This window comes from Mauremys reevesii, linkage group 10, assembly GCF_016161935.1.
Source record: "Mauremys reevesii isolate NIE-2019 linkage group 10, ASM1616193v1, whole genome shotgun sequence".
NCBI classification, from domain to species: Eukaryota; Metazoa; Chordata; order Testudines; family Geoemydidae; genus Mauremys; species Mauremys reevesii.
Genome location: NC_052632.1, coordinates 47100164 through 47388521, shown reverse-complemented (window position 1 = coordinate 47388521; position 288358 = coordinate 47100164). Strand labels below are relative to the sequence as shown.

General features: G+C 47.7%; 4 protein-coding genes and 1 long non-coding RNA gene across 29 annotated transcripts; 2 read left to right on the top strand and 3 right to left on the bottom strand.

Moving 5' to 3' along the window:
• Window positions 1-42760: 42760 nt before the first annotated feature.
• Window positions 42761-43592, bottom strand: LOC120372868. The gene is made up of 3 exons (XR_005585225.1): window positions 43500-43592; window positions 43045-43115; window positions 42761-42831 (listed from the first exon to the last, which is right to left on the bottom strand). It is a non-coding gene; the product is annotated as an uncharacterized LOC120372868 (long non-coding RNA).
• A 9663-nt stretch (window positions 43593-53255) lies between these two features.
• On the top strand, window positions 53256-237351 carry MAPK8IP3 (mitogen-activated protein kinase 8 interacting protein 3). 23 transcript variants are annotated; one of them, XM_039493053.1, is made up of 33 exons: window positions 53256-53646; window positions 98420-98540; window positions 100515-100585; window positions 101067-101158; window positions 113545-113568; window positions 118474-118615; window positions 125746-125992; window positions 132129-132231; window positions 143052-143170; window positions 148583-148594; window positions 150058-150075; window positions 152639-152696; window positions 154584-154736; window positions 165315-165369; window positions 178985-179115; window positions 179739-179795; window positions 180171-180341; window positions 186971-187130; window positions 189377-189472; window positions 190121-190282; window positions 192538-192703; window positions 193166-193351; window positions 194060-194240; window positions 202116-202238; window positions 202504-202584; window positions 203644-203711; window positions 211223-211371; window positions 212389-212560; window positions 212696-212809; window positions 215434-215472; window positions 229554-229733; window positions 230061-230204; window positions 234073-237351. In XM_039493053.1, exons 1-33 carry the CDS (start codon window positions 53329-53331, stop codon window positions 234192-234194), a joined length of 4035 nt encoding a protein of 1344 aa, XP_039348987.1. In that variant the 5' UTR covers window positions 53256-53328; the 3' UTR covers window positions 234195-237351. The 23 variants fall into 23 exon arrangements, with proteins under 23 accessions (XP_039348987.1, XP_039348984.1, XP_039348982.1 ...); XM_039493050.1 differs by having other exon boundaries at window positions 178967-179115; XM_039493048.1 differs by having other exon boundaries at window positions 178964-179115.
• Window positions 237352-240882: 3531 nt separating this feature from the next.
• NME3 (NME/NM23 nucleoside diphosphate kinase 3) lies at window positions 240883-257201 on the bottom strand. 3 transcript variants are annotated; one of them, XM_039493375.1, is made up of 6 exons: window positions 256726-257201; window positions 254265-254395; window positions 252761-252862; window positions 252308-252420; window positions 248747-248904; window positions 240883-241794 (listed from the first exon to the last, which is right to left on the bottom strand). In XM_039493375.1, exons 1-5 carry the CDS (start codon window positions 256988-256990, stop codon window positions 248787-248789), a joined length of 729 nt encoding a protein of 242 aa, XP_039349309.1. In that variant the 5' UTR covers window positions 256991-257201; the 3' UTR covers window positions 240883-241794; window positions 248747-248786. The 3 variants fall into 3 exon arrangements, with proteins under 3 accessions (XP_039349309.1, XP_039349307.1, XP_039349308.1); XM_039493373.1 differs by having other exon boundaries at window positions 248791-248904; XM_039493374.1 differs by having other exon boundaries at window positions 240883-241722; window positions 248791-248904.
• A 2734-nt stretch (window positions 257202-259935) lies between these two features.
• MRPS34 (mitochondrial ribosomal protein S34) lies at window positions 259936-263543 on the bottom strand. The gene is made up of 3 exons (XM_039490237.1): window positions 262987-263543; window positions 262233-262275; window positions 259936-261290 (listed from the first exon to the last, which is right to left on the bottom strand). Exons 1-3 carry the CDS (start codon window positions 263302-263304, stop codon window positions 261007-261009), a joined length of 645 nt encoding a protein of 214 aa, XP_039346171.1. The 5' UTR covers window positions 263305-263543; the 3' UTR covers window positions 259936-261006.
• Window positions 263544-270188: 6645 nt separating this feature from the next.
• Window positions 270189-284321, top strand: EME2 (essential meiotic structure-specific endonuclease subunit 2). Its single transcript, XM_039491840.1, is given in 5 exon segments — window positions 270189-270236; window positions 271525-271761; window positions 271764-272058; window positions 275545-275601; window positions 284263-284321. Coding segments are annotated over 5 exon segments (639 nt in total). The 3' UTR covers window positions 284265-284321.
• The last annotated feature ends 4037 nt before the right edge of the window (window positions 284322-288358 follow it).

Below are 288358 nucleotides of genomic sequence, written 5' to 3'. Positions count from 1 at the left end.
CTTTTACCTCATCGTGCTCTTCTGGCTCTGCATCTGTCGGCCACTCATCACACACCAGAGAGGTGATCCTGTATGTCCCTGACTTGGTTATCTGTCCAAAAAACAAAAAAATCATTTTTAAGAGCATAAATGTAATAATTTTTTCACAACTGGTAAAGCTTTCTGTTGCTTTTAACATAACAATGTTGCCATCTTTCCATGACTTGGGGGTCTATCGGTTGGTTCTCGACATCGCTATCCTCCAACCGTCCCTCGGTTGCCATGTCCTTGCCACTGAAAAAACAAAAATATTTAACCATAAATATTTATAAAACATTTGTAATTTTTCATCAGTTTGTTATAAAAAGGGCCTTACCTCCAGGGCCGGCTCCAGGCACCAGCCCAGCAAGCAGGTGCTTGGGGCGGCCAACGGAGAGGGGCGGAAAGTCTGGCTCTTTGGTGGCGGGTCCCTCACTCCCTCTCAGAGCAAAGGACCAGCTGCCGAATTGCTGCCAAAGACTGAAGCAGCGGCGGTAGTGGCTCAGATTGTGATTGTGGCCTTTTTTTTTTTTTTGCTGCTTGGGGGCGGCAAAAACCCTGGAGCCAGCCCTGCTTACCTCTGCCTTCGAGTCTGCTTCCTCCAAAGCCGGCAACAAATTTTTTCACACACTATCCTTTTTCTCTTTTACAACTGGCAGTGACTCCATAAAGGCTTCCTGTTTCTTCGGTTCAGTTTCAGGATGAAATGCAGGGTTTGGCAACAGGTCTTCCTCTTTAGCAAAATAAGTATAAATGGGTCATCTCTTCTGAACATGAGCTGGGGCACCCACAGGCAATTCTGGCTTCTTGGCGTCTGTAGGCATCTTGTAAAAGGACATGGCCATAGGCTACCAATTTTAAAACTGCTGGTCACAAAAACATGTGGTTTTATACACAGTCAAATGCTCATTGGCTAGAGTTTTTCAAATAATCCGTTTCTGAAGGACACGTTTTTAAAAAGGATTGGTTCAAAAAGTGCATTCTGTAAAACAGCTAGGGATTGGTCCACCGGAGGCGGGGCTAGCTCGCAATGTTTGCCGCCCAGAATAGCTATCATTTCACTACCAATGGTTGCTGGCGTAGGAAGTTTTGCTCTGCATGTGTTCAGTAACACAGCCTCTCTTATTGCCTTTTTTTGGGGATTCTCTAAAACCTTTTTTTCCTTTGCCCTGTGCTTATTTTTCCTCTCTTTCATAGGAGATTAGGGTTGGAAGGGACCTCAGGAGGTCATCTAGTCCAACCCCCTGCTCAAAGCAGGACCAATCCCCAGACAGATTTTTACCCCAGTTCCCTAAATGGCCCTGTAGACGGGTCAGACTCACCCCCGCGGCGCCTCCTGCTGGTGACTCTGGGAATTAGCTCAGTTCCAGTCCAGAGCGCCCTCTGCAGGCCAGTGATCCGCCTGTCTTCAGGCCCCCGTGTCCTGCCTTGGACTCGGTGCCCTTTTACATGGGGTGCTGCTCCCTAGCAGTAACCCCGTTCTCTCTGGGTTTCCCCTGCCCAGGGAACCCCCACCCTCTATCCCCACCTTGCCTCAGTATTGGCTACTGCCAGTCATTGTCTAGCCCCACACTCTGGGGCAGACTGCAGTATCAGCCTACTCATCACAGGCAAAGGGGTTTGGACCTGCTGCTTTGGCCTACACCTGGGCTGCCCTCTGCAACCCCCAGTACCTGTTGGCCCTTCGCTAGACCGCAGCCTGGGGCTTTCTAGGCTGGAGCTCCCCAGCTCCTCAGCCTTTCCCCAGCCCTGTTTCACCCTAGGTACCTTGCCTATAGCCCCTGCAGCCAGGCCCTTCTTCAGGCAGAGGAAGACTGCCTGCTTCTGGCTTCGCTGGCCTTTTATAGGGGCCAGCTGTCACTCAGTTTGGGGCGTGGCCTCACCTGCAGCCACTCCCCCAATCAGCCCAGCCTTGAGAGCAGCTGCTCTCAAACCCTGCCAGGCCCCTTTTAAACCCCTCAGGGCAGGAGCAGGGGTCCACCCTGCTACACACCCCCCACCTCAAGAACCCCTCCACCGGGGGGCAGGTGGGGTGCTCTACCGGCCCAGCTTTCTCCTCAGCTGGGCCCGCAGAGAATCTCTCTCCTGCCGCAGGCTCTCCAGTAATAGTCTCTGTTCATTTCTTCATTTTCTCCACCGTTTCAAAGTCCAGGCAATAGTCCCATAGTCCTTGCCCTGGCCCCTTGTCTCAGGGGCGGACCGCTATGCCCGCATTCTCCACCACGTGTAGACGGGTCGGACTCACCCCCGCGGCACCTCCTGCTGGTGACTCCGGGAATTAGCTCCGTTCCAGTCCAGAGCGCCCTCTGCAGGCCGGTGATCCGCCTGTCTTCAGGCCCCCGTATCCCACCTTGGACCTGGTGCCCTTTTACATGGGGGTGCTGCTCTCTAGCAGTAACCCCGTTCTCTCTGGTTTTCCCCTGCCCAGGGAACCCCCACCCTCTATCCCCACCTTGCCTCAGTATTGGCTACTGCCAGTCATTGTCTAGCCCCACACTCTGGGGCAGACTGCAGTATCAGCCTATTCATCACAAGCAAAGGGGTTTGGACCTGCTGCTTTAGCCTACCCCTGGGCTGCCCTCTGCAACCCCCAGTACCTGTTGGCCCTTCGCTAGGCTGCAGCTTGGGGCTTTCTAGGCTGGAGCTCCCCAGCTCCTCAGCCTTTCCCCAGCCCTGCTTCACCCTAGGTACCTTGCCTATAGCCCCTGCAGCCAGGCCCTTCTTCCTCTTCAGGCAGAGGAAGACTGCCTGCTTCTGGCTTCGCTGGCCTTTTATAGGGGCCAGCTGTCGCTCAGTTTGGGGCGTGGCCTCACCTGCAGCCACTCCCCCAATCAGCCCAGCCTTGAGAGCAGCCACTCTCAAACCCTGCCAGGCCCCTTTTAAACCCCTCAGGGCAGAAGCAGGGGTCCCTCCCTGCTACTGCTCTGCCTGCTTGGGCTGCCCTGCTGGCTGGAGCATTCCCCCTTCTCTGGCTGCCTTGCTGGCTGGAGCGCCTTCTCCCTTCCTGGGCTGCTGTTGCTGGCTGGAGTGCTCCTTCCCTGGACTGCTGCTGCTGCTGAGCAAGTGAGTGAGGGGTGGGGGGTCCTTGCTGGCCAGCCCCCACTCCCCCATCTCTGGAGGAAGAAGCCAGGACCCCCCCACACCACCACCACTATAGCTACCACCTGTGGGGGGTCCTTCCTGCCTGGCCACCAGGGCTGCTGGAGAAGGAGGAGCTGCTGCTGCTGCTGGAGCTGTGTTTGTCCTGGGGAGCTGCTGGAGCCTGGAAGAGGAGGAAGAGGGCTGAGAAGACCACTGGCTGCTGGGGAGCGCACAGGACTCTGGAGACCACAGTGGAGGGCCTTCAAAGACTGAGTAACTCTCAACCTGTCCTCTAGTGGTGGGGGGTTAGACTGTGTTTGTGGGGACACAGGGGGTGTGGTGTGGAGCCCGCCCCCTGGTCCATCTGTGTCCCCCCCAACCCCCACCACCACCGCTGCCCCCTCCACCACCCCCGCAGGCCACTTACCATCTGCCTCAGTTCCTGCCTCTGGGACTCAGCTGCTTGCCTGGCCTGCCACGCCCTATTGCTACCGTTTGGGCCTCCAGCAGCAGCCAGCCAGCCATAGACTTTGCACAAGTGCTCGTGGGTGCATGCACCCCCCCTTCCCCGGACTGACCCCTTCCCCTCTGCAACAGGCCCCCTAGCTTTGCCCCTTGTTGCCTGCCCCGTTTGCCCCACGTAGCCTCCCCCCCAGCCCAGCTTCGGTTTGTTTGCCTGCCCTGCCCATCTCCCTTTGCAGCTTTGTTTGTCCTGCCCCAGCCCTGAAGCCAGCCCCTTGGTCCCTCTGCCCCACTCCCAGCCTGGTTGGCTCCCTCCCTCCGCAGCCCCTCACCCTGATTAGCCCCTTCCCTCGTGCGCCCATAGCCCCATCAGTGCGCTTGTGCTTCTCCCCTGTTTAAGTTTGCCCCTATTGCACTGCACGCCCCATTGCTCTTGTTTCCCCTCCCCTAGTGCAGCTAGAGGAGCTGGATTTCAATCCTCTGTCGGTGACTGACCCCCCCCCCAAGTCCTCGATACTCCCCCTATCTGCCCCCCCTCCCCATTTTTGGCACCCTCCTCCCCTGCCCACAGCCTAGCGGGGAGGAGTGGCTGGCCTGTTTCCCGCCCCCCCTCCCTTTCTCGGGTGTTTTCCCTCCCTTCCTACTCAGCATGGCGGGAGATGCGGCGGGTGGGACCCCTGGGACAACGCCCGTCCCCCCTCCCCCGCCTGCTTCCCCCCAAAACCCCCCAGTCTCGACCTCAACCACCGCTGCCGGACCACCTGCCACCGCTCCCGCTGAAGCACCGGCAGTGGCGACTAGCGGGGTGACCTCTGCTGCTGCCACGTCCCTCGCCCCCTCCGACTCTGGGGGAGCCCCCCCAACGGGCGGAAAGGGTCGGGACAAAAAGAAGGGAAAGGGCCCCGCTAGGAAGACTAAGCCCTCCATGGCAGAGCCTGCTACCGCTGCCGCGGCCCCGCCACCGGCCGCAGCGTCCCTCCCTTGGCCCCCAGAGCGTACGCCCAGGTGGCGGCAGCCCCCCCGCCCGCCGCTCCATCATCTCCCCCGACCGCCGCCTCCGCTACCATCTACAGCGGCCGGGGCCCCTTCCCCACCTTGACCCGGAAGCACGGCGTCCGTTGCCTCCTGGTGCCCACCTCGCCCCACGTGGAGACCTACGTGCGGGCGTTGGCGAGGGTGGTGGGGCCCACGGCCATCGTGGCGGCCTCCAAAATGTGCGGCAAGGTGGTCTTCTTCCTTGCCTCAGAGGCTGCCACCCAGGAGGAGGTGGAGAAGGGCCTGGCGGTGGGGGGGCATGTTCGTCCCCCTGGAGCCGCTGGAGGACCTGGGGGTTCGTGTGGTCCTGACCTCTGTCCCTCCTTTCCTGCCCAATGCCGCCCTGTTACCCGCCCTCTCGACCCTAGGGAAGCCCATTTCCATGGTGAGCCCTCTCCCCTTGGGCTGCAAAGACCCCGCCCTCCGTCACGTCCTCTCGTTCCACCGGCAGGTGCAGCTTCAACTCCCGCCGGCGGCGCGTGGCGGAGAGGCGCTCGAGAGGTCTTTCCTGGTCCCCTACCAGGGGGCCCATTACCGGGTGCACTACTCGACGGGGGAGGCCCGGTGTTACCTCTGCCAGGCGACGGGGCATGTTCAGAGGGACTGCCCTTTGGCCTGGCACGGAGGAGCGCCCGGGACCCCCGAACCCCGGCAGGGTGCTGGCCCTGTCACCGCCGGCGCCCCTGGCCGCCCGGTGCCCAGAGTCGCCCCTCCTCCTCCTCAGCCCATCACTGCTCCCGCTCGGGCCTCAGGGGTACGTCCTCCAGGGCGCCCAGACGAGCGGGAGAGCCCTGCCTCTGCTGCTTGCACTCTGGCGGGGCCTGTGGAGGAGGGTGCGGCGGGGTACTGCCGGGCATGGGAGAGGGCTCTCCCCAGGGGGACTCTTCCCTCTCTCCTGCTGTCCCACCTGTGCCTCTCCAAGCCCCCAAACTGGCATCCCTGCCCCCTGGCCAAACCCCTGTTAACCAGCCCGCAGACGATGCCATGGAGGGCTGGACCCGGGTACAGGGTAAGCGGGGCAAGCGGAAGGCTCGGGCTCCGCTCGTGCCATCTGACGCGGAAGCCCCCCGTAAGACCAGAAGGGGGGCTACGGACACCGAGCCTTCCGCCATGCCCACGGGGTCGACCCATCTGCCGGTTCTGGCTAGGGAAGACGTGGCAGCACCGGAAGGTACCACCATCCCTCCTCCGCAGTCCCTCCTTCCGGAGGCCTCCGATGAGGCCCCTCCTGTTCCTTTGCCGCCTGTGCCCCCTGCAAGGTGAGCTCCCCTCCATCTTTGCGGAGATCGAGGCCCTGGGTCTGACCCCAGTCACCCTGGGGGAGGACGACCTCTTGTCAGCGGGCCTCGACCTAGCCGACCTCACCCCAGCTTCCCCTTCCCCATGCTCCACCGACCCTCCTGCTGCGTCTGCTCCCGCCTCCGAGGGTCCCCTGGACTCCTCAGCCTGCCTGGCTGCGGACGGCACCCTGCTGCTGGCCGCCGAGCCTGCTGTGGCGACGGCCGGTGCCTCGTCGCCGGGAGATGGGCTACCGGGGGTGTCCCTCGGTGGTGCGGGGCAACCGAGCTCCTTCCCGGGTGGGGGGCCCCCCTGAGGGTTCTGCGTTGCTCCACGCCGAGGCTGCTCTACCTGCCATTGAGCCCGAGCCCGGTGTCACTGGGGACCCCCTCCCTACCCCTCAAACCCCTGTGCCTGGCCGCGAGGAGCCACCCACTGATGGCCCAGCTCTTGCGGCCCAGGGTCCCATCTCTGTCCCTCCCCCGCCCCTGATCCTGACCCCAGCCCTGCCCTTACTCCTGACCCTGTCCCTGCCCCCTCCACCTCCCATGATGTTATTGCCGCCCCTGGAGCTGTCTCCTTCCCTTTCCCGGAGGATAACTCCCAGGGAGCGGCCTTTGAGTTCCACAGTCGTGACCCACTAGGGGCTGCGCTCTTCCCTCCGCCGCCCTCCCACTGAGCCAGGGTCCGCCCCTTGCTTGCCCGTCCCAGTAGGCCACGGGGCCGCACCAGAGGCCCCACCCCCCCATACGCTGAGAGAGGAGTTGCGGGAGTTCCTGGAGGACGTCCGGGGCTCCCACAACAAGATCCCGCTTGCTCTCCAGCGCTGTGGGGACTTCCACAAGATCCTCCTAGCCATGAGGGCCCTCATGGGGGAGGGCAAGAGGACTGGGAAGCAGGGTGCCGCGGCTTACCATCGGGTGCGCAAATTCCGTGACTCCTTGCTCACCTTCGGGGTGGGCCACGGTTTGCTGCGTGGCCCAACGGGAGCCGTGAGCACCCCTGCCAGCAAGGATCCCCCGCAGCCCTCCTCATGGCACTCGTCACCTTTGCCACATTGAACACCCGGAGCTGTAGGGTGGGCTTCCGCAGGAGCCAGGTGCTCTCCTTCCTTCGGGAGGGGGGGTACTCCATGGTTTTCCTGCAGGAGACCCACACGGATCCTGCCGCCGAAGCTAGCTGGCGGCTGGAGTGGGGGGACGGGGTCTACTTCAGCCATCTCACAACCCGTCGGGCTGGAGTGGCTAACCTGTTCTCCCCCGACCTACGGCCCGAGGTGCTGGGGGTCGCCGAGGTTGTGCCGGGTCGCCTGCTGCACCTCCGGGTCCGCATGGAGGGGCTCGTGGTCAACCTCGTCAACGTCTATGCCCCGACATCGGCCCCGGAGCGGCTGCAGTTCTATCAGCAGGCGTCCGCCTTCCTCGGCTCCTTGGATCCTCGCGAGTGCCTGGTCCTGGGCGGGGACTTCAACACCGTCTTAAAGGAGCAAGACCGCTCGGGGACCAAGCAGAGCCCGGCCGCTGCGGACGTCCTCCGGGAGATTGTCACCCATCACTCCCTGGTGGACGTCTGGCGCGACCACCACCCGGACGATGCCTCCACGTTCACCTATGTCCGGGTGGAAGCCCATCGGTCGTGCCGCTCCCAGTTGGACCGCATCTATTTGTCACGGTTCCATCTCTCGCGGGCCCAGTCCTCCAGCGTCCGGCCGGCCCCTTTTTCGGACCACCACCTCATCACCATGACGGCCTCTCTCAATGCGGAGAGGCCGGGGCCGGCCTATTGGCACTTTAACAACAGCTTGCTGGAGGATGGGGGCTTCATGGCGTCCTTCCAGGAGTTCTGGCTGGCCTGGCGAGGGCAGCGGCGTGCCTTTCCCTCGGCGCGGCGGTGGTGGGATGTGGGGAAGGTGCACACCCGGCTTTTCTGCCGTGACTACACCCGGGGCGCCAGCCGACGGAGGGATGTGGCGATAGGGCAGTTGGAGCAGGAGGTCTTAGAGCTGGAGAGGCGTCTGGCCGCCAGCCCCGAGGATCCATCCCTTTGAGGGGCGTGCCAGGAGAAGCGGGAGGAGCTCCGGGTCCTCGAGGACCATCGGGCCCAGGGCGCCTTTGTTCGATCCCGCATCCGCCTCCTTCGGGAGATGGATCGCGGCTCCCGCTTCTTCTACGCCCTGGAGAAAAGGAGGGGGGCCAAGAAGCACATCACCTGCCTTCTGGCAGAGGACGGCTCCCCGTCACGGATCCGGTGGAGATGTGCGAGAGGGCCCGGAACTTCTATGCACGCCTTTTCTCCCCGGATCCGACCTATCCTGCCGCTTGCAGAGTGCTCTGGAACGGGCTCCCGACGGTCAGCGCGGGCGCCCGGGAGCGGCTAGAGCTGCCTCTCTCTGGCCGAGTTCTCGGAAGCCCTCCGCCGCATGCCCACCAAGTCTCCGGGCATGGACGGGCTGACCGTGGAGTTCTACCGCGTGTTCTGGGACGTCCTCGGCCCAGAACTGGTCGCCGTCTGGGCCGAGTCCTTGCGGAGCGGGGTACTCCCCTTCGTGCAGGCGAGCCGTGCTCGCCTTACTGCCGAAGAAGGGGGACCTCCACGACTTACGGAATTGGCGTCCCATCTCGCTCCTCAGCACGGATTACAAGATCGTAGCCAAGGCCATCTCGCTGCGGCTGGGGGCCGTGCTGGAGGACGTGATCCACCCAGACCAGACCTACACCGTCCCGGGCCGTAGCATCTTCGATAACCTGTATCTGGTCCGGGATCTCTTGGAGCTTGGGTGCAGGGATGGTCTGTCGTTCGCCCTCCTGTCCCTGGATCAGGCGAAGGCGTATCTCCTGGGCACTCTGCAGGTGTTAGGCTTCGGATCCCAGTTTGTGGGTTTTCTCCAGGTGCTGTACGCTTCCGCAGAGTGTCTGGTCAGGCTCAACTGGACCCTGACTGAGCCGGTCAGCTTCGGGCGGGGAGTCCGGCAGGGGTGCCCCCTCTCGGGCCAGCTGTACACCCTGGCGATCAAGCCCTTCCTCTGCCTCCTCCGCAGGAGGTTGACGGGGTTGGTGCTTCGGGAGCCGGAGCTGCGGCTGGTCCTGTCGGCATACGCCGACGATGTGCTCCTCGTGGTCCAGGACCCGGGTGACTTGGCATGGGTGGAGGCCTGCCAGGCCATGTACTCAGCGGCCTCCTCTGCCCGGGTCAACTGGGTCAAGAGCTCTGGCCTGGTGGTCGGGGACGGGTGGCAGACGAGCTCCCTCCCACCAGCGCTTCAGGCCATCCGGTGGAGCGCGGGTCCGCTGCTCTATCTCGGCGTTTACCTTTCTGACACGCATCCCTCTCTGCCGGAGAACTGGCAGAGTTTGCAGGACAGGGTGGCGGAGCGGCTCCGGAAATGGACAGGACTCCTCCAGTGCCTTTCCCTCCGAGGGAGGGCACTGGTGCTCAATCAACTAGTCCTGTCCATGCTCTGGTACTGGCTCAACACCCTGGTCCCGGCCCCGGTGTTCCTGACCGACCTCCGAAGGGTGGTTCTGGAGTTCTTTTGGCCAGGACTGCACTGGGTCCCTGCAGGGGTGCTCCACCTGCCCCTGGAGGAGGGAGGGCAGGGCCTGAAGTGCCTGCGCACTCAGGTCCACGTCTTCCACCTCCAGGCACTGCAGAGGCTCCTTTATGGTGCGGGTAGTCTGGCATGGAGAGCCCTGGAGCACGCCTTCCTGCGCCGCTTCCGAGGGCTCCGATACGACCAGCAGCTCCTTTATCTCGACCCGAGGGGCCTTCTGCGAGACCTCTCCGGGCTGCCGGTCTTCTACCAGGACCTCCTCCGGACCTGGAAGCTGTTCTCTGCGACCAGGTCCGTGGCGGCCACTGAGGGGCAGATCTCCTCGCGGAGCCCCTGCTACACAACCCCCAGCTCCGTGTGCAGGTGGCGGAGTCCCCCGCGGTGCGCCAGAGGTTGGTCCTGGCAGAAGCCACCAGGGTCAGAGACCTCCTGGACTACGACCGGGGAGACTGGCTGGATCCCCTGACGCTCGCTCGGCGGATGGGGCTCTCCAGACCTTGTACTCCCCAGCTCATACTACAGGAGGTGAAGGCCGCTTTGCCGCCCGCTGCTCGGGCCTACTCGACCGGGTCCTGCGTGAGGGCACGCCCCGCCCACCCCCTACCCCGAGCCCTCCGGACCTCTTCATCGGGCCCCTGCCCCGTGGACCCGACCGGCCCCCCGCCCCTTCTCCGCCAGCCGGCTGCACGATCTGCAGCCGGTCCGTTTCCAAACCACGCCATGGGGCCGTGAGCACGGGCGTGTACTTGGCGCGGTTTACCCCTGTCCCAGACACCTGCCCCTTCTGCGGCATGAGGGAGACCCTGGCGCACGTTTACGTAGAGTGCGCCAGGCTGCAGCCCCTATACCGGCTCCTCACTAATATCCTCTTGCGTTTCTGACTGCACTTTTCCCCCCACCTCCTTCTCCACGGACTCCCTATCCGTGGCCCCACGAAGTCGCGGGGCCTCCTGGTCAACCTCCTCCTCGCCCTGGCAAAAATGGCCATCTACGTGACCAGAGAGGCGGTTGGCCAATGGAGACTCCTGGGACTGTGGGGCTTGTTTCCGATCCTTAGTCTGTTCACGTCTCCGGGCGGAGTTCCTCTGGGTGGCGTCCGCTGGCTCCCTTGACGCCTTCGAGGAGCAGTGGGCGCTGTCCGGGGTTCTCTGCTCGGTGTTCCCGTCAGGCTCCCTTCTTATGACCCTTTGACCGCACTCCTGTCCCTGTTCTTTTATTAGTTGTCCCCCGCAATTAGTGGGTTTCTGAGGCCCTGTGGAAGCTCCCCTTATGCTGGGGGGGGGTTCCGTTAGCATGGGGCGGGCTTTGCCCGCCCCGTTTCCCAGAAACCCAATAGATACAGACCCCCCTCAAGGATTGAATTAATAACCCTGGGTTTAGCAGGCCAGTGCTCAAACCACTGAGCTATCCCTTTCTCCCTCCCTCTTATTTAAAAATCATTTCTCCTTACTAAATCTAACCAAACAACTTTTCTTTTCTTTAATAATCGTTCTTTCCTTTTTCCCTCTAAACCTAACCAAAGCTTTCTTTATTAATCTTTAAGCTCTCTCATGCTATTCTTTCAACCTTTTTCTCTAAACAATCAACCAAATGAATCAAAGCACAAGCATGCAACATTCCCCCTATTCAAACATTAAAAAAAATATATTTTTTTCAAAATGGCCGATGTCGCCAAACCTCGACACCAACGGAAATGGGAATTGAGGGTGGGATATAAGCCCTAAAGGGGGCGTGGAAATCTGTAAAAAATACATGGTGATGAATACTATCGAGGTATATACTACTACTTGTGTGTCAAGACCAGTTTTTCTGGGCTACTTCCTACTAAAGTCTCACAAAAGTTTGTTCCCACTAGTCCAGTTGCCCCACAGTTGGAGCTTATCTGGAGGCTCCCTTTGGCAGGGGAAGGCTTACTTGCTTCCAGTGGCTGTGCTGGCTGGCAGGTCACCAATCTCTTTAGGCAGGCAAACAGAGAGCTCCTGCCTCCTCATTAGTCAGCTCCCAGGTGAGCCCAGCTCCCTTCTTTTCTCCCCATCTCCAGGCCTGGCATTTGCTGCAGATATAGCAAGGCAGGGCTAGCTGAACCCAAAGGTTTTCTTTCGCACCTGCCATACCAGGTGGCAGTTTCTCTGCTCCCTCACATATTCCCTCCCATAACTCCATTAGGGGTCTGTCAGACACCCCCCCACAACTGCTCTCCATCATCCCATGAAAAGAAGTCTGCATTCAGACGAGCTTTCCTAGCCCGGAGCTGGATGCAGGAGAAGGGCTGGAGACAAAGGGACCACCTCATGATTCAGGGGTTGTGTTTTTCATGGCATGTAGCCAACGGAGAGGGGCAAGGTCAGTGACTAGGGTGAAGTGCGTGCCCAGAATGTAATAACGGAATGAGTCCATAGCCCATTTTACCGATAAGGCTTCTGTCTCGATTATGAAGTAGGCCTTCTTCTTCAGGTACAGCTTCTGGATAATGTATAGTATGGGGTGTTTGTTACTTCCTACTACCTGACATACAGAGGCTACTAGGCCCACATCTGAGGCATTCGTCTATAACAAGAACTCCTTGGTGAAGTCAGGGCTGTACAAGATGAGTTCCTGACTGAGCTGGGCTTTCAGAGTTTGAAAAGCCTCCTCACAGGCTCTGGTCCACTGGATCCTTTTGGGACTCTCATTCTTGAGGAGATCAGAAAGAGGAGCCACAATGGAGGAGAACCCTGGAATAAAACAGCGGTAGTACCCAGCCAGTCCTAGAAATCAGTGTACAGCTGGAGAAATCTACAGCTGGAGAACCTGAAACTTGCTAATCAAGGGTCAGACTGTGCCCTTTCCCAATGTGTACCTGAGGTAGGTGGTCTCATCCTTACTGAGGTGACATTAAGTGGGGTTTGCTGTCAGGCCGGCCTCTTCAAGGGACTGTAGCACTGTGGTCACGTGTTTCAAGTGGTTCTGCCAATTGCGACTATAAATCACCATGTTGTCTAGGTACGCAACTGAATACCAGCTATGGGGGTGGAGAACTTGGTCCATTAGTCACTGAAATATGGCCAGGGCCCCATGCAAACCAAAGGGCATGGTCTGGAATTGGAAGAACCCAAAGGTGATGGAGAAAGGTGCCTTTTCCCTGGAGCTGGGTGTGAGGGGGATCTGCCCATATCCTTTTGTTAAGTACAGAGTAGTGATGTACTGTGCCTCTCCTAGCGGGTCAAGCAGCTCATCAACACGTGGCATTGGGTATGCATTGAACTTTGATACTGCATTAACCTTGCAGAAGTCAATGCAAAAGTGGGTGGTTCCATCAGGTTTAGGGACCAATACCACGAGGCTTTTCCAGTCACTGAAAGACTCCTCGATCACCCTCAATGCTAACATTGAGTGGCGTTCCTTTTTCATGGTGTCTCTTAGTTTCTGGGGAAGGGGCTGAGGGTCTTCCCTGACCTTAACTCCCAGTTTTGTCTGAATATGATGGGTTATTGGTGAATCTGCCCTGGTTGGATCAAGAAAATGGAAGAGAAGGCAGTGATCAGTTTTTGAGCCTGACTTCTCTGCTCCAGGGTAAGGTTGTCCCCAACCTTGTTGTCATTGGTAATTTATATAATATATCTTGTATATTTGTTAAAATGTGGCAAACTGAACAGTGTAAAGTAGGTAAAAATGAACTAATTTATATCATGTTTACTTATTTACACTGAATATATTTCTCTTCTTTAGAAGGGCCACTCTGTTCTGTAACTTAATGTATAATTCCAGACCTGGAATGACTGTTTGCCTTGATATAACTTCCTTCTGATGTCCAGAACATTTATGTGTCACTTGTGTTCTCATACGGCGCTCTACTTCTCCCTGCTGCAAGTTCACTCCCAATGGAGCTATCCTGCAGGACCTAGGTTCCCCAGGGCTGGGTTCTTCCAGACCCAGAATCAGACACACACACATTAACAGAGCATGTCAGAGAGGACTGGGTTAATCAGCACTCCCAAGCAGACCCCTTATATGTCCCTTGGATTCAGCAGGCTGGGTTGAACAGCACCTCCAAGCTGTCACCCAATCTGTGAAAGAAACTTATCGAAACATCTCTGAGGGTGATATTGTACCTGTATTCAGTTTTATTACTGTATTAGGCTTAGATTTATGTGTTTTATTCTATTTTACTTGGTAATTCACTTTGTTCTGTCTGCTATTACTTGGAACCACTTAAATCCTACTTTTTGTAGTTAATAAAATCATTTTACTTATTAATTAACCCACAGTATGTATTAATACCTGGGGGAGCAAACAACTGTGCATATCTCTCTACCAGTGTTATAGAGGGCGAACAATTTATGAGTTTACCCTTCATAAGCCTTATACAGGGTTAAACTGATTTATTTCGGGTTTAGATCCCCTTGGGAGTTGGGCATCTGAGTGTTAAAGACGAGCACACTTCTGTGAGTTGCTTTCAGTTAAGTCTGCAATTTTGGGGCACGTGGTTCAGACCCTGGGTCTGTGTTGGAGTGGACTGGCATTTCTGGTTCAGCAAGACAGGGTACTGGATTCTCAGGCTGGCAGGGAAAACAGGGGCAGACGTAGTCTTGGCACATCAGTTGGCAGTTCCCAAGGGGGTTCCTGTGATCCAACAGTCACACCCACTTTCACATTACTATTGTTATGATAGTGATCTATTTGATGAGCAAACCCCACAGGATTTTTGGACACTGCAGAGATCTTTATCTTAGGTATGAGGAACATTGCTGCGGAGTGAATGAGGAAGCCAAAAAACACCTATAAGGGAGAGAGAGAGAGAAGCAACCAGCTTAACCATGAAAATTATTTATTGCCAGGTAATAACCACAGGGTAGCCAAACAAACAAAACAGTTATAATATTAAATATAACTTAAATTTGATTATAAAAGTAAAGTTTAGAAAACTAAAACTGATCAACACAAGTCAGGGACAGAAGGCTATACTGAGAGTGAGCGAGCTGGGTTCTCACCACTGTGTGAAGCTTTAATCGATCGGGGTTCCCAAGTGGTGGTGGTAACTGAGGGTCCAGAGTGCTGGAGACAGGTAGAGCCCCCAGCATGATCAGTCAGGAGATGCTTCCTTCTTTCCCAACAGTTTCTACCTGAACTCTGGATGTGCAAGGGGAAGTGGAGTGTTGCTGAAGAGAAAGGGGAGAAGAACATTAATGGATTTTCGGTCTGTCCTTCAAGAGAGGAGGCTAAACTTTGGAACATATGTGTTTACTTTGCATGTAGACTTGCATGTATGTTTGAAATCTTTATCACCTATGTAAACTCAATTGAAACAATTTGTTAAAGATCTTTCCTTTGATGTGTTGCTATCCATGCAAAACATTAACAAACCTGTTCACTCTGAAAGCCTCGCTTTCTCTGCTGAGAAAAATTATACCGTCATTGTAGGTGTCTGCTGAGCATCTTTACTGATATTTAACGATGTTGTATGTATTCAGGTGCCTGGTTTGTTCCGATAGCTAGCTAGCTTGCTCGATAGAGTAACTGTATAAATCTAGAGTTATGCTATCAGGAAAACAGGGCAGTTACAATGGAACTGCTTAAAGAAGAAAAATGTATGCTTCTTATCAGTGTTCGTGATTGGTTAGATCGATGGATCCATCGACGATAGATAGATTAGTTAGATGGATGTAGCTATAGACCGGGAGATGGTGTAACCTGTATAAACCTTGAGAAATGTTGTCAGTGAAACATGCATCCGACGAAGTGGTTATTTACCAACGAAAGCGCATAAGTCTAAGCCACAAGACTCTCTGCTGCTTTTACAGATCCAGACTAACGCGGCTACCCCTCTGATACTTGTCAGTGAAACAGGGGAAGTCCCGTTAGAAACGCTTAAACAACAAAAATAATGCTGCTTATTAGTGTTCATGATTAGATAGCTAGATAGCTCCCTCATCTGGACACCTTAAACTTTAGGTAGTTGGCTAATCTCTGTCTCTAGAGTGGCCGAAAACCATGAAAATGGACTAGAAAAATGGGAGGAAATTACCGGCCCGGGGAGGGGAACGCTGGGCCGGTCGCGCGCCAGCCGGGGGAGCGTGGCCGCGTCCTGGAGCGCCGCAAGACCGCAGCTGAAACGCCGCAAGCCCGCGGCTTCTCGCCATCGGCAGGTCCGCGTGGTCCAGAACATAGAAAAGACTTTACAAAAGAGGTGATCCATTGTAATTCTGTCCGAAGTAACGGTGCAGGCTATAAACACTACTACAGCAACGCATTGAAATATTCACTGCCACACACCGTCCTCAGGCGTTCTCTGAACGCTCCCCGGCTGCTTTCTCAGCCATACTCTATTTTGGTGACAAATCCCTTTTAGTTGTCTCTCTTCAGAACCCCATCTATTTCGTGCATCTCCTCAATACATGTCGCAAAGGAGAAGAAAATTAAAAGATTTTTCCGTACAGCCTTCAAGAGAGGAGGCTAAACTTTGGAACTTCTCGTTATGTATTTACTTTGCATGTAGAATTGCATGAGTGTTTGAAATCTTTATTTGCATGAGTGTTTGAAATCAATACTCTCTCTCCCATAGCTTATCTCCATTGGAGAACAGAAGGATGTTGTGTCAGTCACATAAATTGCTTTAAATGATGAAGGACTGCATGGTAGGGGGAAACTGTTTGGCTCCCTTACGTGTTCATTTCTCTTTTTGGAGTTTAGGTTAATGAGTATTTTTTTGATAGTGAAGGATGGCTTATGTATTCAGGTGCCTGTCTGTATCGATAGCTAGCTTGCTAGATAGAGTAACCGTATAACTCTTGAGTAATGCTATCAGGAAAACAGGGGCTGTATGAAGTACAATTAGCCTGGGCTAGATATGCCGAAGGCTGCACATGAACTGATTTTCAGTGGCACTCACGCTGCCCTTTCCGCCCCAGCAATCCGGGGCGGGGGGGGGGGTGGCTCTCCCTTTTGATTTCAATTTATGTGACGCATCCTAAACATTTTAAAAACCTTATTTACTATACATACAACAATAGTTTAGTTATACATTTTAGACATCACGAAAGAGACCTCCTGAAATCGTTGATTTGTATTTCCGGCAGGCGAAACCTCAAATTAGAGTGACTAAATGAAGACTGAGCACACCACTTCTGAAAGGGTGCCGAGCCCTGCTCTAGCCAGGCTTATTGCGTGACAGAGAGAGTTTTTCCTAGGAACCAGCAGAGGGTGCTGTTGCCTCGAGTTTTGAGGCTTTTGAAAAAGCTCCGGTGAAGTAGTTTATTTTTCAAGAGCGCTATGAAAAATGGACTAGAAAAATGCCACCAAATCACCAGCCCGGGGAGCGGGTGCCTAGGGCCGGTCGTGCGCCGGGCAGAGGAGCGTGGATCCCGCTCCGTCGGTGAATCCGCGGGGTGCAGAACATAGAAAAGAGGTGATGCGTTATAATTCTTTACGAAGTAACAGTGCAGGCTATAAATACTAGTATAGCAACGCATTGAAATATTCACTGCCACACATGGACTATTGTTCTCAGGCAGTCGATGAACTCTTCCCGGCTGCTTTTTCAGCCATACTCTATTTTCGTGACAAAACCCTTTTAGTTGTCTCTCCATAGAGACATATCTATTTCGGGCATCTCCACAAAAATGTCTCAGAGACCCTCTTCTCGGGCTGTCCCACATTAGTGAGACCTCACCATAGGCGACAGGTACAGTAATGTCTCGTCACGCTTGACCATGTTGGAAGAGCGCTGAAGAATTAAGGGGAAGGAAAGTATTGCTTCCTTCTTTCCCAACAGTTTCTACCTTAACTCTGGAGGTGCAAGGGGAAGTGGAGTGTTGCTGAAGAGAAAGGGGAGAAGAACATTAATGGATTTTTCTGTCTGTCCTTCAAGAGAGGAGGCTAAACTTTGGAAAATATGTGTTTACTTTGCATGTAGACTTGCATGTGTGTTTGTGTTTATCACCTATGTAAACTCAATTAAAACAATTTGTTAAAGATCTTTCCTTTGATGTGTTGCTATCCATGCAAAACATTCACACCTGTTCACTCTGAAAGCCTCGCTTTCTCTGCTGAAAAAAATTATACCGTCATTTTAGGTGTCTGCTGAGCATCTTTACTGATATTTAACGATGTTGTATGTATTCAGGTGCCTGGTTTGCTCCGATAGCTAGCTAGCTTGCTCGATAGAGTAACTGTACAAATCCAGAGTTATGCTATCAGGAAAACAGGGGCAGTTACAATGGAACTGCTTAAAGAAGAAAAATTTAAGCTTCTTCTCAGTGTTCGTGATTAGTTAGATCGATGGATCCATCGACTATAGATATATTAGTTAGATGGATGTAGCTATAGACCGAGAGATGGTGTAACCTGTATAAACCTTGAGAATTGTTGTCAGTGAAACATGCATCCCATGAAGTGGGTGTTCACCAACGAAAGCGCATAAGTCTATAAGGTGCCACAAGACACTCTGCTGCTTTTACAGATCCAGACTAACGCGGCAACCCCTCTGATACTTGTCAGTGAAACAGGGGAAGTTCCGTTAGAAATGCTTAAACAAGAAAAATAATGCTGCTTATTAGTGTTCATGATTAGATAGATAGATAGATAGATCCTCATCTGGAAACCTTAAACTTTAGGTAGTTGGCTAATCTCTGTCTCTAGAGTGGCCCAAAACCATGAAAAATGGAATAGAAAATGGAAGGAAATTACCGGCCCGGGAGTGGGCCGGTCGCGCTCAGCAAGCTCGCAGCTGAAAAGCAGCAAGCCCGCGGCTTCTCTCCCTTGGCAGGCCCGCGTGGTCCAGAACATAGAAAAGACTTTACAAAAGAGGTGAGCCATTGTAATTCTGTCCAAAGTAACAGTGCAGGCTATAAATACTACCAGAGCAACGCATTGAAATATTCACTACCACACACTGTCCTGAGGCGCTCTCTGACCTCTACCCGGCTGCTTTCTCAGCCATACTCTATTTTGGTGACAAGTCCCCTTTAGTTGTCATAATCCTGCAGGAGCAGGCTCCACCTCAGGAGCTTGGCATTGGCTCCTTTCATCTGGTGCAGCTAGGTTAGGGGAGAGTGGTCGTTGTACACGGTGAAGTGTCGCCCAGAGAGATATGGTTCTAGTTTCTTAAGGACCCACACCATGACCAGGCATTCCTTCTCGATGGCCGTATTTCTGCTCCCGGGTAGCAACTTCTTCCTCAGGTACACGATGGGGTGTCTCTCCTCTTTTATCCTCCTGCATTAACACTGCTCCCAGTAAAGGGCTTGTCAAAGTCTGGGTTTGCCAGAACTGGGCCACTAACCAGAGCCTCCTCAGCGCCCGGAGAGCCTCCTGACCCTCCTCGGTCCAGACCACCATGTCTGGCTTCCCTTCTTGCACAGATCAGTGATGAGGAGCTATGGCGCAAAACTGGGGCACGGACCTTCGATAGTACCCCGCCATCCCAATAAAGGCTTGGACCTTCTTTTGGTTTGGGGAGAGGGCCAGTCTCTGACACCTCCACTTTGACTGGTTCTCGCTTTAGACAGCCGCTCCCCACCCGATGGCCCAGATAAGATACTTCAGCCAGCCCCACCTTGCACTTTACCCAGCCTCTCGGAGTCGGTCCAGCACTTGTTTAACCTGGGACACGTGGTCACCCCAGGTGTGGCTAAAGACACATATGTCGTCAATATACGCCACGGCAAACTCTCCATCCCCCTCAGTAGCTGACCCACCAGGCGCTGGAAGGTGTCCGGAAAGGGGAACATCTTATAGGAGGATGTGTCCCGGTCTCCACCCAGTGGACAGTCAAATTAGTGCGTCCAGGCTGGTTGGAAAACAGCTGTCGGTACAGATGCAGCACCCTGCTGATCTCAGCGTGCTGGGCCAAGGTCAGCTGATCAGAGAGGGGACTTGCTTCCAGGGGGAACCAACTTTTGTCCCAGGGAATAGATCCACTAAAGGGTCATCTCCCTGCTCCTCCCAATGTCCACACACGGCCAACACCACATGTCCCCTGTCATAATATGGCTTCATCATATTCACATGGTACACCCGGTGGTGGTTTGCCCAGTTCGACAGCTCCACCACATAGTTTACGTCATTTAGTTGCTTGACAACCTTGAAGGGCCCTTCCCTGGCAGCCTGGCGTTTGTTCTTGCTCACGGGGATGAGAACCATCACTTGATCCCTGGTGGCGAAGGCGCGGGCCTGCGCCGTGCACTCATACCAGACCTTCTGCTGCCTCTGGGCTCGGGCCAGTTTCTCCCTGGCCAGGCCCATGAGCTCGGCAAGTCTTTCCCGGAAGGTCAGGACATACTGCACCACCGACTCTCCATCGGGAGTAGCCTTCCCCTCCCATTCATCTCTCATCAGATCTAGCCCCCCCCCCTTACCCGCCTGCCATACAAAAGTTCAAAATGCGAAAACCCGGTACATTCCTGGGGTACCTCCGTGTATGTGAACAGCAGGTGAGGTAAGTACTTGTCCCAGTCCTGCGGGTGCTGGTTCATAAATGTTTTTAGCATCATCTATAGCGTCCCGTTGAACCTTACCACCAGCCCGTTGGACTCGGGGTGATACGCTGAGGCCCAGTTGTGCCGGACCCCGCATTTCTCCCACAAGCACCGGAGCAGGGCTGACATGAAGTTGGACCCCTGGTCCGTTAAGACTTCCGCTGAAAATGGTCAGCAGCGCATCTGCCACAGTGTCTGCTTTGATAGAGGACAAGGCCACAGCCTCGGTGAAATCTACCACCACCAGAATGTATTTCTTCCCCAACCGGGTCGTCTTGCTGAGAGGTCCCACTATGTCCATGGCCACCTTCTGGAAAGGTTCTTCTATGATGGGTAAAGGCCCTTTGTCCCGGGCCTTCCCCACCTTCTGGCAGGGGTCACAGGATTGGCAATATTGTCGGACATGGGTAAAGACCCCCAGGCCAGTAAAAGTTCTGTAGCAGCCTCTGCCGGGTGCGCCGGATTCCCTGGTGCCCTGCGAGAGGGATGTCATGGGCAGGTACAGTAGCTTGTGGCGAAACTTCTGATGACCCACCAGCTGCCTCCTTATTCCCCCTGCCTATACTTCCCCTGGGGGAGCCCATTCTTGGTACAGGAACACCTTCTCCCACAGGAACCTCTCCTTGAAACCTCTCCTCATGGACTGTACCACACTGAGGTCGGCCATTTCCCTTGGTCTCCACAAGGAGGGATCTTTCTGCAACTTGGCCTGGAACTCGGCTGCTGGGGAAGGGATGGGTCAGAAGCCACAGCCCTCCCTGAGCCTTGCCTTTGGGTAGGGTTCAGCCCCCCCCCCGAGCCTTGCCTCCCCACCAGGGTAGGGTTCTGTGCCTCTGGGGTGACATCCTCCCCAAGGTCAGGACGTAGTGTCCCTCGCCGGCTCTGGCTATGTGTCATGACTAAAACATTCCGGGAGTTGCTGGCCAGTCCTCTAGATCCCCACCCCATCAACACCTCGATGGGCAAATGGTGGTGCACCCCCCCACCTCCTTGGGGCCCTCCTTGTACCCCCATTTCAGATGCACCGTCGCCACGGGCACCTTGAATGGGGTCCCGCCCTCTCCCATCAGGGTCAGGAAGGTGTTTGGCATCACCTGATCTGGGGCCACCACCTCGGGCCAGGCCAGCGTCACCTCAGCGCCCGTGTCCCAGTATCCATAGACTTTCCTCCCATCCACCTCCAGGAGAACAAGACATTCGCTCTACAGGGACAGCCCCGCGCCCACCCTGTAAACCGAGAACCTTGAGTCCGGGGCATCCAACTCCCCAGAGGGGCCGGCCTGGGGACCGCCTCTCTCCTGAGCAGTTGATAAGCTGCGATTGCCCCCCTTGCCTGGGAAGCCTGCCTCTTGTCCGGCTGGTCCTCCACCAAGTTAACCTGGTGTGGGGGGTCAGTCGGCTCAGTCTGTCCTTGAGCCTAGGGCCCTGGGACCGTATGCGGCCCCTCTGGCCACAGTGATAGCAGCTCATGTCCCGTTGGTCTCCTCGAACCGGTCAGTTGTCCCTGACGCTGGGCGTTCCCCTTGGGAGGGGGTTCTCCCTATTCCAAGCAGCAGCTTAGCCATAGCTAGATTAAAATGGTTCTATAGCTGTGTATTCATACACATGGATTGATGTTACAGATCAAACTCAGACTCCACTACCTAGGTGTGTAAGTGAAACCATTAATGTAAAGCCAGTAAACTATGCAATTTGGAAATGTATGAAGTACAATTAGGGTAGGTCTATAGTTACCGCGCGGGTCTACGCGGAGAGTTCGACTTCTCGGAGTTCGAACTATCGCGTCTAATCAAGACGCGATAGTTCGAACTCCCACGCGCCCGGTCGACTCCGAACTCCACCACCGCGAATGGCGGTGGCAGAGTCGACCTTGGAGCCACGGACTTCGATCCCGCGCGTCTGGACAGGTGAGTAGCCCGAACTAAGGTACTTCGACTTCAGCTACGCTATTCGCATAGCGAAGTAGCGTACCTTAGTTCGACCCACCCACCCTTAGTGTAGACCAGGCATTGAGGCCTGGTCTACACTAGAGTTTATGTCGAATTTAGCAGCGGTAATTCGAATTAACCCTGCACCCGTCCACACAACGAAGCTATTTAGTTCGACCTAGAGGTCTCTTTAGTTCGATTTCTGTACTCCTCCCGACGAGGAGTAGCGCTAAATTTGACATGGCCATATCGAATTAGGCTAGGTGTGGATGGAATTCGACACTAGTAGCTCCGGAGCTATCCCACAGTGCACCACTCTGTTGACGCTCTGGACAGCAGTCCGAGCTCGGATGCTCTGACCAGCCACACAGGAAAAGCCCCGGGGAAATTTGAATTACTTTTCCTGTCTGGCCAGTTTGAATCTCATTTCCTGTTTGGACATTGTGGCGAGCTCAGCAGCACTGGCAACGATGCAGAGCTCTCCAGCAGCGGAGTCCATGCAATCTCAGAATAGAAAGAGGGCCCCAGCATGGACTGACCGGGAAGTCTTGGATCTGAGCGCTGTGTGGGGCGATGAGTCTGTGCTTTCGGAGCTTCGCTCCAAAAAAATGGAATGCAAAGACCTACGAGAAGGTCTCCAAAGCCATGGCACTCAGAGGATACAGCCGGGATACAACGCAGGGCCGCGTGAAAATCAAGGACCTGAGACAAGGCTACCAAAAAATCAAAGCGCCAACGGACGCTCCGGATCCCAGCTCCAGACATGCTGCTTCTACGAGGCACTGCATGCCATTCTCGGTGGGTCTGCCACCACTGCCCCACCAGTGACCGTGGATTCTGACGATGGGATACTATCGACGGGCAGTTCCTCGGCGATGTTCGCGGACTGGGAAGATGAGGAAGGGTTTGTGGAGGACGAGGCAGGCGACAGTGCTTACAATGCTGATTTCCCGACAGCCAGGATCTCTTCATCACCCTCACAGAGATCCCCTACCAACCTCCCCGGCCGTTAACCTGAATCAGGGGAAGGATCAGTCAGTAAGTGCTATAAACATGTAAAGTGCTAAAAACATTTATTTTTGAAAGAACAGGAATATTAACTATGTGAAAAGAAGGTCAATATATATGGGGATCGAACAGAAATCCTCTTGGGACATTTCCACGAAGCTCTCCTGGAGGTAATCGAAAAGCCTACGCATGAGGTTCCTGGGGAGAGCTGCCTTATTGGGTGCTCCGTGGTAGCACACTTTTCCGCGCCAGGCTCTCATCAGGTACTCTGGGAGCATTGCCTCCACGAGTATGGCAGCATAGGCCCCTGGTTTGTGCTGGCTTTCACGCAGCATGCGCTCTCTATCTCTCTCAGTGACCCTCCTTAGGGTGATCTCGCTCAGCGACTCCTGCATTTAATTATGGGAATGAGAGTAATGTTAGTATTGGGAATGCTTCACATTTCCTTTGCCTAACAATAAGCGTCGGTTTACAGCCACGTGGTGGAGGCTGCAGAGGGGCAGCATACAGGATCTTTCCCAGGGACAGCCGAAGGGGTGGAACAGGGGCAGAGTTTATGCTTTCCGGATTGCCTGCAGCAGGAGGGCACTGCTATACATTAAGTTTTAAGCAGCCTAAAGTCTACGGCTTACCATGCCTGGCTTCTGCACGGATTCTGCTGTCCTGCCGCTCTTGTCTGATCTCCAGTGCAAGACCCCAGGCAATGAAAGTGAAGGCTGAAAATTCGAACTTGTCCTGAGTGCGCATGAGATAGGTGCTGTGCATGGTCTTGTTCACAGAGACAGACTAGACTGTGTTCATTGTTCGCAAAAATGTATCTTTGCAAGGAATTCACTCCCTTTTTCCCATCACAGAGCTGCGACTGTCTCCAGACCTGCCCCACCATCCCCCTCACAGAGGCTGGTGCAGATTAGGCGGCGAAAGAAAAAGTCACGGGACGAGATGTTCGCTGAACTTATGGGCTGCTCCCGAGCCGAGGCGGCCCAGCAGAGCCAGTGGAGGGAGAACCTCTCTCAGTACCAGAGCTCACACAGCGAACGGGAGGAGAGGTGGCGTGAGGAAGACAAGCAGGCGACTCAAACGCTGCTTGGACTAATGAGGGAGCAAACGGACACGCTCCGGCACCTTGTGGATGTTCTGCAGGACCGCAGGCAGGAGGACAGAGCCCCCCTGCAGTGTATCTGCAACCGCCCTCCCCCGCCACATATACCCCCCTCACCCAAAATAACAAGAAGGAGGGGCGCCAGGGGCCGTGAAAACTGTCACTCCACCCCAGCAGAGTGCTCAATTACCCAAAAGCTCTCATTCCCTAAATTTTGAGAAGTCCTTCCCTTCCTGACTCACCAAGCCCCAATCCCAGTTTCATCCCCTAACTGTCTAGTTGATTATTAAAAATACTTTGCTGTTAATTACTGTTTCCGTCATGTTTTTGTACAGAAGACTGTGTTTGAAGGGGTGGGTGGGGAAGGGGGTTGGTAATTGCATAGGACAGTGACCTTTACTAGGGTACAGACACGGGGGCAGGATCACACACAGAGTGCAGTCAGCCACGCAGCAGGGGAATCTGTAACCGTCCTCCCCTGCCACAAGGTCACATAGCCCCCGCACACAGAGTCCCAAAAAGGAGGGATGGCAGGCTCCGTTGAAACAACCAGCCCGGCACTGCAGACCGCTCTAGGAACAGGAGCCTGTCATTCCTCGACTTTAGAAGTGGTCTTTACATCACTACACACCCTACCCAGCACAGTCTGCATCCCAGTTTCAACCCTTTAATGCAAAGTCATTAATAAAGAAACCTTTGTTAGGTAACAATGGAACATGTATTTTATTTTTACACGTGTGTTGGAAGGGGGGGAAACGGGGTGAACGGGGTATGTAACTGCAGAGGATAGTCAACAGTAACTGGGTAAAGAAACAGGGTCAGGTTCAGCTTCTCTGTAAAGAAACTGAATAGTCACAGGTCACGCTGCTCGCTGAGGAACCTAGCTTTCAAAGCCTCCCAGATGCACAGCGCTTCCCGCTGGGCTCTTCTAATCGCACGGCTGTCTGGCTGAGCGTAATCAGCAGCCAGGCGATTTGCCTCAACCTCCCATCCTGCCATAAAGGTCACCCCCTTGCTCTCACAGAGATTATGGAGCACACAGCAAGCTGCAATAACATTGGGGATATTGGTTTCGCTGAGATCCATCTAAATAGGCTCTATGCTCGCAGTGCTGTGGCGTCCGCGCTGTCACTCACCAGAAAGTGCACGAACTGATTGCCCGCCGGCGGGAGTGACGGTTGAATGATGACAGTTACCCAAGACCACCCTCAACACATTTTTTCCCCCAGCAGGCATTGGGGGCTCTACCCAGAATTCCAATGGGCAGCGGGGACTGCGGGAACGGTGGGATAGCTGCCCACAGTGCACCGCTTCCAATGTCGACGCTTGCCCCGTTAGTGTGGACTCACAAAGTCGAATTAGTGTCCTTAGTGTGGATACACAAATTCGACTTTGTAAGGTCGATTCCACAAATTTGAGTTAAGTTGAATCGAACTACTCTTGTAGTGTAGACATACCCTGAGTGTAGCATTGGGAGCAGCGTCTGATGTTTTATTGTCTAGCCGGCTTGCTTCCTAGAACGAACGCTCCTTGAGTGGGTGATCCACAGGGAGTAGCTCAAACTTCCAAAGTGCCTGGCCAGGGGCAGGACATTAGCACAGCAAGGGAGGGGTGTGTCAGTGCCATCACAAAGGCCTTTTGCAGGACCTCAGATTATTGGTCAAAGGTTGTGGGGAGGTGGTGACCTCACAGAGAGATGCTGACATCAGCCAGGCAGGACAGGGGCGAGGGGCCAGGGAAACCTCAGAGACCCCTGTGGCTTTGCTTCAGCAAGTCTCCTTCTTGAGGTCTCTCTTTGAGGACAGTGAGAGAGTATTCGGGTTCACGTACGTGAGCGCCAGGAGGAACCTCTTTTGAGTTTTCTCCTTCCCTTTTAGTGATTTTACTAGAAAACAGCCATCCCTGTTTAGAAGGTAAGAGCCTCCTCGAGGAATGGGGGAGTCATGGGGGCGTCGCAGTTTGGACTCCATGGCCCCCCCAATGTAAGGAAGTTCCTGCCACCCTGCTCTGTGTTCGCAGTGTGGGAGGGAGCAGCATTCCATGGCACTGATTTGCTCCTGGCTGCCGGAGCAGAGCAGCAGGCTCAGCTGTCAGAACTTCCCGGAGTTCTTGAGTAATCTGCATTGAGCTGTATGCTCACTGCTCATAATCACTTGAAGCCTATCTTTGTGTAGTTAATAAATGTGTGTTATATTTCTCCCTAAAACCTTATGTTTTGCTAGATGTGCTTGGGGAACCTGCTCAGGACTAGAGACTGGTGCATGGTCCTCTCCACTTGGAGAAAGGGGCAGACTGGGGGTATAAACTGATACTGTCAGGCTTTTGGCCAGGGCAAGACGCTGCAGCGCCAGGGACCTAGGCTGGGGATCTGGGAAGAAGCTTCATAGTACCTGCAGCTGGGTGTGTCCCTGCCTGTGTAAAGGTTTGTGTGAGTGCAGGGCCGGGAGCGATCTGCATCTTCTCCCAGCAGCAGTGTGAGAGGCAGCCCAGGCTGGGGAGACAGAGGGCTCAGCGGTATCCCAGCTCCAGGTTGCACCCTGGGGGCCCCCCTCATTATAACAAATAAATTAGTGCATATCTCCCCAAACTAGTTCTACAAGCACGAAGAACACCATGGAGACCAGGCCTTTAAACGTTAGAAACCATCAGAGTTAAGGTGGCATGTACAAACTTTGTGCAGTGCTGCTGTGTGTGTATGTTATGATATAGACTCACAAGTATGGCCCTGGGGTCAATTCCCTGCCCCGCACAGCATCAATTTCCTCCAGACTACCAAGGGAAGTGGTGCTTTCTCCATCCCTTCATGAGGTGCCTTTCTGGAGTCTGCTTTGGTCCAAAACTTGCTACTGCGCCATACAGGAGGCCTGTGATGTGCAAAGGGGTCAGATGAGATGATCTAACCGTCTCTTCTGGCCTCAGTCTCCAAATCTCTGCAAAACTGTGTGTGGCACTTTGAGAGCCTCTGAGGTTGCCATGTGTTGCCTGCTTGATCTCCAGCACTGACCCTGAGTGCGTGGGGGTGACACAGGGGTAGCAGCTCAAACATGCAAAGGGGCTGGCCAGGGGCCGGACATTAGCCTTGCAGGGCAGGGGTGAGTGTGGCAGTGACATCACAAGGGCCTTTTGCAGCACCTCTGCTGATTGGTCAAAGGAGGTTGGGAGGCGGTGATCTCACAGAGAGTCCATGACAACGGCCGGGTAGGACAGGCTGCAGGGCTGGGACGATGTCAGAGACCCCCGTGGCTTTGCTGCAGAGAGTCTCCTTCTTTAGGTCTCTCCCTGAGGACTGAGAGAGAATTCTGGGTCATGTCTGTGAGCACGAGGAGGAGACTCGTTGGAGTTTTCCCCGTTCCCACTGCTAATTTAGTGAGAAGACAGACATCCCTGTGGAGAAGGTAAGAGCCCCAGAGAGGTTTGGTACCTAGACAGCCTGACTCATCTGGTGCTGGCCAAATTCAAGGCATGGAAAACACTACGTTAAGGTGGGAGAATTTTTTTTACCACCTAGGCCTTTGTTCATTAGAGTTAGGGGGACATTGGGGGTTCATCATTTTTGGTTTCTCTTTTTCCTACTTCCCTACCTCCACTGGCAAGGAGGGGGCTCCTCTTTAGCCCTCGTGGAGGGAGGCCATCCCAAAGAGATGGGACAGGAAGACTGCTCTGAGAGCGATCCTCACTGGTGACTTGAGCCATCCCTGGGCCATCTGGGGAACCCTCAGCCTCTGCCAGAGTCTCAATGCTGATTGACGGAGCAGGGGATCTAGTGAAGCGAGGAGACTCAGGACTTTGTTATTCTCTTTTAAGGCCCAGCAAATAAGCCAGAACCAATCATCTGCTTGGTGAATTGTTCTCCTGCCTTCTCGACATTGACGGTCTCTGAGCCGTTCCTGGTTCTGGTGCTTCTACAACACTTGCTGAATAATCACTCTGAATGGCGGTTGGTCTGTAGCTCATTCGAGGTCACTTTGTTCTGATCATTCAGTGTGTGAAACTCCAGTCTGATGGTTAATTTGAAAGTCAGGACACCTGAGATGTAAGACAAGGAAGGCCCTATGCCTTTCTCAACCTTCGTTTCTACCTCTGTCGGTTGGGGATAACAAGCCTCTCACACCTGCCTCCTGGTGGGGGGAGGCTGCGGAGCTGTGGGGACCCATATGAGAAGGTCACTAGTAGCAATGCGGCATAGGAGGTGTCCTATCGGGTTGCTTCATTGCAGATTATGATGTAGTTCAGCAGACACCTGTTTTCCCAATATTGCATTATGCAGCTTTCCATGTTAAGCGAGCCAGCAGTGCACACAGGTGCAGCAGTTGGCGATTTCTCCTGTGGCCTCGAGATGGCACTGCAGGCTAGCACTTTCCCATTCCCCTGGGTATCAGAATGTTTGATTAGGTGACCTGGCCCCAAACGGCCCCAGTTAGATGCCATCAGTGGGATCTGCTGTGTAAAGGCTGAAAGAGTCAATTTTATTGGTATTTTATTATCTTTAAATCATTAAGGGGAGTATCTTATCTCGTTTCTAAATCAAAGTGTGTCCTCTTTGTGTGCGAAGAGAGAGTTTAACGGGATGCCACAAACGGGAGATGCTTTTGATTTGGAAAACAGAATATTTTTGCAAAGAATTTTCATCCCAATTGTTTCATGATTCCACAAACCAAACTTGTTTAATGTTCATGTGATTTTCTAACAGAAAACTCTGTCTATGAAAATTCCCCCCCCCCGCCCAATTGCTGGGCTCTGTCCCTCCTTCTGGGGGGCTTGTTGTCTGCTGATGTCAGTGAGAGTGAGAGCTGTTGGCTTTTCTCTCTAGCTCTGCCATTGCTTTGCCATGTGACGTGGGGTAGGTCATTTCCTCTCTCTGTACCTCAGCATCCCAATCTGTGCAATGGGAAGAGAGACAGGTCTGTAATGCCTGGCCGGAGTGAGACTGGGAGAGAGAACGGGCATTAAAGCACTTTGGGGAGGAGAAAGGGTTGTTTCATGCTGTTGAGCACCAAGGCATTCTGACATTTGCGAAAATGTCTCGTCTAGAGAAACAAGAAATGATCGGGGACAAAGCCTGCAGGAGGATGTGAATCAGAGAGGCCAGGGTATGTGTTTGGGGTCTCACCAGTGCTTCTCACCTGTGAGTGCTTCCCCATCGTCATAGCTTGGCCTGGGAACAGGAGAAATAAACCAGACGGTGAGTGAGTGAGAGGGATGCAGTGACAGTGCCACGGGGCAGTGGGGAGGAGCTAACAAGCCTCTCTGCTGCCCAACATGTACCAGAAGGGAAGGGATTTCCCCCACAGTCCTCATCTGCCCTGGCTCTGAGCAGGATTAGCTGCCTAAAACCCAGAACTTCCAGAAGCCGTCCAGACCATAGTTGAGATCTGTGGAGCTCTTGGCTATAATGAAATTGTAATTAACTATCCAGGTGTAAAGACCTGGGGACTAGAACCTGGGTTGGCCAATATTCCCCTAGTGCCAGCTGAGCACCAGGGAGCAGGGAATACGGGGCTCTGGCCGGGATGGCGGGACTGCGAGGTTGCGGGACTCTGGCTGGGAGAGCGGGGCCGCGGTAATGCGGACCTCTGACCGGGGGAGCGCAACCGCGGGGTTGCGGGGTTCCGGGCCGGGAGAGCGCGGCTGCGGGGTTGCGGGGCTCTAGCCCGGGTAGCGGGGCCACCAGAATGGCCGCGTAAGCCGGGGGCAGTGGGACCGTGGGTATCCGGGGTTCCCGCCAGGAGAGCGGTGCTGCGGGGTTGCGGGGTTCCGGCCGGGGGAGCGTGACCAAGGGGTTGTGCAGCTCCAGCCAGGGGGAATCAGCCCCTGCACCCCTCTTCCTGGGACTCCCAGTGACTCTCAGCCAGCCAGTAAAACAAAAGGTTTATTGGACAACAGGAACGCAGTCTACAGCAGAGCTTGTAGGCACAACCAGGACCCCTCAATCAAGTCTTTCTGGGGGTTCAGAAAGCTTAGTTCCCAGCTTGGAATTCCCTGACTTCCTCCCCTCAGCCCAAAACCGAAATTGAACTAACTCCTTCCAGCAGGCTTTCTTCTTCTGTCCAGCTTCCCGGGCAAAGGTGTCGAACCCCCACCTCCTCCCTGCCTGGCTCAGGTTACAGGCTCAGGTCCTGTCCTTCACCTAAAGTCATCCCCGGCTTTCCCATCCCCCACACAGACAGTCCCTACTGTATCACAGGTCTCCCCCCTTCGAGACTGAACTGCCCAGTGACCTGGGGAAGTTTGCCCCCGCTCCCTCTCCGGGCCAACGCGTCTGCTATCAGGTTGGCACTTCCCGTCACATGGACTACGGCCATGTCATAATCCTGCAGGAGCAGGCTCCACCTCAGGAGCTTGGCATTGGCTCCTTTCATCTGGTGCAGCCAGGTTAGGGGAGAGTGGTCGGTGTACACGGTGAAGTGTCGCCCAAAGAGATATGGCTCTAGTTTCTTAAGGGCCCACACCATGGCCAGGCATTCCTTCTCGATGGCCGCGTAGTTCTGCTCCCGGGGTAGCAACTTCTTCCTCAGGTACACGATGGGGTGTCTCTCCCTCTTTTTATCCTCCTGCATTAACACCGCCCCCAGTAAAGGGCTTGTCAAAGTCTGGGTTTGCCAGAACTGGGCCACTAACCAGAGCCTCCTTCAGCGCCCAGAGAACCTCCTGGCACTCCTCTGTCCAGACCACCATGTCTGGCTTCCCCTTCTTGCACAGATCAGTGATGGGGCCGGCTATGGCGCTAAAGTGGGGCACGAACCTTCAATAGTACCCCGCCATCCCAATAAAGGCTTGGACTTTCTTTTTGGTTTGGGGAGCGGGCCAGTCTCTGATCACCTCCACTTTGACTGGTCCTCGCTTTAGGCAGCCGCTCCCCACCCAATGGCCCAATAAGATACTTCAGCCAGCCCCACCTTGCACTTTACCCAGCCTCTCGGAGTTGGTCCAGCACTTGTTTAACCTGGGACACGTGGTCACCCCAGGTGTGGCTAAAGACACATATGTCGTCAATATACGCCATGGCAAACTCTCCATCCCCCTCAGTAGCTGACCCACCAGGCGCTGGAAGGTGGCCGGCGCACCCTTGAGGCCGAAAGGCAGGGTCAGCATCTCATACAGCCCCAGGGGGTGATAAAGGCCGATTTTAGCCTGCAGCTGCATCCAGCGGCACTTGCCAGTAGCCCTTGGTAAGATCCATGGTGATGAGGTATCGAGCGCCTCCCAGTTGTCTAGGAGCTCGTCAGGCCTGGGCATTGGATACAGTGATGGCATTGAGCTTTCGATAGTCCACACAGAACCGGATCGACCCATCCCTTTTGGGGACCAGCACCGCTGGTGAGGCCCAAAGGCTGGAAGACGGCTGGATCTCCCCCAAAGCCAGCATGTCCCTGACCTCTCTTTCCAGGTCTTGAGCAGTTTTCGTGGTGACTCGGAAAGGGGAACATCTCATAGGAGGATGTGACCCGGTCTCCACCCGGTGGACAGTCAAATTAGTGCGTCCAGGCTGGTTGGAAACAGCTGTCCGTACAGATGCAGCACCCCGCTGATCTCAGCGTGCTGGGCCAAGGTCAGCAGATTAGAGAGGGGAATTGCTTCCAGGGGGAACCAGCTTTTGTCCCAGGGAATAGATCCACTAAAGGGTCATCTCCCTGCTCCTCCCAATGTCCACACACAGCCAACACCACAGTTCCCCTGTCATAATATGGCTTCATCATATTCATATGGTACACCCGGCGGTGGTGCGCCCGGTTCGACAGCTCCACCACATAGTTTACCTCATTTAGTTGCTTGACAACCTTGAAGGGCCCTTCCCTGGCAGCCTGGCGTTTGTTCTTGCTCACGGGGATGAGAACCATCACCTGATCCCTGGTGGCGAAGGCGCGGGCCTGCGCCGTGTGGTCATACCAGACCTTCTGCTGCCTCTGGGCTCGGGCCAGATTCTCCCTGGTCAGGCCCATGAGCTCGGCAAGTCTTTCCCGGAAGGTCAGGACATACTCCAACGCCTTCCCCTCCCATACGTCTCTCATCAGGTCTAGGGGCCCCCTTACCCGCCTGCCATACAACAGTTCAAAATGCAAAAACCCGGTACATTCCTGTATGCGAACAGCAGGTGAGGTAAGTACTTGTCCAATCCTGCGGGTGCTGGTTCATAAATGTTTTTAGCATCATCTTTAGCGTCCCGTTGAACCTTGCCACCAGCCCGTTGGACTCGGGGTGATACGCTGAGGCCCAGTTGTGCCGGACCCCCCGCATTTCTCCGACAAGCACCGGAGCAGGCCCGACATGAAGTTGGACCCCTGGTCCGTTAAGACTTCCTTGGGGAACCCTCTGCCACAGTGTCTGCTTTGATAGAGGACAAGGCCACCGCCTCGGCGAAATCTACCACCACCAGAATGTATTTCTTCCCCGACCAGGTCGTCTTTCTGAGAGGTCCCACTATGTCCATGGCCACCTTCTGGAAAGGTTCTTCTATGATGGGTAAAGGCCCTTTGTCCCGGGCCTTCCCCACCTTCTGGCAGGGGTCACAGGATTGGCAATACTGTCGGACATGTGTAAAGACCCCAGGCCAGTAAAAGTTCTGTAGCAGCCTCTGCCGGGTGCGCCGAATTCCCTGGTGCCCTGCGAGAGGGATGTCATGTGCCAGGTACAGTAGCTTGTGGCAAAACTTCTGAGGAACCACCAGCTGCCTCCTGATCCCCCATGCCTCTACTTCCCCTGGGGGAGCCCATTCTCGGTACAGGAACACCTTCTCCCACAGGAACCTCTCCTTGAAACCTCTCCTCATGGACTGTACCACACTGAGGTCAGCCAGGTCCCTTGGTCTCCGCAAGGAGGGATCTTTCTGCAACTTGGCCTGGAACTCGTCGGCTGGGGAAGGGTTGGGTCAGAAGCCACAGCCTCCCCTGAGCTTTGGGTGTTCCCGCCCCAACAGGGTAGGGTTCTGTGCCTCTGGGGTGACATCCTCCCCAAGGTCAGGACGTAGTGTCCCTCGCCAGCTCTGGGTCACGACTAAGGCGTTCCGGGGGTTGCTGGCCAGTCCTCTAGATCCCCACCCCATCAACACCTCGGTGGGCAAATGGTGGTGCACCCCCACCTCCTTGGGGCCCTCCTTGTCCCCCCATTTCAGATGCACCATCGCCACGGGCACCTTGAATGGGGTCTCGCCCACCCCCATCAGGGTCAGGAAGGTGTTGGGCATCACCTGATCTGGGGCCACCACCTCGGGCCGGGCCACCGTCACCTCAGCACCCATGTCCCAGTATCCATAGACTTTCCTCCCATCCACCTCCAGGGGAAGAAGACACTCGCTCCACAGGGACAGCCCACCCTGTAAACCGAGACCCTTGAGTCCGGGGCATCCAACCCCCCCCAGAGGAGCCGACCTGGGGACCGCCTCTCTCCTGAGCAGTTGATAAGCTGCCAGCCCCTGGGAAGCCTGCCTCTTGTCCGTCTTGGCCTCTACCAAGTTAACCCGGTGTGGGGGTCAGTCGACTCTGTCTGTCCTTGAGCCTGGGGCACTGGGATCGTATGCGGCCTCTCTGGCCACAGTGATAGCAGCTCATGTCCCTTTGTCAACTTACCCATTTCATGTTTCATGTTCAGAGTCACTCTGAACTGAACTAGGTGGGATTGTCTGTGGTGGAGGGAAATATGTCTCGGTGTGCCTCCAATTTGCTTTTTCCTTTTATGCCAGGAATTTCTCTCTAACCACACAAGAGCTGGTTATTATTTCCTTGGACTGACATACTCAAAGCCTGAGGGCAGATGAAAGTGGATCAGCAATGAAGAACTGAACAGTGATGTGTAGCTTCATTCTTTTCTAACTCTGTAAATATTTCTGTTGGACATCTGGGACTTACTAGCCCCAAGGCCAGTAATAGGAACAGAAAATTGTCAGGGATTTCTCTGAATGGGTAACAGTATTCACTAGTGGAATCAGTGCTGGTGTCATATGAGGGACTAGGACTCCCACTAAGAGGAAAGGAACTTGGGAGGGAAATGAGAAGAGGGTAATTTGTATTCATACAGATGTGGGAAGAAAGGTGTTTGTGTGAAGGGGATATTAGTGGGGATATAACTAACTTGGATGTGTTGGCTGGAACAGCCCAGAGGAGGTGCCAGGAGAATATAGCCAACAGAAGTGGAAGGGAAGAAGACTATTTGACCCTAATAACTTTCAGATGTGTTTGTGGGAAGGGAGGTTGAGGAGTGTGGGTTGGGAGAGTCTCACTGGGAAGCAGCCTCTAGTTTCACTCCACAGAAAAGTGATCAGTAGCAGAGTCACTGTCCCCTCTGAGCATCTGTCCCCTTTTTCTAGGCTCACGGGTATATAGTTGGGACATAGCTGGAGCTAAAGACATATTTTCAATTCGCTTTCTCACTGCACAGATTTGATATACAAAAGAATCTCCATGACTATGCCTGCGCTGTTATTGGCTTTAATAAGGTGGTGACTGCAGTTTGTTCTGAATGCTCACACATCCACTATATCTGTAAGAAGACAATGGGATAACTATAGATCCTCAAGATGAGAAAATTGCAGGCACAAGAACATGCCTGGGTTATCCAGATGCCAACAAGGATATTTCTCTCTATAAACATCCTCAGCACATGTACCCTCATATGCATACAAACGCATACTCTTACGCAGGCACTCACAAACCTGTTTTCATCTGATCATAAACAGCAATGGCATGATCATCATGTCTGGTTGGACTGCACACAGGACAAATTCCAGACCTCTTTTCATGTCACCACAGAGACCAACAGACAAACTTTCAGTGGGCAAGTGGTCTCTGAACAGATGTTGAAAAAAATGCAAAAAATTAGTAAAACTAAAATCTTCTTGTTAAAAAAAATATAATAAACAATAACAGTGATTAACCTTTCAGCTGTCCCTAAGCCGATCAGATAAGGGTAAGGAATGGTGTGCCTAGCCTCTGTTTGTCATAGGGTGGAGATGGATGGCAGGAGAGAGATCACTAGATCATTTCCTGTTAGGTTCACTCCCTCTGGGGCACCTGGCATTGGCCACTGTCGGTAGACAGGATACTGGGCTAGGCGAGCCGTTCTTATGTTCTTAGATATGGGCAGTTGGATATGGATATTCACTAACACTGGCAGTCATCACTGGCATGGACATTGAAGGCAAGTGCTGTAGGAGTCCCAGTTCATGGAAGACAATGGAAGTACCATGATTTACACCAGTTGATCACCTGATACAGAGTTTGAGCAGATGTTCTGAGCGCTCGCACTTCACTGCTTCTCAGATGTCTGGGACTTGCTTGGTTCATGGGACCCTAGATTAAATAGTCTCTTACTGAAAGCTTTCAAATAGAGTCATCCTGCATCTAATGTGTTATGGGGCAATCCTGATTTACCATAAGTTTGTCCTTCATCTGCAGGATGACAAAAGAGTCCCACATTAATTTCAGAATTCACAACAATGTTGCATCTTTGTGCTTTGATAGTGTATCACTACATGATGTTATTTCAGTCAGTAAGGTGGGATGCTACCTCATCACTCAGTATCATAACAACTAATTGTGATATAGCCGCTTGGAAGCCAGCATTTGCTTTTCTGTGCCTTCTCCTTTTCCTGCCAGCAATCTGTATGCTGCAGGGACATGGCTCTTTGGTGGCAGACAAGTCTATTGCAGCCTCCAAAAGTGTTTCAGCGCCAGCCCTCTCCAAGGTAGCTTAACAGCATTTGACAATGAGCTAACGGTTACCACCACCAGTTCAGGGTCTCTTTAGGTGATGAAGAGGATGAGAAAGAAATCAGATTAAAAATAAATGGTAAATAGAATATTTACACAGCTAGAATGAAACATTGCAAAAATAACTGCTAGCTAGATTAAAATCAGTTATTAATATTTGTAATTTACCACTTTGCAGCCATATCAAAAAGTCTGAGTCCTACTCACTAATGTTTACAATCTAAAAGGCAACACACAATCCGAGGAAGGAGACAGGGATGGACAAGAGAAAATGTTTTAACATCTATTGGTATTTGCCTTTGTTTTATATTTTAACTTCTTCTTGTTAGCCCTTTTCTATAGCTTTTATCCTTTCCTGTTTGCTTTTTCTTCTTTAACCTTTACATATATATTTTTATCATTATAATTTTTTATTATTTTTTTTTCAAATATAAATATACCATATGCCAGATTCGTCATAATACACGAAATCAGTAAAGAGGGTTACTATAAAGGAAGGCGAGGAGAAGTGATGTATTAATCAGGGTCTGCATTAATCAGTGTCTCAAACATGGGCATATACTTGCAGCCATTGTCCACTTCAATCTGAGGTTAGTCAGGATCAAGAGGGTGCTCTGCACAATTGGTTTGGTAAGCTGAACTGCCAGACAGACAAATACTCAGGAGACCACATGGAGATACTGTCAGTTCTGATGAATATCTCTCTCAGGGACAAGAAAATGTAGATGAAGCACCTATGTGAGCCTTCATGTGGGGCTCACTGAAAATGAATGCATTTCATTACATTTGCTGGATGTTGTTGTAGGGGGAGGTGAGGATCAGGATGGAGGAAATTACTACAAGCACTAGAGAACCTAAGGGGACAGGATAATTAAGAGGAATATGTAAGACAAGCTCATAATTAGGGCTGTCAATTAATCACAGTTTAACTCATGCGATTTACTCAAAAAAATAATCATAGTTTTAATTGCACTGTTAAACAGAATACCAAGTACCATAGTGCAATCTCTTTATCTTGAAAGTGCAATTTACAAATGTAGATTTTTTTGTTACATAACTGCACTAAAAACCAAAACAATGTAAAATTTCAGAGCCCACAAGTCTAAATTCAGTTACATTTATGGGAGATAGTGCTGCCCACTTCTTATTTACACTGTTACCTGAAAGTGGAATGGTGGTTGAAGCATAGAATCATAGAACTGGAAGGGCCGTAGAGAGAAATAATTGGAGACATACCAATCTCCTGGGACTGGAAGGGACCTTGAAAGGTCATTGAGTCCAGCCCCCTGCTTTCACTAGCAGGACCAGTTACTGATTTTTGCTCTAGAGCCCTAAGGGGCCCCTGTCAAGGATTAAACTCACAGCGCTGGGTTTAGTAGGCCAATGCTCAAACCACTGAGCTATCCCTCCCCCAGGTTCAGCTAGTCCAATCCCCTGCACTCATGGCAGAACTAAGTATTATCTTAACCATTCCTTACAGGTGTTTGTCTAATCTGCTCTTAAAAATCTCCAATGATGGAGATTCCACAACCTCCTTAGGCAATTTACTCCAGTGCTTAACCACCCTGACAGGAAGTTTTTCCTAACGTCCAACCTAAACTTCCCTTGCTGCAATTTAAGCCAATTGCTTCTTGTCCTGGCCTCAAAGGTTAAGAAAAACAGTTTTTTTCTCCATCCTCCTTGAACAACCTTTTACATACTTGAAAACTGTTATTATGTCCCCTTTCAGTCTTCTCTTTTCCAGACTAAACAAACCCAATTTTTTAACCTTCCCTTTTCTAGACCTTTAATCATTTTTGGCACTTTCTAGATGTCTTCTAGACATTTGTCATTTTCTAGACCTTCTAGACCAGATGTGGGCAAACTATGCCCCCGTGGCCCACATCTGGCCCGCGGGACCATCCTGCCTTGGCCCCTGAGCTCCCGGATGGAGACCCTAGTTCCTGGCCCCTCCCCTGATATCCCCCCTCCCCTACAGCCACGCCACCACATGGACAGCGCTCTGGCCTGCTGCTCCCACTGGGCAGCATGGAGAGTGCAGCTGACTCTGGCCAGGTGTTGCAGCTGCAAGTTCCTGCTGCTGGTAAGGGGGTGGGGAGTGAGGGAGTTGGGTAAGGGAATGGAGGGTCCTGGGGGGCAGTCAGGGAGGATGGGGTGGTTGGATGGGGCAGAGGTTCTGGGGGGGTGGTCAGGGGATGGGGAACAGGGAGGGTTTGGAAGTGGAAGTCCCAGGGGGCCAGTCACGGGGTGGGGATGTGGATAGGGGTCAAGCGACCAGTCAGGTCCAGTGATCAGGCGGGTTGGATAAGGGGGTGGGATCCCAGGGGGCAGTTAGGGGTGGGGGCTCTTGGGAGAGGGTGGCCATGGAACAAGAAGCTGAGGGCGGTTGGATGGGGGTGGGAGTCCCGGGGGGGCTGTCAGGGTACAGGGAGCAGGGGGGGTTGGATAGGAGGCGGATGTCCCTGGAGGGGGCGGTCGGGGACAAGGAGCAGCGGGGGTTGGATGAGTTGGTTCTGAGGAGAGCAGTCAGGGGGCAGGAAGTGGGAGGGGGCAGATAGGGGTCAGGCGCCAACTTGTTTGGAGAGGCACAGCCTTCCCTACCCGGCCTTCCATATAGTTGCGCAACCCCGATGTGGCCCTCGTGCCAAAAAGTTTGCCCACCCCTGTTCTAGATGTTTGTCATTTTCTAGATCTTTAATCATTTTTATAGCTTCTTCTCTGGACTCTCTTCAATTTGTTCACATCCTTCCTGAAGTGTGGCGCCCAGAACTGGACACACTACTCCAGTTGAGAACTAATCAATGTGGAGTAGTGCAGAAGAATTGCTTTTCCCAGAATAATGTTAGCTTCTTTTACAACAGTGTTACATTGTTGACCCATATTTAGCTTGTTGTCCACTATGACCCCCAGATCCCTTTCTGCAGTACTGCTTCCTAGGCCGTCCTTTCCCATTTTGTATGTGTGCAGATGATTGGTCCTTCCTAAGTGCAGTACTTTTAATTTGTCCTTATTGAATTTCATCCTATTTACTTAAGACCATTTCTCCAGTTTGTCCAGAATATTTTGAATTTTAATCCTATCCCCCAAAGCACTTGCAACCCTTTTCAGCTTGATATCGTCCACAAACTTTATAAGCGTTACTTGCTGTGCCTTTATCTAAATCATTGATGAAGATGTTGAACAGAATCAGACCCGGAACTGATCCCTGCAGGACCCCATTTGTTATGCCCTTCCAGCATGACTGTGAACCACAAAGTGAAAAATGCTGAGTAATGTGAAAGGTGTAGATTCTCACATAAACCCACTGAGTCATAAGAGTTTGGTTATATCAATCATTGTTTTGGTTGAATGAAATCTGATGTGAACAGTGTGTTACCTTGAAAGAAGATGAAGAATGTCTGCTTGTGCTAATCAAGCCTGTACAATGGATATGCTCACAACTAAAATGTTTCCTTTTTTTAAATTTTTGTTTTGTGGCTTGCTATAACTTAATCAGTTGTACCATAAAATAAATAGAGCTTATGTCAGAGCTAGGATTTTGGCAGAAATATGTTCCTTTCTACTTTTAATGGACATTAATCTTCATGCTGACTGTTTTTCTTGTAGTACATCTTGCCCTTAGCCATGATTTGATTCATTTGAATAATTCCAAACAAGTAGACATAAGAACGATGATAGAAGAATGTATTATGACAATAGAAAAGATGTATGTGCTTAGTAGGGTGACCAGACAGCAAATGTGAAAAACTGGGATGGGATGAATTGGACTGTCCCTATAAAATCCGAACATCTGGTCACCCTAATGTTTAGGGAGTGTTGTGCACTGCATTCACCCCAAAATATGTCTAAGCCTGACCACAAACAATACTGAAAAATCTGCAGGGCAAGTTTGGGATTGCTCTAGTCACACAAATTCTCCTTGGCCTGCTACAGTGAGGTTCTGCAGGGGATTAGAAAAATTAAACAGGAGCACACAATACGGAATGAATACTGAATGGCTTCCCCTCTGGACCCTGCAGAAGAGGCTCTGTTGACTCCATCAGGGAGTCTGCCACAGCTCAGATTTCCTTAGCAGTTTTGTTGCATCAGCTACTCATTGGCACAATCCTGCTTACCCTTGATCATCACAAACTTCCAGACAGGGCTTTCTTACATATGGAGGCCAATAAAATTACCATATGCTCCAGTGGTGAACATGATCTTCTCAGGCTATTTCCTCCAGCAAATCCTAGTATGATTCCTGTCAGCCACGGAAGCACCCTTCAGCAAACAAAAATGAGGCAATGATAGCATGTCCCCCACTTCTTTTCCTTTTCCTAGTCCACTGTACACATAGAAAGAATGTTCCTCCTCCTCCACCAGCAGCTTTAATATAAAATCATTTTATTACACTTCACTTTGAATTGCTTTTAGGTTTATTTTTATTTCCTTAGCAAAAGTAAAAAATTAACCAGAATTAACCTCTCACATAAACCTAGGGCAGTCACCCCAAGCCTATTCCCCATACTTATTGCTGGGTTCAACCTAGCAGGCTCACTAGTGAAATAGAACTCCCTCACTGTCTCCAACTTAGTCTCTTGGGGAAACTTATGTAGTTCCAGATCTTGTGGATCTGGGCCTGGAGAAAGTGCTCTGTGGCTCATGAGGCTACAGACTGGTTGACGCCAAGATCAGATGAATGGTTCGCTGGAAGGAGCTGGTTGTCATAATGTCTAGAGGCCTTCTCAGGCACAGATGGCTCTATTGAATGATGATTTACAATTTTACCTTGAACTTATCACAGAGATTCTGAATCTAACATGGCTCATCTGTGTGTTTCCCAACTCTGAGACTTCCAGGAAACTGCAGTGCAGTTAATAGGCCCTGTTGGGAGAGAAAGGGCCTGTCCTTTTCATCTCCTTCTCTTGCCTGCTCTGCTCATCTTCTTCAGAATGCAGAAGTCCGGCATTGTGGCCTGATTCCTAATCTCCTCTCCCAGGAGGGATTCCAGTCTACAATCAAACTCTGCAGCAAGTCACTGGGAGCAGAATGCTAACCATTCTCTTTGTCAGCTGATTAACGTCTGACAAATTTCCAAAAGCTGTGACGCACCCAATAGAGGTAGCTTCCTTGCAGCATCACAGTATGGTCTCAGAGTTTGGTGGCACAGACACATTCTCAAGGCAGTGGATGGGCTAGGAGTGGGAACAGGGAGGACAAGAGCAGGACATTCATTTAAAGCTAACAATCCATCCAGGGCCAGATGAACAAAATTTCCCATATCGCCTAAGCAGCAAGGAGGTTTGCGGGAAGCTCCCACTGATTCACTCTTCAAACCTTAATAGTCTCTGCACTTAAAATTCACTTAAAAATCCCTGGCCACCATCCCAGGGCACCCATTCACTACAATGAACATTAAGAGCTTGTAAGGTAACTCGCTTCTCTTCATGTGCCAGTATATTTATGCCTGTATCTGTAATTTTCACTCCATGCATATGAAGAAGTGGGCTTTTTAATCCGCGAAAGTTTATGCCCAAATTAATCTGTTAGTCTTTAAGGTGCCACCAGACTCCTTGTTGTTTCTGATAACTGAGAGCTAAAGAATATGTTCAGCACAGTTACTACTGGAAGTTGCTCAACGTTACTGTTCCTAGAACCATTGTTGGCTGCAGAGCAGGGCCGCCCAGAGGATTCCGGGGGCCTGGGGTCTTCGGCGGCGGGGGCCCCACTTCGGTGGTAATTTGGCGGCGGGGGCCCTTCCGTTCCGGGACCCACTGTGCCCCGAAGACCCGCGGCGGGGGCCCCCTGCCACCGAAGCGGGACCCGCCTCTGAAGTGCAGCAGGTGTACCGACACATTGCGAAACCTTCGCGTTTTGCTACTAGTTGCAGTTTCTGCCACACAATGTAACCGTCTGGGCTCCTGCTCAGGACTTGCTGCCGCCTGGTCCATGGGGTTGCGAATCAGGAGGGACAGGGTTTGTGGTCGAAAACACTCACTTTCTGCTTCCTCCTGGCTAATGTGCCAAATTGACCTATTGCAGGGGTCTGGGGGGGTTCTGCGTTTTCATTTAACTTTAAATGAAGCTTCTTAAGCATTTTAAAAACCTTATTTTCTTTATATACAACAATAGTTTAGTTATATATTATAGCTATAAAAAGAGACCTTCTAAAAATATTAAAATGTATTACTGGCATGCGAAACCTTAAATCAGAGAGACTAAATGAAGACTCGTTACAGCTCTTCTGAAAGGTTGCCGAACCCTGATCTTTTGGATGCTTGAGGCACGCTCTTTCACTTTTTTGTGTGTGAATATATGAAAAGGGAGGTAAGGTTTGGGGGTACAGAGCACTCCCCTGACCCCAAGGTAATAACCAGAGTGGCCCCATTCATTTTTTTCAAATAATGGCTTCCTCCTTGATTATTTCCAATGACTTGGCTGCCTACGCACCTGTCACTGGTCCGAGGATGGTTGTGCATGTGTCACTGGTCCAGGGTTGGTTGTGCCCCTGTCACTGGTCCAGGGTTGCAAATCTGGAGGGAAGGGGTTTGCGGTCGAAAACGCTCACGGTGATAACCAGAATGGCCCCTTTCATTTTTTCCACTGGCTTCCTCCTTGATTATTTCCAATGACTTGGCTCCCTATGCACCTGTCACCGGTCCAGGGATGGTTGTGCACCTGTCACTGTTCCGGGGATGGTTGTGCCCCTGTCACTGGTCCGGGGATGGTTGCAAATCTGGAAGGATGGACTTTGCGGTCAAAAACGCTCACGATCTGCTTCCTCCTGGCTAATGTGCCAAATTGACCTATTGGATGATTGAGGCGCGCACTTCCACTTTTTTGAGTGTGAATACGTGAAAAGGGAGGTAAGGTTTGGGGGTATGGAGAACGCCCATGATGAGACCACTTTCTTTTTTTAAATATATTTTTATAATTTTATACTTTGCATTATATATATGGACATAAATACAGAAAATAATTTTTTCAAGTAAAAAACATGTTTTATTAAATTCTGATTATACATAATGCAACCCAATGAAATATAGTTTTATGTTTTGAACAAGAGGCATTTAAACTATGGGTTTTTCTATTGGGTTTTTTTGGGGGGTAATGAAGTGAACTATGCAGATTTCTTGCAGTTGTACTCTTTCTTCTCATCTGTCAGGTTTTCTTGATTGGTTCCTTCTGCAATGCAGGGTATATGTGCCCACCTCTTGCAAGAATCACACTGGACCTTTGATAAGTAACAATTAAGAAATGAAATCACAGAAGTTATAATGTTACACATACTTAGCATTCACTCATGCTATTCCTTCCACATGGGAGCGTTACCTAATATATGACTATCAGCATGAAGAAAAGGATTACTGCTGTGGAATTTTTACAGGAATCATGGTCCTTAGCCAGTTTATGGCATATATTTCTCATTCGATACTATTTTTCTTACCATCGTGCAATCCTCATTTTCTTTTTCACAGTTGATACAGTTGCAGTATATGCAGTAGTCCTCCACGCTTTCTAAAAAATAATCATAGCGTTATGAAATGATGAATATGGTATGACCAACATTGAAAATGCAAACCTTGATTTATTACTTGTCAATATTTTAATGCAGTCAATGGTTTGAACTTTTTTTTATTTTTTGGGAATCATATTTTCTCAAATTTTTACTTTAATGCACCTGTATCTAAAAATGCAAATTTCATTTAACTGATCAATAGCAATCATTCACCCCATTCAAATTTTTGTGTACTTAAAGATATTATTGATTCGTAGTCACCATTAGAGAACCAAACCTTTAGGGGTGTTACGATAACTGTCTACTATGTGACAAAGTTCCACTCTTCATGTTATCTTCACATGTGCCTAATGAGTCCACAATACATGCAAGAAAGTAATTACCTGACTCCTTCATTAGAAGAATTGCTATATGTCTTCTAAATGCAGTATTAGCCTCTTGTGTTGTTTCTACCGCACTGAAGTCTTTGTGCTGCAAATACGTTTCTGCAAACTACCAACACAGATATTTAGAATACACATAAGTAACAGAGGTGAAAGTGGGCCAGTCCAGTGTACTGGTAAGAACTGGCCACTGGTTCCTTCCCGTACATGGCTGACATTACACTTCCGCTGTGGCAGTGCTTTATGATTTAACGGCGCTGCCCCCTTTATCCCATTGCCCCCGCATCAGCGGCCCAGCCATAGGGTCCGGCAATGCTGTTGAGCGCTCCTGGCAGGACTGCCTAGCTCTGGGGCAGCCTGTCTGCATCCCAAGTTACTTATCCCCAGCACTGCCCCACCCCTGAGCACCCTCCTGCACTGTGAACCCCTCATCCCCAGCCCCAACCCAGAGCCCTCACCTGAGGGGAAAAACGTGCAACTTAAATGTGGTGGTCAGTTTGGAGTATCATTGTGTTTAGCACAATACTTGATTATTTTACACCCCTTTAAAGTATATAACTAGTTGTATACAGGTGTTACAAAGTGGGAATGTTCTTAATGTTTTCTCTGAATACTGTGTGGGTGCCTCAGTTTCCTCTCTGCATTTCTCAAGGATCTAGATGGTGGGATAAGGGGGTGTGATTGTTGTAGAGCCCTAGAGGGCCAGTGTGATGCCGTCTGCACAGAGAATGGTCGAAACCCTGTCTCCGGGCACCTGATGGCCTGGGCCACTCTCCTGCAAGCTGCCAATTGAAGGTGTTGGAGAACAAAGAGATCAGATGGCCTCCTAATTCCCAGAAAAGAGACAAAGGCCAGAGGAGGGAGTGTCAGTGCCTTTGCGGACTTCCGGGAAGTGCATGGTGTGGAAGGGGATGCTGGGATGCTTTGGAACTACTCCATACAAAGCCAGTCAGGACTCCGGGGGAACTTCCTCTCTCGGAGCATACTGTCTGCAGGGCAAGAAGCTTACACCTTCCTGGGTCTGACCTCGGAGCATTCAGCATGCCCTTCCACACCATGCACTTTCCACAGCGAGTGTGCCCAGGCAGGTCCTGGGGCAACCAGAGGTCCCTGCACCCCAACTCTGCAGTCAGACGTGACTCTCAGCCAGCCGTTAAAACAGAAGGTTTATTAGACAACAGGAACACAGTTTAAACAGAGCTTGTAGGTACAGAAAAAGACCCCTCAGTCAGGTCCATCTTGGAGGGTGGGGAGCCTAGACCCAAGTTCTGGGCCTCTCCCCATTTCCCCAGCCAGCTCCAAACTGACACTCCCTCCTCTAGCCTTTGTGTCTCTTCTGGACAAGGAGGCCACCTGATCTCTTTGTCCCCAACCCCTTCAGTTGGCACCTTGCAGGGGAAACTGAGGCATCCACACAGTATTCAGAGAAAACATTAAGAACATTCCCAATTTGGCACAACAGGTGTAACAAAATTTAATACCGTATATTGAAGCAGGCAAGTGCTGCTTCTCACTTTCCATTTTTAATTGACCCTTGTAATCTTGTGGTTCTGATGCATTGTAGCTTCATTTTATATCGGCTTACAGGGTGAGAGCGGGGGGATGGACCACCATTTTGGGCACCACCAAAAATTATACAAACCTGCCGCCTATGGGCAGGGGCAGCTCTAGGCACCAGCAAAACAAGCTGGTGCCTAGGGCGGCAAAATCTAGGGGGCGTCCCCTGCGGGGGGGGGGCGGCAGGCTGGGCCGGCGGACCTGCCGCAGTCATCCCTGCGGGAGGTCCACCGGAGCCCCGGGACGACTGGACCTGCCGCAGGCATGACTGCGGAGGGGGCGCTCGTCCCGCGGCTCGGCTGGACCTCCCACAGGCATGACTGCGGCAGCTCAACCGGAGCCGCCGAACCGCGAACCGTCCGCAGCCGCGAGAGGTCCAGCCGAGCCACGCGGGACCAGCGGACCCTCTGCAGTCATCCCCGCGGGAGGTCCGCTGCTCCCGCTGCTCCGGGGCGCCTCCCGCGCATGACTGCTTGGGGCGGCCAAAAACGTAGAGCCGCCCCTGCCTATGGGATTAGAGTCAGTATCGACTTTACAATGGTGCCAATGGTGCCGTGGCACCAGGCCCACCCTACATCTCACTGCAGACACAGTGCTCAGAATTAAGCAATGTTCTCAAGGCTATTGTACTCTGTACTAGTTTTCAGTTGCCAGCTACATGCTTCAGCCAGGCCACTTTCTCACTAGGCTATATCCTGAATATTGTGACTGGGAATGAGGCGGGAGCAGGGAGTGTAGCAGATGCAAATTCGAGGTGAATATTATCTTGTCAATACTGTCCTGGGTTTATGATGCTTTATGCCATGGACTGAAGCAAAGTGGCTGGTGAATAACCAGGAATCTGGTTAATAATGATCTAAATTCAGCTTTCTTCTTTCTCTCTCTGTGAATTATCACTAATTCAAAATAGTGTGCAAGTTGACTGGATAATGGTAATAGCATAATCTTTTGTTATAACATTGTAAACCATAGTACCTGGTTTTTATATTAAACACCTACTATACATAATACAATAAATCTGACAAACAAAACCTAGGAAAATTTTATTCTTTCGGCATCTTATTTACAGTTTTACAGTAATCTCTTGCTTCAGAAAGCCTCATGGCTCACCCATACTGTTTGCAATAGGATTCAACATGTGGCTTGGCAGCTGACTCTTTACTGATTCCTGAACAGCTGGTAGCTCAATATTAATCTGACATAGATACTATATGCAGAAGCACAACTCTGTATATATGGGGAGGGGGTGATTATTGACCTTTGTGCATATGTAATAGTAGTTTTTGGTGTTTGTAAGACAAGGCATAATAATGAACTTTGGAAAAGTTCCTGTTTGGTGTGAGAGATGTTACTTATACCTACATGCACTCCCCTTCCCCACTCCCAGCCCTATGCATGCTGGCTTGGGAATATCACTACTGTATCATAGAATCATAGAATCATAGAACTTAAGATCAGAAGGAACCATTATGATCATCTAGTCTGACCTCCTGCAAGATGCAGGCCACAAAAGCTGACCCACCTACTCCTGAAATAACTCTCTCCCTTGACTCAGCTGTTGAAGTCCCCAAATCCTGATTTAAAGGCTTCAAGTAGCAGATAATCCTCCAGCAAGCGACCCCTGCCCCATGCTGCGGAGGAAGGCGAAAAACCTCCAGGGCCACTGCCAATCTACCCTGGAGGAAAATTCCTTCCCGACCCCAAATATGGCGATTAGCTGAACCCCGAGCATGCGGGCAAGACTCTCCAGCCAGACCCTCAGGAAAAAGACTTTCAATATCCCAACATTGACCCTTGGTACTAATTACCAGTTGTCGCACGTTATTGACCTATTGACTAAATCATGTTCTCCTATCAAACCATTCCCTCCATAAACTTATCAAGCTTAATCTTAAAGCCAGAGAGGTCCTTCGCCCCCACTGTTTCCCTCGGTAGGCTGTTCCAGAATTTCACTCCCCTGATGGTTAGAAACCTTCGTCTAATTTCAAGCCTAAACTTCCCGACTGCCAATTTATATCCATTTGTTCTCGTGTCCACATTAGTACTGAGCTGAAATAATTCCTCTCCCTCCCTGGTATTTATCCCTCTGATATATTTAAAGAGAGCAATGATATCTCCTCTCAACCTTCTTTTGGTTAAGGAAAACAAATCGAGCTCCTCAAGTCTCCTTTCATACGACAGGCTTTCCATTCCTCGGATCATTCTAGTGGCTCTTCTTTGTACCCGTTCCAGTTTGAATTCATCCTTCTTAAACATGGGAGACCAAAACTGCACACAGTACTCCAAATGAGGTCTCACCAACGCCTTGTATAACGGGACTAGCACCTCCTTATCTCTACTAGAAATACCTCGCCTAATGCATCCCAAGACCGCATTAGCTTTTTTAACGGCCACATCACATTGCCGACTCATAGTCATCCTGCGATCAACCAGGACTCCGAGGTCCTTCTCCTCTTCCGTTACTTCCAACTGGTGCGTCCCCAGCTTATAACTAAAATTCCTGTTAGTCATCCCTAAATGCATAACCTTACACTTCTCACTATTGAATTTCATCCTATTACTAATACTTCAGTTTACAAGGTCATCCAAATCTCCCTGGAGGATATCCCGATCCTTCTCCGAATTGGCAATACCTCCCAACTTCGTGTCATCCGCAAACTTTATCAGCCCACTCCTACTTTTGGTTCCGAGGTCAGTAATAAATAGATTTAATAAGATCGGACCCAAAACCGAACCTTGAGGAACGCCACTGGTAACCTCCCTCCAACCTGACAGATCACCTTTCAATACGACCCGCTGCAGTCTCCCCTTTAACCAGTTCCTTATCCACCTCTGGATTTTCATTTCGATCCCCATCTTTTCCTATTTAACCAGTAATTCTTCATGCAGTACCGTACCAAACGCCTTACTGAAATCAAGATATATTAGATCCACCGCATTTCCCTTGTCTAAAAAATCTGTTATTTTCTCAAAGAAGGAGATCAGGTTGGTTTGACACGATCTACCTTTTGTAAAACCATGTTGTAATTTGTCCCAATTGCCAAATTACTGTAGTGTCAGCTTTTAAGAGAGCTTCACATGCAGAGCCGTAACTAGGGATTTTTGGCACACAAGGCAAGGAACAGAGGCAGCATGTCTGGCTCTTCCCTATTGGAGGGAAGGATCCACCAACGAATTTCTGCAAAAGAGCCGTATGCGCCGCCCCTCTCCATTGAAGACGACCAGCGGCACTTCGGCAACAAGTACCACAGTCCCTCTCAGAGGGAAGGACTTGCTGCCGAATTGCCGCTGAAGGAGAGACTTTCTGAGCCCCTCACTTTCCGTGCCCGAGGCAAGTGCCTCACTCTCCTTGCCCTCGTTACGGCAATAGTCACATGCACCACTTCTAGTATTACAGTAAGTTAAAACAAGCTACAGTACATTGGGACATTAATGCTCTATTACAGAGTTTGCAGTAGCATATTAAAAGCTATAACACTGAACAGACTAGTTAGGGCCGGCTTTAGGAAGTTTGGGGCCCACCCAATTCAAACATTTTCGGTGGGGCCCCAGCAGGGATGACTTTAAAAAAAAGGGAAAAAAAGGTGGGAAAAAAAGCCTTTCCTTTCTTAGCAACCGGTTCCCTATAAAAAGTTCTGATTTAAGGGATGTGCCAGAATATGTATTTCTGGTACCAATAGGGTTACTATATTTCCAGATTTAAAAATTCCTCCCGGACAGCAATTTAAGAACCAAAAAGTCTGACATGTCCGGGAAAATATGGCTGTATGTTAACACTACCTACAGTTCTTTTTTAAAAAGATGGGACTGAACTAGAAATGAACTCCGCTTCACATGTGTGGGTCCCCGCCACTCCCTGGGAGTGTGCTAGGGTGACCAGATGTCCCAATTTTATAGAGACAGTCCCAATCTTGGGGTCTTTTTCTTATTATAGGATCCTATTAACCTCCACCCCATCCTGATTTTTCACACTTGATGTCTGGTCACCCTAGGGTGTGCACATGTGTGGGTACCAGCTGCTCTCTTCTCCCATCATTGAAGCAGGTGTGCAGGGTTACTGCCCAGGGAATTGCAGGGCACCAGTGGACATGGGGCTGTCTGCAGGCAGGGCAAGGGGTGCAGCAATGGCTGGAGACAGGGGTGTGTGGGGTGGGGTGGACTGGCTGGCTTCAAGCAGGGCCATAGGGGGGTGTGGCATAGATTGGCAGTGCTGAAGACAGAGGAGTGCAGGAATGGCTGGCTTCAGGCAGGGGGGGTGCAGCAGGGGTTGGCTGGAGACAGGGCAGGGGATGCAGGTACAGGGGGTACAGACCACCCGGTAAGTGCTCCCTCCTCCTCCTCCCTCCTCCACCAGAGTAGCAGCAGCCACCTGGGGCTCCCCTGCTTCCACAGCCCTGGCCATGTACACAGCTGCCGGAGCCCTGGGGAAGTGGCGGGGCTCCAGTGGCTATTTAAAGGGCTGGGGTGATAGAAGCAACGGGAGCCACAGACTTTTTAAGTAGCCTACAGATCCCAACAGCCCTACCCCAGGGCTCCAGCAGTGTGGCTGTGGTGGCAATTTAAAGGGCCCCCAGGCCCTTTAAATTGTCCCCTGGAGAAGCCGGGCCACCCCGGTACAGTGCACTGACTCTTGCCAATACACCAAACCGGGGCTTGGGCGCAGGACCCTCTTAGGCAGGGCCCCTGGAGAAGCCGGGCCACCCCGGTACAGTGCACTGACTCTTGCCAATACACCGAACCGGGGCTTGGGCGCAGGACCCTCTTAGGGGTAGGGCCCGATTCAGGGGAATTGGTTGAATTGGCCTAAAGCCGGCCCTGCCAGTATATCCAGGACATTACTAACACACTTTTCCCCCACCAATACCTAGTAGTTGCACTGTCATCTCCCATAGCTACTTAGGTTGCAGCTTTATTGTTAAAACTAAATTGGGAAGAAAGACGACTGATTAAGAACTTCTTTAATGGTTACTTTATTGCTAAAGGGTGTAGTGGGGTGTAGACTTGGAGAGAGGAAGGTTTCTATGATGTAGGCAAGGTCAAGTATTTTATCCAAAACCAGAATACGAATGGCGCTGGTCTTCTTGGTGTCTGACCTTGAGCTATTGTCGAAAGTTTGAGGGTGACTCGTCTCCTTCCTCATATTTTGGTTGAGGATTCCATTGATAAAGGGATTGGCCTCAAATACCTGGTTGTAGGACTCTTCCACGGTGTAGTTTTCATCTTAAGTAGCTGCAATAGTTTCATACTAAACTTACGCTGAAAAAGTACATAATTTCAATCAGAATCCTAATCTTAATTTTTGCTTAGTTTTCTTATGGATTTATTTATTATGTTGGGAAACTGCTATAGGGAAGTGCACTTCTCCTATATAGGTCATAAGGATCCTATCTGTCTGAAACTGGCTGCTCTTTCTTTCTTTGATCTGCAGAGTGACTGATGCTTTTCAGACATCAGTTGTGGGTACAGAAGGGTTTCATTGCATCTTCTCTCTTGGCACCAGCTACTGTTCTCCCTTCTTGTTGTATTGATAGTGGTTGGGTGTGTCTCACCTTTATTTAAAATCATATATGCTAGGGACAGTCTTGTTCTCTTCTCCTCTCCTGATGTCAGTGTAGATGCAGGCAGTGCAAAATGTACTACAGTCATATAGTATCTCAAATGCAAAGCTACATTGCAATGATCTGAGGTCTGAAGAACAATGTGGAACTAGCTGTTTTACGGGATGTCTCGATTTCATTCCTGTAGTAACATAACTGGTGATAGGAAAGCAGGGAGAGAGAGAGGTGTGTGCTCTGCAAGGCTGCTGGCCATGGGGCCAATGGGTGTGGGTGGGCTGGGTAGGATCGCGGGAGTCACGTCTCAGGGATCTGCCCCGCTCCCCAGCACTGCTCCAGCTCTGAGCTGTCTCCACTGCCTGGACCTGTGGGGCCCCACCTGCCTCCCTGGGGGAAGAGCCACCTGAGACTGATGCAGAGGCTGGGCCAGTCTCAGGGTATGGCTACACTTGCAAATTTGCAGCGCTGCAGCAGGGTGTGAAAAAACACCCTCTGCAGCGCTGCAAATTGCGGCGCTACAAAGCGCCAGTGTAGTCAAAGCCCCAGCGCTGGGAACCGCGCTCCCAGCGCTGTCCGTTATTCCCCACAGGGAGGTGGAGTACGGACAGCGCTGGGAGATCTCTCTCCCAGCGCTGGGGCTTTGACTACACTTAGCGCTTCAAAGCGCTGCTTATGTAGCCATAGCCTAAGTCACTCACAGGGAACAGTCGGGGAGGGGGGAGGCTCAGCTGGGTCCTGAGAGAGCCTGGTCCGGGTAGGCTCTGCTCCTGCTCTAGCCTGGCTGCTTCCACCACTCCCAAGAGGCCAGAGTTATCCTGCCCCAGGACCAGTTCTGGCTGCGCTGCCATCTCAGCCTGGCAACCACAGTCACCTCCCATCAGGGCCGGCTACTGTGGCTGGGGGTTAGGGTGTGGGAGAGTAGGTCTCTAGGGGTTCTGGGTAGGGGCGGGGCACTGGGGGGGTGGGGAGATCTATGTGTTGGGGGGCTGTCAGTGGGGGAGATCTGTGTGTGTGAGGGCGCTGGGAAGTGTGGGGGGTCTGTGCGGGTCACTGCAGTTGTGGTGGTGGGGGGCACTGAACAGTGAGGGGATCTGTAGGGGGGCTCTGGGTGGGAAGGTGTGGGGCACTGTGCAGTTGTGGGAGGGCTGTGGGGGGGTCTTCAGCTGGGGGGCACTGGTCAGTGAGAGGATCTGTGGGGGAGTTCTGAGTGGGTGGGGGAGTGATCTGGGAGTGCACTGGGCAGGGGGGGTTGTGGGGGTCTCTGGATGGTGCAGCACTGGGCGAAGGAAGTCAGAGGGGTGCAGGGCAGGGGATTTGTGGGGGTCTCTGGGTGGTGTGGCACTGGGCATAGGGAGTCGGAGGGGTTTGTGGGGGTCTCTGGGTGGTGTGGCACTGCGCGTAGGGAGCGAGAGGGGTGCTGGGCAGGGGGTAGCATGGTGCAGCATGGGCCCACCCCCAAGGGGAAGAAGCACAATGGCAGTGCAGGGCTGGGCTGGACAGCGTGGGTCTGGCAGCTCCTGGTTTGTAAACAGTGCCCTTGTACTGGGCTGGGTGGAGTGGGGCTGTCCCTGCCGTGCCATGACTCATATCCCATTGCCCCCAGTCAGCCCCTCACTCTGAGGACTCTGCCCCCATGCCTCATGTCCCCATTTCCCCCATGGAGACCCACAAATATGTTTAGCACCGGGCCCACAACAGGTTAATCCGGCCCTGTTGGGGGTGCAGGAGGGTTGCAGGCTATGTAGAGTTTGAGTGACGGGTGCAGGCTCTGACCTGGGGCAGGGGATTCGGGTACAGGAGGGGGTGCGGACATGTGGGCTCTGGGAGGGAGTTACCAAATACGTTGTATAAGAGAAAGGAGCTGCAGTGATTTCATATAGACATAGAAAATAATAGAAGACACTTTTACATAGTCAAAATGTGAGAGGCAGAGTGTGAGGGAGGGAGGGGGCGTCTGTACAATATTTCCCCGCATTCAGTCTCCTGGCTGGAGCAGTAACAGCCCCGCAGCACTTGTATAGGCTAGAGAGGACCTCACTGTCTATGCTTTGACAGTCTAGGAATTGGGCTGCCTGTGCCTTTAAGACCCAGCCCCAGGAACCCGCCCCCTTGCTCCAGGGCTGACAGGCGGCAGAACTGAAACAGCCTGTGCACCCCCCACAACCCCGACACCCCCAGATCTGCGAGCGCAGCAGGTGGCTCATCCCGAGGGGCCACTGTCCCCCCCACCCCCCCTTCCTAAACGGGGGTTTTGTCCCCGCACAGGGTCTCGCAGCGTCTCCCCCAGCCGGGCTTCCCCGCGGCTACCACCCCCCACCCCCGATTTTTCCCCTTCAGCCCCTCGCCTACCGCTGCCTACAGCAGCTTGAACCCCTCTGGCCAGTAAATTTTTGTCCCCCGCTCAGACCCTGGCAGTCCCCCCGCTGCGATTTGCCCCCTTGAGCATTTTAACCCCCCCTCCAAAGAGCAGGCAGCAAATCGTAAGTAGAAGTGAGGGCAGAGAGAGGGCAGTGGCGACAGCGGAGGTTACTGGGCATGCTCAGTTCGGGCGCGCATGCTCAGTGCAGCCAAAGTAGCGAATCGGGAGCGGTTCATGTTTCTGTCGTTACAGCTGTACCGCGGAGGTTACTGGGCATGCTCAGTTCGGGCGCGCATGCTCAGTGCAGCCAAAGTAGCGAATCGGGAGCGGTTCATGTTTCTGTCGTTACAGCGGCAGGATGCTGGAGATCCAGCTGGACGATGGCGGCGTTGGAGGGTACCCGGGGGACGATTACTGCTCGGGCTCGGTGATGTCGGAGCGGGTGTCAGGCCTGGCCAACAGCATCTACCGCGAGTTCGAGCGGCTCATCCGCTGCTACGACGAGGAGGTGGTGAAGGAGCTGATGCCGCTGGTGGTGACGGTGCTGGAGAACCTGGACTCGGTGCTCACCGACAACCAGGAGCACGAGGTGGAGCTGGAGCTGCTGCGGGAGGACAACGAGCAGCTGCTCACGCAGTACGAGCGCGAGAAGGCGCTGCGCAAGCAGGCCGAGGAGGTGAGCCTGGGCCGCTGCTTGCCACCGCCTGCGGGCCGGGCCGCGCCGGCTACCCACTCGGAGCGGGGGAGGGCTCTGCGCCAGCAGCTGGGGGATGTCTCCAGGGATCGGGATGGGAATGGCCTGCGCCAAGACGCCACCCTAGTCAGGGAGCCCGCACCACCCTGGAGCCCACACTCCCTTATCCTCGGCACCCGGCCATCTCCGGGGGGCAGCCAGGCGCCTGCCGAGACCGCAACCAGGGTCTCTCTCATCCCTAGCGCGGACACGACATCCTTTCCCAGAGACTCCCCCCCGGGCATCCCGAATTCTTCACCCCACAGCTGGGGGCTGACTCAGCCAATTTGCTCCTCCCACCCTAGAACTCCGTTTTCGGCCCCAGTACAGCTGGGATGGGAGAAGAGGGGATGGGGGCCAATTACTCTTTGAGGAGCGCAGCGCCATGGCGCAAAGGCATCTGGCATGTTCTGGTACCAGTAGCGGGATGTCATTGCTGCATTTAGGGTGGGAACTCTCGTTTGTAAACATTAAAGAGGAGCCAGGAGCTCAAGTTGCTTGTTGTGGGGCAGTGCTTTAAATGGTTGGGGTGATGCAAGTGGAACTCCGTGGATTTCATTCTTGCCTGAGCCACTCAAAGGGATTGACAGCTCTGAGGTTTGGTTTAGGGTGAGGTGACTTGATCATTTGGGTGTATTGTCAGTCTTTTAACAGTAGGCTTGTTGTTGTGTCATATCGGGTGAGTCCTATATTATAGGGGGCAGAACTGTTCTGTGGACTGGCCATAGGCAAGGCAGGGGTAAATCTTTTCTCTTATGTCGGCAGGCCCTGGTTCCTATCTCCATTAAGTCAAATGTTAGCCTGTCAAAGTGTCTTCATTCCAATCTCTAATAGTGATTCTCCTCCCTGCCCCTCACATCACATTAGCATGCAATATGGACAGACGTGGGGGGGTGGTGGTGGTGAAGGCAGGACAGGGAAAAGCAATGGTGATTGTAAGGAAGCTTGACATGCAGTGGGAAGACTTAATACTTCTGAAATATCTTTCTACAAGAACACTTTGTTCTACAGCTAGGGTGCTATCAATGTGTGGCATACATGATGTATTTTTAAGTGTTGACTCTTACCTGTGATTAGATATACTCCTGATTGCATTGCTCCAGAGCCATAAATGTTCTTCACAGCTGTGACCTTACATGCCCTGCAAACATATCCTGGAGATTTTACCTTTCTTGAAGTGAGATAAGATCAATCAGAAAATGGTATTTTCCTTTGTTCCCAAATCTAGGATTGTATTGTGTATGTAGGCAGGCTCCATTGAAGATAAGTATGAAAGTAAACAAAGTTGAGAGGTCAGCATTTGATGAAGCTTCTCTGTTATTAAAATAATTGTTGCCAATTTAAAAGCAAGAAAGAGGAGAATAAACTAGCAAAAAAAGTAACAGGTTCTGTGAATTTGAAGAATTTAATTTAAAAAATGACAACAAAAGAAACCACTTGGAACATATGCTGCTAATATTTGTTTCTGATTAGAACAAATAATTTTTAAAAATCAGTTTACTTTTTATACTTCACTCAATTTGGTTTGACAGTGGTGGTCCATGTCACTTCATTAAGCTAGTGCACTAGCAGGCTACACAGTGCTGTAATGTTTGGAAATGCTTTTAAATCTAAACAATAAGCTGTTAATTTGAAATAAAAACAACTTTCTCAAGATATTGGTCTCTAATTCCATGAATTTATTTTTACCAGACCTACACTTTGGGCTTTAATAACATGGCTTCTGCAACCCAAAAATGTAAGGTTTGCTGGCTGTCAGTTCCACTCTTATCTTACTCATGTCTAGTGCAGTGCAATTAAGTTGATGGGGAACAGCCTGGAAGTAGCTCATGAGAGAGACAATCACCTGGCTGAAAGAGGAGCAAAATTCCTTGATCACTAAGACCCAACAGGACCCCAGGAGGGAAAGAATAGCTCACTTCCACACCTCCCTCTTGCTGCCTGTGCTCCTGCCACTACTAATTCCAAGAGTGGCTCCTCAGCTTTCACAGGCTCATCCAGGCACTTCAAGGGGCTGTGGAGCCTTTTGAAACAGCAATCTCTGAGCTGTAAGGAATGAAATCCACACAGTTGCATCAGCCCTCTTTCTCCCTCACAACAGTCAAGTGATTGTCCCTTAATTAACCCAAGATCGTGTGGATTATTTTTTACCATTTTGTAGATTAAGAATCAAAAAAGGATTGAGAGTCATTGACCTAGAGTCTGATTTGATAAGTTACCAATGAGAGGATACTTAATGCCTATGATTCTTGAATTCAATGATGATATATAGCATAGTGGAATATTTAATTAGAAATATCCTTCTTGTAGTGTTGAAAGTTCGCAGCTCTGATAAATCTTAAATTTGGTTTTGGTGTTGTATTTTGATGATTTCCAGACTGCATTTAAGCTCCTGAAGCTGTTCCTGGCTTTACTGATTTTGTTCCGGATATCCTGGCTTGTTCCACCATCCTGGCTGATGGTGCTGCCCAAGTATGTGAATGTTTCTACATTGATGAGAACATAATCCTCTATCCGTACTGGTGATAATGAGGCAATATTAAAGATCATGATATCTGTCTTATTGCGGTTGATTTTCAGTCAAATTTGCTGGCTGAATGCATTGAATGGAGTTGAGGTTTTTTTGTATATGGTATTGGGTATGTGATAGAAGAGCGACATCATCTGTGAAGTCCAGGTCTTCAAGGGATGAAGTGCAGAATGCTGGGGAATGAGAAAGTATGACATGTCCAAACTGTCTTCATTTCATACAACCTACCTCAGAAAAATCCTCCGTAATCTTTTGGCCCAGAACAATCTCAAACCAAGATTTATTGACACAGTGCAGCCAAGAGGATCTGAGCACCATCATTTCCAGGGAGCGTTGGAGATGGATCGGTTATGTGCTTCGGATGGAAACTGATTCCATCACCAGAGTAGCAATAAGATAAACACCTGAAGGCAAGTGAAAATGAGGCTGTCTGAAAACAACATGGCGAAGAGTGGTGGAAGCCAAGCTGAAAAACCTGAGGCACAGCTGGGGAACAATTGAAAGACTTTCCAGAAACAGACAGGAGTGGAGAAGCATTATCACTGCCCTAAACGCCAGAGGCATAATAGGAACATGATGATGACGATGATCCTTCTTGTATCTGGAATGACTGTAAAGGAGAACCTCTCAAACTTGTACATATGACTAGGAGTCTCTTGTCAAATACTAAATTGTGCAGCCTAGAGTAAATGAATCAAAGCAATAGTCCTTTGTTTTGATAGTTTAGCTTCAATTATTTAGTAATATAATTGGTTTTTATAAATGCACGTAGTGGTTGAAAAATGAGTCTGAGTAACTCGAGGCTTCACTGTGTGGGATACTTTCTTATTAAATCTTTTCAAGGTGGAGAGAGAGTTTCACTCTTGATTTATAAAATGGGAAATGTCCATAAATCTAATATTTTGGAATGGTTGTGACACAATCACTATTGAAGTACAGTAATTATGATCAAGGGGAATACAGGAACTAATTTATGGTCTGATCCTCAACCATTGAAGTCAAAGGGAATTTGCTTTGATTTATTGGGCATGGGAGGATAAGGTTTAGTTTATACTAAGTCCCCGCAAGCCAGTGGAATGTCAATAGCTGGTTTCCTGGCAGGAAGAATAGAGAAAGCAATCATAGCAGGATGCTTTTTTCCTAGGTTAAAAAAAATTGCTTATGATAATTGCTTATTGCTCATTCTTATGCATGACTGAATGAAAATGAAAAATTCTTTGCAGAGAGAATTGCAACAAATAGAGCAGTAGAAACCAGGTTTTTTATAAGAACAAACCAAAAGAAATCCTTCTCCCTTCCCCTAACAAATAGTTTGCATAGGGTAGACAGCCTTTCCTTACTGCTGTTTCCTTGGACCTACTTCCCAAACACTCTTTACTAGGAAGTGCAGCCAATGATGGGTTACTTGAGCTGCAGTGGTAAAGGTCAATTAGTTTTATGGAGAATTTTACTGTGATAAAAGCAGTCATAGAGTGTCAAAAGTAAAAATCACTTATTTTCTCACATGGCTGGCCATTACATAGCAGTGTGCATAATAACTGGAGGAAGTCAGTACCTCATAATGTATTTAGCATAGTTTTAGATATGCCAAAAGAAAGTTTAGTGCCATTGTCTTAAACCAGAGAAAACTGAACTGTTAAGAACTATAAACATGGTGGGCAAGAACTTCCTGTTAAGGGGTTGTAACATGAATCTGCTAATGTGAGCTGCCTTGTCAGATTAAATGACAGGGTTGTTCTTAGGGAACTGGGTTGAGTCCCAGTCTTGACTTATCTCTGTATATTAATACCAATTAATACCGTTAAATTGTCATTGAGATTTTGGGGGTGGGAGGGATGAAGATCTGACCTGTTAATTTTTCTGTAGTCTCATGTCAAAAAACCTCTCTGTTCCAAGTATTTTTGATCAGTTTATGAAGATGAAATTAACTAAAATCAAATGGACATTATGCTGGGATACATAAATAATGCATCTTGCGCCTTCTGTTAACTATGACAGCAGTACCAACCAACCTTATTATCAGTGCTGTGGTAACAGAAAATGATGGCATACCAACAAGACTTTCTTGGCATAATGTGTAGACTGAAGTTGTTAAACTACTTTAATGTCACCTCCACTCAAGACATCATAAAAATATTTTTGTATGAGAACACTTCCATTCTCAGTCTAAGAGGATATTATGGGCATGTGTTTTTAAAATATTTGCCAAAAGCTAAACAGACCTTCACTTTCAATTGCATTACAAGGCTTTAGATATAGATTGATTCATTTTTTGTTTTACTTGTCCTGAAATGGGAAGTGGAAGCGCCCCAATACATGGATAGGAAAACAGAAGCTTCAGTGAAATTAGGCAGTATTGGCAATTCTTGTGATTTTTATGGCTCAATTTACAATATTTGGTGGTATTCTTAAAATCCCAGCTGCTGGAGTTGTGTGATTACATGGCAATCCCAGTTTATTTATTTATTTACTTGTAAGTTAAGTCTAAGTTTCTGGAGCTCATGAGGTTGTGGAGAAAAGCTTGAACATGTGACCTCTAGACTAGAGGCTTAAAAACCAGAAGGCAAATACAAAACCCCTCCAATTTAATTATTTTAATCTCATTATTTTTTGAGGCTGACTAATGATTATCAAATGCTTGGGATTGACACTACTGCTGTAAGTATCTCTGCTGTACTGCCCCAGGGTATGCTAGGAAGACTCTTTTCTTCCTTCTGTTGAAAAGCACCGCGCGCGGTCCCTAAAAAGTGCTACATTTGGACACTGCTCATTTCTACACTGAAATAAGTAGGACCTGTAAAGATCACATTTGGGCCCTCAATCTGTGTGTTATATTTTTTTATATATATAACTAAAGAGATGGGGTCAGTTGGTGTACATCAGTACAGCTCCATTGAGGTATGGAGCTGTGCTGATCTATCTGAGGAGCTGGCCCATTGGCCTGATGTTTATGTGAAAACTGTTTCCAGTGAATTTTAAACACTGCTGGGGAAGATTAGCCACTGCAGCATTTTATTAATTAGCAAAGTGAAACTGAAAATAAACTAGTCTCTGGGCAATGGCTATGCTGAGAGAAATGTGAACAAATAGCATGAATCCTAAAGACATACTATTGAGACAAGCTGGGGGAGGTAATAGTTTTTATTTGACCAGCTTCTGTTGGTGAGAGAGACAAGCTTTCATGCTACACAGATTTCGTCCAATAAAAGTTATTACCTCATCCACCTTGTGTCTAATATCCTGGGACCAGCATGGCTACAACACTGCATATAAAGATTTATACTAGATCATTCATGTTCCACTTTTAATCTTTTTAAACTATGTCCCCCACTTAATTTTACAGTTTGGTATGAACTTTAATTATCTCATACTCAAGAAAAATGTGTGCATTAGTATCAAAATTATATCACATAGAGTTACTTCATCCTGCTTTCAGAGATTTAGAGTGTTGGCCAACTTTGTTGAGTGTAAGTCTTCTCCCTAGAAAAGTGCTTGGAGCTGAGGGTATCATAACTACATCTTTTCCTTATACCACTGGTTAAAGCCACTTGAACTGCATAGAATAGAACTCAGACTGGCACATATCAATGATAGATCTAACTTTCCAGGAAAAAGCTTTTATGCTCTGCTCTCTTGACTGAAGTTCAAGGTCTATAAGCAGCATCCATTGGAAAACTGCCACCAAAAAAAATCCATTTTGATTTTAAATGAGCCATCTCAGCAATTGTGACTTCGTATTTCTGAACAATAAAGTTCTCTTTTTGTCTAATCAAACTTCCAAGCTGCTACATTTGAAAGGTTTTGTTTGCATTAGCTAAACAAGGATTAGTTTAATCCTTTGCTTTTAACTTTAGGAGTCAGGCTTGAAATACCTGCTGAAAACTCAGCTATTTGTATGGTGCATTACATGCCCTTTAACTCACTCCCAGAAACGTTCTCCCAGCCAAGTTTCAAAGATTTCTCCTACTTTCAAAGCCTCTGTTAGATCTGACAGTGGAGCTGGTGAGGACTGCTCCAGTGTGGGTCTGTGATGTTTTCCCTTCTATTAGCCCTAGAGCCTGTTAACAAGTTGATTTTAAAATATAGTAGCTTCCAGCGGGCTATCTTTGAGACCTCCTCTTGACTTCTTGTGTGTGTTTCTGTGCTCTGGTCCCCTCAACCTTTTTAAGGGTCTAGGATGGTGATTGATTGAGCCTTCGCAGGGGTTGCCACTAATATGCAACCCTTATGCATCTGGCCACCATTCCTTCCTAGTTCCCCTCAGCCAATAAAAATATTAATTTTCAGACATGGCATTTAAGATTTTCCCCATCCTCCTCTTTCTTTTTAAAAAACAAACTCTTCGACTATTGAATATTTTATTCTTATGTGATGTTTTATGATATTTCATTTGTTTGTTTCTAAATGTTTGTGAGGAAAAATATAAATGTATCGTTAAATCCTGTTGGAGACTGGCCTGCGGTTACTATAGGCCAGATTTTCAAAGATATTTAGGTGCCTTAAGATATGAATAGGCTCTTAGTGCAATTTTCAGAAGTGCCTAAGCAAGTTGGCAGCTTTTGAAAATCCCACTAGGCTCCTATCAACATCTGTAGGTGCCTAAATACCTTTTGAAATATGGCTCTACCTGCCCTGTTGAGGGATGCTTTTAAACACTGTCTTTCCTATCCCCACACACTAATTTTCTTGTAAGGTGTCTAGGAGACAGTAAAAAAGTTTGTCTATCAGATTGCAGCTATGCTGTGTACTCAAGGATCTGTTTCTCTCCCTTGTGACTTTTTTTCTTAATTGTCTGTTTTTTTTTCTGTTTCGGTGATATGAATCTCACAGTCTAAGAAAGAACTTACTCTTTTCCCACCCTGCAATCTGACCTCAGAAATAGTTGCTTGATGGAAATTTCTGCAGATTGGTGATCTCATACCACAAAAGAAGAAAAACATTCTAGCAGACTCTAGATAAAAAGAGACTCGGCCCATCATACTATACTAATAACTATGTGTGGTTCCCTTTATATTCTTCAGGCCCCTATTCACCTGCTCCTGATGGTTGCAGGCATTGACATGAGTGAAAATAAATAAGTGAAACGGGTGCATTGAATTTCACCCACTCAATGAGCAGCACAATCTCTGTGTTTATACTGTCTTTTGAGTTCTTTTGTTAAATGTTATTGTTTTTAATATCTTTTTAGTCTTTAAACAGGGTAGCTACTGATCCTGGAAATTTCTAGGAAAATACTGAGAAATTTCTCTGAGACTATTTTTTTCCTTGCTGAATATATAAATATTAAATTTCTCAGTTACAGCACTTTCCATCTGACTTGTTATAGACTTCAAATGTAAGCAGATTTTGTGACCTGCCCCTTCAACTAATCAGAAATAAAACTGAGTATGACTGTGTGGCTATAATGCGATGGTAGAAAAAATTCCAAGTGTTGATCAGGTATTTAACATAGTATCTACCTATCTGTCCCTCTTGTCAGAACTGTATTTGGTTTAGAGCTGATGATTATGTTATGATTACAATTCAATACTGAATTCAATAAATACAATCTGATTCAATTAAAAAAACAACAACCTAGTTCCCTGGAAATCCTGCAATTTCAAATTCAGACCTCAGTAAACATTCAGTGGAGGTAAAATGTTTCATTTTCCCCTTTCATCCAACTTATGTTGTGGGCAAGTAAGAGTAGTAACCATTCCCTTTAGCAATAACAAACATAGAGTCAATAGTGTGATACCAACATCAGATCATCTGTTGCGTTAATGTCAGTTACCTTTTGCTTTTTTTCTTCTTTATCCAGGGTAAAACAAAGCAATCAAACTATTTCCTCTTCTTCCTCAAAAGATCATAGAATCATAGAATATTAGGGTTGAAAGAGAGGAGGTCATCTAGTCCAATCCCCTGCTGAAAGCAGGACCAACACCAACTAAATCATCCCAGCCAAGGCTTTGTCAAGCTGGGCCTTAAAAACCTCTAAGGATGGAGATTCTACCACCTCCTTAGGTAACCCATTCCAGTGCTTCACCACTCTCCTAGTGAAATAGTGTTTCCTAATATCCAACCTAGACCTCCCCCTCTGCAACTTGAGACCATTACTCCTTGTTCTGTCATCTTCTACCATTGAGAACAGTCTAGATCCATCCTCTTTGGAACCCCCTTTCAGGTAGTTGAAAGCAGCTATCAAATCCCCCCTCATTCTTCTCTTCTGCAGACTAAACAAGCCCAGTTCCCTCAGCCTCTCCTCGTAAGTCATGTGCCCCAGCCCCCTGATCATTTTCATTGCCCTCCGCCGGACTCTCTCCAATTTGTCCACATCCCTTCTGTATTAGGGGGACCAAAACTGGATGCCTTACTCCAGGTGTGGCCTCACTAGTGCCGAATATTGGGGAATAATCACTTCCCTCGATTTGCTAATACAGCCCAATATGCCATTGGCCTTCTTGGCAACGAGGGTACACTGCTGACTCTCATCTAGCTTCTCATCCACTGTAATCCTCAGGTCCTTTTCTGCAGAACTGCTGCTTAGCCAGTCGGTCCCCAGCCTGTAGCGGTGCATGAGATTCTTTCTTCCTAAGTGCAGGACTCTGCACTTGTCCATGTTGAACCTCATCAGATTTCTTTTGGGTCAATCCTCCAATTTGTCTAGGTCACTCTGGACCCTATCCCTACCCTCCAGCATAGCTACCTCTCCTCCCAGTTTAGTGTCATCTGCAAACTTGCTGAGGGTGCAATTAATCCCATCATCCAAATCATTAATAAAGATGTTGAACAAAACTGGCCCCAGGACCAACCCCTGGGGCACTCCGCTTGATACCGGCTGCCAACTAGACATCGAGCTGTTGATCACTACCCCTTGAGCCCGATGCAGTGATGTTACTCAGCTGAAAGTAAATAAAACAAGATATGCTCTCCCCTCTGTGAGGACAAGTGTGGGGGCAGGTTACTGGCTTAAGGATTGTCTGGAGCAGCACTGGAAGAAGCAGCTTTTAAATTGCTTCCTTTCCTTCTTTCTCTTCTGTCTGCTTGAGGTGAAAGGAGAGATCACCTAAAGCAGCTTGGGAGCAACATCTACCCTCTCCAACTCTCCATTATGTGTTTCAAATACCTGACTTGGTCTTATTTATATCCTTGTTTGTGCACCATCTGATCAGAGAGGACAAAATTAGCAGAACTTGGATGAGGTTTATGTGTGGGACAAAAATGGGGACTTTAATTGAGTTTGGCAACAGTGTAATGTCTTGTTAAACACAGAACACCCTGGTTTGCTCTCTGGGCCTTGGTCTCCCACTGCCTGACTAAACAAGCCCAGTTCCCTCAGCCTCTCCTCGTAATTGGAGCAGCAATTTTCAGCCCACAGCCTGCATGCAGCCCAGTTAGCACACAACTGCAGCCCAGCTCAGCTTTGTGCTAAAGGCTGCCCACATGCCAGGTCTGCCAGGTTCCTGGCTGCCTGGTGAGGAGGGATCTGGGCTGCCGGCCTGCCCCATGGAGTTGGGGGTCTAGGGCTCCTGGCCTGCCCAGAAGCTCCAGGGGCTGGGGCAGTTGCATGGTGGGAATCCAGGGCAGGCAGGTGGGATCCAGGGCAGCTGCGCAGCGGAGGGCATGGTGGGGGTCCAGGGCTGGGGCTCAGGTAGCACATTGTGAACTACATCTGCATCCCACAGTGTGTAATACATTGAGAACTACTGGGCTAGAGGAAGGTTACTAGTGGAGTTCCTGTGGGATCAGTCTTGGGACCAGTCATATTTAACATTTTTATTACCGACCTTGGCACAAAAAGTTGGAGTGTGAAAAAATTTGCAGATGACACAAAGTTGGGAGGTATTGCCAATATGCAGGAGGACTGGAATATCATACAAGAAGATATGGATGACCTTGTAAATTGGAGTAATAGAAATGGGATGAAATTGAATAGTGCAGAGTGCAAGGACTAACAAGAAGAATTTTTGCTATATCCAGGGACGTAATAGTTGGAAGTGACATAGGAGGAGAAAGAGCAGGATATTTTTGTTGATTGCAGGATGACTATGAGCCGTCAGTGTCATACGGCTGTGAAAAAAGACGAATGTGGTCCCGGGCTGCATAAGGTAACGTATTTCCAATAGAGATAGGGAAGTGTTAGTACTATTATACAAGACGCTGGTGAGACCTCATCTGCTGTACTGTGTGCAGTTCTGGTCTCCCATGTTTAAGAAAGATGATTTCAAACTGAAACAGGTGCAGAGAAGGGGTATGAGAATGATCTAAGGAATGGAAAACCTACCTTATGAGAGGAGACTCAACAAACTTGGCTTGTTTGGCCTAACCAAAGAAGGCTGAGGGGAGATGTGATTGGTCTCTATAAATACATCAGGGGAGGGATAAATACCAGGGAGGGAGAGGAGTTATTTAAGTTAAGCACCAATGTGGACCCCAGAACAAATGGATATAAACTGGCCATAAACAAATTTAACTTGAAATTAGGTGAAAGTTTCTAACCAGCAGAGGAGTGAAGTTCTGGAGCAGCCTCTCAAGGGGAGCAGTGGGAGCAAAAAACCTAACTGGCTTCAAGATTGAGCATGATAAGTTTATGGAGGAGATGATATGACAGGACTGCCTACAATGATGTGTGGCCAATAGTGTCTTTCTGTAGCAAAAATCCCCAACGGCTGGAGACAGGACACTAGATGGGGATGACTCTGAGTTATGACAGAAAATTTTTGACCAGGTATCTGGCTGGTGGGTCTTGCCCACATGCTCAGAGTCTAAATCAGGGGTAGGCAACCTATGGCACGTGTGCCGAAGGTGGCACGAGAGCTGATTTTCAGTGGCACTCACACTGCCTGGGTCCTGGCCACCGGTCCGGGGGGCTCTGCATTTTAATTTAATTTTAAATGAAGCTTAAACATTTTAAAAACCTTATTTACCTTACATACAACAATAGTTTAGTTATATATTATAGACTTATAGAACGAGACCTTCTAAAAATGTTAAAATGTATTACTGGCATGCGAAACCTTAAATTAGAGTGAATAAATGAAGATTCGGCACACCACTTCTGAAAGGTTGCCGACCTCTGGTCTAAATGATCACCATATTTTGAGTCTGGAAGGAATTCCCCCCCCCCCCCACCCCCCCCCAGGTCAGATTGGCAGAGACCTTGGGGGTTTTTCATCTTCCTCTACAGCATGGGGCACGGGTCATTTGCTGGTTTGAACTACAGTGAATGGTGGATTCTTTGTAACTTGAAGTCTTTAAACCATGATATGAGCACATCAGTAACTCAGCCAGAGGCTCAGGGTTTATTACAAGAGTTGGTGGGTGAGGTTCTGTGGCCTGCAATGTGCAGGAGGTCAGACTAGATGATCATGATGGTCCCTTCTGACTTTAGTAAGAGTATCTGAGTAAGAATTTACATTACAGTTTTAAACCTAACCAGTGGCCCTTAAGTGACTTGTCACAAGATGTCAGAGCATGTTAGTATTAGAGCTGAGTGGGTCTCATATTTATTTAATTTTCTTTCGTGTTATAGGAACTAGATACAATGTTCCTGTCAGAGATTTCTAAGTTATTATCTACAAAAAACCTAGAGTTTTCAGTTTTCCAAGTATCCCCTGGAATCACAGTTAAAGTTGCCCCTCCACCCTCCAAAAAATCTGAAATGGCACCCCTGTGGGCAGGCATGGAATTTGCCCCCCCCCACGCGTGGCCCCATTCGCCTGACTGGCGCTGCCCCGCAAATATAGAAGTCAAACTATGCCTAGGATTCAGGACAATCCTGTACGAAGTATAGATGAAAGGTTTATTAAATGCTGCGAAGAGGCTGATACATTAAGGAGTTTTTTTCTTCTTAGCCTCTTCCATGAATCCCCATTTTTGAGGTATTTTATTTTTAACTTGATGCTGTCTATCTCCACCTTCCATTTCAGTTAAATTAGCTGTTGTTAAACTTAATAGTCTCACTAAAGTCCCGTGGGACTGTTCCTTAGTTGGTAAAATGTCCTCCACTTTCTACTAGGCATAGATGGTGGATTTTCTAATGTTTTTTGTGTTCTCTCAGTTTCAGTGACCTGAATTTGGACTAAAACTTAGTTGCCTAGTTCTGGAATCATATGATGTTTCTCTGGAAGAGAAGGTGGATGTTTCTGTAATAACAAGGCAAAGCTATGACCCTAAACCCCTGCTATGTAAGAGCTGGTATTGTAGCAGAAATAGATAGCTACACCTGCTGGGAATCTCAGAAGAAAAGCTCTATTGGATTTGATCAGAATACCTTGCAGTTGCCCAGTAATCTTAGGGCTGTTTCTTGCAAGAGCTGTGCAATTACTGAGCTTTTTTTCTGTTGGACCTGAAATGTTAGGGCACAGTATGACAGTACATGCCACATATTTCTTATATTATAAATTCCCTTTTGCAGAAGAGGGAGATTGAGATGTTTGCTGAAAGGGGAGGAAAAAGAGATTGGGAGAAATAGATAAGGGGAGAAGAGAGTGACTGTCCCAGCAGGCCTCTTCCTATTATTCTTTTCTTGTATGAGCCTTGGAACTCCTCCACTATTATAACCCATGTGGAAAATGTGTGGGTGAGTACACTAGCGTTTCACCTTTAGGGTATGTCTACGGCAATTAAACACCTATAGCTGGCCTGGGTCAGCTTGCAGGACTTGGGCTATGGGGCTGTAAAATTGTTGTGTAGATGTTAGGGCTCAGGTGGGACCCCATGATGGGGGTGGGTCACAGAGACTGGGCTCTAACCTGAACCCAAACGTCTGCCCAGCAATTTTTAGCCGTGCAGCCCAACCCCTGTGAGCCTGAGTCAGCTGACCTGGACCAGCTGTGGCCATGCTACAGGTCTTTTATTCCAGTGTAGATGTACCCTTGGAGGCCCCAGGTTCATTTCTTCCTGGTGTTAAAAGTGAAATGGGCTTGGAGTAACTTTACCCTTAATCACCATTGTTCACCTTCAAAAAACCCCCACCACACAGCTGAACATAATTGTCACTCTTTGCTCAGGTGAACTCCAGACTGAAGTGCACTGGCAGAGCTGCATGAGGTGTCAAGACTAGACTAGAAGGGAGCACTACCAGCCATGATCAAAAAGATGTTGGTTAAGTTGTGAGGGAAAGCTTTCCTCTCTACCCACTTACGCTATGTCTGGCTCTGGCTAGTGTGGCTGTCCCCTGGCTTTAAGCCATGACCCAGAAAAGCATGGAAGTGTGATCTTAACTTCAGGCACATCAGCAATTCCATTGATTTCAATGAGACTACTGATATGCTTGAAATTATGTATATGGTTAAGATTTGTGTTGACTCGGGGCCTTAATGAAGGTTAAATTCACCCAATATTTAAAAGTTACAATGCAGAACATTAAGGTTTCTATGTACAGAGGAAAGTGAAATAGATGTTCAATTATCACCTCAAGTTTCTAAAATTTACAAGACTCTAAAGTTGACTGTTGACAGGGCAAATCTTAAAACCCTATCAAATTCTCCAGTTAAGAAATTGTTACCTTTTTATTCCAAGACACTCATTTAACTGACTTACTGTAAGAGTCTGAAGAAGTTCAGGGTAGGTCTAATAATTCATGTAAGGTCTGAGGCTCATGTGGGAGTGAGATCTGGATGGCTTAATTGCATTATAAGCAACTTTCTTTTAAGCGTTTTAAATCTGCAGGAGATTTACATGCACTGTCCTACTGCTCTTGTTTGGTAAAGTAGAAAGATGAGGGGAGCTTGCAGTTAGGTAATAGGAGTCTAGCGATCTGAGATACTTGCTCATTTAATTTTGATTTGCAATGAGAAAACAACTGCAGCTAATGTGCGTCTGATCTTTTGAAGATCTTCAGAAAGGCTGCTAGTGGTTAAAAGCACAGGACTGGGAGTAAAGGAGTCTGGATTATTTTTCTGGTTCTGCCACCAACTTTCTTCCAAGTGCGCCCCGCTCTTGCTCCATCTCTTCTTGCCCCTGCTCCTCCTCCTCCCCTCCAGCGCCTCCTGCCTGCCGCTGAACAGCTGAGCAGCAGGTCCACCGACAGGGGAGACAAAAAGGGCAGGGACATTAAAGCACCATGGCAGCGCTTTATGGACGGTCCTGTGCTGTGGCAGCACTGGGCCGCCGACCTGGTGGGGCAGCAATGTTAAAGTGCTGCTATTCAAAGGACCCTGCAGCGCTTTAAGGTCCCTGCCCCTTTTGACCCCCCCTTGGCTGCCGATGGACGGGGTGGGCAAAGGGAGCAGCTGCCCTGGGGCCGGCAATTTAAAAGGGCCCAGGGCTTTGTATGCCGCTACCGCAGCAGTGGTGTCTGGAGCCCTGGGCCCTTTAAATTGGCACGGGAACCCCGGGCAGCACGGACCAGGCGGCCTGGAAGGGCTGGCTGGGGGATGCTGACCCCTAGCCCCACCCCTTCCACCCGAGGCCCCGCCCCTTCCGGGGGCCAGAGCCGCCCCCACCCTGTACCGGTAAGTATCCTGAGTTACTTTCACCCCTGTGTAGTGGTAGTAATGTTTTTATTAGACTACACATTTGAATTTATATTCTTGCAAAGCATCATTAACAAATAGGCCTGCAGTATCTGGTACGCTGTGAATACGTATGTAATCCTAGATAATTATACATGTGTGTATATATAGGTATATTAAGATATTTCAGCATGGCCCTCTTAACCCACGGTCCGTTAACACGTGGTCGTGACGGCTTGACTCCCGACATCCGCACGTAAACGGGTCTGTACTGTATTTGTCCTGCCTTCGGTGGATATGGAGAACAATTGATCACTTTCCTCTTTATTTCAATCTTTTGAAGACTCTTATCAGGTCCCCCCCTCAGTCTTCTTCTCTCAAAACTAAACATGCCCAGTTTTTTTAATCTTTCCTCATTGGTCATGTTTTCTAAACCTTTCATCATTTTTGTTTCTCTCTTCTAGACATTCTGTAAGTTGAAGTGAAAAGTGTGATAAGATTTACCTCATTGGCTGCTCTCAGTCAGAATTTTCTTGCTTTGATTGTGGTTGGGATTGTAAAGTGATACCATCAACTTAAAAATCACGCTTTGTCTGAAAATTATTTACCTACAGTTGTATGTGTACACTCTCTCTCTCTCTCTCACAGACACACACACACACTTGTATTATTATTGTTCTTGTGTACCCAGCCCTGCCCCCAGTTGTGGCCCTGCGCCTGGTAATCTGCTTGCATGGACAAGAAGTCACAGCACTGCAGCTGCACTAGTGCCACTGGTTCTCCCATCTGGACCCATCCCCAGCCTCGTTGTGGCGCCGCACCTGGCCAGGGGCCTGACTACCTGCCACCACCATGGCCTGGCTGAGTCTCCGACCCTGACCCCTGCCTCCAGCCTTGGCCCTGGCCATGGCTCCGTTCTTGGCCTGGGGCCGAGGCTGTGTGGGGGAGGGCCTGGCTGCTCCAGAACCACCCCCAGCTGCAGCCCCCTTACCCTGTCCACGTTCCCACCCTCCCCTGCTCTGAGTCGTGTCCCTGGCTCCGTGGGCGTGGACAGAGGTAAGGGAGGGCATGACGCTCAAAAGTTTGGAGACTGCTGCGCTAACAGATCTCCTCAGCAGGTCTTTCTCATCTCGCCACAAGTGGTCACTCCACCCAGAGATGGTCAGTGTGATCTTCCAGAAGTGGGGGACTCCCCAGGTGGACCTGTTTGTGTTCTGGCAGAACAGGAAACATCACCAGTTCTGCTCTATTTGTGGGCTTACCATAGGTTCCGTATCCGATGCCTTCTTACTTACATGGATAGGGATGTGATGGTACCTCCCATAAGGCTTTATGGAAATATGCTTATGAATGTATATTATGCTACATATGCCATGTAACATATCTCTGTAAAGGTTATGATCTAATGAATGTATTAATCCTATTTGTATGCATGTATAATTTTTGTATCCAAAGTTAAGAATATTGGCTGCGTATTGGCTTAATTATTAAATAACCTTAGTAGAGCATTTGATCAGTTCCAGGGCTGCCCAGGGAGGGGCAAGTGGGGCAATTTGCCCCGGGCCCCACAGGGGCCCCGCGAGCCCTGGCCTGGCGGCAGTCTGGATCTTTGGCGGCATTTTGGTGGCGGGGGGCCCTTCAGTGCTGCCGAAGACATGGAGCAACTGAAGGGCCCCCCGCCGCCAAAATGCTGCCGAAGACCCGGACCGCTGCCAGGTGAGTACAAGGGCTGCAGCTCCCCTGATTTGCCCCAGGCCCCCTGAATCCTCTGGGCGGCCCTGGTCAGTTCTTGGAGAAAGGAATGTTGAAATTAAGTACCTGATCAAGAAACACTTAAAGGACAATGAATCTTGGAATACTCCAATCCACATAAGAAGTCTACTTGAGGACGTTCAAGGTAGCATGTGACCCATGGCTGCTACCTGGTAGAAACTGTGAGTCATGCATGGACATGTGACTTGCCCAGGTGACTCCAGAACTCCATCTTGAGCTGGACTTTGCATAGGAGAGAGGAGAAGGTCTCCACCCACAAGAAAGAGTCTGTTTTAAGTCCGTGGGAGACCCCTCCATAGTGTCTTCAGCTGGCTAAAGAGAGAGCCTCTCCACCCCCCAGGATACTTAAAAGAAACTGGGACAAAGGACAGTGACTGCAAGGGGTGTGAGTGATTGCTGGACCCAGGCTAAAAGGAGATTAGTCTGTAAAAGGGAGCATTCTGGAACTGGTGAGGATCTTATCTGTATTCAGTTTGATTAGACATAGATTTGTGCATTTTATTTTATTTTGCTTGGTGACTTACTTTGTTCTGTCTGTTACTACTTGGAACCACTTAAATCCTACTTTCTGTATTTAATAAAATCACTTTTTACTTGGTAATTAACCCAGAGTATGTATTAATACTTGGGGGGGGGGAGCAAACAGCTGTGCATATCTCTCTATTGGTGTTATAGAGGGTGAACAATTTATGAGTTATTATAACAGAGTTATTTGGGTTTAGACCCCACTGGGAGTTGAGCATGTGAGTGTTAAAGACAAGAACACTTCTGTTAGCTGCTTCCAGGTAAGCCTACAGCTGTTAGGGGATGTGATTCAGACCTGGGTCTGGGTTTGCAGCAGGCTAGTGAGTCTGGCTCAAACCAGGCAGGGCACTGAAGTCCTAAGGTGACGGGGCAGGAAGGCAGGGGCACAGGTAGTCTTGGCACATCCGTTGGCAGCTCCCAAGGGGGGATTCTGTGATCCAACTCGTCACAAAGGACACTACTATATGCCTTTCTACTGGTACCATTGGTTCACAAAGTCTTCTTGAAGATCCAGTGAACAGGGCAAAGGTAATCCTGATAGCTCCGGCCTTGCCACGCCAGCAGTGGTTCAGCACGCTGTTAGAGCTTTCAATTGCAACCCCATTAGAGCTTTCGCTCTGGCCAGACTTACTCTCATAGAACTCCGGCCTTTTGCTGCACTGGAATCTAGTGTCCCTGCAGCTGATGGTGTGGCTGCTGCAGGGCTGAATTCAGAGGAACAAGCATGCTTGGCGCAAGTTCAGCAAGTCCTGATGAGTAGCAGAAAGCCCTTCACCAGGGCGACCTACCTAGCCAAATGGAAGTGCTTTATATATTTGGTCTTGGACCAGAACCTTTTCTCCTTCCACATTGGACTACCTGCTACATTTCAAGCAACAAGGCCAAGGCCTCTTGTCAATTAAAGTTCACCCGGCGGATATCTCAGCCTTCCACCCTCCGGTCCAGTGTAAATCAGTCTTCTCTCATGACACGACAGTCAGGTTCGTAAAAGGTCTAGAGAGACTTATTCTCAAGTTTGTGACCCTATTCCACCTTGGGACCTGAACCTGGTGCTTTCAAAGCTCCTGTGTCCCCCCCCTTCAAGCTGTTAGCTTCTTGTTCGCTGCTGTCCTCTTGTGGAAGGTCTCTTTTCTGATGGCAATTACTTCAGCCTGAGGAGTCTCCGAAATTAGATCCGAACCCCCCTGTACGGTGTTCTACAAGAACAAGGTCTAGCTGCAGCCCCACCCAGCCTTCTTACCATAGGTGGTGTCACAGTTCCACATTAATCAGGACATATTTCTTCTGGTGTTCTTTTCAAAAGTTCACAAACCCAGCAAGGAGTGCAGGTTGCATACTCCAGATGTTAGGTGGGCCCTGGCCTTCTACATCAAAAGAACCAAACCCTTCCATAAGTTGATACAGCTCTTTGTTGCAGTGGTGGAGAAGATAAAAGGTTGGCTGGTTTCGTCTCAGAATCTCCTGCATCAGGTTCTGCTATGAACAAGCAAAACTGTCACTGCTGGCAATTGTAACTGCCCTTTCCACCAGAGCATAGGTCTCATAATCAGCCTTCTTCATGTAGATGCCGATTCAAGACATCTGCAGAGCTGCTACTTGGTCCTCAGTCCATACCCTCACGTCCCATTACGCCATCACCCAGCAGGAGCAGAATGCCAGCTTCAGCAGAGCAGTGTTGCAATCAGCATGTCTGTGACCTCTGAGTTCACCTCCACGGGATACTGCTTGTGAGTCACCTAGCATGGAATGGACATGAGCAAGCACTCGAAGAAGAAAAAACGGCTACCTACCTTTCGTAACTGTTTTTCTTCAAGATGTGTTACTCACGTCCATTCCATGACCCGTCCTCCTTCCCTGCTCTTGGAGTTGACCACAAGAAGGAACTGAACGGGTGCAGATCTGGGAGTGCCTCATAGACCGGCGCATGAACGCGGCTCTCAAGGGGGCACCAGAGCCGGCCCTATGGATACCACTAAGGCAAAAATCTCAGGCAGCCATGCAAGTGAATGTGCACGCACCTAGCATTGAATGGACATGAGCAACACATCTTGAAAAACAACAGTAGGTAACTGTTTTTTATGGCTACCATTAGGATAGGTGCTACCGACTGCAGTTTGAGAAATGCTGCACTAGTATATTGAGCTTGTGCTCAAGTTACCACAGTGAACATTTTTGTAGTCCTTTAAGCTGCAGGGTTTAAAGAGAGATGGAAGCTTTTATTACTTGTGTGAACTACAGAGGGTTTACTTGGGTTCATTGTACACTGACACACACAGTGGTTGCTAATGGTTACATGCATTTTAAAAGTGTTAGAGACTGAGCAAAGTTTAGCCACAGTGGCAATAAATTGCTGTCAACAGGTCAGGCTGAACTCAGTAAACCCCAAAGATGGAACGATCCTATTCCTTTCTGTACCTCCAGCACTTCATCATCTGTTACTTCAGAAAAACATCACCAAGCATGAATTAAACCTGAATAGTTTGTAGCAAAGTGGTGAATACCCAATTGGGATTTGATATGTATGATTTCAGTTAATCCGAAAGTGTTTGGATTAATTGAATATTTTTTTCTCAAAGTAGCACAAATATCGTAAAGTGTGCTAGGGGTGCCAAGCTGTGCCCTTTTGTGGTCCCACATGCTGGGGCGTTGATATGCATTCAGCATCCAACAGATTCTGATAGTGAATGTTTAGTTGGCAACATTCCCAGAAAAGTGGGGTGTGACACGCTGGCACCGCAGTATTCACCCCTGTCATGTAATTAGGATATGTTTTGCACAAAGTATGCCTTGTGAGGTATCATTCTAAAAGTCTTGATCTGCTAGACAGTAATATCTTCTTGGATTGTATGTGCAATCATTGTATGTGAAGTTATGAGGTTTGGCTATGTATGTGTTACTGAAACATGTTTTAAGGTTGAAAACACCCACAAGCAGCCTTTCAGATACAACAGTAAAAAGGCCACACAAGGTTAATGTCTTAGTGAGGAAATGCACACAAGCACGAGGATTACCCCAGGAACCGTGTACAATAGAAACCTCTCAGATAGCACTACACAATGGGAACTGTTTGACCCAGGTCACAGCAAAAGAGCGATAAGAAGATAAAAGGGGGGAAATGACATCATAATGGGACCTCACTCTCCCTACAACAACATACCTGGAAACACCTGAGGAACAAGGATTGAACTGTGAGAAGTGATGGTACTAAGCTAGAGGGATTTCTAGCCTGTGTATGAAACCAGGTACAGAGCCAAGGCATCTTGTGTTGTGTCTTAAGAATCTGCCAGCCTTTTTTATCACTCAGGGTGAGAATTTGCTACTGAGATCCAATTTTTTTAGTATATTAAGCTTAGATTGTGTTTTTGTTTATTTGCTAGGTAATCTGCTTTTATCTATTTATTATCCCTTATAATCACTTAAAATCCTTTTGTAGTTAATAAACTTATTTTATGTTTTAATGTAAACCAGTAAGCTTTGACTGGCGTGCTTGGGGAGAATCTCTGCTTGGTTAGCACAAGTGTGCATTGTTCTCTTCACATTGAGGGAGAGGCAGACTGGTATTAAACCTGAATACTGGCCAGATTTGACCAGAGCAGGATGGTACTGCTCTGGGGTCCTGGGCTGGGAAGCTGGGTGTGTCCCTGCCTGTGTGAATGCTGGTGAAAGTGCAAGCTTGGAGGGCTTTGCAATTTGTCACAGCAGCACAATGTGAGAAGGAGCCCAGGCTGGTGGGTCAGAGGGCTCAGTGGCACCCCAGTTCCAAGTGGCACCCCGGGGGGCGGGAACCCATCACACCTAGTAGGTTCTAATACTGTAAGGAGGGTTCATTTGACTGCATAGTTAAATTTCCTGGCATCAAATCCTGTCTTGGAAGATCTTTTGGTTAGTGAGGCATCTCTGAACCTAGTCTGTTCATCGGATTGGGGTTTTGGAAGAGAGAAGTAATGGGTATTGAGTGGACTGCACCAGAGCCCCTTTCTAAACTCTAGTGATTATTTAAATGCATATTCTCAATCACCCCAATACAGCTTTGCATTTTACTGTGAAATCCAAAACCATTAACTGAATTTAACAGATGTAAATTGCAAATGCTTCTTAAAACAAAATATTAAAATCACTTCTGCCTTTATTTACCTGCTGAGTACAGGTTTTTGTATTTTCTTTTCAAGAGTGGAGGGTGTATCTGTTTAAATGAGTGCAGGGAATGTTGTATTGCGTGCTTTGAAAACCTTTAGCTTTCACAGCGGAAACAGTAAGTAGGTCTGAATTTCCTCTGTTTGATGTAAATCAAAGTAACTCTATGGAAGTTAATGGAGTAAAAACTATGAGAGAAGAGAATTAGTCCCTTAATTTTGTTCTTAAATATTGCAAGGTAAGTGAAAGAGAAACTCGTGTTCATATATTTTGTTGAAAAAGTATATACAGTTCAGCATTTAAATGTTTATTTTGTTAATGATTTAGGATCTTTAATGGCTTGTTAATTTTTGTAAAGCTGTGTAGTTCACCTTTGAACAAGCAGCTGCATCAGTTTTGGTCAATGGAGCATTCTGAATGCTCATAAAGAGGGAAGCACATTTTTCCCTGTATCAGGCTGTTAATAGCAGTTGAAATGGAAATTGTCTCAAAATGGCATGATTTGGGGGTTCTCTTTCTGATTGTTAAAGGAAAAAGATGAAAATTAAGTCAGTGCTCCAGCACTGCTGGTGTCTCAGATGATGTCATAATTTGGCTGTACAAGAACCACACTGAGAGGCTGAGCAATGCGGATTTGAATTCCAAATACTATACAATAGACATCTACCTGGTGAAAAATTAATCTCTGTGTTATGACCCATGGGTCTCAAACCCAGGTCTGTAGGATTCATACGAGTAGCTGCACCCCAACCCGCCACTTGGCAACCTGCTGACAATCACTTACCTGGGACACATGAAGCTCAGCCCCAATGTGAGGCTTCACCCCTGAAGTCCAATTGCTGAAGTCCCAGAATGGCTGACAAGGCTGCTGGCCCTACTTAAACCAGCATCAGGAACAGGAAGCTGTCTGAACTGGGCTCCACCCTGCTCTGGACTGTGTGCCTTGTGCTTCCTGCCCCTGCTCTCCCAGCTTGATTTCCTGGCATCCTGAACCAGCTTGACTCCTGGTATCTGAGTTATGGTTCATATAGAACAGTGGTCCCCAACGCGGTGCCCGCGGGCGCCATGGCACCTGCCGGGGCATTTATGTGTGCCCGCCTAGTGCCCAGCAGGGGAGAGAAGCTGCGGCCCCTTGCCTGACGGGGACAGAGAACTCAGGCTGTGGGCGCCGGTGTTCTCTGTCCCCGGCAGGTGCGGGGCCGCGGCTTAAGCCAGAGAGAAGCTGCAGCCCCACGCCTGCCGGGGACAGAGAACTCCGGGGCTGCAGGCTGCGAGCGCCAGTGTCTCTGTCCCTGGCAGGCACGGGGCTGCGGCTTCGAAGCCGGAGAGAAGCTGTAGCCTCGCCCCTGCCGGGGACAGAGAACTCCAGGGCTGCAGGCTTCATTCTATGTTAAAGTAAGAATAATAAATATATTTGACCAGCAATGTCAACAATGTTTTATTTTTTTTAAAAATAAATAAGATGAAAACTGTTTATGATATTTATTTTGTAGATAAAAAAGAGCAAATTCACATGATAAGGTGAAAGAGTAATTGCCGAATAATTTAATTAATACCTTTTACATGTAAAATTACCCTTTTTATCTTATGGATTCCTATATTATGTAATATTAAATATGTTTTTCATATTATTTCATGTACAAACAGAAAATAAGCCTTGAAAAATTGTTGGCGCCTGCCGCACTCTTCTGAAAACATGAATGTGCTACTGGCCACAAAAAAGTTGGGGACCACTGATATAGAAGGTCTGCAAGGTCCCAGGTGGAACTCTTAACTACAGCACAACATTAGTGTGAAATGTGAGGGCATGTGTTCACTAGCAATGTTCCTGACCTCCAGCTTGGCTCCTACCTCTGATTCTCTGGTTTCTGACTTGTGGTTCTGATCTCCAGTTTGTCTGCTGCTTCTAGCACCAGCACTGGGGCTCCCCTACTACAAGCTGAAATCACTAAGAGCTGAAATCACTAAAAAAACTAAAGTTACTAAGAGCTGAGATCACTGAGTGCTGTGTTAACTAGTGGGGGAGCCTGAAGCTATATTGCTAAGCGACTAGTGGAGCGGAGGACAGCTGGAGCGGCTCATGGGATGGCTGGTGGAGCGGAACAGCTGGCAGAGCGGAGCAGTTTGTGGGACGGTTGGAGTGGCCCACGGAACAGCGAGTGGAGCTGAGCAGTTTGCGGGGACGGCTGGAGGAGCGGAGCGGCTGGTAGAGCGGAGCAGTTCATGGTGAAGGCGGAAACAGAACCCCACAGAGAGGCGGGGCAGTCGGCCTCGGACCACACCCCGCGTGCCCCCCCTTTTCACCCAGGCTGGAGGGGTAAAACTCTGCAGATAAACTTTTGAACTCTGGGGCTGCACTGACCTGGGACGGAGACTTTTGGGTTGTGGGACTTTTGGGACTTTGGGTGATTTTTGGGTTGCTGGACTCAAGAACCAAAGGGAAAGGACATGGCCCAATTTGCTGGGGTGGGTCTTTGCTCATAGTTTGGTCTATGAACTCTAGTTGTGGTGTTTTCCCAATTTAATGCTGATGTCGTTTACCTCATGTTATTACACATTTTCTGCTACACTGAGACTCTGTGCTTGCGAGAGGGGAAGTATTGCCTCTTCGAGGCGCCCAGGGTTGTGTGTAACATTTTCCCAGGTCACTCGGTGGGGGCTCGAGCTGGTTTTGCATTTCGTTGTTGGGAGGGGACCCCTATGTACTGAACCTGGCCCTTGCTGCTATCAACTCGGCCTGGCAGAAGGGTTACATATGTAACTCCAAAGACTCTACTTGATTTACTCTTGGTGTGATATGATGGTTTATGACTGTATGTCACTATATTTAGTCAGTGTCTTTCCGTGGCATACTCCAGTAAAGGAAAGACACTGTGTAATAGAAAGATGCCAGTGGACTAAGTTACGGGTGCCTTGTAACCAAGTTATTTTTTGCCTTAAAATGATTTTATGCCAGATATTTTTTTTCCTTTTAAAGCTTCTGTTGTGTGAGTCATTGCTGATTATGGCATTTTAATCCTGGATTATTACAAACCGTTTGACTAATTTTTATATGCTGCAGGGTGACCATATTTCTCAAAGAGAGAATGGGACACCCCCAGCCGCTTGCCTGAGGCCCCTCCTCACCCCGCGAGTCTGTTGCCTACCACTGGAATGCTGAGTAGGGCCCCCTCAGCAGTCTGTCACTGGAACATTGCAGGGAGCTCCCTGTCACTGGAACCATGCCAGGGCCCTGCGGGCTGCCAGCTCCAGAGTCCCGCAGCCCCTAGGGCTGAAGCAGAGAATGTTACGGAGGTCTCTGGAAGTCACGGATTCCATGACTTCCGTGACCTAAACATAGCCTTAACTATAACTCGTGTATATTTTGATGAGAAATGTCCTATAGAGCCTGTTGCATATATGTAATCTCACTTAGGGGTTGCATGAATGCAGATGGATAAGACATGGCCCATTGTGTGTAATGTGTTGCATTTTGAAACAAACTGTAATCTGTGGTTTGAGTGTGTGTGCATTTTTTGTGGGACCAATTTAAATATTAATAAATAAAAATAACTCCATTAATTCCCCTGGTTTATATTTCTGCTTATATCAGGGATGCTGAAGCTTGGAAAAGGAAGTAAACAAACATGTTATGTTAGTTTCAGGTCTGTTAGAAATGCAGACACTAAAATTAAATGTTTACCATGTAGAGAAGGGCACAGTTGACAGGGAATGTTTACTGTAGCTTTTAAGAGAGCATGGAACAATTTTAAAGAAAATTCAGACTGGAAGAAAATGACTGGACGCTGCCTGGCAGTAATATTATGTTTACAGTATGTTTTATAATTCAGACCTACATGCTGACTTTTTTTGGTATAACAGTGTTAATCAGTCAAAAATCCTTTCTTCTAGGGAAACTGAGTTTTATTAACAAGTGCAGTTGTTGTGGAGGAAGTTTTTTAAAACTGAAATCCCTGTTCTCTAGAACTGTGTATAGTATTTGTTTTTCTTTTCTTTACTTTTTTTTTGAACTACTTTCAAGCTTCTTTTTAATAATTTTGTCAATGAAGAATGAATAGATTGGTACTGACGGTTAAACCATTGTTATACCTTTTATTCCCCCCCCCATTCTTTTCTTTTCACCTACTCTACAGCTGATAAAGCTGCAATTTGTAAAACTTGCTGAGGCTTGTGTTCTAATATGGCTGCTTATGTTGAAGTGTTAGGAAGAAACCAGATATTTGCCCCAATCCTGCTAACACTTACATACATGCTTAATTCTACTGCTGTGAGGAGCCCCATTTGGAAGCAGTAAAGTTGAGCACATGCGTGTTTCTGAGATCAGGACTATTATCTTTCTTTCTAGTATTTAATTAAATGTGTATAGAGCCCTGCTTAAACAGTGTGGCTTGAACTTTTTTTTTAGAAGTCTTAAAAAAATACTAAAGGTTGTTTTTTTGGCTTCCCATTAATGTTTGTAAGAGCCTTGTCAGTAAGGGAAAAACTGAGCAAGCGCCTGATCCAAAGCCTATTTACGTCAGTGGATGTTGGATTAGTTCCTAAGTCCCGATTTGTGCAGTTGGATCCATGTGAGTGGGCCCTTCTGCTCTTATGCATGAAGCCTATGTATGCTTCATTTTCCTCTGTACTTAGCATTGCTACCCAGTTCGGCAAAAGGGTTAAGTCCACTCTTGAAGCGGAGCAAGAGAGGTGAGGTGTGTATGTTGGAAGTTACTTACTGCCTGGGTTGAATGAATGAGTCATGAAAGAACGGATTGAAACTGACCTAGTTCAGCAGAAGGTCCGGCGTGACCATGAGACCCCCAATGACTGAACAATGGACACATAAACAGCAGGAAACCCCAGCAGGTGAAACATGTGAACTCAGTTGGAGAACAAAGGAGAAGTGTGTTGAGTGGCTGGAATCGGGACTAACCAGTGAAGAGACAGCTCATCTTTGGCTTGCAAAGGGAGAGACCCAGAGCAGGGGCACCAATTAGGGGGATGTGGGGGGGGGGCAGGAGCCCCCCCCCGAGTTTCATATAGGACAGGGGTGGCCAACCTGAGCCTGAGAAGGAGCCAGAATTTACCAATGTACGTTGCCAAAGAGCCACAGTAATATGTCAGCAGCCCCCCATCAGCCTCCCAGCGCCTCCCACCCACCAGCATCCCCACTGATCAGCACCTCCCCTTCCCTCCCCGCACCTTCCGATCAGCAGTTTTGTGGCATGCAGGAGGCTCTGGGGCGGGGTGGAGGGGAGAGGAGCGAAGGCATGGCAGGCTCAGGGGATGGGGTGGGAAGGGGTGGAGTGGGGGCAGGGCCTGTGGCAGAGCCAGGGTTGAGCAGTGAGCATCCCCCGGCACATTGGAAAGTTGGCACCTGTAGCTCGAGCTTCGGAGTCTGTGCCTATACAAGGATCCGCATACTAACTTCTGAAAAGCTGCATGTGGCTCTGGAGCCACAGGTTGGTCACCCCTAATATAGGAGGTGTGCGAGGTCCCAGGTGGAGCTCTTAACTATAGCACAGCCTAAGGGCTTGGCTACACTTGATAGTTGCAGCGCTGGTGGAGGCTTTCCAGCGCTGCAACTTAGTAACTGTCCACACCTGCAAGGCACATCCAGCGCTGCAACTCCCTGGCTGCAGCGCTGGCTGAACACCTGGTCTGCTTGGGGTGTAGCGAGTGCAGCGCTGGTGATCCAGCGCTGCTCATCAAGTGTGGACACACACCAGCGCTGTTATTGGCCTCCAGGGTATTAGCAGATATCCCAGAATGCTTTAACTAAATTACTCTCTTTGTTTTGTTATGCAGCCTCTCTTTGTTTTGTTGTGAACTCGGAGCTCCGGTGCTCCGGGAGCTGCTTATCTAAAACACAAACACAGCTCCTGTTTGCTGTGATCAATGTGTACCTGACTGTGAACAATCAAATGAGATAACCCCTGTGAATGAGGCAGGCAAGGAGTGAGTGTTTGCTTGACAGAGAAACAGCGGGGGCAGAAGGGAGAAAGGGAGTCTGTTGGATGCAGGCTGTTTGCAGTTAAGAGTTAAGAGTAAGGGGTCGGGAACATTTTCTGATTTGCAAGGCAGGAAGCTAACACACAGTGTTGGCTCCAAAAATCCACTCTCTCTCTCTCCCCCGCTCCCTGTCACACTCCACCCCACCCCCCTCTTTTGAAAAGCACGTTGCTGCCACTTGAACGCTGGGATAGCTGCCCATAATGCATCACTCCCAACAGCGCTGCAAATGTGGCCACACACCAGCGCTGGTAGCTGTGAGTGTGGCCACACACCAGCGCTGTTCCTACACAGCTGGATGACCAGCGCTGTAAACTCCCAGCGCTGCAACTCTCAGGTGTAGCCAAGCCCTTAGTGTGAAATGTGAGGGCATGTCTTCACTAGCAATGTTAAAGTGCTGCTGTGTAGCCGCAGCACCAGCGCTTGGAGAGAGCTCCCCCAGCGCTATAAAAAAAACACCTCCACGAGGGGAGTAGGTAAAAGCACTGTCTACACTGCCACTTTATGATGCTGAAACTTGCAGCGCTCAGGGGTGTGTTTTTTCACACCCCTGAGCGAGATAGTTGCAGCGCTGTAAAGTGGCAGTGTAGACAAGGCCTAAGTTTTGCAGAAAAGAGGTGCCCCTGGGGCAGGGCATCAGTATTTTGTTTACAAATTGAGGCAGGGAGATTAAGATAAGAAAGGGATGGTGATTAAATTAAAGATCTGGAAGTCTAGCCTGTAAAACAGGAATCTGGGGGTGGGGAGGGAGAGGGGAAGAGTTGTTTTAGAGTGAAGGCAGGGAACTGATGCCCTGTCTACACAGGCAAGTTTCTGCGCAGTAAAGCAGCTTTCTGTGCTGTAAATCCTGAAGTGTACACACTGCCAAGCTACTTAGTATGCAGAAACTGCGCAGTTGTTGCGCCAATGAGAGGCGTACAGCTTTCTGCGCCAGGGCTACAGCGCTGTGGTGCCAGTGTAGATACCGTGGTGATTACAGCGCTGCGATTGCCCTCTGGGAGGTGTCCCACAATGCCTGTTCTCACCTCTCGTCATCGATTTGTACTCTACTGCCCGGTCCTCAGGTGACCAACCGTCATCCCCACCCCATAAATTCCTTTGGAAATTTGAAAGTCCCCTTCCTGTTTGCTGGTGATGCATGCAGTGGTCTCAGCACATCTTTCCAGGTGGTCATGCCTGCTCCACGCACCAGGCGATCCCCTGCTTGGAGCAATGCTGAGCTGCTGGACCTCATCAGCATTTGGGGAGAGGAGGCTGTCCAGTCCCAGTTGCGCTTCAGCCGTAGGAATTATGATACGGACAGATTTCACGATGCAAGACAGAAAGGGGCCATAACTGGGACACACTGCAATGCAGCGTCAAACTGAAGGAGCTGTGGACTGCCTACCAGAAGGCATGGGAGGCAAACCGCTGCTCCAGTGCTGCACCCACGAGCTTCTGGTTCTACAAAGAGCTGGACGCGATACTCGGTGACCCCACCTCCACTGTGAAGACCCCTGTGGATATTTTGGTGGCTTGTATAACAGTCAAGAGTGGACCAAGCCAGGAGGAGGAAATCTTGGATGAGGATGTGGAGGAGAAGGGGACCCAGAGGCAGAGGATGACTCGGAGGCCAGAGATGCATGCAGCCAGGAGTGGTTTTCTACCCTGGAAGAGGCTAGCCAGTCACAGCTGTCAGAGATTGGCGAAGCACAAACAGGATGGGAGGCCCTGGTAAGTGGATCTGATTTTGGGAATTGCTGAAGTGAGTTGTTGGGGGCAGGAGGGCTGCAGAAAGCAGGCTTGTCTCCTACCTCGTGCCTAGTCTGAGCAGCAGAACAGGTTGTTGATTAACTCCCTCTCTTCACGGGAATCTCCCTCAGCGGTCTGCAGGACATTCTCGTGGAGATACTGGGCAATCCACTGCTGCAGGTTCTTTGGCAGAGCTGCTTTGTTTCTTGCCCCATTAACGGTAACTTTCCCACGCCACTGTGCCATTGGGAGGTCGGGGACATTGCTGCACACAGATGAGCTGCATAGGGGCCAGGTCGGAAGCCACAGGCTTGGAGAAGACCCTCCCTTGATTCCCTGCTCACCCTCAGCAGCGAGATATCTTCCATAATGATCACATTCTATGGAAAGGGTGGGGACAGGAATGATTATCCGCCCTCCCCCTACAGTGCCGGCTCTCCCCAAGAGCCATGTGTCCAATGTACAGCAGGGACTGGGAAGAGTGATTTACCCTGCCCTTGTGGCTACTCACCATTTTGGGGGGCTTCTGGCTCATGTGTGCTTGCCTTGGGTCAGCCAGTTAGTGACAGGCGTGTGAGTCCAGGCTATGTTTTAAATCATTGAATCAGTGTTGCAAACAATACTGCTTCTGTAAAATGTTGCATTTAAACTTCACAGAGATGACCTTGGGAGCCCAGCCTCCCTCTTTGTTATCGGCGGCTGAACGGCTGCAGAGAATTAGAAAGTGACCAAGAAGAACTACGGACGACTTTCTGCATGATGTTATGATGCACTCTGCCGAGAAACAGGAATTGAAGGAGTGGTGGGACAGCGAGAAGAGGGACCAAAAGGAGAATATGGCACTCCAGAATGAAGTCAGGGAGCAGCTCTTAAATGTTATGGAGCACCAAACAGACACCCTGCAGGTGATACTAGCTCTTCAAACTGAGCAGCTCCGCACCCACTCTCCCCTGTAGCCACTGTTGCAAAACTCTTTCCCATGAGCCCCCCAGACACTGCCAACACACTCTTATCAACCTCCTAGCTCCAGTCTATACCTGCAGCATTCCACTCCTCCCTCCTCACAGTCCAGCACTGTGGACTCCCAGTACCCACTGCACTCAATACCCATACCTCTGCAGTTTGGCCCTGATGACGTACAGTACCTGCTGCATTGTACTCCAGAGGAGAAGGTTGGATATGATCCCTGGACATACACAAATCTTTAGCCGTTCCAGGACCCCTCTTTACGTTTTCCCATACCCCTCCCTCCTGATTTTTTTTTGACTCTCTCCCCTCCGGTTGCTGTCTTTCAATAAAATAATTGTGTTGGTTTGAAAGCAATCTTTATTCTCTTAATTGAAAGCAAAAAGAGCATTGCAAAGCAACATAAAATTACGTTAAATCCCCTTATTGCATCATGTACACCAATCACCTCCTAGCATTACAAGCACTGCTCTCCCGAGCATAGCAACAAATATTAGTGGCTTTCAACTTTAAATTGCTGCCTCAAGGCATCCCTGATTCTTATGGCTCCACACTGTGCCCCTCTAATAGCCCTGGTCTCTGGCTGTTCAAACTCAGCCTCCAGGCGCTGAGCCTCTGTGGTCTAGCCCTGAATGAAGCTTTCACCCTTCCCTTCACAAATATTATAGAGTGTACAGCATGCAGCTATAAGCATAGGAATATTGTCAGTGGCCAGCTCCAGCTTCCCACAGAGGCAGCGCCAGCGGGCTTTTAAATGGCCAAAAGCACATTCAACAGTCATTCTGCACTTGCTCAGCATGTTGTTGAACCGTTCCTTGCTGCTGTCAAGTTGTCCCATGTATGGCTTCATAAGCCACAGCATTAAGGGGTAGGCGGGATCTCCCAGGATCACAATGGGCATTTTTACTTCCCCTATGGTGATCTTATAGTCCAGGAAGAAAGTCCCTTCCTGAACAGGCCAGTGTTCCGAAAGATGTGTGTGTCATGCACCTTTCCAGACCAGCCTGAGTTATTGTCTGTGAAACGCCCATGGTGATCCACAAGCACCCGGAGAACCATTGAGAAATACCCTTTGCGATTAATGTACTCGGTGGCTAGGTGGTCTGGTGCCAGAATATACGTGCCATCTATCGCCTCTCCACAGTTAGCGAAGCCCATTTGTGCAAAGCCATCTACAATGTCACGCACATTGCTCAGAGTCATGGTCTTTCGGACCAGGATGTGATTAATGGCCTTGCACACTTCCATCCACACGAGTCCAGCCGTCGACTTTCTCACTTCAAACTGGTTAGCAACTGATCGGTAGCAGTTTGGAGTAGCAGTTTGGAGTAGCAGTCTTCCACAGTGTGATCACCACACGCTTCTCCAGCGGCAGGGAAGCTCTTGTTCTTGTGTCCTTGCGCCGCAGGGCTGGGGTGAGCTCATCATGAATGTGTCTTTCCTAGTCTGAAAGTTCTAGAGCTGTTGCTCATCATCCCAGATGTACATGATGATGTGATCCCACCACTCAGTGCTTGTTTCGCAAGCCCAAAAGCGGTGTTCCAATGTGGTCAGCACCTCTGTGAATGCCACAAGCAATCTCGTGTCGTAGCTACTACATGTGGCGAGATCAGTGTCGCACTCCTCTTGCCTTTGTAGTTTAAGGAATAACTCCACTGCCATTCTTGACGTGTTAGAGCAAGCAGTATACTGGTCAACAGTTCGGGATCCATTACTGCAGCCCAAAGAGGCAGAGCATACAGTACACAAACCGTTGAAAGATGGTGCCAAATGCAAATGGAAACACAGGGATTTCTGGGATGCAGAGCAATGCATCACAGGTCATTGGGACAGGACCCAGGATGCCCCATGACCCTCTCCGCCTTCCCACAACTCTTAGTGGCAGAAGAGAAAGAGGTACTCTGTGGGATAGCTGCTCAGAGTGCATCTCTCCGAATACCGCTGCAAGTGCTGGAAGTGTGAACATGCTATTGCACAGGCAGTTGACAGTGTGAATACACAACAATGGTTTCCCTTCAGTGCTCTCTGAGTGACACTGTAACTGCCGGTGCTGTAACTTTGCCAGTGTAGACGTGCCCAAAGTAAAAATACAGCCAAGCCCTCTGAGCCAAGGTTATATTCAAAAAAGCGGGAGATTTGAAGGCGTAGGTGAAAAGAAGGGGTCAAAACCGGGAGAAGGACTAGCAATGGTATAGAGAAGTTCCCATTCTACCTGTGGTACTTATGTGGCCCCATCACCATAGTATCTGAGCGCCTCACAAGGTCTGACCCATTTCTTCTCACAGCCCCTCGGTGAGGTAGAGCAACACTGTTATCCCCATTGTACAGATAGGGCGCTGAGGCACAGAGATACTAAAGGCCAGATTTTCAAAGGTATTTAGGCACCTAGTGGGATTTCAAAAGCACCTAGAAGAATAGGTGCATCTTTGGGTGCCTAAAAGCCTTTGAAACTCTGTCCCTAAGGCACTGGCCTGAGGTCATACAGAAAGTCCATGATAGGGTGACCAGATAGCAAATGTGAAAAATCAGGGCAGGGGGTGGGGATAATAGGCACCTATATAAGAAAAAGCCCTGAATATCAGGACTGTCATAGAATCATAGAATCTCAGGGTTGGAAGGGACCTCAGGAGGTCATCTAGTCCAACCCCCTGCTCAAAGCAGGATCAAACCCAACTAAATCATCCCAGCCAGGGCTTTGTCAAGCCTGACCTTAAAAACCTCTAAGGAAGGGACATCTGGTCACCCTAGTCCATGGGAGGAGGGGTGGAGACTAGAACCCAGGTCTTTCGGGGCTAGCTCCCCATCCAGCAGACCAGCCTATCTTTCTGCTGCATGCTGCAAAAAAAGAGGACTCTGATAGATGGGAGCAAAACCAAGGCAGCCAGTTCTGTGAGACTCCAGCAAACACTCCCAGGAGGTTGGGATGGATGTCATGGTTGACAGCATGAAAAGCAGCACAGAGGTTAGGAAAGATGGAGAATGAGAGTCAGATTTATTTAGCACGTGCATAGTCATCTAGCCAAGTGATAGCATCTTCAATGGTGTGATGCAGTTCTTCTAGGCCACTACTGAACCTAGTCAGCAGGCATTCATCGACAATGTGCGTCATCGTCTGTGTTGTGCCACAGCTGCCCAGAGGGCTGTCACAAAGACCCCAGCGATACTGGTTGGCTGCACAGAGACCTTGCCTGGTCCAGAACTTGTTCAACAGGGACCATGAGTCAGATGAGAGGAGATCACTTAACTCCCAAGGGGTGGCAGGTTCTGCCCCATGCTGGGTTGTAGATCAATGGCTGCTGTGCAATTTTACATTTTAACTGAAAACTATTTTGTCATTTTTTGTTCTAAGTCTGAGAAAAGGAAGGAATCAGAAAGTGTTGTATAAGTATCAGATATATTTATACCTCAAATTCTTAGGGTTTCAGCTCTATCCAAGCCAATACCAGAACAAAGAACAGAAACTGCATTCACAGAGTCCATAAAGTCGAAGATTATTGTCATGATTTGTATTATTCACTGAGCATCATCTGTGGTGCTCAGCACTGTTCAAAATATGCCAGAAAATGTAGTCGCTGAGTCAATGTGTACAAAATGTGTAGCCCTGCATAAGATGGCTCAGATATTTAAGTATGAAGTGTATAGTTATTAAGTACATGTTAATATTATGAGGGGAGGCACTGATGGCAATAGAAGTTTTACTGGATTAAGGACAAGAAAATTTGACTCTCCAACTTACTTTCTAGAGGAAGAGCTGCCCAGAGCTCCTGTGCCTGTTTATTTTCCTTTTCTGTGTGCAGTGGCCCTGATATACCTCAGAAGTCTGGTTTTTCCCCTCAACTTTAAAATATAGAATTTTCTTGGTGTTTGGTTTTAAATATTCTCCTGTGAGAACTGCAACTCAAACACGTCACTACAGTGACTAAGACTCTTCTGGAAAGTAACTAGCCTTTAAACAAAAGTAAAAGCAGTGTTGCCAACTCATGATTTTGTCATGAGTCTCACGATAATTGTTTTCCTTAAAGCCCCAGCTCCTGGATTCAAGTGGATATGTGATGATTTTAGTTTTCATTCTTAAAGAAAAATGAAATTTCTAGCCCTCGTGGCTGGGGAGAAAGCTTCAAAATGTGTACCCTAAAGGCTCAAAAAGCAGAAGGCAAATTGATGATTTTAAAGCCACTCTTATGGTTTTTGGTGAGCCTGATTCATGATTTTTGAACATTTGGGATTGGAAATACTGTGAAAGTGACTTGAAAGTGTCAGTTTCACTCCTGTTTAAGGTTAGTTTCTAGTCTATTATTTGTAGTGAGGTAACACACCCAGAGTCCCAAACGGGTGCAGTATAAACTCATGGGGCCATGCCCTAGTAGGATGTTTCCAAAGTTAAAGGATCTATTCCAAGCTTGATGAACTGTAAAAGACTGATAGAAAGTAATCTAGATTTTTCTACAATTGTTTCAATTGTTCTATTCAAGAGTTAGTAAAAAAGAATATACTTTAACATTTTAAACCTAACCAGTGTCCCTGAAATGACTTCTCACAAGATGTGAGAACATGTTAGTATTAGAGTTGAGTGGGTCTAATATTTATTTAATCTTCTTTTTTTAATATAGGAATTAGACACAGTGCTCCTGTATAATGTCTAAGTTATTATCTGCAAAAAAACCTAGAGTTTTCAGATGCCTAACACAGTTAAAGTTGCCCCCCGGTACCACAATCTGAAATGGCACCTCTGAGCCAGAGCCAGAAATGTTCAGGCCAGGAGGGGCAATGGCTTAACCTTTGCCTATCTCTGCTAACCTAAGGACTTTCAGATTCTTTATGCCAGGTGACTAATACATTGTTACCTTGTTTTGAAAAGGCTGCCTATTGTTGCAGATACTCACTCACTGAGAGCACTGCACCCCGAAGAATTACAGTACAAGTCTCCCATGGGAGTCTGGCTTGGCTGGATTCACTGCAGGGAGCCACAGAGAGAGGAATCACTCAGTTCTGGAGTCTTGGAGCCTTTGTGGAGTTGTGTGTACCCTTGGGGTTCAGCACACTAAAGGGGTCACTCCCAAGGACTGGTAACAGGCAGGCGCAAAGACCACGCCCTGTGGATCTGTGATACCTTAGAAAGCCCTATTGATGTTAGAGGGCTCCTGCACAAGTATAAGTGTGTGGATCTGATTGGCAGAGCTGGGCCTAACTGATTATAGAGAAGGGAAACTAACTGTACACAAAGTGCTGTGAAATCCATAAACAAACTGAATAAAAATAGAGAAACTTTTTCTAACTTCTTTCAGCCATCACTGTCTTGGGTGTGCAGCTACGAAATTTTCATACAGAAATGTGATTTTCAAGTTTGACAGTGTCCCCTTCACATTGCATGGGTAGAATCCTGGCCCTATTGAAGTTAGTGGCAAAACTCCTATTGACTTCACTGAGGCCAGGATTTCATCATGTGTCTTGAATATAGAAAATGTTGAATGATTAGAATATTTTATATTCAAAGCTCCATTTCAGTGAGTGAGACTTTTTTTTTTAACACATGGTCTTTTTAATACTGTGTTAATTGCTTCTAAGCCTTTGGATAATTAAAAAAAAGGCAATATTCTGCTAAAAATCTGCTTGGGTTAATGTTAGCGGTAGGTAGCTTACCTGCAGTAGGACTTTTCCAGCTTTTGCTGTTCCCCTAGTGATTTGTATCATTTAATGTTCTTTTCACTGTCCCCTTTTTAAGAGGCTGTTGTTCAGAGAGGAGCATAGGTGCCAGAAGTGGTTGTTCTTGGCAAACAGCTGGCACTGCTTAGTTGTACTTTGTGATCTGACTATATTGATAAGCAATGGGATTTCTATCCCGAGTGTGTCATAGATATTAACACTCTGTATCAAAAGCTGCTGCTTGATACCTCTAAAGGGAACTTGCATGAACCATTACATGAGAGGATGGCGTGCTTGGTAAGCAGAAACCACAGTAAGGAATTTGCTTTACTGGGATAGGCTACAATTGTAAACACTCTCCTCCCTCAGCCTGCTTAAGCTGTCTGTTTTTCAACCTCTCTCTGTGGACCTGGGATCTTACTCCCTCTCAGCCATTCAGACTCCATGATGCACAGAGTGAAACATCAGGTGAGGTAGCCTCATGAGTGTCATCATCAAAAAGCTATTTCAGAACCTGGCAGAAAAAGCAGCCTTTCAGAGACTGAGTGGGCCAAATTCTGCCATCAGTTACCTGTAGCAGGACAGAGGGGAAACTTTGCAGAAGGCACCCCCTATCGGGTATTAATTACAATCTTAATCTTAAATTGAGTTGTCTCTATTCTTTCATTCCTAAATACAGCAGAAAGCTGCTAAGTACAAAGAAAAATATAAAGAGTGAGTTGCCAGTTTCTTGTTTCTGTGATTGCTCTGAGATTGCAAAATGGACATGTCTGAATAAAGAGACATAGCCAAGTGCCAGCCTTTCATTAAATATTTGAAACGTGTTAGCATTTTAATCAGTCTCCCTGAATTAAACCAAAACATTGGGAATAAGCCAATCCTATTAAAGGTGACCTGCAAAATGAGAATAACATTGGTGCTGTGCCCTCTTTTGCTTCCTTATAGAGGACCCAGAAGGCTCTGAAATTCTTCTTTAAAAATCTGGTATTTTTTTAACATTAAAAATGTAGATCCTGTCTAGTTTTGGGAGACTCTCTCTGATGGTGGGAGAGCTAGTAAAATTAGGACATCTCAACAGTCAAGCGATTGACAGTTGAGCAAGTGAGAGGTGAAGGGGATTTAGTCAGACTGTCTAAAACTCTGTTTCTTGTTTTGTCTTTGTTTTAAACTATTTAATTTTGTCTAATTGACATTTTGGAGAAAAGAAGCCTTTGTTAAAAATTCAGGGCCCACCATACATCCCCTGAGACACCCAGAAAGTCCTCCAGTAAAACCCAGGACAGCAGGGTTTGCATTCCTAATGTTTCTAAAGTAGAAAAACCATCATGGAGGGAAAAAACAAAACAGACCCAACAACAGCAGCCCAAACAAACAAACAGAACTTTTAAAAAACAATCAGTCCAAAACCTCTCAAGCTCCTTTGGACATCACAAAGTTAAGGAAAGAAAGGAAAAAAAAAAGACACAAGACTAATTTAAAAAAAATCTTTAGCAGGTCACTGAGTGCAGCTAAGAAATTATATGTAAAGTTCAGTCCTATATAAAAAGTGACTTGTTACAAACTAATTAACTAGGCAATTACAGGGATGGTCTAGCACAGGGGTCGGCAACCTTTCAGAAACGGTGTGCCGAGTCTTCATTTATTCACTCCAATTTATGGTTTCGGGTGCCGGTAGTACATTTGAATGTTTTTTTAGAAGGTCTCTCTCTATAAGTCTATACATTATATAACTAAACTAGTGTTGTATTGTAAAATAAACAAGATTTTCAAAATGTTTAAGAAGCTTCATTTAAAATGAAATTAAAATGTTGATCTTACGCTGCCGGCCCGCTCAGCCCACTGCTGGTCTGGGGTTCTGTTCACCTAGGCCGGCAGCGGGCTGAGCGAGGTCTGTGGCTGGGACCCCGGCTGGCAAGGGTCCGTCAGCCAGAACCCAAGACCAGCAGCAGGCTGTGCGGGGCCAGGACCCAGAGGGCTGGGGGCAGAGGGCTGGAGGCTGGGTATGTGGGGGGGGGTGTAGGAGTCAGGGCAGAGGGGGGCCTGGGTATGGGTGGGGGTGCTGGTGTCAGGGCTAGGGTTGGGGCGGGGGGGATGAAAGAGTCAAGCAGAGGGCTGGGTGTGTATGGGGGAGGTACAGGGCTCAGGGCAGGGGCCTGAGGGGTGTGCAGGGCTCAGGGCAGAGGGCGTGGTGTATGTGTGGGGGTCAGGGCTCAGGGGAGAGGGCTGGGTGACTGCCCCCCTAAGAACTCCCAACCCCACTGCTCCTTGTCCCCTGACTACCCCATCCTGGGACCCCTGCCCCCAACTGCCCCCCAGGACCCCACCCCCTATCTAAGCCTCCCTGTTCCTTGTCCTCAGACTGGACCTTATCCCCTACCTGTCCCCTGACTGCCCCGACCCTTATCCACACCCCAGTTCCCAGCCAGACCCTCGGGACTCCCATGCCTATCCAACTACTCCCTGCCCCGACAGGACCCCCAGAACTCCCGACCCATCCAACCCCCCCGACTACCTGCCTGTGCCAACCCCTCTCCACACTCCTGCCTCCTGACAGGACCCCCAGAACTCCCAACTCATACAACCCCCCCAGCTCCTTGTCCCCTGACTACCCCCTCCAGAGACCCCCCCACCCTAACTGCCCCCCCCAGGACCCTCCTTGCTCCCGGTCCCCTGACTGCCCTGACCCCTATCCACCTCCTACCCCCTCACAAACCCCAGGACTCTCATGCCCCATCCAACGCCCCCTGCTCCCTGACTGCCCCTTCCAGAGACCCCCACCCCTAACCCCCCCTGGGACCCCACCTCCCCATCCAACCCACCCTGCTCCCTGTCCCTTGACTGCCCCCACCCCGTATCCAACCCCCCCAGCCCTGGGCCCTTTACCTTGAGGCTCCACGCAGAGCCAGACACACTGCCCCGCCGGAGAGCACAGCCCCGGCCCTCAGAGCGCTGCGCGCGGCAGCGGCAGAGCTCCAGTTGATCAGGGAGCGTGTCTGCCTCCCCGCGGAGCCAAACACTGCCCCGCGAGAGCGCGCAGCCCCGACCCCCCAGAGCGCTGCATGCGGCAGCAGGGCTCCAGGGGAGGGGCCGGCAGTTTGCTGTGCTCGGCCGGCGCTCCGGCCCCGGAGTGCGGATCCCGCCGTTTGTCGTGCCGGGAGAATGGGGCCATTTGCCCATCCCGTGCGCACGGCTATGCTTCTGCTCCCGCGGGGAGAGCAGAGGGCAGAGGAGAGCGGGCGAGGCTGGGCAGGATTTTTAATGGCATGCTGGAGTCCGGACAGGCTCCAGCGTGCCATTAAAAATTGGCTCACGTGCCGTCTTTGGCATGCGTGCCATAGGTTGCCGACCCCTAGTCTAGCATGAGAAATGATGTGATTTATAGAGAAACGATCCAGTTCACAGACATCATGATGGTTACAATGTTGCTTATCCCACAAAAGTAACAGGAAATGTGCAAGGGACTGGAAGTAGACTTTGCAGAATAGTGTCTACATAGCCTTGTATTTAAAAACAAAACAAACCAACCCCCTCAAACAAGTGTAGTGCAACTGAACATTAATTTCCTGGTGGTCCCTGGAGATCCTTACCAATAGGCCTGGTTACCACTTATCACTGTTAGAATGATGATGTTAGTTCAGTGAGTCTGCTGAACTAAAAAGAAAAGGCATTTCATTCTGCATGGCAGGCCTAGAGAAGAGGGATCACTTATTTTATTATGTAGACTAGAACAGTCATGGTCTATTCTGTAGGGGCATGTGTGGGGATGACACTATTTGAAGTTGCATGCAGTGTTGTAGCCATGTCAGTCCCAGAATATTAGAGACACAAGACAATGATAAAAGACAAAAACACCGCATCACTGGTGAGTGAACACTTTTCACAAAGGTCAGACATAGAGTGATCACTATCCATCCTTATCCTCAAAGGAAATCTGCACAACACTTTCAAAAGAAAAGCCTGGGAGCTTAAATACATAACTTTGCTAGTCACTAAAAATCATGGTCTGAATAGAGACACTGGATTTATGGCTTGTTGCAACAAGCTGTAAACCACTAACAGCCACTCCCCCCAGTGGCGGATTAACAAATTTGGCACACCCAGGCCCTCAAAAAATTGCTGCCCCCACCCCACCAGCTCACCTCTGCTCCCCCTGGAGAAGGGGAGTTGTGGCGTGCTCGGGGGATGGCAGTGGTGGAGTGGAGGTGAGCTGGGGCAGGGAGCGGTTCCCTGCGCCGCCCCCCCCCCCAAGAGTCACTCCCCGCGCCCGCCAGCCCCAGCTCACCTTTGCTCCGCCTCCTCTGATCATGCCACTACTCTCTTCTCCCTCCCTCCCTCCCAGCGCTTTTGCGCAGGGAGCCTGGGAGAGAGGGGAGAGAAGGGGAGTTGTGGCATGCTCGGGGAATGGCAGCAGTGGAGCGGAGGTGAGCTGGGGCGGGGAGCGGTTCCCGCCCCCCACCCCTGCGCCTGCGGGCCCCAGCTCACCTCTGCTCTGCCTCCTCCAAGTGCACCGCTACTCGCTTCTCCCTCCCTCCCAGTGCTTTTGCGCGGCAAGCCTGGGATGGAGGTGTCAGGAGGGAAGCAGGGCATGCCTTGGGGAGGAAGCAGGCTGGGGATTTGGGGAAGGGGCAGAGTTGAGGAGGGGTCACGAGCAAATTTGCTGCCCCTGCAAATTTGCCTCCCTAGGCCTAGGCCTTGTTGGCCTAGTTGATAATACGCCGCTGCCTCCCCCCCCCATCTCTTTTCCATTCCCCTCTATGATTGGAGGGGTATTAATGGGCCATGTTACCTTGAAAGGTCCCTTGAAATATGTGTAGCTACTCATGGTAAACAATCTGTTCCACTGTGTATTTAGCTGTGACGCTCTGAGTACCGTTCCCAGGCCTGAAGAAAGTCTCCATGTAAACTGGAAAGCTTGTTTCTGTCACCAACAGAAGTTGGTCCAATAAAAGATATTACGTCACCCACCTTGTCTCACTATTTGAAATTGTCAGTGCAATGTTGCGTATGCCAGCATGCAGAGGACGTGGAATGGAAAAGAAACAGCAAGGAGTAGCATACAGACTGTCAAGAGCAGGAAAAGACAGAGTGTGGGGAATACTTCCAGGGCAGTGGGCCTCACTGGTCATGTAGAGCTGGTATAAGGGCTCTGTGCTGGTCCTCCTCTTAGTTCCCAGGTTAGGAAGTGTTTTGGGGACAGACCCAGGGTAGGAGAAGGGAGGGAGAGGTCATGGTCAGAGCACAATGTTCTAGCTGTGTTCTCTGCTTCCTATCCTGAGGCTGCTTTGTCTTCCACTGGTGGCCAGGCTGGACACCAATTGCCCCAGAAAATGGGGAGCACACATGTGTCTTAAAGCCATCTTTGCCGTTTCACAAGTTCTTGCTTTGCAGCTCCAAATCAGAGTATGAATTCTGAAATGGAATGTAACAAACCATTAGAGCACATTTCAGACTCACCGTTCAAAACAGACAAAAGCAAACTAGAGGCTGGAAAGCTATTCTGACAGGCTCTGTGTTTGGTATGAGACTTTGTCTTTGGTCTCATATACAAAGAGATTTGAAGGTGTTAGTCCCTTTCCAGAGACCAATGTTCAGTTGAAACAATCCATACAAACAGTCCTGGATAGAGTGTATCAAGAATTAGGGCTAGTGTCAGCATGGATCCACTACATTTGGATGGAGATTCCACCTAGGTAACCCATTCCAGTGCTTCACCACCCTCCAAGTGAAATAGCTTTTCTGAATATCCAACCTAGACCCCCCCCCCCACTGCAACTTGAGACCATTGCTCCTTGTTCTGTCATCTGCCACCACTGAGAACAGCCGAGCTCCATCCTCTTTGGAACCCCTTTTCAGGTAGTTGAAGGCTGCTATCAAATCCCCCCCTCACTCTTCTCTTCTGCAGACTAAATAACCCCAGTTCCTTCAGCTTCTCCTCGTAAGTCATGTGCCTCAGCCCCCTAATCATTTTCGTTGCCCTCCGCTGGACTCTGTCCAGTCTGTCCACATCCCTTCTGTAGTGGGGGGCCCAAAACTGGATGCAGTACTCCAGATGTGGCCTCACTAGTGCCAAATATTGGGGAATAATCACTTCCCTTGATCTGCTGGCAATGCTCCTACTAATACAGCCCAATATGCCATTAGCCTTCTTGGCAACAAGGGCACACTGTTGACTCATATCCAGCTTCTCGTCCACTGTAATCTCCAGGTCCTTTTCAGCAAAACTGCCCCTTAGCCAGTCGGTCCCCAGCCTGTAGCAGTGCATGGGATTCTTCCATCTTAAGTGCAGGACTCTGCACTTGTGCTTGTTGAACCTCATCAGATTTCTTTTGTCCCAATCCTCCAATTTGTCTAGGTCACTCTGGACCCTATCCCTACCCTCCAGCGTAGCGATCTCTCCCCCCAGCTTATTGTCATCCACAAACTTGCTGAGGGTGCAATCCATCCCATCATCCAGATCACTAATGAAGATGTTGAACAAAACTGGCCCCAGAACCGACCCATGGGGCAGTACTGGCTGCCAACTAGACATAGAGCCATTGATTGCTACCTGTTGAGCCTGACGATCTATCCAGCTTTCTATCCACCTTATAGTCCATTCATCCAATCCATACATTTTTAACTTGCTGTCAAGAATACTGTGGGAGACTGTATCAAAAGCTTTGCTAAAGTCAAGATATATCATGTCCACTGCTTTCCCCATATCCACAGAGCCAGTTATCTCATCATAGAAGGCAATCAGGTTGGTCAGGCATGACTTGTCCTTGGTGAATCCATGTTGACTGTTCCTGATCATCTTCCTCTCCTCTAGGTGCTTCAAAATGGATTCCTTGAGGACCTGCTCCATGATTTTTCCAGGGACTGCGGTGAGGCTGTTTCCCGGATTCTCCGTCTTCCCTTTTTTAAAGTTGGGCACTATGTTTGCCTTTTTCCAATTGTCTTCGAAGATAATGGCCAATGGCTCTGCAATCACATCAGCCAACTCCCTCAGCACTCTCTGCATTGTATCCGGCCTGAACTTGTGCATGTTCAGTTTTTCTAAATAGTCCTTAACCTGTTCTTTCACCATTAAGGGCTGCTCACCTCCTCCCTGTACTGTGCTGCCCAGTGCAGCAGTCTGGGAGCTGACCTTTTCTATGAAGACCAAGGCAAAAAAAAGCATTGAGTACTTCAGCTTTTTCCACATCATCTGACACTAGGTTGCCTCCCCCATTCAGTAAGGGTCCCCACTTTCCCTGACCTCCTTCTTGTTGCTAACATACCTGTAGAAACCCTTCTTGTTACCCTTCACATCCCTTGCCAACTGCAATTCCAATTGTGCTTTGGCCTTTCTGATTACACCCCTGCATGCGCTAGCAATATTTTCATACTCCTCCCTAGACATCTGTCCAAGTTTCCACTTCTTGTAAGCTTCCTTTTTATGCTTAAGCTCAACAGAGATTTCTGTGTTAAGCCAAGCTGGTCACCTGCCATATTTGCTATTCTTTCTGCACATCAGGATGGTTTGTTCCTGCGCCCTCAATAAGGCTTCTTTAAAATACAGCCAGCTCTCCTGGACACCTTTCCCCCTCTTATTAGCCTTCCAGGGGATCCTGCCCATCACTTCCGTGAATGAGTCAAAGTCTGTTTTTCTGAAGTCCAGAGTCCATATTCTGCTACTCTCCTTCCTTTTTTTTGTGAGGATCCGGAACTCAACCATTTCATGGTCATTGCTGCCTAGGTTGCCACCCACTTCTACTTCCCCTACCAATTCTTCCCTGTTTGTGAGCAGCAGGTCAAGAGGAGCACAACCCCTACCTAATTGATTCCTCCATCACTTGCACCACGGAAGTTGTCCTCAACACTCTCCAAAAACTTCCTGGATTGTCTGTGCACTGCTGTATTGCTCTCCCAACAGATGTCAGAGAATCTGGAAACTTCTGTTAGTTGTCCGAAGAAAGCCTTGTCTACGTCATCCTCCTGGTCTGGTGGTCTATAGCAGACGCCTACCACGACATCACCCTTGTTACTCTTGCCTCTAAACTTAACCCAAAGATGGGGTGAAAGTGACCCAGTATGGGCCAGTACTCCGTACCGGTAAGAACCCGCACTGGCCCATACCCAGCCCACATTAAAGCGCTGCAGTGGCAGCGCTTTAATATCCCTGCCCCTTTTGTCTCCCCTATTGGGGCCCTGCCGGTAGGGTCCATACCGGCAGGGCCACCGACAGGGGTGGGGAGGGACAGCAACGTTAAAGCGCTGCCGCGACAGTGCTTTAAGGATGGTCCTTTGCCACGGCAGTGCTTTAATCTTGCTGCACCCCCCCTCCACCCCTGTTGGCGGGGCTGCCGATGGGTGTGTGTGTGTGTGCAGCAACGTTAAAGTGCTGTTGCGGCAAAGGACCATTGTCCCTGCCCTTTTTTCCTCCCTTGTTGGCAGTCCTGACGGGCGGGGGCAAAGGGAGCAGCTGCCCTGGGGCCAGCAATTTAAAAGGGTCCAGAGCTCTGGGCCTTTTAAATCAACACGGGAGCCCTGGACGGTGCGGGCCAAAGGCTGACTGGGGGATGCTGATCCCCCAGTCCCACCCCTTCCGCCTGAGGCCCTGCCCATTCCAGGGGCCAGAGCCACCACCTCCCACCACTGTACTGGTAAGTGTCCTCAGTTACTTTTACCCCTGCCCAAAGACTCTCAACAGGCTTTTCTCCAGTTTCATCCTGGAGCTCTGAGCAATCATAGGGCTTTCTTACATACAGTGCAGCTCCTCCACCTTTTCTCCCCTGCCTACCCTTCCTGAACAGTTTATACCCATCCATGTCCTCTTTACCTGGATGAAGTACTCTAATCTGCAGTACTGACTCTAAAAAATTTAACCTCCTTTTTTGTTACTTACATTCTTTCTCGCTTTCCCATTTTTTGTTGGGGACAGAAAGGGAGGCAAAATGGGAAACAGTGCACTGTGTATTTGTTTCTCATGCTGGTCTCATTCTTTGTTTCTTTGCCTGTACAGAAGTTTATAGAGTTTGAAGATGCACTGGAACAGGAGAAGAAAGACCTGCAAATCCAGGTTGAGCATCTTGAATTTCAGACCCGGCAGCTGGAGCTGAAGGCCAAAAACTATGCAGATCAGAGTAAGTACAGTAATGCAACCAACATGCTTGTATGGTTGGGCTTCCTTGGAAGCTAGGGTGTTGCTCTGAAGTTTCTTTGTTTAATGCATCTTATTCAAAGCCTGGAAGTTTGACATTCCTAACTCCAGTGCCAACTTTTGAGGGGCCTAAGGGGAGAAATATGTTCAACATTTAAGTTGATAGTAGCTTTATTGTTTTCATTGCACTGAGCATTATAAGAAAATATGGCCAATTGCAGCCTTTGGGGACATTACGGAGCTTCAAGAATTGTCTCATGCTTGTTCTGTATATCAATTATCTTACGGGCAGGGATAGCTCATTGGTTTGAGCACTGGCCCTGCTAAATCCAGGGTTGTGAGTTCAGTCATTGAGGGGGGCATTTAGGGATCTGGGGCAAACATCTGTCTGGGGATTGGTCCTGCTTTGAGCAGGGGGTTGGACTAGATGACCTCCTGAGGTCCCTTCCAACCCTGAGATTCTATGATTCTACTGTCTACAGTAGCCCTTGTAATTCCACAGCTTCATACTGGAGCAAGTACTACCTGTTTTAAACAAATTTGTATATTACACAAAGTACTATTGGATGAGAAGTGGTAGATCTGTGGAGTGCATTTGGCAGTAGTTTGGGGGGGGTTCCTGTGTTATTTTGCTGAGTTTATTTAGAACTACCTAGACTTTAGTCCTAAATCATCCTGGTATAACTTGTCTGAAGTCACTCGAGTTAAACGAGGGATTTATTTAGCTCTTTGGGACCACAATTTCAATTTCTGTAATTTACACACGCTCCCTACATCTTTCAGATTATACCGTTTTATAAAATATCAGGCAAATTCCTGTTAAAATGCAAAGAATTGTGTGTGGGATATTTCAGGTATGAGCCAAACCTAACTTGTAATACATTTCCTAGATGATGTGTGTGGCAGTGAATTTCTTTTTCCCAATAAACAGGACATTTAAAACCCTTCTTTGCTATCAAACATTTTATTGCATTAGACAGGACTTCTGATGCCACGATCTTAGATCATATTATGGAAAAGTGAGTATAGAGGAGCATGTACCGAATATACATCCTATTTTGTTTTGGAGGCAGGAATATGGACCTCTCTTTGTCAACTGTGATTGCATCTACTTGGTAGAAAGTCCAAAGGAGCTTTACATGCAAATCCCAGTCTTGCGGTTAACAACAATTGAGTTGGAGTTTCAGTTAGTTTCCACTGTAAATACTTTCTGGCTGGATCAACTTTTAAAAAACAAAGCAACTCTTTTTCTCCAATAACACATAGTGGGCCCCAAACTACATGTGATGTTATTCACTAATCAGCTCTGGCCCTTTGTAGTTGGACACAGCCAGCTGTAATGTGTTTAATATAGAGCATACCATTTATTTCCCTCTTGTCCCTGAATGGGTTCTCTGTGCCTTTTCTCATGCACCAAATATCCCAGCTCATTTTTTGTTTTTGTTCTCCTTTCCCTAATGTGTGCAGTTGTGGTGGGCTGGACAAGGCTTCCTCCAAAATTCAGCAATAAGATCCAACAAAACTGCTCCTCAGGTAATCAGAGGAGTCATAATAGAGCTGCGTGATCCTTGACACTGGGGGTTGAGCCTTCGGAAGCTTTGGATTCTCTAGCAGCTCACATACAAAGGACAGAGCTAAAGCCTAACTTGGATCGGCCTTTGTGTTGGCTCATTTGTTTATTGGTAGGTACTAGGCTGGGCCCTGACAGACCCGCCTCTAAAATTAGCATTGCATCACTTTGTACGTTCACCTTAAGGGCATTTTGATACCCGTGAAATGAGTTTGTGAGTTATACCACATGCCACACATACATTACTGTGTTCCTCATTTTTTAATAGGAATTAACTCATTTTTACATATTTTCTGTAATATAAGATACTTCCTTGAGAATTATCTGGTGTTCCTTTTGGAGTCTAACATATATGCTCTCTGATGGGTGGAATACTTCCTTTTATAGTTTCACGGCTGGAGGAACGTGAATCAGAAATGAAGAAAGAGTACAATGCCCTGCACCAACGCCACACAGAGGTAGGTTATCATCTCTAAGTAAATATCATTCTCTTTGTCTACATGTAGGTCTACAAACATACTTTAGAAAAGACTATTTGAATGATTAAAAATAAGAGGTGTCTGTAGCTGCTAAGCCCCCCTCTCCCCCCGAGGTGAAATGCTCTGTTATCCCATTTCCTCTAAGCCTCAAGAGGCTACCACTGCTGTCTAGTTTCCAAGAAGCTTTTTTCATTGTTTTTCTGCATATGTTTTGTCACATACCTTCTGCCATTGTACTGGGCTTGAGGTTTGGTATCTATTTGGTCCCACTCATTTTCGTATTAGACCCAGACTTACTGCTCATTCATTATGTCATCGGCCTTAAAGAATAGCAATGACGGATATAGTTTTAAAAAAAGAATAAGAGAGAGAAATGGGTGCTGGAGGAAGATCAAGCAGAAGAGGAACCTGTGTCTCCTTTTCACTTCTGTTTGGCTCATGGGTTTTTCCCTCTTCACAGATGATCCAGACCTACGTGGAACACATTGAGCGGTCCAAGATGCAGCAGGTTGGGGGAAATAGTCAAACTGAGGGCGGTCTACCTGGGAGGAGGTAGGGTCATATCCTTCCATTGAAATATATGCCATTCAGGGGCTTATGGACTGTGTGCATATGTGTGTGAGAGAACAACCAAAACAAGTTTCCCTCCCTGCTAGATCACTGGGAATGGACTGTAGTTGAACCTTACTATTTTGTTCTAGGCAAGTCTTCAGTGTAGGCACAAAAGTACATGTACGTATTCTGTTTATTTGCAATCCTACTTCTTGCATGGGTGTTTGAAAAATTACCCTTTTATATTTAGATGACAAGTGCAAAATATGCACACAGGAAGGTCCACAGAAAAAAGAGCCATGGATAACATGAGAAACATGCCTTCCCAGTTCAGGAGTACATTGTCACAATCTGATTTCCTCTGTTTCTTACCCCCAACAACAACAAAAAAAGATTTTGGTAAAAAGACCATCCCATATGGACTTTTTTTGCCCAAGGTTTTGATGAACCCAAGATAGTGAGTTGTTTTTGTTCATCTTCCCACATCCAGAGCAGTGAGAGTTAGAAGCCAGCAGTATGGAAACATTGGTCCTTATTCTCTTCTCACACTAGTTTTAAAGTAGTATAATTACACTGACTTTAATGCAATAATTCATGATTTATACCAGTTAGAGGAGCATCAAATGGGTTCTCTGTACTGATCTTATGCTCCAGTAATACTGCCTTCGGGGTGAGGAATGAAGAAAGTGAGTTCCTAAAGAATATGATTTAGTGAAGTAATAGATCACCCAGTACTGCTTGAGGGACATAACCCAAATCCACTCAAGTTGATCACAAACTATCCAGTAACTCGGTGAGGAGAAAAGTGTTCTCTATGTGATTTTACACTAATGTCAGACTATTTTTTATTAATCATTATATGCCATCAATATACTTAGCATTGTAAAGACATTCCCCAAAGATCAGAGGGGTAGCCGTGTTAGTCTGGATCTGTAAAAGCAACAAAGAATCCTGTGGCACCTTATAGACTAACAGATGTTCTGCAGCATGAGCTTTCGTGGGTGAATACCCACTTCTTGCATCTGAAGAAGTGGGTATTCACCCACGAAAGCTCATGCTGCAGAACGTCTGTTAGTCTATAAGGTGCCACAGGATTCTTTGTTGCTTTTACATTCCCCAAAGAGTTTATAACCTAAATGGTAGACTGTGGATAGAGAGGACAGGAAAGAAGGCATGGAGATATTGGGAGTGAGAGAAGGAAACTACAGAGGAAGCAAAGCTGGCATTGTTGTCAAAGCAAAGAAGGTGAAGTGGACAAGAAATAATGGGCAAGCAGGAATCTGTGAGATAATTTAATAGGGGAGTAATGTAGTCTGATAGGGATGATGAAGGATAAGGAGAACAAAGAGGTAAATGTGGAGACAGAGAGGGGGAAAATGTTCTGGAATTATGGATAGGGGTCCCTTTTGGATATTTTAGAGCCTTGTAAATTGATGTACAGGCACAGCGAGTGGCAGCGAGTCTCCGACCCTGGGTCGACAGACTTAGGCTTGTGCTAATGTGCTAAAAATTGCTGTATAGACTGCAGATCAGTCTCTGAAATCCACTCCCTTTCTAGGCTTCAGAGCCCAAACTCCAGCCTGACCCACAATGTCTATACAGCTATTTTTAGCACAGTAGTGCAAGTCTGTTAACCTGGGCTCAGAGGCTTGCTGCTGTGGGCTGTGCAGATATACCCATTGATGCCAGAGTGCTAGTTGGCTAGAAATGCCTGACATAGATTGTTGTGCATTGTGCTAAGTGGGAGAAAAATCCCAGCTCCAAGTACAAGGGATTTAAACACCCTCTGTCTGTTATGGCTTCCTTTACTGGACTTTGAACTAATTTAAAACTGGAAGTCTGAGTACAGCCGAAGTGTCGACTGCACTTTGTAAATGAGAGTGAGAGACCCTGTGAAGGAGGCATAGTGTGGAGAGCAGCTGAGAGTAGCTCAGGGCATCTGTCAGGATCTTCTGTAAATATGGCAGGACTCTTGCCAGCTCCCCTGCAGCTTTGACATTCTTTTTCTATCTAACAAGTCGTTTTCTGCCAAAACTGCATGGCACAAGTAGAGGGCAAGAAACGTTCCAAGGCTGTGAAGAAATGCGCTGTGTGTCACCTAGCACCAGCTCCCAGTTCTACGCTGACGGCATGACAGTGCGTGCTGGGATTGGATATGTATTGTTAATATGGATTTGTTGTAGCAAATGCATTTGGTAGTACAGCACCCATTACAGTGCACAGAATATACAGCACAACCCCAATGCAGGAAGGAAGTGAGGATGCTGAAAGAAAATGGACTCACTTAATAACAAGAAAACAATGACTTGAAACTGTTCCAGGGCTGGACAAATCCTTTTCAATCCTACTGTAATTTCCCTCCTGCTTGAAAGAGGTGAAATGTGCTACAGGAAGGAGAATATCCATGCTGACATGCACTTATATCATTCTGCTATTTATATTTCCTGGAATTGGAGCTGGTGGAGTTATGAGTCTGTTTGCAACCATGATGCAACATGGTCTAAGGTGTGTCATGACTGCAACCTTCCATCTTATTTAGCTCCTACGAAGGGCAGCTGAAGCCTAAATGAATTTTCATAGTCCAGAGGGTTTAACTATGTGGAAGGGGCAAAGAGATCAGCGTTAGAGTTTTCCCCTCTTCTTCAGGCTTTCAGCTCTTGAGGCAGGCTGACTCCTACAGCATGCACATGCTGTCTCCCACAGCCTCTCTCAGCTTTGCTGTACATTTCTGACTCATCTCTTCCAGACAGTAGGGAATTAGGCTGAGTGATTTCTGAACCAGTTCCTCTCTTGGATTTTGGACTGAAATCCCAAGGATTCAAGGTCTATCTTTCAAACATATTTTAATCTTCTATGGCAGGGGTCGGCAACCTCTGGTACGCAGCTCGTCAGGCAGGCCAGGCCAGTTTGTTTACCTGCCGCATCGGCAGGTTCGGCGGACTGCAGCTCCCACTGGCCACGGTTCGCCGTCCCAGGCCAATGGGGGTGGCGGGAAGTGCCGTGGGCCGAGGGATGCGCTGGCCGCGGCTTCCCACCACCTGGCCCGCCAGAGGTTGCTGACCCCTATTCTATGGATATGACCTTCCAGTATGAAACATTTATATTTGAAACAACAATCAGTGCCAGTTTCCCACTCTAGCTTGAGGCAGAACATATGATACAGATTCCATCCTTTCAAAATAATGTCTTGTTACAATTTAATTTACCTCACTTAATAGCTGCAGCCACTCCTGCTGTATTGGATAGGATTTGACTGCAGGAATAATTTGTAGCTAGAAGACCCTGGCACTTTAGGGAAAGATCCTTCCCCCATGCTGGATTATTTAGTATGATTTTTATATTCTAATTTGTAAGGCTACCAAAGGTGCTTATAGCATATACATATACAAAGAAAAGCCACAATTATTTCTAAGTGGATGGGGATGTTTTACCCTTTATTTGGTGGGAGTCAGTTGCTCCTTCTGGATGAAATATCTGATATGGTATATCTGCTATAGAGGAATTACGAGAGGCCACAGAGCATTTTAAATGGATTAGTTGATGTAAGGGTCACTTGTAGGTTACACTTTCTACAGAAACTGTAAATTACTCTTGTGGCAGTAGAATACAAATGAATAATCTCAGAAGATCATGTTTTGTGCTACCTGCCAATCCTCCTGGCTATTTTCTTGACCCTTGCATAGTTTGAATGCAGCATCCAAGTGGATAATCTCAAATTGTATCTGGTTCACCTGAAAAACCTGGAGCTAGAGTAGCATGACAGATGCAGTAGGGAGATGGAACAGGTAGGATGGATGGACTTAAAATACAAGATAAAATGTAAATAATCTTTTTAAAAATAATCTTTCCTTTTTAAAGGAAGTTGTCACTGCAACTCTTAAGAGATTTTATTCCCTAGAGTCATGGAGAGAGGGGGCTATTCCCAACTCTCAACAAACTGTGTAATGCCCATTCAAGCACTCATTGGAAATCTGCAAGTTTGCACGTTTAAACAGCCGGATTCCAAATCCTTTGACGTTAATGGAAAGACTCTCATTGACTGCAGTGTGCTTTGGAACAGGACCCTAATAAGTCTTCAACTCACTGTGGAGTTAAAGAAACAATAGCTCATAGACACTCCTGGGAGTGGAGGAGCAGATGCCCCTGTTTAAAACTCTTCTTTACATAAGTCTGTTTTTTCTCTTTTTTATTTCCTGACCCATGAGAACTGGGAAAGCTTTGCAGTATACTTTCATAGCCCAATCACATCCTTGTGTCATCAGCGTAGTGCTAGGAATTAGATACCTTTGGCTTGATTCCTTTCTCACTTATGCCAAAGTAAACAGGAGAAACTCCATAGAAGTCAGTGCATTGTGAAGTGTAAAACCACTGTATGTGACAGAGAATCAGGCCTTCTGTATTCTGACTGGTGGTTCCTGCCATTGGCGTCTGCCAAAATTAGATAGGAAGTGATGTGAGCATGGCTGCATGATGCAGGTTGAATTAATTCTGCTCACATTTCCCCTTTCCAAAGTCCAAGAAACATTAGCTAAATGTGGCTTTGTGCTGTCACTGGGGAAAGGATTCATGATGGAAAGTTTCAAGAATTGTGATAACTTGTCAGTTCACTGGGGAGGGACAAAACTGTCAGCATGAATTTCCTGCTCTGTACTGCACAAGTAGCGATCTGAGTGCTTCTGAGTGCTGGTGTGTTGCTAGCCTCCTGGGAGGAGAAAAAAGAGACCTGTCCTATGTCTGTGATCTGTGGCTCCTTCTGAGTTTGTATAAACCATTAACTGAAAGAGGGCTTTTTCCTTCATTCCAAGCTTTGCATTGTGCCCTTGTGTGTGTGGCACTCTAGTACACGTTCATGTTAGCATATGTATTTATGTTGGGTGTGTTATGCGTCATTGAACGGATGAGTATAAATGAGCACATATATTTTGTGTGCTTTGTTGCAGTGGTGTGTATTTGTGGGAACCATAAGTGTACATCTCTCACTGCATTCTTGGGTGTTTGTATGAGCTCATCTGTGTGCTTTGGTGGATGGGTGGGTGCTGTGATGGGTTCCCCCAAAGGGTCCCACCTGGAATTTGGGGTACCACTGGAGCCTCCTGCCCCACCACCGTGGGCTCACTCTCACAGTGTACTGCTGTGACAAGATGCAAAGCCCTCCAGCCTGCACTTTCACCAGCACACATATAGGTAGGGACACACCCAGCTGCAGTTACATGCAGGCTCTCTGACCAGCCCCTGCATATGTAGGCTACAGTTAATACTCCTTAGGGCATTCTGTGCAAAAAATTAAAAATTCTGCACACAATATTTTTAAATTCTGCCAGTTTTATTTGTCAGTAAATAAATGCAGAAGCTTCAGCAGTGGGAAGCACAGGCCACTGGCTGCACAAAGGTGGGAGATCACCCTGCAGCCCCCTGCTCCCAGGACATGGACTCAGCAGTGAGGCTGCAACTGACCCTGACAGAGCACAAAGCCTGAGCCTGCCCCAGAAACATCCTGGGCCCTGCCCCTCTGCACCAGGTATTCCAGGTGTGGGGCAGGCAGGCTCAACCAGGCAAGGATCCAAGTGTGGAGGGGCTCAGTGTGAGGGGATCTAGGTGTGGGGTGAGAGGATTCTGTGTGGGGCAATCTGGGTGCAGGCAGCTCAGTGGGGGGGTCTAGGTGTGTGTGGGGATCTGGATGCACAGAGGCTTATTGGGGAGGGGGTTCCAGGTGCAAGGGCAATGGGATTCTGCAGGGGCTTCCAGGTGATCGCGGTTGGGGCTCAGCGATGTGGGTGTGGGGGTCTCAGCAGAGGGGTCTGGGTGCAGCTAGTTGGGAGTCAGTGGCATAGGGGTCTGGATGTGGGAGCTCAGGGTGGGACACATCGAGTGTGGGGTTGAGTGCAGGGAGCTCAATGGGGGGTGTTCTGGGTGCAGGGGTGGGGGTCCAGAGGCAGGGAGCTCCAGATGCAGGGGTTGAGGTTCATTGGGGTGGGGTTCAGGTATGGAGGGCTAGGGGGGTTCTGGGTGTAAGGGGTGAGGCTTGATGGGGGTGTCTGGGTATAGGAGATCCAGATGCACAGGGGTTGGGCGGATGGGGGAGCAGCTCCCCATACGGGGACACCTCCCCCGCAAATGAGGAGTGATGGGGGCAGGAAGCAGGGGACGATGCTGAGCTTCCTGCAGCTGGGGGAGGTATCAGGAGCTGGGTTTGACACAGCCCCAGACACTCCTTGCAGGGGAAGAGGAAGTCCCATCCTCTCCTGCCTCCAGCCCAGCCAAGATTAGTAGCTGATCCCAGCTCAGGGTAGGAAACACTTATAGACTTATAGACTCATAGACTTTAAGGTCAGAAGGGACCATTATGATCATCTAGTCTGACCTCCTGCACAATGCAGGCCACAGAATCTCACCCATCCACTTCTATAACAACCCCCTAGCCTATGTCTCAGTTACTGAAGTCCCCAAATTGTGGTTTGAAGACCTCAAGCTGCAGAGAATCCTCCAGCAAGTGACCCGTGCCCCATGCTGCAGAGGAAGGCGAAAAACCTCCAGGGCTCCTGCCAATCTGCCCTGGAGGAAAATTCCTTCCCGACCCCAAATATGGCGATCAGTTAAACCCTGAGCATGTGGGCAAGACTCACCAGCCAGCATCCAGGAAAGAATTCTCTGTAGTAACTCAGATCCCAACCCATCTAACATCCCATCACAGACCACTGGGCATACTTACCTGCTGATAATCAAAGATCAATTGCCAAAATAATTGCCAAAATTAGGCTATCCCATCATACCAACCCCTCCATAAATTTATCAAGCTTAGTCTTAAAGCCGGATATGTCTTTTGCCCCCACTACTCCCCTTGGAAGGCTGTTCCAGAACTTCACTCCTCTAATGGTTAGAAACCTTCGTCTAATTTCAAGTCTAAACTTCCTAGTGTCCAGTTTATATCCATTTGTTCTTGTGTCCACATTGTTACTAAGCTTAAATAATTCCTCTCCCTCCCTAATATTAATCCCTCTGATATATTTATAAAGAGCAATCATATCCCCCCTCAACCTTCTTTTGGTTAGGCTAAACAAGCCAAGCTCTTTCAGTCTCCTTTCATAAGACAGGTTTTCCATTCCTCGGATCATCCTAGTAGCCCGTCTCTGAACCTGTTCCAGTTTGAATTCATCCTTCTTAAAAATGGGAGACCAGAACTGCACACAGTATTCCAGATGAGGTCTCACCAGTGCCTTATATAATGGTACTAACACCTCCTTATCTTTGCTGGAAATACCTTGCCTGATGCATCCTAAAACCGCATTAGCTTTTTTAACGGCCATATCACATTGGCGGCTCATAGTCATCCTGTGATCAACCAATACTCCGAGGTCCTTCTCCTCCTCTGTTACTTCCAACTGATGCATCCCCAATTTATAACTAAAATTCTTGTTATTAATCCCTAAATGCATGACCTTGCACTTTTCACTATTAAATTTCATTCTATTACTATTACTCCAGTTTACAAGGTCATCCAGATCTTCCTGTATGATATCCCGGTCCTTCTCTGTGTTAGCAATACCTCCCAGCTTTGTGTCATCCGCAAACTTTATTAGCACATTCCCGCTTTTTGTGCCAAGGTCAGTAATAAAAAGGTTAAATAAAATTGGTCCCAAAACTGATCCCTGAGGTACTCCACTAGTAACCTCCTTCCAGCCTGACAGTTCACCTTTCAGTATGACCCGTTGTAGTCTCCCCTTTAACCAGTTCCTTATCCACCTTTCAATTTTCATATTTATCCCCATCTTTTCCAATTTAACTAATAATTCCCCATGTGGAACCGTGTCAAATGCCTTACTGAAATCGAGGTAAATTAGATCCACTGCATTTCCTTTGTCTAAAAAATCTGTTACTTTCTCAAAGAAGGAGATCAGGTTGGTTTGGCACGATCTACTTTTTGTGAAACCATGTTGTATTTTGTCCCAATTACCATTGACCTCAATGTCCTTAACTACCCTCTCCTTCAAATTTTTTTCCAAGACCTTACATACTACAGATGTCAAACTAACAGGCCTATAGTTACTCAGATCACTTTTTTTCCCTTTCTTAAAAATAGGAGCTATGTTAGCAATTCTCCAGTCGTACGGTACAACCCCTGAGTTTACTGATTCATTAAAAATTCTTGCTAATGGGCTTGCAATTTCATGTGCCAGTTCCTTTAATATTCTTGGATGAAGATTATCTGGGCCCTCCGATTTAGTCCCATTAAGCTGTTCGAGTTTGGCTTCTACCTCGGATGTGGTAATATCTACCTTCATATCCTCATTCCCAATTGTCATCCTTCCATTATCCCTAAGCTCCTCATTAGCCTTATTAAAGACCGAGGCAAAGTATTTATTTAGATATTGGGCCATGCCTAGATTATCTTTAACCTCCACTCCATCCTCAGTGTTTAGCGGTCCCACTTCTTCTTTCTTTGTTTTCTTCTTATTTATATGGCTATAGAACCTTTTACTATTGGTTTTAATTCCCTTTGCAAGGTCCAACTCTACATGGCTTTTAGCCTTTCTCACTTCATCCCTACATGTTCTGACCTCAATAAGGTAGCTTTCCTTGCTAATCCCGCCCATCTTCCACTCCCTGTAGGCTTTCTGCTTTTTCTTAATCACCTCTCTAAGATGCTTGCTCATCCAGCTTGGTCTACAACTCCTGCCTATGATTTTTTCCCCCTTTCTTGGGATGCAGGCTTCTGATAGTTTCTGCAACTTTGACTTGAAGTAATTCCAGGCCTCCTCTGCCTTTAGATCCACAAGTTCTTCAGTCCAATCCACTTGCCTAACTAATTTCCTTAATTCTTTAAAGTTAGCCCTTTTGAAATCAAAAACCCTAGTCCCAGATGTATTTTTGTTTATCCTTCCATCTAGTTTGAACTGAATTAACTCATGATCACTCGAACCAAGGTTGTCCCCTACAACCATTTCTTCTATGAGGTCCTCACTACTCACCAAAAACAAATCTAAAATGGCATCCCCCCTTGTTGGCTCTTCAACTACTTGATGAAGAAATCCATCAGCTATCACATCCAGAAAAATCTGAGCCCTATTACTTCTACTAGCACTTGTCCTCCAGTCTATATCTGGGAAGTTAGTCTCCCATGATCACACAATTCCCATTAGTGTTTACTTCATTAAAAACATTAAAGAGGTCTCTATCCATCTCCAAATCAGATCCCGGTGGTCTGTAGCACACCCCAAGCACTATCTCAGGGGAGGCTCTAGTAGCTTTCTTTCCCAATGTGATTTTTGCCCAGACAGACTCTGTCTTATCCATTCCATCCCTTCTCATTTCTTTGCAGTTAACCTCATCATTGATATACAATGCTACTCCACCACCTTTGCCTTTATTTCTGTCTTTTCTAAACAGCACATAGCCTTCAATACCTGTACTCCAGTCATGACTACTATCCCACCATGTTTCTGTTATCCCTATAATATCCGGTTTCACTTCCTGCACCAGTAGCTCTAGTTCCTCCATTTTGTTTCCTAGGCTCCTCGCATTAGTTTACAGACAGCTTAATTTTTGCCGTTTGGCTTCACTGACATTCTTTATCTGGTTAGGCACAGACATTCTATCACCAGTATCACCTATTAGACTGGTATCTACACTACCCTTCCTCCTTATGTCCATTCTTCTGCTCATGGCTGTATCCTCTTACTTTGTTTTCTTCCCTCTCGGTGTTAAATTCCGGCGTGGAGATTACCTGGACATCTCCCAACCATCTCCCCCAAATTCCTAGTTTAAAGCTCTCTTAATCAGTTGGGCGAGCCTCCATCCCAGAAGTCTATTTCCCTCCTTACTCAGGTGAAGTCCATCCCGAGAGAAAAGTCCTCTGTCTATGAATGCTTCCCAGTGGCCATACATCGCAAAGCCCTCCTTATAGCACCACTGCCTGAGTCATCTGTTGATCGCCATAATCTTGTCACACCTTTGTTGCCCTTCTCTAGGAACAGGCAGAATCCCACTGAAGATCACCTGAGCCTCGATTTCCTTAAGCGTCTTCCCCAATCTGGCATAGTCTCCCTTGATACGTTCCAGCGAGAACCTAGACATATCATTCGTTCCCACATGAAGGATAATCAACGGATTCTTTCCCGCTCCCATTAAGATCCTTTTCAGCCTCAGGTCCACATTCTGTATCTTAGCACCCGGCAGACAGCACACCCTTCTGTTCTCCGGATCAGCTCTAGTTACAGGCCTGTCTATCCTTCTCAGTAAGGAGTCCCCAATCACGTAGACCTCCCTTTTCCTGGTGACAGTATGATTCTCTGGTCTATCCCCTGCTCCCACTGGCTGCAAGTCCTCTCGATTCCTGTTCGCCCTTGCAATCCTCCGCAACCCATCCTGTATTCTCCTGGGCTCATATTTGGTGTTGTCTCCATTGACTCTTCCCCTCTTCCTGTAGGGCTAGCTGCTCTTTTTTTCCTTGCCCTCTCACCTTCAGTGACCACCTGCTGTGTCCCTTCTTCATTTTCCAACTCTGCAAACCTGTTTTTGAGCTCTATTTCTCCTTCACTGGCCTGTCTTCCTCTGCCTGGTTCTCTTAGTTACATGCTTCCACCGTCCACCTTCCTCACTCAGCAGTCTCCCCTCAGAATTCTTTGGTCCTGCTTCCATCTGCAAGTCTGAGATTATCCCTTCAGCCGCCTCATTTCTTTGCTCCATCATCTGCTCGAACCCGCTTCTAAACTCGACCTGAGTTTCCACCTGCATCTCCAGTTCTCGGATCTTTTCTTCCATCAGCTCTATCATGCGGCACTTCATGCAGACGAAACTCTTTTCAGGTACCCCCTCCAGGATCATGTACATGCTGCAGCTTCCACATCCGGTCATCCTCATTGTGTCTTTCACTGCTGCCACTGTATTGGTCATAACCTTCCCACTGAAAACCTGTTAGTCAAAGAAACAAAAACCAAAACAAACCCCCAACAGGCACCAGAACACTGGCAGACCACCACCCCCTCCCTTCACTAGCCTGTCAGTTTTTCTGCCTAGGTCTAAGTCTCCCCCGGAAACTCCCAGTGAAACTCCCCTGTTTACAGCTCTGTTTGGTGGCTGCTGTGCTGCTGCAGCTGTCTATGCCGCTGCCTGACTGGCTGGCTACCTTTATAGGACCCCTAGGCAGATAAGCCCCACCCCCTAAGCAGTGTCCCCAGCACTGAAGTGATTTACCTCTCTGCCAGCTGCTCCGGGTGCCTGAAACAATGTACCTGCGCAGCTGGGGAGTGGTGCATGATTGCTTTTGCAGCTTCCCTTTGCTTCCCTGTCAGAAAGTCATTTTTCTGCAGGGAAGCAAACAAATCTGCAGGGGACATGAATTCTGTGCATGCGCAGTGGTGCATAATTCCCCCAGGAGTAAGTTAAGGCAACTCCCAGCTCCCCAGGCGTGCATGACTGGGTCCAGCACTTCCCCCAGTTCAGTCTTTGTTCCTCAGGTGTTTCCAGGAGCCTTCTTGTCTGTGGAGTTGAAGAACCCCAGATGATGTCACTCCCTGCCGTATATAGCTTTTGCACTTGGTGGGAACCCTTTGTTCCCAAAGCTTGGATCCCAGTCCAGTCTGTGACTGACATCCCAAGATTGAGTTCAGAGACATGTGGTCTCATCACATGTCTTCGTAGAGTCATAGCAGCCATTACTTGGAGCCTCTCTGTAGCGTTCACAGGAAGGCTCACCTGGTGGGAGATAAGCTTCTCCTAAGGCCTATTATTTTTTCCTAATGGCCCTTTGCCCTGAATAGGCCCTTCCCCACCCACTATCTAGACTGAAAGCATCTTGTCTAGTGGGCGTTACCCAGGTGTAACTACATTTGAAATACAGATACATAGTTAATATTAATAACTTGAGACACAAAAATGCTACATGCATACAAATAGGATAATCATATTAAGCAAATCGTAACTTTTCCAATGACCCCTCACATGACTTACCTTGCATAACATACATCATAATCATATCATAATAATATCACTATGAAGAATATGGGGTGCAGTGTCACAGGTGTGTTTTGTGTGATATGCTAGATAGGCGCATATTTGTGTGAGCCCATACATACACTTGGTATGTTTGCTTGTCACTATGACTGAAGTTTGTATAAGCACAGAATAGTGTGTACATGTATGCACAAGAGACATACAGAGAGAGAGTGCGTTTCCACATTGTGATTATGAGTGCATGTATGGAATGTGTCTGCTGTATGGCTGCATGTTTATGGGGCTGTAAGTGTCTCCATCACTTCTCAGGTGTGTGTTTGTGTGAGCACATACACATACATGTTCTTGCATGACTTTTTGCTCTCTAATGGTTGTTTTCTTGTCTCGCTTCTTGTGCGGTTGCCACTCTGTTTTGGCTGCTATGTTTGTCACTGCAGTCATCGCCAGTCATGGAGGAAAAGGTAAATCCTATTACAGCATTTTTTTTAAACTGTCACTTTTGAGATTGGGGTTGAGTAACAGCTGTTGGGATAGTTGGGGATTGGTCCTGCTTTGAGCAGGGGGGTGGACTAGATGACCTCCTCAGGCCCCTTCCAACCCTGATATTCTATGATTAGTGGGCAGAATGCAGGTGAGGCTGCCAGAGGTGTGTGGTGAATGTAGTTTATCACATGACTATGGCCATCACTAATGTGGTGAGTATGCAAAAGGTACCGTATAGATAGGCAACAACTCATCTTTAACTGTACAATATTGGAAAATTGTCTCCAGAACTATAGTGTCTGTTAACATTAGAAAGTAGCAGACATTTTAGAATGACTCCTTTTGGGTAACAGTTCTAAAACAAAACCAAATCAATGTACCTATGAATCTGATATCATTTATGTGCTGTCTGTATCAGAGGATTCTTCCATCTGTTATGAAATGTCCATTTGTGAATAATGGGAGCCACAGGCCCAGATTATAATGCAGGTTGTTTGGAAAAAAGCAGCATCCCAAAATTCTTTGCTAGGCTACTTGGGAAATGCCCTCCCAGCCCTCTGCCAATCCCAGATGGGACACAGCGAGCAGCAACTACCTACCAGCACAGTTTCCCTGCCTTATCAGAAGCTGTCATGGCAGCACAATGGACTGACAAATCAGCACAGCATGTTCTGGCTTTCATATGAGCAATGCTGAGAATGGAGCTACTGAGTGTTTTCTTTGTTTCTCCAGGAGGAAATTAAATCTCTCTTTCCAGGCTGCCTGCACACTCCTTAACCTATTGCGTCAGCTCCTGTGTTAGTGCATTTGCTCATGTCTCGGGGGCCTCAGGTTCCATTACAATCACTTCATGCAGGTCACAAGTGGAGCAGTTATAATGGTCTCTTGGCTGTGTCCCTGGAGAAATGTTCTCCATGTACAGGAGCAGTGTTCCACAGGATCAGCATGGAGCCTTCCTGAGAAAGGAAGCATGTCTGATTCGGTAGGAAAAGACTGACCCTTTATTCCTGCCCTGCCTTTAATGTATTAACTCCAACAAGCCTGTATGCTTGGTGGGTTTTTTTTCTGTTAAGTCTTAATACCAATTTGTTGATGTTTTGTCTCCTCATCCTGCCCCTTAGCCAAATACTTCTGATAATGGGTTGACCACAGCTGATAGTGTTTTAAAAATAAAACACTTGAGGGTCCAGAATCATCAGTTCTGGCATGTAGAAGGGTAAATCACACACACCTGTGCCCACTAGGCCCCAGCCCTGGGGAGAGACATGGATCCCAAGGGAGGGCAGATGGCAATATCAACACTGGCCTCCCCTCCTGGGCTCATTCTGCAAAGTGGGTCATCTTTAATTTGCATCTGGAGCTCCATAGGAGTCCTGCTAATGGAGGCTGATAAGAGCATTTGCTAAATCAGTGCATCCTCTGGCCATTCTCTATTCCCTGGTCTTTGGGTTGCTCTGGTCATCTGCAGCCATGTGTCCCTGACAAAAGAGAGCTTGTGGATGCTTTCTTCTGGTGCAACCCCCTTGCTATATCATAAAATCACCCGTACCCCTTGCTATATCATAAAATCATAGAATCATAGAATATCAGGGCTGGGAGGATCAACTAGTCCAACCCCCTGCTCAAAGCAGGACCAATCTCCAGCTGAATCATCCCAGCCAGACCCCCAGCGAGGACCTGCCCCGGACTTGCTGCGGCTGGGGGAGAGGAGCCCCTCCCCTGTCCCTGCCCCAGCCAAGGCCCACTGGAGCGGCCGGGAAAGGAGCCCCTCCCTTGGCCCAGCCCAGCCCTGCTGGAGCTGCCGAGCCTGGGGAGAGGTGCCTTTCCCCCAGCTCCAAGCTGCTGTTGTGAGAGAGGGTTGGGGGGAGTCCAAACCCCTCATCCTTGGCCCCACCCCAGAGCCCGTAACCCCCCTACATCCCAACCCTCTGCCCCAGCCCTGAGCCTCCTCCCACACTCCGAACCCCTTGGTCCCACCCCCACCACATGAATTTTGTTATGTAACAAAATTTATTCTGCACATGGACATAAATTGGAACACTGCCAATAAGGCTCTAAAATATTTTTTTCTGCAAAATAGGTGGTAGCACTAGGAACCTGACAGTGCAATAGAAGAGATCTTTATCTGCACTCCTTTAGGATGGCTTGCATAACTCACTACCAGCTTTGCCACTCATGAGCAATGCAGCCTTCCCAAACACATGCTGATAAAGCCGTTACGTCACCTTCCATTATGCAGTCTCTCGAGATTTCTGTTTGGAAGCCACAGTTTATTACATAGATAGCATTGTAAGAGTGCCCAGTATTTCACAGTAGACTATGCTAAACAAAGAACAGAGGCCCAGATTCCCAGCTGGGGAGGGAAAGTGAACTACAAAGGAGTTTGTAGCAGCTCTCCAATCCTGGGTCTGATTTTCCACCAGCCTAGTCCCCAAGGAAGTTTAAAGGTGCATCTGCTCAATGAGGTTCTAAGTTACCTAGACTTGGAAATCAGGAGGCTCTCTCAATAAAGTTCTAAAGTTTAAAAAGAATAATGAAATGGCTATTTATCTGATCAGATAAATTCAGATCACAGAATTCCATTTTCCAGGCTATACTTTGAGGTAGTGAATTGAGGTGAATTCTGGGAGGTACTGAGAATGAAACACATTATAGTGAAACCCCATATATGCGATATAATTGGGACTGGGGCCAGATCAGATCACCAAAAATCCAGATAATAGGCTTCACCCCCAGATGGCAGGTCTCAGACATCAGGAGACAGGGGGCTGACAGCCTAAACCCCGCTGCCCAGGGCTTGAGCTGTCAGTCCCATTTCAGTTAGTATGGAGAGCTGGATAATGGAGGCTCCGATAAACAGGATTCTACTGTATATGTCCCACTCAGACAGTGTCAGTGTTTTGCCAGTGTGTGGTAAGGCAGGTTTATAGGTTTGGGAGATGCAGAAGCCCCTCAGAACAGTCTAGGACGGTAAACACAGACACTCTGATCACCTCAACACACTGGGCTCATTTGGTTTTTGGATTCAATCTCTGAATCTTCTGCTCTTGAAAACACAAGCCTCTGCCTGATGTGCTAAAGCAGCAGTTTGACTGGCTTTCTCACGTACCAATAGAAGGAACTGTCATGTACATTAACCAGTTTAATGTATATACCAGTAGGGGTGATGACACACTCGTACGTTTTATGGACCGGTGACAACTGCATGTAGTTGCCACTTTCCTGTTTTAACACCTGAAATCATACATTTTGATTATATATAATAACATATCTGAGGCTGGATTGTAATTGGAGCACACTCAGATCTGAGATGAGAAAGACAGAAGGTGAAGTGGGAGGGCCACCTCTACTGTTGCCTGTTCCTGGGACCCCATGAAGGCCACTCTCTCAGAGCTCAGTGGGGTCAAAGTTCCAATATATTTGGGGCAGGAGGGGGAAGCAGGGGACTATATTCTCTGTGACATGGCTCCCAAGGGGAAATGCTGCTTAAATTGGGTGGCTGTGCTCTCAGCCCCTTCTATAAACCCCAACTTTTCCAACCACAGAAGGTGTCACTAAATCAGCCTCTGTAGTCTCTGGCCCTTCACCCTTTCTTACGGGTTCTCCACAGGAGGACTCAATCTGATGCTAAGAAACACTCCTGAGAGGGGTGATTTATAATTGGATCATTGGCCTGGTAGGTCAACAATTTTTGTGTGGCAACCCAACTTTGACAGTGCCTTTTAATGAAGAGATAAGACTAATGGTCTGGATGATGGGGTTAATTGCATCCTCAGCAAGTTCGCAGATGACACTAAGCTGGGGGGAGAGGTAGATACTCTGGAGGGTAGGGATAGGGCCTAGAATTACCTACACAAATTGGAGGATTGGGCCAAAATAAATCTGATGAGGTTCAACAAGGACAAGTGCAGAGTCCTGCACTTAAGAAGAAAGAACCCCATGCATCGCTACAGTCTGGGGACTGACTGGCTAAGCAGCAGTTCTGCAGAAAAGGTCCTGGGGATTACAGTGGACGAAAAGCTGGATATGAGTCAGCAGTGTTCTCTCGTTACCAAGAAGGCTAATGTCATATTGGGCTGTATTAGTAGGAGCATTGCCAGCAGATCGAGGGAAGTGATTATTCCCCTCTGTTCGACACTAGTGAGGCCACATCTGGAGTATTGCGTCCAGTTTTGGTCCCCCTACTACAGAAAGGATGTGTACAAATTGGAGAGAGTCCAGCGGAGGGCAATAAAAATGATTAGTGGGGTGGGGCACATGACTTACGAGGAGAGGCTGAGGGAAGTGGTCTTATTTAGTCTGCAGAAGAGAAGAGTGAGGGGGGATTTGATAGCAGCCTTCAACTACCTGAAGTGGGGTTCCAAAGAGGATGGAGCTAGGCTGTTCTCAGTGATGGCAGATGACAGAACAAGGAGCAATGATCTCAAGTTGCAGTGGGAGAGGTCCAGTTTGCATATTAGGAAACACTATTTCACTAGGAGGGTGGTGAAGCACTAGAATGGGTTATCTAGGGAGGTGGTGGAATCGCTATCCTTTTTAAGGCCCGGCTTGACAAAGCCTTGGCTGGGATGATTTAGTTTGTGTTGGCCCTGCTTTGAGCAGGGGATTGGACTAGATGACCTGAGGTCTCTTCCAACACTAATATTCTATGATTCTATGTAGCCTAGCAATAGACAACCCAATTTTGAATCACGGAATCAGGTGCTTACTCATTCAGACTGTGGGAGTTAACTCAGCACTTCAGGGGTGGGAATGGGATTTAGTCTTAGTGTCATGTGAAACATGAGTCACTGTGTTGGTTGTGAACTTTCTTTACCATAAGGATCCTGTGGTTTTGCCAATAGATTGTTTCCTCTCTCTTCCTTTTTCTCTCTCTTTTGCAGGAAGGAGCGTCCTAACTCTCTGAATGTCTTCCCCCTTGCTGATGGAATGGTACGTGGGCAGATAGGGGCCAAGATCATCCCCACAGTGGACCACTGGCACTTGAGTGACCTCGGCCAGCTGCAGTCCAACTCCAGCTACAAGGTTTTATAGATTGTCATGGAACAAGGGTTTCCCCACTGTCAATAGCATCCTACATCTTCATAAAGACAGAGACCACCATGTGTCCATAACCCTTTGCAGCCTTTCTCTTTTGTACATCTGATCCTTTCTTAGAACCATGGGTAGGACGATAGACCTTCAGATACAGATAAATTTGATGTAGGCTGGAGGACTGGTTTTGACACAACTCACATTTTTTGTCACTTTCTGATTTTTGTCAGTTCTAATTCCTGCTAGTTAGTGTTTTCTGCTGATGGAGCAGAAATGATGGAACCAATCTTCTGCCTCGTCATTGGAACTGTGTCTTTCTCTCTCGTGGGGCTGGGCACTGTGCTGCTGTGCCATAATCTGCCCTTTCTAGTTGATCTTTGTTTTAAGCTTCCTGTCTTTGGGTTCATGTACACTAGACAAAAAAGGTGCTGCCACCACCACTGATGGTAGCAACACCTAATGCCTACAGTGCATCTGAAATGCTTTGTGTCCTTATACAAATTGCTCAGCTGCTATAGAGTGATTGGTATAGCTGGTTGCATTGTGCCACTGTGGAGCAAGCCTTTATGTCACCTTCACAGTCAACGCTGGTGATCTGCGTGTGTGAACAAAAAATCACAGCACTGCAGCTGTACCAGTGCTGCTGGCCCTCCCATCGCCATTCTATAATGCTCTGCTCCTCCTTTCAATAACTTATTTGTGGAACGAGCTCCAGCAACTGTATCCCTAGCATCACCTCCAGCATTATATAAAAGTGTTATGGAACACTGACCCTGGAAACCATAGGACTTGGCCAACATGCCCAGAATACCATTCAGATCTCATGATAATTTGCAAATTTCCAAAAAGCACCTGTTCTGGAGAGCTGTGCTGGGAACTGGGATAAGAGTCCCACAATGCACTGGTATGATCAAGGATGGAGGGATGTAGAAATGGCACAACATTTTTGTATAAACTGAGTTGTATTCTGCCTGTGCTGCACCTCTTCAAGGAGACACAGTCCAACCAACGCTTGCATGCACTGTTTATCCCCATGACAATGCATTCCCTAACGCTTCCATTTAATCAATTGTATGTATCTTTTGCAGGGGAGAGTAGGAAGAAAGATGGAGTTGCATCCATTTTAATAGACTTGATGAGGCAATCCAGGAAGTTTCTGGAAAGTGTAGGGGACAATTTCCTGGTGCAAGTGCTGGAGGAACCAACTAGGGGAAAAGCTCTTCTTTTTGTGAAAAGCTGTGAAAAACAGGGAAGAAATAGTAGAGGAAGCAATAGTGGATGGGAACCTGGGAGGCAGTGACCATGAGATGGTCGAGTTCAGGATCCTGACACAAGGAAGAAAGGAGAGCAGTAGAACAGAGACCCTGGACTTCAGAAAAGCAGACTTCGACTCCCTCAGGGAACTGATGGGCAAGGTCCCCTGGGAGAATAACATGATGGGGAAAGGAGTCGAGGGAAGCTGGCTGTATTTTAAAGAATCCTTATTGAGGTTGCAGGAACAAACCATCCCGATGTGTAGGAAGAAAAGTAAATATGGCAGGTGACCAGCTTGGCTCAACAGTGAAATCCTTGCTCGTCTTAAACACAAAAAAAACAGCTTACAAGAAGTGGAAGATTGGACAAATAACCAGGGAGGAGTATAAAAGTATTGCTCAGGCATGCAGGAGTGAAATTAGGAAGGCCAAATCACACTTGGAGTTGCAGCTAGCCGGAGATGTTAGGAGTAACAAGAAGGGTTTCTTCAGATATGTTAGCAACAAGAAGAAAGTCAAGGAAAGTGTGGGCCCCTTGCTGAATGAGGGAGGGAACCTAGTGACAGAGGATGTGGAGAAAGCTAGTGTACTCAATGCTTTTTTTGCCTCCGTCTTCACAGACAAGGTCAGCTCCCAGACAGCTGCACTCTGCAGCACGGTATGGGGAGGTGACCAGCTCTCTGTGGGGAAAGAAGTAGTTCGGGACTATTTAGAAAAGCTGGACGAGCACAAGTCCATGGGGCCGGATGCGCTGCATCCGAGGGTGCTAAAGGAGTTGGCCGATGAGATTGCAGAGCCATTGGCCATTATCTTTGAAAAATCATGGCGATCGGGGGAGGTCCCGGATGACTGGAAAAAGGCTAATGTAGTGCCCATCTTTAAAAAAGGGAAGAAGGAAGATCCAGGGAACTACAGGCCAGTCAGTCTCACCTCAGTCCCTGGAAAAATCATGGAACAGGTCCTCAAGGAATCAATTCTGAACCACTTAAAGGAGGGGAAAGTGATCAGGAACAGTCAGCATGGATTCACCAAGGGCAAGTCATGCCTGACTAACCTAATTGCCTTCTATGATGAGATAACCGGCTCTGTGGATGAGGGGAAAGCAGTGGATGTGCTATTTCTGGACTTTAGCAAAGCTTTTGATACAGTCTCCCACAGTATTCTTGCCAGCAAGTTAAAGAAGTATGGGCTGGATGAATGGACGGTAAGGTGGATAGAAAACTGTCTAGATGGTCGGGCTCAACGGGTAGTGATCAATGGTTCCATGTCTAGTTGGCAGCCGGTATCAAGTGGGGTGCCCCAAGGGTTGGTGCTGGGGCCGGTTTTATTCAATATCTTCATTAACGATCTGGAGGATGGTGTGGACTGCACCCTTAGCAAGTTTGCAGATGACACTAAACTGGGAGGAGTGGTTGATATGCTGGAGGGTAGGGATAGGATACAGAGGAACCTAGACAAATTAGAGGATTGGGCCAAAAGAAATATGATGAGGTTCAACAAGGACAAGTGCAGAGTCCTGCACTTGGGACGGAAGAATCCCATGCACTGCTACAGACTAGGGACCGAATGGCTGGGCAGCAGTTCTGCAGAAAAGGACCTAGGGGTTACGGTGGACGAAAAGCTGAATATGAGTCAACAGTGTGCCCTTGTTGCCAAGAAGGCTAATGGCATTTTGGGTTGTATAAGTAGGGGCATTTCCAGCAGATCAAGGGAAGTGATCATTCCCCTCTATTCAGCACTGGTGAGACCTCATCTGGAGTACTGTGTCCAGTTTTGGACCCCACACTACAAGAAGGATGTGGATAAATTGGAGAGAGTCGAGCGGAGGGCAAGAAAAATGATTAGGGGGCTGGAACACATGACTTATGAGGAGAGGCTGAGGGAACTGGGATTGTTTAGCCTGCAGAAGAGAAGAATGAGGGGGGATTTGATAGCTGCTTTCAACTACCTGAAAGGGGGTTCCAAAGGGGATGGATCTAGACTGTTCTCAGTGGTAGAAGATGACAGAACAAGGAGTAATGGTCTCAAGTTGCAGAGGGGTAGGTTTAGGTTGGATATTAGGAAAAACTTTTTCACTAGTAGGGTGGTGAAGAACTGGAATGGGTTACCTAGGGAGGTGGTGGAATCTCCTTCCTTAGAGGTTTTTAAGGTCAGGCTTGACAAAGCCCTGGCTGGGATGATTTAGTTGGGTTTGGTCCTGCTTTGAGCAGGGGGTTGGACTAGATGACCTCCTGAGGTCCCTTCCAACCCTGAGATTCTATGATTCTATGCTGTTTTAACCTGTGCTTTGTAGCACAGAGACTAAAAGCTTCTGCAGTTTATCAATAACTCACTCTCTGCATTTCAGAAAAAAATCATCAGAAATTCAAATAAAACTATAGAAACCTTGAATTCTGAGTTCAGGCAGTGGAGGTTACTAACTGTATCTTTTTGTAATTTGTTGATTTCTTTGCCTGATACATGATTAATTTATAATGGAAAGAAAATATTGTGCCTTGCTGACAGTGCTCAGCTATGAGTGTATCCATCAGGTAACACAGAGATAAATGTTCAGTGCTTGTTAAGGAAAGCCCAAGTATGGGACACTGAGTTTAAGGAAGGTAGCCTCTGTGGGGTGGGTTAGGCTGTGGGTTATGGAAAATCCTGGATGCATAGGTTGTTAAGGTAGATATCCTAAAGCAGAATAATTCATAGCTTGTGGAAGATATAGCATGAGTAAGTGTTGGGTAGTGGAGGATACTAAGTGAGTAATGGGTTCACTGTTTGGGATGGAGGTGTCCCACATGCAAACCTCTTAATTGCTCTTTATTAGGCAGTACTTTCTGCTTGAAGTGTTATTTAATAAATGCTCTTGCTTGGCCGTTGAAATGCATTGCAATGCTGCAAATACTTTATGGTGACTTTATTATGCTTTTCTTTTGTGGTGCTCTAAGTTCTCTCTGTGTTGGGAACATAGCTGATGTTTAACTGCTATCAGATGCACACTGATAGCTTACCTGCCTGGTCTTTTTTCTTCTAACTCTCTGAACTGATTTTTCATCTTCAAGAGTCTGATTATTAAATATTTTTACATTTTCATTATTATTATCATTATTTCTTATTATTTTATTTGCATCTTACTTTTTGTAACTAGATTAGGTTTCGTTTTGCTTTTGTTTTTTTACATTTAACATTTTATATTTTGTAGATTTAGTCCTTAATGCTTTTTGGGTTTGTTTTTATGTACTGTATTTTCAGTGTTAAAATCATAGAATTGTGGCTACTCATGGTGACATATTACTCCTATGAATTTTGGGCTTTTACAATGCATTTTGGAGGTCACGGCTACACATTTGACGTTTAGGAGGCTCACAGGTCTGATTCTAGGTAAGTGGTGGCTATGGAGAGTATCCTTTTGTATGTGAAGTATTATGGAGATCACCCCCTGGACTGTAGGATAGCTAGTGAGTGAGGGAGATTTGGTGGTAGAGGGGGGTAGAAGGAATATTTCAGCAGTGTCTAGTAGAGTTCCTGGAAGGTTAAAAGGAATATCTTGTCTGTATCTAAGGGGTTTGGAGTGGATGTTCCCAAAACAGATTGGTTGGCTGTGGAGAATATTCCATACATAAGTGGAAAATTAAGAAGCATAACCGACGGTGTGTGGTAGACCATGGTGGTTATCCCATGAGCATGTTTTGAGTGGAGGATTATATAAATAAGCAGCAGTGCATGGGGCATGCTTTTGAGATAGATGTGGAATAGGAGTAGCACCCATGGCATTGGTGGTTTAGTGTTTTTGAATGTGGTTTTATTTACATTTTATACTGAATAATGGTGCATTTTTAGCCCCTTTGCTTCCGGGCCTTGGGAGTGCAGTAGCAGGTATTTGTCAAAGTAACGTTAAGTCCCAATGCATTGGAGTTGTCCACGAAACCCTCTGATTTGATACTTTGCCCTTGCACATTAGAATGGAAGCACCCAGAATAGGAATTTTTAAAAGTTGTAAGAAGTCTAATGTTCAAATATAGCAGCCTGAGTAAAATGTCCATATTTCAAATTTGATGCCCAAATCAGCAAGTAGATTCACAAATGATCATTTAATGCACCAGGATGATGATCTGAACATCCATACAGGAGAAGTGGGTGTGCTGTTTGGGCTCATTCATCATTCATTCATTCATGCCCGTCACAATCCAAAAAGGTCAAGCAAAAAAAGTGGATAAAATTTGATAGCAACATTGTAAAAAAATAAACAAATTCAATTTCAGAGTCTGCGCCATAAGTAATCAGGTAATGGATATGGCACAGGACTCTTGGTTTCCTTACTGCAGTATCCAGCAGGATACTGCAGGAATGAGCATGGACAGGGAGACTTTAATGTGTTTCTAATTAAAGTAGTATGTCAATAATGGGTATGGTTTGTTTTTTTAAAGAAAGCATGGCTGCCAAGGGTTACATTGCCATTTTTTCACTATCTTCATTCTCATCCCATGTTGAACTGTTTTGTTGCATCATGAAATTGTAAGGAAGAAGGACTGTAGAACACAGACTTCCAAAAAGCTGAGGTGCAGACAACATCACAGTTCCAAGACTGTGAGGTCTAAAAAGGTAGTACCTCGTTTTAAAGCGCAATTAACAAACTAAGTAGAAGCAGAAACTTCCTAGCAACTGCACAGAAGAGAAGATGCAAATAAGGATGGCAATAACTATAGTAAGGAAATTGGGGGGTGGGTATATATCAAATAGCTTTTCCACCCAAGTGGAAAACATTGTAATATGTTGCTCTAGAAGTTCACTTTGCTATCCTCTTTCAGGAAATGCTTTAAGTGGCCTTGGAAGGTATGGGGTGGAAGGTTAGAAACCCTGCCAAGAAGACTTGGGAGATCTCATTTGGGTCTGAGGCCAATTGGTCACTGATGAGAAGGTGAACTGGCTAAGTCTGAAACAGTGCTTTCTTAATTGGCAAGCAGGGAGTGCAGCATCAAATGCTGTAGTATTCTTGAAAGCTTCCTGTATTTTTCAGGATGTGGTAGGATGAGGAATGGGACCATAATTTATGTTGAACAGGGACTTGTTTGAGCACATTTCAGGTTGGAAATACATCTCAAGGGGTTATTTATGACATCTTTTGATTTCTGAACTCTTGGTCCTGTCTTTCATCCAGTTGGGGAGAACCACATGTGTTGTCATCCTGGGTCCATGCCTGGCTATCTTCTACGTGAGCTAATACAGACATGTAGCTCTCCCCAACTAATGAAGTAAGACCATTTCAGCTTGATACCCACTTTACTTCAGCTGTCTAGTATAAAAAATATTTACCTGTCCCTTCAAATGAAGTGATAGCATTAGAAATCTATTAAACAAGTTCTGTGCCAATGACCTACTGTAATGATGGATCCAGAGCATCTATGAAACAGCTTCATAGAAGGCTGTATCACTTTCCAGAAATGATTGTGCTTTCCTTCTTGCACTGGGTATCTTGGAAGACATTGGCCTGATTTTCAGAAGTGCGGAGCACCCATCAATCCCAGTGAAGTCAAGGGAAGGTGCAGCTGTTTTTCACCTTTGAAAATCAGGTCACATTCCATTATGAATAGGCCTCATATCTCACGTAACTTCTGAAGACCTGAAATGCCATCTTTGTTGGTAATAAAGAAAGAGGGGGATCGATATTTAGACCAAGTAGGATTTGCTTGATGAGTTCTGTACAGGAACTTGCTGTTCATTTGCAGTGCTAAGCAGGCACAATGAGCTCTGGGTGTTCAGTTTGTGGTACTCATTTTCCATAATTTGCTACAAGGCATCCATCAATCCAGTAAATAAGAAATTATCTGAAACATATAGATGCACTTTTTCCTCTCTGTTTTCTCCGTCTTTGTATTGTCATAGTGCCCAAATGATGAAATGTCTGAATCTGGGCAGTCTTCTGCAGCTGCCACTCCAAGCACCACTGGGACAAAGTCCAACACACCAACCTCATCTGTGCCCTCTGCTGCTGTCACGCCCCTAAACGAGAGTCTGCAACCCATCAGTGACTACAGTGGAACAGACACGAACAATAAGAGGGCACGGGAAAAGCGGAACAGCAGGAACATGGAAGTTCAGGTCACCCAGGAGATGAGGAATGTCAGCATAGGTATGGCAAGTGTATTCTTCTGTATATAGTCTTTGCTAGCCAACCTGTTGCATGCCCACTTTAATAAAAGGCATACATGGGCATTGTAAAATCAAATACCGGAAGAGGTCTTGGGGGACTGAAGGAGTAACTAGCTTAGTTCAACTGAAAGACAATGCTCTCTGTTTATTAAGGGTACAGTTGGAAGTAGGGGAATAAAGGTGGGTGATATACTCATTTATGCTTGATGGTAGGACTATGCTTGCTTTTTGGACAGTGGCACGCTTTGTGGAGGAAAAATAAAAGATTCATTGACATGGATCCAATTTCCAAGTTTATTGCAACTGACTTAGAGGAAATTTCTTCTGTAAAGCTCCCAAATGAGTTCCTGACAAAGTGAAACCACAAAACAGAAAAATCTTGTGCTGTAGCCTTTGACTGAGGATGCCAGTGTTGAAATCCCATTTTGTAGTTATATTAGCAGCCTGTTTGCTACCAGGATCAACGTCCCTTGGCTGGCAGAGGGCAATGTAGTTCCTCAAGAAGTACTTACATATTGAGTGCCTAACCAATAAGTCGGTATCATTTTAATGATGTCAGTTAAGCCAGCACAGTAAATATAAGTATCAGCACTGGGAGACAGACAAAGAAGTCTCAGCTCTCTCCATTCTCCATCACTGGCCTGTATGGGTTGGCAAAAACTGTCATAGAATCATAGACTATTAGGGTGTGGGGTGTTCGGTCACAGAGACCCCCTTGGGATCATCATCTGACATGCTGGAATTACCTCTGAGCCCGTTTTCCACTGCCAGCTTGGGGCTCCAGAACCCTGCCTTGTTAACCCAGATACACTAGTCTGCTGCAACACAGACCCAGGTCTGGTCCATGCCCCCAAAGCTGCAGAGTTTAACCAAAAACTGCTCAGCAAGTCACCTGTCTCCAGCACCCAGACACCCAGTTCCCAATGGGATCCAAACCCCAAATAAATCTGTTTTGCTCTGCATAAAGCTTATACAGGGTAAACTCATATATTGTCCGCCCTCTATAACACAGATAGAGAGATATGCACAACTGTTTGCTCCCCCCCGGTATTAATCACTTATACTCAGGATTTACTAGTAAACAAAAGTGATTTTATTAAGTATAAAAAGTAGGATTTAAGTGGTTCCAAGTAATAACAGACAGAACAAAGTACATTACCAAGCAAAATAAAACAAATCACACAAGTCCAAGCCTAATACATTTAAGAAACTGAATATAGGTAAATCTCACCCTCAGAGATGTTTCAATAAGCTTCTTTCACAGACTAGACTCCTTCTTAGTCTGGGCCCAATCCTTTCCCCGGTACAGTTCTTGTTAGTTCCAGCTCAGGTGGTAAGTAGGGCTTTTCTCATGACTACCGTCGCCTTTGTTCTGTTTCACCCCCTTTTATATCTTTGGCACAAGGCGGGAATCCTTCCTCTCTCTGGGTTCCCACCCTTCCTTCTAAGTGGAAATGCACCAGGTTTAAGATGGATTCCAGTCCCAGGTGATATGGTCACATGTCCTGTGAGACCCCAAGCCTCCATTCTTTCTGGCCTGACTCACACGAACACGGGAAGGCTTACAAGTAAACAGAGCCATTTACAACCAATTGTTCTAGTTAATGAGAGCCATCAAGATCCCAAGTCACCATTAATGGCCCACACTTTGCATAGTTACAATAGGACTTCAGAGTAATACTTCATATTTCTAGCTTTACATACAAGAAAGATACATACATACATACAAATAGGATGAATACACTCAGTAGATTATAAACTTTGTAATGATACCTTACAAGAGACCTTTTGCATGAAGCATATTCCAGTTACATTATATTCACGCTTATTAGCATATTTCCATAAAACATATGGAGTGCAATGTCACATAGGGTTGGAAGAGACCTCAGGTCATCTAGTCCAACCCCCTGCTCAAAGCAGGACCAACCCCAACTAAATCATCCCAGCCAGGGCTTTGTCAAGTTGGGCCTTAAAAAACCTCTAAGGAAGGAGATTCCACCACCTCCCTAGGTAACCCATTCCAGTGCTTCACCACCCTCCTCGTGAAATAGTTTTTCCTAATATCCAACCTAGACCTCCCCCACTGCAACTTGAGACCATTGCTCCTTGTTCTTTCATCTGCTACCACTGAGGACAACCTAGCTCCATCCTCTTTGGAACCCCCCTTCAGGTAGTTGAAGACTGCTATCAAATACCCCCTCACTCTTCTGCAGACTAAATAAGACCACTTCCCTCAACCTCTCCTCGTAAGTCATTTTCCCCAGCCCCCTAATGATTTTTGTTGCCCTCCGCTGGACTCTCTCCAATTTGTCCACATCCTTTCTGTAGTGGGGGACCCAAAACTGGATGCAGTATTCCAGATGTGGCCTCACCAGTGCTGGATAGAGGGGAATAATCACTTCCCTCGATATACTGGCAATGCTCATACTAATGCAGCCCAATATGCCATTAGTCTTCTTGGCTACAAGGTCACACTGTTGACTCATAGCAAGAGAAAGTTAGTAGTAAATATACAGGGCCATTGCTGGTGTAATTCCAATGGTGATAATGTATTTACACTCAGGATAAATCTGTTTTGCAGCATGTCTTCCCTCTGCCCCAGCCAAATACATTGCAGTCCACTACAGGAAGCAGCAGAGGGCTGCAACTCCAACACACTTTAAATAATTTTCAGTATAGTCACGTTTAAAACTGCTGCTAGACCTGCTGGATATTGGTTAGAAAGTTTGTACTGGGGAGTCATCATCAATGGAGGAGTGTCTTCAATTTCCATGAAGGCTAGTGGAATTGCATTGGATTGGATTAATTTGTTCCACGTGAACTGCTTAGGAGAAAGTATCTGAATGAATGGGCCAGAAAAAAACCCCCTGAGAACAAAGATTCTTGTCAGTCCATAATGGATGCATAACATCTGCTGCTTTTTACCATGCACAAATAGACTTTAGAATTTGGGGTAAATGGGGCATGAGCTCCTAAGATATTATAGAGGAGTGCATGCAACATCAAACCTAATTAACACTTCAGTAGCCTTCTGGGTCCAAAATCTGCCCTCAGATATGTGGGTACAACTCCAGCTGAAGTCAACATGGATCTGAGGGGAGAATTTGGGGCCTGGATATTAAAGGCATATAGTTTGATACACAGAGGCTAATTCATCCCTACTATAACTCTGTTGAAGATATTAGAATTATAGAAATGTAGGACTGGAAGAAACCTCAATAGGTTATCTAGTCCAGTCCCCTGCACTGAGAAAGAGAGGAATAAGTACTATCTAGACCATCCCTGACAGGTGTTTGTAAAAACCTCCAATGATAGAGATTCCACAACCTCCTGAGGTAATTTGTTCCAGTGCTTAACCGCCCTGAAAGGAAGTTTTTCCTAAGGTCTAACCTAAAACTCCCTTCCTGCAATTTCAGCCCATTATTTCTTGTCCTGTCCTCAGTAGATAAGAACAATTTATCACTCTCCTCTTTATAACAACCTTTTATGTACATGAACACTGATATATTTCCCTGACACCCTCCTCCCACCCCATCTTCTCTTTTCCAGACTGAACCAAACAATTTTTTTGGATCTTTCATCATAGGTCATGTTTTCTAGAACTTTAATCATTTTTGTTGCTCTTCTCTGAACTTTCTCCAATTTGTCCACATATTTCCTACACCGTGGTACTCACTGGACGCAGTATTCCAGTTGAGGCCTTATCAGTGCTGAGTAGAGTAGAAGAATTATTTCTTGTGTCTGGCTTACTACTTTCCTGCTAATACATCCCTAGAGCAATTCAAGGGAACTGAACACCTTTTTATGGACCATGTTCAAGCCTGATACCTGAAACTTTTGCCACAGCTGTTATTTCTGCCATGTCCTTAATAAATGAAACCTAGGAGCAGCACTCAGTGCTGGGGGCAAATATGGCTTACTTGAAATTTCAGTATTGTGTGTTTTTTGCAGCTAGAGTTAAAATGTGGGTGATACAAGTGCATCAGAGCAGAATGGAGAAGACAGGTTTCTGAAACCGAGGTCCAGTGTTCCGAAAGGAGTGGAGAGGGATTATGATTTTCCTTGTAAAATCATAATCATTTTCAACATTTGGGGAAATCTTCCTCAACTTTTTTTAAAAATTAGAAACTTGAGAACCATGGTTATAAGGAGCCCTGTTCTGGCAACAGATGCACACCATGTTTTGTCTTAAAACGTGACAAATGTTGCCAAGTGTTGCACATTGACAACCTGAAGCAATGAAATAAATACTATAAAGGTATCATGGGTTTTGTATACAGTAACTCCTCGCTTAACCTTGTAGTTATGTTCCTGAAAAATGTGACTTTAAGCGAAACGATGTTAAGCGAATCCAATTTCCCCATAAGAATTAATGTAAATGGGGGGGTTAGGTTCCAGGGACTTTTTTTTCACCAGACAAAAGACTATATTATATATATGTATACACAGTATAAGTTTTAAACAAATAATTTAATACTGTACACAGCAATGATGATTGTGAAGCTTGGTCGAGGTGGTGGAGTCAGAGGATGGGATATTTCCCAGGGAATGCCTTACTGCTAAATGATGAACTAGAACTTGGCTGAGCCCTCAAGGGTTAACACATTGTTGTTAATGTAGCCTCATATTCTACAAGGCAGCATGGCAGACAGAGACAGAGATACACACCCTGTGTGTGTGAGAGTGAGAGAGACATGTGCATTGCCCCTTTAAGTATGCTGAACTTCTCTAAGTAGATTGCCTTTTTAAGTAAACCAGGAAGTTGAGACAGCAGCTGCTGCCAGCATGCTTCCTCCGTCCTGAGCCCTGTTGTGTGTTCCCCCCTCCCCTCTATGTAGATGGGGTAAGCAGGGAGCTGGAGCAGGGGGGAGGGGGACACCCTGATATTAGGGCAGCTGCCACACAGGGAACTTAGGGAAGCGGGGAGCTGATAGGGGGGCTGCCTGCCCACCCTGGTTCCAAGCCCCCACCAGCTACCTCCAACGGGCTGCTCTTTCTGCAAGCGGTGGACAAAGCAGGCAGCTGCCAAACAACGTTATAAGGGAGCATTGCACAACTTTAAACGAGCATGTTCTCTAATTCATCAGCAACGTAACAATGAAACGACGTTAACTGGGATGACTTTAAGTGAGGAGTTACTGTACTCCAACACTGAAGCTGTTTTACAGGGTCAATAAACCCCATATCTGGTGCAGTTGAAATTCTAGTGTCATTTATGAACTAGGGCCAGGATCCTGCAAGAATTTCTGTGTAGGCAGACCCTGTTGCTTATGTGGGGTCTGCCTGTATGGAACAACTTCAAGACTGGGTTCTAAAACAGTTTAATTTGTTGCATACTCTTTAAGTCATTTGGAGCCTCATCTTTCTTCATTAATCAAATAATGACTCCAGAACATACATCACATTAGAAACAGATTAGGTTGCATGTATATAGTACATTGCTACTTCCATTTCACAATTTCTCTATAATTAACAGTTAAATCAGATGTAAGTATGAGAATTTGTTTACTCAAGTTGTTCCTATTTAAAGTGATTCAGTCATGATTTATAACACTAATAATTTTTGTTATAGAATAAATTAAATTACTGTGTTTTTATATCTTCTATAATGTTGCAAAATAAGAAGGAGGTTTTTACTGAGAGATTAAAAGGACATTATTTGGTGTTGAATCTTTCTTAATTGACCTTAACTGTATCCCAAAACAGATGACCTTATTTAAAACAATTTTATCTTTAGAATTCTGGAGCTATTTTTAAAGTTTAATATCCAGAAGTACTTCATTACCCCACCCACTGGCTGATGGTATTGCCACTGGCATGCTTCCAAGAATCCCCTATTTCTCACACTTATTCATGATGGTAGATCCCACCTCTGCCTTTCCCCAGGAATACTGAAACACGTCTTCCCAGCTGTAGTTTGTGACTCACTAGAAATTCATCTACACTCTTAACCTTTTTAACACCTTGCACATGGTACCATAGCAATCGTGAGAGTGCTCCCCATAATCCTTTTTGATACTCAAAGACCAGTCAGAGAATACAGTCCCTAGAGTGGAACAACTGTTGGCCTTCTTTTCTTCTGGATATGTCTCTTATCTGTGCATTATCTTCTGTAGGAATGGGTAGCAGTGATGAATGGTCTGATGTTCAGGATATCGTAGACTCTACGCCAGAGCTGGACATGTGCCAGGACCCCCGACTGGAGCACACTGGAAACAGGTACTTGCTTTTATCTTTTGTAAATATGCTATTTACTCTCCTTCATGTAACTTCTCGAGAAGTGAAGAGAGACCCTGGGTTAAAGAGCTTGTGTAATTAAAGCTGCATAGAACTATGGTACATGTTAATGCGGTGGAGACATTGGTGTATGAGCAATCATTGGATCCTTGCTTCCTCTGCCTAGTGCAGAATGAAGGATCCCTCAGGCACAAAACTCCCTGTTATCATGGGAAGAACACAACCTCAAAATCTGTGTTAGAAATCACCTCCAGATGATCCACAGTTGGACTGGTTTCAGACAGTACAGTTTGCCATGCTGCCATGAGAGAAGGGAAAGTGGCATGATAAAAGAGAGAGGACAGACTAAGGAGGTATGGGGCTTATGGGCTGAAGTGGTAGAAAAGAGAAAAAGTCAATTGTCTAGTAAAAGGTCGGCCCTGATTTACGTTTCAAAATCCAGATCCTTCTCAGGTTTGCCATATATAGGTTGGCACCTGACAATGGGTGATCTTTACTGTGAAATTCTCTGTTTCTATAGTTTATGCTTGATTAGAACAGCAGCTTCCCCTTAAGTGGGAGGTTGCCTGAAGGCCATTCATTTTGGTGCATCACTGCCACCAGGCATATAATAGCCTAGATGAATGTATGGCAAAGAGAGGCAATAAAAGGGAAGTCTTTTATGAAACAGCACAGTGGTCTTTATTTGGACACGCACTGCACAGGGGAAGAGGCATGAAGAATTTTGATGATGCAGGAACGAGTAGCAAAGTTTCCTCTTAGGATGGTATGGCCAGAATGTGTGAGAGGCATGTGTAATGTTCTGAGAACAACAGCAGGAGGAACCACTGTAGCAGAGCCAGTTGTGTATGTTGTATGCCATGAGACTGACTGATGAGATGAAGAATAATAATTCTGAACATGAGTGGAGAATCCCACGGATGCAGCTACAAGGAGAGAGCCCTTTAGTCAAGGAAATCTATGCACCAAGGAGACAGACTAGGGGCTGCTGGTTAGAAGCACAACGTACATTGAGGTTACTGAGCCTTGGACTTGCTGCTTTAACATGCATAATGCTTCCTAAAGTTTCAATTATTAAATTGGTAAATCCAGAGGTGGTCCTCTTGCTGTTTGTTGTTGCCCACTAGTGAGGGTGTGTGTCTCAGAATATGTTGGTCCACAGCATTGGTGTTTATCTCCAATTCTTCAGTGGTATCAGATGCTAGTATAGCCATGCAAACGTATTGGAGCATGAGCTTTTGTGGGTGAATACTCACTTCGTCGGATGCGATGCATGCAACGCATGTCATGCATCTGACAAAGTGGGTATTCACCCACGAAAGCTCATGCTCCAATACGTTTGTTAGTCTATAAGTTGCCACAGAACTCTTTGCCGCTTTTACAGATCCAGACTAACACGGCTACCCCTCTGATATTTAGTATAGCCATGGAGATAAAAAAAAACCTCCATGTCATAGAATCATAGAAGATTAGGGTTGGGAGAGACCTCAGGAGATCATGTAGTCCAACCCCCTGCTCAAAGCAGGACCAACCCCAACTAAATCATCCCAGCCACAGCTTTGTCAAGCCAGGCCTTAAAAACCTCTAAGGGTGAAGATTCCACCACCTCCCTAGGGTAACCCATTCCAGTGGTTCACCACCCTCCTAGTGAAATAGTGTTTCCTAATATCCAACCTAAACCTCCCCCACTGCAACTTGAGACCATTCCTCCTTGTTCTTCTTTGAGTGCTTGCTCATATCGATTCCAATTAGGTGCGCGCGTGCTGCGTGCACGATCATCAGAGAATTTTTACCCTAGCAACACCCAGTGGGTTGGCTGTGGAGCACCCTGGAGTGGCACCTTCATGGCGCTGCATATATACCCCAGCTGGCCCAGCGCCCCCTCATTTCCTTCTTACCACCCGTGACGGTCTTTGGTACTATGGAGCTTGGCTTAGCCAACACTCCACTCTCCGTAGCGCTCTTATTGCTGTTTGTACATAGTTGTTATAGTGTTATCATGTTAGTTGTCATAGTTGTAGTTTAGTTGCAGTTTTTAGGGGTGTGGGGTTTCTCACCCCCCCCCCCCCCACGTAGTTGTTGGGCTCATGCCCAAAGCTCCGGGATTTAAGTCCTGCGGCTCCTGCTCCAAGCCCATGCCGACGGGCAACCCCCACGACTCTTGCCTTAAGTGTCTGGGGGAATCTCACCAGGCGGAGAAGTGCGGGATCTCCAAGGGTTTCCATCCCTGGACCAAGAAGGAGTGGGACTTTCACAGCTCCTTATGGAGGTGGCTCTTAGCCCCCAGCCTCCGGTGGCAAGTCAAGACTCGGCACCAAGTGCTTCAGTGTACAGTGTCCCTGCTTTGGCAGGAGGAACGGTACTGCAATTAGACTCTGACAGAGAGCCACGGCACCGGCGCTCCCCGGCACCGCAAACTTCTTTATCAGTCTGGCACCGCTCCCACTTGCCTGTCCAGAAGCGGCACCAGAAGCTGGAAAGGGCTGGTCCACCTCAACAGACTCTGCCTCTTCTGGATGCGCCCCGTCCCAAAGCGGAATGCCAGGGAACACAGGCGGTGGCCTCGGCACCGTTGACTCCAGCACCGAGGTCTGAGCCATTGAGTCCACTGAACCTGGACTCCCCGACTTGCAGTGTGGTCAAGGTCCAGCTTCCAAAAGGGATCTGATTGCCATGACCGTGTCGGCATCACCTCAACAGTCCAAGGCTCCAGCACCGGTCCACGTGGTACCTTCACGGGGCAAGCCAGCCCTTATTCATCCACCGTCACCATTCCCGTTCTCAGCGCTGTTCACTCTCCGCAGCACCGGTCGTACTTGCAACACCGTTCAGACTCCTGGCACCGTTCTGTACGCCTGTCTCCGTCCAGGAGCAGGTCCGGATCCAGACGCCGTTCCCATAGGTGGTCGTTGTTTGGACAAGATCTAGATCCTAGCACCTGTCTAGACCTCGGCACCAGTCTCGGTCCTGGCACCGCTCCCCAAGGCCATGGCGCCGTTCTCCAGTCTCGTGGCACCAATCCACGTCGCGCTGTCATGAACCAGTGCAATCCCACTTAGCACCACCATGGCCCTCTCGTTCTGCCTCTCATTCAACAGGATCGGACATAGGGTCCCGTGTTTCGGACCACGGCTACCTGGACCCTGAGGCTGGTCACTGGCAGGTGCAGGGACAAGGTCCTGTTCAGGGGTCTACTCAATGGCCCTTTTGGACGCCTTGGGCGTACCACCAGGCCCAAGGTGCTCCTTCTGGGGCAACTCGCTTAGCCCCTTTGGAGCCGTGAGTGCCAGAGGCCACTGTCAGCCGTCCTGCTCCTGAGGGCATGGGGGTATGGAGGCTGCAGGGCTGTGCCTTCCGCCTCCGGACCCTCTCCCAACTCCTGTGCCTGATCCAGATGCAGAGGTAGCTGGCCCCGATCCACGGGTCACAACCCAGCAAGAGGCCCCAGTCGATCCTCTTCCTCCCATGGCCTCTTCCTCATCGTCACCAGATGAGGCGGTAGTGGGAACGGTCATTTTCAGGTCCCCCTCCAATAGACCTCTGTGCCCACCGGGACCTCTTACGTAGAGTGGCACGTAACATGAACCTCCAAGCGGAGGAGGTTATAGAGGTGTAGGACTACCCAATGAAAACCCTTTAAGCCTGTGGAAGCAGGGAAAGAATTAATAAGGATTTGAAGGGGATCTTAATGCATGTCAGTCAGTTAGCAAGAGTTAGCCCAACTGTAACTCTAATGACGTGAGACTTCTAGAAGCAAGGATAGTGTGAGGCAGAGGGAAAGAACTGTGTAAAAAGTTATTACGACCTTGTAACTAATAACCAAATATGCAGCCTGGTGTCTTCTAGGAGTGAGAAAACAAGATAGTAGAATGGCTTATGTATAAACAAAATGTAGTTGTTGCTTTTTATTGTTTGTATTATTGCTAGTTATTGTCTGTAACAAAAGTATAAAGGCTTGCTGTAATTGTTTACCAGTTGAGAGACCTGTCCGGGACTGGGGCGACCCTGTGTCCTATGGCACTCTCTCCCTCCATTGTAATTACTGGAGAAATAATAAAGTATTTGATTTTGCTGCACCCAAACGAAAAAGCAAGAACTGAGTTTTTCTCCGACAAGCCCCAGCTTCAATGATCCTATCTCCCTCCTTGGCCGAGGCAGGATTTTTACAGGAGGCGGGGCCGTGGTGGCAGGAGAAGACCATGTAACCACCAGTCCGGGCAGAGCCAGGGCCCGTCCAGACCCTCGGCAGGCTCTAAGCAAAACTTTTGAAGGGATGCCCGAGGACAGTGTACTGGACCTCATACTGGATCCTTCCCCACCCTTCCTGAATCATTTATCCCGTTTCCACCATGCTTGGTCGCTCATAACTACGGATCGTTGGGTCCTTCGCACGGTGGAAAGGAGATACTCTCTCCAATTTTCTTTTTCCCCACCATCCCAGCTTTCCTCCCCATCCCTCTTCATGGACCCTTCTCACGAGCAACTCTTCATCCAGGAGGTGCAGATGCTTCTTGACATGGGTGCAATCGAGGAGGTTCCAAGGGAGCTAAGGGGCAGGGGGGGTTACTCCCATTACTTCCTAATCCCCAAGGCAAAGGGCGGGCTGCGGCCTATCCTGGACTTGCGCGGACTCAACAAATTCATAGTAAAGTTGAAGTTCCGCATGGTCACCCTGGATCGTGGAGACTGGTACACCACCCTCAACATGAAGGACGCATATTTTCACGTTGCGATTCATCTGGCACACAGATGTTTCCTGTGCTTTGTTGTCAACCATGAACACTATCAGTCCTTCCCTTCAGTCTCTCCACGACCCCTTGGGTGTTCAACAAATGTATGGTGGTTGTGGCAGCCGTCCTCCGTCGACGACGGTTATAGGTATACCCGTATCTCGACGACTGGCTTATCCAAGGACATACTGTGACGGGGCAAGGCCAGATGGCTATAGAAAAGTAGTGGGAGATAGATATATTAGTCCCAGGTTAAACAAATCCCTGGTACCAGGATAAGAAAATGACAGCTGCTCCAGGTCAATTATCCTCCCTCCAGGGGGAAGGGATAGCTCAGTGGTTTGAGCATTGGCCTGCTAAACCCAGGATTGTGAGTTCAATCCTTGAGGGGGCCATTTAGGGAACTGGTGTGAAAATATGACTGGAGATTGGTCCTGCTTTGGACTAGATGACCTCCTGAGGTCCCTTCCAACCCTGATAGTCTATGATTCTAATTAAGACATCTGGGGCCAATTCAGAGCTTTCCGGAAGGCAGGGAGGATGCTAGGTTGATTGGGACACCTGAAGTCAGTCAGGGGCTGGCTGAAACTAGTTAAAAGCCTCCTAGTTGGGCATGTATGTCAGGAGCTGTGAGAAGTTGTGCTGTTGGAGAGACTGAGCTGTACACACCATATCAGGCACAAGGAAGGAGGCCCTGAGGTAAGGGTGAAGTGGAGCTTGAAGAAGTGGGGGCTGCTGTACATGTCCTGTTCCTAAAAGGTCAGCTACCATAGCTAATACTATTAGGGTCCCTGGGCTGGAGCCCGGAGTAGAGGGCGGACCCAGGCTCCCCCCTCCCCCACCCGCTTTGTCCCCCTGATTAATCACTGAGACCGGGAGACAACAGAGACTGCAAGAGAGGATAGCTTCTCCTCACCTCCCTCGCTGGCTTATGATGAAAATGGCTCAGTAGACTGTGACGCTTGTCTCTAGAGAGAGAAGGGTTAAGTGGAGGGTCACAGGGAGCCTCTGAGACTAGCGAAATCCGTCAGGAAACGCAGGACCCACGGACACAAGGACAGAACTTTGTCACAGTACCAAGGATCAAGTACAGTCTCACTTCCAACTCGTCATGCTCACGTTCCATCAATTAGGCCTCCTTCTCAATGTGGAGAAGTCGACGCTAGAACCGACTCAGAGAATAGAATTTGTCGGGGTGGTCCTGGACTCGGGGCACGCACAAGCCCTCCTACCAGACGCTCGCTTCCAAACTTCCAAACCTTGACAGCGAGAATGTGCCTGAGTCTTCTGGGCCATATGGCTTCCTGCACATACGTAACCAGGTATGCCAGGCTATGGCTCCGCCCTCTTCAGGTATGGCTGGCATCTGTCTATTGTTTAGGCCGAGACAACCTGAGCCTTGTGGTCACCATCCCAGAAAGTCCTGGCCTCCCTCCAATGGTGGCTGACCCATGACTGGTGTGCAAAGGAGTTCCATTCCACACCCCTCTGTCCTCCTTATCCCTTGTCACAGCTGCGTCAGCCCTGGAATCGGGTGCCCATCTCGGGAACACCCAGACACACGGTCTCTGGACCCAGTCAGATCTCTCTCTCCACATCAACGTTCGAGAGCTGATGGCTGTTTGTCTGGCTTGTCAAGCTTTCCAGGAGCAGCTGCATGGTCGTTGTGTAGCAGTCCTCACAGATAATACCACGGCCATGTTCTACATCAACAAACAAGGTGGTGCTTGGTCCTCCCCCCTTTGTCAGGAGGCCATTCGACTGGGAATTCTGCATAGCCCACTCCATTCACCTGGTGGCATCTTTCCTTCCAGGGGTACAGAACACATTGGCGGACCTCCTCAGCAGATCCTTCCAATCCCACAAGTGGTCAATACACCTGGATGTCATCCATACCATCTTCCTGAAGTGGGGGTTTTCCCAGGTCGATCTGTTCGCCTCACGCGGCAATTGGAAATGCCTGGCGTTCTGCTCCCTTCAAGGTCGCTCTCCGGGCTCCCTCACAGAGGCCTTCCTGCTTCTGTGGACAAGCTGGCTGTTTTACACCTTCCCACTGTTTCCCCTGGTATACAAGGTCTTGCTCAAGGTGCGCAGGGGCAGGACACATCTGATCATGGTCGCCCTGGCGTGGCCCAGGCAGCATTGGTACACCACGCAGTTGGAGATCTCCGTGGATGCCCCAGTCCTGCTGTCCCTCTTTCCAGATCTGATCACTTAGGATCACGGCTGCCTCTGTCACCCTGACCTTCAGTCCCTCTACCTCACGGCGTGGATGCTGCATGGCTGAGCCACTCAGAGCTCCTCTGCTCTTGTTTGGTGCAGCAGGTCCTGTTGGGCAGCAGGAAACCTTCCACTCAGACCACATATATGGCTAAATGGAAGCGATTCTCTTGCTAGTGTTCTCTCCTTGACGCCCCCCATCCAAGCGTCTGTACGTCTCATCCTGGACTATCTCCAGAGCCTGAAATGGCAGGTCTTGGAGATATCTTCCATCAGAGTTCATCTGGCAGCCATCTCAGCCTTCCACCTGGGAGTGAATGGCCATTCTGTCTTTGCCAACCCCTGGTTGGTAGGTTCCTTAAGGGACTAGACCGCCTCTACCCACAGGTTTGACAGCCAGTACCTATGTGGGACCTTAACCTGGTCCTTTCCAGGCTTATGGGGCCCCTTTTGGCCACATGTTCCCTCTTATACCTCTCTTGGAAGACAGCTTTTCTCATTGCTATCACTTTGGCGAGGCGGGTCTCCAAGCTCAAGGCTCTCACCTCGGAACCACCTTACACGATCTTCCATAAGGACAAGGTGCAGCTATGACCTCATCCTGCCTTCCTTCACCATGTCGTCTTTTCATATCAACCAAGACATCTTCCTCACGGTTTTCTACCCGAAACCACATGCCAGTAGTCAGGAACAGTGGCTGCACTCCCTTGATGTTGGTAGAGCTCTCGTCTTCTACATTGAGTGTACAAAGTCTTTCTGGAAAACGACGCAGCTCTTCGTCACGGTAGTGGACCAGATAAAGGGCCTCCCAGTCTCCTCCCAGCGGATCTCTTCATGGATCACGTCTTGTATTCGTGCTTGCTATGATTTAGCAGGGGTCCCGACCCCTTCTATCACGGCTCACTCCACGAGGGCTCAAGCCTCGTCGGCAGCATTCCTGGCCCACGTACCAGTTCAGGGGATCTGCAGAGCCGTCACTTGGTTGTCAGTACATACATTTGCCTCACACTACGCCATCATTAGGCAGGCCAGAGACGATGCGGCATTCAGTAGATCAGTTCTACAATCCACGGTACTTCATTCCGACCCCACCACCTAGGTAAGGCTTGGGAGTCATCTAATTAGAGTCAATATGAGCAAGCACTTGAAGAAGAAAAGACGGCTACTCACCTTTGTAACTGTTGTTCTTCAATATGTGTTGCTCATATCCATTCCAAACCCGCCCTCTTTCCCCTCTTGTTCCTTTTTGTTGCTGGCAAGAAGGAACTGAGGGGGCGCTGGGCCGGCTGGGGTATATATCCAGTGCCATGAAGGTGCCACTCCAGGGAGCTCCACAGCCGTCTCACTGGGTGTTGCTAGGGTAAAAATTCTCTGATGATCGTGCACGCAGCACGCACACACCTAATTGGAATGGATATGAGGAACACATCTCGAAGAACAACAGTTACAAAAGTGAATAACCGTCTTTTCTGTCATCTGCCACCACTGAGAACAGCCGAGCTCCATCCTCTTTGGAACCCCCCTTCAGGTAGTTGAAGGCTGCTATCAAATCCCCCCTCACTCTTCTCTTCTGCAGACTATATAAGCCCAGTTCCCTCAGCCTCTCCTCGTAAAGCATGTGCCCCAGGCCCCTAATCATTTTTGTTGCCCTGCACTGGACTATCTCCAATTTGTCCACATCCTTTCTGTAGTGGGGGGCCCAAAACTGGATGTAGTACTCCAGATGTGGCCTCACCAGTGCCAAATAGAAGGGAATAATCACTATCTGCTGGCAATGCTCCTACTAATACAGCCCAATATGCTGTTAGCCTTCTTGGCAACAAGGGCACACTGTTGACTCATATCCAGCTTCTTGTCCAGTGTAATCCCCAGATCCTTTTCTGAAGAACTGCCACTTAGCCAGTCGGTCCCCAGCTTGTAGCAATGCATGGGATTCTTCCATCCTAAGTGCAAGACTCTGCACTTGTCCTTGTTGAACCTCATCAGATTTCTTTTGGCCCAATACTCCAATTTGTGTAGGTCACTCTGGACCCTATCCCTACCCTCCAGCATATCTAGCTCTCCCCCGAGTCATCTGCAAACTTGCTGAGGGTGCAATCCATCCCATCATCCAGATCATTAATGAAGATGTTGAACAAAACTGGTCTCAGGACACACCCCTGGGGCACTCCGCTTGATACCGGCTGCCAAGTAGATATGGAGCCATTGATCACTACCCATTGAGCCTGACAATCTAGCCAGCTTTCTATCCACCTTACAGTCCATTCATCCAATCTATACTTTTTTAACTTGCTGGCAAGAATGCTGTGGGAGACTGTATCAAAAGCTTTGCTAAAGTCAAGATTTATCACGTCCACGGCTTTCCCCATATCCCCAGAGCCAGTTATGTCGTCATAGAAGGCAATCAGGTTGGTCAGGCATGACTTGCAAATGGCCAACAGTGTATTCCTCATCTTGTGAGTCACAGCTGACTACAGTGCCCCATGGATTCATGACCTTCAGGCTAGGTTACTGAAATTTAGTATATCTAGGAATGAAGCTACAAAACCTGAGATAAGTTCCAGTGATACTGAACATTGTTATCTGTTTGCTTAGCAGAAAGCTGTGAACATATCACCCAGCTGCTCCACTTTCTGCACTGATTCCCAATACAGTAGAATGCAGTTCAAGGTGTTTATTCCAGTATTCAAACCAGTCCATGGGATTGGCCTCTCCCGGAATACCTGTGTTCCATTGGAGCCATGAAACTGTCAACAAATAGGAGGAGACTCATGTGTGCAGGAAACAGAACTTTCACAGGAATCAGAGCAAGAATCTGGAACTTGCTCCCAACTGAGGTTAAAAAAGATCCCAGACCTTGCTGTTTCCAATACAAATGTAAGGTTTATCTCTTTGATTTACCTTTTCCTAAATAAGTCCTTCATACACTCACACATATATAGCCATGCACACATGCTCACTAAAAGAATAAACAAATCCCTACAGGCTAATTTCTCCCTCACAGTCTGTAGGAGAAATTGTGTTGTTGTTGTTTCAATTTTTAAATACTTATCTGGCCCCACCATAGTAGTGGGTGCCTGCCATGTACCTGAACTGATGGAATTGTGGGATTGAATGGTCTCTAAGATCTACAGTAAAACAAATGAATACTAATAATCAGAGTTAGGAGCTCCAGTTAGTAGTAAACATTCTGGTTTTTATATAATAAATATAAAACAATATGATTTTTAAAGGAGTTTTGCATTAATCTGTTGATGCGAGCTAGGCCTGGTATGCCAATCTAAGGGACACTGGAGGTACATCTTTCATATTAGGAACCTGAAGGATACTTGTCCTTGATATGAGGAGTAAGGTATATTTATGCCTTACATAGTAAGTTCACGGTCTCACCATAGTAGTGGGTGCCTGCCATGTACCTGAACTGATGGAATTGTGGGATTGAATGGTCTCTAAGATCTACAGTAAAACAAATGAATACTAATAATCAGAGTTAGGAGCTCCAGTTAGTAGGAAACATTCTGTTTTTTATATAATATAAAACAATATGATTTTTAAAGGAGTTTTGCATTAATCTGTTGATGCGAGCTAGGCCTGGTATGCCAATCTAAGGGACACTGGAGGTACATCTTTCATATTAGGAACCTGAAGGATACTTGTCCTTGATATGAGGAGTAAGGTATATTTATGCCTTACATAGTAAGTTCACGGTCTCAGCCCGATAGTGAATGAATGGAAAGATATCTGTATTTTAATTGCAGTGATCTACTTTGTTTGATAATTCACGAGAGGAATCTTCTATCTAAAATATTTCCAAGTAACAAGATTCCTTCTTTTTATTTCCTCCAACAACAGCCCAACACAGGGGATTGTCAACAAAGCTTTTGGCATCAACACAGACTCTCTGTATCATGAACTTTCCACAGCAGGGTCGGAGGTCATCGGGGATGTGGATGAAGGAGCAGATCTGCTAGGTAAAAGATATTTATAACAACTGTGTTCACTCCACTGTAGTTAGGGCTGAGTGACAGCTTTAGAAACGGACAATTTTCTTTCTTCCTTTCAGAATTGTGGCTCCTTGTCAATAAAAACAATTTGGGATGGAATTTGGGACAATCTAGAAATGAAATATGTAATAATCATAATATAACTAACAAAAAGTCATTTTAATAGCTTTGGGCCTTGTTTTGTTAGGACTGTCTTCGTCTGTATGCGTAGGTTAATTTTTGTGTGTGATTCTCCTGCACAAACTCCCTGGAAGAACAATTGTGCTTCCTTCCCTTTCACCACCCAAAGATAATTTTGCAGACACTTGCAATTGAATATGGAGTGATGGTTTTTTTGGAGTGATATAGATTTGAAAACAGACCAATGTCCTGCAAGACAGTAATTACTTTTCCTAATTTTATAAAAACTTCAGAAAAATTCTTTTATACAGAAATATTATAGCCTATATTATATGTTTTACTCTGCTGTAGAGAGTGTAAAAAAGAATGCAGTACACCTTTTAGGGCAGTCTTGGAAGGGGCCACCTGAGGTTCCTGACCAGGACTTTGGAACAGCCAAAGAAGGAAATCTATCCCAGGTTATAGACTGAGCCCAGTGCCTCCTGGGATAGAACTTTGGGTGTCTAGGTCCTGTTCATGAGAGCCCTTAAGCACATGATTAAGTCCCATAGAAGTTAATACAATGCAGATATGATCGACAAAGCCTCTAGTTATGTACATCACTCTCAAGTCTCAATGTCTTGATTTGAGGAGTTCTCCAGTAACTTGAGACATAAGAGGGCTCTCACAGAATGCCTTCTGTGCTCCGAGTACAAGCAAGAGATGTATTTGAAAGCACTAAGTGTGTAGGGTGAATATATTTTCTTGCTGGTTGTCTCTTGAGCTTGCTGAAATGACAAAGGCTCATGGCCTATCTCATCATTGATTCTGAAAATACAGTATTCACCAAAGTACTTTTGGATGTAGATTCATCCAAGCCAGTTCATGATCTTGTTGCAAAATTGCAATTGACCATCTCTGCAAAAAATAAAAAGATATCTAAATCACTTTTGACAAGAACAGATTATGAGCCTTGTATCTAAACCCTCTAAGGCCTCAAGGGTGTGTTGCTGCATAGGTGATTGTTTATAGCCTATTTATTGCAGTACCTTTGTAGCATTTAGAACAGCTGCATTGTGCAGCAGCAGCAGATCACAAAAATGCTGGCCAGTCCCTGAGTCCTAAGGCATTTATTTTTTAGATTCTGATGCAGGACTGATGAATAATTTTGGAGAAGAGCCCAGTTGAAAACAACTCATTGTTACTGAGGCACTTGGCTTGTATATGACAGGAGGCAGCACCTTTGCAGACGTTTATTATAATTGTGTTTATCAGCTCTTATGGAAGAATACGTCTGATCAAGGATGAAGCACGAGTTCTGACTGAGACAGGAATATTATGAACAATCATACGGTCTGCCACTGCCACTCAGATTGAAGGAGACTTTAGTAGAAACTGTACATGGATGTTAGATCTTCATCTGTCTACTGTAGCATGAATTTTGGTTAGCCATCTCAGCATACATTATTGGCTGCTCTCTTCCCAAAAGAGTCAGATTGCTGCAGCTACTGAAAATCTAGCTGCTGCCCATCTGTTTTATCCTTCTCCCTCGTGCTTCTCCTGTCTGTAAGAGCACTGTCTGGCAATCTGTCAGCAATCATATTATCTGTTTGTGTCAACTGCTGCTTGATGTTGTTTGCTTTCTACTTGTCAGGAAACATCAGGTTCTGAAATGTTTGTCATTCAGAAGAATGACAACCTCAGCTTAAAAACTACGTGGAACAGTACATTCCCTGTTCATTGTCTACCTGGAATTCACTCACAAGAACCTTGGGATTCAGACCCTGTAGTCTGAAGGGGCCTGGCCCAGCACAGTCTGTGACAAATTTAGGCCCAGAGTTTCAAGTGGTCACACATTTTGTTTGACCAGCTTGAGAGATTTTGACGCTGCTTTTCAGTGGTGCTAAGCACCTACAAATTAATTAACTCAAAGATTACTTCACCTCTAAGCACTAAGGACTTCTAACAATCAGGCCTAAGGTTCTCAAATTGGGCACCCCAAATAATAGAATCATAGAACCATGGAAGTATAAGATTGGAAGGGACCACGAGAGATGATATAGTCCAGTCACCTGCACTCAACGCAGGACTACATAATAACTGGACCATTCCTGACAAGTGTTGGTCTAACATGTTCTTAAAAACATCCGGTGACAGAGATTCCACAACCTCCCTAGTCAATTTATTCCAGTGCTTAACTACCTTAACAGGAAAATTTTCCTAATGTCCAACCTAAACCTCCCTTGCTGCAATTTAAGCTCATTGCTTCCTGTCCTATCCTCAGAGGTTCACGAGAACAATTTTTCTTCCTCCTCTTTGTAAGAACCTTTTATGTACATGAAAATTGTTGCCATGTCCCCTCTCAGTCTTTTCTTCTCCAGACTAAACATAAGTGCCTTGGGCTGCCTCTTTGTTCAGATGCATGCGAAAGACTGTGTTTCCTTTTTCTCGTTGCTGCACACTGAGATGGAAAGGAGAGTTTCTTTAAACTTCAGTTTGCTCCTATTTGGAACTGAGGCTTCTATTTTGGTCTCTTCTTGATGTTTAAAAGCAAACTATTTTTTGCTGGCTACCCCATATTGGGAGTGTTACTGAATGTGGGCAGTGTCTTCACCTGTCTTGTTGTTTGTAGGTTCCTCCTTCTATGAGTGGGTCTTGTAGTAAACCTTCACAGTAATTGAATCTGGGGTTGTTCTCTTCACTCTTCATTTATTAAATATACTGTAGAAGCAGCAGCATACTGTAGGAGATGAAACACCTAAAAATGCTCCACAAAAGCAAAACCCATTGTAATAAAAGCACTAAGAGCCCAATTGAAAGGAAATCCTTAGGGTTTAAATATATTAGCAAAAGGAAGTACTTAATAGATTATATTCTTAGAAAAGAGAGGAGTTCTGTGAAGTCCTACCTTATACCATGTCAAATGAAGTGCCATCCTAAACAAGACTCTTGCTTTATGTTTTCCCAGTCCTGAATAACTACTCTTTCTATGGAAAGGTTTGTCCTTCCTAGAGATCATCCAGGAAATTGAACCTGTCACCAAGGAAGAATTTCGAAGACCTCCAGGATCACTCTGAAAGATTCTGATTTTTCATCCTACATACCCCAGTTGTTACACCAAGAAACATATTAAAACACGCCCTCACCTGCTGTCTTACTGAGGATCATAGGATAGGATTTTTCAGTCACCAGCTTTTTTTGTGATTCTGCCCTAGACAATTTTTTGGTTTTGATTAGAGCAACAGAACTCCATACAATCATCAGGAAGCCTCCGTGGATCATCACTGGAGGGTGGATACAGCTTACAGTCTCAGAGCTGTGGTAATGACTCTGGCCATCTAGGTGAGGAGGCTTTTATGGATTCCCTTACAAGCCTGGGAAATGGGATGAAATGAGGCCTATCAGTTTCCTGGAAATGATGCTAATCGGGGTTCTGGTCACCTAATCTAAGGGAAGTTTTGATTTGGATGATATGAAGCACACATTGCTAGGACGGGGTGAGGGAAGGGAGACAGGTAGAAGATTTTAAATGTTATACTTTTATATTTAATCCATCATAAGTTTTAGAAGGCTCTGGCTATAAATGCTTTCTCAGACTCACTGACAAAAAGGCTAATTTAATTTATTGTTCCTTCTGCCCTCACACACTCAAAGTTCTAAAGATCTTTGATAAAGCTGCAGTTTAGCCAAGGAAAAGCTAGGGCTTGATCATAGTGAATCTGTTGGTTTTTCTGCTCTTTTCTGACAAGTTGTTATCTCTGGGGCACTTCTTTTTCCTTCATCCCGACTACAGCCTGAAGAATCACAGAGAAAACTGCATGAAGTAGACATGGTACAAACAGTGGAGAGACAGCTCAACAGGATCCAGAAATTAAGAAGCGCTCTTTATATTTTTGGACCAGATTCTCAACTCTCACCATGTAAATCAATGGAAGCCAATGGAGTTATTTCAGGCTGTCACCAGTGTAAATGAGACAGCCTAGCCTTGATTCTCATATTGGAGACCCCAAAATGGGTGCAAAGTCTTCCAAATATGTTTTTCCCAGGTGGATTAAGATTCGTAGTATCTGAAGAATGTCACTTGTGATGCCTTTAAAACAACAGAAGTTATTCTTACACATACTTCCTGAGGATTGTACATCTCCTGGTTGGAGGGATTTTAGTCTGCCTTTCTGGATGTTTGCAAAGCTAGCTTTGGACTATCATCTCTTGGCACTCTTTTTTGCAGCTTTGGAGAGAATGGTCTAAATGCATTGGTTAAATCCAGATTTCCCATTGCTTTGTTATAGCTTCATATACATTTGTTCGTGTAAGGATGTAGTTGAGAGAGTGATGTGGAATATAAACAATTATTTACTAGTAATAATTGTTAATTGAATTCCCCTCTTTCCAACTACAACCCTATGAACATTCTTTCTCATTTACTCCTGCATGTTCATTTTTTACTCCTATAATCTCACTGTATTTACTATAGGTACAGTATGTGTCTCTCTCTCACACACACACACACAAACACCCTTCCAGTTTTCACTGACCATAAAAATCTGGAACTGAAGGGTGAGTGGCAAAATGGATGTTGTTTATGGGCTATGGGAGGGTTCTTCTTTTCACTGCTAGGTGACCTGGCCATGTTTACTTTGGCGACCTTGCTTTTCATAAAAGAGGGTTTGTGATGAAGAGAGAGATTCATGTAATATACTAGTGGTAAGTTATATATTATTTCATCACAGAAGTTGAAGCCAAATAACAAAGCCAGTCCTGGGGTTGGGGTATAAAGACTGTTTTAAATACTAATGGCTGTTTTTGCAGGTTAAGGCATCCTTTGACTACATCATTGGTACTATGAGATATGGTTGGGAAAGACAAATATATCATTCACTTAGGTGAGGAGGAGGAAGGGGCGGGATGTGGGAACTAGCCTTTGGCCAACAGTTTTAAATAGAACATATCATAGGAAAACAAAGGTTCATCTAGCATAGGAAGACACAGCCTCATCAGATTCTTGTCTGCAAAAACTGACAACCAAGGCATATGGTTCCAGGTTCATTGTGGGTTACCGTCCCTTGATTTTTTTTTTATGTCCTGTATGTAGAATCATGCCATCTGCTGTCATGGCAGGTCCTGTCCTTACTATTTCATGCGTTTTGACATTGAAATGGCTGAATCATTGTTAATTTTTTTAACAAAATTTTGATTTTGTTGGTTTCGGTCACTGATTGATCCTTTTTTCACTTCCTTTTTCCCCTTGTCTCTCTGTGCTTCGCTGGACATGGCCCTTAGGGGAGTTCTCAGGTGTGTATCTCTCCTCTGTTCAGTTTCCTTGTTTTTCTTTATCCTTGTTGAGTTTAGATTGAATGATGTGGTATACACATGATACTCCCCTGCTGCTGTCCAATCACAGTTGGCTTTGCAGCCTTTGTTCTGCCTTTTCCTTGTTTGATTGGCTTGCACTGATAAGTCCTGATATAATAGAACATCTCTGCTTTATGCTCACATGCCTGCTATGTCTTGATAAGCCTTTTTTTTGGGGGGTGGCTTTCTGTAGGTTCGCTCCACTCTCTTAATAGGACCATGGGGAAACCCTATGTCTTTCCCTCTAGTCTAGGGTGGAAAGTTTCTTTTTGTCAGTGCAGGAGCTGTACCCCAAGCCCAATCCAGGTGGGCACAGAAATCTAGCTTAGGTTCTTCTCCTTACTCCAAATGAATGAAGATTGAGGTAGACTTGAAAGTGGCAAAACTTCTGCTCTTTGTTGAAGCCTTGTCCTCCTGGCTAAACATTTTGCAGATGTTGTCTCTGTGCCTTCCTATTACACTGTTTTTGTAAAGGAAACTCACTGGTTTAGGGCCACATTCTGCCATCAGAAGTCCCTGGGAGCCCTACATTTGGAGAATTTGCTCCTTCTCTTACAGTGCACTTAGGGCCTGATCCAGTTCCCAAGTTGGATTGGGCCTTTACTGCCTGTCCAAGGCAGTTGATGTGCAGACACCAATGTCTTTAGAGGCAGTGCAGACGTGCTGAGTGACTTCATGTCCCATTGACTCCCTGGAAGTTGAGAAAGCCAGTGCCCCCCAGGGTTGGGCCCACAGAGCACTGAGAGAGCTTTGCCAAGGAAAGGGAAAGCAGCATGCATCTTCCTTTCTTTTGGTCTGGATTTTCTTTATTATTCTCCCCTGAAAGACCAAAGCCTAAGATATTTCCCTGGGAAAAGCCCCACTGAAGTGAGTGGGCATGTGGAATGTTCCTGTGTAAGGAAATGGGCTTGACCCTATGTAAAGAGAGGAAGGGCACCCTGGATATAAACTATGATTTCCTCCCATTTTAATTTCCCGCTCCCCCTGTCTTTCCCATGCCCTGTCCATGCTGTCTGGTTAGTTACCTTTGTTGTTGGGGTGGGAGGCCCAAAGATGCATAGCTCAGGGCAAACGATTAAGATGGAAATGGAACAGGAAATCCTGTGGAGCATATTTTGATATCTCAGGCTTTAAATCCCTGTTAGGCCAAGCTCTAGTGAGCAGGATATAGACTTGTCCCTACTGAGCATCACAATGTACACCATGCACACGTACATGACTATGTATCACACATGTCATAGTATGTATCACGCACACATATTCATACACACTGATGAGCTGCTCTATTTGCTGTTTATAGATTGGTACTTAATGGCTGCTTTTTTCTCTTCCTTTCTTCCTCCCCTCTCCCTTTGTCCCCATCTCTTTCTGTTTCCCCTTCTCGTATGGAATGGCTCTCATAGTGCGGGATGATTTCTTTGGTAAGGCGAAGGCCATTTTTAAAATATGTTTTTTCTTAACTCCTTTTGTCCACCCAACATCTCTTCACGCTTCTTGAGTTCTCTTTGTTTTGTTTTTTGTCGTGGTGGTATCATCTCTTAGACACAGGAGACAATAGCTCAGTTTCTGTGGATTTGGGCTTCTCTTTTGTTTCTGGATGTAGTTGATCATCCACTTTGATGCTTCAGACTGTGATTGTCTGGATATGGAAGAGCTATAGTATGGGATGACTCTGTAAAATATGTCTCTCTCTTCCCAGGTTTTTCCTCACTTTGGTTGTATGCAGGGGTACATGAAAAGATCTCCTTTTAATTCCACCCCAGAGTTCTCTTCATATAAATAGAGTTGTCCCTCTGCCAACTTCTCAGAGCTTTCCCACTCAGTGCACTAAGATCAGGTTGTCTTGGAATACCATGCTGCTGCTCTGGGGAAGATTGTCTCCTGTCCTCTATTTCCATAAATAGCCCTCTGTACCATTCCTGGGGTAAGGTGTCCTGTAATTTCCACCGTGCAGTTTTTGGGAAGATATCTGTGGCTTGGACAGTGTGGAGCTTCTGTTCTGGGGTGACTGGCTGATCCTCTCCATCACAGCTCCTTTCTGTACTGGAGATGCACCAGTACCCAATAAGTAGCAAGGGAATCAAAATGCAGAAAGGAGTAATCCAAAGAAGGTCCTACACATGAACTCCCATTACCCATTTCTCCCTTCTGCTTCTGGAACATCATTATGCCATTTCTGAAAATGCTACTAGATATATATTTAATTTAGTTTATTGCTAAAAGCCATTGGGGGTGGGTGGGAATATCACTTTTAGGGATGTAACTAGAGTTTAAAAATAGTAACTGTTTAACCTATTAAAATTCTATCAGTTAAATGGTTAACTATTAAGGAGTTCTGCCCCGCTATGCGCTGCTGCTGGCTGATGCGCGGGTCTCTACTGCCTCCTCGCTCCCAGGCACAGGGCAGCAGGGGAGTTTAATCATTAACTGAAATCAATATGACTGATGCTTATCGGTTAACCTTTAAACTTTTACATCCCTAGTCACTTTATAACCAGAGTCCCATGCCTATAATCACTGAGCTTAGTGGCTAGCTCCATACCACATATGTGATCATCTGTAGGAGGAAAGAAAGGGGGCATTTCTCATTCCTCTTCCCCCACAACAGAAATACATTTTTAGTAGGTTAACACCCAACCTGGAGTTTTTGTCTCCCACTTCTGAGGTGTTTGTAGTATTCCCCACCCCCAGCACTCTGAGAACACATTGCCTGAAACATCAAAGTGATTCATTTCCTGCCTATTCACGCTTCTTGAGTAAATTTTACTTTTTAAAATGCTGCTTCTTGTCCATCCTTGCTGGGAATTTGCTTTTGCCATCATGAACCCATCCCATCTAATTGCGGGAAGAGGATCTGTGTGTCGAAGTGTTGTTTGTCTAACTGCAATTTACTTCGTGTGAGTCGTTTATTATTTTCCTGTAAAAGTGAGTTTACACCTTGAATAATTTCTCTTGAAAAATGCCTATATCTGTTATAAAGGAAGGAATTTTTGTACAGCAAGGTAATATGATGGAGAACTTCAACTCAAGCCATGGCAGTTGTGTGAGCTCTTTGTACTTCATCATCTGTAGTGAGAGACTGCTATCCAAGCATCAGTGTCATGCCATGAGGGGAGGGGGGTAGTCTCTATGCTTCTACCCCCTAGAATTGTGTTTTGCCCCCATTGGGGAGGGGACTGTATCTACAGCTGTAACCCCAAGAGTCTCTTCGAGCAGGAAACTGTCCTGGATGGGTCGATCCCCTTTCAGCTTCACTTAAAAGTATTAGGGTCAGATCTTTAAAAATGTGCATGCAAAAGTGCAACCTCCTCCTTTTATGATTTGGGCCTGCAGTGTTGTGGCTCTGAATTAATTTTAATATCTTTAGAGATGCCTAAATAAAACTAAAGAAACAAGGGGGCAACCTATGTAAAACCCTGCTAAGATTGCAGTAGTGGGACGAGGATGGTGCCATGGGGCCTTCATGTACATGGAGCTGGCTACAAGAACTCTGAAAATGGGTATATTTAAGGACTGGGGATTTGGCTTCTATACTATGAAGAGCAAAAATCTTGTGACACCCACTAATGGGTTGTAAATTGGACAACACTCTGCATTACTATAAATCTGTGGACACTAAGAACCCCTGAACTCCTAGCTTCCCTCCATAGCAGTCACTATAAGGAGCGGTTGGAGTGGGAGTCTTAGACCCAGCTTCTCCTAACCAGCTTTAGTGCAACCATCTTGTTGGCCCATCCCCTCAAGGAAGCTTGTGTGTATTTAGGTAAGTGGTAAAAAAAAATTGTATTCTTTACAGAAAAGACACATGGACACATTTGCTGCTGTTACGTATTATTTCAGCAGGAGGCACTCTGCAGCAGGACACACAGCTGTAAGGCTGCCTAGCAAAAGCTATTTCTCTTCCTAAGCATGAGTCAATTAGCCCAGAATAAGGTTCTGTCTTTCTGGAGGTGCAGATCAAAACTTCCGGGCCTCTTTTTTCAGGAATGGGCAAAGAAGTGGGGAATCTGCTGTTGGAGAACTCACAACTTCTGGAGACCAAGTAAGAAACCGTTGCATGTTCTGAACTGCTTATCTATTTTTATATGCTTCCTGTCATCTTGGAATAGATCTGTGTCAGAACTCCTGTCTCATTGAAACATATTGGCATCTGGTTTGGCAACCTTTCTTTGATGGTGTTGGCTCCTTGGAATTCCTCTTCCTCAAGCCATGTTTGAGGGGCTTTCCTGTGCATATTTCTTTTGTACAGTCACTTGACTGAACATTCCGCACACATGCTTGTAGGGCCTTACCCCTCTTGAAGTCAGTGGCAGGCTTTACATTAACTTCATTGGCAGCTGGAGCAGTCCAGAATGGGCATAGGTGACCGTTAGGAAATTATAATGTTCTGAACTCTTCACTGCAATATTTGCCTTTTGCAAAGGAAACTCACAACTCACAAATGTCTTAGAATTCTTTGAACATATCAGCAAAGTAGTAGATAAAAGAGAACCAGTTGCAATAATTTATTTAGACTTCAAAAAGCTGCCGACAAGGTCCTGCACAGCAGGCTACTAAAAAAGTTAAGTCGTCATGGGGTAAGAGGCAAAGTATTGTCATGGATCAAAAACTGGCTAGAAGACAGGAAACAAATAGTAGGATATTATCGTGGCAAAAAATTAACACCTGGGTGCCTCAGGGTTCCATACTATGTTCTTTGTTGTTTAGTATATTTATATGTGATCTGGAAATGGGGATGACTAGTGAGATAGCAAATTTTGCAGATGTTTAGGTTAGTTGGACCAGAGAGGACTGTGAGGAATTTCAACGAGACATAAACAAGCTAGGTGAATGGGCAGTATGATGACAAACAAATTCAGTGTTGGTAAATGCAAAGTAACGTGCATTGGAGGGAAAAAATTAAGTTATTCACATACCTGTCCAAGTTCTAAATTAATTGTATCAACACAAGAAGGGGACTTGGCCATAATTGCAGACTGGTCAATGAAGACTTCTGCTCAGTGTGCAGCTGTAGTCAGAAAAGCTAACCAAATGTTAGAATGAATAAGAAATGGGCTGTAGAATAATACAGAAAAAAATATAATGCCATTACATAAGTTTGTGGGACATCCTTATATAGAATACTGTGTGCTGTACTGGTCGTCCTATCTCAAAATGAATATTACAGGATTAAAGGGGGTTCAGAGATGGGGAATGGGAATGACCAAGGGCCTGGAAAAAGTCTCATATAAAGAGAGATTGAAAATATTGGGATTGTTACTTTAGAAAGGAGACAAATTAGAGGGGACATGATAAAAATATATAAAGCCATAAATGGTATCAAGAAGGTAGATTAGAAACTTCTGTTCTTTCTGTCTCATAATACCAGAACAAAGACAGTAAAAGGAACTGAAAGGAGGAAAATTCGGAGCCAATGAAAGGAAATACTTTTTTAAACAACACACAATTAGACTTTGGAACTCACTGCCACATTAAATTGTTGAGGCTAAAAACAATAATGTAACAATATTCAAAAAAGGGACCTGATGGCTATCAAGAATATCCACAGCTGAATGATAACAAAAAATAATAGAAAGGATATTAAACCTCATGCTGTGGAGCTTAAGCCAAACTTTATTAGTGATCAATATGCCACCTAACATGGGGGGCAGATTACACTATGTCTGCCTTTTGTGGTGTGCTCACATGTTCCCCTGAAGCATCTGGTGCTGACCAATTGAGACAGGATTCCAGACTAGATAGTCTGATGCAGTCTGGCAATTCCTGTGTTCCTATCTACTCTCTCCCACCAACCCCACCACTTTTCTTTGAGTTCCCGCTACACTGAATGCTTTTGTGGCATGTGTGATTTTTTTTTCTCAGCTGCCTGTAGGAGGCAGTTTCTGCTCTCAGTGCATCTCTCTTTACTGTTCCTTTCCCTGCCTTAAAGAAATGCTTTGAATGTTGTGAAGAATGATTTGATTGCTAAGGTGGACCAGCTATCTGGGGAGCAGGAGGTGCTGAAGGGAGAGCTTGAAGCAACAAAGCAGGCCAAAGCCAAGATGGAGAACAGAGTCAAGGAACTGGAGGAGGAGCTTAAAAGGTGAGTGCAGCACCCACTGCCCCAAACAGCTTCCTGATATTTGATTGGTGGAAAGAATTCTGAAGCACTTAAGAGGAGAGGAAAGTGATCAGGAACAGTCAGCATGGATTCACCAAGGGCAAGTCATGCCTGACTAACCTAATTTCCTTCTATGATGAGATAACTGGCTCTGTGGATGAGGGGAAAGCAGTGGATGTGTTATTCCTTGACTTTAGCAAAGCTTTTGATACAGTCTCCCATAGTATTCTTGCCGGCAAGTTAAAGTAGTATGGGCTGGATGAATGGACTATAAAATGGATAGAAAGCTGGCTAGATCATCAGGCTCAACGGGTAGTGATCAATGGCTCGATGTCTAGTTGTCAGCCAGTATCAAGCAGAGTGCCCCAAGGGTCAGTCCTGGGGCCGGTTTTGTTCATATCTTCATTAATGATCTGGTGTGAACTGCATCCTCAGCAAGTTTGCAGATGACACTAAACTGGGAGGAGTGGTTGATATGCTGGAGGGTAGGGATAGGCTACAGAGGGACCTAGACAAATTAGAGGACTGGTCCAAAAGAAATCTGATGAGGTTCAACAAGGACAAGTGCAGAGTCCTGCACTTAGGACAGAAGAATCCCATGCACCATTACAGATTAGGGACCGAATGGCTAGGCAGCAGTTCTGCAGAAAAGGACCTAGGGGTTACAGTGGACAAGAAGCTGGATATGAGTCAACAGTGTGCCCTTGTTGCCAAGAAGGCTAACGGCATTTTGGGCTGTATAAGCGGGGACATTGCCAGCATATCAAGGGACGTGATCATTCCCCTCTATTCAACATTGGTGAGGCCTCATCTTGAGTACTGTGTCCAGTTTTGGGCCCTGCACTACAAGAAGGATGTTGAAAAAATTGGAACGAGTCCAGTGAAGGGCAACAAAAATGATTAGGGAGCTGGAGCACATGACTTATGAGGAGAGGCTGAGGGAGCTGGGATTGTTTAGTCTGCAGAAGAGAAGAGTGAGGGAAATTTGATAGCTGCTTTCAACTACCTGAAAGGGGGTTCCAAAGTGGATGCATCTAGACTGTTTTCAGTGGTAGCAGATGACAGAACAAGGCGTAATGGTCTCGAGTTGCAGTGGGGGAGGTTTAGGTTGGATATTAGGAAAAACTTTTTCACTAGGAGGGTGGTGGAATCTCCTTCCTTAGAGGTTTTTAAGGTCAGGCTTGACAAAGCCCTGTCTGGGATGATTTAGTTGGGGATTGCTCCTGCTTTGAGCAGAGGGTTGGACTAGATGACCTCATGAGGTCCATTCCAACCCTGATAGTCTATGATTCTGTGAAAGGCCACAAAAAAACCGTAGCTAATTCATACACCTCTACTGTCAGCTTAATTCTTTGCCCTCGTGGAGTTTATGATTGGAATTCAAGGGCACCTCCTGGCTTAGATATGAAAATTGATTTTCTTGCTTTTTAAGTAAAAAAAAAATTGATTTTTTTTAATTGCATGAGAACTTTTTTGTTAGATTTTAACATTTCCCAGGAGTGATTAAAACCAGTTATTCCAGGGCTTGGACATAACTGGCACATGCCCTTATGTTGTTCAGCACCTTTTTGAAGCTACTGTCTTGTTCTCCAGAATCTCAGCTTTCACTTTCAAAGAATCTCTAGCTGTTATGGTTCAGAAGAAAACTTCAGAAATGTGACCAGAATGCAACCACAGCAGAGATGTCTATATGAGAATGCCAAGAGCCTGGAACAATAGCTCTCAGAGGGCTGAACTGCCCCATTCATTTCATTAGTGGATTATCTCAGATGCCGAGTAATGATATTTAAATGTCAATATTGTTAACTGTTTACTCCCTCCTGCTCAGAATGAGATGGAGAGTCACAGATCTGCACAGTTGACTGTGAGTGACATCTCATTTTGGTGCCATAAGTGGGTGGCATTTGGGAGATACCACCATTTATTATTTCCCCCTAATCAAGTGGGAGCCAACCCCCTTCAGTGTTGGGCTTATAGATACTTTAAACTAAAGCACTCCTAAAAATACATTCAACATTTTATTAAAATATTTTCAGTCTTCCTTCCTCCACTATTGTTGTAGTGGAATGATCTTGTGTATTAAAATCTTTTTCACTGCGTCAAGGCACCCTCTGTTTAAAATGGGAAGACTATTATAGCTCAGGAATGACTGAAATCTTGGAGCCTGTGGACTGAAAGTTACATCAGGGCCCTGGGAACATCCGAGGTTGCAGAGAAATGTATCTCACTGAGAAAAAAGTCACTGGTACCGTTAGAGATAGGAGTGTACTCTCAGTAGCCTGAAATTATAGTAGCCCTACTTTACTGCCATATCAGTGCACTGCCAGTATTACTGATATGGGATAATCGTGTTAACTTCATCCAAAGTTATTTGCTATGAATATCAAGAGGGAAGCTTTCTTTTAAGAATAACTCTGGGGCTGTATATTGGGATATGTTTCCTATTTAATGATTGCACAGTGGCTGATTAGGTAAATTCCAATTGTATTGTGATTTCTCAGGGCATACTGCAGACCTCATTGCTTCTCTCAGATGGGAATTGGTTACCAAATACACTCCTGGTCATAACTTAGACATATCTTAGGAGGAAGCAGGAATGGATCCTGCAGAAGTCAATAGGTTCCTTGCTCCGCAAGTAGACCCATTGATTTCAGTGGAACTATTCACAGAGTAAGGGTACGTCTACACTACGAAATTAGGTCGAATTTATAGAAGTTGGTTTTTTAGAGATCATTTTTATACAGTCGATTCTGTGTGTCCCCACACAAAATGCTCTAAATGCATTAAGTCGTCGGACTGTGTCCACAGTACTGAGGCTAGCGTTGACTTCTGGAGCATTGCACTGTGGGTAGCTATCCCACAGTTCCCACAGTCTCCGCCGCCCATTGGAATTCTGAGTTGAGATCCCAATGCCTGATGGGGTAAAAACAGTGTTGCGGGTGGTTCTGGGTACACGTCGTCAGGACCTCCCTTTCCCTCCCTCCCTCCCTCCATGAAAGCAACGGCAGACAATCGTTTCGCGCCCTTTTTTCCTGGGTTACCTGTGCAGACGCCATACCACGGCAAGTATGGAGCCTGCTCAGCTCACCATCACCGTATGTCTCCTGGGTGCTGGCAGACATGGGACTGCATTGCTACACAGCAGCAGCTCATTGCCTTTTGGCAGCAGATGGTGCATTACGATTGGTAGCCATCGTCGTCATACTCCTGGGTGCTCTTTTAGCTGACCTCAGTGAGGTCGGTCGGGGTGCCTGGGCAGACATGGGAGTGACTCAGCCTGATCATTCCCTTTTTATGTTTTGTCTCCTGGAGACTCAGTCCTGCTGGCAGTCGTACTGCACTGGCTTCTGGTGAGCAGCCAGGAGATGACAATGGCTAGCAGTCGTACTGCACCGTCTGCTTCCAGCCTAAGATGTATAAGATAGATGGAGTCAAGTATCAGAGGGGTAGCCGTGTTAGTCTGGTTCTGTAGAAGTAGCAAAGAATCCTGTGGCACCTTATAGACTAACAGACGTTTTGCAGCATGAGCTTTCGTGGGTGAATACCCACTTATCCGAAGAAGTGGGTATTCACCCACGAAAGCTCATGCTGCAAAACGTCTGTTAGTCTATAAGGTGCCACAGGATTCTTTGCTACTTCTTAAGATAGATGGAGTGGATCAAAACAAGAAATAGACCAGATTTGTTTTGTATTCATTTGTATTCATTTGCTCCCTCCTTCCCTCCGTGAAATCAATGGCCTGCTAAACCCAGGGGTTTGAGTTCAATCCTTGAGGGGGCCATTCTGTGTGACAGTTGTTTGTGTTTCTCCTTGATGCAAAGCCACCCCCTTTGTTGATTTTAATTCCCTGTAAGCCATGTCATCAGTTGCCCCTCCCTCCGTCAGAGCAATGGCAGACAATCGTTTTGCGCCTTTTTTCAGCGCAGACGCCATAGCGCTGGGAACGTGGAGCCCGCTCAGATCACCGCTGCAATTATGAGCACTGTAAACACCACGCGCATTATCCTGCAGTATGTGCAGAACCAGAACCTGCAAAAGCAAAACCAGGCGAGGAGGCGACGGCAGCGCGGTGACAAGAGTGATGAGGACATGGACATAAACTTATAAAGTACAGGCCCCGGCAATGTGCACATCATGGTGTTAATTGGGCATGTTCATGCTGTGGAACGCCGATTCTGGGCCCGGGAAACAAGCACAGACTGGTGGGACCGCATAGTGTTGCAAAACTTTGGAATGCGTAAGGGCACTTTCATAGAACTTTGTGACTTGCTTTCCCCTGCCCTGAAGGGCAAGAATACCAAGATGAGAGTAGCCCTCACAGTTGAGAAGCGAGTGGCGATAGCCCTGTGGAAGCTTGCTACACCAGACAGCTACTGGTCAGTGGGGCATCAATTTGGAGTGGGCAAATCTACTGTGGGGGCTGCTGTGATCCAAGTAGCCAATGCAATCAAAGAGCTGCTGACATCAAGGGTAGTGACTCTGGGAAATGTGCAGGTCATAGTGGATGGCTTTGCTGCAATGGGATTCCCTAACTGTGGTGAGGGCAACAGACGGAACCCATATCCCTATCTTGGCACCAGAGCACCAAGCCAGCGAGTACATAAACCGCAAGGGGTACTTTTCAATGGTGCTGCAAGCACTGGTGGATCACAAGGGACGTTTCACCAACATCAACGTGGGATGGCCGGGAAAGGTACATGATGCTCACATCCTCAGGAACTCTGGTCTCTTTCAAAAGCTGCAGGAAGGGACTTTATTCCCAGACCAGAAAATAACAGTTGGGGATGTTGAAATGCCTATAGTTATCCTTGGGGACCCAGCCTACCCCTTAATGCCATGGCTCATGAAGCCATACACAGGCAGCCTGGACAGTAGTCAGGAGCGGTTCAACTATAGGCTGAGCAAGTGCAGAGTGGTGGTAGAATGTGCATTTGGACGTTTAAAAGAGCGCTGGTGCAGTTTACTGACTTAGGTAGACCTCAGCGAAAACAATATTTCCATTGTTATTACTGCTTGCTGTGCACTCCACAATATCTGTGAGAGTAAGGGGGAGACGTTTATGGTGGGGTGGGAGGTTGAGGCAAATCACCTGGCCACTGATTATGTGCAGCCAGACACCAGGGCGGCGAGAAGAGTACAGGAGGGCGCGGTACACATCAGAGAAGCTTTGAAAACCAGTTTCATGACAGGCCAGGCTACAGTGTGAAAGTTCTGTTTGTTTCTCCTTAATATCCCCCCCTCCTTGGTTCACCACTTGCAGCGGCAATAAAGTCATTGTTGCTTCACATTCATGCATTCTTTATTAATTCATCACACAAATAAGGGGATAACTGCCAAAGTAGCCTGGGAGGGGTGGGGGAGGAGGGAAGGACAAGGCTGCACTTTAAAACGTATTGAATGCCAGCCTTCTGTTGCTTGGGCAATCCTCTGGGGTGGAGAGGCTGGGTGGCCAGAGGCCCCCCCACTGCATTCTTGGGCGTCTGGGTGAGGAGGCTATGGAACTTGGGGAGGAGGGCAGTTTGTTACTCAGGGGCTGTAGTGGCGGTCTGTGCTCCTGCTGCCTTTCCTGCAGCTCAACCATACACTGGAGCATATGAGTTTGATCCTCCAGCAGCCTGAGCATTGACTCCTGCCTTCTGTCAGCAAGCTGATGGCACCTATCATCTTCAGCCCGCCGCTTACTCTCTTCACCCTGCCACCTCTCCTCGTGTTCATATTGTGCTTTCCTGCATTCTGACATTGTCTGCCTCCACGCATTCTGCTGTGCTCTGTCAGTGTGGGAGGACAGCATGAGCTCAGAGAACATTTCATCCTGAGTGCATTTTTTTTGCCTTCTAATCTTCGCAAGCCTCTGGGAAGGAGAAACATACGCAGCTGGTTCAATAAAACACATTTTATTTAACAATGGGTACACTCTTTCACAGTAAACCTTGCTGTTAACCTTGTGTTACATAGCACATGTGCTTTCATTACAAGGTCACATTTTGCCTCTGATTGAGGGCCTGCAGGTTTGGTGTGAGAGATCACTCACGCAGGGCTGGGCAACAGAGTTTGGCTTGCAGGCAGCCATGGTAAGCCACAGTCTTTTGGCTTCTTTAACCTTCATAACGTGGGAATGGTTTCAAACAGCAACGCCATCATTTCCCATACGAAGTGGCCGTTGGGTTGGCCATTTAAAATGAGTTGGCAATTTAAAAGGAGGGGCTGCAGTTTCTGGGTTAACGTGCAGCACAAACCCAACTAACCCTACTATGGAGGACGGAATAAGGCTGCCCTCCCCAGAAACCTTTTGCAAAGGCTTTGGGAGTACGTCCAGGAGAGCTTTATGGAGATGTCCCTGGAGGATTTCCGCTCCATCCCCAGACACGTTAACAGACTTTTCCAGTAGCTATACTGGCCGCGAATGCCAGGGCAAATTAATCATTAAACACGCTTGCTTTTAAACCATGTCTAATATTTACAAAGGTACACTCACCAGAGTTCCCTTCTCCTCCTTCAGGTTCCGGAAGCCCGCCTTGGGTGGGTTCGGGGGTTACTGGCTCCAGGTCCAGGGTGAGAAACAGATTCTGACTGTTGGGGAAACCGGTTTCTCCGCCTCCTTGCTGTGAGCTATCTTCAACCTCCTCCTCCTCCTCATCTTCCTTGTCCCCAAAACCCACCTGTGTGTTGCATCCTACTCCATTGACGGAGTCAAAGCATAGGGTTGAGGTACTGGTAGATGCACCCCCTAGAATGGCATGCAGCTCATCATAGAAGCGGCATGTTTGGGGCTGTTAACTGGAGTGGCCGTTTGCCTCTCTGTTTTTTGGTAGGCTTGCCTGAGCTCCTTAAGTTTCATGTGGCACTGCTGTGGGTCCCTGTTATAGCCTCTGTCCTTCATGCCCTTGGAGATTTTCAAATATTTTGGCATTTTGTTTACTGGAACGGAGTTCCGATAGCACAGATTTGTCTCCCCATACAGCGATCAGATCCCGTACCTCCTGTTCGGTCCATGATGGAGCTCTTTTGTGATTCTGGGACTGCATTATGGTCATCTCTGCTGATGAGATCTGCAGTCACTTGCACCTTGCCACGCTGGCCAAACAGGAAATGAGATTCAAAAGTTTGTGGGGCTTTTCCTGTCTACCTGGCCAGTGCATCTGAGTTGAGAGCGCTGTCCAGAGCTGTCACAATGGAGCACTCTGGGATAGCTCCCGGAGGTCAATACCATCGAATTGTGTCCACACTACCCCAAATTTGACCCGGCAAGGCCGATTACTCCTCCCCTGATGAGGGGATTAGCGCTAAAAAGAAATGTATTTTAAGAGCCCTTTAAGTAAAAAAAAAAGGACTTTGTTGTGTGCAGGGTTAAATCGAGGTAACACTGCTAAATTCGACCTAAAATCATAGTGTAAACCAGGCCTAAGGCCTGGTCTACACTACGCGTTTAAACCGGTTTTAGGAGCATAAAACCGATTTAACGCCACACCCGTCCACACTAAGAGGCCCTTTAAATCGATTTCTATACTCCTCCCTAACAAGAGGAGTAGTGCTAGTATCAGAATTACCATATCGGATTAGGGTTAGTGTGGCCGCAGATCGACGGTATTGGCCTCCGGGTAGTATCCCACAGTGCACCACTGACCGCTCTGGACAGCAATCTGAACTCGGATGCAGTGGCCAGATAGACAGGAAAAGCCCCGCAAACTTTTGAATATTTCCTGTTTGCCCAGCGTGGAGCTCCAATCAGCATGTGTGGCGATGCAGTTAAAAATCAAAATAAAAAAAGAGCTCCAGCATGGACCATGCGGATGTGATCGCTGTAAGGGCAGGCAAATCTGTTCTATCAGCGCTCCGTTACAGAAGACGAAATTCAAAATCATTTTTAAAAATTCTCCAGACAGACGCCATAGTAGGAACTCAGCGCACTGCTGCGTGACAAGCGTAACGGAAAGCCAAAGAATGAAATGGACGCTCATGGAGGGAGGGAGCGGGGACTGGAGGACTCAAGCAATCCCACAGTTCCTGCAGTCTCCGAAAAGCATTTGCATTCTTGGCTGAGCTCCAAATGCTTCTAGGGTCAAACACAGTGTCTGCGGTGGTTCAGGTGGTTCAGGGAATAGCTCGGCAATTTACGCCCCCCCACACCCACCCCCAGAAATGAAAGGGAAAACAATCCTCTCTTGACTCTTTTACATGTCACCCTGTCTTTACTGAATGCTGCAGATAGACGTGATGCTGCAGCAATCAACACCAACATCCTTGCTCCCCCCCCCCCCCGCCATGGGTGGCTGATGGTGCAATATGGCTGATATCCACCGTCATCATCAGCCTTTTGGCACATGGTGCAGTGCAAAAGGACTGGTAACCATGCTGACTAGCATCCAGTGAGGTTGACCATGGGCGCCTGTGTAAAAAACTCCTGATTTTTCCTGGTAGATGGTGCAGTATGGCTGGTAACCGTCTTCATCATAGCAACAGGGGGCTGAGCTCCATCAGCCCCTGCCCTTCAAGTGTAAAGAAAAGATTCAATTGTCCCTGGACTAGCAGCGGGATGCTGGGCTCCTCTCCCCCACACTGCTTAATGTCCTGTCTGGACTATCATAGCAGCTGGAGGCTGCCTTCCACTCATTTCTCACTAACAAGTCACTGTGTCTTATTTCTGCATTCTTTATTACTTCATCACACAAGTGGGGGGACACTGCTACGGTAGCCCAGGAAGGCTGGGGGAGAACGGAATCAACAGGTGGGGTTGTTGCAGGAGCACCCCCTGTGAATAGCATACAGCTCATAATTTCTGCGGGATCTGACACAGAGCAGCTGTGCTCTCTGGTTCTATGATACACTGGTTCTCTAGTACACTTGCCCCATATTCTAGGCGGGACTGATTCTATTTTTAGATACCAAAAAGGAGGGATTGACTCAGGGAGTCATTCCCAATTTTGGCTTTTGCACCCCCGGCTGATCTCAGCCAGGGGCACTTATGACAGCAGCAGATAGTGCAGTGCAAAAGGACTGGTAACCATGATCATCTTATTGCCAATTTATGGCATGGTAGATGGTACAGTATGGCTGATAACCATCTCTGCTGTCATGCAAAAGCAAATGCATGCTGCTGTGTAGCGCTGCTGAATCGCCTCTGTCAGCGGCCTCTAGTACACATAGGGTGACAGTCACAAAAGGCAAAACAGGCTCCATGATTGCCATGCTATGGCGTCTGCCAGGGCAATCCAGGGAAAAAAGGCGCGAAATGCTTGTCTGCTGTTGCTTTCCCAGAGGAAGGAGTGACTGACGACATTTACCCAGAACCACCCACGACAATGATTTTTGCCCCATCAGGCACTGGGATCTCAACCCGGCAATTCCAAGGGGCGGGGGAGGCTGTGGGAACTATGGGATAGCTACGGAATAGCTACCCACAGTGCAACGCTCCAGAAATCAACGCTAGCCTCGGACCGTGGACGCACACCACCGATTTAATGTGTTTAGTGTGGCCGCGCGCACTCGATTTTATACAATCTGTTTTGCTAAACCGGTTTATGTAAATTCGGAATAATCCCGTAGTGTAGACTTACCCTAAGGTACTACTTAGCATGAGTAAGACTGTCAGAATCAGGCCCATGGTGGCTTGTTTGTACAGGTCTGTGACAAAGTTCCTCCTCTGCCTTGGTGGGTCCTGCGCTTATTGGCGGATTTGCTTACCTCGGAGATTCATGGCAGCCCTCAGTTTGGCCACTTTTGCTAGTGGCTCAAACCTGCCATCCACTCAGCTAACCTCATCATTGGCCAGCATGGGGTAAACTGAGTACAATCCCCGCATTCTCTGTGTCCCACCTAGTGGGTCAGGAACAGGCCAGATCCCTTTCCAATTTAGACCTTCCCTTCTGATGTTTCTCACAGACCAGGTCAACTCCTCCTGTGTCCGATCAGGAGTTGGGGGGATGGGGGGAACCCGGGCCCACCCTCTACACTGGGTTCCAGCCCAGGGCCCTGTGGATAGCAGCTGCCTACAATGTTCCCTGTATCAGCTGTGTGACAGCTACAACTCCCTGGGCTACTTCCCCATGGCCTCCTCCCAACACCTTCTTTATCCTCAGTGCAGGATCTTCCTCCTGAAGCCTGAACACGCTTGAACTCTTCACTCCTCCAGCAGCACGCCTTCTCACGCCCCCCCCCCCTTACTAACTGATGGGAGGTCCTTTTTAAACCAGGTGTCCTGATTAGCCTGCCTGCCATAATTGATTCTAGAAAGTTCTTAATTGGCTCCAGGTGTCTTGATTAGCTTGCCTGTCTTAATTGGTTCTAGCAGGTTCCTGATTGATCTAGGGCAGCCCCTGCTCTGGTCACTCAGGGAACAGAAAACTGTTCATCCAGTGGCCAGTATATTTGCCTTCTACCAGACTCCTGTATCCCACTCATCTGGATCTGTCACAAGGTCACAGTGGGAAAGAGGCTTGGTAAATATATTCTATACTTTCATACTCTTTTATGTATAGTTCTCCAAAGAGTGACTTAGAATCTGTCCAGCAACAGCTGCCAACATATTACTTTCTGGTTTGTTTATTTCTTCTTGTTTTCTAGAGTGAAATCTGAAGTGATCGTTGCCCGAAGAGAACCCAAAGAAGAGGTGGAGGATGTAAGCAGCTATCTCTGTACAGAATTGGTATATTACATTATTAAAATGCCTGTGAGGGAGGGGGGTTAATATTCTTGTTCTGTATTACTTTATCTGAATTGTAGCTCAAAGTCACTGAGATACAGATCACTCTGTCCTTGTTGATGGTGAGGGCAAAGCTGGCCAACCCTAGGTTGTTACTGCTGAACTTTGCCAGCAACGAGGTCCAGCATGTGATTTCCTCTGTTTATATCAAATCATAGGCTGTCAGGGAGAATCCCTTCTCAGTGACTAAGCAAATCATGTCCTCAGGGTGCCTGCTGTTCACAGAGGTGGTTTCAGAGTATATCAGTACTCTGTTCAGCATTGCTAGAATAATGTCCTCTTCAGTGTGTTCCTCCCATAGCATCTATTTTTCCTCTTTATTCAAATTGCAATCAGTTTAACTGGACAATCTGTGCTGGAGTCCATTATCATATTGCTTACACAGATGAGCTTGTCTGATGATGTTAGTTATGTTGTAGCCTGAAAGGATTTTATGCAGTGTCTCTTGCACTTATCTGAAAACTCTAGCCAGTTCCATAGCAATAACCATTTTAACCTAATGGCTTTACATTCTCCCAATTTTGAGTCAGAAAACTTTTTTTACACTCCTTTTTTTCATAATTTTTTTGAACTATCTAGCATTGGCCACTTCCAGATGCAGGATGCCAGAGGAGGGGGACCAGTGTTCTACTCCATTCTGTCCAGTCCAATGGTTCTGTGGTCATTTCTTTGGGTGTTTTTTGCTAAGGTTAAGAATATCCAGTTTTTCAACCTAGCCCAGCTGTAGCCAAAAACCAGACAAACTAGGGAATGATAGAAATACCACCTGGAAATATCACCTCTTATGTGACAGGAAATCTCCTCGCTAGCACATAGAAAAGACATTCTGTTCTTATTGGCTGAAAAGTATTGGGCCAAATTAATCACTAGTGTAATTCCATTGACTTAACTGGAGTTATACCAGAGATGAATTTAGCCTATTGAAAGCTTAGAGTTCATGGCAAGTTTGCAAATCACTCCTGTGAATGCTGGATGAAGGGTTCTTTTTTGAGCTGAGCTGTGCTAATAGATCTGTGTTTTAATAAAATAAAATGCAACTCCCACTAGATTTCTAATAGTAATTTCCTCTTCAGTTATATACTTCCTCTGTCTGCCACTCAGATGAGTGAATTTCAAGGAGAAGAAGGTAGGACTTCAGCCTGCTAGTTTCCACTAGCCGATTTTGGTGTAGTGCTGCACCATCCAAAAGACCTACATCAGTCTTTTGGGCTGAAATGGAGATATCAACAATTATTGACAAAACCCAGTGCTGCTTCCTGGTAGCATGATTCCAACATATTTAAGGTTTCCTGTAGGCAGCCTTTTTCCCCAGCTGTCATGGAGGTCTTTGCTACTTATCATGCATTGCTCTCATTTCCCTTCCCCTGAGGGGAGTGTAGCATGTAAGATCTTTTTCCCTTTTCTGGTCCATATGCAGATACACCAGCCCACAACAGCCATACTTGCCTCTACTAAAAGAAGGCCTACTTATGTTATCCTCCTCAGGGGATCAGACAGAAGGTTGTTGGCAGGGAATGGGGGCCTTGGCCTTTTTACAAATGGAGACATTGAGATTCTTCTTTGAGTAGATGCAGATGTGTACACCATTTAAGTATGTTTGCCCAGCAAGCTGAAGCCGGAGCTGGAGACCTTTGCCTAGCATTATCCTTAGAGTACAATAACTCCTCATTTAACATCCTCCTGCTTAACGTTGTTTCAAAGTTACGTCGCTGCTCCATTAGGGAACATGCTTGTTTAAAGTTGTGCAATGCTCCCTTATAACGTCGTTTGGCTGCCTGCTCTGTCCACTGCTTGTAAGATTCTGTAGAAGAGCAGCAACTTTACAAGGGAGCATTGCACAAATTCCTCTTCTCTGCCTCCTCCCCTTCCCTCCCAGCACTTCCCCCGCCGTCAAACAGCTGTTTGGCGTCACTTAGGATTTTCTGGGAGGAGTGGGGATGTGGGGTGCTCCAGAGAGGAGGTGGAGTGGGGGTGGGAAGAAGTGGGACTGGAGTGGAGCGGGAACAGGAAGAGGTGGGCCTGGAGCATCCCCCAGCAAAGTCGGTGCCTGTTCTTCTGGGGGAAGCTGCCATTGCTGCTGCGCAAGGTGCTTCCTAGTGTCCTTGCCTGCAGTGGGCTGTGCCTGTGTGGGGTAAGCTGGAGCACCGCCTAACCACAGTACAGTACTGTACAGTATATAATGCCTTTTGTCTGCCCCCAAAATTTTTTCTTGGAACCTAACCCCCCACATTTACATGAAATCTTATGGGAAAATTGGATTAGTTTAACATCGTTTCAATTTAAGTTACATTTTTCAGAATCATAACTACAACATTAAGTGAGGAGTTACTGTACTCATGGTCCCTCTCCTGGCTTTGTGAGGCAGTGCTGCTCCACCCCCCTTCAGTTCCTTCTCACCGCCGGTGGCTGAAGTCAGAGCTCTGTGTGGTTGTAGACTCCCAACCTCACATTTAATCTTAGCCTAGTTTATTGTATATAGATAGTTAGTTAGTGGTAGTTAATAGATAGTGTCCCCTGGTAATGCACTCACTGGGGTTTAAACACTGTCCTTCGTGTGGAGGGGCAATTTCCAACAGCGACCTCACATGCAGTGCCTGCTTTGTCTCAGCAAGCCCCACCTTAAAGAGTGTTGTTTGATTTTGTAAATTGTTCAAGAATTGGACTCAGGTGGCGTGGGACCTTTGCGTCAAGGAGCTCCTGCTTGAACAGGCTAAGCAGCCTGATCCAGTACCAAGGCCTCCTTGGACTGAACATCACCCTCGGACTCAGAGAGCACTGCTGCCTCTCCCAAGAGATGGAGGAGCTGTTCTCTGTCATCAGTGCTAAGGAAGAGGTCTCATAAGACCAACTGGGATTGCTCCAGGTCATGGGGTGACTCCTCTGCCTCCCCCAGGAAAAGTGTGGACTGGTTCCAGCTCACAGGATGGTGGAGGTATCTCTGATCCTTCCCTGGTACCAAGTGGGAAGGGCAGAACCCTGATACCATTGACTCTGGTTCCAGCCTCTGGGCGTCTGTTTAGTCTGGTACCAATGAGGGCAGTGCCGGTACCGATTAGCCACTGTGTCGATGTATCAGGCTGCAGAAGACCTGCTCTGCCTTTCCGTTTCGTCCTCACTGTTGGTCCAGGACTTTCCAAGGCTCCCTCCTTCTGCAGCCCCTCCAGTGGAGCATCCCGATGAACCTTCGTGCCCCTCGGGACCATACCTAGATGATCCCCTCCCCATAAAGGGCATGGAGCTGGTACTGGAATCAGTGCGGTCTTCAGGCCCGCTGCACTTGATGCTGCAGGTGTTCCCATAGCACCTCTCACTGCCCTTAACACTGACGCATTTGAGTACTCCGATACAGCTATATGTGCTGGGACCAACACTGCCTGTGGCACCGGCATGCTGCATAACAACAGTACTGCCTTCATTGGAGGTGTTGATTCCTGCCTCGTTCTGGGCAAGAGATGAATTGGACTGCCTATTAGCTTCCTTGGGCATCGCTCCGCCCATGTTGCTGAGATCCCAGGGCTCTGATTTAGAGTCGGAGTCGTCATCCTCGCACTCTGCATCACCCGATGAAGTCCAGGGGCCACAAGTGGACCTGTATGGCTTCCAGGATTGGCATGTGCCCCGTGGCCGGGATGGAGGTCCCTCGCCTGGCTCCTACTGGCCTCCAATGCCCTATCCATATCAGTGGCCTTGGACTCAGTGTGACACTCCTTGTTTGTGGAGATCCTGCTCTTCATCAAGTTCAAAGCCAAAGTCACCCACCAGGTCGATGGTGGTGGCTTTGGATGAGCGACAGGCCCAGGCAGCAGTGGTCTTCCTCCCTGCGGAGCTGCCAGAGTCCTCCATCATGGGTACATCTTCCTGGGAGCGAGAGCCAGTTTTGGCTCAGCTGAGACGTTTGTCCTCATTGCCGGATGATGCTGTGCTGACGGGTTCATCCTCTCCTTCTATTCTGGAGGACTTTAAGGTGTACCAGGACCTTTTGCTTTGTGTAGCCACATCCCTGGGCATCCAGGTGGAGTTTCTCCAAGAGAACACGCACAAATTGGTGGACATTTTAAGCCTGCCATCCCCAGGAGAGTGGCCCTCCTGATCAGTGATGTGCTCCTTGAGCTGAGAAGAGCCCTGTGGTGAATACCGGCCTCAGTACAGTTGGTGGCTAAGCGCATGGAAAAGCACTACTTGGTTCCCATGCAGAGATTTGAGGAGTTTTATTGCCACACAGCTCCAAATTCCCTGGTCATAATGGGGTAAATGACAGGGCCCAGCAGGGTAGGTTCAAGTTTACCCCCAAGGACAGAGACTCCAAGCTGTGGATCTTCTGGGCAGGAAGATCTATACCTCATTGTTCCTACAGATGAGGCTCGCCAATCAACAGGTTTTGCTGGGCAAGTCTAATTTCCTCAATTGGTCAGCCATGGTTAAATTCAAGGACTAGTTGCCTGAGGCCTCATGTGAGAAGTTCTGGGCATTCATTGTGGAAGGCTGTTTGGTGGCCAGAATGTCCCCGCAGTCTGCCCTTGATGGTGAAGACATCTAGGCCAGGGTCATGGCCTCAGCAGTAACTATGAGAGAAGACTTCCTGGCTGCAAAACCCGGGATTGCTCTGGACGTCCAGCAAGCCATCGAGGACTTACCCTTTGACTGCCACTTCTTGTTCTCAGACAAGACTGATGATACTTTGCACTCCTTCAAGGATTCCATGACTGCTCTGAAGTTCTTGGGAGTGTACGTGCCATCTGTGCAAAGATGCCACTATGGGGTGCAGCAGCAGCAACAGTATCGTCCACAGCACTTCTTTTCCTCTGAAACAGCAGGACTACCCTAGAAAGAGAGATAGAGCCCCCAAGAGGAAGCAGTTGGGCTCAGGCTTCAGAGAGTCCACGTGTCCTCCCTCAGTACAGGCTTTTGATTCCTTAGTCCAGAGCATTGGTCCAGTCAGTACCCCGTCCTTTCCATCCCCATTTACAATGCTTGGGACTTGATTACCTCCAGCAGCTGGGTCCTAGACAGTATCGGATCAGGCTATGCAATCCAGTTCACCTCCATGCCCCCTTCCCACATTCCTTCCCCGTCCTCTGCAGGGACCTCTCTCACCGCCTCATCAAACAGGTCAGCTCTCTGTTGAAGACAGGAGTGGTGGAGGAGGTTCTGCCGGAACACCGGGGGCACAGTTTTTACTTCCAGTACTTCCTGATACAGAAATTCAAGGCAGGATTCTCAACCTTTGTGGCCTCAACAAATTCATCAAGTACATGAGATTCTGCATGGCCATTCTATCGACTGTCCTCTGCGCACTGTCACAGAACAACTGCTTCACTGCTCTGGACCTTCAGGGCACTTACTTTCATGTGGCAATTCTACTGAACCACAAGAAGTTTCTGCATTTTGTGATAGGAAAATGTCACTTTCACTGTATGGTTCTCCCATTCAGGCTCTCTTCTGGCCCCTGAGTCTTTACCAATGCATGACGATGGTCATGGCATATCTCAGGAGGAAGGGAGTTCCCATACCTTGATAACTGGTTGCTGAAGGGCAGCTCCAGAGAGGAGGTTCTTGCCCACGTTGACACCACGTTGCGTTTGCTCAACCGTCTGGGACTCATTTTAAACACTGCAAAGTCAACCTTGGCTCCCACTCAAAAAATCAAGTTCATCGAGACCCTGTTAGATTACACGAGGATGAGGGCATTCTTGCCGACCAACTGAGGCAATTAAACAGCTCTACCTCAGTGTGCAATCTCAGCCTTCCATGATAGTCCATGTATGTCTGAGCCTGTTGGGCCATATGTCCTCTTGCATGCAAGTGGTCCAGTTCACCAGGCTGTGCCTTCACCCTCTTCAGATGTGGCTCAGGATGGTCTACTGCCCTGCCTTGCATTCTCTGGACAGGTTGCTTCACCTTCCTCCACCAGTCTTGGATTCCTTGCACTGGTGGAAGTACCCTCACAACATGTGCCAAGGAGTCCCCTTTGTGAGGCTCTCCCCGACCAAGTCTGTTGTTACTGACAGTTCCCTTCTGGGTTGGGGAACATATCTGGACTCATTGAGGGCGCAGGGCCTGTGGTCAGAACAGGAAGCCTCACTCCATATCAATATGTTGGAACTTTGGGCCATCCACAATGCATGTTGTACCTTCTGAGACCATATCAGACACACAGTGGTTCATTAGGGGGCGGAGCTAGGCGGAGGAGGGGGCCTATAAAAGCGGCCGCCCAGCCAGGCAGCGGCACAGCTGATCGCAGCGGCCCAGGAGCCGGCCAACAGGGCAGCTAACAGGGGAGTTTTGAGTGGGAGTTTGCAGGGGGAGGTGGAAGGGGGCGGCGCAGTGTCCCCTGTGTCCCCCCAGGTACAAGCACCAAGCGAGGCCGGGACAGCATGAGCCAAGCCCTGGAGGACACACCGAGGATGAGAGCATGCAGCAGCTGCGGTATGTACCTGGTCCTAGCGGGGGACCCAGAGCAGTACTATGTATGCATGAAGTGCCGCCTAATAGAGCTGCTGGAGGAAAAGATCCAGGGCCTAGAGCTGCAGGTAGAAACCCTGATAGAGAATAGAAGGGGGTTCGAGCAGCTGATGGAGCAATGGCAAGCAGTAACGGAAGGGGAACGCCCAGGGGCAAAGGGGGAAGCAGGGGCTAAGGCCAACGAGGGGGGACCACCAGACAAGGAAGATGGGCGGTGGAAGCATGTGACCATGAGAAGCAGGCAGAGGAAAAGGAGAGCCAGTGAGGGGGAAATAGAGCTAAGGAACAGGTATGAAGGTTTGGAGAATGAGGAAGGGGTACAGCAGGTGGTAGCTGATGGTGGGAGGCCAAGGAAAAAGAGACGAGCGGCCAGTCCCATAGAAAGAGGGGAGGAGTCTATGGAGACAGCACCAAGTTTGGGCCCAGGGAGGTTACAGGATGGCTTAAGGGGAACCATAAGGGACGATAGGAATGGAAGGAGCGTGCGACGAGGGGGGACAGGGGATAGGTTAGCAGACCGCACTGTCCCCAGGCAAAGGCAGGTCTACGTGATTGGGGATTCCATACTGAGAAGGGTGGATAGGCCTGTGACCAGGGCCGATCCGGAAAACAGAAGGGTGTGCTGTCTACCGGGCGCTAAAATACGGGATGTGGACCTGAGGTTGAAAAGGATCCTAAGAGGAGCAGGTAAGAACCCTTTGATCATCCTTCATGTGGGAACGAATGATACTGCTAGATTCTCGCTAGACAGGATCAAGGGAGACTATGCCAGGTTGGGTAAGACGCTCAAGGAAATTGAGGCTCAGGTGATCTTCAGTGGGATCCTACCTGTTCCTAGGGAAGGGCGCCAAAGGGGTGAGAAGATAGTGACGATTAACAGTTGGCTGAGGGAGTGGTGTTACAAGGAGGGCTTTGGGATGTATGGGCACTGGGAGGCTTTTGGGGACAGACAACTGTTCTCACGGGATGGGCTCCACCTAAGTAGGGAAGGAAGTAGACTTCTAGGAGGGAGGTTGGCTCACCTGATTAAAAGAGCTTTAAACTAGACACTGAGGGGAGACGGTTGGGAGAGGTCCTGGTGCTCTCCACGCCAAATTTATACATTGGGAGCGAGAACAACAAGATAACAACAGATATAGCCAGAGGGGGGCAGGCAGGTGTAAGGAAGAGGGGGGGGACGGATACTAGATCTACAGGTCATGCTGGTAGTACTGTGTCCCTACCGAGTTGGGTGAAAAGAGTGAGAGGAGCCCAACAGCAAAAATTAGGATGTTTGTTCACCAATGCAAGAAGCTTAGGTAATAAAATGGAGGAACTGGAGCTCTTGGTCCGAGAATTGAAGCCGGATATCGTAGGAATAACCGAAACATGGTGGAACGGTAGTCATGACTGGAGTACAGGTATGGAAGGGTATGTGCTGTTTAGGAAAGACCGATGCAAAGGTAAAGGGGGGGGAGTAGCATTGTATATCAATAATGAGGTGAAATGTAATGAAATAACTAGCAATGCAATGGATACTCCGGAGTCCGTCTGGGCAATGGTCACATTGGGGAAGAAAACTACTAGAGCCTCACCCGGGATAGTGATTGGGGTGTGCTATAGACCGCCGGGATCTACCCTAGAGACGGATAGAGAGCTCTTTAATGTTTTTAAGGAGGTAAACACTAATGGGAACTGCTTGATCATGGGGGATTTTAACTTCCCGGATATAGATTGGGAAACAAATGCTAGTAACAATAATAGGGCTCAGCTTTTCCTAGACGTGATAGCTGATGAATTCCTTCATCAAGTGATTGCTGAACCGACGAGGGGGGATGCCATTTTAGATCTGGTTTTGGTGAGCAACGAGGACCTTGTTGAGGAAATAGTTGTAGGGGACAACCTTGGCTCGAGTGATCATGAGCTAATTCGTTTCAAAATAAATGAGAGGATAATCAATAGTGCATCTGAGACTAGGGTTTATGATTTCAAAAGGGCTAACTTTACTAAACTAAGGCGACTAGTTAGGGAAGTAGACTGGCCTAACATATTTAGGGATCTAAGGGCAGATGACGCCTGGGGTTACTTCAGGTTGAAGTTGCAGGAGATGTCAGAGGCATGTATCCCAAGAAAGGGAAAACGGCTCGTAGGTAGCAGTTTTAGACCGAGCTGGATGAGCAAGCGTCTCAGAGGGGTCATTAAGAAAAAACAGAAAGCGTACAAGGACTGGAAAATGGGAGGGATCAGCAAAGAAACCTACCTTATTGAGGTCAGAGGGTGTAGGGAAGCAGTGAGAAAGGCAAAACGACGGGTGGAGATGGACTTAGCGAAGGGGATTAAAACCAATAGCAAAAGTTTTTTTAGCCATATAAATAGGAAGAAAACCAAGAAAGAAGAAGTGGGACTGCTTAAAACTTTGAACGGAGTGGAGATTAGGGATAATCTTGGAATGGCACAATATCTGAACGAATATTTTGCCTCGGTCTTCAATGAGGCTAATGAAGGGCTAAGGAATAGTGATACAGGGACCGATGGGAATGAGGATATGGGGGTAGACATTATGGTATCGGAGGTGAAAGCCAAACTTGAACAGCTTAACGGAAGTAAATCGGGGGGCCTGGATAATCTTCATCCTAGAATATTAAGGGAATTGGCGAGTGATATTGCTAGCCCGTTAGCGATGATTTTTAATAAATCTCTAAATTCGGGGATTGTACCGTTGGATTGGAGATTAGCTAATGTAGTTCCTATATTCAAGAAGGGGAAAAAAAGTGACCCGGGTAACTACAGGCCTGTTAGTTTAACATCTGTAGTATGCAAAGTCATGGAAAAAATTTTAAAAGAGAGAGTGGTTACGGAGCAGGAGGCCGATGGCAACTGGGATAGTTTACAGCATGGATTTACAAAAGGTAGATCGTGCCAAACCAACCTGATCTCCTTCTTTGAGAAAGTAACAGATTTTTTAGACAAGGGAAATGCAGTGGATCTAATATATCTAGATTTCAGTAAGGCGTTTGATTGGTTAAATTGGAAAGGATGGGGATTGAAATGAAAATCCAGAGGTGGATAAGGAGCTGGTTAAAGGGGAGACTGCAGAGGGTAGTATTGAAGGGGGAACTGTCAGGTTGGAGGGGGGTCACTAGTGGAGTTCCTCAAGGTTCGGTTTTGGGTCCAATTTTATTCAATCTATTTATTGCTGACCTGGGAACCAAGAGTAGGAGTGGGCTGATAAAGTTTGCGGACGACACCAAGTTGGGAGGTATTGCCAATTCGGAAAAGGATCGGGATATCCTCCAGGGAGATTTGGATGACCTTGTAAGCTGGAGTATTAGTAACAGGATGAAATTCAATAGTGAGAAGTGTAAGGTTATGCATTTAGGGATGACTAACAAGAATTTTAGTTATAAGCTAGGGACGCACCAGTTGCAAGTAACGGAGGAGGAGAAGGACCTAGGAGTCCTGGTTGATCGTAGGATGACCATGAGCAGGCAATGTGATGTGGCCGTTAAGAAAGCAAATGCGGTATTGGGATGCATTAGGCGAGGTATTTCTAGTAGGGATAAGGAAGTGCTAGTCCCGTTATATAAGGCGTTGGTGAGACCTCATTTGGAGTATTGTGTGCAGTTTTGGTCTCCCATGTTTAAGAAGGATGAATTCAAACTGGAACAGGTACAAAGAAGGGCCGCTAGAATGGTCCGAGGAATGGAAGGCCTGTCATATGAAAGGAGACTTGAGGAGCTCGGTTTGTTTTCCTTAACCAAAAGAAGGATAAGAGGAGATATGATTACACTCTTTAAATATATCAGAGGGATAAATACCAGGGAAGGAGAGGAATTATTTCAGCTCAGTGCTAATGTGGACACGAGGACAAACGGATATAAATTGTCAGTTAGGAAATTTAGGCTAGAAATTAGACGAAGGTTTCTAACTATCAGGGGAGTGCAATACTGGAACAGCCTACCGAGGGAAACAGTGGGGGCGAAGGACCTCCATGACTTTAAGACTAAGCTAGATAAGTTTATGGAGGAGATGGTATGATAGGATACCGGGCTGTCAATAGGTTAATTAAGTGCCACACTGGTAAATAGTACAATGGGTCAATGATATGTTATTCTTAACCTTTTTCCAGAGGGTATGGCTGGAGAGTCTTGCCCGCATGCTCGGGGTTCAGCTGACCGCCATATTTGGGGTCGGGAAGGAATTTTCCTCCAGGGTAGATTGGCTGTGGCCCTGGAGGTTTTTCGCCTTCCTCCGAAGCATGGGGCAGGGGTCGCTTGCTAATGGAGTGGGGAGATCGGCTAATGTGGCCTGCATCTTGCAGGAGGTCAGACTAGATGATCATATTGGTCCCTTCTGATCTATGATTCTATGATTCTATATACTCCCCAGCAATACCACTGCAATGTACAATGTGAACAAGCATGGGGGGAACATTCCAAGTTACTCTGCCTGGAGGCAATCAACCTGTGGCAATTTTGCATGGAAGGAGACATCACTCCAGTAGCAACCCATTTGCCAGGGGAGCATAATCGTCTTAATGGACCATCTCAGCAGGGTTTTCTTCCTGAGCCATGAGTGGTCTCTGAAGGAGAGTGTTCTCTGGGTTGTGTTTGAAACATGGGGTATCCCCAGGATCAACCTTTTTTTGACAAAGAAAAACAGGAAGTCTTGGCTATTCTGCTCTCAACGTGGCCTCCACCCAGGCTCCCTCCGACGTCTTCCACTGCAGCTGGTGATTGACTCCTCTGCATGCTTTCCACCTATTCCAGTCATTCCTCAGGTCATCCTCAAGCTCAAAGCAGTGTGGGCCAAGCTCATCCTTGTTGCTCCAGCATGGCTGAGACAGTGCTGGTTCTCAGATCTCCTTGCTCTGTCAATTCAACCTCCAATATTGCTTCCTCTCCATCCTAACCTGCTTGCTCAGAATCACAGCTGCACCCTCCATCCTGTGATCAGCTCCCTGCACGTCTTGGCTAAATGAAGAGGAAGAACAGTGCTTGGATGCTGTCCAACAAGTCCTACTCAACAGAAGGAAATCCTCCAGTAGGATGACCTACTTAGCAAAATGGAAATGGTTCTTGTTGGGGTTCTTGGCCCATGGGATCCAACCGACAGAGGCTTCCATCCAGGACATCGTGGAGAACCTGTTACATTTTCAGAAATCGGGCCTGCGCTCAGTTCACTGAGAGTGCATTTGGCAGCAATATCAGCTTTCCATCCCCCGATTCAAGGGAAGTCATTTTTTTTCAATGCCATGGTGGCACTCCATTCTCCAAGGATAAGGTAACACTGTGACCACAGCCAAAGTTTTTATGCAAGGTGGTCTCTGTTTCATCTGAATCAGGTGGTGTTTTCCTTAAGCCGCACTCTACCCTGGAAGAACGGCGTCTTCATACTCTGGAGGTCAGGCAATGTCTAGCCTTTTATCTAGACAGGACTAAATGGTTTCGTGTTTCGCCTCGTCTCTTTGTGTCATATGCGGACTGCAAGAAGGGGTAAGCAGTCTCTGCAAAGACCATCTCTAGATGGATAAAATCTTGTATCAGGGCTGCATGTGAGAGAACTTCAGCTGCACCTGCTCAGCAGATACGGGCTCATCTAGGAGAGTGCAAGTGACACTGATAGTGTTCCTCAGTGACATTTCCATACTGGACATTTGCAGGGCCTCCACGTTGTCATCCATACATGCATTTATGGACCACTGTGCTATTACCGCATCTTCCAGAGCAAGCACAAGCCACAGAAGGGTGATCCTGTGATCTTTATTTCAGTAGACTCAGAGCCCTGCCTCCGGATTGGGGTACTGCTCATGAGTCACTTAAGCAGAATACATATCTGCATCTACTCGAAGAAGAAATGGGTTACTTACTGTAATTGTGGTGCTTCAAGGTGTGATGGAGACGTGTGTTCCATGACCCACCCTCCATTCCCTGTGCATCAGAATCTCCTCTCATGGGATTTCAATGCAGAGGAATTGAGGGAGGTCAGGGCAGTGCTGACCATATAGCCGGGGCCCCAGGACCCACAGCCACGATCGCCACCCCTCTACAGGTACTGCTAGGCAGGCTCTGGCTTTGGTGTGCTGGGTGTCAGTGGAATACACATCTGCATCACATCTTGAAGAACCAGTGACAATCAGTAACCTTTTCTTACTGGGAGTTGGCAGAGAGGAACTAACTAGCTTGAGCCCTGCGCTTGTGACTTGCTGGACATCTTACCTGAATGATCTCCATATGGCAGGAAATTCTGCTGAGCCCCACAGAAATGCTCTTGTTTTTCAAATGTTAGTAATTGTATGCGCCTTGCATTTTCGGTGACTTTTTTTTTTTTAACTTGACAGGTAACCACTAAGAACATTGGAATTTTAGATTTTGAGGGTTGATCCACTAGAACCACTTAGTATATTTCAGTCTGTAATGCCTAGTGCTGAGCTCTTTGAGTGCAAGGACTATGTGCCCAAGTCTCTCCCAAGTCTGTGTCTAGTGAATCATGCACAACGTTCTATCCTCCCCTTACAAATGGCTTTTCCTTCCTGGTCCTGGTAGCTGAGCACCCGTTCTAACCCAAGATGCTTGTTGTGCTCCATCCTAACTTTTAGCCTTTAGCACTGGTTAGCTGGGGAATTACTGCACGTGGGAATTTTGACCATGTCCTTTTCCCCATGCTGCACAGTGGTTAGTGGGAGGAAGTGCCTCCTTGGCATCCTCCCCAGAGAATCAGCCAGACTCTGAGAGAGGGAGCAGGTGAGTGCAGTCATGCCAGGTGACCAGGGAAAGCATTTTCCTTGGTGATCAGTTGCAGCAGTTCCCCCTGCCCTATCATTTTCTCTTCTTATTGAAAATGAGCAGGATGCCTCCCATCTCTTCCCCCCCTCATGAACAAATACTGTTACATGGTGCTCTCTGATTTTTGTCCCCAAACTGCTGCTGAAGCCATTTGGCTACAGTTAGAGCCTCAGGTGGGAGGGGAAACATTAATCAAGATAGGCAGACAACTGACAATTGTGTCTTTCATCTCCTGACTTCCTCTTTACTAATCTCAACCCCCTTCCATTTCTTGTTGGCTGAAGCAGTGCTCCTCCCCCCTGCAGGACAACATTCCCATAGCCCAGCGCCGCCGCTTTACCCGTGTAGAGATGGCCCGTGTACTGATGGAGCGCAACCAGTACAAAGAGAGACTAATGGAGCTACAGGAAGCTGTCAGGTGGACAGAGATGATCAGGTGAGGCTGGGAGTTCCTGTACAATGGGTGGGAGGGGCACAATCTGGTCACACGTTTAGCCTGTAAGTTGGACCTTACAATTTGTGGGGCCCAAATAAAGAAATTAGGTTGTGAGTTGCTGAAAGTTCTCAGAACATAGTGGGGTCTCTGATGCTTAAAACCTGCTCTTCTGGTTCCTGGGGCTGGGGCTGAGAATGAGGGTGTAAGTTGTCAAGGTTACATGGAGGCCCTGAGTGGTTGTGTTTAGGGTTGGTCCTGCTGGCTAAGGTGAATCTTGCAGAGTTCCCTGTATGTGCCTTATAACATGGGAAAGTGACATGTAACCTGAAAGTAACATGGGAAAGTATAACATGAGGAGTAAAGATAGCCCCTGATTAATGAATCTCTGTGGCTGCAGCTAAAAATGAAAACAATTACCAGGGGCTGACTGTGGCCCTGGTAGTGATTTGAGCTGATACCACTGGTACCACTTTAAAGTGACAGCATTTGTTTTCACATCATACACACATAGAGACGCAATCTACTCCAGTCTCCTTTCATTACTGGAGATAGCTGGGTAAAAAGGGAGATATCTCCTTGGTCTGATGCTGAAATTAATGGTTGTCTGAAACATTTGTCCTCAGAGCTTCCCGGGAGCACCCATCTGTCCAGGAGAAGAAGAAGTCCACCATTTGGCAATTGTAAGTTACTGGATGGTCTGTGCAGACTAAAAAGAGGATAGTGTTGCTGTTACTATTTTAGTAACGAGAAGCACGAGATAGCACGAGGAGAGGTGGAATGGACTCTCTCACGTGTACTCAGAATCAGTTTACAGCAAGGGACAGTAATCATAATATAACTGATTCAGAACAGGGTAGCCTCCACTGGTGAAACCAAACACAGACATAAGCCCATCTCTAGTGCTAAGGATCACTGCACTCAAACCTGGGCAATTCCATGGAAGGATTTTCAGGACTCCTGTTCTTGTGCTTGTTTCTTCCGTATTTTGAATCTGTGTTGCAGATTGTCCTTCTGCTCTTCTCTTTCCTTATTTGTTGGCTTCTCTCCATTCCCAGCTTTAGTCGCCTGTTCAGCTCTTCCTCCAGTCCCCCACCTGCGAAGAGGAACTACCCGTCGGTGAACATCCACTATAAGTCTCCAACAGCGGCTGGGTTCAGCCAACGCCGCAGTCATACCATGTGCCAGATCTCTTCTGGCAGCCGCACCCTCGAATTCTTCCCTGAAGAGTGAGTCACCTGCTGTGTGCAAAGCTAGATCCCTCTTCAGATCAGCCAAGTGGCAACCAAATTGTTTTAAAATGAGCTTTTTCTTAGAGGACTGTGGCTTATATGTGACATTAATCAGTTTCATGAAGAAGATGGACCCTCTGCCTGTGTTACTTGTTAAGGATGGTGTTTAACTCTATACTTAGCTGTAGAATTTTGCCAGGCTCTTGTGTATATCCACCTGACCTTCCACCTCTCACTTTTCCCAGAGGCAGGCTCAGCAGATTAGCTGTACACTCTCTATCTTCCCAAATGTAAGATCTCTGGTTTTATCTTGTGCTCCCTAGGCCATGATGAGATTTCATCTAGATGAGCCAGGAACAAAGTGGCCCTGCTGTGATTCAGTTGCCCACCAGGTCTGGATCAAGTCCTGAACACTATTGTCTGCACTGGCTATGTGGGAGGATGAGGAAGGGTTTTAGTAGAGATACTGAGGACTCCACCAGCAGCCTCTTTCCTCTGTTCCCTCCAGGGCTCAACTGGAGACTCCTGGGTGCTTTCTCAGCAGCACTGCCCAGGCTACAGTATTTGATTTTAACACTTAGAGTTTTGGAAGAGGGCCACTCAGCTGTTGCTGCTGCAGAATTGCACCCTCTGCTACAATGGACTTTTAATTCTTTGTTTATATTGCATGTGGTCTGTGATTTTCAGCTTTTAGTTTTTGAGTTGTTTGTTTTGTGGAAGGAGTTTGGATTATGTGACAGTAGAGTGCTGTTCCCTGTGCAGCTTTACAAGGGATTTGTTGGAAATGCACTGGATCAGGAATGGTAGAGGTTCTCTCTAGACTGTGAAGGTCTATGTCAGTGGTTCTCATACTGTGGACCCCAAAGTGGGTCACAACCCCATTTTAATGAGATCGCCAGGGCCAGCATTAGACTCACGCTATAGCCCCGTCTCCCGCCATCCAAGATGGCATGGCTTGGGCTGTGCCCCTCCCCCCTCGGTCATATAGTGACTTTGTTGTCAGAAGGGGGTAGCGGTGCAATGAAGTTTGAGAACTCTTTCTCTGTGCTATAGATTCCTGTTAGTTTCATACTGTCCAGAATGTTCTTTTGCTGCTCTTGTTTGTACGTTGGAATGATAAAAACAACCCATTGAGAGTTGGAACTGATATTCAAATAGCCTTTTTTATTAGTAAAATATAGCCAAAGGCCAAATTTTGCCCTGTTATGCCAGTGTAAATCAGGAGTAACTCCACTGGAGTCAATGGAATTTCCCAGATTTACATCTGTGTGATTAAAATCACAATTTGGGCTTTAGTAAACAGCCTGATGTGCTGTCTCAGGGGAGACCCATATGAGAGGGTGACCGCCAGGGTGGATTTGATTTAAATCACTAGTCAGGAAGACTTGATTTAATCATGGATTTCTACATAAAAGTGCATTCTTGTTGGTTGTTATAACCTTAATACATATTCTTCACAACTCAGAGATTGATGTAGGTTTCATTTTTAGAAGGTACACACTATACATTTCTAAAGTGATTTATTTTGAAAACTTTTCAGATTAGTTTTACAGCTATATCAGAAAATGAATGATTGTTTGGTTATTTCATTTACCAAAGGTAATTGAAGCAGATATTTATGAAGTCATTGTGAGGTGAACTATTTCCAATTTAACAGGTTAATCATTAATATTTGGAGGATTTTCTTGCCATGCTGTATTAGAAGGAGAGCATCAACAGACAGACATTTAAATTGTTTATTTAACTAAAACAACAACATTAGGTATTGTAGATTTTTTTTCTTCAACAGCAAACATAATATTTTAACAAAACAAGCATATGAATTTTTGAATTTAAATATTCAAGTTTTTTTAAATCAGGTTTGTTTTTGTTAAAATTGTTTTTAACTAAAATAGTTAAATGAAATATTAAAAAAATTAAATCGATTATGTCAGTCAGGTCAACATGAGAAACTTAAAATATTGGTTTCTGCAGCTAACTCAGTCGTCTTCACCTTCATTTTCCTGTTTGTTCATAATCTGGAAAAGAAAAACAAGCTTTCCTGCCTTTTCAGGTCCCAAACGATTTCTCAATTTGGAATGAATTAGTCCAAAGGAAGAAAATATTCTTTCTACACCATCAGAAGAAGCTTCTGCTGTTAAAAGTGAGATTATCACTTCAACAGTCTCTGAATCAAAGTGCTTAAGTGACTTCCACAAGTTCACTGGTGTGACTTTCTTTAGAACATCATCAGCAAACATCTATTTCTTAAATGGTTCACCCTTAGCTCTGAAGTTTATTATAGTTGGCATTATGGAAGGATGATTGTTGGGTGTCCATGTCATAGCCAAATCCTCCTCTTCAGCAGTTAAGGTTTGACCCTGGTACCGAGTATTGAGAATATTTGCAAGAAAATTAGCTGGAGATAGTGCTTGTCCCATTCGTTTTTTTAATGCTTGTAATTTAACTCTGTCATTTCATGTTTCTCTTTTTAAGATCTCACTCAGTTCTTTCCGAATTTCAACAGCATGAGCAATAAAACAGCTATTTCCCTGCATTTTGTTCAAGGCTACAGAAATAGGCTTCAGGGTACTCGGCATGTGTTCAACATTTCTCTTAAGCCCGATGTTGAGCACTTTGTCTGTGACAGTGCCATCTATTTTTTCACGATTTTGTTCACAAACTGTCATCAGATTAGGCCAGTTCTTGATATAGTGCTCAAAACAATCCACTACTGAGTTCCATCACATGTCTTGTGGGAGAGTTAGCTTGGTTCCTCCCACTTTTTTCAGAGCAGCTGCTGCAAAGTGGTTGTTACGGAAGTATTTTGCAATTTCAACAACATTAGCCTTTATTTCTGGAACACTGAAGTCTTTGGCTAGGAGGTGCATCAAATAACCACTGCAACCATATGTTATTAGCTTAGGACTCTCTTCGCTCTCTTCTATATAATTTCTTCTCATCTTGGGTACATTTGCAGCATTGTCTGTGACCAAGCTGCATACTAAACATTTGAATTTTTTTCACAGTTTGTTATATAGCTTTTACTGCTACTTCTTGTAAGTATTCTGTTGTGTGTGCATTTCCTGATGTATCAATTGTTTCTGCAAGGAAAACATTCCCTTCTTCTGTTGTCACACAAGCACATACAACAGGATCATTGTGGACATTGCTCCACCCATCATGACTCAGATTAAAAATTTTATCCTCCAGACCTTTTTGCACACTGCTCAATTTCTCTTTCATACACTTTATCCAACAAGTTGCCTGCGACATCTGCTCTGTTGGGTGGACTGTATCCTGGTCTTAATGACTGAACCATGTTAATGAAGTTTGGGTTCTCAATCATACAGAAAGGAGATTTTGTTGCATAAACAAACTGGGCAATTTTTTCATCAATTACCTCTTTTTTTAATCTGCTGGTTCTCATTACAAATTTATCTATGGTTTCTGGATGATGGAGGGTTTTTTGCTACACGTGATATACTGAGACTATGTGACATACATGATGTGACTGAAACACTATCCTTGGCAGATAACTCTGAAACTATAGAAAATGATGGTGATCTCGAAGGTGGATAGTCTTCAGACAAAATAAGTAAATGCAGTTATTTAATTATTATTACAATACTGCTCATTTAGTATTACTCATTGCATTCACTGACACTCAATATTACTTTAAAGATGAAATTGTAAAAGGAAGATCTGCCTATTTCAGCTATTTATTTTTTATCACAACTGCATCTAAAATGAGTAACATAGAGTAACAACTATAATTTTTGCTCCAACATGAGAATTCAAGAACAGTCCAGAGGGAAGACAGGCATGAAATAAAAGAAGCATGAAATAAAAAATTTTACCAACCTGAAGATCCTACATGTTCAGACATGTTCTTGTAATCGTCTTCAACGCAGCTTCCTCCTGAGAAGGAACACTTCTCATGATGTTGTTTCATTCGGGAAACCAGGCCCTGCATTTCTTTGTTGCACTGTTTGCATTTTGCACGCATGCCTGGCTTACCCACAGGTAGAGGGGTATTTCATTATTTAATTAAAATATTCCCAAACTGGGTCTCTTTTACACCCTGCTGTCATTATAGGTTTTCCCTTCTAGTGAGAGAATGGTATGGTCGATCTCAAATCAATGAAGGCTACGCTCAGAAAGACCTCAAGCCTTCTGGAATATGCTGCTCAAACAGTTTCACTTTTGGTTCTATTGCCTGTCCTTCCTTCTCACATTTATCTCCAGGCTTCTTCTTGTCCAGATCTATTCCACCCCCAACAATCTTCTGTTCATTGAACTTTTTGAAACTTTGCACTTTTAGAGAGAAGTAAGGGATTGAGTCTTTGTACACAAATTTGCAGAGGGACAATAGGGTTGATGTCTGTTATTTCTCACCTCTATATATTTATTTATTTATTTTAAACCATTTTTATTTTAACAAGCATGTTATCTCTGGAGACACAAATCCGCAGTTTGAGAACTGCAAAACTAAGCGTCTCTGATGGTATCTTCTAGACTGAGCACTGAATCCCATTGGGTAGATAGAAAGAGTAACCTAAATAATCTATACAGAAGCCCCTGGAATCCCATAAGATTGGGTCCCTAATCCATGAACTATTGGAACTCATTTTTCTTAAACATTACATGACTATATTGTCTAATACTTGTGGCAGAGCTCTGACCTTGTCCCCGTGTGTCCTGCGCTTCTAGGCGGTTTATGCTAGCCTCAGTGGCTCACTGTGACCCTCCATGTAGCCCTTCTCTCTTTAGGGCCAGGGTTAGTCTACTGAGCCCTTTTCATCATACGCCAGAAAGGAGGTTGATGAGAGAACTCCCACAGTCTCTGTTGTCCCTGGGGGCTTATTTCAGAACAGTTTAGCCTCCTGTCCTGACAGGGGCCTGACTTCCCTTTCCAGGAGATGTTCCTGTAGTGGTGGGTTGGGGGGAACCTGGACCTGCACTCTACTCCGGGTTCCGGCCCAGGGTCCCTAATGGTAGCAGCTGTTGGCAGCCAACCTTTCACTGCCAGAGTTGCTACATTTCCCTGGGCCACTTCCCCACAGCTCTCCTGCTTCTCCCTTCTTCACCCTTACCTTAGGGCTCCCTTACCGATGGTTTGAGGGTGTCTTCAGCCGCACTTCCTCTCCCCTGCCTGACTGGAGTGAGCCCTTTTTATAGTATCAGCGGGGCCTTAATTAGAGTCAGGTGGTCACATTAGCTTAATGGCTTCACCTGACTCTTCGCAGGTTAATTAGAGTCAGGTGTTCTCATCAGCCTGGAGCAGCCCCTGCTCTGGTCAGTCAGGGAACAGAAAACTGTTAATCCAGGGGCCAGTATATCTGCCTTCTGCTATTCTTCTGTACCCAACTGGCCTGGGTCTATCACATACTATAGAATTAGAATTTACAATCCCTATTCCATGATGAGATATCTTTGAGCTATAATGTATCTTAATTAAAACTATCGTTAGATAGATTTTTTCCCCAAAAAGCATTTTATCAAAAAAATCCAATTTAAATTTAAAGAAATCCAATCTTTTTTTTTTAAAATCATTGATTTTTATCCACCCTGGTGACCACCACAACCTGATTCCTCACCTCAGCTGAAACTGGGAGCATCATGGAGGTGACGTTCTTGGCTTCTGAACTAGAGATGAAGACATGTCACTTCTGCACCCAGGGCCAGATTTACACCTTACATGTCCCTAGGCACAAATCTTCAGAGCCCACCCCCTGCCTACAGCTTCCCTTCATGTTTTCCATAAGAAATTAAACAAAACAAAATATAAACATAACCTCTCCAGGAAGGCATGAGATCCTCCAGCACGCATGATGCTCCCAGCCTGAGGCAGGGAGCAGCCCATCCGCCCCAGGCGAGGTGCAAGTGTGGTACTGTACCTCTTCCCACGGCTCTGCCTGTGCAAGTGAATGCGGCGCTGGCAGTGGGACGCTTTCCCTTCCTGGCATGGGGCGGAGGCAGTGGGACGCTCCCAGCAACTTCAGCAGTCGCCCCGCCCAGCTGCGGCTCAGCTCCCCCAGGCGGGCTGACTTGGACACTCACCTGCTCCAGCCCCACAGGCTGGGCAGCCACCAACCCATGCCAGGAGCCTTGCTGTCCACAGGGCCCCTAGAACGCCAGCGCCCCTAGGCATGTGCCTACTGTGCCTAATTGGAAATTCGGCCCTGCTTACACCCCCTACTTGCTGGCCACTTGTTCTGAAGTTTCAAAGGAATTGCTCACCTTCTCAGCAAGCCAACAGAGAGGGTTTTAAAATGTGAAAAAGATTAAACAGTTGATTGGAATGAAAGAAGGAGAGACTTGGAATATCTTCCAGCTGAGGTCATAGGGTCAGTAAAATGCAAAGGAACCTAAGCTGATAATCATAGGGTCTCCCATGAATGTTTGTCTCCCAGAAAGCTGATTCTCCATCTCTGAAGAGTTCTAGGAGTGTTCCCAAGGACCTAGATGGAAGGGAGCTAGAGATTAGGGCTTCCCTGGGTCCATCTCTCTTGTTTCCTGCTCCTCCTTTTCTCTTGTCAAAGACACTTTTATTTCCTGCTTTGTATTATTTGACCTCTGACTGCTTCTCTTCCACCTGCCATGGCAATGCTTCCTTGACCCTCTGCCTCTGTTTTTAACCATAGATTGAGAAGTAACACTGTTGCTTCTCTCCTCAGTGACTGTACGTCATCCACACGTCGTGAACAGAAGCGCGAGCAGTACCGCCAGGTCCGAGAGCACGTGCGGAATGATGATGGTCGATTACAGGCCTGTGGGTGGAGCCTTCCAGCCAAGTACAAGCAGGTAGGAACCATTTGCTGCAAGGCTGAGGGGGAAGAACAGGTGATTACAATCCCAAATGAAACCAGTAGAGACCTAACTCCTCCTATTGGTAAATATACTTTTTATTGGTACAGCATTTGAATTAAAGATACTGTAGACACATGCTGTCTGTCTGATGAGCTTGTGTCAAATTCATCCTTTCTATATGCCCTCTGCAGTCATTGGAGGGGGAGTTTTCTTGCATGGAAGTTTCTGAAAGAACTCAGTCTGGAAGCAGCAGTAATTCTTCCTCCACCAGAGCCCATTCTTATTTTTATTTACTTTATTTTTTCAATTTAGTCCATACACAGGCTCTGAGTGCCCTGCCAATTATTTAAAATTACAAACCCAGATACAACACAGTCAGCTCTTTGGTCTGCCCAGCAGCAAGATCAAATACCGTCACCCAACTATGTTGGCCTACACCTCAATCCACCTACCTCTCATCAAAGGTCAGGTGATGGAAATGGGCCCTGCAATGGTCCCTGAACATTGACAAATCCCCAGGCTGCTTTGGAGCTGGGTGAAAGGGCATTCCAGTGTCCTGGGGCCCTTACAGAATGCGCTGCCAGCTACCTGCTCTCATTCGATCAAGGGAGAATATACCAGTAATGTCTGTGCCGACCATATGTCACATTCTGGGGGGCAATCTAGACCAGTGAGGGGTTGTGTCATTGCCTGCCCTGTAACTCCCCAAGTGCTTCAAAAGGTTCTGCTGTGTGGTGCTCTTGTCTGGATTTTTCCAGCCAGCAGACAAGTTTGCACTAAGTGTCTGTGGGTTAAGCAGCTCTGATTCCAGCAGCCATGCTCTGGTTACACCTGGCAAGATGACCCCAACACACTCACAATCCCAAATTTTTCCAAAACCGTGTGCTCTGCAATGTCCAGCCCTCTCTTGGACCATTCAGAGAGATTTAAGGTTTGTTTGTTCCTTTAAAGATACAATATCCAACAGCTTGCCACATTAGCTAGAGTTCACATTCACTTTAAATCAAACACAGCACTAGGTTGGGTTAGATTAAAAGTAAAACAAGTTTATTAACAATACGAGATTGGATTTTAAGTGAGTTCAAGTATAAAGGATCAGAAGGGTAGCCGTGTTAGTCTGGATCTGTAAAAGCAGCAAAGAGTCCTGTGGCACCTTATAGACTAACAGACGTATTGGAGCATGAGCTTTCGTGGGTGAATACCCACTTCGTCGGATGCAAGTATAAAGGGTAGAGATAGAAATGGTTACAAGCAAATACCAGTGAAAAATGCTTTCTAGTGGCTAAGGCTTAACAAAACAATCTACAGCCTTTATTCAAGCCTTTATTCTTACCAATCTACCTTCAAGCAAGATGACGGACCACTCCTCTTGTCAGGATCTCCCACAAAGTTCAAAGTACTCAATTCCTTAGTCATCTCAGGTGAAAGATAACTGGGGATTCTTTTCCCTTTTATAACCTAGTGAATTTTTCTGAAGGATACCCACCAAAGTAAAGTTCATTAAGCTATTAGGAAGGCAACATGGAGTCTGGTGGTGGAGGAAGCTCCATGCTGGTTTCTTCCCTCCCATCCCCTGGTGTTTGCCACAGTGCAAATTACTCTGTTTTCTGCAATTTCCTCCCTTGCTGTCCTGATGGTCTTGTTTCTGTGTTGTTTGCATTCCCAGTATCTCTTAATGTACATTGAATGTCATTCAGCCACCTGGAAGGCATCTCCCTTTGTCTAGAGTGGAATAACTTTAGCCCTGCCTATCAGGACACACAGTTTCCAATATGTTTGTAATTTTGAATTTGTGTTCTGTACTTACACCAAACAGTAATATTAATGATCAGTGATTTCTATTGATAGCTTATATGACACTTTTTGGATACAAGTTATGACCTTAGTGAGTTGGAGTACACTGAACTGGTCATGCCAGCTGTAACTCACTCACTACCAGATAGAGTGAACCCTTGGCCCTCTTGCATTGGGATGCTGTTAGAGTCACACTATAATTCTGGCAGTGTATCATGGTGAGAGAGGTGGTCTCACAGGTATACTGGTTCCAGGCCATTTGAGGCTTCATTCCATACAAGGTGTGTGATGAAGCATACGCAGCTATTGGCAGTGAGTAACTGCAAGGTCTTTCTAAGGCTAATGTTTTTTGTTACACCTTTATGGCTATAGCTCTATTGTTATAGCTGGCTTATAATCATATCACACCCTTGTACTATCTTTCTTTGTCTCCTCTTCCCCCACAGCTGAGTCCCAATGGTGGCCAGGAAGACACCCGCATGAAAAATGTCCCTGTGCCTGTGTACTGTCGCCCTCTAGTGGAGAAGGACCCCACCATGAAGGTAAACATTCAGCTATAGACTGTTCTACATACCATTGTGACTGTGAGTGGTGCACATCCCTGGGTATGGATTATGGTCAGATTACTGGTGCAATTTTTAGCTTGTTTGAAATTTTTGACATGGCCCAATTGTTCCAAATTTCTGTTAAATCTCCTGCTTTGCCTTTGGAATGGCTTATTTCTAATGCGTGTAGGACAACAGTACATATTGCAGAGTCATGCCCTAACAGCTCTGTTTCCAACTGGGGACTCTGTTAGTGCTGCCTGTACTATGGTTATTGATGTGTAAAGAAAACATTCTGCTTCTCCACCTAGGAGAGCCCGGGGACCCTTTTCACTGCAATGCTGTGGACCTTTCACCAACTTGATTTTAGGTCACACACGCAGTTTATTATTTTCTTTCTCTTTTAATATCTGCTAATCATATTTGCTAAATTGTCTCTGTGGAAATGTAGTGGCTTCTATTAGGCAGCAGATTTCCTCTTTCCTTCCTCCCCTAAATTGATTGTAGTTTCTGGTAGAAATCAACCTAAATTTTTGTAAGTGTTGGGTATGTACGTAGAATGCTTTGCAGAGGTATTTGAATTGAGTAAGGTTCTGGTCCCCAAATAGTTCTTAGTCTGTTAAGATTTCTGCTTTGATCATTTAGTTGTGGTGTGCAGCTGGAGTCAACCTGATGGGGTGGAAGCCTTTTGAACAGGATTCTGGGAGTGGACAGAAGTCAGATCCTGGACGTGATCCTCTCACCTGTGACCGAGAGGTGGAAGGAGAGAACACCAAGAGTAACCACACATCTCCAGAAAAGAAAAAGGTCAGAAAAGGGACCCTCTGGTTCTCTCTCCTCCTCTCTCTGTCCTTACCTGCCCCCCTTATATGGCACACCCATCATCATAGTATTAGAACTACAGTAACGCCTCACTTAATGTTGTAGTTATGTTCCTGAAAAATGCAACTTTAGTGAAACGATGCTAAACGAATCCAGTTTTCCCATAAGATTTCATGTAAATGCAGGGGGTTAGGTTCCAAGGAAATTTTTTTGGGGCAGACAAAAGGCATTATATACTGTACAGTACTGTACTGTACTGTGGTTGGGAAGTGCCCCCGGCTTACCCCACACAGGCACAGCCCGCTGCAGGCAAGGACGCTAAGAAGCACCTTCGCAGCAGTAGCAGCAGCTTCCCCAGAGAAGAACAGGCATCAACTTTGCAGGGGGATGCTCCAGGCCCACCTCTTCCCACCCCCACTCCACCTCCTCTCCGGAGCAGCCGCATCCCCGCCCCTTCCTCCCCAAGTCCTAAGCGCCGCCAAACAGCTGTTTAGCGGCACTTAGGACTTTCTGGGAGGGAGGGGGAGAAGTGAAGATGTGGCACTTCCACGCTTCTCCCCCTCCCTCCCAGTGCTTCACGCTTAGGACTTTCTCGGAGGGAGGGAGGGGGAGAAGTGGAGACACAGCGCTTCCCTGCTCCTCCCCCTCACTCCCAGAAAGTCCTAAGCACTGCTAAACAGCTGTTTGGTGGTGGGGGGAGCTCTGGGAGGGAGGGGAAGGACGCAGAGAAGAGGAACTTGTGCAATGCTCCCTTGTAAAGTTTCTGCTCTTCCGCAGAATCTTACAAGCAGTGGACAGAGCAGGCAGCCAAACGACATTATAAGGAAGCATTGCATAACTTTAAACGAGCATGTTCCCTAATGGAGCAGTGACGTAACTTTTAAATACTGTATGTCTCATATGTATTAGCTGTTTGCATAGTCTTTCCTCCTGTTACCATTGGTTTAATATCTATGCAGCACGTCCAGTGATAAGAACAGCTGCTATTCCCAGCTCCACCAATGACTCTGATCTTGGATAAGTCATGTACCCTGGCCAAGCCTCCATTTTCCCCTTTGTAAAGTGTTTGGAGATCTACAGATACAAGGTGCTTTATTAGAATAAAAGGATCATTTGATGCCGAATGACAATGCAGTCTTTCATAAATAGTATCAGGATTCAGGCAGGAACAGGATGTGTTGAGAATCATGGTATTGGAGCTTGGGTGCAAGATGGCTAATGCTGCTTCTGTAATACAGAAGCGTTGCTGTCTGGCTATCAAGCAGACAGATGCAGTAATGGCAGGCAACTCAATGGCTCATTTCATTCAGCTTTCCAAATGGTGAAATGTTAGCAACTATGAGGATGGAAAGGGATAGAGCCTGTGAAGACTGACTTGTAACTGGTAACTAATGAAAGTGCAATAGAGCTGTAAGCTCCTCTGTAAATCTTTGCGAGGTTGTGGCTACTCTTAGCTTCCATGTCTTCCCACAGTAGGATGGCTGCTAATCCTCTGGGAAGGAGGATAATACAGCAATAGATTTCTAATAACCGGTGGGTTTCACCCTCAAGCCCATCTGCCTCCCAGTTGTATTTTGAGCTAAGAAGTGGGTTTATTGCTAGGTGTGTTGGTGAGCTCATTCCTTGCCCTGTTTTACCATTGCAAGAGAGGTTTTAATGGAACGAGGCGCTGCTTCTGAACTTCCCATTCTAGAAAGCAGCTTTTTTCACTGAACATAAACCCAGTGAGATACTGAACCCAGTGTTACAACAGTTTGAAGCCACCTAGAGGGAATGTGTGGCTGTTCTGTGATTACATCTGGGGAACTGTGATGAATTTTAAAAATGGATTGGTTGTGCTAATAGTAGATAGAACCTTCTTTGCTTAGGTTCATAGTTCAAGTGCAACCCAGATTATAGTAACTAAATGTTGTTACTATCTGACTGCTCTTTGGTGGCCTGTATGAAATGAGTTCCCAGTGTCACTAATTGTAAGTCTCAACGGCGAGGCTAAGGACCAAACTCCCCACTCGCCCCATAGGTGGTCTCTGCGGGATTGGGCTGAGGTATGCTGAGGCTGCAGCATGGCGGAAGTTTGCATTGGGGCTGCCTATTTTTGTGCAGTTTCAGAGGCTAGCAAGAGGTATTCACTCTCCAGAGCTGGCAGGCCGGTCTCTTCAATACTAATGTTGTCAAAGATTGATTGATTAGCTGGAGTCTCAGGAGTGCTGATTCTTTCCCTGCATTTTTATCTCCTGCAGGCAAAGGAGCTGCATGAGATGGATGCCACATCCAGCCGAGTCTGGATCCTCACAAGTACCCTCTCTACAAGTAAAGTCGTGATCATTGATGCCAACCAGCCTGGCACAGTGGTGGATCAGTTTACTGTCTGTAATGCCCATGTACTCTGCATTTCCAGCATCCCTGGTAAGTGAGAAAAGGCACCTTTCAAGCTTGAACAGATTCATCAACTCCTCAGATTTGTCGCAAATGATTCTTAGTTGTTCTGTAGCTAACAAGTGGGACCTGCTGTGACCAGTTCAGCAGCTGTGTCTACAGATGGTCACCCATATCCTGCTTTCATGTAGAACCAGACTGTGGAGACTTTACCTATGTTGATGAGCACTTATTCATGTAAGTAGCTCCTTTGACTTCCAGAAGTCTACTCATGTGAGCAAGTGCTCATCAGGGTGAGTAAGGGCTCCACAAACCTGGTCCTGATATGGAGGCTGGGCAGGGCACTCTCCAAGGGGCTGTGGTGTCTTCATGAGACTGGTAAACTCACCATCAGAATGTTATATCTCCATGGATATCTCAGGAATACTGCTAAGCCAAAATAGGGCAGAGTGGCTATTACACTTATGGAAGAGTCTCTTCCTTTCCCTTCAGCGGCTAGTGACAGTGACTATCCTCCAGGCGAGATCTTTCTGGAGGGAGATGTGAATCCAGAAGAGTCATCTGGAACAGATGGAGTTCTTGCAGGAATCACTCTGGTGGGTTGTGCAACCCGGTGCAACGTACCACGCAGTAACTGTTCTTCCCGTGGAGACACCCCCGTGCTGGATAAGGGACAGAGTGAGTCTCAGGACTAAGGTCTCATGTTGATCTGTTTTTCACCCTGTGCCTATAACAAGGCATATATAGCCACATCCTCCTTCATCTGAGTATTCCCCTTCCTGGCCTGAAGTCCTTGGGGATCCCCAAGAAGTCTTGCAGTCTGGTCTAAGTCATAAACATCTTGGCCATCCCTTTTGTTTATACCTTTGAGACCTTCTATTTAGAATCCAGAGTGTTCCTTTCCTCTTCCCTATGAATGTTCCAGATCACGCTGTACAGTACTGGGGTTAACAGAGTGGAATATTTTGGACAGATGACATGTCCTCAGTCTATCACTTTTGCTGCTATTCTTAGCATTTTCTTTTACCAACCCATGTCTTTCTATAAACTCACTAATGCATTGAGGTGAGCGAAGAAGTCAATGTGGGAAGGGGAGTGTAAATACTCTGAGCATATCCTCAGTGGAATGGGCGGCCATAGAGGGTTTCTGACACCCTATCAGACATAGACCACACCTCACCTTAAAATACTCTCAGATTCTTCTCCTGCAGAGCAGAGATCTCTCTTTAGTACTCCCCCATCTATACACAGGCTTGGGGAATCTATAATAGCAGACACAAAAGCTGTCTGACTTGCAAGAATAATCATAAAACCAGAAACTTTATATATATAGTGTTCCCTCCTTCTTGTTTCCCATCTACCTTACAACATTTTCCCCTTCCCTAGGTGAGGTGGCTGCAGTCAGCAATGGGAAGATCAATCAGTCCCAGTCCACGGAGGAGGCAACAGAAGCTACAGAGGTACCAGAGAGTGGTGCAAATGAAACAGAACCAGCTCAAGTCCGGCCTGGTCCACTTACAGAGCATATCTTTACAGATCCAGCTCAGGCACCTGTTAGACAGAACAGGTAGGCTGGCTTCATGGAGTATGCTCTCTTGTCTTATACTTAGATATAACGTCCTTGGGGCAGGAACCATCTTTTTGTCTTGTTGTAGCGGGGCGGTTACCCCGCTTGGCCCTGAAGGGGTTAAAACAGCCCAGGGAAAAGGCTGCTTCATGGAAGCAATAAGATAGATTGATTGGGGAAGCAGCCACAGCTGGGGCCACGCCCTAATCAGTCCACATCTGGCCCTATAAAAGGGCTGTGAGGCAGCTGCTGAAAGAGTCTCTCTCCAGTGGAGAGAGAAGGACCTAGTTGCTTGGGAGCAGGGTACCAGAAGTAGAGCAAGAGGAGCTGGGGAGCTCCAGCCTAGCAACTCCCCAGGCTGCAGGCCTTATGCAAGGCCTAAAGGATGTACTGGGGCTGCAGAAGTGCAGCCTGGGGTTAGGCAGAGGCAGCTGGTCCAAACCCCTTGCCAATGATGGGTGGCCATGACAGACTGCAGTGTGCCCAGTGAAAGGGGGCTAGATGATGACAGGCAGTAGCCATTGAGGCAAGGTGGGCTAGAGGGTTGGGGGTTCCCCTGGGAGGGGAGACCCAGAGACTGCTAGGGTACTGTAGAGGGCAGAACCCCGGGGGAAGGGGTACCGGGGTCCGGGAGGGACACGGGGGTCTGAGGCAAGCGGGACATCGGCCAGCAGAGGGTGCTCTGGAGCTGGAGAGCTAACCCCAGGACGACCAGCAGGAGGCACCGCGTCAGTGAGTCCTCACATCGCTACACTTGTGTTTGTACAGCACCTACCACAGTAGGGTTCTGATCCATGAAAAGGAATCCTCGGTGCGATGGTAATACAAAAAATAAACAACAACAACAATAATAATACAGTTGTTGGCCATCAATCTTTGCCTGCATCAGCTGTTTGTGATGAGTAAAATGAGGTGGTCAGCCTGTTTTTTTGGGGCAGATTCAAACTCTCGTCACTTTCATGCCAAATCAATATCACAGATGGGATAACCAGGTAGAGAAGAAATAAAATGGAAACAAACATGGTTCAGCCAACAGCCATGGTTCGGCCGCCCGCTGCTCCCTTCCTCCCTGTCCTCCTGCCTGCCTGACTCCTCACCCCCCTCCCGCCTGCCACTCGACTCCCTGTTCACCTTTTCACCCCACTCGCCCTCCTGCCTCACCTCCCCGCCCACCTACTCAAGCGTACAAGAAGTGGAAATTTGGACAGATGACTAGGGAGGAGTATAAAATATTGCTAGAGCATGCAGGGGTGTAATCAGGAAGTCCAAGGACAATTGGAGTTGCAGCAAGCAAGGGATGTGAAGGGTAACAAAAAGGGTTTCTACAGGTATGTTAGCAACAAGAAGAAGGTCAGGAAAAGTGAATGAATGAGGGAGGCAACATAGTGACAGATGATGTGGAAAAAGCTGAAGTACTCAATGCTTTTTTTGCCTCCGTTTTCACAGACAAGGTCAGCTCCCAGACTGCTGCACTGGGCAACACGGTATGGGGAGGATGTGAGCAGCCCTCAGTGGTGAAAGAACAGGTTAAGGACTATTTAGAAAAGCTGGACATGCAAAAGTCCATAGGTCCAGATCTAATGCATCCAAGGGTGCTGAGGAAGTTGGCTGATGTGATTGCAGAGCCATTGGCCATTATCTTTGAAAATTCGTGGTGATCGGGGGAGGTCCCGGAAAGTTGGGAAAAGGCAAATACAGTGCCCGTATTTAAAAAAAGGAAGAAAGAGAACCCCGGGGAACTAGAGACCGGTCAGCTTCACTTCAGTCCCCGACAAAATCATGGAGCAGGTCCTCAAGGAATCCATTTTGAAGCACCTGGAGGAAAGGAAGGTGATCAGGAACAGTCAGCATGGATTCACCAAGGACAAGTCATGCCTGACCAACCTGATTGCCTTCTATGATGAGATAAATGGCTCTGTGGATATAGGAAAGTGGTGGATGTGATGTATCTTGACTTTAGCAAAGCTTTTGATACCGTCTCCCACAGTATTCTTGCCAGCAAGTTAAAGAAGTATGGATTGGATGAATGGACTATAAGGTGGATAGAAAGCTGGCTAGATTGTCGGGCTCAATGGGTAGTGATCAATGGCTCCATGTCTAATTCGCAGTCGGTATCAAGCGGAGTGCCCCACGGGTCGGTCCTGGGGCCGGCTTTGTTCAACATCTTTATTAATGATCTGGATGATGGGATGAATTGCACCCTCAGCAAGTTCGCAGATGACATTAAACTGGGGGGAGCGGTAGATACGCTGGGGTGTAGGGATAGGGTCCAGAGTGACCTAGACAAATTGGAGTGTTGGGCCAAAAGAAATCTGATGAGGTCAACAAGGACAAGTGCAGAGTCCTGCACTTAGGAAGGAAGAATCCCATGCACCGCTACTGGCTGGGGACTGCGTGGCTAAGCATCAGTTCTGCAGAAAAGGACCTGGGGATTACAGTGGATGAGAAGCTGGGTATGAGTCAGCTGTGTGCTATATTAGTAGGAGCATTGCCAGCAGTTTGAGAGAAGTGATTATTCCCCTCTATTTGACACTGGTGAGGCCCACCTGGAGTATTGCGTCCAGTTTTGGTCCCTGCACTACAGAAGGGATGTGGACAAATTGGAGAGTCCAGTGGAGGGCAATGAAAATGATTTGGGGGCTGGGACACATGACTTACGAGGAGAGACTGAGGCCTGGTCTACACTAGGACTTTAATTCAAATTTAGCAGCGTTAATTCGAATTAACCGCGCACCCGTCCACACCAGGAAGCCATTTAATTCGACCTAGAGGGCTCTTTAGTTCGAATTCGGTACTCCACCCTGACGAGGGGAGTAGCGCTAAATTCGACATGGCTATGTCGAATTAGGCTAGGTGTGGATGCAAATCGAACTTAGTAGCTCCGGGAGCTATCCCACACTGCACCACTCTGTTGACGCTCTGGACAGCAGTCCGAGCTCAGATGTTCTGACCAGCCACACAGGAAAAGCCCCGGGAAAATTTGAATTCCTTTTCCTGTCTGGCCAGTTTTAATCTCATTTCCTGTGTGGATGTCGTGGCGAGCTCAGCAGCACTGGCAGCGATGCAGAGCTCTCCAGCAGAGGAGTCCATGCAATCTCAGAGTAGAAAGAGGGCCCCAGCATGAACTGACCAGGAAGTCTTGGATCTGATCGCTGTGTGGGGCGATGAGTCTGTGCTTTCGGAGCTGCGCTCCAAAAAACGGAATGCAAAGACCTACAAGAAGGTCTCCAAAGCCATGGCACTCAGAGGATACAGCCGGGATGCAACGCAGTGCCGCGTGAAAATCAAGGACCTGAGACAAGGCTACCAAAAAATCAAAGCGGCAAACGGATGCTCCGGAGCCCAGCCCCAGACATGCTGCTTCTACGAGGCACTGCATGCCATTCTCGGTGGGTCTGCCACCACTGCCCCACCAGTGACCGTCGACTCTGAGGATGGGATAGTGTCGACGGGCAGTTCCTCGGCGATGTTCGCCGATGGGGAAGATGAGGAAGGGTTTGTGGAGGACGAGGCAGGCGACAGCGCTTACAATACTGCTTTCCCCAACAGCCAGGATCTCTTCATCACCCTCACAGAGATCCCCTACCAACCCTCCCCGGCCGTTAACCCGGACTCCGAATCAGGGGAAGGATCAGTCGGTAAGTGCTATAAACATGTAAACATTTATTTTTTAACAAAACAGGAATAAAAACTATATGAAAAGAAGGTCAATGCATATAGGGATCGAACAGAAATCCTCTTGGGACAGTTCCACGAAGCTCTCGGAGAGGTACTCGAAAAGCCTCCGCAGGAGGTTCCTGGGGAGAGGTGCCTTATTGGGTGCTCCATGGAAGCACACTCTTCCGCGCCAGGCCATCCTGAGGTATAGTGGGAGCATTGCCTCGACCAGCATGGCAGCATAGGGCCCTGGTCTGTGCAGGGATTCACGCAGCATGCGCTCTCTGTTTCTCCTGGTGACCCGCCTCAGGGTGATCTCGCTCGACTGCTGCATCTAATTAGGGGAATTACTTTAATGTTACTATTGTGAATGCTTGACTTTTCCTTTGCATAACAATGACCGTCGTTTAACAGCCACGTGTTGGAGGCTGCAGAGGAAAAGCATACAGGGATCTTTCCCGGGGAAAGCCGCGAGGGGCTGGAACAGGGTCAGACTTTATGCTTTCCAGATTGCCTGCAGCAGGAGGGAACTGCTATCCATTAACTGTTAAGCAGCCTAAAGTTTACGGCTTACCAGGCCTGGCTGCTACACGGATTCTGCTGTCCTGCCCCGCTTGTCCGATCTCCAGTGCAAGACCCCAGGCAATGCAAGCGAATGCCGAAAATTCGAACTTGTCCTGAGAGCACGTGAGATTAGGTGCCCTGTATGGTCTTGTTCACAGAAACTGAGTAGACTGTGTTCAGTGTTCGCAAACATGTATCTTTGCAAGGAAATCACTTCCTTTTTCCCATCACACAGCTGTGGCTCTTTCCCGAACTGCCCCGGCATCCCCCTCACAGAGGCTGGTGCAGATTAGGCGGCGAAAGAAAAAGACTCGGGACGAGATGTTCGCTGAACTGATGGCCTGCTCCAGAGCCGAGGCGGCCCAGCAGAGCCAGTGGAGGGAGATCCTCTCTCAGCAGCAGCGCTCACACAGCGAACGGGAGGACAGGTGGCGGCAGGAAGACCAGCAGGCGACTCAAACGCTGCTTGGACTAATGAGGGAGAAAACGGACACGCTCCGGCACCTTGTGGATGTTCTGCAGGACCGCAGCCAGGAGCAGAGAGCCTCCCTGAACTGTATCTGCAACCGCCCTCCCCCGCCACAAAGTCCTGTCCCCCCCTCACCCAAAATCACAAGAAGGAGGGGCGGTAGGGGCCGTGAAAACTGTCACTCCACCCCAGCAGAGCGCTCATGTACCAAACAGCTCTCATTCCCTAAAGTATGAGAATTGCTTCCCTTCCTGGCTCACCCGATCCCAAATCCCAGTTTCATCCCCCAACTGTGTAGTTGAGTATTAAAAATAGTTTGCTGTTCATTACTGTTTCCGTCATGTTTCTTTGCAGAAGACTTTGTGTGAAGGGGGGGGAGGGGTTTGTTAATTGCATAGGACAGCCACCATTAACAGGGTACAGACATGGGGGCAGGATCAACAGCAGGTCACACACAGAGTGCAGTCACTAGGCACCCGGGTCACTGTGGGAGGTGTCTGCTGCCCCAGGTCAGTCTGGGAGGTGTATGCTGCCCCAGGGTCCGAGCGCCTGGCATCCACAAATGGCAAGGCAGGCTGCCCGTACCATGCCCTTCCACCCTAGCCATGAACCTCTCCGATGCCCTGAGCCCCAGCCAGAGCCATCATCCCCCTACACCTACTCACCCTTCCCACACACCCCTCACCCCTTCCTGCAAACCCACCCCTTCCTGCACACCCTCCTGTAACCGTCCTCCCCCCAGAGACCGCTGTAGGAGCAGGAACCTGTCAGTCCTCGAGTGTAGAAGCGGTCTGTACATCACTGCACACCGTACCCACCACAGTCTGCGTCCCTGTTTGAACCCTTTAACGCGAATTCGTTAGTAAAGAAAACTTTGTGAATTAAAAGTGTTCCAATAAATTTATTTTTAAACGTCTGTTGGAAGGGGAAACCTGGGAACGGGGTATGTAACCGCTGAAAAAAGTGAATAGTAAGTGAAACAGGGGCAGGTTCAGTTTCTCTGTAAAGAGACTGGACAGTCATAGGTTACCCTGCTCTCTGAGGAACCTAGCTTTCAAAGCCTCCCGGATGCACAGCGCTTCCCGCTGGGCTCTTCTAATGGCACGGGTGTCTGGCTGAGCGTAATCAGCAGCCAGGCGATTTGCCTCAACCTCCCATCCCGCCATAAAGGTCTCCCCCTTGCTCTCACAGAGATTGTGGAGCACACAGCAAGCTGCTATAACAATGGGGATATTGGTTTCGCTGAGATCCGAGCGAGTCAGTAAGCTCCTCCATCTCCCCTTGAGACGTCCGAAAGCACACTCCACCACCATTCTGCACTTGCTCAGCCGGTAGTTGAAGAGCTCCTTGTCCCTGTCCAGGGCGCCTGTATAGGGCTTCATGAGCCAGGGCATTAGCAGGTAGGCTGGGTCCCCGAGGATCACTGTAGGCATCTCCACATCCCCAACAGTTATTTTGTGGTCCAGGAAGAAACTACCTTCCTGCAGGCGTCTAAACAGACCAGAGTTCCTGAAAACACGCGCGTCATGAACCTTGCCCGGCCACCCGACGTAGATGTTGGTAAAACGTCCCCTATGGTCCACCAGTGCTTGCAGCACCATTGAAAAGTAGCCCTTTCGGTTAATATACTGGCTGGCCTGGTGGGCCGGTCCCAGGATAGGGATGTGAGTGCCATCTATAGCCCCACCGCAGTTTGGGAATCCCATCGCGGCGAAGCCATCTATGACGACCTGGACGTTTCCCAGGGTCACTACCTTTGAGAGCAGTAGCTCAACGATTGCGTGGGCTACTTGCATCACAGCAACCCCCACGGTAGATTTGCCCACGCCAAAGTGGTTCGCTACTGACCGGTAGCTGTCTGGCGTGGCAAGTTTCCAGAGGGCTATGGCCACTCGCTTCTGCACAGTCAGGGCTGCTCGCATCTGGGTGTCCTGGCGCTTGAGGGCAGGGGCCAGCAAGTCACACAGTTCAAGGAAAGTGCCCTTACGGATCCTGAAGTTTCGCAGCCACTGTGATTCATCCCAGACCTGCAGCACTATGCGGTCCCACCAGTCCGTGCTTGTTTCCCGGGCCCAGAATCGCCGTTCCAGAGCATGAACGTGACCCATTGCCACCATGATCTCCGCGGCGTGGGATCCCGTGCTTTGTGAGAGGTCTGTGCCACTCTGACACTTCATGTCCTCACCGCGCTGCCGGAGCCTCCTCGCCCGATTTCTCAGCAGCTGACTGTGGAAGAGGTGGACGATAAGGTGCGAGGAGTTGACAACGGCCATAAGTGCAGCGATGATGGCAGCGGGCTCCATGCTCGCAGTGCTGTGGCGTCCGCGCTGTCACTGACCAGAAAAGTGCGGTAACAGATTTCCCGCCGGCGCTTTCAGGGAGAGAGGGCGGGAGTGACGGTTGAATGACGACAGTTACCCAAAACCACCCTCGACACATTTTTCCCCCAGCAGGCATTGGGGGCTCTACCCAGCATTCCAATGGGAAGCGGGGACTGCGGGAACTGTGGGATAGCTGCCCAGAATGCACCGCTTCCAGTGTCGACGCTTGCCCCGTTAGTGTGGACTCACAAAGTCGAATTAGTGTCCTTAGTGTGGATACACAAATTCGAATTCATAAGGTCGAATCCACAAATTCGACCTAAGTTAAATCGAACTACTCTTGTAGTGTAGACATACCCTGAGGGAACTGGGGTTATTTAGTCTGCAGAAGAGAAGCGTGAGGGGGGATTTGATAGCTGCCTTCAACTACCTGAAATGGGGTTCCAAAGAGGATGGAGCTCGGCTGTTCTCAGTGGTGGCAGATGACAGAACAAGAAGCAATGGTTTCAAGCTGCAGTGGGGGAGGTCTAGGTTGATATTAGGAAACACTATTTCACTAGGAGGGTGGTGAAGCACTGGAATGGGTTACCTAGGGAGGTGGTGGAGTCTCTATCCTTAGAGGTTTTTAAGGCCTGGCTTGACAAAACCCTGGCTGGGATGATTTACTTTGTGTTGGTCCTGCTTTGCTAGAGGATTGGACTAGATGACCTCTTGAGGTCTCTTCCACCCTAATATTCTATGATTCTATTGTTTTATCAAAGCATGGGGCCTGGGGTGGTCACCCCGATTTGCCATATGCAAGGGATGGCTCTGGCCCCAGATATGACCTGTAATGAACTTGTGAGGTCTGTTTTGTCTCTGCAGTGAGAACGGGCAGCAAAAGACAGAGTCAAGTACAATGCTGCCAGAGCAGGAAGTGAACGGTGATGCGGCTGGAACAGGCACCAGTGCCGCACCCACAATGTGGCTTGGAGCACAGAATGGCTGGTAGGTTCACTGCTATCTTACGGAACCCTATATGTCTCCCACATTCATAAAACCCCATAGATCTAGATACCGTTGCCTTTAAAGAGTGCATCCTTGCTGCACTAGATGTTCTGAGTCCCCAGTTGATGTTTGTGCATGAGTTGCTCTGCCTCTTTGCAAAATCGTTTGGTGCTAGAGTAAAAGACTCAAACCCTACCCCACAATTCAGCCTTTGTAGGTTTATGGACCTTCCTGCTAACCATCATTGTCTGCTCCCTTCTCCCAGGCTGTATGTGCACTCGGCAGTGTCCAACTGGAAGAAGTGTCTGCATTCAATAAAGCTGAAGGATTCTGTGCTGAGCCTGGTGTAAGTTGGTGTACTGAGTTGGGGACTCTAAACTAGGGAATTGGTTACTTTTCTTGTCATTGATCGGTCATTTGCCTGGACATCTTTTCCTCACCCTGGTAGAGTTGTGTAAATCAGTAAAGGTCTGTGGGGAAGGGCTCTCAACCCATTTCCTGCTCACTGATCCATTTAAGCTTCAGAGGGTATTTCTACACTGCACACTAAGCCCAGGTCTTAGGGACCCAGGGTTACAGATTCAGCGTTTCCAAGCCCATGCTTGAGCATCCACACTGGATTTTAAATCTGGGTTTACAGTTGCTGGATCTGGTTCTCTCAGCTGTGCTAATGTATCCATACTGCTCTACACAGACCTTTTGATTTGGGTCTGTGGCTAGACCTGCATCCACACTGAAAAATGACAGGGCTTGGACCTGAGTCATGGAGGACTTGGGCTCCGACTCACACCCATAGCAGGGTCCTAGAAACCAGGTCCTGAGTGCTTGCTAACCTGAGTCAGGCTGATTTGTGTGTAGATGGAAGTGGGGCTTGGGCTCAAACCTGAGTCAGAGCCCAGGCTTAGTGTGCAGTGTAGCCATACCCATACTGTGCTACCTTCTTTCCCAGTTGCAGGCTTGTACTGAATATTGGAAATAAGTAAGTGTGTGTGGGGGGGTGACAACAGCTTGATTCTCCTCTCACTCACTGTAGTGTAAATTAGAAATCAGTGGAGTTACAATAGTGTAAAGCCAGTGAAAAGAAGAGGGGAAACTCAGCAGGGCATTGGTGAGCCCCCCAGACAGTTTAATAATGAAGTCAGTAGTGCTCCCAATAGAATAAAGAAGTTATGTGTGTGACTCTCAGACACATGCTGAATGTTGCCTGCAAGTGCTGGATTTAGCAGGAATAGTGGCATGACCATATGTGTGATTTATCTAGATACAGGAGATGATTTATAACCAAGAGAGTGGGAGAAGGAATCTCTCATTCCCCAAACCAAGCAGACCATTAAAACATATGAATCCAGCAGCATTTCCTGTTATTGCCACTTTTTCATAAGCACTTTCTTCTCTATTATTTCAGGCATGTGAAAGGACGGGTTCTTGTTGCCCTGGCAGATGGAACACTAGCCATATTCCACCGAGGAGAAGGTAAGAATCAAAGCAGCAAAGATGAACTAGCCAGCTTCAAAACAGAAGCAGAATCTCTGGAAATGAATTAAGCATGTCAGTGCTTCCTTCTGATTCAAGATGGCAGGGTGCCAGATTGCTAGGGAATTAATATTTTCTTAAAATATATGGCTACTATAAAAGTATTACCCTCATCCTAAATCATTACAGCTCCTCTTACTTCTGGGCTTTAATTCTTTATCCTGCTAGCTGCAGGCTAATTTTGCATCCCTAGAGATCATCTCTGTTACACTGCAGCTTCCAGCTGCATTCACACCTGGGAACTTCAAAGCAGTTTCCAGTTGTGACCTAAGTTCCCAGAGCAAGACTTCTTTCTCAGTTACTCCTTGAATTCTCTGAGTGTAATCAGAGCAGTGGGGTCAGTACAACACACTAAAGTGGACAGGCTGCTGTCTCTGTGGAAACCAATTTTGATTCAACCTCTGTTATGGTTGGTTAGGCAATGTGAACTTGGAGTTCAGGTCTGATCATTCATACATTCAGAACATTCATTTTAAAAATACAATAATCCTTCCTGACCTAGAAGTCATATGTCTTCAGAAGAAGTCTAATTGCTCTAGTAGTTGGAGCATAGGTCTAGGAGGTGAGAGATCTGGGTTCTGTCCCTGGCTGTGAGTGACTTCGGGCAAATCATTTAACTATGCTTCAGCTTCTCTGTTTGTAAAATGGGGAGAATAATGCCCCTTACAGAGAAGACTGATTCATTCAAACAAACTTTGAGATAGTCCCCTTGGATTTGCTTTCTTTTCCCCCCGCTGTTTTTGCTGTAGCTCATTAAAAACATTTAGGGGAGTCTATTCACCTTCATACAATAAGAACGGAGGCTTTAATCAGCCATATTTGGGGAGTTTTAGCTCCCAACCCCATATGCACTGCCATGTGCTTAGTGGGCACAAGGCTCTGACCCCAAGTAGTAGTATCAAGCTATGGCCTATTAATAGATCTAAGGAAAATGATCTTTGGTGTGTGTGTCTGTAGACGGGTCGGACTCACCCCCGTGGCGCCTCCTGCTGGTGACTCCGGGAATTAGCTCTGTTCCAGCACAGAGCGCCTTCTGCAGGCTGGTGACCCACCTGTCCTCAGGCCCCCCCGTGTCCCTCTCTGGACCCGGTGCCCTTTTACATGGGGGTGCTGCCCCTGGCAGTAACCCCTTTCTCTCTGGGTCTTCCCTGCGGAGCTGCCCCCTAGCAGTAACCCCTTTTCTCAGGGTCTCCCCTCTCAGGGAACCCCCACCCTCTATCCCCACCTTGCCTCAGTATTGCTACTGCCAGTCATTGTCTCGCCCCACACTCTGGGGCAGACTGCAGTATCAGCCTACTCATCACTGGCAAGGAGGGTTTGGACCTGCTGCCTTGGCCTACCCCTGGGCTGCCCTCTGCAACCCCCAGTACCTGTTGGCCCACTGCTAGGCCGCAGCCTGGGGCTTTCTAGGCTGGAGCTCCTCAGCCTTTCCCCAGCCCTGCTTCACTTGGGCATCCAGTCTCTAGCTCCCTGCAGCCAGGCCCTTCTCTCTCTGAAGACAGAGAGAGACTGTGTGCTTCTGGCTTCCCTGGCCTTTCATAGGGGCCAGCTGTGGCCTGATTGGGGTGTGGCCCAGCTGCAGCCACTTCACCAAGCAGCCCAGCTTTTAGAGCAGCAGCTCTCAAGCCCTGCCAGGCAGCTTTTAAACCCCTTCAGGGAAGGAGCAGGGGTCCCCCCTGCTACCGGGTCTGCTCTGCCTGCTTGGGCTGCCCTGCTGGCTGGAGTGCTCCCCCCCTTTCTCTGGCTGCCTCACTGGCTGGAGCTCCTCCCTTCCTGGACTACTGCTGCTGCTGGCTGGACTGCTCCTTCCTGGACTGCTGCTGCTGCTGCCACTACTGCTGAGTGAGTGGGTGAGTGAGGGGTGGGGGGGGCCTTGCTGGCCAGCCCCCACTCCCCCATCTCTGGAGGGAGAAGCCAGGACCCCCCCGCCCCACCACTACAGCTACCACCTGTGGGGGGTCCTTCCTGCCTGACCACCGGGGCTGCTAGAGAAGGAGGAGCTGCTGCTGCTGCTGCTGCTGCTGGAGCTGTGTTTGTCCTGGAGAGCTGCTGGAGCCTGGAGTAGGAGGAGGAAAGGGACTGAGAAGACCACCGGCTGCTGGGGAGCACACAGGCCTCTGAAGACCACTGTGGAGGGGGCCAACAAGGACTGAGTGACTCTCTAACTGTGCTCTAGTGGTGGGGGTTTAGACTGTGTTTGCGGGGACACAGGGGGTGTGGTGTGGAGCCTGCCCCCTGGTCCATCTGTGTCCCCCCCTCCAACCCCCACCACCACCCCTGCCCCCTCCACCACCCCTGCAGGCCCCTTACCATCTGCCTCAGTTCCTGCCTCTGGGACTCAGCTGCTCGCCTGGCCTGCCACGCCCTTTTGCCACCGTTTGGGCCTCTAGCAGCAGCCAGCCAGCCCATTGACTGTGCACAAGTGCTTGTGGGTGCACGCACCCCCCTTCCCCTGGACTGACCCCTTCCCCTCTGCAACAGGCCCCCTAGCTTTGCCCCTTGTTGCCTGCCCCGTTTGCCCCACGTAGCCTTCCCCACCCCAGCCCAGCTTCGGTTTGTTTGCCTGCCCCGCCCGTCTCCCTTTACAGCTTTGTTTGTCCTGCCCCGGCCCTGAAGCCAGCCCCTTGGTACCTCTTCCCCACTCCCAGCCTGGTTGCTCCCCTCCCTCCGTGGCCCCTCACCCTGATTTGCCCCTCCCCTCGTGCGCCCATAGCCCCATCAGTGCGCTTGTGCCTCTCCCTTGTTTAAGTTGCCCCTCTTGCACTGCACCCCCCATTGCTTTTGTTTCCCCTCCCCTCCCCTAGTGCAGCTAGAGGAGCCGGATTTCAATCCTCTGTCGGTGACTGACCCCCCCCCCCCGAAGTCCTCGATAGTCCTCGTATCTGCCCCCCCTCCCCATTATTGGCACCCTCCTCCCTGCCCACAGCCTAGCAGGGAGGAGTGGGTGGCCTGTTCTTCCCCCCTGCCCCTTTCTCCGGTGTCTTCCCTCCCTCCCGACTCATCATGGCGGGAGACGCGGCGGGTGGGACCCCTGGGACAACGCCTGTCCCCCCTCCCCCGCCTGCTCCCCCCAAACGCCTCCCGGTCTCGACCTCAACCGCCGCTGCCGGACCACCTGCCACCGCTCCCGCTGAGGCGCTGGCAGCGGCGACCGACGGGGTGCCCTCTGCTGCTGCCACGTCCCTCGTCCCTTCCGCCTCTGGGGGAGCCCCCCCCAGCCAGCGGAAAGGGCCAGGGCAAAAAGAAGGGAAAGGGCCCCGCTAGAAAGACTAAGCCCTCCATGGCAGAGCCTGCCACCGCTGCCGCGGTCCCGCCACCGGCCGCGGCGTCCCTCCCCGCTGTCCCCTCCACCAGCTCTGCGGGTGCCCCTCCCTCGGCCCCCAGAGCGTACGCCCAGGTGGTGGCAGCCCCCCTGCCCGCCGCTACGTCATCTCCCCGACCGCCGCCTCCGCTACCATCTACAGCGGCCGGGGCCCCTTCCCCACCTTGACCCGGAAGCATGGCGTCCGCTGCCTCCTGGTGCCTGCCTCGCCCCACGTGGAGACCTACGTGCGGGCATTGGCGAGGGTGGTGGGGCCCACGGCCATCGTGGCGGCCTCCAAAATGTACGGCAAGGTGGTCTTCTTCCTTGCCTCGGAGGCCGCCGCCCAGGAGGCGGTGGAGAAGGGCCTGGCGGTGGGGGGCGTGTTCGTCCCCCTGGAGCCGCTGGAGGACCTGGGTGTCCGAGTGGTCCTGACCTCCGTCCCTCCCTTCCTGCCCAATGTCGCCCTGTTACCCGCCCTCTCTACTTTGGGGAGCCCATCTCCGTGGTGAGCCCTCTCCCCTTGGGCTGCAAGGACCCCGCCCTCCGTCACGTCCTCTCATTCCGCCAGCAGGTGCAGCTTCAGCTGCCGCCGGCGGAGAGGCGCTCGAGGGGTCCTTCCTGGTCCCCTATCATTATGCCACGGGGGAGGCCCGGTGCTACCTCTGCCAGGAGACGGGGCACGTCCGGAGGGACCGCCCCTTGGCCTGGCTCGGAGGAGCTCTCGGGTCCCCCGAGCCCCGGCAGGGTGCCGGCCGCGCCATCGCCGGTGCCCCTGACCGCCCGGTACCCAGAGCCGCCCCTCCTCCCCCTCGGTCCATCACTGCTTCCGCTCGGGCCTCAGGGGTACGTCCTCCAGTGCGCCCAGACGAGCGGGAGAGCCCTGCCTCTGCTGCTTGCACTCTGGCGGGGCCTGTGGAGGAGGGTGCGGCAGGGGTACTGCCGGGCGTGGGAGATGGCTCTCCCCAGGGGGACTCTTCCCTTTCTCCTGCTGTCCCCCCAGTGCCTCTCCAAGCCCCCGAACTGGCATCCTTGCCCCCCAACCCAACCCCTGTCGACCAGCCCGAAGACGATGCCATGGAGGGCTGGACCCGGGTACAGGGTAAGCGGGGCAAGCGGAAGGCTCGGGCTCCGCTCGTGCCATCTGACGCGGAAGCCCCCTGTAAGACCAGAAGGGGGGCTGCGGACGCCGAGCCTTCCGCCATGCCCACGGGGTCGACCCATCTGCCGGTTCTGGCTAGGGAAGACGTGGCAGCACCGGAAGGTACCATCATCCCTCCTCCGCAGTCCCTCCTTGCGGAGGCCTCTGATGAGGCCCCTCCTGTTCCTTTGCCACCTGTGCCCCCTGCAACACCCGAGGTGAGCGCCGCCTCGGGCGCGAGCGGGGAGGACCCCGGGGTGGGGGGAGGTGAGCTCCCCTCCATCTTTGCGGAGATCGAGGCCCTGGGTCTGACCCCGGTCACCCTGGGGGAGGACGACCTCTTGTCAGCGGGCCTCGACGTAGCCAACCTCACCCCAGCTTCCCCTTCCTCGTGTTCCATCATCCCGACTGCCATGTCTGCTCCTGCCTCCGAGGGTCTCCTGGACCCCTCGACCTGCCCAGCCACGGACGGCACCCTGCTGCTGGCTGCCGAGCCTGTTGAGGCGACGGCCGGTGCCTCGTGGCCAGGAGACGGGCTACCAGGGGTGTCCCTCGGTAGTGCGGGGCAACCGAGTCCCTTCCTGGGCGGGGGCCCCCCTGATGGTTCTGCGTTTCTCCACGCCGAGGCTGCTCTACCTGCCGTTGAGCCCGAGCCCAGTTTCACTGGGGACCCCCTCCCTACCCCTCAAACCCCTGTGCCTGGCCGCGAGGAGCCACCCACTGATAGTCCAGCTCTTGCGGCCCAGGGTCCCATCTCCGTCCCTCCCCCCACCCCTGCTCCTGACCCCAGCCCTGCCCTTACTCCTGACCCTGTCCCTGCCCCCTCCACCTCCCATGCTGTTATTGCCGCCCCTGGAGCTGTCTCCTTCCCTTTCCCGGAGGATGACTCCCAGGGAGCGGCCTTTGAGTTTCACAGTCCCGACCCACTAGGGGCTGCGCTCTTCCCTCCGCCGCCCCCCACTGAGCCAGGGTCCGCCCCTTGCTTGCCCGTCCCAGTAGGCCACGGGGCTGCATCAGAGGCCCCACTGGTGGATCACCGGAGGCCAGTGACCCCACCCCACCATGCGAGAGGAGTTGCAGGAGTTCCTGGAGGACGTCCGGGGCTCCCACAACAAGATCCTGCTTGCTCTCCAGCGCTGGGGGGACTTCCACCTGATCCTCCGGGCCGTGAGAGCCCTCCTGGGGGAGGGCAAGAGGACCGGGAAGCAGGGTGCCGTGGCTTACCACCGGGTACGCAAATTCCGTGACTCCTTGCTCACCTTCGGGGAGGGCCACGGCTTGCTGCGCGGCCCGCCGGGGGCCGTGAGCGCCCCTGCCGGAAAGGATCCCCTCCAGCCCTCCTCATGTCACTCGTCACCTTTGCCACACTGAACACCCGGAGCTGTAGGGTGGGTTTCCGCAGGAGCCAGGTGCTCTCCTTCCTTCGGGAGGGGGGGTACTCTGTGGTTTTCCTGCAGGAAACCCACACGGATCCGGCCGCCGAAGCTAACTGGCGGCTGGAGTGGGGGGACGGGGTCTACTTCAGCCATCTCACGACCCGTAGGGCTGGAGTGGCTACCCTGTTCTCCCCCGACCTATGGCCTGAGGTGCTGGGGGTCGCCGAGGTTGTGCCGGGCCGCCTGCTGCACCTCCGGATCCGCATGGAGGGGCTCGTGGTCAACCTCGTCAACGTCTATGCCCCAACATCGGCCCCGGAGTGGTTGTGGTTCTATCAGCAGGCGACCGCCTTCCTCGGCTCCTTGGACCCTCGTGAGTGCCTGGTCCTGGGCGGGGACTTTAACACTGTCCTAGAGGAGCGGGACCGCTCGGGGACCGAGCAGAGCCCGGCCGCCGCGAGCGTCCTCCGGGAGATTGTCACCCACCACTCCCTGGTGGACGTCTGGCGCGACCACCACCCAGACGATGCCCCCGCTACAGTCACCAACACACGGGCATGTACTTGGCGCAGTTTACCCCTGTCCCAGACACCTGCCCCTTCTGCGGCGTGAGGGAGACCCTGGCGCACGTTTACGTAGAGTGCGCCAGGCTGCAGCCCCTATACCGGCTCCTCACCAACATCCTGTTGCGTTTCTGGCTGCACTTTTCCCCTCACCTCCTTCTCCACTCACTCCCTATCCGTGGCCCCACAAAGTCGCGGGACCTCCTGGTCAACCTCCTCCTCGCCCTGGCTAAAATGGCCATCTGCATGACCAGGGAGAGGCGGTTGGCCAATGGAGACTCCTGCGACTGTGGGGCTTGTTTCCGATCCTTAGTCCGTTCACGTCTCCGGGTGGAGTTCCTCTGGGCGGCGTCCGCTGGCTCCCTTGACGCCTTCGAGGGGCAGTGGGCGCTGTCCGGGGTTCTCTGCTCGGTGTCCCCATCAGGCTCCCTTCTTAAGACCCTTTGACCGCACTCCTGTCCCTGTTCTCTTATTAGTTGTCCCCCGCAATTAGTGGGTTTCTGAGGCCCTGTGGAACCTCCCCTTAGGCTGGGGGGGATCCGTTAGCATGGGGCGGGCTTCCGCCCGCCCCGTTTCCCGGAAACCCAATAGATACAGTGTCCTATAATCCAGTCTAGCAGGAGTTCACACACAATTATTTATACATTCAGAATCTCCACATTCTATTTTAATATAATAAACGACCTGTCATTCGTTGTGTTGCTTATTATGTGTGTTTTCCTGCAGAAATTCTTTTCACTTTTGTCAGCACAAAGATTTCTGTAGTCTTCAGGTTATGATAGTTATGCATCCGGATTTCCCTCCTGTGTTTTATGTTGTTCTACTGGTATGAATTGTATTTCTGAATAATTGATTCTTGAGGGTTCTTGGCCAGTCTTGTGCTCCTCTGTGAATACTCAGAAAACTAAGAGTATTGATTACCTATGGCTGCATTTTAAATAACTAACACAGCTTTCATGTACAGGAAAGTATGAGACAGTCCCAGAATTAAATGGAAAAGAAAATGAATGTTGTGCATAACATCTGATGAAGTATACAACACCCCGTCTAATGTCTTTGCTTCTCCCTAGATGGTCAGTGGGATCTCAGCAACTATCACCTGATGGACCTGGGTCACACCCACCATTCCATCCGCTGCATGGCTGTTGTGTATGATAGAGTCTGGTGCGGCTATAAGAACAAAGTCCATGTCATCCAGCCCAAGACAATGCAGATTGAGGTGAGGAGACTCTGTGTGCGTGTGTATGTGCGTGCGCATGTGTGGTGAGGAGACTGTCTGTGTACATGTACGTGCGCATGTGTGTATGTGAAAGTGAGAGTAAAGATAGGTTGCTGGCTCCTGCTGTATTTGTTTTTCTAGCTGCTCTTTTGCAGGGGAGTGAGGGAATGCAGAGCCTTTGTATCCTCATTGCTGACTCCATGTTGGTAGGGCAAGAACTGTAACTGGAGGTCATGTTACTCTGGAAATCTGCCAGAATAGCACTCCTGACACATTCCCTCATTCCTCCCTGTATGGAATCTTCAGATCACATCTCAACTTAGCACTTCCTCTCATTTAACTGATGAGGCTGGACTGGGCGTCTGTACCTGGCCCTAATGTGTATCACTTGGTAGGAAGTCAGACTCGTGCTTGGCCGCAGGCAGTATATGACTGCAAAATGGGCAGGTGTGGGTAGCAAGCTGTGGGGGTTCCACTTATTGAAGAGCAAGATGCTAGTTTAAAAGCCATCTTGTTGAAATTGTGATTTGTTGTAATGTAACAGGAGTAACAATGCCTGTAGGATGCAATTGGTATAAAAGGGGGAGGAATATAAACAGTAAATCCACAACCAGTAAATTCACCTCACTCACCCCCAGCAAGATCCTCATCCTTGTGCTTTTAAAAACTTGACTGAGAAGTGCTGGGAGATTCCTGTTGCATTGTTTGGAAAGTACCCTGAGTAAGGCAAAATGGTTTCATTTCATTTCACTCTTTGGCATGAACCATTTCATTAATGTCCTAGTTCCAAAGCACTCTACTGGAATATCTAAGACTGTAACAGTTCTCTCTAGGGAGAGGAAACCAGAGGAACAGGCTGGCCAATCACGCAGTTGATCTGAGGAGCTTCTGCATACTGTAGTGGAGGTTTCAGAGCTTTCTCCTTAGTTTATGCCTCTGACCCAGGAGTCTTGAAAGCCAACAAGTGCCCCCAGCCCAGGAATGAACTCACGCTGCTCCCCCTATGTGGCCTTTCAGAAATCCTTCGATGCCCACCCACGCCGAGAGAGTCAGGTCCGGCAGCTGGCATGGATTGGAGATGGGGTGTGGGTTTCCATCCGCCTGGACTCCACACTGAGGCTGTATCATGCCCACACCCATCAGCACCTCCAGGATGTGGACATAGAGCCGTATGTCAGCAAGATGCTAGGTGAGAAGGCAGTGCCAGTCAGGAAATGGCCTGTTTGTTATTCTTGTGGGCACGGAGCATCAGTGTTTGTGAGGCGGCATTGTTCCAAGTGATACTGTCTTCACTGATTCTGCAATTCTCACTCATGCTTGGCAGGAACTGGAAAGCTGGGCTTCTCATTTGTGCGAATCACAGCCCTGCTTATCGCCGGCAACCGCCTCTGGGTTGGGACAGGGAATGGTGTCGTCATCTCCATCCCACTGACTGAGAGTAGGTGATGTTCATCAGACATTCTTCTGTGTTTCCTTGATGTTCACAATGCCTTTATTTGCTAATTGCGCTAGGAAGGAGTGGCTCTGGCAGACTAATGTATCTCCACCCTGATCCTGTGCATCTTTGTGCCACAACTGGAATTCTGGTCATAGCAGTGTTCAGGGAGCAGGGAGGAGACTGGCAATGAAGATAGTTTAGTTTGGTTTTGCACCATGTTACAGAAATGCATGCCTCAAGTCTAGAGCATTTTAGGACATCATTATGGACAGCTCAGTGAAGACCTCATCTCAATGTGCTGCTGCAGTCAAAAAAGCTAACAAAATGTTAGAATGCATAAGAAACAGGCTGTAGAATAATGCAGAAAAATGTACAACACCATTATATAAATCGGTGGGACATCCTCAACTAGAATATTATGTGCATTACTGATCATCCCATCTCAAAATTGATATTACAGAATTAGAGAGGGTTCAGAGATGGGCGACAGGAATGATAAAGATGGCATGGTATATAATATGGAGGATATTATAATACTTCTATATAAATCAATGGTGCAACCTTGTCTGGAAAACTGTGTGCATTCCTGGTCACCCTTTTTGACCAGGAATGCACACAGGAATGCACACATCTCAAAAAGGATATTGCAGAACTAGAGGGGGCTGAGAGAAGGGCAACAGGAATGATCAAGGGCTGGAAAAACTCTCCTATGAAAAGAGATTGGAAAAAATTGGGATTGTTACCTTAGGAAAGAGCTGAATAAGAGGGGGCATGATAGAAGTATATAAAATAATGAAGGATGTAGAGAAAGCAGATTGGGAATCTGTTCCTCCCTGTCTCATAGTACATGCACAAGGGAAGGCCAATGAAATTGAAAGGAGGGAAATTCAAAACCAATACAAGATTTTTTCACAACTTGTAAATGAACTGTCGAACTCACTGCCACAGGATATTGTTGAGGCTAAGAATTTAACAAAATTCTAAAAGGGGCTGGACACTTATCTGGATATTTGGAGTATCTAGAGTTACAACAATTAATGCAAAAAAGTTTTGGAAGGGGTGTAAATGCTCATGCTTCAGGGTTTAAGCCAATATCTAAGCAGTAGGGATTAGTATGAACTCTTCATGGTGACAAAATTATTCTGCATGTGCCCGATGTTGTGGCAGTTTCTTGCATCTCCCTCTGAAATATCTAATGCTGGTCACTGTTTGAGATGGGATAGTGGACTAGTCTAAGACCATTTGGCAATTCCTGTGTTCTAGAGTGGCTTGGTTTGTGGATTGATCTTTCTATTGAGGTAACCTCCATTCTGATAGGAAGGACTGAGAGAAATAGGCAAACCCCATAGAATTAGGGAAATTCTGAAATGTCATATGTCACTTGTAGTGATGTTGTTTGAGGTTCCTCATTTTGCCTAATCTGATTGGGGAGCCCTGGATCAGGTCTGACATCACCCTAGTTATGAAATAAGAATTCACTGGAAGTTAATTTGCCCCATGTAAAGATCAAATGGACATTTTGTTGCTGGCCCTTGCAGTCCAGATGAAGCTGTTTCCTCTTATGAGGAGCAGACATTGGCTCCATCTGTACAAAGGCTGCTGTTGAGCATGACTTTAATGTGGCTGGCAACTGTTGACTGATTCTGAAAACATCGAGAGTATTATGGAGAATGCATCAGTGGAAGATGCAGCCTCTTTCTGGAAGGGGGCTACAGAACGAGAAGACTTCTGAGAGATTGTTTCAGTAGGCATTTCATGATGCTGTAGATAGCTGAACTTCTCCCACTACAGCATCTCCCAAGGCTGAGGATGCGGAAGGTTCATTCAATCAAATCAGAGACTTAAGCCAACTCTATCCAGTAAAATCAGACGACCCAGCAAGTGCTAACAGGCAAAACTCTAGAGCTGGGGAGGAGGGGGCACTAGTTTTAAACATTCAGTAATGCTACTCTTTACCTGCCAATCCACATCTAACTCACTTTCCATTGTGGAAAGTGGACTTGAATGTACTGGAATTTGCAGATTAGCACTGCTCCTTCTTCTTCCCATGGTGCTGGCAGATAAAGGAATGCTGGATAGAGCATATCTGTTTTATAGAAGGAGCAGCAAATCCATGGAGTCCTCCTGGACTGGAATTGTCCACTCCTGCTGCTATTGACACCAGTAGCACTGACACTAGCCATCAATGAATCAGTCATTTAAATCCAACTCTATCTGTGTCATAACCTCAGAATCCCAGTTCTGAGCCCATATCGTAAGGCCTGTCCCTTCTTGGGGATGCTGTCATAACTGTGAGTTCAAGTCAATTCACATTGTAAGCAAATTCCACTAGTCTCTGGTACTTGCGGAGAAATGTGATTTTGAAAATGCAGTAAGATGAATTTTTCTCTCCCCTCCCTGATGCTGCAGTGTGTTCTTTTCAGTTAAGAAAGAGGAGAGCAAGAGCAGTGTTTTCTTACAAAGTAACTCTGAATCTATAGCATCCATTGGTGCGTTCTCTAGATTTAAAAGTTCTCTAGATTCTCCTTCCTGCAATTTCTCCCAATAATTGCCTTTTTCTTCTCTCCTCACCTGCCTGTTTGTTCCCATGTCCCTCTGTTTTTCCACTTCTTGCCTGTGCCTAGCCGTAGTCCTCCACCGAGGCCAACTCCTTGGGCTCCGGGGTAAGTCCAACACCTCCTTCCTTCTAGATTTCAGATGTCATTCCTTGTCTGCCCATCAACCTTCCCAGTCATTTTCTCACCCCTTCGTCCATCCATTCAGTTCTCTTCATCCATTTCTCTGTTCACCTCTCTCATTTTAAGTTGCAATCACTGAGAAGAGACCGGAGATAGTATAAATAGCCTCATTCCCCTGGGGCTGAGAACATTTGAACCCTTCTTGGCAGCCATCCCATTTGTTTTATTGTGAAATTGAGTACTTTAATCTCTCCAATTAGTTTCATTGTTTGGGTGGCTCAGATTAACCAAACTGTTCACTTTGTAACCCTAGCAGTAAGGATCTGCTTAGCTGATGTTCCCAGGCAGACAAGGATAGACTGTCCACTCAGTCTTGCAAGATTTTCTCTGAGCTCCTTAATTTTCCAAAACAATTGTGGCCTTTGCCACTGTGGGACCTCATAGCCAGAAATAATTGAGCAGGACTTCTAAAAGCAGGGCTTTGGAGCTGTGCTCCGGCTCCGCTCCAGCTCCAGGCAAAAACCTCCACTGCTCCAGAGCTGCTCTGCGCTCCAGCTCCGGGCTCCGCTCCAAAGCCCTGTTTAAAAGCATTAAAAATCATCTGAATGTATGCAAGTTAAGCCAGTGATCCTGAAAAAATCGAAAGTTGATGGTTCAAGGCTTAAGATGACCATCTGCAGGAGTCAGGAAGGAATCTTTTTCTCCCTAAAGCATAGCACAATTACCCAGGATCACTCCTCCCTTTGAAGCATTAGATAGTGGCCATTGCTAGAGACAGAATATTGGGCTAGAAGGATTAATTGCCTGATAGGACTGGTCCTATGTAACAATCAAATGATGCCAGCCAGTGTTCCCTCTAATTTTTTATGCCCATGTGTAGAATAAATTTTGTTATGTGCACCAATATGGAGGTGATGTGTTAGAACAAAATTCATGTGGTGGGGTGTGGCCAAGGGGTTCGGCATGTGGGAGAGGGCTCAGGGCTGGGGCAGAGGGTTGTGCGCAGGGAGTAAAGGCTCTGGCTGGGGCTGTGGGCTCTAGGGTGGGGCCAGGGATGGGGGGCTCAGGGCTGGGGCAGAGGGTTGGGGTGCAGGGTTCTGGCGGGGGCTGTGGGCTCTAGGGTGGGGCCAGGGGTGAGGGGCTCAGGGCTGGGGCAGAGGGTTGGGGTTTGGGGGGGGTGAGGGCTCTGGAGTGGGGCTGGGGATGAGGGGGTTTGGGAGGGGGTTCAGGGCTGGGGCAGATAGGAGGGTGTGGGCTCTGGGGTGGGGCCAGGGATGAGGGGTTTGGGGTGCAGGCTGCCCAGGGGCTGCAGTGGGGAGAGAGGACTGCCCCCCCAGCTCTCTCTTGCAGCAGCAGCAGCTCGGGGCCGGGTCTAGAGGCACCTCTCCCTGGCTGCAGCAGCTCCAGCAGGCCTGGGACAGGCCAAGGGAGGGGCTCCTCTCCCCTGTCCTGGGCAGGTCTGTGTTGGGGCCAGAGGCGGGGCGCCTCTCCCCCAGCCACAGCAAGTCCGGGGCAGGTCCATGCTGAGGTCAGTGGGGAGGGGCACCACTCCCCGCGGCGGCAGCTCTGCACTGGGGCTGGTGGGATGGGGCGCCTCTCCCTGCTGCAGTCCTGAGCCCTGCACGGAGCTTAATAGTCAGCCGCGCAGCTTAGAGGGAACTTAGATGCCAGCCAATTGTACCTGCTCATAGCAAACCAAACCAAATCACAAAGATACAGAAAGCTCTTACTGTTATGGTCTTTCTTTTTGACCAGCATTCATTCTTCCCTCCAAATATATTTGCACATGGTCTCAGCACTCTGGCTTGAGCCTGCTAGCTGTACATCTTCTCTGATTTCAGGATTATTTCTGCATCATTTAATAACTGAAATAGAACTCAGCCCAAAATATATAACTCTATTGAAACAATAGGTCCCTGTGGTAGCAAGGTTGTATAGCAACCACCTTACGATAGAATTGTAGGACAGGAATGGACCTTGAGAGGTCATTCAGTCCAGTCTCCTGCACTCATCGTAGGACTAAGTATTATGTTTTAGTTCTTCCAAGTGACTGATCACAAATGGAAGCTTTGGATTCACTACAGTATCCCTCTTAAGATTAAACTACCTAGGGTCATAAAGGTTAACATTTTACAAATACATTAGAAGCAAGAGGAAGACCAAGAAGAGGGTTGGCCCATTACTCAATGAGGAGGAAAAGACAATAACAGAAAATGCAGCAATGGTTGAAGTGTTAAATGCCTTTTTTGTTTCAGCTTTCACCAAAAAGGTTAGCAGCGATTGGACAACTAACATAGTGTAAATGGGCTAGGATTTGAGGCTAAAGTAGGGAAATAAATTAAGAATTACTTGGACAACTTATCAGAGGGGTAGCCGTGTTAGTCTGGATCTGTAAAAGGCAACAAAGAGTCCTGTGGCACCTTAAAGACTAACAGATGTATTGGAGCATAAGCTTCCGTGACCAAGTGGGTATTCACCCATGAAAGCTTATGCGCCAATACATCTGTTAGTCTTTACAGTGCCACAGGACTCTTTGTTGCTTTGGACAACTTAGATGTCTTCAAGTCATCAGGGCCTGATGAAATACATCCTAGAATACTTTAAGAACTGGCTGAAGAGATCTCTGAGCCATTAGCGATTATCTTTGAGAACTCATGGAGGATTGGAGAGATCCCAGAGGACTAGAAAAGTGCAAATATAGTATCTGTCTATAAAAAAGGGGACTAAGGACAACCCAGAGAATTATAGACCAGTCAGCTTAACTTCTGTACCCAGAAAGATAACGGCGCAAATAATCAAACAATCCATTTGTAAGCACCTAGAAGATAATAAGGCAATAAGTAACAGTCAACATAGATTTGTCAAGAACACATCATGTAAAACCAACCTGATAACCTTCTTTGACAGGGTTATAAGCCTTGTGGCTAGGGGAAGCAATAGATGTGATATATTGTGACTTTAGTAAATCTTTTGACACTGTCTCACATGACCTGTCTCATAGGGAAATATAGCCTAGATGAACTGCTATAAGGTGGGTGCACAACTGGATGGAAAATGGTACTCTACATTGAGAGTAGTTATCAATGGTTCACAGTCAAGCTGGAAGGGCATATTGAGTGGTGTCCCTCAGGGATTTGTCCTGGTCCAGTTCTATTCGATATCTTCATAAATGATTTGCATAATAGCATAGAGAATACACTTACAAGGTTTGCGGATGATACCAAGCTGGGAGTGGTTGCAAGGACAAAATTAGAAATCAAAAGGATCTTGACAAATTGGAAAAATGGTCTGAAAAAAACAGAATGAAATTTAGTAAAGACAAATGCAGAGTACTCCACATATAAAATGGTAAATGACTGTCTAGGAAGGAGAACTGCAGAAAAGGATTTGGGGGTCATAGTGGATCACAAATGAAATATGAGTCGTCAGTGTAACACTTACAAAAAAAGCAAACATCATTCTGGGATGTATTAGCAGGACACAAGAAGTCAGTCTTCTGCTCTACTCTGTGCTGATAAGACCTCAGCTGGAGTACTGTGTCCAGTTCTGGGCACTGCATTTCAGGAAAGATGTGAACAAATTGGAGAAAGTCCAAAGGAGAGCAACAAAATTGATTAAAGGTCTAGAAAACATGACCTGTGAGGAAAGATTGAAAAAAATTGGTTTGTTTAGTTTGGAGAAGAGAAGACTGGGGTGGGGGGGACATGAGAACAGTCTTCAAGCACAGAAAAAGTTGTTATAAAGAGAAGGGTGATAAATTGTTCTCTTTAATCACTGACAACAGGACAAGAAGCTTAAGTTGCAGCGAGGGCGTGTAACCATGGCTTCGTGGGTCACAACTGAGAATACCAAATTCAGGACATGCTGCTGAGAAATAGGGCAGATAGCAAACCAGCTATAGCAAAATAGGTTATAGCAAACCAGCAAAAACGTAAACTTCTGTTCTTCTTTGAGTGATTGCTCCTGTGTATTCCACAGTAGGTGTGCCTGCTCGCCACGTGCTCCGGTGCCAGAAGTTTTCCCCTTAGCAGTACCCATACTGGGGGAGCACCGCAGCAACCCCTGGAGTGGCGCCTGTATATTGTGCTATAAGGGGAGCCACAGGCTCCCCCCACCCTCAATTCCTTCTTGCTGCCAGTGAAGGTAGTCGGAACTTTTGTGCTCCAGCTTTGCTGCAGCCCTTCTTCTCGACCTTAGTGGTACCATTGTAGATGGTTCTTCAATGAATAGAGTGGGCTCGTGGCATGTCCCATGCCCCAGGCTTCAAGTCGTGCGACTCCTGTCACCATTCTATGCCCAGGAGTGACCCTCACGCTGAGTGTCTTCACTGCCTGGGTGAGACTTATATCAGTGACCGTTGCAAGATCTGCAGGTCGTTCAAGCCAAGAACGAAGAAGGACAGAGACTTCAGACTTCAAGCTCTCCTGATGGAGTCGGCGCTGACTCCGATCTGCGCACCGGCATTGGACTCGGCACCGGTCACCGCGTCGTCAGTACGTAGCGAGGCTCCTTCAACCAGTCAGCGCCGCTCTCCTGCCAAAAAGCAAGGCAAGAGCTCGACCTCACAACAACGCTGCGATAAGGACAAGGGGGAGGCTGGTCCCACGCTGGGCAGCCCTCTATCCCCCCCGGGCTCTAAGGCTCTGACTCATGTGGAGCAGAGCAGCCCAGTACCGTCAACCCAGGCATCCCCACCGGTATGGATACCGTTGATGCTGGAGGCGGTGCAGGCTGCAATGGACGTTATGTCCCTGCCCATCCCGAGTGCGCAATTGTGCACGGGCCCTAGGTCACGAGGCAAGCCCCCTCTGGGTGCCCACCAGACCTCTCCGAGCAGCCGCAGTTCCCGCTCCGAAGATCCCTCCCCGCACCACTCGGCGCACAGCAGCCACTCTTCCGTCAGCTCCCGGCCACCCTCGACACCGGCCAGACCGTCTGGGCCGCCACCGGGACGGTGGCACTGTAAAGACTAACAGATGTATTGGCGCATCCATCAGGTCTATGGACGGGAGTCGTGGGGACCTTCCACGCCGTCTGCCAGTGAGCAGAGGCACTGAGAGAGGCACTGGGAACGCTCACCTGCTAGACATGGGTACCGGAGCCGCTCTCGACGGGACAGACGTCGCCGCTTCCATTCCAGCTCCCGCTTCCTCTATGCCTTTCCCCCATTCCCCATCCTTGCCAAGGTCCTTCAGAAGGTGAAAGCAGACACGGCGAGAGTCATTCTAATAGCCCCAGTGTGGGCCTGCCAGCACTGGTACAGGCCCCTCCTACACCTCTTGGCGGCCCCCCTGAGGACGCTGCTGCTCCACCTGGACCTCCTCTCCCAGGATGGGGGGCACCTCCTCCATCCCAATCTGGCTGCACTCCACCTGACAGCGTGCCTGCTCCGTGGCTGAATGAGGAGGAGAATAGGTGTTCGGAGCAGGTAAGGCCCGTCCTCCTGGAAAGCAGGAAGCTGTCCATGCGTCGGACGTACATGGCGAAGTGGTCCAGGTTCGCCAGGTGGGCGAGTAAGCAGGGAATATCCCCTTCCGCCGCACCTCTCCAATTTATCCTGGACTACCTCTTATCCCTTAGGGCCCAGGGACTGGCACCTGCCTCAGTCAGCGTGCACTTGGCGGCCATATCGGCCTTTCACCCGCTGGTGCAAGACCACTCGGTCTTCTCACACTCAATGACCTCCCGGTTCCTGAAGGGCCTTGACCGTTCGTTCCTGTATGCTAGGCTCCCCGTGCCGCAATGGGACCTCAACCTGGTCTTGTCCCGTCTCACGGGGCCCCGCTTTGAACCCCTGGCCATAAGAACATAAGAAAGGCCGTACCAGGTCAGACCAAAGGTCCATCTAGCCCAGTATCTGTCTACCGACAGTGGCCAATGCCAGGTGCCCCTGAGGGAGTGAACCTAACAGGCAATGATCAAGTGATCTCTCTCCTGCCATCCATCTCCATCCTCTGACGAACAGAGGCTAGGGACACCATTCTTACCCATCCTGGCTAATAGCCATTTATGGACTTAGCCACCATGAATTTATCCAGTCCCCTTTTAAACATTGTTATAGTCCTAGCCTTCACAACCTCCTCAGGTAAGGAGTTCCACAAGTTGACTGTGCGCTGCGTGAAGAAGAACTTCCTTTTATTTGTTTTAAACCTGCTGCCTATTAATTTCATTTGGTGACCCCTAGTTCTTGCATTATGGGAATAAGTAAATAACTTTTCCTTATCCACTTTCTCAACATCACTCATGATTTTATATACCTCTATCATGTCCCCCCTTAGTCTTCTCTTTTCCAAACTGAAGAGTCCTAGCCTCTTTAATCTTTCCTCATATGGGACCCTCTCCAAACCCCTAATCATTTTAGTTGCCCTTTTCTGAACCTTTTCTAGTGCTAGAATATCTTTTTTGAGGTGAGGAGACCACATCTGTACACAGTATTCGAGATGTGGGCGTACCATGGATTTATATAAGGGCAATAATATATTCTCAGTCTTATTTTCTATCCCCTTTTTAATGATTCCTAACATCCTGTTTGCTTTTTTGACCGCCTCTGCACACTGCGTGGACATCTTCAGAGAACTGTCCACGGTAACTCCAAGATCTTTTTCCTGACTCGTTGTAGCTAAATTAGCCCCCATCATGTTGTATGTATAGTTGGGGTTATTTTTTCCAATGTGCATTACTTTACATTTATCCACATTAAATTTCATTTGCCATTTTGTTGCCCAATCACTTAGTTTTGTGAGATCTTTTTGAAGTTCTTCACAATCTGCTTTGGTCTTAACTATCTTGAGTAGTTTAGTATCATCTGCAAACTTTGCCACCTCACTGTTTACCCCTTTCTCCAGATCATTTATGAATAAATTGAATAGGATTGGTCCTAGGACTGACCCTTGGGGAACACCACTAGTTACCCCTCTCCATTCTGAGAATTTACCATTAATTCCTACCCTTTGTTCCCTGTCTTTTAACCAGTTCTCAATCCATGAAAGGACCTTCCCTTTTATCCCATGACAGCTTAATTTACGTAAGAGCCTTTGGTGAGGGACCTTGTCAAAGGCTTTCTGGAAATCTAAGTACACTATGTTCACCGGATCCCCCTTGTCCACATGTTTGTTGACCCCTTCAAAGAACTCTAATAGATTAGTAAGACATGATTTCCCTTTACAGAAACCATGTTGACTATTGCTCAAGAGTTTGTTTTTCTATGTGTCTGACAATTTTATTCTTTACTATTGTTTCAACTAATTTGCCCGGTACTGACATTAGACTTGTAATTGCCGGGATCACCCTTAGAGCCCTTTTTAAATATTGGCGTTACATTAGCTAACTTCCAGTCATTGGGTACCGAAGCCGATTTAAAGGACAGGTTACAAACCTTAGTTAATAGTTCCGCAACTTCACATTTGAGTTCTTTCAGAACTCTTGGGTGAATGCCATCTGGTCCCGGTGACTTGTTAATGTTGAGTTTATCAATTAATTCCAAAACCTCCTCTAGTGATACTTCAATCTGTGACAGTTCCTCAGATTTGTCACCTACAAAAGCCAGCTCAGGTTTGGGAATCTCCCTAACATCCTCAGCCGTGAAGACTGAAGCAAAGAATCCATTTAGTTTCTCCGCAATGACTTTATAGTCTTTAAGCGCTCCTTTTGTATTTTCATCGTCAAGGGGCCCCGCTGGTTGTTTAGCAGGCTTCCTGCTTCTGATGTACTTAAAAAACATTTTGTTATTACCTTTGGAGTTTTTGGCTAGCCGTTCTTCAAACTCCTCTTTGGCTTTTCCTATTACACTCTTGCACTTAAGTTGGCAGTGTTTGTGCTCCTTTCTATTTGCCTCACTAGGATTTGACTTCCACTTTTTAAAGGAAGTCTTTTTATCTCTCACTGCTTCTTTTACATGGTTGTTAAGCCACGGTGGCTCTTTTTTAGTTCTTTTACTGTTTTTCTCAATTTGGGGTATACATTGAAGTTGGGCCTCTATTATGGTGTCTTTAAAAAGGGCCCACGCAACTTGCAGGGATTTCACTTTAGTCACTGTACCTTTTAACTTTTGTCTAACTAACCCCATCATTTTTGTATAGTTCCCCCTTTTGAAATTAAAGGCCACAGTGTTGGGCAGTTGAGATGTTCTTCCCACCACAGGGATGTTGAATGCTATTGTATTATGGTCACTATTTCCAAGCGGTCCTGCTATAGTTACCTCTTGGACCAGCTCCTGCGCTCCACTCAGGATTAAATCTAGAGTCGCCTCTCCCCTTGTGGGTTCCCGTACCAGCTGCTCCATGAAGCAGTCATTTAAAGTATCGAGAAATTTTATCTCTGCATTTCGTCCTGAAGTGAAATGTTCCCAGTCAATATGGGGATAATTGAAATCCCCCACTATTATTGGGTTCTTAATTTTGATAGCCTCTCTAATTTCCCTTAGCATTTCATCATCACTATTACTGTCCTGGTCAGGTGGTCGATAATAGATCCCTACTGTTATATTTTTACTAGAGCATGAAATTTCTATCTATAGAGACTCTATGGAACCTGTGGATTCGCTTAAGATTTTTACTTCATTTGAATCTACACTTTCTTTAACATATAGTGCCACTCCTCCCCCTGCACGGCCTGTTCTGTCCTTCCGATATATTTTGTACCCCGGAATGATTGGGTCCCATTGATTGCTCTCAGTCCACCAGGTTTCTGTGATGCCTATTATATCTATATCCTCCTTTATCACAAGGCACTCTAGTTCACCCATCTTATTATTTAGACTTCTGGCATTTGCGTACAAGCACTTTAAAAACTTGTCCCTGTTTATTAGCCTGCCTTTTTCTGATGTGCCAGATTCTTTTTTATGTGACTGTTTATCATCTGATCCGGCCCTTACATTATACTTCTCATTCCTCTGCTCCTGACTATAACCTGGAGATTCTCTATCATCAGACTCTCCCCTAAGAGAAGTCTGTGTCCGATCCACACGCTCCTCTGCAGCAGTTGGCTTTCCCCCATCTCCTAGTTTAAAAACTGCTCTACAACCTTTTTAATGTTTAGTGCCAGCAGTCTGGTTCCACTTTGGTTTAGGTGGAGCCCATCTCTCCTGTATAGGCTCCTCCCATCCCAGAAGTTTCCCCAGTTCCTAATGAACGTGAACCCCTCCTCTCTACACCATCGTCTCATCCACGCATTGAGACTCTGAAGCTCTGCCTGCCTACCCGGCCCTGCGCGTGGAACTGGGAGCATTTCTGAAAATGCCACCATAGAGGTCCTGGATTTCAGTCTCTTCCCTAGCAGCCTAAATTTGGCTTCCAGGACATCTCTCCTACCCTTCCCTATGTCATTGGTACCTACATGTACCACGACCACCGGCTCCTCCCCAGCACTACACATAAGTCTATCTAGATGCCTCGAGAGATCCGCAACCTTCGCACCAGGCAGGCAAGTCACCATACGGTTCTCCCGGTCATCACAGACCCAGCTATCTACATTTCTAATAATCGAATCTCCCATTACTATCACCTGCCTTTTCCTAGAAACTGGAGTTCCCTCCCCCCGGAGAGGCAACCTCAGTGCGAGAGGCAACCCCAGCACCATCTGGAAGGAGGGTCCCAACTATGGGAAGGTTTCCCTCTGCTCCCATTGACTGCTCTGCTTCCCTGGGCCCTTCTTCCTCCTCAACAGCACAGGAGCTGTCTAAGCGGAGGTGGGACAATTCTACAGTGTCCCGGAAAGCCTCATCAACATACCTCTCTGCCTCTCTCAGCTCCTCCAGTTCCGCCACCCTGGCCTCCAAAGTCCGTACATGGTCTCTGAGGGCCAGGAGCTCCTTGCACCGACTGCACACATACGCCACCCGCCCACAGGGCAGGTAATCATACATGCGACAGTCAGTGCAATAAACTGGATAGCCCCCTCTCTGCTGCTGGGCTTCTGCCTGCATTGTCTCCTAGTTAGTGAAAGGGTGGTTTACGGAAGTAGTTTTGGAATGTGGTTCGGTTTATAGGTTTTAGGGGGGGGCCACGGAGAAGGGGTTAGGGCTGGCGAGGGGCTCCCACTCCCTTGCGAAACTCCCTGTTAGCAGCCCCTGGTCGCAAAGCTCCCTGGTCGCTTGTGCGTGGCTTTATAAAGCCCTGGCCTGAGTGAATGCCCCGCCCACTGATTAAGGCTCAGCCAATTACCAGTGTTCCTGGTTGCACCTCTCCTGGAAGGTGGCCTTCCTTGTGGTGATCACATCGGCCAGACGTGTCTCAGAGCTCAGGGCCTTAACCTCAGAACTCCCCTATGCAGTTTTCCATAAGGATAAAGTCCAGCTTCGCCCACACCCGACGTTCCTCCCGAAGGTGGTCTCTGCCTTCCGTATGGAGCAGAGCATCTTCCTCCCCGTGCTTTGTCCTAAGCCCCATTTCTCCAACGAGGAACGCCGCCTTCACACGCTCGATGTGCGTAGGGCGTTGGCTTTTTACCTGGATCAGACTAAGCCGTTCCAGAAATCCTCTCAACTCTTTATTGCCTCAGCCGAGCAGGCTAAGGGGCAACCCATCTCCACTCAGCGGCTTTCCCGCTGGATCACCTTGTGCATACGCACATGTTATGATTCGGCAGGGATTCCCCCACCACCTATCGTAAGGGTACACTCTATGAGGGCTCAGGCCTCATCAGCTGCCTACGTCGCCCATGTCCCCATCCAGGACATTTGTAGGGTGGCCACGTGGGCCTCAGTTCACACATTTACTTTGTATTACGCGATCGTCTCCCAGTCTAGGGATGACGCCGGGTTTGGGAGGGCAGTACTTCGTCCCGAACCATCGTGAACTCCTACCTGCCTCCAATAGATACTGCTTGGAATCACCTACCGTGGAATACATAGGAGCAATCACTCGAAGAAGAAAGGACAGTTACCTGTTCCGTAACTGGTGTTCTTTGAGATGTGTTGCTTCTGTCTATTGCACACCCTGCCCTCCTTCCCCTCTGTTGGAGTTGCCTGGCAAGAAGGAACCGAGGGTGGGGGGAGCCCCGCGGCTCCCCTTATAGTGCGATATACAGGCGCCACTCCAGGGGTCACCGCGCTGCTCCCCCAGTACGGGTACTGCTAAGGGAAAAACTTCCGGCACTGCTGCACGTGGCGAGCACGCACACCTACTGTGGAATACACCCGAGTAACACATCTCGAGGAACGCCAGTTATGGAACAGGCTAGCTAGTTTCATCACACTGGCTAGCAAGAAGTCAGAAAAGCAGTCTCCTTAGGCATGTCAATCCTTGTATCACCACCAAAAACACTAGACTTAATGATGAATGGTTATTTAAAACCAATTTCATCAAACAAAAGGGTTCTTCTGATCCCAAAAGACCAGCCACATACCCATGTCAATATACAACTGAGATCTTACCTAATAATCAGGCTGTTGCCAGTCCTTTAGTAACTAAAATCTAAAGGTTTATTTATAGAAAAAGAAAGAAAGAAAGAAAGGTGTCACGGAGTCTCTGAGCGATGCTCTGGAACTACTCCACTTGAGGCCAGTCAGGACTCCGGGGAAGCATGCCTCCTCTCTCTGAGCACACTGTCACCAAGGCAAGAATGTACACAGCTTCATCTTTCCTTGGTCTCACCTCAGAGCATTCAGCATCCCTTCCCGCAGCGAGTCCGCCAGTCTGGGGAAGCCAGAGGGCCCTGCACCCCAACTCTGCAGTCAGACGTGACTCTCAGCCAGCGTAAAATGGAAGGTTTATTAGTCAACAAGAACACAGCATAGAACAGAACTTGTTATCACAGAAATCAGTGACTTTCAGCCAAGTCCATCTTGGGGGAATCCTGGACCAGATGCCCTGGACTCCCCCTCTTCCAGTCCCCCACAGCAGACTTCCCAGCTTCCAGCAACCTGACCCCCGACACACCCGTTGTTTCTCCTCCTGGTCTGTCCTGCTTCCCAGGCAAAAGGTGTCACCTGGTCACATCCTCCTCCTGGTTCAGTTATCGCCTACGTGCAGACAGCTGGGCAGCCTCAACTGCCCTGAGGGCCTCAGCGAAAATCACACACCCAATTCCCATCACCTAAGCATTGGTGCAATACAAAGGGAAACTGAGGCATGCACAATATTAGTATAGGACAGTAAGACTCACATGCAACATAAGATGAATAAACCCCACTTTGTCACAAAAGGTGAGAGTTAAACTTGGTTAAAGGAATCAAATCAATAATTGCAAAGTTCTTGGATCAGGCTTGTAGCAGTGATGGAATAAACTGCTTGCTTGTTAAGTCTCTGGTTGTTTCCAAATCATTGGAAGGTCCTCAGTCCCTTAACTAGAATGATCCCATTAGTATAAGTTCATAGTCCAGAGGTTTGAATGGGAAAGAGGTAAAATGGAGATGTTTCCAGGACCTTTTATATTTTCTGCCAATTGAAGGGAAACCCATTGTTCTCATTGGGGAAAATTACATGTAACAAGATGGTGTTTTGGAGTCACATAGGCAAGTCACATGTCCATGCATGCTTTGCTTAGTCACAGCAGAAGCCATTACTTATATTCCAGGTAGAACGTTCACAGGAAAGTCCATTAAGTGTAGCTAGGCATCTCCCATGGTCCATTGAGAGTTAAATGCCTTTTGATGAGCCATTTAACTCGAATAGTCCCTTCAGGAGGTGCTGGCTAAACACCTTGTTGATGTTCCACATGAGCAAACATTTAAAATACAGGTACATAGTTAATATTTATAATTTCAGATACAAAAATGATACATGCATACACAGCATAATCATATTCAGCAAATCATACCCTTTCTATTGACACCTTACTTGATACACTTTGTATAAGATTTGTTGCAATTATATAACATTGGTAGCAACAATGATCTACATGGTCATATTTTAACCAGATAACATCACAGGGAGATTTAGATTAGACATTTGGAAAAACTGTCTCACTGTCAGGGTGGTTAAGCACTGGAATAAATTGCCTAGGGAGGTTGTGGAATCTCCATCATTGGAGATGTTAGACAAAGAGCAGGTTAGACAAACACCTGTCAGCGGTGGTCTAGATAATACTTAGTCCTGCGTCAGTGCAGCGAACTGGACTGGATAACGTATTGTGGTCCCTTCCAGTCCAGTATTTCTATAATTTCTGCTGGCCTGGGTGTGCATGCGGGGGAAGGAATCTCCCTCCTTGAGTACTGAGTTCTAGTCTGTTTTCAGTGGTGAAAGGAGGTGTTCACTTCTTCAGAGCCTGATCCTGCAAGCTGCTGAATATCCTTACCTCCCATTGAAGTCCATGAGAGCTGAGGATGGTCCGAATCTCTGAGGAGTTCTTGAGTGGCTAGATAGTTGAACTCACGGTATGAGGGTTTAGCCTGGTTGCAGAATTCTCCTTGGATTAGGAAAGGAACTCTGCTCCATTTGACTCTATGAGCCCGAATGCTATTGGGATCGAGAGTGCCTTCCCTAACGCTGCGGAGGCTGTATTGCCAGCCTGAGCACTGACAGATTAGCATGAGTCCTTGACTTGACTTTGAAACTGAGCAACTTCACCAACCTGGGAAACAGCCACTACTTTCCAGGTGCATGAAGGCCAAGAATCCTAACCCTTTTATCAGGACAGCAAACTGTGCCCATCTAAGTACCGTGACTGGTCACTGGGGCAGAAGGCTTCTGCTATGACTCTGCAGACACTGACTCAGCCAACCTGAGTTCGGAAAAATGGATATTGTAGCTCTAGAAGGCCTTTACTGAGATTCCCTAGACATCCTCATTCCAGCATGTGTAGGGCTGGGATTACTCTTCCAACCAACCCCCAGGGAGGAGCATTTCCCTATTACCTAAGTACCCCTTTTATGAGAAGCACAGCTTATTAGCAACAGTGGATGTGACTACTTCTGCCTGTAGAGAGAGGGCCTAGATAATCTAGTAGGGTCTCCTCCATGATGCACGGATGATGGCATTAAACAGGACCTTTAATGGGCATCTGCACCTTTAAAGCTTTTCCTACGTGACTCGTGGTTTGTGTTTTTCTTACATACTTCTCACTCTGACTGATGGTATGTAAATGGGAACAAAACTACTACTTGGGGTTTTTCTTCTCCCTGTCTTCAGCCAATAAGACCTCCCCAACATCAGGAGAGGGGAATCGCCCTGGCGGAATCATTCATGTGTACGGTGATGACAGCAGTGACAAATCTGCCAGCAGTTTCATCCCCTACTGCTCCATGGCTCAGGCACAACTCTGTTTCCATGGCCACCGTGATGCAGTCAAGTTCTTTGTCTCTGTTCCTGGTAAGGTGACCAAGACACCTCCTCATGAGGATTCTTGTGTTTACATTCTTCTATTTGGCCATCTTATCCCCTAAGACATCTGTGGGCTTTGCCAAATCAGGGGAGGCCTGATCTGTCCTCTGTAGAATGCTGTGGATGACACTGCACCCTTTCTAACTCTGTAGGGATCAGTTACCCCTTTTAAGGTCCTTTGGTTTTTGTGTCTGAATTGAAATAAAATCCAGTTTCCCAGCAGCAGGGACTGGATTGGCAGGGCATTTGTGTCCTGTAGCTGAGCATTCTGGGAGTGTGGCAGAGGTGCTGACAGGAACCCCTGTGCTCTTTCAGGTAATGTTCTTGCAACCCTGAATGGGAGTGTGTTGGACAGCCCCTCTGAGAACCCCAGCACAGCTGCCACTGAGACCGAGGGGCAGAAACTGAAGAATGTCCTGGTGCTGAGTGGAGGAGAAGGGTACATCGATTTCCGGATTGGTGAGCTCCTACTTTTGGGAAGGGGTGAGGTGGGAAGGATTGTGGGTAAAACATGGGCCAATGGGATTAGAAATGAAACTGGGTTGCAACGTAGTGAGTTCAGAAAATGATTTCCACTTGTCATGTCTCCTGCTTTAGAGGAAGCACTTGGGCATTTTCCTCTACTGTTAGCCACCCTTTTCCAAGAAACATGGTTGGCCTGACCCCATCTGTCCCAACTGGCTGTCTCTACCCCATCTGCAGATCAATCCCCATAGACAGTCCTTATCAGAAAAATACTACAACATTCTCTAGAATCATAGACTATTAGGGTTGGAACAGACCTCAGGAGGTCATCTAGGCCAATCCCCTGCTCAAAGTAGGACCAACCACAACTAAATCATCCCAGCCAGGGCTTTGTCAAGCTGGGCCTTAAAAACCTCAGGGAATGGAGATTCAACCACCTCCCTAGGTAACCCATTCCCGTGCTTCACCACCCTCCTAGTGAAATAGTGTTTCCTAATATCCAACCTAGACCTCCCCCACTGCAAACTTGAGACCATTGCTTCTTGTTCTGTCATCTGCCACCACTGAGAACAGCCTAGCTCCATCCTCTTTGGAACCCCACTTCAGGTATAGAATCATAGAATCATAGAATTCAAGATCAGAAGGGACCATTATGATAATCTAGTCTGACCTCCTGCAAGATGCAGGCCACATAAGCCGATCCACCCACTCCTGAACTAATTCTCTCCCTTGACTCTGCTGTTGAATGCTCCAAATCATGATTTAAAGACTTCAAGTAGCAGATAATCCACCAGCAAGCGACCCCCTGCCCCATGCTTCGGAGGAAGGCGAAAAACCTCCAGGGCCACTGCCAATCTACCCTGGAGGAAAATTCCTTCCCGACCCCAAATATGGCGATCAGCTGAACCCCGAGCATGTGGGCAAGACTCTCCAGCCAGACCCTCTGGAAAAGGCTAACAATATCCCAACATTGACCCTTTGTACTAATTACCAGTGTGGCACGTTATTGACCTATTGACTAAACCCGTTATCCTATCATACCATCCCCTCCATAAACTTATCCAGCTTAATCTTAAAGTCATGGAGGTCCTTCGCCCCCACTGTTTCCCTCGGTAGGCTGTTCCAGAATTGCACTCCTCTGATGGTTAGAAACCTTCGTCTAATTTCAAGCCTAAATTTCCTGACTGACAATTTATATCCGTTTGTCCTCGTGTCCACATTAGCACTGAGCTGAAATAATTCCTCTCCTTCCCTGGTATTTATCCCTCTGATATATTTAAAGAGTGCAATCATATCTCCTCTTATCCTTCTTTTGGTTAAGGAAAACAAATCGAGCTCCTCAAGTCTCCTTTCAGCTCCTCAAGTCTCCTTTCAAGTAGTTGAAGGCTGCTATCAAATCCCCCCTCACTCTTCTCTTCTGCAGACTAAATAACCCCAGTTCCCTCAGCCTCTCCTTGTAAGTCATGTTCTCCAGCCCCCAAATCATTTTCGTTGCCTTCTGCTGGACTCTCTCCAATTTGTCCATATCCCTTCTGTAGTGGGGGGACCAAAACTGGACACAGTACTCCAGGTGTGGCCTCACCAGTGCCAAATAGAGAGGAATAATCACTTCCCTCGATCTGCTGGCAATGCTACTAATACAGCCCAATATGTCGTTGGCCTTCTTGGCAAAAAGGGCACACTGTTGACTTGTATCCAGCTTCTCATCCACTGTAATCCCCAGGTCCTTTTCTGCAGAACTGCTGCTTAGCCAGTCGGTCCCCAGCCTGTAGCAGTGCATGGGATTCTTTCTTCCTAAGTGCAGGACTCTGCACTTGTCCTTGTTGAACCTCATCAGATTTCTTTCGGGTCAATCTTCCTATTTGTCTAGGTCACTCTGGACCCTATTCCTACTCTCCAGTGTAGGTGAGGGATAGCTCCGTGGTTTGAGCATTGGCCTGCTAAACCCAGGGTTGTGAGTTCAATCCTTGAGGGGGCCATTTAGGGATCTGGGGCAAAAATCTGTCTGGGGATTGGTCCTGCTTTGAGCAGGGGATTGGACTAGGTAACCTCCTTAGGTCCCTTCTAAGCCTGATATTCTGTGATACCTCTCCCTCCAGCTTAGTGTCATTTGCGAACTTGCTGAGAGTGCAATTCATCCCATCATCCAGATCATTAATAAAGATGTTGAACAAAACTGGTTCCAGGACTGACCCCTGGGGCACTCCACTTGATACTGGCTGCCAACTAGATATCGAGCTGTTGATCACTGCCCAATGATCTAGCCAGCTTTCTGTCCACCTGTCCATTCATCCAATCCATACTTCTTTAACTTGCTGGCAAGAATACTGTGGAGGGCCATATCAAAAGCTTTGCTAAAGTCAAGATATATCACATCCACCGCATTCCCCATATCCACAGAGCCATTTATCTCATCATAGAAGGCAATCAGGTTGGTTAGGCATGGCTTGCCCTTGGCGAATCCATGTTGACTGTTCCTGATCAACTTCCTCTCCTCCAAGTTCTTTAAAATGGATTCCTTGAGGACCTGTTCCATGATTTTGCCGGGGACTGAAGTGAGGTCTGTATTTCTCCGGGTTCTCTTTCTTCCCTTTTTTTAAATATGGGCACTATTATTTGCCTTTTTCCAATCATCTGGGACCTCCCCCGAACGCCACAAATTTTCAAAGATAATGGCCAATGGCTCTGCAATCACATCAGCCAACTCCCTCAGCATCCTTCAATGCATTAGATCTGGACCCGTGGACTTGTGCATGTCCAGCTTTTCTAAATAGTCCTTAACCTATTCTTTCACCACCGAGGGCTGCTCACCTCCTCCCCATACTGTGTTGTCCAGTGCAGCAGTCTGGGAGCTGACCTTGTCTGTGAAGATGGAGGCAAAAAAAAGCTTTGAGTACCTCAGCTTTTTCCACATCATCTATCACTAGGTTGCCTCCCCCATTCAGCAAGGGTCCCACACTTTCCCTGACCACCACCTTGTTGCCAACATACTGGTAGAAACCCTTCTTTTTACCCTTCACATCCCTTGCTAGCTGCAACTCCAGTTGTGTGTTGGCCTTCCTGATTACATCCCTGCATGCTCTAGCAATATTTTTATACTCCTCCCTAGTCATCTGTCCAAATTTCCACTTCTTGTAAGCTTCCTTTTTGAGTTTAAGCCTACCGAAAATTTCACGGTTAAGCCAAGCTGGTTGCCTGCCATATTTGCTGTTCTTTCTGCACATCAGGATGGTTTGTTCCTGCACCCTCAATAAGGCTTCTTTAAAATACAGCCAGCTCTCTTGGACTCCTTTCCCCCTCATATTAGCCTCCCGGGGATCCTGCCCGTCAGTTCCCTGAGGGAGTCAAAGTCTGCTTTTCTGAAGTCCAGGGTCTGTATTTTGCTACTCTCCTTTCTCCCTTTTGTGAGGATCCGGAACTCAACCATTTCATGGTCACTGCTGCCTAGGTTGCCACCCACTTCTACTTCCCCTACCAATTCTTCCCTGTTTGTAAGCAGCAGGTCAAGAGGAGCATGGCCCCTAGTTGGTTCCTCTACTAACAGCCCAAGTGCTGCAGCCTTTGAACTGTTGTGTTTTGAAGCATACCTGTTGTTATAAGGATGGGCTCCTCCATAGGGGTGGAGGGATGGGTCAGTACATGAAATCAGGGATATTGGAGGGCCATGTTTTTGTCTCTTTATGAAGATCTGTTTTTCCCCCTCCTAACCAGTCTTGCTGTATACAAGTGTCCCTCCAGGCATGAAAGAGCTCAGTTAGTGATGCCCATGATACTTGTTAAGTGACATGAGCCTTTTGTGAGGGGCAGTAATGCTTTGGATCTCCCTTCCCCCTCCTCTTTACTGTTTGTATTCTCTCTGCAGGGGATGGAGAAGATGATGAGACAGAGGAGAATGCTGAAGATACCACCCAAGTGAAGCCAGTGCTTTCCAAGGCTGAGAGGAGCCATATTATCGTCTGGCAAGTCTCATACATCCCTGAGTGAAATTCTCTCCTTTCCTGCCAACATATCTCTCCCTCCTCCCACCTGAATGCCAAGATGTACATACAGAACTCCTGAATTACACCTACTGCTGGCAACTGAACCCCAGACAACTGCAACAGCTCCTGCATTGGATGGTGACCCCCATTCTAACCTCTGAACTTGCAGCTTTCATTTTGGGCCCCGTGTGCTTTGAGTGGTTGGATTACTGTTCTCCTTCTGAAGCTGGTGTCTACAAGGGGGAAAAAAGGCAGAGAATCTTCAGAGTGAAGCTGAGAGTTGGGAATTGTGCAAATACCTCTCCAAGAAGCATGAGACAGAAGCATGTCTTGGAAGGGTTGGCCCAGGTTGTCAGGAAGGTTACCTCACTGCCACCTGCATGAGAAGCAGTGCATCACCCTCGTGTCTTCCAGTGAAACGAGGCTAATGAATCACAACAGCCCAAAGAAAATCTTTATCCAGTTCACCAGATGGAATTCTCATCCCATCCCCTCTGCATAGATTGTCCCCAAGCACCGAGTCTTATCCCAGGATCTGAGAGCAGGCAGCACCAGGTTAAACCAGAAGTTTGTAGAGAAGAGAACACAGAAGTTTCAGGAAGCACTTCAGCTATTTGGCCATAGAGGGCCAACAGGCTCATGAGAAGGGGTAGAGTGTGGAACACATGGTATATACAGAACGCCCTCCCTACTCTGCTACTATTTTTTGGTCAGTTGGTAACATTAAATAGCGCTGAGTGAGCGTGAAATCAGGGAGGACTGTTTGCTTGGTAGAGTCAGAGGCAAAAAAGGTGTTTGGTGTCAGGTCAGAGAGTGCTTGGACACTGCTGCCGTGAAAGTTTGCTGGGATCTGGTTGATTAGCAGAAGGAAGAGCCAGCACTATTTTGTCCATGTGGTATTTTTGGAAGGAGAGGTAAAAAATGCGTGTTTTCATTATTTTAACAAGCCTTAAAAATTTCAAGAGACAAGCTGTTGTTTAGTGATAGTTGGTTTTAAAGTGTAGCCGATGACATGGCTTCGGTGTTAACCCAGCTAGGTTTTATTGACTCATGAAGATGCATTCCAATCCTGGTGCTGATTTTCTGCAGGGAGAAATGCTCTGCTCTCAAAACAGAAGAGTGCTGGGGAAAAGAAAAGGCAGGATGTTGATTTTGTCTCACTTTCTCCCAGTACATAACAGCAACCCAGTGAGACTGCAAGTTCAGGTGTGTGTATCCCAAGCCATAGCACTCAGACAAGAGGGCGCTTTGGTATTAGCACATCGCTATGGCAGGATTTGTGTTTCATGGCTGCTCTCCTGCAGTTAAATCAGTCTATAAAAAGATGGAAAGGGGATCTTAGTGTCATCCTGTGCATATATCTCAAGTTTTTTTTACCTCACTCCTGCTTCTGACCCATTGGTTAAAAACTCTGATGCCACAGTTTGCCTCCTGGCTCCTCACTATTCTTGGCCTTTTAAATCTTTGAGCACATGTGCACTGCCTCACTTGCTGGTTTCCTGGCTCAGTCAGTGTCTTTGTACTCTAGAATCCCAGATGACCTAGTGTACCCATGTCTAGCTGCAGAACTTATCTCCCCCCATTACTGTAATATGCCTCACAATGTGTAATGGATTTATCCCTCACATCAACTCTGTGAGAGAGGGAAGGGTTTTGCAGGTAGTGATCTGAAGAACAGAAAGACTGACTTGCTCAAGGTCACACAGGAAGTCTGTGGCAGAGCTGGTCTCCTGAATCCCTATCTAGTGTCAACTCCCCTGGGTGGATGCTGCTGGTATGAACTAAACTAAAGGGTTCCTAGTTGCATTAATGTAATCCTGTTTGAGGAGTACTGCGTTAACGTGAACTTTTACTTCATATCTGCAGCATCCACACAGGGGAGTTAGTGCACTACTATTCATACCCCCAAAGTCCAAAATGCAGGGCAGTGAAGAAAGACCCCTACTTTCTCTTTAGCAGTAGCAATGCTGCCATTGCTTTTGGGGTTTGGATTGTGCATGCACAGCTGAGAGATAAATACACCTCTACCTCGCTATAACACTGTCCTTGGGAGCCAAAAAAATCTTACCGCGTTTAGGTGAAACCGCGTTATATCAAACTTGCTTTGATCCACCGGAGTGCGCACCCCCCCACACGCGGTTTTACCGCGTTATATCCGAATTCATGTTATATCAGTTCGCGTTATATAGGGGTACAGGTGTACTAGCCACACATCAGAGCGCTGGGAAGGCAACAGCGCGTATCTAGAGAACAGAGGCCCCAACAGCCTATTTAGGGGGAGACAGAGGCTTGGCGGTGCGTTGCATTGCCTATGATCAGTGTTATATTACATAGGCACTTGTACTACTCTCTGGAGACAGAGGTCAGGAGAAGATTTGAATCAAGTCCTCCAGCTGTGTACCAGTGTAAAGGGATTCCAGAAAGGCCTGTTTGACCATGTGACATTTCTGAATGAGTCAGGCTTTCATTCTGCTGTGGCATATTCCAGAAATGCTTTCTGGTAGGATGAGTCACTTAGGGCTTTAGACAGCAAATAATTCACAACTTTTGTTAATTAGTGTCAATTAAATTTCAGTATTTGAGCTGATTTTTTAAAAATGTAATTGACCCCAATTATTTAGTTTCATGGAATATGCCATGTGATAATTATAAAATATGGTGTGAGATTTTTACCTGTTATAGTTTGTTCTATATCTGTTTTATCAAAGTGACAGTACTTGGTCCTCTGTCTCCCACTGAAATTTCATGGCTACTTAAGAAAATAGGTTCCAGACCTCCTTATCTCAGCAGGCTTGTTTGCAGTTTGAAGCAGATTTTCTTTCAAGAGAAGCACACTTTCAAAAAGGGGCCAGTGACAGCTAAGCGAACAGCCACTGCTTTCATGTTCCTATCCTTATTCAGTGGCTACAGAACAGCAAGGTGAAAGCTGATTGGCTTAAATACATTTCCCTATCATATCTCCACTGTGATGTATGTAAAGTACCTTGTATGTTATAAAAGGATTTTAAAAAGTGTCTTAAGGCCTGTAAACTGCGCAGTTTGGTCTGAAGATGGCATTCTGTAAAGAGACTGCTGTATGAAAATTTTCCCATGCTTTGTCCCTTATGCTATCATGGTTCACTTGTTTATCTGTTCTGTATGTAATAAATGTGTGAACATCAGCAGTGGAGACGTGTATTCATTGCATGTACAGACACAGGGATTTCTGACCAGTCTGTGACAATGGGTTGATTATTGTAACGGTTGCTCAGACAGTATCTCAAATTCTCAAGCCTTAACATTTTACTGCATGTCATTCAATGAGTCAGATTGTAGGATGCTAGTTTTGCAATCCACACAACTTCAGAGCTGGTGCTCTGCAGAAGTAGCTTCCTTGCAATTTCATAAGTGATGTGCCAAAGGTGTGGAACATGCAGCTGTTATGGTGCAAGTGTCAGCAGATAAAGTGATTCAAGCCACAAATGTTGTCATGAGGATACACAGTGGCAGAGGGGGCTGACACTTAACAATTGTTTAAATGGACTACATGTTAATGGGGTTCTCTTTCAATATGGGAAGTCTTGGCAACAATCAACTGTCTATGAAGTCACTCCTCCATGAAGCTGGGTGCATCGTGCTTGCTTGTTCAGTTGTTTGAAAAGACACTTACTTGTCTAAGTTAATAGCTCTATCCTGAAATCTGAGGGACTTGGGTGCCCTAATAGAGAAAAAGGCAATAAACTAGTTAAAAGCCCTGTGAACAAGGCTATGAATACATGGTTTGCCAACTATACAGTATCAGCCATTAAAATTAATGGCATCAAATGCTCCCTTGTAATTAGCCCCATAAATGACTCTAGTGTCTTTACAGATGGTGGCTACTTCATTATAAGCAGTATTGCATGGGTCTTGTGACAAAATGGCCAATGTTGGTATGGTGGGTCCTGTGCTTTTCTTGCGGGGGGGGGGGGATAGGACTCCACTCCTTGCCCCTGTTCTTCGGGCCCCACTAGTGACCCGGGAAGGTGGTAGAGGAGGGAAGTGGGGAAGGGGTCTGGGTTTGCGCCTCACTCTGAGCCCCAGCCCCTCTCAACCCCTGTGGGTTTCCTACCCTCTTCCTCCTTGGGTAGGGTTACCCTCGGTCCTTGATGGTGGGAGAGGGAGTCTCCCTTCCTGTTTCTTTGGTCTTTCAGTTCTCAGCAACACAAACTCCAGTCCTCTCTCCTTCCTTACTCCACAGTGTCTGCCTGAAGCAGGGTTTTTATTAGGTTCCTGACAGGGCCTTAATTAGCCTAGGGCTTATATATCTCCCCTCTACCACACTCCCACTTCTCCCTGGCCCTGCTGTATCTCAGTCTCAAGAGCATCAAAGCAAAATACCAACTGGCAGCACATTGCAGTGTCATGGTGTAATGGTCCTCACTCAGGGTCTGCTTGGGGAGTATGGCCTAGTGGTCAAGGCCACAACCCCTGAGTGCCAAGGAGATTGTGGGGATGGGAACCCGGGCCCTCCCACTCCACTGGGCTCCCACCCATGGCCCTTTGGGCTACCAGTAGTCTGGCAACCAAGGATGCTTAAGGCTGTCCTCCCTGGGCCTCTTCCTCTCATTCCCACCCTGCAGTCAGCTTAATCCAAGGGTTTCCTCTGGTGGGGAAATCCAAATCAAAATAAATCAGAGGGGGTTTCCAAGATACACAGGATCCTTCCCTCTGGTTGTCTCTGGCGTGGATCCTCCCTTCCCTTTAGGCAGCTGTGTTAGGCTTCCCTCTGCTCTGTGCTGCTGGAGCTGTAGGCCTGTTCACCTCCAGCTCTGCCCGCAAATGAGCTAATTGGCTGCCTTTTAATTCCTCCAGCAGATGGAGCATTTGCTGGAAGTTCTGTAAGGTAGGGCTGGCTGAGCCCAAAATAATCCCTTAACCCCTTGTTGCCCAGTGTGGAGTTTGTACACCCCATCACATGTGAGAAAATGTAAGACACTCAGCACATGGAGCTTTAAGATTAAGTATAACAATCAAATCAGTTCCCTGAACTCACCCATTCTGAGCTTAACTCCCATTACCCCAGCAGCTTGAATAAGCTTGCTAGATAGCCACAGTCATAGAATATTAGGGTTGGAAGGGACCTCAGAAGGTCATCTAGTCCAACCCACTGCTCAAAGCAGGACCAATCCACAGACAGATTTTTGCTCCCTCAAGGATTGAACTCATAACTCTGGGTTTAGCAGGCCAATGCTCAAACCACTGAGCTATCCCTCCTCCCAAATAATAATTGGAGATATATCTCTTTCTAGAACTGGAAGGGACCTTGAAAGGTCATCAAGTCCAGCCCACTGCCTTCACTAGGCAGGATGATGTACTAATTTTTGCCCCAGATCCCTAAGTGGCCCCCTCAAGGATTGAACTTTCAACCCTGGGTTTAGCAGGTCAATGCTCAAACCACTGAGCTACCCCTCCCACTCTTATACTGCTTTGTCCCTGTGGTGAAATAACTAAGGAAAAGGCAGGGTATTTTCAAAATTTATTACAAAAAAGCAAATGGACAACCATTATAAAAGTCAGTTATATATTTATAGATGTAAAAAATGAGAGTTGCAAATGAAGGGGTTGGAGATAAGCAGCATGCTTGAAAGCGGCAGCATAGTGGAGTGCCCCAAGGGTCGGTGCTGGGGCCGGTTTTGTTCAATATCTTCATTAACGATCTGGAGGATGGTGTGGACTGCACCCTTAGCAAGTTTGCAGATGACACTAAACTGGGAGGAGTGGTTGATACGCTGGAGGGTAGGGATAGGATACAGAGGGACCTAGACAAAGTAGAGGATTGGGCCAAAAGAAATATGACGAGGTTCAACAAGGACAAGTGCAGAGTCCTGCACTTAGGACGGAAGAATCCCATGCACTGCTACAGACTAGGGACCGAATGGCTGGGCAGCAGTTCTGCAGAAAAGGACCTAGGGGTTACGGTGGACGAAAAGCTGAATATGAGTCAACAGTGTGCCCTTGTTGCCAAGAAGGCTAATGGCATTTTGGGTTGTATAAGTAGGGGCATTTCCAGCAGATCGAGGGATGTGATCATTACCCTCTATTCAGCACTGGTGAGGCCTCATTTGGAGTACTGTGTCCAGTTTTGGGCCCCACACTACAAGAAGGATGTGGATAAATTGAAGAGAGTCCAGCGGAGGGCAACAAAAATGATTAGGGGGCTGGAGCACATGACTTATGAGGAGAGGCTGAGGGAACTGAGATTGTTTAGCCTGCAGAAGAGAAGAATGAGGGGGGATTTGATAGCTGCTTTCAACTACCAGAAAGGGGGTTCCAAAGAGGATGGATCTAGACTGTTCTCAGTGGTAGAAAATGACAGAACAAGGAGTAATGGTCTCAAGTTGCAGAGGGGGAGGTTTAGGTTGGACATTAGGAAAAACTTTTTTACTAGTAGGGTAGTGAAGAACTGGAATGGGTTACCTAGGGAGGTGGTGGAATCTCCTTCCTTAGAGGTTTTTAAGGTCAGGCTTGACAAAACCCTGGCTGGGATGATTTAGTTGGGTTTGGTCCTGCTTTGAGCAGGGGGTTGGACTAGATGACCTCCTGAGGTCCCTTCCAACCCTGAGATTCTATGATTCTATAGTGCCATATAGGTGCTGTGGAAAGGATCTTTGTTCACCAATCAGTGCTTCAAAACAGCTTTGTTTATCTTAAAGTGGTCATTGGTAATATGCCCTCATACAACCCCTTTGCACTGGCATTGCAGCCAGCATGCCAGCTAAAGAGACTGGTTGAGTTTATTGCCTCCACTCACATGGTGTGGGACGCATTCCCAATAGCTATGGAATTAACAGCTGGCTGAATACACAGGTTTTTATGAATGGAGGAAAACAAGTTAAAAGAAAGAGCACATCCCATCAGCCTCCACCTATATCCAACTATATCTTTTAATGTAACAAGCTTCTGGGCACTTGATCATGTTCCAAGGGAGGGCAGTAGGAATATGCAATGGGGACTCAAAGGCCAAAAGCTGGTGTGCTTGCACTCAAAGGGCTGCCAAGCCTTTCTCAAAAGATGGGGCCGTGTTATACACTTTGCCCACCCCAGACAGCAACAATTTGCATGAGGAAATGAAAGGGCAATTGGCAGTGACTGAAAGATGGTCTGAAATTAGGTCTCAGTCATAGTTTGCACTATCTGCTGCCTAGTTTAGTAGAAGTTTGAGGTACTGGCCCCATTGTCAAGTAGTGTTTTCATTCCATTGAGCGCTGAAAGCCAAGGCCAGAATTGGCAAGGAAACAGTCTCCCCAAATATATCCCTCACATTGTCAAAACACATTCAACTCAGTTAACGCAATGGTAGGCAAAGTGAGGCTTATCAAGTTTCTCATCCCCAATGGTTGCCCTTGTCTTTAACGTGGTGAAGAGGACCTCTTCCAGCTTGCAGTGCTGCAGCTTGAATGCTGTCACCATCTCACCTCAGCATTAAAACACAGAAAGGAAGTGCTGTCAGCTGCCTCTTTTGCCAATGGAATGTGGCCTGCAGCTCTCTCCATGGTAAAGTTTAAGCACCTCTGCCAAAATTAAGCAGGTTACAGCTTTGACTAGGTTTGCCATGGGGTTACTACTACTGTCCAGCTGCAGCTCTGGAATAGATGGGAACACAAGATTAAAGGTGACCTGCAAATAATTTTTATAACATGGGGCTTGTGCCCCTTTTTTGTGCCAGATAAAGAAGGCTTGAAAGGGGTTTGGGGTTTGTTTTTTTTTAAAAGGTAGTTTTCTGCTTATGTTTCGCTTTAGAAGAGTCCACTCTGCTGTCCCCTAAATTTGCTAGAAGACCGATCAGATATCTATTGTGAATTCCTACATCCTAATTGAAGGCATGGAAATATTTGGATCATAGAATCATAGAATCATAGAATTCAAGATCAGAAGGGACCATTATGATCATCTAGTCTGACCTCCTGCAAGATGCAGGCCACATAAGCCGATCCACCCACTCCTGAACTAATTCTCTCCCTTGACTCTGCTGTTGAATGCTCCAAATCATTATTTAAAGACTTCAAGTAGCAGATACTCCACCAGCAAGCGACCCCTGCCCCATGCTTCGGAGGAAGGCAAAAAACCTCCATGGCCACTGCCAATCTACCCCGGAGGAAAATTCCTTCCCGACCCCAAATATGGCGATCAGCTGAACCCCGAGCATGCGGGCAAGACTCTCCAGCCAGACCCTCTGGAAAAGGCTAACAGTATCCCAACATTGACCCTTTATACTAATTACCAGTGTGGCACGTTATTGACCTATTGACTAAACCCGTTATCCTACCATACCATCCCCTCCATAAACTTATCCAGCTTAATCTTAAAGTCATGGAGGTCCTTCGCCCCCACTGTTTCCTTCGGTAGGCTGTTCCAGAATTGCACTCCTCTGATGGTTAGAAACCTTCGTCTAATTTCAAGCCTAAATTTCCTAACTGACAATTTATATCCGTTTGTCCTCGTGTTCACATTAGCACTGAGCTGAAATAATTCCTCTCCTTCCCTGGTATTTATCCCTCTGATATATTTAAAGAGTGCAATCATATCTCCTCTTATCCTTCTTTTGGTTAAGGAAAACAAACCGAGCTCCTCAAGTCTCCTTTCATACGACAGGCCTTCCATTCCTCGGATCATTCTAGTGGCCCTTCTTTGTACTCATTCCAGTTTGAATTCATCCTTCTTAAACATGGGAGACCAAAACTGCACACAATACTCCAAATGAGGTCTCACCAATGCCTTATATAACGGGACTAGCACCTCCTTATCTCTACTAGAAATACCTCGCCTAACGCATCCCAAGACCGCATTAGCTTTTTTAACATCCACATCACATTGCCTACTCATAGTCATCCTACGATCATCCAGGACTCCTAGGTCCTTCTCCTCCTCCGTTACTTCCAACTGGTGCGTCCCCAGCTTATAACTAAAATTCTTGTTAGTCATCCCTAAATGCATAACCTTACACTTCTCATTATTGAATTTCATCCTGTTACTAATACTCCAGTTTACAAGGTCATCCAAATCTCCCTGGAGGATATCCCGATCCTTTTCCGAATTGGCAATACCTCCCAACTTGGTGTCATCCGCAAACTTTATCAGCCCACTCCTACTTTTGGTTCCGAGGTCAGCGATAAATAGATTAAATAAAATCGGACTCAAAACCGAACCTTGAGGAACTCCACTGGTAACCCCCCTCCAACCCGACAGATCACCCTTCAATACGACCCTCTGCAGTTTCCCCTTTAACCAGCTCCTTATCCACCTCTGGATTTTCATTTTGATCCCCATCTTTTCCAATTTAATCAGTAATTCCTCATGCGGTACCGTATCAAATGCCTTACTGAAATCAAGATATATTAGATCCACCGCATTTCCCTTGTCTAAAAAATCTGTTACTTTCTCAAAGAAGGAGATCAGGTTGGTTTGACACGATCTACCTTTCGTAAAACCATGCTGTAATTTGTCCCAGTTGCCATCGGCGTCAAGGTCCGTAACCACTCTCTCCTTTACAATTTTTTACATGACTTTGCATACTACAGATGTTAAACTAACAGGCCTGTAGTTACCTGGGTCACTTTTTTTCCCCTTCTTGAATATAGGAACTATATTAGCTAATCTCCAGTCGAACGGTACAACTCCCGAGTTTAGAGATTTATTAAAAATCATCGCTAACGGGCTTGCAATTTCACTCGCCAATTCCCTTAATATTCTAGGATGAAGATTATCCAGGCCCCCCGATTTACCTCCGTTAAGTTCAAGTTTGGCTTCTACCTCAGATACCGTAATGTCTACCCCCATATCTTCATTCCCATCAGTCCCTCTACCACGATTCCTTAGCCCTTCATTAGCCTCATTAAAGACCAAGGCAAAATATTCGTTTAGATATTGTGCCATGCCAAGATTATCCCTAATCTCCACTCCGTTTAAAGTTTTAAGCGGTCCCACTTCTTCCTTCTTGGTTTTCTTCCTATTTATATGGCTAAGAAATCTTTTGCTATTGGTTTTAATACCCTTCGCTAGGTCTATCTCCACCCGGCTCTTTGCCTTTCTCACTGCTTCCCTACACCCTCTGACCTCAATAAGGTAGGTTTCTTTGCTGATCCCTCCCATTTTCCAGTCCTTGTACGCTTTCTGTTTTTTCTTAATCACCCCTCTGAGACGCTTGCTCATCCAGCTCGGTCTAAAACTGCTACCTACGATCTTTAACAAAGATGTTCGTTCTCCAAAATGTTATTCATTTGAATTAAATAAGTATTAACAAAAATGTTTGATTCTTACTAAAAATCACTATAGCACTATAATCTAACATTAGGTCTGTCGCATCTTACGCGCATTTAACATGCACTATTTCAGCTTTATGCAGTCGGCAAAAACAAAACAAAAAAAAGAGAAAAACAATTTTAATACTGTACCTGTAGTGCGGGCGATTCTGCCCGCCATTCAACTCAATGTAATTTTGACTATACGCAGTTTTCACTTTATGCGCTAACCGCGGAACGGAACTGCCGCGTAAGATGAGACTCACCTGTATTACATGCATTAAAAACTGGCTAACTGATAGGAGTTCAAAGTCATTGTTAAAAGAGAATGGCTGTGTTTCTCATAAGGTCCCACAGGGATCTAGTCTTGGCCCAGTACTATTCAATAGCTGCAGACTGTCCTTCAGATCAATGTTAAAATCATTGCTGGAAAAGTTTGCAAGAGACAGATTGTGAAGAGGTACACAATAAGGGCAGGTCATTTATATAGAATGATCTAGATTGCTTGGTAAACTAAGCTCATTCAATACAGTCACATGCAAGGTCATGCATTTAGAAACAAAATTTAGGTCACTTACAGAATGGGGGACTGTGGGTCAGATTTTTAAAGGTATTTAGGCACTATGTGGTATTTTCAAAAGCGCCTACATAACTAACACCTCCGGGAATTAATGCACTTTTGAAAAACCCAGTAGGTGCCTCTCTGCACCTTTAGACACCCTAACTAGCTTTTAAAATTTGGCCCTGTATCCTGGAAAGCAGAGACTCTGAAAAGACTTGGGGGTCATGGTACATGAGCTCCCTGTGCAATACTGTGGCTAGGAGAGTGCTTACATTACTAAACTACTCTTACAGTTAATTTAGAACCCTGTTATGTGTATCAACCCAAGAAAGGGACCTGGGCACCATAATGGGACAGCTCAGTGAAAACCTCTGCTCCATGCGTAGCTCAACACTACTATAATGCCTTTATATAAATCAGTGCTGCAACCTCAGCTGGAAAACTGTGTGCAGTACTGGTCACCCCATCTCAAAAAGGCTAGAGAGGGCTCAGAGAAGGGCAGTGAGAATGATGAAGGGCCTGGAGAAACTAAGTGAAAGAGTGATTGAAAAGATTAGGATTGTTACCTTAGAAAGGAGCTGAATAAGAGGGGGGCATGATAAAATATATCAGATAATGAACAGAATCAAGGAGGTAGAGTAGAAACTTCTGTTCTTCCTGTCTCATAACAAGAACCAGCGACAGTCAATGAAACAAACCCAATAAAAGGAAATACTTTTTGTAACCATCTGTAAATAAAACTGCAGAACTTCCTGCCACATGCAGTTGCTGAGGTCAAGAACTTAAGATCCAAAAATGAGATGACTATATGGATATCAAGACTATCCAGTTGCCATAATTAATTACTACAAAATGTTGTGGAAGTGATATTAAACCATGTGCTTCAAGGCTTAAGCCAAACTCTGTTAGAGATCAGGATGTCTAGTTGGCAGCCCCAGGGGTCAGTCCAGGGGCTGGTTTTGTTCAATATCTTTATTAATGATCGGGATGATGGGATAGATTGCACCCTCAGCAAGTTCACGGATGACACTAAGCTGGGGGGGAGTGGTAGATACACTGGAGGGTATGGATAGGGTCCAGAGTGACCTAGACAAATTGGAGGACAATTGACCCAAAAGAAATCTAATGAGGTTCAACAAGGATAAGTGCAGAATCCTGCACTTAGGATGGAAGAATCCCATGTACTGCTACAGGCTAAGCAGCAGTTCTGCAGAAAAGGACTTGGGCATTACAGTGGACAAGAAGCTGGATATGAGACAGCAGTGTGCCCTTTATTCCCCTCTATTTGGTGCTGTTGAGGCCACATCTGGAGTACTGCATCCAGTTTTGGGCTCCTCACTACAGAAAGGATGTGGATAAATTGGAGAGAGTCCGGCGGAGGGCAACAAAAATGATCAGGGAGCTGGGGCACATGACTTACGAGGAGAGGCTGAGGGAACTGGGCTTGTTTAGTCTGCAGAGGAGAAGAGTGAGAGGGGATTTGATAGCAGTCTCCAACTACCTGAATGGGGGTTCCAAAGAGGATGGAGCTCAGCTGTTCTCAGTTGTGGCAGATGACAGAAAAAGGAGCAATGGTCTCAAGTTGCAGTGGGGGAGGTCTAGGTTGGATATTAGGAAACACTATTTCACTAGGAGGGTGGTGAAGCACTGGAATGGGTTATCTAGAGAGGTGGTGGAATCTCCTTCCTTAGAGGTTTTTAAGGCCCAGCTTGACAAAGCCCTGGCTGGGATGATTTAGTTCAGGGGTCTCAAACACGCGGCCCGTGGGGCTCTTGCGTGTGGCCCACCAAGCTCCCTCTGCCCCACCCCCCCGCCCCTCTGCCTACCCACAGGATTGCCCTCTGTGGCACTGCGAGCCCCGCGCCGCTCTCTGAAGCAGCTGGCAGAACGCCCCTTCGGTCCGGGGGGGTGGGGGGGGAGGGGGAAGGAAGCAGAGGGCTCCTGCATTGCCTCCTTCCAGGCACCGCCCCCCACAGCTCCCATTGGCCGGAAACAGGGAACCGCGGCCAATGGGAGCTTCGTGGAAGGTACCTGGAGGAGCGGCAAGAACAGCAGACACACAGAACCCTGAGCCCCTCCCCCTCCCCCAGGGGCTGCAGGGACACGGTTCCAGCTGCTTCCTGGAACGGAGTGGTGTGGGCCCTGGCCCCGGTGCGCACCACTGCCACCCCAGAGCAACTCAATGAGCCACCTGCTGTACCCTGCACCCCGACCCCATGCCACACCCCTCAGCCTCTTGCACCCCACACACCAACTCCCTGCCCTGAGTCCCCTGCACACCTCCTGCTCCTCAACTCCCTGCCCTGAGCCCCCGCCGCATCCTGCACACTTTCTGCACACCCTGGGGCAGCGTTGGGGTGGAGACTTGGGGGAAGGGGTTGGAATGGGGCAGGGAAGGGGTGGGAAGAGGCGGGGCTTAATGGAAGGCACGGAGTAGGGGCGGGGCCAGAGGCAGTGAGGGGGGGTGTCAGTGATGCGGCCCTCGGGTCAATTCACTAGTCCTCAGGTGGCCCTTGTGGTCATTTGAGTTTGAAACCCCTGATTTAGTTGGTGTTGGTCCTCCTGCTTTGAGCAGGGGGTTGGACTAGATGACCTCCTGAGGTCTCTTCCAACCCTAATCTTCTATGATTCTATGACACAATGTGGGGGCACATTATCCCACATCTGCCTATGAAAGGGTTCTTACACCATCCTCTAAAGCAACTTATTTTGGCCCCTGCCAGAGATAGGATACTAGAGTAGATGGACCAGTGGCTGATCCAGTCTGCAGTTCTGATGAGCTAGAATGCTCCCTGGCTGTATAAATGGGACTATTTACTAGGAAGGTAATATTACCTCTCTATGCAGGATTAGTAAGACCACTACTAGAATACTTTGTCCAGTTCTGGTGCCATAACTCATGAAGGATGTTGGAAAATTGGAAAGGGTTTGGAAGAGTTCAACAAGACAGATTTGAAGGCTTGAAAACCCACCTTACAGTGAAAGACTGAAGAAGCACAGTCTATTTCACTTATGAAGAGGCAACTTGATCACCACCGCTAAGCACCTGCCCAGAGATACTTCTGATAGTAGAGCAGTCTTATCTCACAGGCATAACAAGATCCAGTGTAGGTACACAATTTGAGACTGGAAATAAGATACGCATTTTTAACAGGAAGAGTAATTAACCATTGGAACAATGGTCTTTAAATCAAGACTGGATATGCTCCAGCTCAACCAGAAATTATGGACTTGATGCAAGAATCACTGGGTGAGGTTTCCGTGTTATGCAGAAGGTCAGACAAGATCATCCAATGGGTCCCTTTTAATCAAAATCTTCAAATTGCTCAACTTTCACTCTCTTACTTCTTGTGATGTCATCATATCAATAGTTCTCCAATCACCGGAGAGTATTCAATAGTAGACAGGACCTAAAATTCTAATGTAATTTTCAGGTCTTTTCTATACATTATAAAGATGCCAAAGGCACAAGCCCATTTTTCTTTCCTTTGCAGGTCACCTTGAACCCCTTGGGATTTTAGGATGCTGCAGAGCAGCGACAGAACCAGACCAGCAGCACCAAGTAGCTACTATCCCAGACAGCTGTGATTTAGTCAGTTACCAGTGCACAACAGACTTCCCACTACCCCTCCACTCACCTCTAGATAGAAACACCCTATGAAAAAACCACACTATGACAGAGTCCAGTGTGACTCCAGAGAAGGAGAAATGAAAATGGATGGGTTTGTACTGTGCCTGTGTGTCAGCAAGATACCCTTGCCCCAGACCATTCTGATTACTCATAGATCCAGTGCTCAGTGCTCTCCGCCCAACAGGTCAGCTTGTCTGTGTGGAACCAGAGCGAAATCTCCCGCCGGGCACTCTCGATCGAGTCGCTGCCATGAATCACATTCCTGTGGGGAAGGAGAATGGGTACTCTCAAAGTCAGACACAACAGGGAACTAGGGCTGGAAGTAATTTCATCTTGGCTAAAATAATAAAGTTTGCTGAACAAGTGCCATCTTGTTGCATTCCTACCTGAACAATCCTCATGTTCCCTCCCATTCCTCAGAGCCCTACCCCAGAGCCACACATCTTCTGGCTGTGGGCAGGGCATGCCAGTTATTCTGTGGCATGTGGGAGCTGCCAGTTCCCACCAGTCCCCTCTCCTAGATCATGTCACCAAAGCAACAACAGTGCCTACAGCTAACCCATCTTCTGATTTTCTTAGAGTGTTCCATTTTTTTTATACAGTATAATCTCTTATAATCTACAGTAACAGCTGCTGCTCTGGCTTCATGAAGGGCTGAAAGTGCCTTTTTTATATGTAGTGCTGCTTGTTTTTACATTAGAAATTCAAGTCTTCTGATCCCTGTTTTTCCCCTGGAAGACTCTATGGAGAGCTGGTAAGTTTGACATCAGATGCCAAGGAAATGAAACCTACATAAGGAGGGATGTGAGCTTCATTTAGGAGTTGGCTACACTGAGAATTAGCCCTGATTTCAGCCAATTGGTGTAGCTTCATTGACAGAAATCCCTAGTGTAGCCAGAGCCTCAGACTATTCAGGACTCTTGCTTGTCTTTTAACACCTAACTAACTCATATGCCTGAATAAGGGCTAGGAGAACAGCTCATCTATTACACTGAGCACTACCACCACTTCAGTTAATGGCTGGGAGTGCTCCCCACCATGGCTCTGCAGGCTTCAAGAAGCTATGGCTTGACATTGCTGATAGTTATATGGTAAAAGCCAAGCAGAACACCCCTCATTTTTTTGTTTTAATAGAAAAAAGCATAAAGCAGCAAGAAAGAGCATAAACTCTGCTCTTCTCTACAGCTCATCCTGAGACCAAAGAGGCAGTTTAAGCATAGTGCTCTTCATGGCCAAATGTACTATGCAAACTGTTATGCCACAGGAGATGGGCATGGTCTAAGCACAGGACTGGGAGCCAGATACTCCCAACATCTAATCCTGGCTCTGACACAGATTCCCTTTGTGGCCTTGGGCAGGTCCATGCACTCTCCCTGCCTCAGTGTCCCCACATGTAAAAAGGAGATTATCCTTCTCTCCCTCAGTAGGGTGTTATGAGGATCAGTTGAGTGCCCATACAGCATACTGAAGATAAAAATTGCTATGGAAGTGTGAAGTGGTGTATGATGGGGCAGATCCCTGTCTCTGTCAAGAAGGGGTTAAAGAGCTCCCTGGGGGACAATCAGCCCCACCCCAATGCACCAAACCAGTGAGGCTTGTCAAGCCTAGAGAGAGGAAGGGTCCCTGTTCAGCTTGGGTGGCACTCAGAAAGAAGGGCTGGAACTCAGAGCTCCCCAGGATGAGGAAGCAGGAGTTGCTGCCCAGGCCCTCTTCTCTTTTTGCCTTCGGAAGGCTCTGGACTCTGTCTTTTGTGAGATGCGGCAGCATCCTGACTTTTTTATTTTATAGAATCACAGAATATCAGGGTTGGAAGGGACCTCAGGAGGTCACTTAGTCCAACCCCCTGCTCAAAGCAGGACCTAAACCCCAACTAAATCATCCCAGCCAGAGCTTTGTCAAGCCTAACCTTAAAAACCTCCAAGGAAGGAGATTCCACCACCTCCCTAGGTTACCCATTCCAGTGCTTCACCACCTTCCTACTGAAAAAGTTTTCCCTAATATCCAACCTAAACCTCCTCCACTGCAACTTGAGACCATTACGCCTTGTTCTATCATCTGGTACCACTGAGAATAGTCTAGATCCATCCTCTTTGGAACCCCCTTTCAGGTAGTTGAAAGCAACTATCAAATCCCCTCTCATTCTTCTCTTCTGCAGACTAAACAATCCCAGTTCCCTCACCCTCTCCTCATAAGCCATGTGCTCCAGCCCCTCTAATCATTTTTGTTGCCCTCTGCTGGACTCTTTCCAATTTTTCCACATCCTTCTTGTAGTGTGGGGCCCAAAACTGGACACAGTACTCAAGATGAGGCCTCACCAATGCTGAATAGAGGGGAATGATCATGTCCCTCAGTCTGCTGGCAATACTCCTACTTATACAGCCCAAAATGCCATTAGCCTCTTGGCAACAATGGCACACTGTTGATTCATATCCAGCTTCTCATCCACTGTAACCCCTAGATCCACTGCTGCCTAGCCACTCAGTCCCCAGTCTGTAGCAGTGCATGGGATTCTTCTGCCCTAAGTGCAGGACTCTGCACTTGTCCTTGTTGAACCTCATCAGATTTCTTTTGGCCCAATCCTCTAATTTGTCTAGGACCCTCTGCATCCTATCCCTACCCTCCAGCGTATCTACCACTCCTCCCAGTTTAGTGTCATCTGCAAACTTGCTGAGGGTGCAATCCATGCCATCCTCCAGATCATTAATGAAGATATTGAATAAAACCGGTCCCAGGACCGACCTTTGGGGCACTCTGCTTGATACTGGCTGCCAACTAGACATGGAGCCATTGATCACCACCCGTTGAGCCCAACAATCTAGCCAGCTTTCTATCCACCTTATAGTCCGTTCATCCAACCCATACTTTTTTAACTTGCTGACAAGAATACTGTGGGAGATCATATCAAAAGCTTTGCTAAAGTCAAGGAATAACACGTCCACTGCTTTCCCCTCATCCACAGAGCCAGTTATCTCGTCATAGAAAGCAATTAGGTTAGTGAGGCATGACTTGCCCTTGGTGAATCCATGCTGACTGTTCCTGATCACTTTCCTCTCCTCCAAGTGCTTCAAAATTGATTCCTTGAGGACCTGATCCATGATTTTTCCAGGGACTGAGGTGAGGCTACTTTATGCAGCCTCCCAACCACTCTACTCCTAAACAGCACAGTCAGAGGACTGGACTCTGGGATGACCCCACAGCAATGTTGTGGTCCAGGGAGGGACCGCTGAGATGAGTGGTGCCTACCCTCTCCTCAAGGGGGCACCAGAAAGGTATGGTTACAACATGGTGTTATTAGTTTTGGCCCCAAACAAGGAGATCTCAGGTTTAACTCCAAACTCACCATACCATTAGGGTAAAAATCCCTAAAATGCTGCACAAATGTGGCTACTTTACACAAGATGGAGAACCCCACCCTGCCACAGACCATCTGGGCTTTGTCCTCTTGCTGCCTAGGTTGGGAGCCAGGCAGAATAAGGTGTGCTCATCGCTCACAAGTGATCCTTTGACAGGAGCACTAAGAGCTGACTTCAAAGGCACTCCCCCATCTTCCCCCTCAGTCAGTGGGAGAGTAACTGGGACATGGAGCAGAACGCAGAAGGAGCCTCCTCCCATCTGCAACAGGGACACAGAGAATTCCCCAGCAAAAACAAACCCAAGGCTCTCACTTGCTGACTTCAATGCAGAAGTCCCCTCGGATGGTTCCGGGTCTGGAATCGGCAGGGTTAGTTTCTCCAATCATTGTACGAGCCATCTTTACCACATCCAGCCCCTGCCAGACCTATAAGACAGCACAGCAAGAGTCAGCTTCTGCAGCTTGCTGAGCAGCAAGACGAAATCCTGCTCTAAGCACCCTCTAGCTAACTCCACCACCTCGTATGAGTACGCCTGGAGATAAGTCAGGGCAGAATCTGCCGGAAGAAAGCCTACGATTATCTGTTTGAATAAAATAAAGATATGCACAGGTTTCACTTTTACATGCAACAATGTAACACTTCAGCCAGAGGATCTGGCAGAAGGGTATGAAGGGAAGATGGAATGGCCTCAAGTTCAATGCTAATTGCACTTACATTTGATATCGGTTTGATAAGGCATGAAAGGGGCCCCTGGCCAGTACTCACCATGGCTACAATAGGACCCGATCTCATGTACTCCACCAGGTGGCTGTAGAAGGGGCGATCACAGAGGGCTATATAATGCTCCTTCAGCAAGTCTTCCGAGGCCTGGGCACAAACACAGCACATGAGCTAGTTTGCTTTTATAGGATGGGACTGTCCTAAAATGGCTTATAATGGCTGTTCTGGTGGCCAGAAGAGTCTACTTTGGAAGTGGCGTTTAGGGACCCTTCTCTGCTCTGAGGGCTGGATTCCTGAATTCTGCAGTGCAGCTGGGAAGAGGAAATCAAGCTCATCAGGAAGGAACAACTGCCAGGTGAAACTGGATCAGTGTTCATTCCTCATCTGGGGAATCCCATTTTCTTCCTTCAGATCAGTTCTCACTCACTTTCTGTGTATTGCCTCACAGGATCTTTCGGGATTCAGGTAATCAACAAGGGCAGAATTCGGGCTCTGTTCAGAACAGGCTATTTGCAATGCAGCCCTTTAGATAACAGCAAGTGTCTATTACACGCACGATTTAAAAATAAGTTTCCATTACAGGTCCATTTTCATAGGTCCATAACAAATGCTGCAAAACAGAGTTACAATGGAACAGCCTATACGACAGTCCATTGCATAAGACAGAGTGGGGTAGGGTGCTCCAAAAAAAAAAAAGAAAGACAGTAAATTCTCAAAGGTGACTAAATGATTTTGGATCTCAAGTGCTTCAAGTTGCTTTTGGAAATGAGACTTAGGAGCTCAATTCCCATTGACTGTCAATGAGATTTAGGTGCCTAAATCACTTTTGAAAATAAGACTAAAGTGTTTTGGAAAACTTGACCCTGAATGGTGGTGGCCAGAAAAAGATCCAAATTAAATCCCCCTATCTGGGCTACCTGCACGGAGACAGAACTAGGGAGCTTTCCTTTCGTTTCCTGTCTCCATCTAGTGGTAGGAGGATATATCACTACGTTGAGCTCCCATGGGCGGGATGCTAGAGAAATGGCCTTAGCCAGCCCCATGGGATCGGGCACCAGGGGTCCAGGGCAGCTGCGCAGCACGGGTCTGGGGCCCAGGGCAGCCGGCCCATCCCACAGGGTCCGGGGCTGTCAGCCCGCCCTCCGAGCTCTGGGGTGGACAGCCGGCCGGCCGCGCACAGCAGGGGTCGAGGGCAGGCGGCTGCTGCCCTGCCACCTGGCCCCTGTAGCCCAGGTAACACACTGTGGGTCGCATATGCAGCTCACAATGTGTAATAAATTGAGAACCACTGCCTTAGGCAAGTAACTTTCCCTCTCTGTGCCTCAGTTTCCTCATATGTAAAATGGGGATCATGATACTGACCTATGCAACGTGTTTTGAGATTTACTGATAAAAAATGCTACATAAAAACTAGGTATTATTTACAAAGCACCATCAGCAAGCAGGTCCCTGCTGCAAAGGTCTAAAGCCCCAAGACAGAGCATACACAGAGTGAGGCATGACCTTTAAAAGGTGCCAGGACAGCCCTTGCTCTGCCAGCTCCTCTCACCTGCATGAGTTTCATCCCCACCAGTTTGAAGCCCTTCTTTTCAAAGCGCCTGATGATCTCTCCTATGAAATGCCGCTGCACCCCATCTGGCTTGATGGCTAGGAAGGTGCGCTCATTTACTCCAGTGCAAGCTGAAAGCAGATGAGGAGGAGGAGGAACACTTAGGACTAGAGCAAACCTCAGCATGCGTTCAGGGTCAGAGGGGTCACTACAACCAGGATCAAGGAATTAAAAAATAAAACCAGAGATAAGGGAAAAGGCAGATGCTGCTAAGGTAGGGACTCAAATAGAAATGGGGCATAGTTTACCATCAGTTTGGATTGTAAAACTGGTTTCATATATGGCAAAGGTTAGAGAAGACAAAAGTCTGAGGTTTGCAGACAGCCCCTTTCCCACTGTGAGATAGAGACAGTCCAATATTGGAACGAGACAGGAGCGCTCTGGGGGTTAGTGGCACACATACAGTAGGGACTCTGGAAGTTAGAGCAATGGAGAGAACCTCTTTCCCCATGGCAAAGACAGGGAACTCTGGGAAGAAGTTGTTTCCAACCATGTAATTCTTTGCAAGGGGTAGCAGGCAGTCTGGCAGGTAGGGGGGTGGAGCAGAAGGCATCCTCCTGAGGTGGACTAGAAAGCCCTGGTGGCTACAGAGAGCAATATCCAACCACAGACTTGCATTAGATTTTAGTTCCTTTGCTCCTAGAGAATCTGGGTCCACTTGTCCTGATACCCAGCAGTGAGCTTTCCTGCTCCAGTTCAAATCCTTCTTGGACTGAACACAGAGAAGATGAAGAGTCAGCAGCTGTTACATTTATCACCATTTATTGCATCCTAATCAAGTCCCACATATTTTAATAAATCCACTCCCCTTAATTAAACAAACAAAAATAAAAGCCACTGAATGCATGGCCTTTCTAATTCAAGAAATCCACCATCACAGACAGACTTGCTCTGGGTTTCAAAATCTGGACAAAACATTATTCTATGTAATCTGAGTGAGCATGTAACAAGTCTGGGAATATTCCAACCCTAATATTGCCTTTGATTTTGAAATCAAGCTACCATAGACCTCCTCAAGCAATCTGAATTTGAATCTAAACCAAAAGGCTTGTGAAAATAATCAGGGGATCTGACTGAATGATTTAAACCACTCTAGAGAGCTGAGTTCACCCATTTGGCTACATTTGGCTACAATGGTCTACATTGGTTTGTTAGACTGGGGATATGTTTTCTTTTACAACTCTTTAAGTATGTGGAAAACAAACTAGGGAAGGCAGTCAGGGATATTCTTTTACACAGAACATGCAAGCTAAGCTTGCAGAGCATGGATCAGGGGTGGCGAAAGCGTGGCTCGTGAGCCACATGCAGTTCTTTTACGTTAAAGTGCATCTCACTGAGCACCCCACATTTCCCCACCTACCAGATGGCAGGGGGAAGAGCTCAGGACCTCTGACTTGCAGTGGGATGGTACCCAATGGGGTGGGGAGGGGAGTCTCAGGGCTTCAGCCCCACAGGGCACACTGGCCAGGCCTCATGGCTTCAGCAGAAGCAGGGCTAAAGCCCTGAGCCCCAGCAGGTGCCTCCCATGTTGCTGAAGCCCAGAGCCCCGTCAGGCGCTTGTACTTCTGAAGATTGTTGTATGCAGCTAGGAGGATCAGTAAGTTTAGCTACCCCTGTCATAGATCACAGAGGCAGGCACTGTGTGAGCTCAGAGTTAGAGAAAGGAGTCAAGAGGGACAGACTGTATTTCCAGACTTGCTAAGCGATGACTATGGGACCTTATCATAGACTATTAGGATTGGAAGGGACCTCAGGAGGTCATCTAGTCCAACCCCCTGCTCAAAGCAGGGCCACTCCCCAGATTTTTACCCCAGTTCCCCAAATGGCCCCCTCAAGGATTGAACTCACAACCCTGGGTTTAGCAGGCCAATGCTCAAACCACTGAGCTACTCCCTTCCCTTCTCCGTACCGCAGTTTCCCCACTTGTAAAATAAATGCCTATGGGGCCTTTTTGTTCCCTCCCTGAGCCTGATTACATGCTTTACTCAGAGTGAACCAGCTGCAGTGAAATTCACTGCCACAAAGCAGGGTCTGGTACCACTCTGCTTTCAGTAGTGTCTCATCAGCTGAGCAGGCACCTGGCCCCAAATAGCCACCTCTGTGCCAAGCCCCCCGCCCGTCCCGCTCCGTGGGAGTAAGTGGGGGCAGAGCTGTGAAAGTGGAAGGAGCTGAGTCGGATGAGGCAGAGAGGTATCAGTGCTCCCCCGTCTGTGTCCTCTCCCTGCCTGAAGGGGCATCCTCTGGACAACCCTCCTCCCCCTGCTGGTGAAGGACATCCCCTGACCCCCGCCCCTTCCCCTTGCCTACTGGGGGGAAATCCCCGAACTGTCACCCTTCTCCTCCTCCCGCCCCGGGAGGCGGCTCCCCCGGACAGCTCCCCACCCCGGGAGGGGGCACTCACTTCTCTGGAAGATGTTGGCGAACAGGGTAAGCACCAAGCAGATCATGGTGGCAGCCAGTGGCGGGAGGGGGCGCGCGCCAACAGGGCTGGGGCCGGGCGCGTGGGCGGTACCGCCTGGGCAAGGAATGAGGACGCACACGCTGCTCCTAGAGTCCGGGGGTTGGCTTCTTCCCGCGCGCTCTGCGTGCTCGCGCCTCGCCCATTCCCCCCAACCAGAGCGGATTCTGGGGCGGCGCCCCGCTGCCAGGGCCGTGCCAAACCCCATAGGGGCCTGCCAGAAACTGTTCTTGTGTTTTTTGAGCACTACCTTCTCTCCGCCCCCCAGCACTGTGCCAAACTAAGCCCAAGAGCAAACCCAGTTTATTGTACACTACACTCCCTTTATTCCACTGTCAGCCCAGATCTTAGAAGGCCAGGTCTGTTAAACGCTCCTGCCACCAGGCCACCGCTAGGGCTGCCAATTTTCTAACAGCACAAATCCGAACACCATGCTCCGCCCCATCCCTGAGGCCCCACTCCCTCCCAAGCTCCCCCACCCTCACTCACTTTCATTGGGCAGGGGGTTGGGGTGTGGGAGGGGGTGTGGGCTCCGGTGGGGCCAGAAATGCAGAGTTCAGGGTGCAGGAGGGGGTTTCAGTCTGGGGCAGGGAGTTGGGGTGTGGGAAGGGGTGCTGGGTTTGGGGTGGGGCCAGGGATGAGTGGTTTGGGGTGTAGGAGGGGGCACCAGGCGGGGGGTTGGGATGTGGGGGCTCAGGGCTGGGGCAGGGGGTTGCGGTGTGGGCTCAGGGCTGGGGTGCAGACTCTGGGAGTGAGTTAGGGTGCAGGAGGGGGTTCCAACCTGGGGCAGGGGTTGGAGTGTGGGAGGGAGTGAGGGCACCGGCTTGGGGGGGGGCTCTGGGGTGGGGCCAGGAATGAAGGATTTGGGGTGCTAGAGGGGGCTCAGGGCTGAGGCAGGGGGTCGGGATGTAAGAGGGGGTGCAGGCTGGGGGATTGGGGTGCAGACTCTGGGAGGGAGTTAGGCTGTGGGAGGGGGTTTTGACCTGGGGTGGGGGTATGGGTTCCGGCCCAGCAGCACTTACCTTAGGATGCTTTTAGGTGGCAGCGCAGTGGGGCTAAGACAGACTCCCTGAATCAGCCACCATGTCTGACCCCTAGGTGGATGGGCCAGGGGGCTCTGTGCACTGCCCAGGCCCACAGCTTCCCTGATCACCCCTCTGCCTAGGGGTCGCAGGGACATGCCAGCTGCTTTGAGCTGCACAGAGCCAGGGCAGGCAGGGAGTCTGCCTTAGCCGTGCTGACCGGAGCCGCCAGGGTCTCTTTTCAACCAGGCGTTCTGGTTGAAAACCGGACACCTGGCAACCCTAGCCACTGTCCACTATAGCACCAGTTGCTTGCTGTCACCTTTAAAGCTCACATTTGCAACCCCATTTCTCTAGTGGGAGTTGTGCATGCATCCTGGAAAGGGTCAGTGCATCTAAAACACCTTCTTACTTCCGAACACTTGGGTGCTCTGCAAGCTTTGCCACTGGTTAAAACACAAGAAAAATGTGTCAAAGATTTACCCCCTCCTTCCATGTGATAGCCACCAATTAAAACACTGCTATTTCCAAATGGGTGCATCTTGGTGGAGAGCCAGGGTCAAGTCTCAGGGTCTCCTCTACTGGATTGGGAGCATGGCAAGGGCAGTATTGCTCATGCCAGGGGTGGGAAAGGGGAAAGAATAACTCTCAAAATATAAGTATCCTGTGACACCCTGGCACCACAATATTCACCACTGTCATGTAATTAGAATATGTTTTGTACGAAGTATGCCTTGTGAGGTATCATTGTAAAAGTCTTGATCTGCTAGACATTAATATCTCATTGGATTGTATGTGCTATCATTATATGTGAAGTTATTAAGTTTGGCTATATATGTGTTACTGAAACATGTTCTGAGGTTGAAATCACCCACAAGCAGCCTTTCAGGTACAACAGTAAAAAGGCTTATTGGGGAAATGCACACAAGCACAAGGATTACCCCAGGAACTATGTACAATAGAAACCTTTCAAAGATAGCATTACACAATGGGAACTGTTTGATTCAGGTCACAGCAAAAGAGCTTGCTGGAGTAAGTGGGAAGTAAATATAAAGGGTGGAGGGGGGGAGAATGCCATCATGGGGGGCTCACTCTCCCTACACCACACCTGGAAACACCTTAGGAAAAAAAAACTTAACTGTGGGAAATGATGGTCCCAGGCTAGAAGGATTTCTAACCTGTGTATGAAAATTTGGAAAACCCAAGCTGCAGAGCCAACGCAGCTTGTGCCTTAAGAATCTTCCAGCCTGTTTATCACTCAGGGTGATTAGTATGTTAAGCTCAGTTGGCTGTTTTGTTTACTAGGTCGGGGTAGGCAACCTATGGCACGCGTGAGCTGATTTTCAGTGGCACTCATACTGCCTGGGTCCTGGCCACTGGTCCAGAGGGCTCTGCATTTTAATTTAATTTTAAATGACGCTTCTTAAAACATTTTAAAAACCTTATTTACTTTACACACAACAATAGTTTAGTTATATATTATAGACTTACAGAAAGAGACCTTCTACAAACGTTAAAATGTATTACTGGCACATGAAACCTTAAATTGGAGTGAATAAATGAAGACTCAGCACACCACTTCTGAAAAGTTGCCGACCCCTGTACTAGGTAATCTGCTTTGATGTGTTTGATATAATTTATAATCTATCCTTTTGTAGTTAATACACTTATGTTTTAATCCAAACCAGTGTGTGTTCAACTAAGGTGTCTGGGGAAAATCACAGCTTGGTTACCACAAGTGTGCATGGTCCTCTTCACATTGAGGGAGAGGTGGACCAGTTGTTAAACCCATATACTGGCCAGATTTAACCAGGGCAGGACAGTACTGCTGTAGGGTCCCAGGCTAGGACTCTGGCGGTTAGACAGCCTGCGTGTAACTGCAGCTGGGTGTGTCCCTACCTGTACAAATGCTAGTGAAAGCACAGGCTGGGGGGCTTTGCATCTTGTCACAGCAGTACAGGGAAGGAGCCCAGGCAGGTGGGTCAGGGGGCTCAGTGGTACCTGAGTTCCAGGTGGCACCCTGGGGGGAACCCATCACATACCCCTTTTTGGAGTGAAGAGAAATGTTACCTACATTTCTTTATTGTATCACCAATACCACATAAGATCACATAAAAAGATTGTAAAAATCTAATATATTTATCATCATTTATGTTATTGGTTTAAATGTATCCACTTTGCTCTTCTTGACTGGTTTCTAGCAAGTTTTATGGCTGAAGTCTGATGGCCTAGCATGCTGCAAACACTGCAGGGGGAAGGTCTAAGAGTAGTTTTGTTCTCATAAGTGACTCCAAAAATAGGCTTGGGGCATTCCATGTTTATTGTCTCTGTGACTTCCATGGGAAAGTGTTCCCATTGAAGCAAATGGTAGCTTGCCACTGACTTCAAAAGGAGTCGAAACTTTTACTCAGTTTACAAGAAAAAAAGATGGATTCTTCTTCACCACTGCCAACTTGACAAACAATGTGGGATCAGAAAGTCAAGGTGCGTTCTTTCCATTCTGTCCATTAACTTCACAATCCTGGCTGAAGTGAGTGGTATTTATAGGCTTGGTTTGGGTGCAGTTGAGGTGATGCCTCTATGTGTCAAGGCAAAGGATTCTAAAATTGGAATTTAATTAACACTTCTGCTGATGGTCCACAAGACAGACTAGAATCTAACTGATGTCCTTGCAACTGTGCTAGAGGGATAATAGAAGTAAAAAAGAAATAAACATGTATTTACTGAAGTCATTAGATGGGTAGCAAGGTCTATAGATAAAGAAGGTGCCATTTTTAAAGTCATTCTTCTGACCATTATTGTGCTTTAAATTAATTTTGGGGCTAAACTATGACAGTGTCCTTTCAAAAAGAGTCTCATTTGTGGTCTTCCTGCACAGAAGGATGGTAGCTGTCATTGGGACCTGGACACCAGGAGACATACATCAGGAGAAAAGGCAGGGAATCAGAAGGGAGGAACTTCTGCAAACAAAAGATCGCTAAAAATCCTGAGTCTGTCTACATCTTTCTGAATATATATGAGAAAGTCGCACACCTGCATGTGCACAGTACTGAGAGGCCAAGGTATTAAACTTCAGTATATTGAACTAGAAGTGGGCATGTGGCTTATGGTCCTATTCTTCATTAAGGAGATTGCATGAGCTGTCAACACACAGGGTATTAGAGAGTGTTTCAGAAGCTCCATCACACTCAGCTCTTGACCTTCACACTGGTGTCCCCTTAGCTTTTTTCTGATTTTGAAAGTAGTCCTTTGTGAAGGAGATGATTTTCTCCAGATCAATCAGTGGTTCCTCTGGGTTAAGTTTTCCTTCTTTCTGCCTTTGCGCAAGGATCATGGCTCGGAGCAGAGGGGGGTATGGCACACACTGAATGGTTTCCACTGACACTGGAGTAAATTTCTTGAAGGCCTCCTCTTCATGTTTGGGCACCATCCTCCAGTCATGATACATGACCTTGTCAATCTCTTTCACTTCATTATACGTCTTGCCTAAGGAAAGATGATGATGATTAGGTAAACAATGCTATGAACAACAAACTCCATATTGGTGACTATGCCAGTGCAGTGTCTCCAATGCTTCAGCTGGGCATAGCACTGGATATTTTATGGTAGTTACACACTCCCACTACAGGTTGTATAGCAGATAACACAGGCAATTGACTGACAGAACATCTGGATTGTAGTCCTGACTTTGCTGTTGACCACTTCTGTTAGCTTGAGCAAAACATTTCACCTCTCTCTGATTTAGTTTCCATATCTATAAAATAAAGATAATTCTTTCCTGCTTTACAGAGATGTTGGGAAGTTGAATTCATTAATGTTTATAAAACACTTTGAGATCCTTGAATTAAAGATACTAGAAGTGTAAAATTTTATTAAATAAATTATAAACCTCATACATGGTGTAAAATAGCTTTCAGAACACGGGGAATTTCCCGTTTGTCTCAATGAAAGTACTGATTCTGAACCCTAATGATGGCAACTTAAATGACAACATTGCTATTTCATTATTGATTTTAGCAGGAACATTCAGCTAGCGTGTTTATCCACTGTTTTTAGCTATTACAGAAATTAGAGATGGAAGAGACCCAATTTGTCATAGACTCCATTTCTTTGCCAACACAAATTGTTCACTGTGGTATAGTCTCCAGGGATTTCTTCAAGCTAGTTTTAAATGACAAAAGTAATTGGACTTCTATCATTTTCCTTGTGAAATTTATTCCACAGTGGACTAGATCGAACTGTTAGGAAATTTTCCTTTTCTTAATTTCATCCTATTAGTCAGATGAGTGGAAAGAGAGCTACCAGTGGAGGAGGACTGCTGAGTGGCAAGAAAGCCACCATCTTTTTCCTCCCATGTCAGTCCCTGTCCCTATCCATTAACTTTTTTCTCTAATCCTGTTTGAGAGACATACACCAAGCTCTATTTACCTCTGAATGTCAGGTATCCCCAGGCTTTCCCATGATCCAAAGTCTGCAAAGAAAACAAACAAAAATTTGCTCTGATCAATTAAAGAACCATTCCCATTCACGAAAAGGACAAACTCATTTTATAGTCTTATTACTCATGATCTACAAAAAGTGAGTCCTACACCTGGGCCCTGAATAACTGCTAATCGTCCTTCTAGAATGCTAAGCAAATGCCATTAGACAATCCCTGCAATGAATTTTGTGATGAAGAACGCTGCATAATGTGTCTCAATACTATATACTGCCTGCTATCAGCCCTGTAATGACTCCATACAACTACATGTGCCACCATTAAGGTTCTGATCCTTATGTTCATGCATAATCTGTAGTACAAATACTAATCAGTGTTCTGAACTCTGATGCATAGTGGCTCAGACTGATATCCTTGTTTCTACAGTGCTCAGGTTCCCTCCCTCAGGCTTTCCTAAATTGTAGATTTTCATTACATGGTGCCTCCTCTGAATCCATGACCTGAGGCACATATGAGGAGAGGAGATTCAAGTGTATTAATATGGAGCTCTGATATAAGAGAGGCTGTGAATACTGTAGAGATAGTTTAATAGGGTTGCACAATGGTGATTTGGGAGCCAGCTTTCAAGAGGGCAGGTCTCGCTGGAAGTCCTCATTTCCACCGGCCTTGTCTCTATCTATGGTGCTTGTTACCATAGTATCTGAGTGCCTTCAAACCCCAACGCCAACAGTCAAGCGCTCTCACCTCAGCTGTGTAGTCCACCCTGACCTTAGTAACGACCCAGTAGCAGGGCTCGTCATACTGCCAGAGCCAACTCTTGCGGGTGACCATGCGGCCGATGCCAAAGAGCCGCAGCTGGCAGAGCAGCGTGAAGAGGCGGTTCTCGTTCCTCACATCCTCCCAGGCCAGCACAGGTAGGCGTTTGTTCGTGAAGGGTCGGATCATGGTCTCGTAGTCCAGGGCGAAGCGCTGGGAGTCTCGGGGACGGTTCTTCAGTGCCCGGTACTCACGGATCTTCTTGGCCATGGCGGCGATTGGGCGGTGCAGCTTCTTACGAGCCATGACAATGGCAGCTCACGGGTCAGCCGGGCAGGCTCAGAACAGAGAGATGCTGATGCTACTGCTCCCCCAGACTCCTCTTCCCTTTCTCTTCTTCCTCCTCCCTCTTCTTCCTTTCCTTCCCTCGGGCACCAAGCTCCCCAGCCCAGGATACTTCCCAACGCACGAGCCCTCCCCCGGGTCTCTGCCGCCCTAGGGCGGTGCATCATCCTAACCCGGCCGGCCGGAACTTCCCGTAGCAATGGAAACGCACCAGCCGTCAGCTCCCCCGGAAGCAATCGGCTAGTCAGCGAGGGGCGCGCTCGCTGGACTGGGGCAGAGCTTGCCTGCTGTACGGAGCGGAACGTTCCTGCTGCATGGGGGCAGCGGGGGACTAGTTAGAGCAGCGCGCTACACTTCGTGCCTAAGTCTGCCCGAGTGGGGAAGCGCGGTCCGGAAAGGGGTCTCTCTCGGGGGCTGGTGGGCTTCCCCATGGGGATGTATGTCAGGTCGAGGGGCTCTGTGTATATCGGTGACATGATGGGTCCCCTTCACCACCACCACCACCACCCGGCTGCCCGAGGACTCTGGGAGGAGCTGCCGAGCAGTGGGCTGAGGCTCCACCCCGAGCTTGAGTTTTCGGGACTTCCAGTCTCCTTGCGGTCACTGCCCCCGAGGCTCTGCGTAGCCCTGCGCGTCTCAGGGCAGACACGGCTCAGATGTGCCCCAGATCTGTATTTGGCTGTTATTGGCAGCACTTCAGGCTTTTTTCAGTCGTAATTCTAGTGTCTAAAAATGATCTTTCCCTTGAATATTGTAATGTGAATTGAGCACTTGTGACAGGGTGCCTAATGCCAGGCCTGGACGCTGAAGCAGTATTGTCCGTGATTTTGTTGCAGTTTCACAATATTTTGTGTTTTTCTTAAAGCTCTAGAACCTGGGGTTCTGGAATAATCTCAGCTTCCCCTTTATTTAAAAAAGAAATGTCTTGCCATTGTGATTACAGATAAAAACTTTAAAACATGATCTGAGTGTGTTCTATATGATCAAAAACCACAAAGAAAAGGTGTCACCATCCCTAGCATATACAAAAGTTTTTTCCAAAAATTAATTATGTGATACATCTTCAAAGGGTTTACCATTAGTATTAATTTCTTTGTCTTGACCCATAGGTGGAGTTAGCAAAAGACACGAGATTAACAGCTAATTTAATGCATCCGATGAAGTGAATATGCACGAAAGCTCATGCTCCAATACGTCTGTTAGTCTATAAGGTGCCACAGGACTCTTTGCTGCTTTTACAGCTAATTTATGACAGACAGACTCTGTTCACATAGTTTGGCTTGTTCAATGTCTATTGCATTTCCCAATCCTTTTGCATACCACGATGAGTGTTCAGATACAGATTCTCCTGCCTCTTTGGAGTAGGCTCTCAATTCAGACATGTTTGAGGTTTTGACAAGGAAAAGGTGCACTGCAACCATGCCTGCCCTCGGCCCCTTCCTCTGGAATCTCTGTGTTGGGCCCCACCCCCTTATGAAGCTTCCCAAATGCAAAGTTTTACCTCCCCCTGCCTTGAGATAGTGTCATCTATTACAAGCATAGCAAGAACAACACCTTCCGTCTGGACTTCCCTCTCTGGGCTCCCCTCTGAGGCAGACACTCCTGTGTTCCCCAAAAGGGAATGTGACCCTGACCTAGTTGTGGGCTCACAGCTACCAGCTATGACAGACCCTTCACTGGCCAGCAAAATCCCCCACCCTCCTTTCATAGAATTGGAAGGGACCTCAGGAGATTATCTAGTCCAATCCCCTGCTCAAAGCAGGACCAATCCCCAAATGGCTCCCTCAAGGATTGAGCTCACAACCTTGGGTTTAGCAGGCTAATGCTCAAACCACTGAGCTATCCCTCCCCCTTTCACTCAGGTTGGGCTTGCTTCCAGCTACAGAGTCCTTGGGGGGTCTGTTCCCACCACAGCAGTCACCAGGACCCCAACTTCCACCTCCAGGATACATGTGTCCGTGCACCTCTTCCACTCCATAACAGCCAGTTCATGCTTCTAGGTCTCTGGGCTTCAATTTCTTTGTCTTTTAAGTCCAGGGTTTGCTGGTGGGCAGCCTTTTCTTTTTCCAGGGCAGCTTTTTGTGCTTCAATTTGAGCCTGTTTCTGTGCCTCAAGTTCTTTGTCTTTTAAGTCCAGGGCTTGTTGGCTCTCTTTTTCCTTCTTAGCAATTTGCAACCTGTGCAGTTCTAGCTTCTGTTCCTATTTCCAGAACAAAGTAAGTCACCAAGCAAAATAAAGCAAAAATACACAAGTCTAACCCTAATACATTAAGAAACTGTTTACAGGTAAAATTTCATCCTCAGAGATGTTCCAATAAGCTTCTTTCACAAACTAGACTCCATCCTAGTCTGGGCCCAATCCTTCCCCCCCGGTACAGTCCTTGTTAGTTCCAGCAGCCATCTTAGGGGTTTTCTCATGACTGGCAGCTCCCTTTGTTCTTTTCCACCCCCTTTTATAGCTTAGGCACAAGGCGGGAATCTTTTGTCTCTCTGGGTCCCCACCTTTCCTTCTAAATGGAAAAACACCAGGTTCAAGATGGATTCCAGTATCCGGTGGCACATTCACATGTCCTATGAGACCCCAGCCTCCATTCTTCCTGGGCTGGCTCGCACAAACACAAGAAGGCTTGCAAGTAAACAGAGCCATTTGCAACCAATTGTCCTAGTCAATGGGCGCCATCAAGATTCTAAACCACCATCAATGGCCCACACTTTGTATAATTAGGACCTCAGAGTTATACTTTATATTTCTAGCTTCAGATACAAGAATGATACATGCCTACAAATAGGAGGAATATATTCAGTAGGTATAACCTTTGTTATGATTCCTTACAAGAGACCTTTTTCATAAAACATATTACAGTTACCTCATATTCACACTTATAAGCATATTTCCAAAAAAACATTATGGAGTGCAACGTCACAAAAGGAACCCTTTTTTTATTATTTTTTAAAATCATTTGTAAGCAGTCTTGATTTTTTTTTTTTAGGCTTGATTCATAATTTTTGAATGTGTGGAGTTGGCAATACTTCTGAAATATTGTAGCCACTTGGACAATGGCAGAGTGTTGCAATAAATAAAGCCAAGTCCGTCAGTCTGTTCCAGTGGAGCGCCCCAAGCGGGGGTTTTCCACGTCCTTTTATTATAATGGTTACATAAATCATCCTATTATGCGCATGTGCAACCTCAATCCAACTACTTTGCCCCCTCCCCTGATTGCTGCTCTATGCATTGCGTGTTCCAGTGGTAAACACCTGGTCAGCGCTTAATCTGTGTGTCTCCTGATCGAGTGTGGGGGGGTGGGAACCACTTCAGCCGCTCTAAATTCGGGGGCGGTTTTCCAACCCCCTTAGTGCTTGAGAAGTGTAAAGTTCCTACATCCCCTCCTTTTCTGTTTTGTCGACCCGTGCCTGGTCCGCATGTTTCATGATTTTATATGCATACATGACGGCTTGGGGTGTAGGCAGGGGTTTGCGCCGACAGGGTGTAAAACACATCCTAATTATATTAGGAATACACTGAGCAAAGCAAAAAAACCCAATCAAACAGGCGATAACAATCAAAGCATATTGCAAAACAGTTCGGACCCATCCCATGGATGGCAGTTATAAAATTAAACATCCCCATTGCATGTGCAGCACTGCCCGGCGCCTTACATACTGGGACCAGGCAGGTGCCCAACAGGCCATGCATCTCAGGGGCCTGCTGTAAATAAAAGGAAGATTGATTGGCAAGGATTGCAAGTCGAGCCCATATATTATAACGCAATTCGGGTTCGGCCCCAACCGATGACACACAAAAACAACACAACAATATGGTAAAAGAATTAGCGGTCAAACAAGCAAAGATAGCGGCAGTAAAATTCTCGGGGGTAGGCTTGGCCTTGTTATTCTCCAGCGTTTGCTGAGCCTGCTGCGCCAGTCGCTTCACCTGCCCCCAGGTAACCTTTGGTGCCGTCTTTGTGGCTCGGCACGCTGGAAAGGTCTCGGTTAGGTTCAGATTGAAGTTGGGTATTGGGTTCTTGAGGCCTTGATGCCACGTCATCGTGCCACGGTCGCACGTTTTTGGCAGGGACCCACAACGAACCTGTGGGAGTAAGCACAGCGGCGTGCCCCCGTCCCCAGGTTATCAATGGAACGGGGCCATACCAATTAGGGTCTGGGCTCTGCCTATATTTTACAGATGGGCGTGGGAGCGGGGTTTCCGTCTTAAAATGTCGTTCAGTGGTTGTAAAATTTTGAAAAACATTTAAAGTATTTAGGGTAAACAATACTATCGCCAATTAATTTTGCTTGGCGCCCAGGGTTGGCCCATCATCCCCCACTGTTTTGTTTTGCTTTTTCAGGTACTCTTTAAGTGTACGATTGGTTCATTCCACAATGGCTTGACCAGTGGAATTGTACGGAATACCAAAGACGTGGTCAATTTGCCACTGCGTGCAAAAATCCGCAAACCTGTGAGAAATGTAGGCGGGGCCGTTATTGGTTTTTAGCTGTCGGGTGCGGCCCATAACGGCCACCGCAGCAAGAACATGATTAATCACGTGTTTGGCCTGTTCGCCCCGTTGGGGGGTGGCCCAAATATAATGAGAGTAGGTATCAATGGTAACGTAAATATTTCCAAAGAGAAAAAGGGGGATAAAGCGTGATATCCATTTGCCAAATTTGGTTGGATTGAAGACCACGGGGATTAACACCCAGTTCAGGGCAATGATGAAGACTTGCACAATGATTACAGGTTTGAACAATACGTTGGGCCTGAATCAGGGGGATCATAAAATGCTTCACTAAAAATTTAGCATTTTGATGAAAAAATGCATGATTATCAATGGGATCCGAAAAGAACAGAATGAGTTAACTAAAAAAATTAAAGAGAAAACACCGGCCACAGTCAAGGACACCACGCACAGCTAAAACTTGGCGGACAGCCAAGAAAGAGGGGCTTGGCGGACAGCCAAGAAAGCGGCTATGAAAACGGCAGGACTCGGCCAGGCACTAACAAAATGTGTTAGCCAAAAAGGGGAAGGGCAGTAAACTCAGTCATGAATGGTAAGATGTGATCCAAATTTGCTTAACAAATCTCTTCCCCATAGGGATACAGCAATGTCCATGATATAGGGTTTAAGGAGAATCTCCTTTTCCCCTTCTCGCGGAGTTATAGCAATCCATCGGGTGCTTTGTTGAGCAGCCTGCAATCCGCCCACTCCCCAAATGGCTGGCACTTCAGATTTGTCCCAGGTGGACGGCCACTGCCGAGCGGAGATGACTATAACGTCAGCTCCAGTATCCACCAGCCCTTCAAGGGGGATACCGTTGCAGTAATAGGTACGCTTAAATTTTGCTCGTCCTATTGCTTGAGTGATCGCCGCCACCTGAGGATGGGCCTTCGCTAAGGTGGACCCGAAACCCCCAGCGTCCCGGGTCACATTTGTTCCCCCTGCGGGCAAACAGAAGGGAAGGATCACCATCTGGGCCCATGAATCCCCTCGATGCAGCTGTTTTGGCATATGAGCCCAGATTTGGACATAAATACTTCCCTTATAATCACTATCTATTACCCCGGGGACTATCTGAATGCCATATTTTCCGGCATGGGAACGAGGGAGGATTAGCCCCATAGTGCCCGGGGGCAGGGGTCCAGAAAGTTGGGTAAGAATTGCCACCACCTCCCCGGGGAAAGTGAGCTCCTTATCTTCCTGCAACAACAAATCAATTCCCGCACTTCCTAGGGTGGCCGCCGGGGTATCATAGGCGGTGCCTCCTCCCACCTTTGGGCCGGGGCTGGGGGATCGCCCGTTGCCCAGTTTCCCAGAGGTTGGGCATGGAGCGGGGGATTGCTGCGGCATTGATTTGCCCAGTGGTAACCCTTCTTACATCGGGGACAAATAGATCTTGGCTTATTGGACTGCTGTTGCGTCCCGGTATTGCCCCCCCCCCCAGGGGCCCGACACTCCCTCCTAAAATGGCCTGGTTTCCCACAATTAAAACACTTTCCCTGGGGTTTGGACCCCTTCTGCATGGCTGCTGCCAGCAAATTCATCTGATGCACTTGAGTGCCCACATCTGTGCACGCTTTTAGCATTTCTGCCAGAGTGTACTCCGGTTTGGTCACAATGGACTGTAACACCTTGCGGCAGTCCGCATTAGCATTCTCATAAGCGAGTTTCCTCATTAATTCCCACTGTGCGTCAGGATTATCTACCTGCCTCTGAATAGCCTCCTGTAATCTGTTAATAAATTCCACATACGACTCTTGAGGGCTCTGGCGGGTGACGGTAAAGGACCGGGAGGGTGTCCCCGTCACCGGTACTTTAAACAGGGCTCTTAAAACACAACGCCCCACAACTTGGAGCGTTACGAGAGGGATATTCGCAGCCTGCTCCCGTATGCTGGCAAACGGTCCCGCTCCATACAGCTGCTCGGGAGTATAGGCCCCCCCCCCGATGCCTGCCCCTGTTGTAATGCTTCCTGTTGAAATTCATTATCCCAAATAACATACTGCGCGGGGCTTAAAAGCATCCTACAAAAATCCTTCCAATCTTGGGGGAGCATGCTATATCCATTTGCAATCCCTTCTAATATGCCTCGGGTAAAGGTGGATTTCAATCCAGACTCAGTAACCGCTCGTCTCGCCTCTCGGAGAACGGAATAGGGGAGGGCTGTGATCTCCACTTCAGCCTCCCCCTCTGCGTTGCCAGGGCGATGTGTCACTGGGAACGCAGCCAATAACTCCCTCATCTCCTCCCCAGTCAATTCCCCTTTTTCCTTTTCCCTCTGTATCATTGCCTGAAAAGGGGACAGCCGAAAATTCGTCCGTGAAGAGCCATCCGCACCCGGACATGCATCATGGCATTCGGGTACCGCCTCAAGCGGCTTGGGGGGCAAGATCCGAGGGTAAGGAGGGGGGGCCGAAGGCGCGGGGGCGAGAAGGATAGCCCTGGAGGACGCTCCAATCCCGGTTGTCTCCAGAGCCTCCTTACATCGCTGCCAAAGCAGGAGCCACTGCACCGCGGCTCGAGGCTCCGCGTGCAGTGTCGCCCCTATCTTTATCCAATCATCTACCGACAGTGACCTGTGATCCGGTTACCAAGGACATTGGCGATTGATTTCAGCAAGTAGCTGTTCTAACTGACCCAGGGAGACTGGCCTGCCAGCCTGTTGCATGATAGCCTGTAGCTCTTTCGCATGAACTTTCTGCTGAGCTGACTGTTCCCCCCCCATACTCACGGAACGAAGCTTCCCAGCGAGGTTCGAGGTTCGGTGCACCGAAGGCTATTCCAGCTGGTGAGCAGGGGGAATCACGTCGGGGTCACCAGATGTTGCAATAAATAAAGCCAAGTCCGTCAGTCTGTTCCAGTGGAGCGCCCCAAGCGGGGGTTTTCCACGTCCTTTTATTATAATGGTTACATAAATCATCCTATTATGCGCATGTGCAACCTCAATCCAACTACTTCGCCCCCTCCCCTGATTGGTGCTCTATGCATTGCGTGTTCCAGCGGTAAACACCTGGTCAGCGCTTAATCTGTGTGTCTCCTGATCGAGTGTGGGGGGGTGGGAACCACTTCAGCCGCTCTAAATTCGGGGGCGGTTTTCCAACCCCCTTAGTGCTTGAGAAGTGTAAAGTTCCTACAGCAGAGCAAGCTCCCTCCCACACTGTCCTGTGCCTCAACTGACTTGGATAGCCCACCAATAGGAGTAAGAGGGGAATTCAGTCTGTGGCCCATTCAGTCCTTAGCCTCTCTGCTGATATTTCCAGCAAGGGAAATAATTAGTACTAATTAAGTTCTTTGGGATGTTGGTGCCTGTCCTCCAGGAGTAGGATTGAGACCAGATTATTCTCATAGACTAGTTGTTGTTTGAGTCTTAGTTGGTGAATTTCAGTCAGAGCTGACCTGCTGTGGATTTGAATGAGTGGTAGATTCAAAGTGAAAGGCTCCATATCCTATCACTGAGCTGCTTGTTTGTTGTAAGCTAGGATTTACTTCCTATGAGAGGAATTTAGGTTTTTAATTAATCCTTTTTTCTTAATTTTTAATTAAAACTAACCTAAGCAAAACAAAATGTATCACTTAGATAAATGTTTTAAAAATAAATAAGTTTAGTGCATTCATATATTAGAAATTGGTATATTGGAATACTGAGTGCTTCTGCATTTTCTAAGCAAACATTGTTAATCTTTTAGGTAATTAGAAATGCTGAAGAGAAAAATAAAACCATGGAGGAAAATTCAAAAAATCAATCCAATGGCAAAATCAACAGAGTTATCAAAAGAGCTGCTGCCTGGGAAATTTCAGATTCTGATGCAGACAGTGATGTTGAATCACATCAAACCAGAACTGTTATCCTGATGCACCCAGCTGCTGATACACTGGATCATGGCATTTGTAGTCATGCTGCACAATAAAAGATGAAAAACATGTGAGTGTCAGTGTCAGGGAGCCTAAAGAGCTACTTTTGCGAACCTCTCTTCAGCAAGTAACTACATCCTCTCCAAGCCCAAATAAAAGGAGGAGAAGGAGAACTCCAGAGAAAATAGAGGCAGGTCAGGCAAGAGCAGAACCAAGAAAACTCAAAAGGGAAATCAAGAAGACAGAAAAAGAGAGGAGAAAAGCACAGGAGGCACTAGAAAAACAGCGACAAAGGGAAGCTGCTGATACCTTGAAACTGCATCGGCCAGACCAGCGTCTGAAGTACACGACTGTCTGCATAGACCTAGGTAGGCAATCTCTGAACTAGCTTTGATTTTTCTCCTGGCATTCATTCTAGGGATCTCACTGTGATAATACCATCCTCTACTATGAAGGTGGAGATTAATTTCTCTCATGGTTAAACTAGGTGACCAGGGCTTCCAAGTTCTATTCCCAGGTCTTCCATTAACTTGCTGGATGACCTTAAGTAAGTCACTTATGGGCACATTTGTCAATGTTAGCTACTGATTTTGGTTGCCCTCATTTTGGGGTGTCCAACTTGAGACACCATTTCAAGGTGATGAGTAAAGCCAGCTCCTGCTGGAGTGATGGGTGCTAAGTACTTGTAACAGTCACATCCAAAGTGCCTTTAGATGGGCACCCAAAATCAGTGGCCACTTGTGAAAAACAAAGCTTTAACTTCTCTCTGCCTTAATTTCTCAATAAGTAAAATGGGGATAATAATGCTTCCCTACATCAAGACAGGCTGCAAGGGTTAATTAATGTTTGTAAAGCACTTTGAGATTGTCAACTGGAAGCCACTGTAAAAGGGTAAAATGTTAGATTATTATAATCAGTTCTTTGTTAATGTCACCTTTGCTGGAATTCGCTTGTTTGTTTGTGTGTTTTGGCATTTAAAATTTCAAGTGTTACAGCTTGTTCAAGTTCATACAACTAAACACACTGTCAAAGTGTGTCTTGCTGAAGTAGTGCTTGAGTTAGCAAGAAGATAGAGATAAATTCAAGTTAGTTTGGCTGCATTTTTAGACTCTCAGGCCATCAGCCAGTGTAACTCTGATCTAGTTTCAGTGCATGGGGATTCCATGCTACTGAGTAAGTAGTTAATATTCTTTCCCCCCAAACTGGCCATTACTGGGCACAGACTATTAAAAAGACAGGGAAGAAAATGTAAGTTTCAGAGCTGATTGCCTGTGTTATATCTTATTTAGAGTCCACATCTGGGAACACTTCCAAGATAATTGTAGATAACTCTCTGTCTGGAAATGTTAGCTCCTGACATGCCAGGCCAGACCATCCTCTGGGATTGCACATCTTGGGCCCAGTCCTACTCCCAGTATCTCAGAGGATAGTACCTTTCAGCTAGTTTCGGTTTCCAGCAATGTTATCTTAGACCAAGCACTGCACAGTATATTCAGAGAGCTCTACAGGTGCCTGTTTTCTGGGTGTAATACTGATTTTCGAAGCATTTCATGAGGATTTAACAAAGTTCATCCACTTGCATTGGCATTTAAAGGGTTAAATAAGCTATCTTGTTTGGGAGGCAGTGAATTAAAATGTGAAGCCATTATGGACATAGGATCATAGAAAATAGAGATGGCAATGACTTATGAGGTGCCCATCCTCCTGCCTGCGGTAGTAAAAAGTCTTGTCTTATTTTAGCTTTACAGATTGTCACAGTATTGACTATTGTTGTGCCGATTGCCATTCTCCACCCCAGAATTGGGTGCATTTCATTTTCTGTAGGTATGTATACAGAGCTCAATACTGAAATATTAGTCAGGTTGAGTGGGGCAACTTTTGTGAGTTAAGGCTTGCAGATGTAGCACGGTTCAGAAGAAACAAACTGAATGTGATAATTGTAACTGTATCATAATACATAAGCACGAGGGGCCAAATTAAGGTTGCACAGACATTTCCTAACTTTTGAGAGCTTCACTTTGCGATTTTAACATTTTTTAAATTGAGGGTTTTAAATGTAAATTCTTATGTTTTTCTAAAAATTAAAAAACAAAAATTCCATCCTGTAAACCATATTGACTCCCCACAACATCATCAGCATCAGAGTTTTAGATCCACTGCACAGTGCTCTACTAGTTAAGAGTAACTGTATATTCTGTGTGGACTCGCAAAGTGGGTCTCCATCCTCCTCTACTAGCCAGTGGGTTTCACAGGTATTTTCTGGAGAGTAGAGGATTGGTGAGATTCAGGAATAATAAATTCAACTCCAGGTTCTGTAGGAGAGCATTCTCTAGTGGTTATGCTTTAGTGGTAACTCTTCTGCCCGTGTCTCCTCCAACTTTTTTCTGTTAACCCTCTCCAACTCCTGCCCCTTTCTCTCCCTGATGCTATTCCTCCCAGCTCCTGCCTGTTTCCCCCCATCTTCAGCCAATATCCCCCATGCTCCTATCTTCCCCTCCTCTGCTCCTGCCTCTGTCCTCCCCACCCTTCTTGTTCCTCACCCCTCTGCATTAGTCAGGTGGCTTTCTCCCCTTCCTCTTTGGTGCCTGGCTGCCAACAGGGGGGACAATGAGGGCACAGGAAAAACAGGGCTTGGTTCCTGTGGCACAGTGTCCCACAGCAATTGCAGGGAAGGTCTTGGTCAGCCACAGGAGGGAGCATGCTCAGTTGTTCCACAGGGATGGCATGTGAATAGCTCAGTGGCCATGTAGGAACAGTGAGGAGATGAAGCATGCTCAGGGTAGATGGAATCTTTGGAAATACTTAGGTGCCAAACTCAGGCATGTCTCTACTGAGCATGTGCTAATTGTGACTTTTTGGAGGCTTATTACTTGGCCAAATTGGGTGAGTTTTCACAGGGATAGCAAAAGGTATATCCCTGACACCTAGGGTAAATTTCAAGTCCCTGTGATGAAGGATGGGGGCATAAGAGCTTCTCAATGAAAACAGTTATATGAAAATTTCTAACATGGATAAACAATGTATTTTTCCCTAGTCTCGTTCTTGGAAATGGCTGAACCATTTTTGCTGAAACTTCCCATATAAAGTCAGCCTGAGACAGGCTTCAGATGTGGAAAATTTCTTGCCTGTATGATTTAAGTTTGGCAAAGTTATAAACAACTGCAAACAGGGTCTTCTAATGGAAAGAGTAATGCAACGTTAATTATAGATGTCCCTACTTGTGCTGATCGTAATTAACAGTGTGTTGTAAATTTCCCTGGGATAATCAGGTGACATGCAGCATGCTGTATTCAGACACCTGCTATTCAATGTTCAGGCTTGAAATAATCATAAGAACGTCTATACTGGGTCAGACCAAAGGTCCGTCTAGCCCAATATCCTGCCTTCCAACAGTGGCCAATCCCAGGTGCCCAGAGGGAATGAACAGAACAGGTAATCATCAAGTGATCCATTCCCCGTTGCCCATTCCCAGCTTCTGGACACCATCGCTACCCATCCTGGCTAATAGCTACTGATGGACCTATCCTCCATGAATTTATCTAGTTCTTTCTTGAACCCCGTTATAGTCTTGGCCTTCACAACATCCTTTGGTGAAGAGTTCCACAAGTTAACTGTGCGTTGTGTGAAGAAATACTTCCTTTTGTTTGTTTTAAACCTGTTGCCTATTAATTTAGTTTGGTGACCCCTAGTTCTTGTGTTATGAGAAGGAGTAAATAACACTTCCTTATTTACTTTCTCTACATTAGTCATGATTTTATATCAATCATTTCTCTTCTTTGTGTGGGTTTTAGTTGCTATTTATTACCACTCCCTTTCCTCCCCTAATGTCTGGCCTGTTCTCTCTCTCCCTTCAGGTCTACTAGAAGATCCTGGATCAGATGCTTTGATGGAAGCTTTTTGTTCCTTGGAATGTAAATACTACATTGAGTCTCAGAAAGTGCCTTGCAGCATAACCTGGAGGAGAAACACTCCTAACAGTTTCTCCAGTACTTGATTATCTGATTCCAATTTGTCCTCTCTTCCCTGAGGGGCCTCCTCATATGCCTTATACATTTAAACTGGCAACAGCTATGCTGTGGGAAAGGAGCTTTGAATTGCATTAGTTATTAGTTCTGATATTTCCAGTAGCCTTTCTAGGCAGGGTGATGGTGTCATCAGCCTCAGATATATAAGTTCTATGTGACCACTGTTAGTTCAGGGAATGGAGTTGAGTCTGATTGTCCTATAGTTTATTTCAAAGTGAGTGACTTTCATGCAACTGGGTGTCATTGTCTCAAGCACGTACACATCCAGGATGGATTGTCAGGGCTTGGCTACACTGGAGAGTTGCAGCGCTGGTGGAGGCTTTACAGCGCTGCAACTTAGTAACTGTCCACACCTGCAAGGCACATCCAGCGCTGCATCTCCCTGGCTGTACACCTGGTCTGCTTGGGGAATAACGAGTGCAGCGCTGGTGATGCAGCGCTGCTCGTCAAGTGTGGCCACACACCAGCGCTGTTATTGGCCTCCAGGCTATTAGGAGATATCCCAGAATGCTTTTAACTAAATTACTCTCATAGAATCATAGAATCATAGAATTCAAGATCAGAAGGGACCATTATGATCATCTAGTCTGACCTCCTGCAAGATGCAGGCCACATAAGCCGATCCACCCACTCCTTAGCAAGCGACCCCTGCCCCATGCTTCGGAGGAAGGCGAAAAACCTCCAGGGCCATTGCCAATCTTCCCTGGAGGAAAATTCCTTCCCGACCCCAAATATGGCGGTCAGCTGAACCCCGAGCATGTGGGCAAGACTCTCCAGCCAAACCCTCTGGAAAAAGTTATATCATACCATTGACCCATTGTACTATTTACCAGTGTGGCACTTAATTGACCTATTGACTAAGCCCGTTATCCTATCATACCATCTCCTCCATAAACTTATCTAGCTTAATCTTAAAGTCATGGAGGTCCTTCGCCCCCACTGTTTCCCTCGGTAGGCTGTTCCAGTATTGCACTCCCCTGATGGTTAGAAACCTTCGTCTAATTTCAAGCCTGAATTTCCTGACTGACAATTTATATCCGTTTGTCCTCGTGTCCACATTAGCACTGAGCTGAAATAATTCCTCACCTTCCCTGGTATTTATCCCTCTGATATATTTAAAGAGTGTAATCATATCTCCTCTTATCCTTCTTTTGGTTAAGGAAAACAAACCGAGCTCCTCAAGTCTCCATTCATACGAAAGGCCTTCCATTCCTCGGATCATTCTAGTGGCCCTTCTTTGTACCTGTTCTAGTTTGAATTCATCCTTCTTAAACATGGGAGACCAAAACTGCACACAATACTCCAAATGAGGTCTCACCAACGCCTTATATAACGGGACTAGCACCTCCTTATCCCTACTAGAAATACCTCGCCTAATGCAACCCAAGACCGCATTAGCTTTTTTAACGGCCACATCACATTGCCAACTCATAGTCATCCTACGATCAACCAGGACTCCTAGGTCCTTCTCCTCCTCCGTTACTTCCAACTGGTGCGTCCCCAGCTTATAACTAAAGTTCTTGTTAGTCATCCCTAAATGCATAACCTTACACTTCTCACTATTGAATTTCATCCTGTTACTAATACTCCAGTTTACAAGGTCATCTAAATCTCCCTGGAGAATATCCCGATCCTCTTCCGAATTGGCAATACCCCCCAACTTGGTGTCATCCGCAAACTTTATCAGCCCACTCCTACTCTTGGTTCCAAGGTCAGCAATAAATAGATTGAATAAAATCGGACCCAAAACCGAGCCTTGAGGAACTCCACTGGTAACCCCCCTCCAACCGGACAGTTCCCCCTTCAATACTACCCTCTGCAGTCTCCCCTTTAACCAGCTCCTTATCCACCTCTGGATTTTCATTTCGATCCCCATCTTTTCCAATTTAACCAGTAATTCTTCATGCGGTACCGTATCAAACGCCTTACTGAAATCCAGATATATTAGATCCACCGCATTTCCCTTGTCTAAATAATCTGTTACTTTCTCAAAGAAGGAGATCAGGTTGGTTTGGCACGATCTACCTTTCGTAAATCCATGCTGTAATCTATCCCAGTTGCCATCGGCCTCATGCTCCGGAACCACTCTCTCTTTTAAGATTTTTTCCATGACTTTGCATACTACAGATGTTAGACTAACAGGCCTATAGTTCCCCGGGTCACTTTTTTCCCCGTTCTTGAATATAGGAACTACATTAGCTAATCTCCAGTCAGTCGGTACAATCTCCGAATTTAGGGATTTATTAAAGATTATCGCTAACGGGCTAGCAATATCCCTCGCCAATTCCCTTAATATTCTAGGATGAAGATTATCCAGGCCCCCCGATTTACTTCCGTTAAGCTGTTCAAGTTTGGCTTCTACTTCAGATACCTTAATGTCTACCCCCATATCTTCATTCCCATCGGTCCCTCTATCACTATTCCTTAGCCCTTCATTAGCCTCATTAAAGACGAGGCAAAGTATTCGTTCAGATATTGTGCCATTCCAAGATTATCCCTAATCTCCACTCTGTTTAAAGTTTTAAGCGGTCCCACTTCTTCTTTCTTGGTTTTCTTCCTATTTATATGGCTAAAAAACCGTTTGCTATTGGTTTTAATCCCCTTCGCTAGGTCCATCTCCACTCGTCGCTTTGCCTTTCTCACAGCTTCCCTGCACCCTCTGACCTCGATAAGGTAGGTTTCCTTGCTGATCCCTCCCATTTTCCACTCCTGGTACGCTTTCTGTTTTTTCTTAATGACCCCTCTAAGACGCTTGCTCATCCAGCTCGGTCTAAAACTGCTACCTATGAGCCGTTTCCCCCTTCTCGGGATACATGCCTCTGACAACTCCTGCAACTTCAACCTGAAGTAACCCCAGGCGTCATCTGCCCTTAGATCCCTAAATATGTTAGCCCAGTCCACTTCCCTAACTAGTCGCCTTAATTTAGTAAAGTTAGCCCTTTTGAAATCATACACCCTAGTCTCAGATGCACTATTGATTATCCTCCCATTTATTTGGAAATGAATTAGCTCATGATCACTCGAGCCAAGGTTGTCCCCTACAACAATTTCCTCAACAAGGTCCTCGTTACTCACCAAAATCAAATCTAAAATGGCATCCCCCCTCGTCGGTTCAGCAACCACTTGATGAAGGAATTCATTAGCTATCACGTCTAGAAAAAGCTGAGCCCTATTATTATTACAAGCATTTGTTTCCCAATCTATATCCGGGAAGTTAAAGTCCCCCATGATCAAGCAGTTCCTATTAGTGTTTACCTCCTTAAAAACATTAAAGAGCTCTCTATCCGTCTCCAAGCTAGATCCTGGCGGTCTATAGCACACCCCAATCACTATCCTGGGTGAGGCTCTGGTAGTTTTCTTCCCCAATGTGACCATTGCCCAAACAGACTCTGTATTATCCATTGCATTGCTAGTTATCTCATTACATTTCACCTCATTATTGATATACAGTGCTACTCCCCCACCTTTACCTTTGCATAGGTCTTTCCTAAACAGCACATACCCTTCCATACCTGTACTCCAGTCATGGCTACCGTTCCACCATGTTTCGGTTATTCCTACGATATCCGGTTTCAATTCCCGGACCAGGAGCTCCAGTTCCTCCATTTTGTTACCTAAGCTTCTCGCATTGGTGAACAAACATCCTAATTTTTCCTGTTGGGCTCCTCTCACTCTTTTCACCCAACTCGGTAGGGACACAGTACTTCCAGTATGACTTATAGATCTAGTATCCGTCCCCCCCCTCTTCCTTACACGTAACCGCCCCTCTCTGGCTATATCTGTTGTTATCTTGTTGTCCTCACTCCCAATGTATAAATTTGGCATGGAGAGCACCAGGACCTCTCCCGACCGTCTCCCCCCAGTGTCTAGTTTAAAGCTCTTTTAATCAGATGAGCCAGCCTCCCTCCTAGAAGTCTACTTCCTTCCCTACTTAGGTGGAGCCCATCCCTTGAGAACAGTTGTCTGTCCCCAAAAGCCTCCCAGTGCCCATACATCCCAAAGCCCTCCTTGTAACACCACTCCCTCAGCCAACTATTAATCATCACGATCCTCTCACCCCTTTGGCGCCCTTCCCTAGGGACAGGTAGAATCCCACTGAAGATCACCTGAGCCTCAATTTCCTTGAGCGTCTTACCCAACCTGGCATAGTCTCCCTTGATCCTCTCTAGCGAGAATCTAGCCGTGTCATTCGTTCCTACATGAAGGATGATCAATGGGTTCTTACCCGCTCCTCTTAGGATCCTTTTCAACCTCAGGTCCACATCCCGTATTTTAGCACCCGGTAGACAGCACACCCTTCTGTTCTCTGGATCGGCCCTGGTCACAGGCCTGTCCAACCTTCGCAGTATGGAATCCCCAATCACGTAGACCTGCCTTCGCCTGGGGACAGCACGGTCCTCTAACCTATCCCCCGTTCCCCCTGGTTGCAAGCTCCTTCCATTCCTATCATCCCTTGTGGTTCCCCTTAAGCCATCCTGTATCCTCCCTGGGCCCAAACTTGGTGCTACCTCCATCGACTCCTCCCCTTTTTCTATGGGACTGGCCGCTCGTCTCTTTTTCTTTGGCCTCCCACTGTCAGCTACCACTTGCTGTACCCCTTCCTCATTCTCCAAACCTTCGAACCTGTTCCTTAGCTCAATTTCCCCCTCACTGGCTCTCCTTTTCCTTGGCCTGCTTCTCACGGTCACATGCTTCCACTGCCCATCTTCCTCCTCTGGTGGTCCCCCCTCCTTGGCCTCAGCCCCTGCTCCCCCCTGTGCCCCTGGGCGTTCCCCTTCAGTTACTGCTTGCCATTGCTCCATCAGCCTCTCAAACCCCCTTCTATTCTCTATCAGGGTTTCTACCTGCAGCTCTAGGCCCTGGATCTTTTCCTCCAGCAGCTCTATTAGGCGACACTTCATGCATATATAGTACTGTTCTGGGTCCCCTGCTAGGACCAGGTACATACCACAGCTGCTGCATGCTCTCATCCTCGGTGTATCCTCCACAGCTTGGCTCATGGCTGCTGCTGTCTCGGCCTTGCTCGGCGTTCTTACCTGGGGAGCTCGGTGCCGCCCCTTCCACCTCCCCCTGCCAACTCCCACGCTAACTCCCCTGTTGGCAGCCCTGTTTGCTGCCTCCTTGCTACTCTCTTTGTTTTGTTATGATGCCTCTCTTTGTTTTGTTGTGAACTCGGGCTCCGGGAGCTGCTTATCTAAAAAACAAACACAGCTCTTGTTTGCTGTGTTCAATCTGTAACTGACTGTGAACAATCAATTGAGATAACCCACTACCTTGCTGTGAATGAGGCAGGCAGGGGGATGAGTGTTTGCTTGAGGAGAGAAACAGTGCGGGGAGGGGGAGAAAGGGAGTCCATTGGAGCAGCTGCTTATCTGGTCTGCAGGCTATTTGCAGTTAAGAGTAAATGAGGGGTCGAGGAAATTTTCAGATTTTGCAAGGCAGGGAGCTGAAGTATCGGCTCCAAAAATCCACTCTCTCTCTCTCCCCCCGCTCCCTGTCACACTCCACCCCACCCCCCTCTTTTGAAAAGCACGTTGCTGCCACTTGAACGCTGGGATAGCTGCCCATAATGCACCACTCCCAACACCGCTGCAAATGCTGCAAATGTGGCCACACACCAGCGCTGGTAGCTGTCAGTGTGGCCACACTGCAGCGCTGTCCCTACACAGCTGTACGAAGACAGCTTTAACTCCCAGTGCTGCACATCTGTAAGTGTAGCCATACCCTCAGTCTCTACAGCAACCAGGATGGAGGTCAGAGTGAGTCATTGATTGTGGAGAGGTTTCATATAGCTAGTTGAAAAAGATTTCTAAAATAAATTCTGTGTCTGCAAAGCATCCTTGATGGCTGCTATGGACGTGAACTGCATTGCTGGGGAAGACAGAGTGGGCCAGCAGCAGGTTCCCTTGCTGCTGAATGAAGCCTTTGAGCTCTTTAGAAAATCCTGTGGCTGTTTCTAAACACAGGCTGATGGAAATCCTAGGGTGTGAAGTTACCTTCTCTCTGATGCCAAATGTCACCATAGCAGGAGATGGGGAACCTTGCAAATAAACTGTAATTATCAGTACAGTGGCATTGTTCTCTCCTGTGTCCCATTGCAAGGATTTCAGGTTGGTGAGTTGAGGTCAGTCCTGTACTTGGATGACTGGTTGTCTGAGAATATGAACAAGAGGCTGCTAGGCAGCCTTCTAACTCCACATTCTACAGGCCATTATCCTCTGATCCCACTGAGGGTTACCAAAAGAAACTACACCATCTGCTCAAGAAACAACCTGAAAAAGCACAGGAACAGATCTGTACAGACACATGCCTAGAACCCCAACCAGGGGTATTCTATTTGCTACCCAAGATCCACCTGGAAATCCTGGATGCCCCATCATCTCAAGCATTGGCACTCTAACAGCAGGATTGTCTGGCTATGTGGACTCCCTCCTCAGGCTCTATGCTACCAGCACTCCCAGCTATCTTCAAGACATCACTGACTTCCTGAGGAAACTACAATCCATCGGTGATTTTCCAGAAAACACCATCCTGGACTACAAGCCATCAGGAATAGTATCCCTGATAATATCATGGCAAACCTGGTGGCTGAACTTTGTGACTTTGTCCTCACCCACAACTATTTCACATTTGGGGACAATATATACCTTAAAGCCAGCAGCACTGCTATGGGTACCCGCATGGCCCCACAGTATGCCAACATTTTTATGGCTGACTTAGAACAACGCTTCCTCAGCTCTTGTCCCCTAACGCCCCTACTCTGCTTGCACTACATTGTTGACATCTTCATCATCTGGACCCACAGAAAAGAAGCCCTCGAAGAATTCCACCATGATTTTAAGAATTTCCATCCCACCATCAACCTCAGCCTAGACCAATCCACACAAGCAGTCCATTTCCTAGACACTACTGTGCTAATAAGCGATGGTCACATAAACACCACCCTATATCGGAAACCTACTGACCACTATACTTACCTACATGTCTCCAGCTTCCAACCAGGACACACCACATGATCCATTGTCTACAGCCAAGCTCTAAGATACAACCGTATTTGCTCCAATCCCTCAGACAGAGAAAAACACCTACAAGATCTCTATCAAGCATTCTTAAACCTACAATACCCACCTGCTGAAGTGAAAAAACAGATTGACAGAGCCAGAAGAGTACCCAGAAGCCACCTACTACAGGACAGGCCCAACAAAGAAAATAACAGAACGCCACCTTCAGCCCCCAACTAAAACCTCTCCAGCGCATCATCAAAGATCTACAACCTATCCTGAAAGATGATCCCTCACTCTCATAGATCTTGGGAGACAGACCAGTTCTCGCTTACAGACAGCCCCCAAACCTGAAGTAAATACTCACCAGGAACCTATCCTTGCAACAAAGCCCAATGCCAGCTCTGTCCACATATCTATTAAAGTGACACCATCATAGGACCTAATCACATCAGCCACACCATTAGGGGCTCGTTCACCTGCACATCTACCAACGTGATATATGCCATCATGTGCCAGCAATGCCCTTCTGCCATATACATTGGCCAAACCGTACAGTCTCTACGCAAAAGGATAAATGGATACCGATCTGACATCAGGAATCATAACATTCAAAAACCAGTGGCAGAACACTTCAACCTCTCTAACCACTCAGTGACAGACTTGAAGGTGGCAATTTTACAACAAAAAAACTTCAAAAACAGACTCCAAAGATAGACTGCTGAACTTGAATTAATATGCAAATTAGATACAATTAACTTAGGTTTGAACAGAGACTGGGAATGGTTGGGCCATTACACTAATTGAATCTATTTCCCCATGTTAAGTATCCTCACACCTTCTATGGGTCATCTCGATTATCACTTCAAAAGTTTTTTTTTCTCATGCTGATGATAGCTCATCTCAATTGATTGGCCTCTTACAGTTGGTATGGCTACTTCCACCTTTTCATGTTCTCTGTATGTATAAAGATCTTCTTGCTGTATGTTCCAGTCTATGCATCCAATAAAGTGGGCTGTAGCCCACGAAAGCTTATGCTCAAATAAATTTGTTAGTCTCTAAGGTGCCACAAGTACTCCTGTTCTTTTTGTGGATACAGACTAACATGGCTGCTACTCTGAAACCCTTAAATGTTGTGGGAGAAAAGCTGGCTGGTGCTGTGACCCAGTGATGTGGTGTGCAATCCAGATCCTTTTGCTTGCTTTCCCACCTTGATCTGAACCTTCCCTTCTGTGAATAACTGGCTGTTGTCCCCAATGAGCTGAATTAGGTGATGCTGTAACACACAGACTGCAGCACGGCCAAGTCCAGTTTGAACATCTCTTCCTAGGTTGATGACTTTTGTAATTGTCCTGCTCTGTTCCTGCACCCTCAGTGCTCTGTATTTATGTGATCTGCCTTTTTATCAAGCCATTACCTCTTTTCATTCCAGATGGTATGACTGGGCTGAGACCCACCAACTATATTTCATTTTGAGCACATCCCAGTTTCAAAAAGTTAAAAACGATTGCCTATATCCCACAAGCAGTTGTTTTTGTTCCCCTAGGATGGTCCCCTGGTGAAGGCTGAAGAGGAAAATGAGGTGTTGGTGCTGGTAGATCCGAGGGACTTTCTCAAGCATCTCTTTTCTATAACTCAGGTAGTGAAAAATCTCTGAACTTCTGTCTAAAGAGAAGTCTGGGGAGAGCTGCCTTTTAAAAGTAACGCAGGCAGAAGGGGGTTATTCCAGAACTGTATTACAGAATGCACAAATATGAATGGAGAGAGCTGTCGGGTGGGATAGCCAGGGTGGATTTGATTTAAATCACTAGTCAGGAAGACTTGATTTAATCATGGATTTCTACATAAAAGTGCATTCTTGTTGGTGGTTATAACCTTAATACATATTCTTCACAACTCAGAGATAGATGTAGGTTTCATTTTTAGAAGGTACACACTATACATTTTAAAGTGATTTATTTTGAAAACTTTTCAGATTAGTTTTACAGCTATATCAGAAAATGAATGGTTGTTTGGTTATTTCATTTACCAAAGTTAATTGAAGCAGATATTTATGAAGTCATCGGGAGGTGTACTATCTCCAGTTCAACAGGTTAATCATTAATATTTGAAGGATTTTATTGCCATGCTGTGTAAGGAGGAGAACATCACTAGACAGATATTTAAATTGTTTTATTTAACTAAAACAACAATGTTATATATTCTGGATTTTTTTCTTCAACAGCAAACATATAATATTTTAACAAAACAAGCATATAAATTTTTTAATTAAAAAATTCAAAGTTTTTTAAAATCAGGTATGTTTTTGTTAAAATTGTTTTTAATTAAAATAGTTAAATGAAATATTTAAAAAAAATTAAATTGACTGTGTCATCCAGGTCAACATGAGAAACTTAAAATATTGGCTTCTGCAGCTAACTCAGTCATCTTCACCTTCATTTTCCTGTTTGTTCATAACCTGGAAAAGAAAAACAAGCTTTCCTGCTTTTTCAGGTCCCAAACGATTTCTCAATTTGGAATGAATTAGTCCAAAGGAAGAAAATATTCTTTCTACACCGTCAGAAGAAGCTACTGCTGTTAAAAGTGAGATTACCACTTCAACAGTCTCTGAATTAAAGTGCTTAAGTGACTTCCACAAGTTCACTGGTGTGACTTTCTTTAAAACATCATCAGCAAACACATATCATAGAATCTCAGGGTTGGAAGGGACCTCAGGAGGTCATCTAGTCCAACCCCCTGCTCAAAGCAGGACCAAACCCAACTAAATCATCCCAGCCAGGGCTTTGTCAAGCCTGACCTTAAAAACCTCTAAGGAAGGAGATTCCACCACCTCTCTAGGTAACCCATTCCAGTACTTCACCACCCTACTAGTGAAAAAGTTTTTCCTAATGTCCAACCTAAACCTTCCCCTCTGCAACTTGAGACCATTACTCCTTGTTCTGTCATCTTCTACCACTGAGAACAGTCTAGATCCATCCTCTTTGGAACCCCCTTTCAGGTAGTTGAAAGCAGCTATCAAATCCCCCCTCATTCTTCTCTTCTGCAGACTAAACAATCCCAGTTCCCTCAGCCTCTCCTCATAAGTCATGTGCTCCAGCCCCCTAATCATTTTTGTTGCCCTCCGCCGGACTCTCTCCAATTTATCCACATCCTTCTTGTAGTGTGGGGCCCAAAACTAGACACAGTACTCAACATTAACAAGTCACCGGGACCAGATGGCATTCACCCAAGAGTTCTGAAAGAACTCAAATGTGAAGTTGCGGAACTATCAACTAAGGTTTGTAACCAGGGGCGGCTCTACAAATTTGGCCGCCCCAAGCAATCATGCCCGGGAGGCGCCCCCGAGCCGCGGGAGCAGCGGACCTGCCGCGGGCATGACTGCGGAGGGTCCGCTGGTCGCGCGGCTCAGCTGGACCTCCCGCAGCTGCGGACGGTTCGCTGGTGTGGCGGCTCCGGTTGAGCTGCCGCAGTCATGCCTGCGGGAGGTCCAGCCGAGCCGCGGGACCAGCTAACCGTCCGCAGTCATGCCTGCGGCAGGTCCGGTCATCCCGGGGCTCCGGTGGACCTCCCGCAGGCATGACTGCGGCAGGTCCACCGGCCCAGCCTGCCGCCCCCTGGGAAAGGGCCGCCCCAGGCAGGTGCTTGCCCCGCTGGGCTCTGGAGCCGCCCCTGTTTGTAACCTGTCCTTTAAATCTTGCTTTGGTACCCAATGACTGGAAGTTAGCTAATGTAACGCCAATATTTAAAAAGGGGTCTAGGGGTGATCCCAGCAATTACAGACCGGTAAGTCTAACGTCGGTACCGGGCAAATTAGTTGAAACAATAGTTAAGAATAAAATTGTCAGACACATAGAAAAACATAAACTGTTGAGCAATAGTCAACATGGTTTCTGTAAAGGGAAATCGTGTCTTACTAACCTATTAGAGTTCTTTGAAGGGGTCAACAAACATGTGGACAAGGGGGATCCGGTGGACATAGTGTACTTAGATTTCCAGAAAGCCTTTGACAAGGTCCCTCACCAAAGGCTCTTACGTAAATTAAGCTGTCATGGGATAAAAGGGAAGGTCCTTTCATGGACTGAGAACTGGTTAAAGGACAGGGAACAAAGGGTAGGAATTAATGGTAAATTCTCAGAATGGAGAGGGGTAACTAATGGTGTTCCCCAAGGGTCAGTCCTAGGACCAATCCTATTCAATTTATTCATAAATGATCTGGAGAAAGGGGTAAACAGTGAGGTGGCAAAGTTTGCAGATGATACTAAACTGCTCAAGATAGTTAAGACCAAAGCAGATTGTGAAGAACTTCAAAAGATCTCACAAAACTAAGTGATTGGGCAACAAAATGGCAAATGAAATTTAATGTGGATAAATGTAAAGTAATGCACATTGGAAAAAATAACCCCAACTATACATACAACATGATGGGGGCTAATTTAGCTACAGCGAGTCAGGAAAAAGATCTTGGAGTCATCGTGGATAGTTCTCTGAAGATGTCCACGCAGTGTGCAGAGGCGGTCAAAAAAGCAAACAGGATGTTAGGAATCATTAAAAAGGGGATAGAAAATAAGACTGAGAATATATTATTGCCCTTATATAAATCCATGGTACGCCCACATCTCGAATACTGTGTACAGATGTGGTCTCCTCACCTCAAAAAGATATTCTAGCACTAGAAAAGGTTCAGAAAAGGGCAACTAAAATGATTAGGGGTTTGGAGAGGGTCCCATATGAGGAAAGATTAAAGAGGCTAGGACTCTTCAGCTTGGAAAAGAGAAGACTAAGGGGGGATATGATAGAGGTATATAAAATCATGAGTGATGTTGAGAAAGTGGATAAGGAAAAGTTATTTACTTATTCCCATAATACAAGAACTAGGGGTCACCAAATGAAATTAATAGGCAGCAGGTTTAAAACAAATAAAAGGAAGTTCTTCTTCACGCAGCGCACAGTCAACTTGTGGAACTCCTTACCTGAGGAGGTTGTGAAGGCTAGGACTATAACAATGTTTAAAAGGGGACTGGATAAATTCATGGTGGCTAAGTCCATAAATGGCTATTAGCTAGGATGGGTAAGAATGGTGTCCCTAGCCTCTGTTCGTCAGAGGATGGAGATGGATGGCAGGAGAGAGATCACTTGATCATTGCCTGTTAGTTTCACTCCCTCTGGGGCACCTGGCGTTGGCCACTGTCAGTAGACAGATACTGGGCTAGATGGACCTTTGGTCTGACCTGGTACGGCCATTCTTATGTTCTTATGTTCTTATGTTAAATGAGGCCTCACCAGTGCTGAATAGAGGGGAATGATCACGTCCCTTGATCTGCTGGAAATGCCCCTATTTATACAACCCAAAATGCCATTAGCCTTCTTGGCAACAAGGGCACACTGTTGACTCATATTCAGCTTTTCATCCACCGTAACCCCTAGGTCCTTTTCTGCAGAACTGCTGCCCAGCCATTCGGTCCCTAGTCTGTAGCAGTGCATGGGATTCTTCCGCCCTAAGTGCAGGACTCTGCACTTATCCTTGTTGAACCTCATCAGATTTCTTTTGGCCCAATCCTCTAATTTGTCTAGGTCCCTCTGTATCCTATCCCTACCCTCCAGTGTATCAACCACTCCTCCCAGTTTAGTGTCATCTGCAAACT

Excerpts from the sequence above, each read along its gene's own strand:
- MRPS34 (XM_039490237.1), bottom strand. The coding sequence starts at position 263,304 with ATGGCTCGTAAGAAGCTGCACCGCCCAATCGCCGCCATGGCCAAGAAG. Across the intron at positions 262,276-262,986 it reads GGGTGGACTACACAGCTGAG|ACTTTGGATCATGGGAAAGC; the intron begins GTGAGAGCGCTT and ends TTTTCTTTGCAG. Across the intron at positions 261,291-262,232 it reads GGGATACCTGACATTCAGAG|GCAAGACGTATAATGAAGTG; the intron begins GTAAATAGAGCT and ends ATCTTTCCTTAG.
- MAPK8IP3 (XM_039493043.1), top strand. The coding sequence starts at position 53,329 with ATGCTGGAGATCCAGCTGGACGATGGCGGCGTTGGAGGGTACCCGGGG. Across the intron at positions 180,342-186,970 it reads CTCGAATTCTTCCCTGAAGA|ATTGAGAAGTAACACTGTTG; the intron begins GTGAGTCACCTG and ends TTTTAACCATAG. Across the intron at positions 190,283-192,537 it reads CATCTCCAGAAAAGAAAAAG|GCAAAGGAGCTGCATGAGAT; the intron begins GTCAGAAAAGGG and ends TATCTCCTGCAG.
- NME3 (XM_039493373.1), bottom strand. The coding sequence starts at position 256,990 with ATGGGGTTTGGCACGGCCCTGGCAGCGGGGCGCCGCCCCAGAATCCGC. Across the intron at positions 252,421-252,760 it reads CGGGTCCTATTGTAGCCATG|GTCTGGCAGGGGCTGGATGT; the intron begins GTGAGTACTGGC and ends GCTGTCTTATAG. Across the intron at positions 248,905-252,307 it reads TTCTGCATTGAAGTCAGCAA|GAATGTGATTCATGGCAGCG; the intron begins GTGAGAGCCTTG and ends CCTTCCCCACAG.